The sequence below is a fragment of the Vidua macroura genome, chromosome 6 (genome assembly GCF_024509145.1).
Source record: "Vidua macroura isolate BioBank_ID:100142 chromosome 6, ASM2450914v1, whole genome shotgun sequence".
NCBI lineage: Eukaryota > Metazoa > Chordata > Aves > Passeriformes > Viduidae > Vidua > Vidua macroura.
In genome coordinates, this window is record NC_071576.1 from 14,011,018 (window position 1) to 14,273,614 (window position 262,597).

The 262,597-nt window shown below is 37.8% G+C and overlaps 6 protein-coding genes across 16 annotated transcripts; 1 reads left to right on the forward strand and 5 right to left on the reverse strand.

Moving 5' to 3' along the window:
- Positions 1-17,252: 17,252 nt before the first annotated feature.
- PAPOLA (poly(A) polymerase alpha) lies at positions 17,253-60,911 on the reverse strand. 6 transcript variants are annotated; one of them, XM_053981627.1, is made up of 22 exons: positions 60,597-60,911; positions 52,186-52,356; positions 51,506-51,572; positions 50,141-50,222; positions 49,557-49,666; positions 47,587-47,640; positions 44,274-44,385; positions 42,929-43,018; positions 42,695-42,833; positions 41,161-41,233; positions 39,577-39,697; positions 38,588-38,672; positions 34,095-34,148; positions 33,201-33,320; positions 31,638-31,747; positions 28,864-28,985; positions 27,679-27,821; positions 26,304-26,401; positions 23,623-23,843; positions 23,191-23,253; positions 21,527-21,601; positions 17,253-19,430 (listed from the first exon to the last, which is right to left on the reverse strand). In XM_053981627.1, the coding sequence occupies exons 1-22, from the start codon at positions 60,602-60,604 to the stop codon at positions 19,335-19,337; spliced, it is 2,214 nt and encodes a 737-aa protein (XP_053837602.1). In that variant the 5' UTR covers positions 60,605-60,911; the 3' UTR covers positions 17,253-19,334. The 6 variants fall into 6 exon arrangements, with proteins under 6 accessions (XP_053837602.1, XP_053837601.1, XP_053837600.1 ...); XM_053981626.1 differs by having other exon boundaries at positions 23,191-23,256; XM_053981625.1 differs by having other exon boundaries at positions 26,304-26,404.
- Positions 60,912-62,481: 1,570 nt separating this feature from the next.
- On the reverse strand, positions 62,482-90,667 carry AK7 (adenylate kinase 7). 2 transcript variants are annotated; one of them, XM_053981340.1, is made up of 18 exons: positions 90,544-90,667; positions 89,834-90,001; positions 88,622-88,730; positions 87,558-87,652; positions 86,712-86,822; positions 81,911-81,994; positions 81,294-81,382; positions 80,681-80,771; positions 78,150-78,227; positions 77,258-77,407; positions 75,602-75,730; positions 75,157-75,307; positions 72,734-72,862; positions 71,623-71,694; positions 70,758-70,955; positions 66,610-66,830; positions 64,352-64,510; positions 62,482-62,618 (listed from the first exon to the last, which is right to left on the reverse strand). In XM_053981340.1, the coding sequence occupies exons 1-18, from the start codon at positions 90,616-90,618 to the stop codon at positions 62,568-62,570; spliced, it is 2,160 nt and encodes a 719-aa protein (XP_053837315.1). In that variant the 5' UTR covers positions 90,619-90,667; the 3' UTR covers positions 62,482-62,567. The 2 variants fall into 2 exon arrangements, with proteins under 2 accessions (XP_053837315.1, XP_053837313.1); XM_053981338.1 differs by having other exon boundaries at positions 71,623-71,697.
- A 1,271-nt stretch (positions 90,668-91,938) lies between these two features.
- GSKIP (GSK3B interacting protein) lies at positions 91,939-95,688 on the reverse strand. Of its 2 annotated transcripts, none has more exons than XM_053981342.1 (3): positions 95,602-95,688; positions 94,443-94,701; positions 91,939-93,825 (listed from the first exon to the last, which is right to left on the reverse strand). In XM_053981342.1, the coding sequence occupies exons 2-3, from the start codon at positions 94,698-94,700 to the stop codon at positions 93,664-93,666; spliced, it is 420 nt and encodes a 139-aa protein (XP_053837317.1). In that variant the 5' UTR covers position 94,701; positions 95,602-95,688; the 3' UTR covers positions 91,939-93,663. The 2 variants fall into 2 exon arrangements, with proteins under 2 accessions (XP_053837317.1, XP_053837316.1); XM_053981341.1 differs by lacking the exon at positions 95,602-95,688 and adding an exon at positions 95,100-95,242.
- Positions 95,689-95,849: 161 nt separating this feature from the next.
- On the forward strand, positions 95,850-141,902 carry ATG2B (autophagy related 2B). Of its 4 annotated transcripts, none has more exons than XM_053979696.1 (42): positions 95,850-96,424; positions 99,906-100,068; positions 101,901-102,053; positions 103,008-103,110; positions 103,999-104,161; positions 104,635-104,814; positions 105,749-105,849; positions 106,819-106,997; positions 107,679-107,833; positions 108,513-108,624; positions 108,778-109,039; positions 109,910-110,060; positions 110,591-110,683; positions 110,854-111,042; positions 112,301-112,574; positions 113,694-113,799; positions 114,808-115,000; positions 115,170-115,312; positions 116,418-116,575; positions 116,888-117,060; positions 117,364-117,514; positions 118,349-118,548; positions 119,339-119,419; positions 121,069-121,175; positions 121,436-121,528; positions 122,326-122,396; positions 123,182-123,258; positions 123,490-123,660; positions 124,125-124,266; positions 125,071-125,273; positions 126,186-126,412; positions 127,047-127,155; positions 128,905-129,099; positions 129,643-129,744; positions 131,356-131,434; positions 132,275-132,479; positions 133,401-133,470; positions 134,437-134,519; positions 135,016-135,137; positions 135,317-135,471; positions 136,497-136,646; positions 137,441-141,902. In XM_053979696.1, exons 1-42 carry the CDS (start codon positions 96,263-96,265, stop codon positions 137,669-137,671), a joined length of 6,237 nt encoding a protein of 2,078 aa, XP_053835671.1. In that variant the 5' UTR covers positions 95,850-96,262; the 3' UTR covers positions 137,672-141,902. The 4 variants fall into 4 exon arrangements, with proteins under 4 accessions (XP_053835671.1, XP_053835672.1, XP_053835673.1 ...); XM_053979697.1 differs by having other exon boundaries at positions 127,050-127,155; XM_053979698.1 differs by having other exon boundaries at positions 117,367-117,514.
- A 25,789-nt stretch (positions 141,903-167,691) lies between these two features.
- On the reverse strand, positions 167,692-172,317 carry BDKRB1 (bradykinin receptor B1). Its single transcript, XM_053980645.1, has 2 exons — positions 172,216-172,317; positions 167,692-169,664 (listed from the first exon to the last, which is right to left on the reverse strand). Exon 2 carries the CDS (start codon positions 169,608-169,610, stop codon positions 168,525-168,527), a length of 1,086 nt encoding a protein of 361 aa, XP_053836620.1. The 5' UTR covers positions 169,611-169,664; positions 172,216-172,317; the 3' UTR covers positions 167,692-168,524.
- Positions 172,318-176,009: 3,692 nt separating this feature from the next.
- Positions 176,010-198,829, reverse strand: BDKRB2 (bradykinin receptor B2). The gene is made up of 2 exons (XM_053980557.1): positions 198,794-198,829; positions 176,010-178,894 (listed from the first exon to the last, which is right to left on the reverse strand). Exon 2 carries the CDS (start codon positions 178,890-178,892, stop codon positions 177,750-177,752), a length of 1,143 nt encoding a protein of 380 aa, XP_053836532.1. The 5' UTR covers positions 178,893-178,894; positions 198,794-198,829; the 3' UTR covers positions 176,010-177,749.
- Positions 198,830-262,597: the final 63,768 nt, after the last annotated feature.

The following is a 262,597-nucleotide window of genomic DNA, read 5'->3' on the forward strand; positions in this document are numbered from 1 at the left end:
GAGTCTGGTCACCCAGGGTGAGAAGCAGCACTGCTGCCCTGGAAATTGTGCTGTTTTAAAGGTTCATGGGACTCTCAGCACTGTCTGCTTCTCCCGGGGGTGTTATTGTTCTGCCCTTCTTTCTTTGAAAGATAAAAATGTTTAAAAGAATGTTTGTGTTTTTCCTTGCAAGAGCCAGGCTGTGGAAGCAAATTTGTCATTAGGAACACTTTGGCACCCTCACTCCAGGGCTGGTCCCGGCAGCGTGCATGGTTGCAGCCTTGCTGTGCCATGACACCTGCAGAGCAGCTGGAACAGGTTTCTGCTACAGCAAGGAGCTGTACAACAACTCGCAGAATATGTCATTTCCACAAAGCTTGCTTTTAAAGGGGGGAGAAAGAAAGGAAAAATACACTATCCTGTGTGCTTTGGCCCTCTAAGGGACATGGTTTGTTTATTCCTGAACCAAGGATGGCAAAGAAATCTTTCCACCTTATTCTAGAATTTCCATGTTTCTTACTGATTATGAGAATGACTTTTCATTTAATAAACTCTTTTGCCCTGCAACAGAAATCTTTCTCCTAAAGAAGGGGGAGTGTGGGGAGGCATTTTCTATGCTTTTTATTGAGTAAGCCACATGTAAAAAGATCTGAATAATCTTTGGAGGGAAAAAAAAAAAAAAAAAAACCCAGGACATGAATTTCAGAGCATGTGCTTTTGTGTTATTCAATATGACTGATAGAGAAGGATAAGGTTGAAGTTCAAGGCAAGTATGGAAAGTAATTTCTCTCTGCACAGTCACAAATAAAATGAGTCACAGCTCTATAGGATTAAATTAATTAAAGATGGATCTTGTGCTTGATGCTAGTTTGATAGAACTAGAGCTTGTAGTGGTTGTATCATGAACATAAGTGGATATCTCTAGTGGCTAGCTAGTATTTTCTTTATACTCACGAGTGTTTACCATGGCACACAAATGCTAACCGGTTTTATCACACAGTCATTATCATATCTTCTTCCTTTTCTCTCTACTCTTCAGGTGTTGCTGCTACAAAATGATTTCATATCAATTAGGAATTCCATTTCCTTCAAGGGGCTACTGAGGGAACAGCCACCTGTAATGCATGCTGTTAGACTTCAGGTGCTCTCTTTCCTTACATCAAGATCAGTGTTTTTAAAATCCATGTTCAAAACTGCAAGCATTAATGGAGTATTTTTCCTAGTAAAAAGAAAAAGAAAAAAATTACATTTTCTTTGGGAAATTTAGTTCTTAGGACGCTCAATATATGTTGCAGGAAAAATATAAAGTGACTTTAAAAATAAAAGTTTAAAATATATCAGACTTTTCATTCAAAGTGAAACAATAGCAATGAAGTGCTACAAAGTTTCTGCACTGCTGTTGAAAGCAAAGGCATTTCATTAAGCACACTGTAAAGATGACAACTGCTTATCTAGGGGACAGTGATAAGAAATCAAACCGAAACAGACAACTTCCAAACTATTTTTTAGTAGGAGGACCTCTAGTTTCTTTGTAATTTCATGGAAAAAACGATTTTTTTTTTTTCTTCGCATACATAAAAAAATCCATTCGAGAACAAGCATTCCAAGTGTACCTTAGCACCAGTTCCTAAGAAGCATTAAGGGGATCTGGCATTTGGAAGGTTAATTTTCTTATCAAAACTATACAAAATCCTAATTTTGCAGAGTAGCAATTTGGAAAAAAAATCAGCAATGGGAAAATGTTGGTTATGCAGCACTAGACATTCAGTACTCAGGGGATCAATTATAAAAACACTCATTCAGCTATTTCTATTCAAATGAACACCTGAAGAGGAGGTCTCAATGGTTTTAAAAGTGTGTGGATATTAGTGGATAAATGTTAGTCCAATAAAAGAGATCATCATCTGCTATTTGTGTGCATTTAAGTTGACACTAAAAAGATCTTTGTGGAATATTGCTGCTTCTTTTTCTTTTTGTGTGTGTGCATCTTTTATCTCATATTCCCTTAACACTTTGTGAACTGAAGAAAATAGACCAAATGAGCTGTTCTTTAAGATTAAAGGGGTAGCATTTAGTTGAACACACCTGAATGTGGAAGGAGTCTATTTTCCTCACACTTATGAATATGTAATGATGTGCTTGGAGGCACAGTCACGAACCCCTAATAAGAATGCACGAGTCTGTGTTTGAAAACAGACATTTGCATTTGCCCTCTGGTCACAGTACATGGGTCATTCTTATTCAAAAATTTATTTGCTTTATTTTTCTATTCCCCCTCCCTTTCCTGCCCACCTCAAAATATTTTTTCATTTCTAGGTTTTGTTTAGAGAAAAATTAAAAAGGGAGGGCTAAATCCCTCCAGAATGGTCAGGATTCAATTAGAGTGAGCTTACTCAGTGATATATACATTTATTTGTGCAACTGAAAAACTCCATTGTCTGCTTTGAGGAAGGACTATTTTTTAGTCTCACAAATATGTTTGCTTTAGCAACAGATTTTGGCAGGATTTGAGAAGAAACAAAAAAAAAAAAAGAAATCCCACATAGGTGCGTAACACAACATTTTAAAAAGTGAAAATTGGGAATAATAGAAAGAAAGTGATCTAGACAAGGGATATACTTCACAAATTGTATAAATACTTCAGGAAAGCTACTGCCAAGAAAGAAACAACAAAGCATCGTAAATGTTAATACAGGGAGCAATCAATGTCATGCACCAGGCTACCAGTGTTGAAGGCATGGTATCCAGGTGGGGAAGAAAAGGCTGTGGAGATTGGTACTTAATGAAAATACTGCATTTCTCTTAAAATTTCGTTTAAAAAGCTATTGAGGAGCTGCTCCAAAACACACTCAGAATTGTTGTGGGGTTTTTTTCTGCTTTCTAAACAATGCAATAGCTTCAAATTAGGCACCAAAGAAGACTTTGCTAAGAGTTTATAACTCCCTTTCTTCAGTTCTTTCTCACTCTTTTTTTTCTTCAGAGAAGAGCAAAGGAAAAAAAGGAAAAGTAATGAAAAAAAGAGAGAGTAAACTTGCAGCAGTTTATTCATCATCTGAATAAAAATGCTGGAAGAATCAGGCCTGTTCACTCAAAAACAAAAGAGAAAAAGAAATAAACAGACAAAAAAAATCACAAAGAAGTCCATGCAAATTCATTTGCAGAGAACGGAATTACTGAGCTACTGCAAATCACAGTAAACTATTTCAGCTGCTGGCTATATGAAAGATTTCATCATCACTTTGCTAAGGGACAGAGAAGTTAAATACCCATCCTACGGCACGGAAGGAATTGAAAACATTCGGAACAAAAGTTGTGAGTGTAATTTGTAGAGGTATTTGAGCTCGTGGCCGCTGAGCTGGCTCCTGGGGGTGTCCGGGGCAGCGATGCCCTCCCGCTGTAGCTGTGCAGGTGCCCCTCAGTGCACACACCGACACACACAGAGCCGGAGCCCATCACACCTCACTACACATTTTCTCGATTTTACATTGCTATCACAAGTGTGACTTTGGTAAGAAAAACCAGCCTATTGTGAGTGCAGCCGCAGCCGCCGAGCAGCCCATTATTTGAGATCTAACAGTGACACCTGCAGCCGAGCGCCGCACACTGACACATCTCCCTTCGAGAAACCTTCGAGAGCCTGGTTTTGAACCGTACACATCTCCTGCTTCATTAGCCTCGTGTACCTCAATTTTGCCTCTCCCACTGGCAGCACAATCAGCTTCCACACCAGCATGAATCAGCTTTTCCACTGCGAAAGCAAGCAGCCTCCCATAAAGTATATAAATAGCCCACAAATTCTTCCTTGAGCTGCTTGGTGGGAGTAGAGCTGCCCATGCATATACACACACACACAGATCTCTCCTCCACAAACAGGTGTTTCAGGAGAACCACCTGCATGTCTGAAAGGCTCACCTCCATGTTTCAAAGATTTAATCACTTTTCTGTTAATTGCAATATAAAACTTTACATTTGATATGAATAAAGACCAGATAACCTGGCACGTTGGATGAATCCCCTTTGTCATCACTGCTCCCTCCTTGGTTTTGGTTACCAGCTGGTGAGCGTCTGTAAAATGGTCATTCTGTCTCCCTTCCCTCCCAGATAATCTATGAGTTTTCACAGTTTCACCATTACTTAACACACTTTGTTTTGTTCTGTTTGTTTGTTTGCTTTAAGAGAAGCAATGTTGTACTTTAACTGCTACTCTGAAGACTACTTTGAGAGGCCTGACTCTCCAGTTAAAACAAATAATATGTAAATTCTGTATTTAATTTTTTTCATTTGCACTATTCTCACAATTTACTGCTTCTTCAGCCTCTTTCAATAAACTAGAGAACAAGCTCCTCTTTCTTAAAAGCAGAAACTACAACTATAAGGTCTTTGCTGTAAGATGATTTTTTGTATCACCAAATCTTTGGACCCACTACAACAGTTTCAAACAAAGATCAGTACTGGTATTTCATACAAGCACAGTATGAATTTGGTTTTAATTTACAACTCTTGGAGATACTTCTTTTGTCATGTAAGCTTTTAGACCTCAGCTATAAGCATGTGTTCACTTGAAAAAAAAGATTTCTTTATAACTTTTGTCAATATTCTGCTGATTGCTAGTTCAGTACCAGATGTGCTATGCTTAATGGTGCATATACAAGAAGCATTCCCTAATCCCTAAATGAACTTCTTATCTCTAAATATATACAGGATAAGCTATCTAAACTCAATTTAGCAACTATGCTATTAAATCTACCAGAACCAAAGAGTGAAAGAATATTGTCAAAGCCAAGTGCCTGTTAGCAAAAAACAAAAAAATCCTGAAACAAAACATGGCTAACCATAGATCAAAATCAATCAGACGTAGATTAATTTCTCCTATCAGGGCATTTTGAACCCCCACATCTTCATTTCACAAGTGTATACACCCAGTTTCAAATGCCTCTTGTTTTGTTACCACCACACTCTGTCAGTCACAATTTGCTGCACAGAAATGAGTTGTCATCAGATCAGACTTTTAACTGCATATGAATGCAGATGGATCCATTATGGGATTTAAGAGAAGTGCACAAAAAAAAAAAAAAAAAAAAAAAGGCGTCATCTGCTGGCTGGATTGCAGCACCTGGAAGCATTGCAACACCAATTCCCTTTGTGACCCTGGGACACAGGTTGATACAGCACCTGGATACCTTCATTGATGAAACTAAAGCATTTTCACCTTCATTCACAGCCACACACTCCAGCCTGGCCCATCAACTCCTCAGCAATAACCCCTCCTGCCCCTGGACTGTGCAAAGGGGAAGGCAGGGAATGCTTGGGACAAAAGGGAAGAATGCCCATTTATAGTTCTGATGTACCTGACACCCCTAATTTAATGATTTCCTGACCCCAAAAAAACTGGACACATCTATTTTATTCCACACAAGGTTTCTTAGAATAATTCACTATCTGTGAAGGCATCAACAGCAAGAAAGTACACAGGAAGAAGGGACAAGTTACACTCAGGCCCACAAAAGTGATGACTCCTGATGTTTTCTGCCTATTGGATGTTACATGCTGTGGCGGATAACTCCATGATAGCCCACACAGCTCTCTTCTACTTTGCCTGCACTACCTTAACCTCTCTTATTTCTCCTTCCCTCATCATGAATGGTGCTCAGTACCAGTTGTATACAAGAGACCTTAAAAATCCACTTTTTCAACCTTTGGGACTGAAAAGGAGCACAAGAACTTTAAGGTTTGCAGAGTTTGGTCTAAAGTACAACAAAATGCTAAGCAAAATGGCTGACTGCCTTCTCAGAAAACGTTGCACCTGGAAGAACAGATTCCCACGTCAGTACAAGAGGAGATTTCTGGGTTGGAATCAGAGAAATGGATGGAAAGTTGTCACAGAGGTGCACATTCAATATGCATTTTGTGGCATGTGCCTATGTTTTCCTCCATTATTGTCTTATTACCTTGGGAGAAGTGTTACAAAATCACCACATCTGAAAAAAAAAAAAAAAAAAAAGAAAAAAGAAAAAGAAAGAAAGAAAAAAGAGGGGTGGAAAAAAAAAAAAAACGGGGGAAAACCAAGGAAAAATATAATTTTAAAAGAAAAGGCTATGCATATGCAAAGTTGATTCAAATGCTTTCAGATTGCGCCATAGAAAAGCTGTGGCCTAGTTTTGGAAATACATATTTCACTTTATTTTGCACACAGCTGGGTTTATATTGGCACTCACACTAATATGCAAAATGCAGTATCTTATATTCATGAATGACTCTTTATAAAATGCCAGGAGGGCACCTGCTTTCTTTTCTTTAAGTCTATATAATAACAAAGAAGCAGCCTGTATAAATGGCCAGCTTCCAGCTCTGACCACAGCCTGGAGGGATTTATGCCAGCTGTACACAGGTTTGGAAGTAAACAACATGCCCCGGTCAAAAGGAGTTTCTTACACTCCATGGAAAGAGACTGCTAATGAGATGCAACGGACTGAAGGAGCAAGCACACGGCAGCCCTGACTGTGCAGGGAGCTCTCACAAACAAGCCTATGAGCTCTCAGATGTGCTGCATCCTGGTCCTCTCCACGGTGCAAGCCCAGTATCTTATATGCATCATCCAGTCCCTGCAGCATTGCTGCAGACACGACGGGCAAACACTTTCCCATTCCCATGGTTCTAAGGGCTCAGGCTCAGTAAGTGCCAGAGCATTCGGCAAACTAATACAATGTACCCTGGCCAGTAGGAGGTGTTGGCATTTCTTTCTTTTCAAATAGATGTGTCATGTCTCAGTGGTTTAGAAGAAAGCCTGTTGAAAGGACTCATCTTAAGAAGTTGCTTTGTCTGCCATCCAAATCTGACAGGATCTGTGTGCTTTGAACTTCAGATCATGATGCAAAACTCATCTCTCAGGATTTTGCCCCCAAATCAGAATAACATACATGAGACAGCTTGATACAGATTTTTCTTTACTGTACAATTGATTAAACATGCACTTAAGAAAAAAAATGTTCTTAAATGAGATATGGACAACAAACATTAGACAAATTTCACAGATATTTGTGCAGAAAATTAGAACTTCAAATGAGAATTTTTTTAATTAGACATTATATGGTCATGTTAAAAAAAAGTTAGATATTCAATTCTAGCTTACAAACTGGAGTTGGTCAAAAATCTATTAAAATCTTTATTCCTTTTACTACACTCTGCAAGATTATTCCTACCACATGCTTTCTGGGTCTGATTAGGATTAATTCTTTTTCCTGACTAAACAAGGCCACCACAATAATTTTTGTGTGCACTTCTGAGTTAAGCAAGGTACTGCAAGGTCAAATCAGCCTGAGTTTGCACAGGATGTTATTGACCTAATAGCTTTCCATCATTACTACGCTGCACTTGATATACTGTTGGATTGCCAGACCAGAAATAGCTGCGTTTCACTGCGTATCAATCGATGTACTTTGTCAAGTGTTTGAAGAAACTCAAAAGTTAAAACAGACACAATGCAGCTATAATAAAACAAACATGTGTATAATATTACATCAAATTCCCTAACCAAATCTTCAAGAAAATTATATGAAGACAGAACTGTACCTGTGATCAGTTCTTCAATAAGTAAGTCTTTCTTCCACTTCCCAACTCTAGACTTAAGCTATGTCCCTATTCCTGCACCAGGAATAGGCAGAACCAAAAAGCAAGAGAATCATTTGACTGGAGAACAAAACTTGTTAAATTGAGCTGCGTTCACACATTTACCTTTGTCTCTCAAGGCCCTGCAGCAGCCTACAAAATGCTTGTTACCAAATGTTTTGCCATTTTCAGCAAGTATCAGAACAATTGGATGTGTTTATTCCAGGACCAGTATACTGCATACAAAGTACGAATCTTCCTGCAGAAGATAATTTGTAACTGCTTGGAGATCTCCCTCTGCAGTCTGCACTGCAAGGTGCGAGTTTAGCAGCACAGCATCTACAATGATCTCTTCAGAAAAACAGCAGCAGAGGTAGGACACTTCATTAGTTCTTATTGATGCAGAAAGCAAAAAATTTATTGATTAATTAAATTATCACTGAATTAACTAGCAGCATTAACTATTCTTCTAATAGGAAGAAGAATCAAACCAGAGGCTACAAGTCTGACACATCCCAAAAGGACATTTCATGCACTAAAAGAACCATGAGAAATGAAGTCACCCTGCTCAAGGCAAGAGCAGTGTCCTGTGTGAAGGCAACGCTCTCACATACTGTACAATTTTGTACATACAGTGTTTGCACATACTGTAAACTGCAAAACAGATTTCTGCATTTTTTGAATTAGCAGCAAAAGTAGGTACATGCTTTCTGTATTCAGGTGACAAGGTAGTTCCAAAAAAGTTCTGATGAGAAACAAACTCATTGCAAGTACTAAGCTTAAGGTCCTCTGAGATCTATCTCCATTTTTGTTTACTTCCTCATCCCTCTTTCATATTCCTGCTAGTCCCATTCTTGAACTGTAATGTTTTTAAAGGATTGGATAGTCTCTTCTTGGATGCAGAGGAGCAAGTAATGAAGAGACATGTTTTATATGCCTTAAGAGATATTAGGTAAAAACAGGAAATATTAAACACAGAGAACTACAGTTTTGAGTCGTGACTTTTTTTTTATTACTATTTAATTCTTTCACTGGGCTAGTTGCACAAGACAGATAATTGTTTTTGCAAAGACTAGAAACAATTTAGTATTGTAGAAAAGCTCTGGTCATTGTCAGAATACAAATTGGAATGAGGCTCCTGTATCTGTCTTTCTCTCTGTAGAAGTCTGGTTGCTGTTTGCATTTATCTGGGAGAATCTGATTTAACCCTAGCAATTGCAAAGAGGAGTCAGCCAGACAGCTTCCCACCCCTCAGCTCCACTGCTGAATTAGCAGGCGACCTTGCACAAAACAACTAATCTGTATCTTCATTTACCCATCTAAACCACACCTATTGTATTTATTTAGCTCACAGGGGCATCAACAGGCTTAATTAATGTTTGCAAAAAGCTTTGAGATCATCAGATGAAAGGTCCAAAATATTTTAAAGTCAATGAGAAAAAAATGGATAGGTGCCAAGAGAGTCAATTGGACAAACGGCTTCTCCTATCAGTATTGTCCATATTTCAGTTTCTAGTTTATCAGTGGAATATACATGGCTGTTTAAATAAAGTCTCACGCATGTTCCACTGTGTACAGAACCAGCCATCACAGTTTGGAGATCTGAAAACAGTTAGAAAGCTGTGAAAGAACGCTTGGGAAGACATATATTATATTTCAACTCCAACACAAAGGAAGTCCTTTCTCCAGAGTGTTTCTGTACTCTGTAGAAAAATTCCCAGTGGCAGTTAGCAGCACATACATGGAGTTTAATATTTTTATATACTGTAACTTTTTGATCCATGGACACTGAGAAGCATCATCCCTTGACTGTTTTATGAAGAAGAGCTTGAATTTAATACCTGCAGGCATATAACCAGTGCTTAAATAAATAAGAAACTCCCCTTTCCCCAAGGATCCTAATGCTCTAACATCTAGGTCACTGCTATTAACCTCTTCCCTAAGGATTTAGAAATAAATCCAAGATCCCAAGTAAACTCTATTCCTCAGCTGACTGCACCCCCATCAGATGACACTGTTTTCATAATTTTTCTCCTAACTTAATGATAAGCAGTTTTAGCTTAGAATTGCTCACAGAGGAGATATTGCAACACTGTCCTATTCCAGGCAGGACCAGGCCAGCTGAAGATGGACTTGCTCAATTCATGGCATAGCCCCTCCCACCGACTCCAAAGCCAAGCCCATCTTTTGTATTCATAGGTTTTAATTGCAACCTGTCTCCCAGAAACAAAGGTTTTAAACACGCTCATGTGGAAGAGCAAGTGCTGTGTTAACCTCTCCCACAAAAATACACCTAAAGAGGTCAACCTTTGGATACTTTGTGGTATCTCTTACTGAGACAGGCTAGGATAAGAAAAGATGTGGATAGCAAGCAAAACATTATTGGCAATTATTCAGCATAGCACACATTAACATAACTCCCACTAGGCTTAGTCTTTGCAGCCTCAGTTCAGTCCCCCAGGTAGAATAAAGTAGGAGAAGTTATTTCAAAATACCAGGACTCGTTAGAAGAGTGATGAAAGCAAACAACAAAAAACGGGAAGGTGTTCAGAAGATCCGAGGGAAAATGGGATCACCATAGGGCACATCCTATTTGCTAGCATAGGAGTACTGACACTTGTTTCTGGATTAAGTCAGCCAGCCTACACCTAGTTGTCAAAATGACAGAGGAATTTCTGTGTTCCTTCCAGATTTTCTTCAGTGGTGTTGCACAGGCTAACCCTCAAAACGTGTTGGATTTGAACTTTCAATCTTTGCTTAGGCTAACCTCTATATAAACCAAGGTAGTGCTGCTGCGCAGTGGTGGAGCAAAGCACTGCCTTTCTGCTGCTCTGACATACTACATTAGAAAACATGGGTGTCATGGTTTGACATGGAAGTTATGGTTAACAAACCATAACAATGGGGGTTTGGATTTTCTTTGTCTTCTTTTTAATCAACAGGAAAATAGAAATGGTAGGTTCTTTTTTTTGTATTTCCTATGTAAAGTGCATTTCAAAATTAAGTGCTCCTTAAAAAAAATAAACCATATATTATATTACCATTGTGAAGTACCTAAATGCAAACAGTGAACAGACTCATACAATAATGCCTTCTCCAATTTTCAGACATATACTTCCATATGAAAAAAACTAGAGCTTGGACAACTAGAAAAATTCATAAGTTGAACATGAGAAGCCAGTCTTCCAAAGACAACAACTTCACTGGTTTGGTTTACAAGGTGAAATAGATCACAGATCTGCAACTGTAAGGAAAGGGTTAATAACATCTGGAGTAGGTGCCTTAAACGCCCGCTCTGTGGTGAAAGTTGTTGCAGAAAACATTGATCTCTGTGGGGAAACTTGCTGCAGAAACAAAGAAGCAAAGTTTCAGTTTTGGCCTTGATTATTCTTGCAGCAACCTTCCACCGTGCTGTGTCATCAGACAAGTGCAAACTGTGCCAGCCAGGTCACAAACTGAACACTTGACTTCGGGCTATTTGCCTTGTGTGACCCCCAGGGCAGACCCCCAATGACCACCAAACCAAGACCAGAACATGTGACATGATGAGATCCTGCCCTACCTTCACCTCGCGCTAATGAAGGAGCATAGAAAAGCGACTTGGGGAGTGAACCAGGTTGGACCCACCACCGGGACACTGCTGACCACAGAGCTGACCATTCTTTGTTTCCTCTCTCCCACTTTCTCTTTTCCCTACACACTTGTCATTACAAATAAAGTTGGTATTGTCAAGCTGGTACTTGATCACATTTGCACCTAAATTTGGGCAGAGGACTTTAACATCATATCATAGCAACATCTTTAGTTTGTATTGTCAGAAGCTGAAAAGGGGAGTAGCTAACATTTATTTTCAGGTAAGGTATACTCAAAATGCATCACACCAATGTATCAGCGAGGCAGAGAGTCTTCAGACCATATACAAGCAAATGGAAAGGACATGATTAAGAAGCTGATGATCAGAATGGAAAACATACGAGTTTTTAGGATCTAAACCTCTATTTTTCCTGGGGAAAAAACACCAAATGTGGGTGTGCTTATACTAAAATAGGATGCAGTGTGTCATCAAATAAAAACAGCACCCAGTTGCCCAATTTTGTTGTTTTTCTCTATTGAAAGACTGCTCTAATAGTATGCACAGGAACCTTTCCTCCTTCATGTTCCTTAGAACTAATTTACAGCAGGATATAAAGATGATATACCCATTACAAACAAAGACTGGAAAACTAGCATACGAGCTTCAAGTGGTGTATGATTCATGCCTACAGGAGAATCCAATGGAACAAAGTATCTACTATACGAAAATCCCAAGACATTCTCAAATGCTAACAGTCAGTCTTTGTGAAATATCTGATAACCACTAATCTCATTTCTTATATAAAAAGGTTGAAACAAGGAGTCACTAGCCCTGCCAAGGTCACACAGACCCAAGTCAGGATCAGAATTTAGGTTTGGCTTTGCTGTGAGCCAACCTTCTTAACAAACTGCTTTGAACTACCGTAGTGATGAGTTATTGTTGGGATTTGTGTGTTCCCTGACACATTATATAATACTTCTTATACAGTAAAAATTGTTTCACCTTTAAAATAATATGCACAAGTCCCTTTTAATTTTGAAGGAAATAAACCACTAGGATTATTTCCTAAGTGGAAGCATCAAAATGAGGTGTTACAGCTGAAGAACAAACACGCTGATGACACGTGATGTTGATGAAATTAACAAGAATGGACAATTAATTCCCACAATTCTTTGTAAGTTTTTGATGTTGTCAGGCAAGGCATGTTTCATTCAGTTTGACACATAATACTGGGTGCTGAAAATAAAAGTCTGTGATACCTGTACACTAAATAATAAGAAAAGCTAAAGACATCTCTATTTTAAACAGACCTAGAAGCTTATTTCCCTAATGAATGCTCACATTACCCTTGAAAATCTAACAGGCCAGAAAGGAAAAATCAACACACTATGGTGATTGTAACAACTCAAAGTGCAGCTTCCATGCATTTTTAAAAATACAGGTTATAGTAAATCAAACATAAAAGCATTCTTTAAGCTTTAAAAAAAAATCCTAATGGTGCTAGATCAAACTTGCATTTTGACTTTATCTGCAAAGACACAGCATCTGGTGTGCTTCTGGCTAGACAGCTCCTATTCAGAGAAACCACTGCTGAGGCTATCAAGCAATTCCTACATCTTCGAACAAACATAAATACAAGTCCATTAGCTTATATTCCTACGTTAAAAAAAAAAAAAAAAAAAAAAAAAAAAAAAAAAAAAAAAAAAAAAAAAGTAGTCTTCTTAGGTCAATTAATTTACAGACTTAAGATTCTCCAATATTAAGCCTGCATTTTCATGGAACAAAATTTGCCCCCTTTTTTAAGTAGCCTAAGTCATGATGAAAAGTTTCATAAGTGGGAAAAATGCTTTGTGCCTACACCAACAACTTGAAAAATGCTTCTAAATTAATTGAACTCTTTTTATTCATAGCAATTACTATAAATATGAGATTTCATCCCTGCTGAAGTCAAAGGCTCATTGAACAGAAGCAGCTCTTTTCTCAGTGTTTTGTGGTTTGAGAAAGAATACACAAACAATGAATTTATTAATTAGTAAATTATTTTTAAAAATTCAATTATGTCCTGTAGGAAATATCCCGGAAAAAGTATTAGTATGTGTAAAATCGGTCCACAGAAGATGATCTACCACCTCTTAAACTGCCATCAGACCAAAAAGATTGATCTTCCTCCCATAGACACTGAAAAGCAAAACACTGAAACTGCTTTTTAAGACAATTTTCTTGACTGAGGTTGTGAGGATCTTTTTATCTCACTACCTACAAGGACTAGATGCTACAAGAAAAAAAAAAGCACCCCGAGATGAGATACCGCATTTAGTAATCACTAGTGAACAGAAAATCCACACAGTGTTGTGGGTGATGGTAAGAAACAGTAGGAACAATCACTAATAACTCTAATATGCTGTGTGAGCAGATGGCCTAAACTATCAAATGTTTTATCAGTCTCACTGTTTTTTACATTACAAGGGATAAAACTTACAGATGATAAACTGTGGCTGAGACAATGAATGCTTCCATCCATCATCCTGGGCTTCTCTTATTCCAACCACGTGACTGTGTTGAATCAAGTTTATGATATCTTGGCAGAAGATTCCAACGGAAGCTAATATCTAGACTGAGTACATGTATAATTCATTTACTCCCCATAAAAGCAAAAAATGTTAATTTCAAACATCTCTATTTCACTTAATTGAACCAGATTACAATGAAATATTTTAAAAGGCTTAGATAATTCTCAAGAATTTCAGCATTTATATCACTGCTGAAACTGTGTTTATTCTCAAGAGCACATCAAGTTTTTAAAAAAACTGCATCCTGATCCTAAATAAGAGAAGTCTCACTTTAAGAGCAGAAGCTCAAAATCTAATTGAAATCCTTGGTACAAGCTGCAGCTCCTCTCCCCATGCGCTGAACAGGCTTGGCACAGCGTCCAGGCATGGCCGGCTCTCTGCTGGGGGCAGCGTTCTCGGCTGTGAAGGCAGAGCGTGCCCTCTGTCACTCATGGCGAGCAGTCCTGTCCAACTGTCTCTTTCCGACAACTTTATCATCAATCTCTTTATTAACAGCTCCGCTGCAGACTCAGAACGCAAACAAGGACAGCGCGCATGCCAGATTTCTGGAAGCACACGGCATGAGACACCGCTCAGGGCACAGGGCGGGGAATGCTGGAGCAGAAGACATAGCACAACTCTTCCACGCTCTTTCAAGAAGTATATTTATTATGGGGAGAGATGAGGAAGTTGTTTCTCAAACATCAAGGACTGCCCACCTTGCCTACAGTTTTGCCTTTATGCCATCTGAAGTGCCCGATCAATAAAGGGTACTTGACCCAACATTCCATTCAACTTTAGTAATTCTATCTGTTTTAGGTCATTGTTTTACATAACTGAAGCAAGTGCCACAGAAATAACCTCAGATGAACTGAAAAGTTTCACATGTGTAGACTTCAGGCATGCAAAAATTTACTTAAGTAACTGTATTCAGGTGATTGACTTCTACAAATACAAACAGAAAATAGGAATGCTAGGTCAGATAGGAGAGCAAAAGGGGCATTTGCACTTGTAAGCAGTATCTGTGGGGCCACAGTCATCGTGGGGCAGTTTAAATGATTGGCTAGTTTCTTAAATAAATAAATGCAGCTTTTCTTATCTAATAGGCTGGGACTTTTATCACCTTATATCAACAATAATTTTACTCTTTATCCTTTCCTATTACTTTCATGGATTCTAGCTCTTATTTAGAGACAGTAACGTAGTACAAAACCAAAGCTTAATAATATCTACATATACCACAAAATATTTTTTCCCAAGCATTACTATACCCTTAAATTTGAGTTTAATATAGCGTGTAGGACATTTGTCATTCTTAGATTATTTCAGACATTGCACTAAAATAGATATTATAAAAATACTGAGGTAATTAAGATATCTAGACCTGTGAACTGGTTAAATTATGAATATAATTAATAATTAAGTGTGTAAGGAAGGAAAAAAAAGTTAGCCCAAGACAGCATTTAGTTAGAACAATAAAAATATACCTAAACTTTATTTTAAAAAATCCTTAGTTTAAATATCCAAAACACAGATGAAATATCCAGCAGTGGTTCACCATATTATCGTTTTCATAAAGTATGCCCTCTGAAGTTTCATATTAAAGTTTACATTCTTTTGGTGACAGTATTAGCTGATGTTTGTAGATATTTCCACTTATTATTACTATGAATTTTGTAGATGCAGCAAACTGCATCTCCCTCTACCAACAAAACCAAGATCGTTATGTTTCTACCAGACACTTAATACTACTATGATTATTAAACTAAAATCAGTTTACTGATTTGTATTACTCACATTTTTCCAATCTGAATACTGGATCTGTAAAAAAAAGTGAACCCACTAAGTATTCAGCTAATACATGTGCATTTCTGACTGTACCATCAAGACCTGCATAACAAGTGATGAAATCTGGTAAGTATTGTTCAGCCACAATGACAGCAGAGAGATTAATCATAGCAAAGGTACTTGACTAGTGTGTTCATGAACTTACATAAATGGTGCCAGCATCACTATAACATGCAAAATACCTTTTCTAGAAATACAAACAACTTCCAAATAATATCTATTATGAGGATAAACATACTCTGCTTCCTCAGTAGTTTTTAGTGTGTTTAAGCATAGGTTCTGGCTCAGAATCAATATTGTATGTTCTTGCTATGCTGAATTACTTTTGGTTATTCTAGATGCTGAAGAACTGTTTCATCTTTTACTGTTGATAAAATTCATTCTCCCATTAAGGTATATTTACTAACAATTGATATTCATTACTATTCAGTTACCATATACTTGTACTTACAAGTTTTAAAACACTGCCGTTTAAGAAAAACCCAAAACAAAGAAATCCCCCCCCATCCCCCCCCCAAAAAAAACTAAGAGATGCACTAAGAAGTGCATTTAATAAGAAATGGCATGCACACATACTATCTCCAAGGAAGCACAACTTCAGCTAGAACTCATCAACTCAAATGTCTGATTCCAATCAGTATGTCTAAAGCCATCTGTTAAACCATGGCTTATTAATGTTAATTATTTTGGCTACAACAGTAATTTTCAGCTTCTTGTTTGCAGATCCTTATGAGTCAGTGAACTTAATTCAGAAGGTTGATGATGGGCAACTCAGAAAAACAAGCTATTGAAACCTATTGCCAGTAGCCTGAAAAACATTGAACAGAAATTTGTGTATCTACTAGCAGATTTTTATTGGTCAGAGAAAATAAAAGACGAATTAAAGCCATAAATAACATCATCAGCTGTGATGAAAGGGAGATGTGGTGGGCAGGATAGAAAAATGATTAATCTGTTTAAACAAGACAAGCAATTTCATGCTGTGAAAAATATATACAACAGAAAGGTTTATTGTTTTACACAGGGCAATTATAATATGAAGACCATAATCATCAGTGGTTTTAGCAGTTAAAGAAATTTTAGTCAAAAGTAGACTACTTATTAAAGTTACTCACATCAAGCATTTGGAGGATTGGGCTCATGCTGATACAAAGATCAATCAAGTGATGCACAGCTACTTGCAATTTTTACTTTTATTTCAGGACACGCTTAAACTACTTAAGAAGAGAAATAGTGCCATCTGCTGACATAAGGAATAGGCACTTGCAAGAAAAGCCTGGGGTGCCAAAACTCTTACAGCCAATGCTTTTAAAAAATGAAGTTCAAACTTTTGCCGAAAACAGTGTACCCCCAAATTGTTTAGGCATGTGTTTCTTCTAGTTTTATCCACTTCAAAGAATTTAGGATGGAGAGATGGAGAGGATGCCCTTAAATGTTTTGTGTGTTTTTGTCAACTCTGCCTCCACTTTCTACACTGCACAATTCACAAACTTTCCCTTTAATAGCTAGAACCCAACATCCTTCTGAGTGTTATTTCAACTTCCTATGGCGAATATAAATGAATGCTCTCTAAATAAGCATTTTCTACTATATTTCCTTTAGGCCATACCATATTTCGCTTCAGCAGAAAATTCAAGAGCTAAGTAAGAATTAAGAAAGTAAAATCAATTTAGACATTCAGAAAAATCAGACAACGATGGGATTGTGCTGTTTTTTATTGTGTTTTCAATGGAGAAATACATCATCTGTTTACAAAATAGCTCTTGAAAAATACAAGGAGTACAGATACTATAAAACAAAGCAAACTCCAGTCATGAGACACTACGTACATCATGCGAAAGCAACAGTCTGATCTCCAGGTTATGAAAACTAGAATTAAAAAGTCACTATACAGAAAGGTTCCAAGTTTCCAGCTTGGCAAAACTTGGGTGCAGTTACATGAAACGTTTAATAAAATGAAAAAGATTTTCCGATGTGTAAACAAAATGACAAGACTAAATTTGTGCCTGGCAATTTCGATCTAAACTCCATAGCTACACAAAATACACAGACAGCTTGTACACTTCAACTGTTAAGATATAACCTTCTTTGGGGGGTGGACGACAGCAGGCTGCACAGGGCAAGGAAAAGAGAAATATTGTATACTAGACATCTTAGACAAATGGCAAAAAAAAAAAAAAAAACCCTTTCAGTTACTGCACAGCCTAAGTAAAAGATAAGCTACACTCTGACTTTGGAGAATTAATTTAGAAGGATAAGGGGAAGAGTGTAAGTAATTTAACTTGTAACATGAAAGATGCATGTGTAATAGGATGGAGCACAATGGGAGAAGGGAGTTCATAAAACATGCTAATCAAAGTATGGGAAGTATGATTTGACATCCCACATATTTCAGACTTAAGTAATAGTAACATGAAGTTTGTTATCTACATCTGGTATTACTGTTGGTATCCCTCATGTTCCTCAAATACTGTTCTTTGCCATGAGAGCTTCAGTTCTTTCAAAAGAAAAAGTTGTTACTTTTTTGATACGACTACAAGAACAAAAAATAGGAGTAAGAGAGCTTACTAGATGTCAAGTGCTTACTGGAAATATGATTTTTAAAAATTTGGTGTTGTTCAGTATGTAAAACTACTTGTGATGAACTATCTAAAAATAAAAAGGTTAAAATTCTTAGGGAAAAATCTTTTTGCCTTTATTTAAAATTTTAAGCTTTTTAATGCATACGGGACCTTTATGGAGTGTACAAAAATCATATTTAGTGATTCAAAGGCCATCAAGACAGGTGGTGTATTTCACAGGCACACAATATTTACCTTGAACACTTTAGTCATCGGACAAATTCTGAATTTGTGCCTAGAGGCCACAAGGTATTACAACAAGGTAAGGGGTAGGGGGGAAACCAAATGAGTAAATGGCTTGTTTTTATTTTGTATAAATAACTATTGTTCTATATGGTGCATACAAGCAGAAAAAAATAATTTGAAAAAAAACCACCCCAACAGTAAATGCAAAATATTTTCCCAAGAAAGAAAGGGATAAAAAAGGGAATAAGGAGTTCAGTTAGCTCAAAAGGAAGTTTATTTACTGTTTGATTGCTGATTTGTATGCACCTTAAAACAATCCTATAAATAAAAGTAGACCACATCTTAATCATGTCCCACCAATACCAAAACTTCCCAATTATGTCCCCAACTTAGATCTTATGACCCCAAGATCTGACATTACATTTTAAAGACTTACTGCTGCTTGATGGCAGTTGAACTAAATATACTATACACTTTGTTTTCAATGTATAGTATATCATAGAATGTCATCCAATTTGCAAATTACTACTATTGAAGAGACTCTTCAATAAAATGAAATTTTATCAGCTAAAGATCTAAAATTAGTCATACTCCAATAAAAAAAGTACATAAAAGTGCATTTAAGGGATTCTTATGCCAGTTTTATCTCAATTTTGAAACAATGCATCAAACAAATTCAATCAGAATGTCAAATATGGCTACAAATAGTGTTCATGTTTTTAAAGGCAGTAATCCTTCGAAATATTTAATGTAACTGTTGCTAACACATTAATTGTACTCCTGGCTTCACATACTAACCTGGACTTCCAATCAAGCGGCGACTTTAGTCCAGAAAGGGAAGTGCACAACATATACCTAAATCCATTTGCGATTATGTTCTAGTCTTGCACCCTCCGTTCTCCTTTTTTTTCTAGCATTAGAAGACAACAGGTTGAGTTGGCAGATACTGTTTATGGACCCCTGAGGTGGTTTTTACCGGTTCAATCTCAATTTTATTGAATTCTTGATAACAGGAATAGGATTTGCAGGAAGAGCAGGGATATCTGAAAGGTCTGTACTGGGTGTTTTCTGAAAAGAAAAGAAGTTTGGTTGTATTTTAACTTTGTAAATATAAAAAGAAAAATACTGTAGTAATTGGCATTAACTTTCAAAACAAAGACCTTTAGAAGACTTTTTAGAAATATATGAAGATAATTACAGATTATAAAGAGAGAAGCATGTATTTTCTTTGCCTACGGAGTCTTTAATAAGGAAAATTTCTACAAGAATTTGTGTCCTTTTCTTTTTTTGACAACTGCAAAAAATTAGCAAGTGCTGCAGATAAAGCTGGGCCTACTAATAACCTGTGTTACAGTAAAACAACCACATAATAAGGATGCTTGATCAGTAACATCAACTATCTGATCTACATGTTTAGTATTTAAAAACACCTCTTAACAATTCAGTGTTAAGTCTCTGCCCTTACAGACCAGTGATGAAAAACAGTTCCCAATCCAAAGTGTGTGACTTCATACATTCCAAACTGTTGAAAAACTCTACAGTCAAACCTGCAATTTTTCATATCAGTTCAGAAAAAGATACATGAAAAAAAAGTTACGAACTCTAAAAAGGTACTGTATAAATGTGTTATGAATTCCACCTTGACAATAATCTCAACAATTTTTTCTCACTTAAAAGACTTAAATGCCATTCAGAAAAATTATATCTAAAACAAATAAAAGGAAAACACAGAAGCCCACCCGAGATTCAATGAGATTCATTAATTTCTCACTTGTTATACATGCCTCTAAGGTTGGGGTGGTTTTATTTTTAAGTATTTTCACTTCCACTGTGGCACATTATTTGCCATCCCAATAACCCAGTTATTATGCAATACTTCACATCATTTATCATAAAATGTTTTCTTACGCTAGAAATGTTCAAAATTTATATAAGGTACCTTTGATACATGGGGAAAACTGCATTAAAATGACTGCTCTTCATTGCTGCTTTATTAAAAATAAATCAGTCAAGTCAACACTGACTGATGTGTTAGTGCACGAAGTAGCAGGGACCCAGGACAAAATAGCTCTGGGCCTCACATCAACCCTGCCCCAGGTAACCCCCTGGTTGGTGCTGATCTGCAGTTTGACATGTTTCTATTTTCTGCAACATGGGCAGTGTTTTAAACAAAGCCAACAAGAACACTGAAAAATGACAGGGGAGGCTCACCGTCCTTTGTAGTTTCCAGATTACTTTTGCTAATGTAACAACCACACAATCTGTAAAAAAGCTACAAAGCTTTATATAATCCTCCACAACAACAGATAAAATAAAATTGGTGTACTTACTAAATGGTCTAAAAATTTCCCCGAAGCAGTTTAAGAAGTCCATGTAGCGACTACAGTTTTTGCCAAACAATTTTGCTATCTTTATTCAGTACTGCTCATACAGTTCAAAATGTCCAGTAAGAAATACCATTATTACTATTGCAACAATCACTATTTTCAACCAACACATTCACTACGCATATTTTAATGATTCAAGAGTGCATAAAGTGCTTGATAGTGATACTTCTCTTAGTGAGCTGCTGATTAAAGTTTAAAAATGCTAGTAAGAAACAGATGTGCTCTCTAAAAATTGTTACAATACTAGGAACAAAAATTTAAGTGAATGGTACAGAATTCTTATTGTTTTCCAAAGGACTTTACACTGCTAACACCAGCTGGCTAAGGAGTGACAAATTTACAACTTGTCTCTTGTACCAAATATTAGAATCTGAAATTATATTTCAGACATCCTCAACCTCTACCTGGACATCTTTGAGCAGCAGCTATTTAAAGCATTTGTTTCCTTGTTAGAAAGGATTATTCTGTGATGTGCAAAGCACAAAGGAATAAACTGAGCCCCTTACTTTGAAGGCACAATTCAGAAGAGCGAATCCAGCTTCGGTCAGTTTGTATGGCAAGCCATACATGTTTAGCTACAATGCATATTCAATAACATCAATGACCATCTAAAACACAAAAATTGTGACAGTAACAACAAGTAGTTTTCCATAAAATGGATATATATTTTAAATTATACATTTATTTTTAACATCAGGACTCATTTCAGTTTCAATTTTTCACCACAGATTAGCACATAAATACATTACATGGCAGTATTGCTTTTAAAAACAGTACCTGAGGAGCTTGCAGAGAAGTTGTCTGAAGAGTTTCTGTTTGAGAATTAACATTCACTTCTGTTTCAATTTGCTCCTGAAAAAAAAAAATAAAAGCATCACCACAGTTACGGCACTTCCAATGAGCTACTTATATAGTAGCACCTAGCACTCCAGAATGATTTACATTGTGCATATACAGCAAAAGAAAAATGCAATCGATGCTTGCTGCATTGACACCCTTCCTTTTAGGAAGGAATCACCACACTGGAGAATGTTTCATTTATTAGGGATTTGACATCAACACAAGCTGTATCACTTACCAGCTGTCACTTGTTTAACCAATTAACACCTTTTATACAGATTCCTATAGCAAAACATTACATGTCATTCAACTCACTAAAGACAAAAAGTGTATTATCAAGGAAGATGATGTGAAAAGCTACAGAAATTGTTTAAAAATTCAACAGCTTTTGCTATTCTGCCAGTAAAGTTTTCCTTCTGCTTTAATGGGTTGAATCAGCTTTCTGAATGAATAGGTGAGTGTCAGAGACTGATTTGCAGGTACAACAGTGGGACTATAGGACTGAAGCAGGACAATGGCACATTCTCATTTTAATAAAAACAGTCTGCTAGCTCAAAGTGTGCCATTAACACACCCTTAAAAAAAAGCAATGCATTTCAATGGATCAAAACCTGTGTTTATGTTAATTTAAGAAATTTAATTCTACCATTTCCTTCCATAAATATTAAGGACAAAGAGGAGACTGCCAATAAAAACTAACAGGATTACCTATGTCTTTTATAATGATCTGTATCCAGTGGATCTATTTTTGAAGTGAGGATTAAGTGCTTACATGTATTTCTGCCCTCACCTATCTTAAGTTCAGAGACATTGCAAGGTGACTGCCTAACAAGATGCAATTTCTTGCTTAAGGGCATTGAAGCTATAAACCAAAAAACTTACATTTAACTTTAAGCCTAAGCATACTTCCAGAGTATTCCAGAGACAACATAACGTTCCCCATAAAAACTGCAAAATCCCAACTGGAGAGCTGCTATCATAAGGTTAAAAAGAGTCTGTCACCCTTTCAGTTCACCACTAAGGAAGAAAAATTGTCTGCTAATTACAAGATACAGGAGGGGCACACTGAATCTCCTAAGTCCCCCAACAGTATGCTGTAACTTCACACAATAATTTCACTTGCACAGAAGATTTACTTACTATCACTTGAAATTTCTTTAGCAAAAAAGTGAACAAAGTGGCTGGGTTTGGGATGCTCAGCCCAACATGCAAACTCCAAATAGAATACATAGGACAATTGTTCTTTCACTAATTAACATGCATCAGGTTTGGGATGCAGGAAAAACGTGGCATATTGACACATCCTTGATCTAATTTAACAAACTGAAATATAAATATCATGACTGATTTTTTCACCATGCTTAATACCACATGAATGACCAGCAAAGAAATTACAGTGCTTTGTGACTATGGATTTGAGCTCAACTTAGCATGGCAGCAGACTCCATCAATACTGACAAAAACATTAAAAAAATAAGGTATCATTTTGATATCTTTACTGGAGAGTCTAGATATAGACACACTCTTAGTCATTCCTAGAGAGAAAAACAGTGATTTTCCCAAATAATATAAACAAAATTATACAGTCTAGGCATACATACCTTAGTTTCCATTTTTTCATGTTCATTCAAATCTATACAGCTAGTATCTTCACTTATTTCATCCTGCTGAAAAGTAAACACAGAAACTATTACAAATCGTATTTTTTAAAAAAATCAACAAGAAAATAAGGTCAAAGTGTTTAAAATGTCAGAACTATTTGTAAGACTTAGCATATTATAGGCTTACAAAAATAATTACTTTTAAGATAAGAATCTCAATTCTGAGCATTTGTGCTAATGCAGTACACGTGTCATGTGATGAATATCAACAAAATAAAAATACTAACACCTTGGCAAGCTGAAAACATCAAGCAGCAATGCAATCAGAATAGGAAATATCTGAAACTTGGAATATGAGAATCAGCACTCTGGGTGAAATGAATAGTCAAAGTTTTGAACATTGCTATGGTATGATCTCAAAATCTCAAATACCTCTTCAATTTTAATTTTCTTAGGAGACTCTTCTTTATGGGGAGAAGATGTCCTTTTCACTGCTGCGACAGGGCTAGGCATTTTTGTTGCAACATTTCCTGAACTTCTTGGTGATGGATTTAATAGATACGCTGAGGGAACAATTCTAGAGATGGTAGGCTTTGGTGGTGGAGAAATGGCTGGTTGTGTGGCAGTTTGAGGAATGCTTTCATTTGAAGTACCTATGGACAAATAATTTCAAGATCTTCAACAAGAGGAATCGACACAATCATTTCAGTTAATCACTGGTATTTTTCATCTCTAATCAAAACCCCTGACATCAAGCAGGCATCAAGGAAATGGTACAGTTAATGGTGTAAGCATCATGTTTGGAACAGCAAGTGTGCATACACTGCACAGTTTAGCTTCAAGCTCATTCTTGAGCTTGAGTGCACCCTCAGCAAGTTCACTGATGACACCAGTGTGGTGCAGTTGACACACTGGGGGGACGGGATGCCATCCAGAAGGACCTGGACAGGCTGGACAGGTGGGTCTATGCAAACCTCTTGAAGTGCAAGGTCCTGTGGCTGGGTTGTGGCAAACGCAGGGACACCCACAGGCTGGGCAGAGAAGTGACTGAGAGCAGCCCTGAGGAGAAAGACTTGGGGGTGGTGGTTGATGAAAAACTCAACATGAGTTGAGTGGGCAAATGTGCTCACAGCCCAGAATGCCAAATGTGCCCTGGGTTGCAGCCAAAGGAGTGTGGGCAGCAGGTCGAGGGAGGGGACTTCTCCCCTCTACCCTGCTCCTGTGAGACCCCACCTGGAGTGCTGTGTTCAGTTCTGGTGTCCCCAATATAAGAAGGACACGGAACTGTTGGAGCAAGTCCAGAGGATGCCATGAAGTTGATAAGAGGACTGGAGCACCTCCCCTCCAAAGGGAGACTGAGAAAATTGGGGCTGGTCAGCCTGGAGAAGAGAAGGTTGCATGGAAAACTCACAGCAACCTTCCAGTACCAGAAGGGGGCCTACAGGGAAGCCAAAGAGGGGTTCTTTGTCAGGAACTGTAGTGATAGGACAAAGAGCAATGGGTACAAACTGAAAGAGGGGAAATCTGGGTTAGGTATTAGAAGAAATTCTTTAGTGTGAGGTACTGAGATACTGAAACAGGTTGTCCAAGGAGGTTTTGGATGTCCTGACCCTGGCAGTGTTCAAAGCCAGGTCAGTTAAGGCCTTGAACAAACCAGTCTAGTGGGAAGTGTGGCAGGAGGGGTTTGGGGTTAGATGATCTTTTAGGTCCACTCCAAGCCCTTAACACATGATTCTGAGAAAGAATTCCTGTACCAGACAGAGGGTAGCCATGGCAATGACACTCTACTTAGCCTAATTACCCCTGCTTAAGGCAGGCTATATGAGCCCAGACAGAGCTCTGTATAATACAGCTGTAGTATTTGTGGTACCTAAGGAAATTCTACTGCTTCTGTACTCTGCCATATATATGCATTGCCAAGACCGCATTAAATCAAATCCAAGAGCAATTTGATACTCCCTTTTTCACTCAAAAATGAAGTTTATCACTTCTCAGGCTTAGATTATCCAGTGACAAATATGAAGTCATCACAGAGCATCAAATAAAGAATTGATATTATAAACATCCTTTTGAAAAATGCTCCATATGACAAAGCTCTATCTCATCAATTGCCTACCTCAAACCAATAAGCGCACATAGGGAGATGCTCCAGGATGAGAAAAAATACATTGAGGAAATTTTTCATTAACAACTATCAGGTGATTAACATTTTGATTAACCAAAATATAAGAATGAACAACTTCTGATATGCTTCCAAATCCAAAAACCAGTCACGCCATTTAAGCTCCATTTAGTGCTCATGGACAAACTTACTCACATTGATGCACCTGTGACACGATAAAAATCAGAGAGAATTAAGACTAAACCATGCCACATGTCAAGAGTGAAATGAGAGATTTCATTTTGAAAGGCTAACCAGTCGCTCCCCTTTTCCATCTATTTCTGACTTGCTCCTTGTACACTAAAGCTCCATCAAAAAAGAAGAGTAGCTGATTCTACGAAAATATTTTCACCAGATGCTTTTATTCTTTGACTTAAGAGTCAAATTTTTAGATTATTTTTAAGTAAAGTGTACTTTTTCTTGCAGAAAACGGAGGATAAAGTCAGCACACACAGTGGGACATATCTGAACAGACATCAGTAAGGAACATGTGTTTCTGCTTACATCTGAGTCTTTTGCATTCCTAAAATCAATTTCATGAAGCACAAGGAGCGGGAACATGGGAGGACAGACTACAAACAGACAGTACAGAACCATCTTGAGTTTAACTACAAAATGAATTAAAAATAAATATAAAAATTGTTCTTCCAGCTTTAGATAGTTTTTTCCTCATTTAGCTAACCAAACTACAGACCTACATTAGGTCATTGGAACACTACTGCTATTGTGAGTGGCAAATATAAATCTCTAAGAATAAAAGAAATAAACATCACAGCAAATATTCCTCTGTGATTTTCTGAATCCTTAACAAATTATTGAATTATGTGTATGAAGAAGAACACATTACAGCATATGTTATGCAAAGACTAGAAGACTCAAGCTGGAAGAAAAACTGTCTTATAAACATTACCAAAAATTCAATAGAAACAATATGCTATGCAATTTTCCTTACCCCCTGAGCTTTCACTGGAATTTATTTGTGGCACAGTGACTTCAGAAGCCTGTGTGTTGGTCACAGATGCTGCTGTTACAGCTGGCGCAGGACTGCTTCTGCTAAAAAGAGAAAAATTATGAAATGCTGAAAACATTAGCAATGCTATGGTGTTACATGATCTGCCTTTCATCACATCATGTGTGACCAGTAACCACAGCTGGTATTTTACCTGCACTACAGAGCAGAACTTATGTCAGTAAGAAGGTAAAAGTGAGCACTGGCAATCTACTATCAAACACAAGCAATGGAAGCTATTTCAAATATTGAATTTAAATTACTCAATGACAGTTTTTGAAAGCAGAAAAAGGCTGCATTTCGAAGACAGGCAAAAATTCAGACAGCGTCCACTCAAATAATGAGCATGGGAAAACACAGCAACTATTTACTGAAGGATGAAATAAAACCAGTGTAAAAGAACTAGAATTAAAAGTTTGTTTTTAATTTACACACACTGTTACAATGATGGTTTCAGTCTAAAATTATCCCAAACAAAGGCCTGGGGCTTCAAGTGACCAATCACAAAAATGATCCCTTTTCCATCGTCAAGAAATTGGGAAGCAGTGTGTGTCTAAAATCCGCCAAGGGCAATTTCCACTTCATCTGTGACATCCTAGGTAAGACAGACTTATTTCAATAGCACAGATAGTGGTATCAACTACTGTTAGCCATTTACCAAGGAAGACTAACTGAAAGAACATTTGTCAGAAGGACTACGTAAAGTATTTCATCGTACACAACATCCTCTAATAGATGTGTAATACTGCTGAACTGCAGGAGATTGATGATAACTTCTATGTGTATCAAAGAAACAAACGTGGGACCCATGAAAGAAAAGAGTACACTCACTTATTGCAGTAAACTGGAGTTAAGAAAATTTTGAAGCTAGTGGGAAATTATGTTCCTAAGCTTAATTTGCATAGGTATCATCAATAACAGCAGGAGCACTACTGATTTCCCAGACTGAAAATCTAAACCTCTCTACTGTCTCACACTTGGATCCAAAACTCACAAAATATTCCCTCACCCTCACAACTATCTGCTTACTACTTCTCATCGCCTCCTACTGCAGGGCCTAAGTTTTTCTATCATCATGTTCTTCTAAGCATTTTCACCCAACTTTATAATTCTTCATCTCAAGTCCAGCACCACACTCCCTATTCCCCAAATTTTGCTATAGTGCTCAAACGGAAATAAGAGTGTTTACAATCTCCATCCAATTTGGAACATTCCCACTGTGCTAACGGTGGTATCACATGTGCGCAGTATTTGCCATGTGTTTAACACAAGAAATTCAGGAAGAGAGAGCAGCAACAAGACTGAAAGTCTTCATTACCCCTGAGAACTTCCAGAACTGTTCAACGGACTTGTCTTCATAGCACTGGTAGGCGAAGGCACAGACGTGCTGTTATCACTGTCCATAGACAAATCTAGGCTGCTGTCATTCAGAGCTGTCAACCTGATCCCTTCTGTCGAGTGCTGCAAGCCACAAGGCAAAGGAAAATTCCGTTAGTCTAATTAAAGGTTTAAAAATCAACAGAAATTCAAGTTATTTAAAAATGTAAACTTATATGGACAGTTTTCAAATCCTTTCACGGGCAAATAATCCACTATCCTCTCACTACAAACATTGACGTTTTCATGTTTACAACTCTGATACAGATTTCTCTGAACCAATCATGTTCAAAACCAAACTGTTACTGTATTTAATTTGATAATTTAAAATTATTATATTTTCAGCTTTATTTCAAATTTCTTTGGTTTTGTGGACTTGGAAATACTTTCACTAACTTTAAAGTAACTGATGTACATCAAAACAAATGGATGTACATAAAAAAAATTTAAAGATGATTTGAACTTAGTCTGTGGAAAAGAAAAACCCTTTTCTGACATAGTACTACTACTTTAAGAGACACATTACTTAATAATTACATTGTTCTCTGAAACAGATCTACACTTGGTGTTAATAAAGACTTCTTAGTCCTTAAAACTAGGAAGTATAAAACAGTTATAGAAATAAAGCATGTTATTCAGCTATACTTAAAACAGAATATGTAGCAGTGGCTTAGCTATTAAAAAATCCAAGCAAACCTGTATTGATCTCAGATTAAGCTAATATAAAGCAGCAGAGATTTTGAAACAGACTGAATTGTTCAATTCAAAGTTTCACCCATTCTTACTGACTCAACTGAAATTAAACAATAATCCAACACAGCATCTTAATTAAAAACTAATGCTATCATTCTCATATATGGCCACAGGTAAACTATCCAGCCAGACAAGAAGATACTCTCCACATTGCTGATGGTCTGAGAAACATAGTATTATATTCAGTGCACCTAATAATACTGCTATACTCAAATGAGATCATTTGCAGGTAAAATTAAGATCTCAAAATGTGATTTTAATTCTTTGATTAGTAAAACTAAAAATCTAAGTAAACCTAAATTAGTAAATGAAAAAAATCAAAAATTTGAGAGCAATGGCATATTCATTGTTCTCATATATTAGAGAAGTTTACCTTTTTCTTTTTCTGAAGCACATGATTAGGTAGCAGTTGGTGAAGTTGCTTACGTTTCACATGCCGTGCAGCAATCTTCATATCCATCTCAAACATCTTGCTGTTTATTGCTTGCCTATAAACTACACAATTAGAATAACATTAAGACATAGTGAAGCATTTTGCAAAGTCCACTTACTTGCCCAGGCAGAAACAATTTGCATTTCAGCGCACTTATTACCCTCAAGAACAAGAATAATGTTTCCTTGTTCTGGAAGAAGAAAGGGAACTGCCTACCATGCCAGCACTGATAGTACAAACACAAACATTAGTTTGGAAACAGGTGACCTGTTTTTCAAGAAAAATGTCTTGCAACCACATGGTTCACTCTATTTTCAACACATTTTAACTGTAAGAGCTCTGAAGCAAATTCTTCATTTCATCTCAAAGGGACTAAAGATGGAAATAAAATTTCCTTGTAAGAATTATAGCATTTACATAAAATTATTTTCTTTGCAGGTGATTTTATTTATGCAGCTCCTGCAACAAATGGGTTTCATTTCAGGAGCTAAATGCTCATTTGCCACCTAATGTATTAAAATTATTCTGATAACTCACACACCACTACATTGTTATACAAAGCAATTTATGTTTAGATTTTTTGTTTTCTTGTGCTTTTTTGTCGCTCTGGTTTTTGATTTCTTTTTTTTTTAATTTTGTACAGTCATTTTTGTGGTTTTGTTTGGTTGGTATTTGTTTCTTTTAATTTTGTCTATATGATAAGTTATTTCTCTTCACCTCAGAACATCTGCTTCTGTTAAGTCACCATGGTAAGTGTTAGTACAAGAACTGCACTGGAACCCAGGCTATTGGATTCAAGTAAAGCCAGGTAAAAATGAAAAGCTTGTTCTTTCACACTGACTGTCTCCACAACATTAAACAAAAGCTGGGGCAGATGTGTGAATAAAAAATGGTTCTGTAGCTCTTAAATACAAAAACTCAAGAGGTATCTCCCTGATTCACTGCCAATACTACAAACATTAAGGAATCTCACTGAATAGGCTGTGAACGGGTAATTAAAAAGGTGTTAAGAGAGAGGCACACAAAGAGCTCAATGAATACTGAGTATTAAAGCAAGTACTGCACTACTTCTTGGTATTGAAGAAGCTCATAAAGCCTCTCTGTAAAAAACTACACCGGGTACAGCTAAGGTAGAAGCATGCTCAATGAAACCAGACATGGTTAAAGCATTCCATATTCCTGACACTAGGTCTTATCAAACTTTCCATACAACGAAAACCTAGATCACTCATCATGTTTCTCTTCCTCCCTTTGCTCCCACTAAAAAGCAAGCTATTCTTTAATTCCATCCTGGAAAATAGTTACTTTTGATAAAATCTTAGGACCTATTGCAAAAGACAGGGCAAACAAGCCTTTAGGCTGGATTAGAAACAATGAAGACAGACCCACACTAATTTCAGATTACCAAAAAACCCACAACACACAAACAAATTGTTTACTAGATTGTTACTTCTGGAAGCATATTCACAATTTGAAAACTCTGCATCACAGTTTGTAAGGATCTTGATGAAATGCTACTCCACTTGTAAGTGCATCTATTTAGACAAACTTTAGGAATATAGTGCAAATAAATCACATCAAAAATCTTAAGTGCAAGTTTTAGTCTTTTCATACCAAAAATCTCTGACAAGTATACTACTGAAATATCTGTTTATAAACAATGAAACACTTGAGAAACTAACTTCTGAATTCCTTCAAAGCAGCAGCCAAGGTATTACCTTTTCTAAATTCTCAAAAATTAGAATGATGTTCCTATAGCTGCTAGAGTTTCTCCTTCATCACTAATAATTACAAGAAATATTTCAACTCTCAAGAAAGAGACGCCTCTCCGCAGCTATATATGACAATAAACAACTTTGAAACCTTGGCATGATAAATATGCCTACATATTTACTGCATTCACGGTTGTGAGGTGGAAGAGGGGCCAAGGTGTTCAATTCCCTTGCTTCCTCAGACTAAGTCTTAGAAATTCAGAGACCATGGCTGCATTAGGTAACACTTGAACCTATTCCTTCAGCTCTGTAAACACAGAATACTTGAGCCTCAACTGTTGTTTGTTTAAAAAACCTGTAAATTTATTATAAATCTGTCAAAGCTACTGTTCCTGGTACTCGGGTGTCACACTCCCCAGCTGTTACCAATTCTTTGCTTACAAAATTTCCCAAGTTATTTTTGTGAATCAAAAAGTAAACATCAGAAAGTCAAAAAGGTCTCTTCCACTGAGTGTCAGACATGAAAATAAAGATTACTGAATCAATTATCTAGTATCAAACACCATGGAATAAAAGACATTTTGTTAATCCACTGATAAATTTAGTTTCACCAAGTAACAAGAATATTTAAACTATACTCAACATTTTTGAGGTTAAGCTTGCTACCTCATGTATGATAACTAATTCATCTGTTTAATAAAGATTACAAAATAGTGTACCACACTTTTCGTGAGATCTGCAAGATGTGTGTGTAATTTTTATCACTTTTAATGAGAACAAACAAAGTGATTAGTCTAAATCCTAATTAGATTTAGGAACATTAAAACTCATTGAAAATGTGTTTCATTAAATAAAACCCCTAACTCCTCAGCTGAAACCCTCTGTGTAGATACAGTTCTACTATTACTACGGGCATTATGAATAAAGACTACATTTTGAGCAAAGTCAGTCACTTCAAAAAGTTTATCTTTAGTACCAGAACACCTAGAAAGCAAAACTCACCTGTGTCTGTAAAAGACTGAATGTCGTAGGTAAGATCAACACTTAAATTTTCAGAGTTTTCAGTTTTCTTAAACACCAACCCAATCACCCACATTGTACGGTATTCCTCCCTGGAAAATTTTATATAAAACAGTCATGTTTTACTGACAGAATTAAATAGCTCAATAAGTTATTTGCTTCAATGGACAACAGTTGTACTTTCTAGCTCTAGTAGCAATAGGAAACTGGACAAAAAGGCAAAAACCAAGTTGACTAACAATACTCCTTTTTCATTCACAATATAAAAGTCATTAAACACTACACATCTACCTCCAGCAAATGAACTAAAATCATCAGTAAATTACTCCATTCAACTGTGTTCCCATATAGATACTCTCACGTAGCTCCTAGCACGAAAATAAGCAGCTCTCAACTAGCCATAGCAACTATAAAGGCACTGAAAGTAATTAGAACCTATTACCCAATTAAGCAACTTCCATTTTGCAACCTAAACGTTGTCTTCAATGCTAAAATTCCTTAGCTGTAACTGACCACAAACTGCAGGTTTCAGTTAAAGCCCTCCCTTTGACAGCTCCCTCTCACATGGGATGGTGAAAGAATGTCCTCTGTATAAACTGGGAAGACAACCTTTGCTGGAAGTATTCCCTGAATCAAGTCCTTTGAAAAAAGAGCTAATTGGAGCCTCTGATTATGCAGGCAGTTGTAGCTGTATCCACCCACTAAACTGGTGCTGAGGAGGTACTGCCTGCTTTCGTCCAGTTTTACTCGGAACACACATGTAACAATTATATAACCTCTTAAAAAAAACCAAGTAGCCCGATACTATACTTGAAGCAGTTCATGTGTGGAAAAGGCCCTGTGCAACAAGCCTTTTCACGTATCCCAGTAAAGACAAATTTCTCCCCCGTTCTCACACTTCACAGAAAAATATGATTCCTAACAAATTAATTACAATGTTATCTTGAAATAAAGTCTCAATTTAAGAGTTTTCAGCCCCCACACACCTGCAATCGCTGTTCAGAGCAGGGGAGGGGGGAGGAAGGAGTCAAAAAACATTTAAAATCCTCAACAATCTGAAGCACTTCATATTCTCTCCACTGTTTCCATAACCTGACAAATTCTAATCACAGCCATTATGATTTCAATTATATTCATCCCAACTGCTAAATTTTATAACATTAAGTGAACTTAGTTACTCAAGAGCTCTGTTCTACAGTGCCTGATGTTCTCCCAGATTCTCAGTGCTTTCTCACAAGTAAAACAGCATCAACTAGTAGCAATATCTTATACAGGTTGGCAGGAAATTATGCAATTAATACAGTTATTAACAAAAATACATTTCCCCTTATTTTCTGATTTAGACACATTCTTATACAGAATTAAAGAGTACTTATTTTAAATATTACTTAAGAAGAGCTGAGCATCATTTGTTTGCCTTTAGGTGATGTCATTAAAAAATAATCCTTTTAAGATCCTATAAAAATGTCTGTTTATTTATTAATGAAATTGTGTTTCAGTTAAGGTAGTTTCTCCCTACTAAATGAAGAAAATGGGTTTGCTTACTTGTCAGGATTCTCCTTGGGTGCTGGGAATGACTGTGGATTCACATGAGCCAGTGTAATGAATTCATTCTTCTCCAAGTTTCCAACTAGAATACGGATTTTTGATTCCACCAAGCCCACCCTGTATAAATGTCATTTATTAGCAAGATCTAATTAACAGGAAATAAAAGAAGTATCTAACATCACGTATCAGGATAAAATCCTCAACATTCTCCTTATACTAATATTTGAGACTACTAATGAATTAGTGCACATCAGATTAATTCAGATCAATAATTTCAGTTAAGGCATTACAAAAGCTGACAAGGGAAGCTTAAGAATGCCCTGTAGCTCTCCCTGTGGCCTGATTTTACAAATGGAATTAAATACAAGACATTACACATCAAGTAAAAGGCAGTTAGAAAGAACCACCACGTATTTATCCAATAGTGTTTTGGCTTCAGATTATGAATTTTAGAGGTGAAGAAATTCCCAATAGCTGCCAATCTTAAAATCTCACTAATAAAAGAGCAGAAACATGGGAAAAGGGAATCTTTGTTTTGAGAAACAGCATTTCAAGTGACTGAAAACATACCTCCTCACACTGCCTATTAAAAAAAGTGAACAAGGTGCTTGTAAAGTAAACCTGAGACTCCTGTTAAGGAAAAATGTAAGCAACAGCCTTCACTCCCCAGTTTTTCATTTTTACTGTTTTTTTTTCAGACCTCTACAATCTTTGTCCATTTAATTTTGCAACACTGAAGCGCCACTTTCATTCATTAAGAAGACATTTGATACACTAGATACTCCCTTTGTCCAGGGTTGATGGGGGGGGGGGGGGGGGGAAGGGAGATGCTGCTTTTGTTTTTTGGTGGGGGGGGTATTGTTTTTTTTTTTAATCTCAAGGATTACTCACCATTCTAGTCGCTGTTTTTCTGTCGGTGCGCTTGCTAGAAGTACAATATAATGCCTTTGGAGATAAAGACAATATGCTATTCTATAGATATTTCTAAAACTAGACATTCAAACCTTAATATTAAAACTTTGCAGTAAACTCTACATTGTAAAATACAGACTACTAGCTTAAGTATATACCTTACATTAAATTAAGCTTTGTTAAGTAAAAAAAGGGGTTATGTCCCAAGTGTATGACTAACAGACTTCAAAATATTTTGGAGTTTAGGGCCATTTGCAATTCCACCGTAATACCTTAATAAAAGCTTAGGAATGTAGCACAGTTGAAATATTTCAACATCTGATCAGATCAGGGATTTAACTGACTACAAATCAAGAGAAAAGTTATGAATAACTCCCTTTACATGTCAGCTGTCTTAGTTGCAACATTATTTCTGAATAGCGAGAAGAGTGGTTAGCACATATGCATTTGCTCAAAATCCAAACTAACACTATGAAATGTAGTTTAAAAAATTTGTATCTGCATTTTGGAATTCTCTGAAAACACTTATCTGAAATTTCATAAGGAATGCTTCCTCTGATGATAATTCTTAAACTCTGAATTATTTTCCAGGATATTCAGTGTATACCCACTGTAGGCAGATTTCAAAGAGACAGTATACAAAACAAGAACAGTATTTTAAACAAAGAAACCCAAGGACAGCAGAATGGGAAAAGATTACTTGTAGCTTGAGTTCCTAATGAGGGTGCTGGAGCAATCTACATGCTTACAGGCAGGTTTTTCAGAAGCTTAGCTGGGAAGTCTTTAACATCCTAAGTCATCCAATGCTGCACTACTCTATACAGATATGGCATGTTTAGATGCCTTCACAGCAGGATTTAAAGAACAGTAGTAACACAAGAGACCAGTCCCTAGCACTCATGGAGAGGAAAGCAAGGTCAATGATACTGGAAAACTACGGTAGAGTCCTCTGGTGCCACGGGCCTTCAAATCACAACAGCAAATACAAATCAACAGATCAAATTAGCAGCTACGTGGTTTCTCTATTTATCTTAAGGCAGCAAGAGCCAAAATCATGCTACATACTGCAATCCTCTGATTTCAGTCAGGGATGTCAATGAAACAAGAGAACTGCAAGGCAGAAACCTGGAGAAACTTCTTCCCTGTTCTGAACAATGTAGAGCTAAAATAACCTATTCATTTTGCATTTTGGCAGTATTAACTGCTTCACAGGAAAATCTTATGGGAAAAGAGACCTTTAATTCTGTATGAGAAGCTACTCGTTACTAATATTGGTTTATTCTAAAGAGCACTACACTTTCAGTAAGATTCCTACATCACACACATCGCACACTTGCAGAATGTTTCATTCAGTAGGCATGACAATGCTTAAGTTTTTGATATTTTAAACACAATCTGAATCGAAAAAGACAAAATTCAAACCTGGAAATATTTGAAGAAACCAGTCTTCCAGTTTCTTATTAAAAGCAACCCTGTGAAACAAATTTCTGAAGAACTACATAAAAAAAAGTAATTTGGCTGTGTCTAAAAGCCTCAACTAGCTGGTAAGCACCTGGAAAAAAACTCTAAGCCTTAGTTACGAAAAAATAAGTGATGATTATATATTTTTGCTCAGATAGTGTTTGCTGAAAAAGAAAACAGAAAAGGGTCCAATTTCTCCTCACTCACCTACTGTTAGTACTTAGAGGGAATTACTCTCTAGAAATTTCCTACTACCATTTTCAATAAAATTAAATAATTTGTGTTAAAAATTAAGATACCCTTAGTTTTAAGAGTCCAAGGTCTCACTGCTACATTTTGCTAAGACAAGATTTTTTATCAGTGCCTCATTCATAGTTTTATCACAAAGCACATGTGTACTTCAGAAGTATCTATTATTTCATTATAAAGAAAAGATGATCTTAGCTTAAGCTTCTGCCTCTCAGTGGTGACTTTTAGATTCTGGGTATTACTCTGAAGTGTATCAGTTTGGGGTTTTGTTTATTTTGGGGCTTGGATGTTTTTTCACTGTCTTCCTTTCAGAATTCTTTTCATAAAAATAACCTAATGTAGATAGTATGGAATTATAATACATCATTAACACAAGTATTTCTAAAAAAAATACCCAAATTAGAGTCATATTACTTTCTGCAGGAAAAAAAAAAAAAAATACCCCAAAAAAACAAAAACACTGACAACACTGAACATGTTAATTTCAATTTTTCTTCATTACTTGTTTGGGAATTATACTTTTATTCAGTACTTTAAAGTCCTATGAAGCCAAGAATTTAAACCACCTTTTTAAAAGGTATATTTATATTCTACTTATTTAGCAGAATTATCTCTTAATGACATAGAAAGAATATGCTAGAGCTCATTAATGAGTGCTATTTCTCTCAAAACCCTGCTCTCTTGGTCTTAAGCTGTAACAACTTCATTTCTCATGCAACACTTCAAACTCATATCCATTTGAAATTCTTGTCACTCCCCTGTAAAAAAACACCCTATCTACACGTTCTTTGTTGTTGCCTTTCCCTTCTAAAAATTTTAATCTACGCAAAGGGCAGATAATACATGTTTGCAACTCTCTAACTCCAAGTAATTGCTGGCATTTAAAATGTAAGAAAAAAAAAAGTAACTAAAAGCAGATTTCCTAGTTTTCCTAATTTCTAATCTGCTCCTACTATACAGGCATGCAGTAGCCTATAGATTTCCTTAGTCACATATCACTGAGGTTTATTTTAAACATAGACAGTAAGTCAAAAGTTCTTATGAACAATAGATATTCAGCAACTAATTGCCATTGAGAGTGATAAATTACTGAAGCTATGCTTTTAGAGATTAAAAGAAATGTTTGTCTCAGAGCCACGATCAGATGTTCTCTGATCTGGCAGAGTATTACACACTGCTATGAATTTCAGCAGAACATGCCATGGCATCTACAATTTAAATAGGAGAATAGTGTGAATAAGGAAAAAAAAAATTAAAAATATCTATCTTTTAGATGGAGATCTGACCAAGAGATCTAACTTTATTGCATACAGATGACTGCATACTATTATTTACTTTGTAAATGTTACTAACCAAAATTGTACCTAATTAGGTTAATTGTAAAATTAACCTAAGGGAAAACAGAAAATCCTGGGTAATTTAAATTAAAGCAGGCTCCATAATACCATTCCATACATTAAAAAAATAATAGAGCAAAGACATCTTGTGCAAAACAGAAAACCTATATAATGTTGAGCAAGAGAAGATTTTATTGCTACACCTGGTAAAATGGCTTAAGCTGGTACACAAAAAAAACGTATTAAAATGGACATTATTTCAAATGACAATAAACGCTTCCTATTTTTTTCTACTTTTGAAATAAAGAAAATGTACTAGGGAACTTATTAGCAACCTCTTGAACAGAAACTGATTTGTCTGCAGCCCACTTTTTACTTCAAAAACTAATATAATTTAATAGTGTTTTTTAAATGTTTTGAATCTTAAGCTTCAAGGAACAACATAAAAGCCATCCAAATGTTTTAAAGCTTTTATCATGCAAAAGATATAGAAACAAAACACAGACACATTATGAAGGTCATCAGTCTCTTTTAATGGGGGAACTGTATATTTCAATTTTGCTTAGATTAGTACAAAACCAACCAACCACCCAACACAAACAAGTGTAAAATATATTTGATCTTGATTCAAGAAAAATGGGTCTCCAATTTCAACTGAGGGCAAAGAAGATGTAGTCCATATTTTAATAATCCATATTTATTATAAAAATACAACTTTCAGCAAGTCCGTATACATTTAACAAGCTTCTGCCCCACAAGCATATTACTAGAAACCCTAAAAGTGTGAATTTCAGTATTTCCCTCAGAGACATTACAAAATTAGAAAAGCTAGGTGTGAGTTAATGTAAGATCCAAGAGCCTTAAGCTTTAATGAAAAAAAAAATCTATTAATAACTAGTACAACTGGTAGTTAGTCAACACAACTGCAAAAATACCTTTTATTATCAGAGTAAACTATTGACTATATCGACAGAAGAAAACACAGTTTCATGTACTTATTCATCTTAAGTACTGACCTTCAGAATAAGTTCTTTTAACATCTTTTTTCTTGGGAAGACCCATTTTTAGAATGCTTACTTACAGGACTAAAGAACATTTCTATTAGTCAAACCAGATGACACTACTTCAATATTACTGATAGGTAGCATACCAATTCTAGAGTTAACTGGTGACATTCTAAATATCTGCTCAGGGACTAACTGGTTTCTGAAATACAGGTTTAAGACAAAAAAGGTACCTGAGGAGATTATATGCTTCCAAGAGAAAGGACAGCAGTGTATTCTCTCTCTCACACTAGAAAAAAATCCTAGCAAAACACTTTTTAGACTCCTAATGTATGTATATTTACGATCCTGTGCTACAAAGCATTATGATGTAGTTCAACTGATAAACTTAAAATATTCTGCCATGCCATAAAATACATACTTGTACTTCTGAAAGAAGTTTGGAGCTTCAAAAAGTTTGGACCACTCTGCCTTACTCAGCAAAATTTCATCTGTGATAGCAAGACCTAAATTATAAAAAAAAAAAAATTTAAACTTTTTTTTAAAATACAGTTTAGTATCCAGAGTAAAGACAGTTTGTTAACTAAGCAAAAAATAGTAAGAATTACTTCCTCCCTTCAAATTCACAGCAATTTATCAACAAGATTTATAATTCAGTCATACTTTCATTGGTCATTAGTTAAACCATATTACTAAAAAAACTCAATCTGTGCAGAAATGTATGTTAATTGATCTGACTGCTTATTTCACATATTTTTGCTCTGTGGTGTAACACAGCTCCATTTAGGTTTTTTTGCATATGCCACACTAACTATTTGGTTCAAAGACAACAGATCTTTCCTTTACAGTATTTGAATCACCTCTTGTGCAAGGCATTTTACAAGACAAAGAAACAGTGAGTCAATAAGGTACTGCTCTGAGAAAGCTAGCTGTAGTTGCTCCCTGCATCAAATCTACTTCTTGCTTTGATAACATCTTCCCTTATCTGCTATAATTACTAATTATGTGGATAAATCCAGAGGACGCATCTTCAAGAAAGTCTATTGACTTATATTAGGCCTAGAAACAGGCATCAAGTGGAACTATTGCTAATCCTTCCTAATGTAACATGACACAATCTAAGCCACTAAAATGAAGTTATCATACCATTAGCTCTAATTTTTACATCACAAGGCTTCCTCTTTCATTACCCTCAGTTTCTAAGAGTGAAGGACAGACCTACAAGGATCTACTAAGTTTGCAGTGTTAAGCAACATTAAGCATAATAGGCCAAGTTCCACCTCCCTCAAAACAGTCACTCAATAAGCTTTTTAACATCCACCCACCTCCCCCTTTCAGAGCATACCCGCAATGAAACTATTTTAAATCTGTCTGAAAACATCTATATAGAGAGCATAAGATAATACTTACCTTGTTTAAATTCCTCAACCATGACCATCCGTGTGGAAACGGACACATTGTACGTAGAGTTCTGCTGTGGGTATGCTGGTGTAATTATAGGCATAAGATGGTACCTATCACTGGGGTTTACCTACATATAACAACAGCCAATCAGTTTTCTTCAAGCATACACATCAGTTAACAAATTTGGATTTCTCCCTTTACTACAACCAAGTCTTAAGTTCTAAGAGACCTTAGTTTGTTTGCAGACCAAGAGTACAGAGAAAGTTTAGAAAACAAGAATAATGCTTTCACAAAGACATCTTTCTGAAAGACAGTGATGTGGGAGGGCTGTAACCTGTCAGCACATCAAGATCAAGTTGCAGGCATTTCTAAATCCAGAAATGCCAACCAAACAGAACAATTTCCCACTTTAATAGGAATTAGTTTGTGATCACATGAAACCAAGGACACCTCATCACCATATGAGCACCTTCTGAAGAATGACTGTCTTCAGACCTTGTGAAAGGTATTTTATACTTTATTTCTGTAACACTACTGAAAACTTAAGAGCCATTTTAAGAAAAGAGGCTCTATGGAACCTGACAGAAGCATCACTTGCATTAAGGTACTTTTATTTAACAGCAGATAGGGTAACAAAAAAAGAAAGGACACAACGTACACACCAAAGTACATTAAAATATTATTAGGGTAACAATCTTGTAGAAAGTAAATAAAAGATAAACCCCTGCCATTATCTTAGCCCCCTTTCATTAATTACTACAACAGTTCCCATCACACACTGACCTCAAACCTCCTGTTTCAGGAATAACAGACTCAAGAACATGTCTTCAACCGCTTGACATATTTAAATGTGACTTTTGTCAATCAGAAAAAACAGATTTAAAGTACAAAAGGGAATACAAATCAACCTCTGATGCTTACACTATTCATCAAAATAAAGATTAGTTGAATACTAGGATTGACAAAACAGTACTGAGCACACTCATGTTCTGTCCTACTGAAAGCTCACAATGGGAGCCATGCATCTGCTGCAAGCTGTTTCACTGACTGCCTGAAGGACAATCATGTCCAACGTCCTTAATGTAAGTGTTAGAAAGATGGAGATCAAGTTTTATAAACAATACACCAAACAACTAAAAAACTTCAAGTTTTGATCTTCTCTGGTGCAAGATGAAAAGACCCTTTACTACAAATATATGGAACCAAGCCTATCTAGCTGTAACTTGTACTGAAGTGAATTCAAGATACTTGCAAAAGTAACAGGCTTTAAATAATAAGCAAACTATTTTAAGATTAGCAATTTTCCAAAAATGCATCACTTTAAGACATATTTATGCTGAATTTTTATTAAGATCACTTATTCCAAAAATTGGGAGAAAAAGTATATTGTTTAGCAAGTGTGCTTCAAGCAGTCAATTCAGAAAATTAGGGTAACTTTGTTCTATACTCAGGAGAATTAGAGGTTACTTATGAAGATATAACACCACAACATTACGTTCAATAAACCCAAAATGAAGTTCACCTAGAATTTTTTAAGCAACCGAATTTATTGTACAGTGTGACTTAGAGGGGAAAAAATAACACACTAACCCTTGGGTCCCATACAGGCAAATTAAGATTGCATTCTTCTGGCTGTTTCAATAGCACTGGATTTGGCCATTCCCTGTTCAAAAAGATTGTAGCACTGAATAAGACTACTGGATACAACCATGTATGATATACAAAAAACACGTTTGAATGTGATCCATCTTAAATTTGCTGTCAAAATAAAGCACCATTTCCTCACAGCTAGGCTGGTCTAACTGGGGTTTTTTAAATAAGCTGTATTGCTGAACTACAACACAACTGCAGTTAGCTTCTCCAGGGAATCAGAACAAGGCATTTTCTGTAATCTTGAAGGTTTACAACCACTGGTTAGATAATTAATTTAAACTCCTCTAAATTCTTCCTGAAATACACTAATCAAAGATAAATTCCTCTGTGAAGATTGACATTGGGTCCATCTTCAAGCTAGCTGTTTCATGGACAAACTACAGAACAAACAGCCAGCACAGCTACAGCATATAGCATTGTTACAAACCATATGTATTAAAGAACATTATAATCAAGAAACCTTGTTGAATTAAACACTAAAAAGTAAAACTTGTTCTTCAAGTTATCTTACCCTCTGAATAAAAATTACCTTCCTATAAAGAGCAGAAGTCAGTTATCTCTTGGAATTTGTACATTATGCTCCTATGGTATGCATGTACAAACTGGAGAGAGCTCCAAGAAACACATTAAACAGAGACTGCAACCAATTCCCCTCTATTACCTTAGTGTGGCAAAATATTACTAAACACTACGTACCTCAAGGAGGCTATAAAGCCTATGAATGCAAGACAGTGAAAGTGTGCAAATTATCTTCTCATTAAGAAGAAAAGACATTATACTTGGAGGAAAGCAACACTTTGGTAAGTGATTCTTAAGGTCTGTCAGTGTCTCGTGAAGAATATAGGTATCCAAATATGGACTTTCAAGAAAAACAGTATTCATTTGTAATATGCAATGTTCACTCTTGTCCCATTTGTTCTAAATTTACTTGGAATGTTCCCATCAGAGTTATTCAAACCATGTTTCTGAGCTAACTAGCTCAAGAGTATGAAATGGCATGTAATTTTGAAACACCTATCACTCTACACAGAAAAGATTAAAACCCACATTTTTGTCACTGGTTCTCTTAAATTGCATTTAAGCTATGTGCCTAAACCAGATACCTCCTTTATCCATTATGCCAGCACCTGAATGTTAAAGGACTTGAAATTTTGGGGTATATGCTATTATTTTGTACTATATAAGTATTTTATGTGAAGAGTATTGTTGAATTACAAAAAATACTTGAGAAATTTTTAATTAAGAACTGGGTGGCTTTGGTTTGGAAGCTTTAAAAACAAGACATGTTGGATGACTTACTGAAAAACTAAGCTGACAATTTCTGGTGGCAAGAACAATGCTTCTAACTTAATCTGGTAACAGCTGAAAATGGTACCATAAAAACAGGACTAAAATTTAGTGTCTACAAACAATTTTATTTTAGTTTAATCTAAATTAAAAACAAACAAAAAAAAAACCAAAAAAAACATACCATTTAGAAAATACCAAGAAAAATTTATGTACAAGAGTTGATGCTATTGCATTTGGATAAAGCTGGCAAGTTCTTGCTACTAGCATAGCCCAGGAAACACCGCCAAGGAAACCTAGTATATTGGAATAGATGTTGTGGCCTGTGGATCAAGAAGGAAAGAGACAAAAGGAGAGAGATGTCAGTAACCAGAAGAGGTAGTGAAAACTTCACAAATTTTGGAATATAACTACTTACGTTTTGCCCACAATTTGATAGCTCTCAGTGTTAACCTGAAGTTGTCAATGTTTGGTACTAGATGCAGAATTTCATCGGTTACCCGGCAACCTGCAAAAGAAAGAATTCATTACAGTTGCTGCTTCCAAAGTTTTTTGCTTGCTTATCCTCCCCCAACGTCAACACTACCAAACTTTTTAGACAAGCATGCTGGAAAGTCATTTCATATTCTGATCACTTTTGTTTTGGATTAGAAAGCTTCACATATTTTCATGCGCCTTTTTTCATTTTTAGTGTTTTATGGCAACACTCAGGTAGCCAATTCATGAGCACATGACTACAGATTTGGACTGCTACTTGATTTTTTTGTTATTAATGAACTGTATAAGCTGTGGAAGGAACAAACAAGTTCTGCTGTTATACGAATAGATGCAGTATATCATGGAATATGCAGGCAAATTAAAAAAGGTCTAAGTCTTCGTGAACCTGCAGAAAACCTACCAGCCATATAGGTCAAAGCTTTGAATTTTTAAGAACAGGCTAAAAAGAATAGCTTTTAAACATACTAGCTGTACTGCTACTTTGATGGCATATCTTCAGACTGTAACATTATAGATGGCAATATTAACTGCTTGATTTTAGGGGGTTTATAATAAAGAATAAGTAGTACTTCATTGTTACTAAGTAGTTGCAGAGAGCTGTTTGGAAGAAAATAGTATTATCTAAGACTACTTTTAAAGTAAGAGTCAACTACAAATTCTAGAGATTGCACAAGATGGGAATTTTACAGAACAGTTTAAGCAGCTGTGATGATTTCAAATTATGAAGCTTTTAGCTTGTAACAACAATCAGTGCTCCTCATGCAAACGTGCTCCTCGTCTCCATCAAGCTGCAGCCAGGCTCCTACCATCCTTTACATACATAACTATTTTTTAAACGAAGGTATTATAGAGAAGTTAAGGGTTACACAAGCTAGTAAGCTACTAAAGAATGGCCCTCAAACTGACACCGTTTTGATATCTCCAATTTATCACTGAAGCAATTGCATGTATGTTTATGCAAATATAAATTTAAAAAGAAACAAATATCTGTTTTTATAAAAATACGTAATGCTCCACACAAAAGTCTTGCAAGTCCCATTAATTTCTAGAATCATATACCAATCAAACAAGAGAAAAAAAATAAACAGTCTGGCCAACAAATAACAACCCTTCTCTCCAGAAAGGTACACAAAACTGGCAAATAACTTTATTTCCAGATATGAAGTTGCTGTGTTTTCAGTCAAATCCACAACTACTGTATCAAAGAATCTAGGATAGTTATTTAAAGATTAGACAAGTTGATATACAAATCAGTACATACATACCATTAAGACTTCGTATGCATCTAATGTCTAAATTTTTAAGTAGGCTGTCGTCTCGTAGATCTAAGTCCTCAGGAATAGTTTGCAGTGCTAATCTTGCAAACAAAATATCAATCTTAAGAACAAAAAAAGAAGTAAGACATTAGGAAACTGTTCTTTCTTCTGTAGGATTCTGCAAGTCATTTTCATCAAGTTTACTAATAGTAGTGTTGTAGTACAAAGAATCCTTTTAAAAAATACATACTAACATCTTTCACAGACCCTTAGAGAAACACTTTCAGATGCTTCATGTATCTTACAGCTCCTTTTCCAAGAGGATAAAATACCTATGTAGATTAACATACATCAGCACACACACAAAAACTAAGCTGACTGCCAATGTAAGTAAAATAATTTGAAAACAAGCATTACTTCTAGATCCAGAATACAAAATCCTACCAACATCAGAGCATGCCATGAAAACATAAATCCTGGTTTTAGCCTAAATATTCTAGAGAAGAATTCTAGAGAAGACTGAGGGGAGTCCCCATTGCATCCCCTCATGAGGATGTTGATGATGACAGAGACAGGTACAGATCTCTTCACTCTCATATCCATGACAGGACTCAAGGAAACGGCAAAAAGCTGAACCAGGGGAGGCTTAGATTACATATCAGGGAAAGCTTTTTCACCCAGAGGGTGGCTGGGAGCTGCAACAGACTCCCCAGGTCAGTGATCACTGATCAGCCCCAAGCCTGACAGACTGACAAGAGTTCAAGAAGCATTTGGAAAACCCTCTCAGGCTCAGGGTGTGACTCTTGGGATGTCCTGCACAGGGCCAGGAGCTGGAGTCTGATGATCCTGATGGGTGCCTTCCAACCCAGCATATTCTATGATTCCATGAAAATTACCATGGAATTACAGAAAGAGTAGGATACCTTCCCCATCCCCTATAAAGCACAAGTGTTACTAGTTGATTCTATATAAGACCAGTACCTATGAAGAACCTACATACCTGATTACAGTAAACATTTTGAAAATTCAGCAAGCTGCTTAGCAAGCATATGCATTTTGAAAGTACATCCAATTTCTTTGCTATTACTTCTGCAATACTTAAACAAAACAGTTTTTCTACGCCAAGAACATCTAAAATACTATTCAGCATTGAGTTAGTTTTACGTTGCCCTGCACACAAGGACACTGCAGAGTGCAGAAGTCAGTTTGCCTTTTCATCGGTCAGTTGATGAGAATATCAAGTGCCTATCAGCAGACTGTCTCTAAGGCAACAAAGGCACTTTACCAAATGAGGCTTTTAACCAAAGTGGTTATCACTTGACCTACAAGACTATGAAATATCGAGGAGTACTACACCAAGAACTAAACTAGTTTAGTTACAGTAAAATTATTTCAGATAAAGTGAAACTGAAGACACCTTAAAGACTTTTTGTAGGTACTTAAAACTTTGCATCCATCTGTTTTAAACTATGAAGACCTTCTCCACAGAAAACTATTCCCAAAGTATTCAGTGCATTTTGTATTCCAAAGTCCTTAATAGCTGATCTTATCAAGAATCTGTATTACACATAGAAGTTCCTACTTCAGTCAAAAGTACTACTTCTCAGTGTAAAACAAGTTCGAAATTAACTTCAGCTTGAAATTCTGCTCTGATCTCCAAAGGTCTAGCACCTCTTAAGATTCAAAGCTCATTGACATTTATTTTCAAATAAAGAAATTAACAGTGTATCTTATGTAACTGGGGTAGAGGTACTGGCAATCAAATAGGAAGTACTCTACAGGAAGAACAAAAAATTTAAGGAAGTTGTTTATTTTAAACAAAAACATAAAACAGGCACATAAAACTTATTGTCAGAATTTTTTTAATAACAGGGTCACCACAAAACTAAAGACCTTTTCTTCAGTTATACCTTCTGGCATGCTTTGCCTGGGTTAGCAAAAGGAAAATTAAATTAAAATCTTTTGATACTGGCATAGCTGGGCAGAAACACAGCTATGGCCCACCAACACTGGTATATACAAAGAGTGTGCTTATGATATAAGAAAAAGAACTCTCATGCACTGTCAGAACATGAGTTAGGTCTCAGTAATAAACCTAAGCCCATCAAAACCCACCATAAATTACTATACTGGAACACGACGTTACTTTTAGAGGAAACAGTCCTTTTTTTTTTTCCTCTCTATTTGGTCTTGTATTTCAAATTTCATTTTTTAAAAAGGAGAGACAACTCCAGCTTGAATGACTGGAGGAGAAAGAAACAACATACAAAACCCAAACTGACCAGAAGACAGCTATGGCAAGTTTCAACTTCTAGAATGAATACCTAAGCTATGTAAACAGCTTAGGTACAAACAGTACCTAATCTGCAAACAGATTGTCCAGAGAAATGTTCCCTAATACCCAACTGCATATGGACAGTATAAAATGCCTAACAGATACAAATTCACAGACTGGGAGAGAAGAAATTGCCAATCTTGTGTACAATACTACACCATGTCATTTGCCAGAAGATTAGAATGGGAATTCTTTCCCCTCTGTGAACTAACCTTCTTGTAACCACCAGTTGCTGGTTGACAGAATCCAAAGAAAAGTCTCATTAACTGTGTGTATAAACAGTTCATATGTTTTTGTCTTGTCACCAGAAGATGACAGTTTGACTATGTAACAGTCTGACAAGAATAAACAGAGTATCTTTTGAAATCACCATTCCTATTTCCTTAGCAAAAATCAATTAAGCAAATTCAGTACTCCAAGATAGCTGATCCATCAGGCTACAGCCACCAAAAACCATTGTTTTGGTCACATGTTTACAGATATGTTAAGAGATCAGGACAAAAGGAATACCCAAGCCGGCCTTCAGCAGCACACTTTTGATAACTAGTTAAAGACCACAACTTTCTATAATGTAGGATAACGAAGCAAATCTTTAATGTTTGGACAGTTAATCATTAGCAATCAAAAAAAATTCTAAAGCCACATTATTTACAAATATAATTTTTATTAAATGTTAAGCCTAAATAATGTCTTTACCGATATTATACAGGTCAGTAAACTAATCAGTAAAAGAGGGTAGTAGAGCAAAAGAAAAAAAAAAAAAAGGGAGATATTCTGCACACAGCTTTAAGTCCATCAAGAAAAACTTTCTTCAGTCTTAAATTTCCACTTTAAATTACACAACTGAGGACTGTTGATAAAACCTTAGGTATGGACTTCTGAAAGTCACTTTAATAGCATTTCTATTACTGAATAATTACTTATTAAGATCTTAAAAACTTTGTTTTAACCACGCTCTACCAAAACAAATTAAAATAGGATCTTTACCTCTATTCCATCAAAACAAAGTTTAATAACTGGGACAAAAGCTTCTTCAACAGCCTGGGGGGGAAAAAGGTGCATTTTATTTTCAGTATAGAGAACATTTATAAACAATAGCTACCAGGACTAGACAATCATAATGAAATACTATTTATATCAATGATTTTCTGTTTTCAGATGGATTTTTGTCAGCAATGTCTTTCTCCACCACTGACAACTTATGCAGTAAGCACTACCTACTACGTGCTGCAGCTCTCTAGATATTAATAATGATCCAAACTTGTACCAACCAGTTCTGATGGTGTTACCTCAAGGCTCAACCCTCTTCTCCGTACACACAAGACATGATCTTTTACTCCCCACAAATATCCCTAAGTATTCCAAGTCCAAGCTATGGGGATTCCTGCTCTAAAAGGCCTATTATTTCTGCTTCTACAGTTAGTATGAGAGGAAGACTGTATAACTATGCAGCCTGATGTCACCTAAAGCAGTTGCAAGTCACCAGTCTCCAGAGATAGAGCATGTTTTTAAAATGTGGTCAATAATACGGTGTTTTGATGAACAATTATCACAATGGAACTTCACATCTATTCTGGAATAGCTATGAGTATCATTTTCCTGAACTGAGCATCTGAACTAAATGCAGATCTGCAGCACATTGTTTTAGTAAAAGCAAAGCACACTGCCTACCTCTAAATAAGAAATACTCTGAACTGTTGGAGGATAAACTTCCAAAAGTATTTCAGTTCTTACCAAGAGGAGGAGACCACACTACTGTCTGTGCTTAAACCGTAGTTAAGGTTATGTTAACATTACTAGTTGGCAGGATGGATCGATCCTAAGCAAAAATCAAATTTACAAGTATCTCATACTCACTCACTACAGTAACCATTAAGAAAGTTTATGTTCCTCTAAAGATGGAGATGTACAAACTTGCAATACTAGCTGGAATGATTTAGAAGTATTATGACACCCTGACATAAAGGTTATTTGCATTACTACAGTGCTACACCGAATACCACATATACCTTGCTGCTAAATCAACTACATTACCTGGAGTTAAGAGTTTACAGCAAATTTGAATGGAAATCTGAAAATCTGAATCCTCTCAAATATAGCATGTCAATTTAAAGATTACTGAATGTGTTCAGATAAAGAGTTGTAAATAGTTGTTTCAATGCATACAGTGTTACCACTAGATGTTTGCATGACCCTGGTAGGTACCAACTACAGGGTGCATATATTGGATGAATGCTGCAGAGTCAGTTCAATTTATTTTATGAAAGCAGGACTAAACCACACAAAGACTTGCCAGCAGCTATCTTCATCAAAAAAAAAAAAAAATTACTCTGAGCCTATATCAAGATTAAAGCTCCCACCAGCTGACTTGGGGAGGCGTGTCACTGAGGTATAACAGAAATAAAATACTGCATTAGTATGGTCTTCCACTACTGTAAGGGAAATCTTCATTTTTAGAAGCTAAAAATCATGTACAAGCATTTAGTAACAAGATACACTAAAAATAAAGCTTCCCTTTTCAAATGCACAGTTGGCAGCCAATATAAAAGTTTAGTTAATATCAACCACAATTATTGTTCATGTAAGCACAAAGTTATAAAAAAGCAGCATAAAACCTTCATTAAAACCAAACAAGTTTGGTCCTGAACCCTGTCAAACTAACATTTACATTTGTGTCTGCCTGCTTCTAGAGAGTAAGCAGAAATTTTGCCATACTAACACACATGCTAGGAGATCATTCTACCACTCAAATTTTTGAGTGTATCTATTAAAATGAGAGCAGAAAATTCAGAAGAATCTCTATTTCAACTCTCATGATAGGCTTTGCTGCAGGTTTACAAAAAATCTTAGAAAAAGTCTTAACAGTAAAGTTATATTTACTTATTTAATGCAACATCTTTCACTACAGAATTCTCCTAATCCTCAGGTCAGCAAGCTGTATCAGGTGTTTCACATACCCTCAGATCTTTCACTTCTTCTTGTTGTTTTAACTTTTCATAAAACGATGTGAAAAAATCACTTCTTTCAACATGTCTTGGTGCAACACACAGGGCATCAATATCAGCACCTGAAATTGTTAATTAGCAGAAGTATATTACTCAATACTTCACATGCATAGAATGCCAGCAATAGACATATTTTTATTAATAAATAATTGAGCAGTAAAATTTAGTTTCTCATCATGTGGAATGGTGGTTTTTTGAAATACTAAGTCAAACGGAATGAAAAAAAATCATGGCCATTAAACATACAGAACACATACATACATTCTTCCTTCAATTGTGAAACACTTGTAATTTCTAAAGAACAAAACATGAAAATTTAAGTATACGACTTTCTCTGTCTTAAAATAACTTTCAACTTTTTTGTCTGTTTCTCAATCCATGATGAAAAGATAATACAGAAATATATTTCTTTTATTTACAATGAAGACTACAGATGGTTAACCAAAAAAATTAACAAATCTACCACCACCTCAAAATACAGCAAGATAAATCATTAGCTCAAGCAGATGGATTTTTATCACAAAAGGAAACATTACCTTTTGTATGAACCCCTAATCTGTAGGATCCAAATGTAAAAATTTTTCCTCCAACATTTTCTATTACCGATTGCGGAAGATTCTAAGTGGAGCAAAAAAATAAAAAAGGTTAATTTACCTTAACAACTTACAACAACACAAACCGTTTATTTTCAAACAAGAAGAAAAATATTACATGCAAATTATGCTGTTGAACAACTGAAATGATCTCAGTATTTACAGAAAAGACGAAGATACCTCTGCCACTTGGCTCATTTATAGCATTTCAACTACGTTACACATCACCATCTCAAACCTGGTAATTGTTGCACCAATTCGACAAATAATATTACAGAGAGCAAACATTCTGCTTACCACTCAGGCATTTTAGACTGACACAGAAATAGATGATGGATTCCAATTTAGAGCAACTCAAAACACAGTTTATTACATTACTTTCAGAGACACTTTTACCACAGCCTTTAAATAAAAATTTGGGGTTGGGAAAGGCATTTATTTTATGTTTAAATTGTTTAGGTACATCTACTGAAGTTCCTAGTCTTTAAAAAACTGTTGAATCCACAGTACTGTGGGCAAAGAGGGCTATCCTTTCGTAACAGGATGCAGTGCTACAATCTGAAACCCGACATGAATGTTTGTTTACACAGCAGAAGACCAATCAAAACTTCTATTTTGCAACATGATATTAACTTTAAGCAGCTTTCAATCTTACATGGGTCACAATATTCTCACTATTCTGTTTTCAGGCATCAAGACACACACACAGGAGTGCTGTCCCTGCCCATAATCTTGTACATATATAAATTCTCATAGCATAAAGGAAGTGTACAGAAAACATACGATCCCAAACACACACAAAGCAAAACAGCTTAAAAAATTAGGCATTTCCTCTAAAAAAAAAATCTATAATCACACAAGTCTATAACCATTCAAAGGATACGTGTGGGACCAGGAATTACTATAACCTGGCAGAAACAGTATCAGCATTATCAGTCTACAAAAGTAACATTACAGGAACAACATTAAAGAAAAAGACCACAGACCACAAAGATGCAGGAAGTATATTTTAAGATCTAGCATTGTTTCACAAAGGCAAATACTCTAAGTATGTGATTACTACAGTGCTATATGCATGAATTTTGAGAAAAAGTCAAGTCACATCTATCAGTTTCTTTCTTTGACAAGGTTCTACTATGAAGGGGCAATGCTGCTTGTAAACAAAAGAAACTACACAAGCATGGTATCCGTTTTGATCCCCAAATCTAAGGTTCATCCCATTTAGCACAGGAATGTATTTTGGAATAATCTTTCTACAGCACTCTTAGAAACACAATAATGGGAACTCCACATAAAGAACATCCATACCTTGCTTTCACTGATTTCTCGTATCCATTCCTTTACCAAATTATTTAATTTTCCCAAAATTAGAATCCTATTAATAAAACAGCAGAACGCCAGGTTACAAACTTAGACAAAACTAGTAGAATTTTTTAAAGACTGTGATCATGATTACACAGTAAGTCAACCTGAGTAAAATTACAGATCTAATTAGAGATCTTGTTATGTATACATATATACTGAAAGAAAGTTACTCCTACAACATTCCCACTATTTTTCACCCCTCAGAAACATTCAAGTGATTTAAGCTCCAAAGAAATGAAAGCATGCAAGGCATACACACATAAATTCAACTAATTTTCAAAATGAAACTTCAATGTGTCTAACACATGCATCTAAAAGAACAGTTATAAGCAGTACTGAGATGGAAAAAAAAAAACCTCTAGGAAGTTTAATAAGGAAAAAAGAGTATCAAGTCCATTACAATGAAGTAATGATGAAGGGGGAAAACTGAAAACCAGCCTCTTAAATTGAAAGGCCATTTTAATTCCTCTCTGTGTTTTGAGCTATTACTCTTAATTGAGAAAAATTAAGCTTACAATTCCACTAGGCTTTTAAGAAAGCATCTGAAAGAACACAAACACACTTGGACTTCAACAGTCACACATGAACCTCATGACAGGACACAAAACAGAGTGCTCACTCACCTGCGTTGCAGCTCTTCTTCCTCTTCAAAAACGCCATAAGGTTTTAGGGTTTCGATTAATTTCTGGGTAAGCATGCAGTCAAACTCCTTGGGGGCAGCTAAACTGATGGGTGAGGTAATGCCATAATGCTTCTGTAGTTGCTGTGTTTGTGATCCCTGGGTTGTAACGGGACTAATAAAGGCAATTAGATAAAGTTACTGACAGGAGAAAAAAATTAAAAAAAAAAGTATTTCTTTTTTTCTCAGAGTAGACAAAAGATACATACTAAGAAAAAAAAAGTTAAGCCTAGCGTGAGCATTTTCATCCCAAATCACTGTGTTAAATCTGTCCTCTTAAGGACACCAATAGAATTACCTTTCACCAACTCTTAATATGCATTAGGTTTTTCCCCCCCTTTATTGTTTTTTTTTTTCATTCTACTAGAGCAAAAGCTGTATCAGTTTGGGTTCCTTCACTTTCATAAAGCCTAAAGTAAAGAGAACTCTTCATGTCAAAAAGTCAAGCTGATAGCAAAAGTGAAAGTCCTAGTCTTGGCACGCATAACATTCCTTGGTATACTGCTGTAGGATCAGTCCTGCATGTTTATACCTATTATATACTATTTCTATCACACAAAATGAGAAATATTTTCATAAGGCTGACCACCTATTATATGTGGAAAAACTAAAGCAACACTTCAATTTTACTTCCATTATTTGTCATCATCCACAAAACCTGATACAGTTTTCCACAAGTTGAATCCATTTAATAAGAATTTCAAGTACTATAAATTTGTTTGCAGTTAAAAATTTGGTCACAATGCAAGCTTGAGCACATCTGTCCCTTTGCTCATCAGGAAAAAAAAAAAAAAGGCACATCAGGAAAAATATATTAAAAAGTGTACATTTAAAACATTTAATCATCAAGTAATTGTAAGGACTGGGGCAGTGTCTGGGAAAATTATTTTATACTTTTTTCCTTTAGCTATGAGGTTTTATTCAACTAACAAAGAATCTGGTAGGAGTTGAATAAATTATATACATCCTAGGGCTTTAGGTGGCAATGAAAACTTTTTTTAAAAAGCTGTTCACACGAATTACATAAAACAGTAACTCAAATTAAGGACAAAGGAAGCCCCTAAAACTTTTTGCTCCTTCTAAAACTTTCTTCTCTTAAAAAAAAAAAAAACTTTAGGAATGTCAACACAAAAAGTAGTTTCAGCCACTTAACTGCCTCTAAAATAAGCAGCCAGAAAACAAAAAGTGTCAATATATAAACAACCTTTGAATATTTTAACTTATACCACAAAATAAGTTGTTTGAAGTACATTTTCTCCCCTTTTGACAAATGGTAATTTGAAACCAAAACATATCCTTTTTAATTTAAGATTTTTCAGTTTACTTTTGCAGGTTTTTTTAAGCAGTAATACAAAACAATCAAAATTTTAGCTTTGTGTAACAACTTCCTGATGGTCTAACTTTAATTTTCACCCATTCATAGCAAGAAACTGAATCCAATTCAGCAGATATTAGACTTCATTAAAAGGGCTAGCAAAACACAGCCTGGCAGATGCTGTTACTAGATTTCAAAAAAGACTCAATGTCACTCAAAACCAGATTCTACTGAGGAAATTTCTGAAGTCAGCAATGCTGACAGAGGCCCCTATATTCCCCCTACTTGTAAGGACCATGATTCACAAATTCCAGAACTAACAACTTAAACATAATCCTTTACATTGTCTGTAAGATTACAGTATATAAACCCCAGCCAAACATCACCTCTCTTCCCTAGTCTGGTTCACACGCAGCCCTGGCAGTGCAGTGTGCAGCTCTGCCTTCAAAACACCACACTGCAATGATTTAAACCAGTGTTCCTCCAACCCCTACAGGACCACCAGAGCACGGCCACAGGGCACGAACAAGCTTTGAAACTGCTCACTAAAACAACAGCTTCCAACAACCAATTACATCGATCATCAGAAATACATCTCTGGGAACTGTTACATAAAGCCAGCTACAGTTCTTACATTTACTTTTGTAATAATGAAATAACGTTCCTATCAACAGCACTGGACCTCCCCAACACAGGTGTTTCACCTATTTTTGAGCATGGAGGAGTTTGTAAGTACCCTTTCACTGGGTTAGTGTGTAACAATTCTCAGCACAGCTGCCTTCAAGATTTTACAGCTGCAGAAGACAGTTAACATATATTAACACTGAAGAGAACATAGGTCATTTCCAGATAAAAACATTTAAATTGAAGCTCTGCTGTTTACACCTAAGTTAATTCTAATCTAAGGTTTCTGTAGCACAACAAAGAATATGAAAAAATTCCTTTGGAAAATTAAAGAAAAATTTAAGAAAAAATGCTATGGCAAGAAAGTTTGTTAAACTTAATGAAGGACAGAATAAAGTAACTTATTCTATAATCCATTCATTTAAAAGGCAGCATGAAAGTTAATATAAACAAACAAATAAAGGTATGTCCTCTCCCTGCCTCCTACGTTCCATGCAATCATACTCACACTCCAGTATCTTCCCTTAGTCACATATGGGCATATGGACATTCTACCACTTACTTGTGACATGACCAGAGAAAAGCTTAAGCTACCAATTTTATTCAAAGAGAAAGGTGAAAAGCCAGGGAAGTATCAGTGCTAACCTTCTACCCAAACAGATTAGAGATCAGCCTTGTTGAGTCGTCAATACCTTGATGATATGTCACTTCTGGTACTCACTAAAGGTAAACATTAACAAAAAGCAGAGTATTAAACAGCAATTGAAGTTCCATCTCAGCTACTCACTCTTGAGTATCATACCTGGGTCTGAACAACTGAAAGTATGTTTAGGGCTTGTTGAGTTGTGGGTTTTTTTGTTTTTATTTTGGAGGTTTTGTGTTTATTGTTTGGTTGTGGTTTTTAATAAAATAGTAAAAAACCCCAAAATACCAAAATAAACAAATCAAACAAACAAACAACAACACGCTAAGCTTTTCTTTTTAAGATCACAAAGAAAATTAAGATACAGTTTGAGGTTTTTGGGTTTGTTTCTTGTCAACTATATATAAACATGAAGATCATCCTATCACTCTGAGATGACCATGAACTATCCGTCAATTGCACAAATATAAAGTTACAGAAAATTATATAGAGTTAAATTTAACATGCTATTGCTGCAGCTCTGGTTTAACTTGAATTTTTGAAGAATATATACTAACAATTTACCATGTGCAATTTGGGCAACAGCTACAGTGGATTTATTCTAGAGTGCTATGATTCAGTATTTCCTATTCAAATATTAATTTAATCAGCAAGAAATGCACATGTCCTTTTTCCCCCATATAAAAACACAGACACAAAGCTCTAGTCTGTGCTAAGCTGAAGGCAGTGCAGCCAAACAACTTTTTCCTCAAAAGTTCAAGTTTTGCTAGGCATTATCTTTTTATACTGTTACCAGTAACTACCAAACTAAAAGAACAGACCTTGGCTATATGGTCACTGCTAAAACCCATTTTAAACAGAGTGCAGAAGTGGAAGAAAAAAAACCCAAATAAAGCTTGTAAAAAGCTTTACAGTTATCAGAACATACACCTCTAAACGCCTTTATATGGAAGTGACTAAATGTTGTTCTAAGGTAGAAGAGGGATTACAGTGCATCTTTTGAAGATCAGCTGATAGCCTGAACACATCCATTTAAACTGAGCATAGCACAAATACAGCTATACCTATGTAACACTGTCCCATATATAACTAAGACTTGGATATTAATTCCAAGTTCTGTACTATTGTTTGCTTTTATAACACTAGAACCTTGCTCCATCCTCAGAAAAATCAACAATCCTGTCATGAACTTTTTCAGATGTGTTTTGTATTTAAACCAACTCCTATGCCCACACAAAAACCTGTCTTTCTAAACACTTGTTCTTCTTCTCTCCCTGTATTCCACGTCCATTCTAAAAGTACTATTTTTAGTGCCATTTCTGTTAAGATTTTACATTTCTTATCACAAAGTACAGTTGCCATCAGCACCACACTATCTAAATATCATGCTCCTGAAATTTGGGAAACTTCACAAAATTAAAAGACAATACAAACAACTAAGATATTAAAAATACATAGCATAATACTGAACAAATAATAACAATTTAAATCCCCCTAAGTTTCAAATTCATCCAGATACTAAGACAAAATACACAACTTAAGGATTCTCAATGATTATCCTCACTTCTCTATTTGCCTCAACCAATTAGCTCAGCAAAATTTATTCCTTTTTATTTGCTGATGTAAGACACCCAAGTAAAATTCCTGAAACAATACTGGTCATCACACCATCTGGTTAACCAGCTGGAGCTAAATTCATGGAGCTAAAGCTCCACTGTGTCCAGATTCAGAGAAACTCCATTGAGGGGTTTTGCTTCTTTTTACATTTCCTTCAGCAATGAGTGACTGGCAATTCAGAGAGAAGATTCCAGCTTAACACTAACACCATCACTCCACACAGTTTGAAAAATCTAGGCAGGAAACATCAACGAAGTCTGTGCAATTCAGTTACTGGGGAACATATGTCTCAAATGGTTAAGCCAATACAGCTGTCCCTCCTGAATAAAAGTTTCAATACCTAGCAGAATATCACTGGACCATTCAGGCCATGAATTGTCTTCAACTGTCAATATGAGGTGTTCAAAACAAATACTGATTTGAACACAGGCATTGCAGCAACAGCAGGTAACAGGGCTACAGAAGAGGCTCACCTACGGCAAAAGGAAGGCCATTCATACACATTCTGCTAACCTTGGATGTTCTCCTGAGCTCTCTGGCTCTTCTGTTCATGCAGAAGAATAAGGAAGGCAGCATGTACAAACAAAAAGTCATCCACAATAGTCTTACTAACACACTTGTGAAGGAGAAGTTTCTCAAGTTTAAAGAAAAGAAAGTGCTAATGAACTGCACAGGCAGCAGTTGAACCAAAACCTATTTTTATTGCTATATGGGAGACAAAAAACTCAAGAGCAATTTAAGAATTTCAGTAAAGCTGAATCAAAAGATAACAGGGACAATAAACTAAGAACTAGGAATCCCAGAAAGCATTTCACTATTAAGAGATTAATTTGTCTCAGTGGTGAAATCTGCTCAGCCCAAAATAACCGGGTTCCCAAGTTCTGTGCAGTACCTTTATATTAATAGGTATAAACTCAGTCCTTTATTTTAGAGTGATACTGGAAGACTGAGAGCTATTGCAAAACCATATATATCCTTGCCATCTAATCCTCAGCACAGATTTTTATATTAATTGCTTCTCAATTAAGAAAGCTATAACTTTAAGTTATGGCAACTATTCCTCTAAAGTCAGTCAGTCCATTGCTCTGCAAAGTTAAGAATAATTTAATTCCTTGCCTAACAGCCTATAAAATTCCCAACTCCCTCTGTTCAGAAACACACAACTTATCCATTCCCAGTCAGCACAAGCCATTTTAAATACAGTGCTGTATTTCTGGCATGTAAGCTGACAGTCTCTAAGGAAAAGTGAAGAAAACAGTGACTTTGCCTATGTCTACAGCAAAGTTCAGTGAAAGAAAAAATGAAAAGCCTTACTTCAGAAGTGAGAATCAGCTTGACTGTCCACTGGAAAGAATAACTCTTAATGACATTCCAAAACTCTAATATAGAAGTTACTAGTACTAACAATACTTAAAATTTATAGATATTATGGCACTTTTAAATGTTCGTGTATATGACTCATAGCACTTTTCCACTTCTGGTTACAGAATAGAACAAAACATTTCAAAAGTGTTTTGCCATGAATTCAGCAGACATAGACATTCAGTAGCATACCAAGAAACAGATTGATGTTTTCTCTATTTGGAGGGTTAGAAAGCCCCAGGTTACATGAAAAGACTAAATCATCACTCATATAAACATAGCTCCAGCTTCACTGAGTCAGAAGCCTTTCTGTATAAGCCCCAGATCCAACTAAAACACATTAATAACTTAGTAAGTTCATTCTTCCCTGGCATCTTATGTGCTAGATAATGCACATAACCATTCTATACCTAACCATGCACTAAAACATATCTTTATGACTTCTTCCTCATACAACTGCTAGCACTTCCCACATGAGAATTTTAACAAAAAGTCACATAAGTTTCTAGGATAAATTTTAATATTTAAAAAAATACTAAAGGCTTCTGTAAATGCCAGATATCAGCTTACTACTGATATACCATATACAGGAAGAAATTGCTTGGTTTTATACTTTTGTACCATACTGTTAAGAAGTGCAATATGAACATTGGTGTACAGCTCTGGAGAACCCAGAACTCCAGGTTAAGAATGATGACAATCTCTGCTTGTATGGGAAATCAGTTTTGACAACTCCTGTCAAAAAAAAAAAAAAAAAAAAAAAAAAAAAAAACCCAACAAAAAAAAAAAAAAACCCAAAAAAAAACCAAAACCGAACCCACATAGGGTCGTTCCACTTTCACGCAACAAGTTTATCATCCAGAAGACAGAAAGACAGAATCAACTGTCTGGAGAGAATTATACAGGAAAAATCTTCCCAAGCTGCCTCTTTCTTTTCTCTAAAGTCAGAGGCTTCACAAACTCAAGAATCAGCATCACCAGCATTTCTACTTACTGGCATTATAATACTCACTTTAAAGTCTTGACTGGATGATACCAAGTCAACAATGTCAAACATACAAATGACAGACCAAATGTATAAACTCAGAAAGCTTCATTTTTGCTAACTATGATAAATCTCCTGTACTAGTTAAGTTGCCAAGTAATGTTTATACTGAAAATAGCAATAACTTAGTGCCATTGTAACTATGCACTGTTATTTAAGTGTTTCCAGTTAAAGTATCATAGACACCTATATCAAGAGAAATTATCAAATCATTCCAAACTTTTCAAAGTTGAAGATCGCTATTATTACAACACATAAAAGCAGCTCAAACTTTTAAATGTTGTTACTAAGCCTTTGGAATTTATGTAGTCACAACACAACAAGCTAAGAATGAAAGCAAGTGGAATAAACACCCTCCCATTTTCCTGAGGCTGAAAAGCCTAACCAACTTCAAAAGCTGACTTGTGGTAACTTTTCACTGCCATAATTAACATGTGCAAAACTTATCTATAAAGACATTGGCGCTTCGTTATACAAGCATTAGACCCTACTCAGCATAACCATTTTCCTTCCTGCATTCACCCACTGGTCCTTTCCCCGCCATAAACCCTCTCAGATAAATTTTTATCATGTCATCTACCTCATGACTAACTTTGCAGTACTTCAGACTGAATTAACAACCACAACAGACAACCCTAGCTATTCGCCACTTAAAAGTTGACATATTTTTAACCACAGCGAATAATCCCAAATTATAAGAGTGAGAGAAAGAGTGTAGAATCACAAATTCTTTATATTTCTCCTTCAATAAAAAAAAAAAAAACACACAAACGAAAAACCAAACAAACAGACCAACCGAACAAAATATATAAACATGCCTTATTCTGAAAAGTCACTTTTCAGATAGATAACCTACACATCACTGTTTCCCTCGATCTCTATAATGTAATAAAATACTAAGATTATGAACTTCAGAACTGAGGAGCTGCAAGTTTTGACATCTCAATCAAAATTCGTAAAAACGTCAGCGATGAGGGGGGAAAATAAAAAAGGAAGCGGAAATAAAAATGCCAGAGGTGGGGTGAAAAAAATCAGCGCACAAACTGGGATGAATAAGGTCACACTTCGTTATTCCTGACTGCCAGCAGGGTCACGGCACGGCACGTCCAGTGCACAAGCGCCCCGGCTTGCCGGCGGCGGGCGGGAGGGACGCGCGGGCCCGCAGCCCGTCTGCCGGCCGGGGGCGCTGCCCGGAGCCGCCGGGAGCGGGGGGATCCAAGGGCAGCACGCCGGCCTCGGGGAGCCCACTGGAACCAGCGGCCCAGGGTCTCCTGCCCCCGGAAGGGGAAAGAACTGCCCGCGTGGTCACAGGGGGAAGAGACTTCGCCGGGGTTCTTGGGGGAAAAAGCGCTTCACCCTTAGCGGCCAGGGCGAGCAAGGGACAAACACGCGGGTCTCGCTCCTTCGTGCGCCCTGACCCAGCAGCGGGGAGCGGAGGACGCCGCACGCGTTCCCCCCGTCCCGCACGTTGCCGCTGCGAGATCGCAAAGGCGGCGACAGCAACACAAAAGCCACATCGCTATCACCTCCGGGCTCACACGATGCGGGGCGAGAAAGCGTGGAGCTCCGGGCGGCGCGGGCAGCAGCGCCAGGGCCGCACACTGCGGCAGCGGAAGCGCCCGGGCCGAGGGGACCGCGAGGGGGGAAGGGCCCGAGCCCCGGCAGGAAGGGCCCGGGCATGCGGGGAGCGCCGGGCCGGGGCCGGCACAACGCGAGCCCCGAGCGCGCCCCGCGAGCTCCCGGACTTACAACGGCATCGTCTCTCCGGCCCCTCCTCCTCCTCCTCCGCCGCCGCCACCACCACCGCCGCCGCGTCGTCCCCTTCTTCCTCCTCTTCTTCCTCCTCCCCCACCGCTGCCGACTGAAGACCGGTCACTCGTCCCGCGGAGCGCCGGGAGCCGCGACCATGGCACGGGCCGGGGCCAGGCCCCGGGAGCGGAGGGAGCGGCTGTGCCGGGCCCGGCCGCCGCCGCCGCTTCACTCGCCTCTTCCCCTCCGGCCTTCTAACATGGCGCCCGGACGCTACCACAGCAACGTCCCGGGGCGGGGAGGGCCTGACGCAGCGCGGCGGACACCCCCGCACGGCGCGCACGCTCGCCCGGCCGCGCGTGCGCAGGGGAGGCGGGGCCGCGGGGTACGCTGGGGAATGTAGTCGCGGCGGAGGCGGCAGCGGCGCCGGCCGCGGTTTGAAAACAAAGCGCCAACGGCCGTGGGGCGGCGCGTGCGCGGGAGCGGGCGGGCGGGCTCGGCTCGGCGCGGCTCGGCTCGGCTCGGCTCGGCTCGGCTCGGCTCGGCTCGACTCGGCTCGGCTCGGCGCGGGGCCAGGACCGGCTCCGGCGCCCCAGAGTCCTCGGGAGCCGCCCCGGCGCTCTGGGCTCGGCCCGCTGCGGAAGGGACTCGTTCAAAGGCAGCGCCGTGCGTGGCTTTGGCTGCCCGCGTCGGGCTCACGGTGCGTTCGTACCCTGCTCGAAGCAAATGGATCCTTTTCTAAGAGTTGTTCTTGAAACATCTGCCTGGAGTAGTCTGCATAAACTTTCAGAATATTAAAAAAGAGACACACTCTTTATAGTTCAGCTCAAAACTTTATTCTTAGAAAACTCAATGCATTACAGTAACTCCAGAGAAAAATTTGTTTGCCCTCTCTTTTTAAGTGTCCAGGTTTCATCTTTATTCTGAAAAATAGCTCTTTCAAACGAAAAAAGTGTCAGAAGCTACCGATTATTTAATCTTCAGCTGTCTCACAGGATAAATGGTGACTTTGGCTTACAGTATATAGGTCATAAAGATCACAAAAATACATGTTTCTTTAGAGTAGGAGATGATGGTTCTGAATTCTATTCCCAGCTTGTCTGTGTAACTATGAAAACAGATTAAATAAGATCCTCTACAAAAACACTAATGTATCGGATAAAAACATTGGGCATTAACACATCTAAAGTTCTGATACTCAAAAGTTACAGACAATATAGCTGTCAAATGTTTCTATATCACTATTATTTCAGCTCTTCCACTTTTTCCCCCTCCTTTTGCACAAAGGGTCCTTGCCTTCTATTTTGACAAAATCCTGTATTTGTTTTACACCAAGTATGCAATCACTTTCAGCTCAGCACAGATACGGTTCCTGTGACTGCTGGATGAAGTCAGCAAAATTGAGAAAGACAGATATTTGCTGGAAACTCTAGATTCTAAAAAAAATCTCTAAAAATATGTATCTAGTGTTGAATGCTGAAGATTATTAAATGAGTTCTACAGCCATGTGTGATACCAAAGTAAAACACAGGTTTTATGACATACCTGTGCTGGGAAACTGTTTACCAGTCAGTCTTCAGTGCAGCATAAGAAGACTGTATTGTATTAATTTTTGCCTCTTGGTAGCTGGGAGGGGAAATAAGAGAGTTTGCTGCTTCTATTTATTTCCTTTTTCAGTAGAAATACTTTTTATGATAAAAGTTTTTCTCAGGCTAGCAGCCTACATTCACTAAGGATTAGGAAAATAATATACAGATGTGTAAATGTATCAATCAATGCATGCAGCAAATAGAAATGTTGTAGAAGAGGTTTAAAAACCCAGTACGAAATAGTAATAAAGTATGATAAATAAAAATGAAGATTTCATAGTAAGCCTAAACAAAAATAACATCAGAAAGTAAACATTTTTTATCTAAAATGTATTAGGAATTTTCTCCCTTTTTGTTTCAAAATTTCTTTTGCTGCTAGGATTTAACGTTTATTCCAGTTGATATCAGGACTGTTCTTGAAGAGATATTCTGCCTATAAATAGAAGAGTTTCAAAATTGCAATTATTTTCACATCTCCAACTTTGAAATACATGAAAAATTACAAAGATATAGTGGATAGCATTGCTTTAAACAAAACTGCACAATGTATTAAATGTAACTTATGGCAGAAAATATCTCTGTGTCAGAGAAATCTCTTTCCCCCAAATACTGTCCAAAATGCCATCGACCTCACTCACCCTCTTCATAGCAGTCACTGTTTCTATTGTGGGCAAGAGAAGGAAGTGAGCCATTTATAACAGTTTTTGTCACTCCGAGGAAACATCTTGGAAGTACCTTAGAACTTGGTTTCTGGACCCACTGATACTGATCTTTAAAAGCTATGCAGTTATGAGGGAAGATCTCATACCCCTACAGCTACAGGTAGCTGTCACTCACCAGCAGGCAAAAAGGTTAAACCAATTGAACATAACTTAGTGCCTGAAGTTGGATTGTAACACAATTGCTTTCATTTCAAGCTTTTGCTGGATTAATAGAATGCTCTGTTTCAGCTTGTAAACAGCTTGGTTAGGATGTGCAGGCAGAACAGCAGCACAGCAATAACATTACAGCACCTGGATTCTGTCTGAATGCAATGCTGACCCTGCTTGCAGCTGGATAAGTTGAGCTGGATAACGTCCTGAGGTCATTTGCAACTGGAATTAGTCTGTGACTGTCCTACAGGATATTCTCCTTTATTTATGCGTGTATTGTGAAGGGAATTAACAAACTGGTTGCATTTATTATTATGACAATGTGATCAGTTGTGCCGGGGGTGGGGGTAGTGGGGGAGAGTGATGTCCTCCTTTCTGAAGAGTTAAAAATTTAAAATCATTTGAAAGTAGGCACAAGTAGCTAGAATTTTTGGGCTGCTGGTTGAACTTTACCTGAACCATATGGTTTGTTTTTAAGGCAAAGATGGATGGATTACAGTGAAACCTGGCACTAACAATCTGAACATTTATAATAGAATAGACAAAGCTGCAGCTTAAACATTACTTAAAAATTAATAGCTGGGGTAGACAGCCCATAGATCATGGTATATGAACCGTAACAACCACATTATTATAACAACCAGAACCAACCAAAAGCCCTCTGAAACCAACCTAAGAGGGTGTGGAGGTGACCCTTTAGCAAACCCTTGGTAACAGACAGGAAACCAATGAAGGGCAACCAGATCTCAGACCCTCATAGAGTTCTTGGTCCCATGAGGGATGTCCTGTGAGGGATGGGAAGTCTAGATTGTAAGGGTGTAATTGCCCAGGGATTTCTTCGTTTGTGGACTCTCTTTTGAGGCACCTAACTCCAGCTATCAGATATCATAGTAGGTTCATTGACACAAATCAATCTAATGGAAATGAAAGCCTAATGTAAAAAAAGTTCTTTAACTTCTAGTCCTCTGTGGCACAGCAGAGTTGTCAGGGTACATAAGATGTGCAGAGTGCATATACCAAGAAGAAACAGATTCTGGTAGTGATTTTTGTCCTATTGCTGTTTAACTACACTGGATACTTCCCTTGATACACAGTATCAACTGATCCCATAAGGAGTAGTTTCTGGGTCTTAATTTTCACTATAATTGCTGTTCACCAGAATTGCAGATTCTAATCATTAATTAGTTGCTATCCTGAAAGTGGGGAGGAAATTTAAGTCCTTTGATTAACAGAGTTTCTTTGGGTCTCTATGAGTATTCAAATATATTTAAGAAACAAAACATAATCACCTTACCAGAAAATTAACTGGATCATCTGGCCTGATCCTACAACATTCATTTATCCCTTGCATAAGTGTTGGCATGACATTCTGCATTAAATAGTTTCGTAGTGGAACAGACTGGGCCTCCAATAACTCTTCTTCTTGTTTTTTCACTTCCTCTTGCTGTTTATTCTACAAGCAATAAAGAAAAAAAAAATCGTTTGTAACATCTATCAAATAACATTTGGCTAAATAAGAGTGCTGGTCTAGAGTGAAAAAACAGTGTAAGAAGCTGTGGACAGAACTTTGAAGAACAAGTTGACAGTAAAAATTATTAACGGCTTATTAAATTTAGAGCACACAACATACTGAGAACAAAAATTGAACATAATAAGGACTGACATAATCTTCTTACTAAAATGATTTTATTTTTCTTCTTTAACACCTAAAAGGAGGTTTATTGTCAAGTCTTCAAGTGGTCCTGTTTCCATAAGGTATTTGGCAAAATGGTTGAAATACACTGTAGCACTTCAAAAATTAGTGCTATCGCAAAACACAGGTGGTTTCTTGAAGCTAATTTTACTTTACTTCTTGAAGCTTATTTTACTCAGTAGAAAGCCCCAGCTTTCTAAATTTTTAATTTGTTAATTGTGTTGGGTTTGTTTCTCTTTGGTTCCCTTAATTTGTTTTATTCATATGTCACTGATGTTTTTGAGGGGCTTGAGAGTCAAATAGACTAAAACCACAGTGAAATACATCTATTTCCACCAGCTAAATTTATTTCTGAATTCAGGTTAAATCAAATGATATTTTTATACTCAAAAAGTAAGAGGGATGAGGAAATAAAACTGCTGCAAGGTTTTCTTCCTTCCATTCACCAGCACTTAGTAGAATGCATACTTGCAGCAGCTTTAGCCAGAAGATTACTCCAACTCGTTTTCATTGTCCTCTCTTCACTCATTTTAATCAGTAGCCTGAGTCATATATAGACACAGCAACCAAGTCATACTCTGAAGACTGCTTTTCTATACTCAAGGCATAACACAGATGCAATATTCAGGTAAAACAGATACACCAGTTTTGACCTTATTCACTCAATCCAAGAGTGCTATTGAATAAATCTTGCAAGTGATCTTTGGCCACTGCTCAGAGACAGCAGCTAATCTACAGTGTCAAGGGCAAATCAACAGTCAACAGTTGCTTAGATCTGATCATCTGCCTATTTTAAAGGATAACCTTAAACACACGTTTTATTTAAACACCTGCTTCAGCTTTGATTAATGCAGTTTGCACTTTTAAAGGTAGATGGCTTGGATTGAATCTAGCTAAAACTTGTTAGCTATTCTTACGAATTTTACAGGGTACAAAATGCTGTTTAATGTTGAATGAAGCTGTAAATAATCAGAGATTAGAAAACTCTTATTTACAAGCCTACATCAGAGGAATGTAAATGCTTCTTTAAAAGTCAGTAATTTCAGCATATTATTACCCCATAGATGTGTATGGGCATTTAAATATAAGAAAAGGACTTTTCCATGGAATGATCAGTTTGTTTTTAAATCGCTCTAAAAGAAGACAATACACTTGCCTTCTGGTGAAATGGCCTGACTTTGGGTGTGAACAGGAACATTCTTTCAGTGTGCATTTCAGGTCATTTAACTAAATTGTCCTTGGGTGTGGAAAAGTAAATAAGGAAAAAGCATCACATGCAAGTCTTCTGGGGTCAGGTAGCCTAAATACCAAGTACTTATTAGAAAACAAAAACCATCCTTCAGACTGCATCAGGTAGTCCTTACTGAACTGAGTACTCAGCTCTTACACAGGTTCCTGCAGGCTCAGAAACCTTTCTGCAGTGTAGGCTGGAAGATTGGATCAGTGTTGAGCTAAAAATCTAGTTTGATAATTAAGAGTTAGTTTAGAAGTAAACTGACCAAAATGCAAAAGTCCTATTTGACTTGATAAGGAAAATACCCATTGATTGTAGTAGATATTTATAAATGGTAAAATAGAAGAGCTACAGCACAGCAGCAACAAGAGCACCATAAAAGTATTTTAAAGACATGCTGATACCAAAATGTAAAAAAATTCTATGTCTGTAACAAAAAAGACATTATATTCTGTAAGATAGGCTTCAAAATGCACTGTGGAGATAGCCTAACCCAGACCTAAAGTAGGATGTAAGGAACAAGAGAATTTATGCTACATTTCCCAAGTGTATTTACATAACATTACTTGAAGTCATCTAAAACACATAAATAATAATGTTTACCCAAAAATATGTATTAACGTACCCACTCTTCCCATCTTGCCATTCTTTCTTCCCTTTCCTTAGCTTCTTTACGCTTTTGTTCAGCTTTTTCTTGAGCTTCTTTGACAAGGCGTTCCTCAGCTGCCTGGCGTTCCAAAGCCTCCTTTTCTTCATCTGTCAAACCATAATTCCGAGGTTCTCCAATGTCTTTGATGATCTTTGATACAGTAAGTCTGTTTTCAGAATCTTCATATACAGCTATATCTTTTAAACAATACAAGAGAGAACCATTTCAAGGCTTTTTGTCAACTCTTCTGAAGTGTTATGCAAGATGTAAAAATATATTCTGTTCATGTTATTTGAATTTTCAAGTAAAAGATGTTGTTTTCAATTGCTTATAAATGACAATCTTTTGTTACATAGAATGAAGTTTTCTAAATCTGATTTTCTTTACTAGTTTCAGCTAAAATAGTTTGCCTTTTAAGCTGATGTAAGGAAAAAACATACTAAAATAAAATTTACAACTATTGTTTAACAATTGCAGCTTGCCCAGGTTTTGAAACCCAAAAAAGAGGTCAAATGCCATCTCTCAAAGATGTTCCTGGCACCAGTCTTATGTTAACTTATGCAGATGCACAAAACCATAAGTTTTGTCCTTCTCTCCCCACTGAATGCTACAAAATAGGTTGTTAGGATGTGGCACAAACTCCAATGTTTTCACTCTTACAGATTTACAAATACACAGACCTTTCTCCAGTTGATCTCTTACTGTGTTATATTTACAAAACTAATTTGTAGCTTCATGTAGGAACATAAGGACTGAACAAGACCTTCTTTTTCATTTTATTCCTTCTCCCCTTTTAATTGCTGAAAGTTCCTTGCACAATAAACTTGACAAGAAAGAAGAAAAAGAAAAAATACAGAAGAATGAAGATTTTCTCCAGGGCTCTCAGTTTCTATATGCATTCAGTGTGGGGAGGCAGAAGCAGTACAGGAATATACATGGAAAAGAGGAAAAGTGGGCGACTGAGGTAATGGGTTTGTTCGAGGGCATGAAATGGTAGGTGTAAAAGCACAGAAGTGGGTAAGGAGAGCATGCAGATGAGGGGGAAAAGAAGAATCAGAATACAGAATTTAGATGAGAATCCATTAGCCCTTCCTCCACAGTTCTTTAGGTAGTTATTTTGAAAGTCATTAGCAAAGCATTTTTCCCAGTTCTTTCTAATCACTGATTCAGGCAGAATCAGACTCTCAAATACTAATACAATTTTTCCAAGAGTTAAAGTGTTTGTGATTTGGACCTCAAATCCAAACTCTGATCATGAATTGAGGAGGGAACTAACATAGTTCTATGTGATAAAACTTATTTTACAGCTTCTTTCAAAAAATCAGGAATTACATTCCCGAAGTATTCCAAATTGAAGCAATACATTTGCTAGGCAAGCAGACCATCATTCCTACAAATTTAGCTGCACCTGGGTATATAAATTACAAAGAAAATAACTTTTCTTGTCATTTAAAGTATTGCTAAGACTGTTTTCAATGTTGAATTTGAGGTCTCAAAGACTGCATTTTTTAGATGGCCACAGAAGAGTACGATGTTCATGTTACAGCAATCAGAATTAACTACATTTATCCTCAAAAACTAATGCCTTTTAAATGAAAAATGAAGTTAGCAATGATGCTAGCTGAGAGAAAAGATCACTGGAGAAGGAGTTCACAAATTTAGGTCTTCAAAGGGAATTGCTGTGTAACTTTAACATGCCTTTTTGTATAAGAGCTAACATGCCTGTCACCATTCCAATTTGCAAATGAGAAAAACGAGACACAAGATAACTAACTTGCAGTCTCCATACAGTGAGTCATCAAAGCAAAGTTGAATTTCCAGAATCCTGAAGCCCACTTCTTTGTACTAATCATATTTCAAACTCAGAAAAAATACTAATCATAAAAATGATACATAAAACCATATGTTACAATTTTTTTAATTTAAGGTGGAAGAAAACTTTTATTATTTTGAAGCAATATTTAACAAGTGACAAGCACAATATTTAACCCCTTCTTCAGAATATAACTGAGCGAGCAGTTTGACTCCGATAAAATCCATTGCTACTTAATTCTATTCATCTGAAAATCCAGCTGAAACATTGACTAGAATGGAGGGGTATTGGCTGAGCTGGAGGATCCTCTCAGTGGTTCTCTTTGTAGTCTGTTCCTACCATTTTACAGCAGAAGCAACACACCTGTATGCTTCCATGGGTAACAACCAGGAATATGAATGGGTAAGGAGACAGTTCTGAGACAAACAGGACCTAAAGATGATGCTCATTTGAACAGGAGCATCAATGCTATAAACTCAATGTGAAAATCATCTATATCATCACAGTTGTGATACTGCAATAACTAAAATCCGTAAGCAAATCAGTTCCTGTATTTGGAATGGGCTACAGTTGAAGGATAATCTTTAAGCATAATTCTTTGACAGTGCCTCTACTTGCATATCTAGAAGTGTATAAACTAAGAATATGACCAATTGGTGACACCAGACCTTAATATTTACCATTTCAAACATTTACTTTCCACAATAGTGGAAACATTTACTTTCCACAATTCTAAAATAATTACACTAACTCACTATGTTTTCCCACTAATACACTTCCTAACAACACTTATATCTTATTATTTTCAAAATAATCTCCATGACTGACAATAAATAAAAATCTTGGAGAATCAATTGTGGCTAAGAGGGTTGAACAATTAACTTTTCATAATTCATCTCAAATAGACATTCCAAATATCAGCAGTTTGATTTTAGCTGCAGAGGTCTCTCACCCTTCTTCTTTGTTTCCTCTCCTCTCCCTGCCAAAACCCACCTTTTCTTTAGAATGCTGTCACACTGATCTCACTGGCATGAATAATCAGGTTATAGTTATCTTCTCAAGATTTCCCAGTGATAACAATTTTCTAGATAGTATGTAAGGAAAACAAATTTTCTCACATACAGGGATAGTGCAAAACAGATTCAGTCTCAGCCTTCCACTTTTGATTTCTAGTAATATTCTTAAATGCTTCTTAATTTACAGTTTGCCCACATACTGACATGGTGTTGCAAAATGTGGAAAATATAAAAATTTTCTTAAGAAATTATGTACTTTGATGTTTCATCTTTGTATACTTTGAAACTTGATCAACAAGAAGGCAGATTTAACCTATGAAACAGACAGCAAGCTCTAAATGATGTCCAGGTGTTAGAGAAACAAATTACTTGTTGGTAGAATTACCTTGTTAAGGTGTAGACCTGAAGAAGACTCAATGATCTCAGACCAATGGGCTGTTAACAAAGCTCAGGAAGAAGGATGTACCACTGATAGTGGACACAAAGAGTGCAGAATTTACAGGCCATAAAGACATCTTGCAGAATGCCCAAGGAAGAAACTAATAAAGCCAGCTCAGAAATTGTGCTGAAATCAGCTCCAGCTGGATAAAAGTTGATGCCAGCAGTGAGGAAATCACAACCACAGACTCAAGGACCATCAACACAAAAAACCCAAAAAACTGACCCAAAAGAAGAGAAACACTGAGCATGGGAAGCAAGAGAATAATTATCCAATAGAAGATTGAATACTAATCAATAAGGGAACTATGTACTAATCCCTTTGGTAAAATGTATAAATAGTGAAAAGTTTTGATAGTAGGGGTTTTTGATTTGTGGAGTACCACCATGCACAGGGGTTAGCACAACTCTGAAATAAACAATCAATTCCTCTCTTCAGGGTGTAATTATTAGCTTGTTGCCCACCAGGTAATACATCCAATTTTTGTGGACAATAGCATCATAGGATAAGTCTAAAGAAAAAAAATATAAGGAATCAAAATGTTTATGTCCATAAAAATGTACTCTTACACTTATCTGAAAGGATGCCAGTTTAGATCTGCAACCTAAGTCATAAAATTATTTTAATAATTAAGATCACAAAAATGAACAACTAACACCCCAAATTTTAGAAACAGTTTAACTGTAAAAGAACTTTTTTTCCAGGTATATAATTGCTTGTTGTATATGTATTCTGCAATGTTAATAAAAATATTATTTATATATGGACACTTACTATTTGCTTTTTGCAAGTGTTAAATTTGTAAGAACAAAATTTTTTTATTCATGTTATACCTACTAGTTTTATTATTCCATACCAATAAACTGAGGATGTATTTCAAGTTCATCAAAATAGTTGAGAACCGTCACATCATCGGTATTTATCTTGCGGAAGTGTTTCAGAATTTGCAGGAACTGGTTCTCACTATAATGAGTTCCAGCAACTTCACTTTCTGGCAGTTTTATTATTCTGTCTATAAGGAATTCATCAGATGCAGTCAAAGAAAAAACAAATTCTGTGAAGAAGAACATATTGTTTGAATATATACAAAATTTCCAAAGGAATCAAGCAAAAACAGCAGGATAAAGCAATTTCTACATAGATGAAAACCACTCTATTTTAATTCTCAGCATAACCAATGCATTACATTTTTATTCCATTAAGCTGCTGTAATCACAAGACAGCCACTACTGTTGTTATCAGCCAACAGCTGATGGCATTTTCACAAAAAAACACAAACAAACAAACAAACAACCCAGAAATTGAGCCCAATCCTTCCTTTTAATTAAGAAAACCTTCTTCAACAAAAAGGTGGTCAAGCATTGGAACAAGCTGTCAGGAGAAGTGATTGAGTCACCATCCCTGAAGGTATTTAAGAGATATGGAGATGTGGCACTCAAGGACATGGTTTAGTGGTGGACTTGGAAGTGTTCGGTTAATGGTTTGATTTGATGCTCTTAGTGGTCTTTTCCAACCTAAATGATTCTATGATTAATTGTTCACTTTTAAATATGAGGGCAGCAGCATTACATGAAATAGATTTCGTTTTTTAAGTTAAATTAAATAAGAACAGATGGACTGATATTTTAGACTTCTTGTTGGTGGCAGCAATTTTTCTTCAGTTTATTTAATTAGAAAATAAAACTCCTCAGTTTATTTAAAAAGAAATCTATCAAACTTACCAGGTATGATTATTTGATTAAATTTAGGCATTTTGCCTACTGCTTCTTCCTCTTCTCCTTCTTCATTATCTTCTACTAAAACAAAAGTTAGGAATTATTTTTATTTTCATTTCAAGCAATAATATCGCTATATTTGCTAAAAATGTGCCCAGTAAAACACAGGTTTGCTAATATCCAGATTATATGAATAACTGGAAATTAATCTAACCTGGACACCAGTTTAGAGAATTCAGTAAATAATTCACGTTGCCAGGCACCACAGAGTTCTACCTTGGGACACTAGTAGTTTGCCTATACCACAGATGTATGTACATGAACATACTATTTTTAAATATGTCCAATTTTAAAACTTCTGTCTTATCTTTGGCCTCTCCTCCTGACCAATAAATTATTCTACAAAAAAACAGAGACAAGGCTCATAACAGTGAGTAGAAATATTTTACAACTCTGTGGTCAAAATGGTTTTTGCTACTAAGGGTCTGCTGTTATGAATGGTCAGTAAAACTGCCTGTAGAGTATCAGCTGAGCATGCCCATTTGCAGAACAGCATACTAAGCTGAACAAGACTGTTTTTTCTGTACCTTCAAACCTCAGTTGTAATTTAAACATTATGATGAGTCCTGGTCTTAATGTATGGACAGTGCTTGCGCACAATTTGAAATGTATGTTGCAGAGCTTCTCTGAAGTCATATCTACAGTAGCTTATCTAATAAATACACTCTAATTTGGCTCACAAAATATGTATTGGTGCACTGGCTGGATCCCCTCATTCAATAGCCCTTAAACATTATTAAGAAATTCTGCTGTAGAGCTTGCTAAAGTGGAGTAAATCAACACTGGACAAGAAAGCATCCTCCATGTTTGTGCATTTACTTTTTACTTTATCAGGAAAGATAGTCTAAAAATTATCTTGTGCATAAATTAAATAAGGTGCATTACAGTCCTTCTCACATTCTAATAATCACACATCACAAAACTTGGTTTTGTATCTTGCAATGTGGTCATTACTGATGCACTCAAGCAGTATGGCTCTGAGAACAATAATGATAATGACAACATCAGCAGCAATAAAAACAAAAGAAGCAATAAAACCAAACCAAGCAATACACACCTTTAAAAAGATCCATTGCTTGTTCATAGGTCTCTGGGAACCCGTCTAAAACATATCCCTGATTCCTACAAGGCACAGACATGAGCTTGTCCTTCATAATTTTAATAAGGTACTCACCACCTAGATGGTCTAAGACAAAGAAGGTTAATAGGTGCCTAGTTTATAGAAACAAGAGATCTGAAATTATTTTACTAACATTTAATACATTTTAATACATTTTTCTTCTACTTAGACCCTAAAAAGTTAAATATTTTGAGTTACTATTTGTATATTATGCATTGTCAGCAATCTATGGAATATTAAAGTGTAGCTATAAAATAAAAATACCTTTGTGTTTAAAAGATATAAACATTAGTACTTTAATGATCTAAACATGAAGTTAGTTTTATTTTGAATACTACAATCAGATTTTAATAGAAGCAGTAAAGAATTACTTATAGAAAAAAGTCACAAGAAAGCAATAATTTTCTATTTTCATTTTACAGTAAGACTTAAAGGTAATCTTCCAAAAAAGACATGAGGTAGGCTCTATAAGATTCATTTTCAGACAAGTTGCGATATGAATTGGTTTATTTACCTCTCCTACATTGTTGAGAAAATATGTAGGAGGAAAAAATCAGGTTTGCCCTAATATTTTGTCCTTTTGTAAACATTAACTCCAGTTTCCTACTTTATTTTGCTTTGGCTATTAAAAGTCTTAGATATTTATAAACCATTCTAATCATAAAAGTATGTAACTATTTTAAAAGACATTGTTACTTGAAATAACACATCAAAGTATGCAGAAGAGATGCTGCCATAGATCTCATTACTGAAGATTCCAGATGTGTAAGAAGTTCATTTCTTTGCAGATACACAAGATCTAAATCAGGTAAACCCTCAGCAACAGATTGCATTTTTAAGGGGGATCACTTTATACCACATGGAAAATGTTAAACTCTAAGACCAAAACTACATGGCATTATTCATACATAGATGGTAACTAATAGTTTTCAGCAAGAAACCTTTTTTTAATATTTAAAAAATTCTGTTCAGGCTTCCGTAAGCAGTATTTACTTTCTAATGATGTATGAGGTTCTTAAATAAGCCCCACAATTTCATATTAGCATGCACTTGTTTTTACTAAAATACTTTTATTTTTGCAAGTTTGACAAAGGTATATTTCACCAGCTTTTTACTTTATGTTACAGAAATTTATGCTCTCTGCTTTGAGAAGAAAACATGACATTATCAAAAAATTCCGAAATAGAAAGATGAAAGTGCTATGATTAAAGAGGCACCAAAATATTTTAAAAATATGTCACTTTTAGATAGGTGTATCTTTGCATTGGGTTTGTGTGGACAGGTTTTGTTAGCCAGGGGACTTACAGAAGTGGTTTCTCTGAGAAGCTCGTAGAAGCTTCCCCCATGTCTGACAGAGCCAATGTCAGATGGCTCCAAGACGGATCTGCTGCTGACCACATTTCAGCCAATCAAATGCCAAATGACCAAATGCCTCTGTGTCAAAATATTTATGTAGGCAAAAAGTCATTGTGCAGAAGTAAAATGTGGCCAGGGAAAACAGAAGTGAGAATCTGTGAGAGAAACATTTCTTCAGACACCCAGGTCAGCAAAGAAGCAGGGAAGGAGGTGCTTCAGGTGCCAAAGCAAAGAGCCATCTGCAGGCTGTGGTGCAGACCATGGTGAGCAGGCTGTCACCATGCAGCCCACGGAGGTCCAGGGGAGAGCTGAGATCCACCTACAGACCATGGAGGAGGCCCACTCAGGATGTCCAAAAGAAGGTTGTGACCCCATGGGAAACCCACACTGGAGCAGACTCCTGGCAGGACCTGTAGACCCATGAAGAGATGAAGAGAGGAGCCCACTCTAGAGCAGGTTTGCTGCCTGGATTTGTGACCATGTGGGGGACCCGTGCTGGAGCAGCCTGTGCCTGAAGGACTGCAGCCTGTGGAAGGGACCCACAAGGGAGCAGTTCATAAAAAACTGTAGTCCATGGGAAGGAGCAGCTCCAGTCCACTGGAGCAGGGAAAAAGACTCCTCTCCCTGAGAAGGAAGCAGCAGCAGAACTGTGATGAACTGATCATAACCCCTATTCTCCATCTCCCTGTGCTGCTGGTGGGAGGAAGCAGAGAATCATGAATAAAGTTAAATTCAGGAGAGAAGGGAGGGATGGGTTCTCTGATTTTGATTGGCAATAAATTTAAATAATTTCCCCAAGTCAGGTCTGTTTTGCCCACTCTGTGATCTCTTCCTGTCTTTATCTCAACTCATAAACCCTTCACTGTATTTCCTCTTCTTTTTCCAGTTGATTCTTGATTTTAATAGGAACTAAAAGTCTAAACCACAAATTTATTTCCTGATTTTCATTTGCATATAGTTGCACTAGCTACCTGAATCCCATCATCATACTTTGTGTTTTCTACCTTTATTATGCTGCATGTTTTCTTTTATTGCATCTAATAATTCCTTGGCTGCTTCTACATTTTCATGCTCCTCCTCTTCCTCTTCAAAATCTTCTCCTTCTCTTTCTGCTTCTCTTTCCACCTCGTCAGGTTCTTTAGCCACAATTTCCTCCTGATGACAAGAACGGAAATATGAGTTGGCTCAGGAATTCCATAACCAAATTTATTTTATACATAGACATAATAAAAGAAAAAAAGATTCCTTTCATGTGTGCTCATGAACAGTGAGACACTGGGCAACTTCCAGTCTCTAAAAAGATTTCAGTGCAACCGCCAGAGATGATCAAAATGTTGAAAGATATTTCCATTCTAAAATAGTGGGATTATAGGTAATTTTAAAATACTGCCAAACATCTTAAAATCAGAGAAAATAAAATAACAGTAATATTAGAAAACAGCAACATACCAGATCTGCAATTTTTTTAGAAATCACATCATTTATCCCAACATAATGTAGCTTGTAGTGTTTGCAGAGCTCCTTAGCAATGGTAGATTTGCCAGACCCAGGAGGACCATGAATGAAAACTTTCAGAGGCTGGAAAAAAGGATAAAGACACATCATTCAAACAGCACAGATGCTTTTATGTAAAAGCAACAATATTTTTAATATGGCTAATACAAAATAGCAATTGTACTTAAAATGAAAAATATTTTTTTAATTTTATTTATTTATTTATATTTTGCTGAATATCTTCTCTATCATCCACAGTAACATAGTTACTTAAATGATGAAATTTCCTGTTGGAGAAAAAGCATGTTTCTATTTAGTAGATTTACAGACCAATTTGTTGTGGCTAGTTAATGTTTGAATAATCCAAAGAGATGAAACACAATCCCACAGATAGGATGCAGTGAATTTTGGAATGTGGTAGCAGATATTCTACTATAAACATGCAATAGTCCTACTTTCCAATTGAGATAGAGTTGCTGTCATCAATTTTTTTTTTTACCTCAAAAATCCCAGATCCATCACAATCTTAGGTGATGTCTCATTTCAGCCTACCTAGCCTAAGGATGAGTAACTGCAATTAGGATCCCAGTATACACTTATTAAATATGTTATGCAATAAACTCAAAATCATACTTAAATAAGTGCCTATCTTAATTTAGTAAATCTGACAGTACAAACTCTGCAATAGAGTAGTACAGGAACAGTCTATCTAGCCTACCTTCTCCTTGCTTCCTAGTATGTACTGTTTTTTTTAGTTAGATGCATATGTTCTTAGATGCAATAGTCTAACCCAAATGCAGATCTGATGATCCTTTCAGAGCTATGTAGGGACTCCCAATAAATAACTTTTAACAATAGTATCTTCATCTTGTTTTACACGCCCTGAACTCTTATTCAAAGTTTGAACCAGATATAGACAGCTTTATGGATACTTGGATGTAAACAAGCATTTTTCTGCGCCTTTCAGTAACCTATATATCTGAATACAGAAGTTCTAAATATCAAGCTAACATAGGAAATAGTGAAGTTGCTCAGTAAATTACACTACAGAGCAGGATAAAAGGAAGGCTATATTTTACTGGAATATCCACACTCACTGAATATATTCATATATTAATAAACATGAAAATATAAATATTAATAAATATAATATATAAATATGAAAATATAAATATGAAAATATTGCACTAGAATATCCACACTCACTGAATATATAAAGGACACAAAATATTCACCTGTTATAAAACAAGCTTAAATAAAAGATACACTTATTGTATTCCTGAGGCAAAATATACCAAGAGTGCCATATAGTGTGTAAAGAAACAAGCTTCAGAATAGCAGCTTTCCATCATTAAGCTAATCTGCATTTACAGAATTTCAGATTTAGGCATAAAGGAAATAAAATTCAGGTTTTTTTGTTTTTTTTTTTTTTTTTGCCTCTTATTTAACTTCTTCAATTTAATTTTAAGTTTTTATGTTCACTTATTTTGCACCTATATCCATCTTTTATGTATTTTTACTTAATTAATTTAAGACTTGTGTTTATAGAACCAATTTTATTGGAGATAAAGAGAGAAGAGCAGTTTAAAATAGTATATACCAAAGTATTACCAGTAATCCTCGAGTTTGCTTGTATTCCATGATGACTTGAGCAATGTTCTCTATCAGTCCTGCCTCAGCAAACCACTTAATGTTGAAATTGTCTTTCAGATAAATAGGTTCCATTCGCAGGTTCACAAACAACATATCCAATTGCATTTGCTGAGGGAACAAAGCTACATTTATTTACAGACTTAAACTATGCATGTTAAAAGAACAGCTGGAACAAGAGACTAGAATGGATGGGGAGAATAGAAAGAATTAAAGCATTGGGAAAGAAGGTTTGCATACAAAGAAAAACAGATATTTTAAGCTTTTTAAAAATATTAATTTTCAATGTATATCTGTATTTGAGTGTTCTCATGACCTATTAGAACATGCAACACTAAACAATTTTCTGTACAATGAAAAGTTTTCATGTAATTGCAAGGAATCACCTCTTTTATAAGTTTATCAAGTACGATCTTAAAACTATCTGGGTTGTATTTTGTTTATTTCTCCTATGAACAGTTTATTCCAGATAAATAGATGAATACAACGTAATTTATGTATTCTGTGTTCATCAGCCTTAGCAGCACGGCATTATTAACTTTTTTTTTTATTTTTATAATTTTGCGTAGGCTTTGTTAGAGTGCTCCCATATGCTAAGGGGAACAGTGACATCAGAGCTTCAGTGTTTTATTCTTTTAAATGAGGCTGTAACTCTTCAAAATTCTGTGTTTTATGATGGCTATATTTTACTTTATTTATTTTCCAAATTTAAACTCACTTAAAATATTTTAGGCATATTTTGGGGCTAATTTTTTCTAGTGAAATAAAGAAATAAATTAATTATATATTTCATTATGTTATACATTAAGTTTAAATACTTTCCTGAAGAAATAAAAGAAAGAAAAGTACTGACTGTTAGCTCTTTGCTCAGGAATGCATTTTCTTTAGGAACCTTCTCAATTTTTCCTGGTCCAATATTTTTACTGATACACTATCAGAAAAACAAACAAACAAATGAATAAACAAAATGCCACTCCAAAATCACTTAACAAATCAGATTCTTAGGAAAAAATTGAACCGGATTTCTATGGATAAAATATGTGCATTAAATTTTGTTACACTGTGCCTGAAAAATGAGGACACTGATTTGAAATAGATCTAAGAACAATACATTTGTGCCTTCAAAATCAGGATACTGATTGAAATAGATCTAAGAACAATATATTAACTTTAATGTTAGTATTGAATAGCTTTTGATTACTAAGTAACACTTCTTCCTTAGTACCTGCAATAAAAAAAAAAAAAAACAAAACCACAGAAAATTTTATAAAGCTCTTAAATATATGAATAAATTCCTAGTGCTTCAGATCGATTTGAAGATCTTTATTTTCCCAGCACTTTCACTACAGTTTCCTGAGGTATTTAATTCCATTAACAATTGGGAAGGGTTTTCAGATCAATGCCACTGATAACTCTCCACATATCATTTGCATTTCATCATTAGACAGAAATTGTTAGTTACCCCTATAGCCCTTTAAAATAGATTTAAATCCCACTACATCCCATAAAATCATGAGCATTTATATAGACCACTGTCGGAGACTGAAATATTATAGTTTATGACTTAAACATTTTCATGAAGGACTTTTGCCTATTACAGCACAAACTGTATTACAAAGGCTGAGAAGACCACCACACCCTGAATGGGGCTCCGAATGAGGCCCCGGACTGCTCGTTGGTGAAGATAAGATAAAGTAACAACGTAGGGCTGCGGAAAAAGGGTACATTCACAGAACACAAGCCGAACACCTTCTGAGCGGTGACCGCAGCCCCAGGGCTATCAGCTGCCAGGCTGCTCGCAGACCCTCGCACCCAAAGGTGGGGGGCGGGGAGGGAGGGGAGGAGACGTTTTGGGTGTGTAGCGAAAATGCCTCTGGTGAGAGGCAGTGACGCCCATCCTCCGCTGCACCGACCAGCTCAGCTGAGGGGCCCTTCATCCCGAGAAAAGCTTAACAGGAGGGATGTCATGGCCCATCAAAGGCCCCCCAGAGGGGTCCCCAGACCCCTTTGCAGAGCACTGCAGCATGATGCAACAGATCCACAGCGTTGCAAGGGACGGTGGGCCCTGCAAGGGGACACGTGGGCATTCCCACCTGCCCAAAGCGTGCATTAACCCACTGGGTCTATACTCCGCAGCGTGGTAACCCTTCAGCACCAGAAGTCCAGATGGAGGGGAGCAATGAGACGTCGTTGGGACATTCGGACGGGTGATATGCTTCCATCTAACACTTGTCATTCGCTCCCTGTCCCCCCACACCCTTCCTTCCTTCCTCCCTCCCTCCCTCTCTCTCTCTCTCTTTAAATAAAATATATCAATTTTTTGGCACCAACATCTAACCTCGTTTGCTTTTAATCACGTTTTTGGCGTATATTTTGAACCTCCAAAGTTCTTTCCATTTTATACACAGAGATTTAGTTTTCTTTGCTTTTCTGGGTTTAAACTGGACCGTAACAACATCAGATCAAATAATCCAGCTTCAATGATGTCAGTTAGTGGACACCCAGTTGAAAGTAAGCATGGAAAAGGCATATGTGATACTCGTTCCTAACTCTCATCTTCAGCTATTTTCAACTATAACTGTCAAGGTGTTTCTTTCCCATGCACCTTTCCAGTCTTCCCTAGCCTGTACCAGGCTGGCACAGCTCCCTGCCAAGACAATTCTCTGTAGCACCCTCTCCACTGGCAACTTCCTGTCCTCAAAAACTGTCCACTTACTCCTGTCCTCTATTTCGCATTTCTAAACAACCACATATCTATGAAAGGACACCAGCCACTCTCCTTGGGATGCCTACCTGAACCAAAGCACAGGTTTCATCTTTTACTGAGCTCCCTGTTTCATTAAACTCTCTTTGATACAACCAAAAAAAAAAAAAAAAAAAAAAAAAAAAAAAAAAAAAATGGGCCTCATGTAACACTTGCTCAAATTACATGAGTAAGTGTCCTATGAGTTGACTCTCACTATCACAGTGTAGAGTTTACCAGTGTCATTCAGACTACTTCTAGACTTAATTTCAAAACTCTTGGAAAAACAAGATATCTTCCACAACATGAAGGGAAACACATGGTAAAGACTCGGTATCTAATCACAGTTCTGTGAATCTCATAGCAATTCTCCATAACTTTCTTAGGTAAAATTTCTATTTAAGCTAATGATAATACTGCAAAAATTAGTTCTGCAAGATCAAGTAAGCTACTTTGTTTAAAGGACAGAAATCTTAGAGGATTTCAAAGTAATCTTCCATGTAATCTTCTATTTAGAATAATTCAGGAAGACCTAGGAACTTCTACTTGAGTAAAATGCATAGTTTTAAAACTTTACATACAGATATACTAAAAAACAAACAAACAAAAAAACTCAGTCATGCTTTTTTCAACTCTCTTACCTTTACTAATTCTCCAAGCGTGTGCATCGATGTATCTACTGCAAGCACATAATGAAAGTCTGGCCTGTGGTCTGCTACATTTTGCAACACTCTGAAACATAGCAAGTACAGCCCGTGCTGGTACTTGGAGAAGCATCCAGGGCTTTCCTTGTTAAATGCAGTTCATGAAACATCAAGAGTCTGCAAATTCTTGCAGAACATTTCAGAGCATGACATTTTCACATATATTTTACTTAATAAAGAAGCACAGCTACACATTTGATTTGGAAAGAAGTTAAAAGAATCAAAAGCTATGTCTCTAAAAGATACTATCTTTGTCTGCTGTAGAGTCCACAATCCATTTCCAGTTCTGTGACAGTTAACTGGTATCACACTATAGACTGTGCATGACTTGTTATTTATTAAAAGCAAAGCATCACTGCAACAGTCAGATAAGGTTTCCAGAAGGCACATCTCCTTCTAAATAAACGGAAGGCTCTTTTTGACTTAGTTAAAAGGGCCCAAAAGTGACCTTGAACCAATCCACCCAATTTAAAAGCCTCAGTACTCTCTAGTGGATTTGTTCTCTAGTTAGGTATCAATTATTGCTCAGAGAATTTTTTTTTCCACTTACGCTGCTAAATCATGAATATGAATGGTTGGAATAACATTTTTTCCATCTCCAAAAACAGGTATTGCAGGAGTCTCACCAAGCCAACACATCTGAAAACACAGATAATAAAGTGAGGAAAAAAGGTTACTTTTAACTAGAGCTAAAAAAGGAACCTTTGATTACTAAGCAAATATGTATATTCAAGTTTTAAAGTTCAGTTTATTGAGTAATTGATAGAACTGCAGTAAAGGAGATCATTCTTGAGAAGTACTGATTGCCAGCCTACTAAAAGCAAGAGGATTTTTTTTAAGACTATTCTTTAATCTTGGCAAATATTACTTTTTATCACCCTAAGGGGGAAAAAAAAAGAGACTGTAATGTTGAAAAGAAAGACATTTCCCTGGATTCCATTTACATGACAGACATATTCTCACTGGAAAGTACTGTTCAAACACTAGAGAAATACCTAAGAAAAAATAGAGCCGAAAAAGAGAAAAATACTTCAAAAGAATCAAATAAACAGTTCTGCTCATGAAAGCATTGAGCTTATGATGCCAAGGCTGCTAAAAATTGATTTAATTCCAGTGGAGCTTGCCCCCAAAAATCAAATGATCCTTCAAATGTAGTTGGATGTCTACCTTAAAAAAGTAGTGAAAGAGTCCTTCCTCAGCTCCATATTGATGTCCTGAGGCAACAACGTAAGTTGAAAACTTTTTTTTGTTCTGTAAAGTGAAATCAGCAAGAAAGTTTTTATCAAAATCTGGTACTGCAATTGGGATACAGGTTTACACTGACTCTTGAATACATGTACACTAAATACACAAAGTGGGCAAACTGTATCACTTCCAACTAGATCGATTGTTGCATATCCTATAGCTTTCTGAGTCATGTTATTATTACTTCCTTCAAAAAAAGCTGTCTACAGCTGTCTACATTTGAACAAAAATTATAAAATTAAAATAAAATTAAGAAGTAAAATTTGGAAGTTAGGTAAATCAATTAAGTGAACAGGATAACTCATGCTTCTACTTCCTATTTTCAAGAAAAAATTACTCTGAAATTCATTGCAGCTATTTTTTCAATGCATTTTATTTGCATTTGACTGTCTAAAAGAACAGAAAATGCTAGATTAGTGATTTTAAAATTTCCTTATTTTTATTTTGATGCATTATTACCAAAAAAAAAATCTTTGAACAATTTAAATGGTTTGCTAATCTCACATCATGATTAATCCATATATTTTTGGCTGATCATTATTGTGTAATGTCATAAATTTGCTTGTCTGCTTGGACACACATGTTACTGTTTGTATCAATGGTGAGGATGGTTATACAGGGAAAAAGAAAATATTTTTAAACCATCTGAAAGGAAAAAAGCTTTTGAAGAAGTTTTTTGAATTAGTCACTTTTAAATGTTTAAGATGAAACAAAATTATTAAATAATTCTCATGTTGTAAATATTCTAGACATTATATATCTCCATCATACAATGTAAAAGAACCTGCCTTAATCATAGTGGGAATACATGTGCAGATTTGAGATCTATTTTCTTTTTGTAACCCTGGATGTTATCCCAGGGGTACATTTTTTGGGGGGGGAGGGGAATGGACATTTTGTTATCATCTTTATAGTATTTTAGAAACAAAAGAAAAAAAGGCAGGTCTTTTATAAAGATTATATGAACAAAGACTCATATAACTCGACAAGTTGCAAAGTCAGTGTGTTGTATCTATATGGTTTTATCTATATTTTGAAAGTGAAACTTTGTTATAAAAACTGCTTCAACTGAACTGAATTCAATTGTTATTAATTACGAGAAACACTAAAATTAGAAGACATTACAGATAGCAGAAAAGCTTCCATCCACACTGTAAGGGTAGCTGCCTTTTTCAAACACTGCTAGGGCCACAGGAGGATTTTGCCATGGGATAAACACAGAATGGAGCTACAGAATATCACTAACTCCAGGCACAGCAGGGGGTGATCTAGTTGGTACGTCCTGGTTAATGCATCTGGACAAAAATTCCCACTGCGTCCAACAGCGTTATGAAGAAACTGCTCATATGTGTATCAGTGGTCAAACAAAGATCACCCCTAGTTATGGGTCAGATGGCAACCACCAACCATCACTGAAGACCCCTGAATATGCCTCTGTGGATACCTGGAACTTGGACTGTAAGATAAACCACCACAGTGGCAACTTGAGATAAGATAAAGGTGGTACTATTGTCTGGGTGTTATCCCAGGGGTACATTAACAAAGCTTGGGGAGAAGAATGTTTTGCTGATAATGATCACAAAGAATGCAGAATTTACAGGCCATAAAGAAAGCCAGCTCAGCAAGTGTGCTGAAATCAGGTCCAACTGGGTAAAACATAATTCTGGCAGGGGGAGGTCATGACCACCAACTCATGGCCTTCTGACCCAAGAATCCCATCAACTCAAAAGAAGAGAAAGACTGTGCATGGGACTAAGAAGCATTAAAAGTGAGAGAATAATTTAACCAATAGATTAAGAGAACTCTGTAGCCAATGAACATTTCTTTGTTTGCTAAAATGTATAAATATGAAAAGTTTTGAACTATCTTGGGACCCCCATCACTGAGAAACCCAGTATGAAAAAGGACCAACATGATGCCACTGGATACTTGGGTGGTGACTATCTTCTGCTTGATCTCTCTTCTCTATTTTCTATTTCTTTCTATCTTTCTACATCATATTCATTGTTAAATAAAATCTGTATAATATAGTTGACTTCAGTTTGTGGTCTCATTTGCATCTTAATTTGGGCAGAGGTATCTCTTACCACTTGGATTTTAACACACACTGAGTTTGCTTGGGTAATGCCATGACAGATAGTGTTTGCATCTAAGAGCAGCACCTCCCAGGGCTGCTTTGGACAGACTGCAGACATGTCCCAGAAGACACGTAGTAATTTCTGTCTCCTAGCAGGAAAAACCTGCCTCTTCTGAATGCACAGGAGGTGCTACTTCTCACTTCCCTTAAAAAGAATGTAACACAGGATTTTCTTCCACGTACCTTGTGCTAAATCCTGCCTTGTGTGAAGACAAACCATAGTTTTGCAGCGAGTGGTGCATTTCACTGAAATGCATACCTGTAAAGTGGGTTCAATTTCTCTAACAATAGTTACTTAGTGTCACAAGGCACCCATTGAGAAGGTATTACTTGACGTTACTTGGCTATAGGTAATTTTAAAAAGAAGGCAATGCTTAGGCAAGTCGCGGTTCCTCGCGGCATGCTTAGTCCTGGGTAAGGAATGTCACGTCCCCGTGTGTTGTTCATTAAAGCCACTAGGTGTCACTTTCTAGCTGGGATCCTCAGTTCTAGGCTGCGATTGTTTTATGCTTGTTTGCTTGCTTCTTTAAAATTTCTTGAAGTGAGAAACATGTCTAAATAGATTCGGGAACTGTGATGTCACTGAGAACAGAGATGGGGGATGAAGAGCTTTTCTGCCTTTGGCAGGCAGCTATTTCTCCAAGGACTCTTGAGTTTGGCAGGACCCCAGAAACTGCAACTTCTGAGAAAAGTGACACAACCTGAATGTGCTGAATGCATTTCAGGGCGTTCAGGTTGTGTAAACACAGAGGTAAAGGTAAAAATTGCTAGTGATAAGAAACAAAGGCTCTTAAACTCTCAGACTGTTACTGAATTTTAATTAAAAAAATTGGTGAGAGGCGAAATCTTGCTTTAAAAAACAACTTCCATTAAATTGCACTCTGAACAGGCAATAGGATTTAGAAGACCTTCTGTTCTTGGTGCAAGAACTTTTTTAACTGGCTGACAAGACTGATGAATCCTAGTGTCCGAGTTCTTTGCAGGGAATGAGAATACTGTAATTTCTTTCACTGATGGCATATTCCCTAGATACCACTGAATTTAGAAATGAGTAAAGACTGTAATCCAGAAGTCTCCAGCCATTACAGGAAGCCAAAGCTGATTTCATGGGAAGAACAGATGCTTTGGAGCCATCCTGTTCCAAAGTGCTGACAGAAACCATCCAGGGGCAGTGATACCCACTGGTGCTGAACTGGAGTTCTGGAGGAAAGGGGCTCCTTTTGAAAGGGTTACAGTAGGTAGGTATTGAAAATATTCAAGCTGCTTTATCATGTACTGCTAAATATCTTCTCAACAGATGTTTAGCCTGGCAAACACTTAGAAGCTAATTATATAAATACTTTTGGTATGCAGTGACTCAGTGCTTTAGACTAGTCAGAAAAATTGTCAATAATTCATCTGGGTATTAAGTGGTGGCAGAAGTTAACACAAGGTTTGATAGAAGTTGTTTAAAATTTTCATGTTTTTAACTCTGCAAGTGTGAAACTCATCCCGCGGTCTTACAAATCCATGTTAGCACAGTAAAAGAAAAACCAATTTACCACTGCTTTTTCAAGCTGTAAACCAAATTTTTACTTGTATTCTGTACTCTTAGATCCACAGTAGAACAGAATATAATTTCTAGAGCTATTTTCTTAGCAGGACATAAAACAGGAAATATATGCTCAAACCAGAGAAAAGTATTTTTCACAATAAACTCTGTTATTAGCTGGATAAATTTCCAAAATGGACATTGAATTATATTGATTATGGGAGACTCCTAACACAGAAGTAGAATGACCAAATGACACCATCATCATCCAGTGTATTTTGTTGTCTTTGAACCTCCTCACTACTCCATCACTAATGACAACAGCTTCCATTTTCCTGAATTGTAAGCTGAGCCACTATTGGTATTTATTTAATGATAGTTCTTAAATAAAAATAGAGGCATAGTCTGTTCTCTAGTAAGATTAATGGTCTAATCAGACCAAAGCAAGTAAAGCTAAAGGAGGGGATTTTAAAACATGTAAATTGATAATATATTTTAGCTATTCTGTGTCAGCTCTGTGGCTGTGATTTTAAAGTTAATTATAGGGTGAAACAAAAGTCAACAAGGCCTCTGCTCCAAGAGCACAAACCATCCAGGGACATGATAGGTGTGGCCAGAACATCTAGGTATTTAAATGAGTTGTAATACTAGCATAGGTTGCTAATATTTAAAGAAGCTGCTATTCTTTAGAGCTGTACTAACATCTCATTCCTCTACAATCTGTCTTCCACAAATCTTTCCACACAGACCCCAGCTTTGATTGTCTCTGGTAGAACCAAAGAAACAGTATTTTTTTAAGATGTGCATGATTTACTCCCTACCTAAGGGAAAAAAAAAACAAATTGGGATTTATATTATGCATACACTTGGGTTTCAAATAACATTATATTATTTTCCATGTTACTCTATTTTATTAATAATTTGTATCATCCATATTTATAAGGACAATATTATATTCTTAAAACTTATTAAAATGGTTTATAAATTCCATTATTATGATAAAGCTCTAAATGAGAAGACAAAGCAGCTTATTTTTTTTTAAATTCTATACATACAGTTTGCCCGAGTTTTACAATGTGTTTTTCAGCATTTATGTGATCCATAAAGCTAGGATGAGACTTTCTTTTGCGAAAATTGTCGTCATTAAAAGGAGCCTCAGGATTTTCCTATGAAGAAAAAAACGTGACTGATATACATGTCCTAAAACAGAACAATTTTTAAAGATCTAGATAGTTAAAGGAAGTTCTTTAAAAGTATTTTAAAACCTGGTTTAAGTTTGTCTTCATTTGAAATTCTTCAAGGTTCTGAATTTGATGCTTGAGGTTCAGCATTTTGAAAATGTCATTAGTTCAATTTCAAATTTCACAGTAAAATATTTTTAACTACTTTTCATATTTTAAAAAACATTAGTTTTGATTATATATAGCATTGCACAAGGTTGAAAAAACCCTTTTTCTGTAACACTGAATTCGAGAATTGCAATAGCATACTACAAAGCACCCAACATGGCTCCTAAAAATATTTTACATATATCGATATAAAGATGTATCCATTTTAATTATGTTTTTCATTAAATATGCAGTTAACATGGTATTTTTTTTTTGATGACTGAAAGACAGTGCATATTGTGGTTAGCATTTGTCTTGCCTCCTGACCAAGCAACTCCTTATGTCTTTCTGTATTATAGCTCAATGCCTAAACTTTTCTGTCAGTGAATTTCATCCAGCAATTTTGTCAGTAAGTAGTGGGTAAGGGTGAAAGAATCCTAAACACCCGCTCACTTTACCAGCTATCACTGAAGTACACGCCTGAAATATATTATGTAATTGAATATAATGAATATTTTTCATTATATGGCAACATCTGGTTAAAAAAAAAAATAATGTTTTGATATTACTTACAGGGTCAGAAGGTTTGGTATTTGCCCAGGTCATTATTGTTGAAATGAGGATGAATAACTTTTGTTTTGCAAAAGTCTCAATTTCCTTATGTAGGGCTGTTAAATGAAAGCAAAGATTTTATTTTAAACTGTATTATTCAAACTGTATTTTTGCTTTTATATAAAGGTTCTGTATAGACACTCACACTAATGTTCTATGTGATGTCTTTTTAAGCAAATGCTCTTTCAGTTAATATAAAATAAAGCTAAAAAATCAGGAAAGAGAACAAAGAGAGAAATAATGCTAATAAAGAATTATATTATTGGGAATTGACATAATTGCCACAGAGCTACATATTATGGGGAAAAAAATCCCCAACAAAACAATCTATACTAGGAAACAATTAATCTTTACAACTGCTGAAATACTGAAAGAAAATAAAAAAGTGTGGAGTTTTCATGATAGGAAAAAAAAAGCTACTGAATGCAAACAAAGTTTATTTTAATATCAAGCAAGATAATGAATCTTTCGTTATGCAAATTATTCTGTTGTCTGAGTGTTCATACTATAAAGAGGAAAGCATAATTTTGTTTATCTGTCATACAAAGAATCATATTGCACTCTCACCATAAAAGGATTCCAGCTACCTATTAGAATTTGGGTGTAACAATAAGGAGAAAGTTTTCAAGAGACTGCTAGCAATATTTTTTATTGGACTTTTAAGAAAAATAAAATTATTAAATAAAATATTGAAACATTCTTCGAATATCACAGGAGGAAACTTTCTATCCAGCTCCCAATGTAAATAGATGAGACGATGGTTGACAGTTATTTAGGAAATTACTGCCTACACAGATGTGCCATTTAAAGAATGGGACCATTCCATGTCAGCTTCTCTCCCTTCTGAATGTGACAGTGCACTCCATGGTTCCTTGCTATTTATCCAAACAATTTGTGCAGCATTTCTCCATCAAGGAACACAATTTTATATTAAAGTGAATCCATGATAATTTCATTACACATTTGTGGCAAGTTTTGGTGGCTACATAGAAACCAAATTTCTATTCAGGTAAAGCTATACTAACCAGAAGCAGCCCACGTTGCTTCCTCAATTTGGTTTGCATCTTCAGTGATATTATATAAAACAATTTCGCACTCAAGCAAGTGGCTTAAGAGTGCTTCTCGAGAAGAGACCTGAGGGAAAAACAGTTAGATTCTGTCACTAGAGAAAAAAAAAGTCCTGTTCTAGTTCAATTTCTGGATAGAATGTGGTTTTCTAACACTAGGATGTTGGAATTATTCATAAGATCATTATCAAGCATTTATCTGTCAGATACAAGAAAGCTGATAAAATGGAAATTAAATGCTGAAATTGTTAATTTAGAGTACACATTAACATAGATCAAAAATATGGACTTTTGATGGTATTTTAGGATCCATACTTTTAGTGCATTTGTGAATATCAAAAATATCTACTACTTATCCAGGTATTTTAAACAACTATCCATTGGCAGAATGGAGAAGACATAAAAAAAGTCAATTTCCTTGCAAGATAGCATCCTGTAATTTTTATTAAGTGCAGATTATCCGTATTACTTGAGTAAATCCAGCAAACACTTTGGACAAAAGCAGGGGTTAAAACTAAACACTGCCAGCCATGATTTCCTGATTGAATAGTTCAGCTACATAGACATGTGAATCAAAATTTTCAAATGTTGGAAGAGATTCTTCAATAAGAAGAATAATAACCAGTTTATAACAAGCAGTTTGAGAAAGAGGCAATTTCTGGTTTCAGAAAACTAAATCAAACAATAAGCAATCACATTCACAAGAGCAAGCCTCCTTTAGTTAATTAAACCCTGGACACACACATCTTTATACGAAGATTGAGGTATTCAGAACAATTAGCTGCTAGTGAAAGCTGTGATTTCAGTGAACAGTTAAGAGGGACACTAGTTTTGATTCCAGCACCAAATGGTGATAAAAGACAAAAATGAGAGATACTTGAAGTGTAAGGTTTGAGAGGAAAAGAAAGCAGACCTGTGGATCATCAAGACAGATTTTTTTAAAAAAAGCTATGAAGAGGACATAATCTATTTTCTGCCTGAGTTCCTTTTACTATTTGCTGTGTCAGATCTAGAAGAGAGGAAGCCATAGTGCATGCAGGAAGCAGAAGGAATAATTAGATAGATACAGCTTCCAGCAGGAACAAAAGACCATTATTGCAGGTCATTTTACATGACCTGTGATATTTCTAATGTTGTCTAAAGGCAATCTGAAATCGGACTCATACTTACTGCATATGTTTCCTTTGCAAAACGTGGATTAGCACTCTCCGGTTTAGAAAGAGTACCCACTATTTCGTAGATTTCCCTTGCAGGAACCTCAACAACTGAATCATTTTCATCTCCCTCCTCTTCTTCTGGGCTTTCAAGTGTCGCCCCAACAACGCAGCTGGATAAATACTGAAATATACAAGACACATAATTTGTATACAAATATCTGTTGAGACCGACACAGCTTCTCGTAATCTCCAGAAGGCACCAGCACCGTCTGACCAGCCCTGCTCCTGTTGTTGGTAATGCTCTTCAGAAACAGCTTCTCATTGAAGGGAAAACCTTAGGGACTGCTCAGACTCAGCTGGGATGTTTTGGCTCGATTTGTGTCAAAGCCGAAGGTGCTGGCGAGTCCCTGGACGCCTCCGCTGCGCACCGGGCCCCTCTCGGGCAGGGGGCACCTCACCGCGAAGTTGGTTATCGCTCTCCACAGCGATCAGCTGCTGCCTGACCTCTCCCGACCGGCTTTAGCCCCACCTCCTGCTCCTAACTCTTTATTTTTACTCCATCTTATCCCTTTAATTGCTCAGGTGCCCCTCCACAGCAGCTATTTCAGCTGACTCTCCTGGCCGAACTCCCCGGGGACCATCCGCAGCTCCCCAGCGGGCGGAGGTGCCTGAGGCAGAACGAAGCCGCGGCCGGGAGCAGCTGCGGGCCCGCCCCGCGGTCACCTCGCCGATGCTGCGGCCGCAGTAGGAGTCGAGGTGGTTGAGGAAGACGCGGCGGCCCGGCGGCGCCTCCTCCATGGCCGCAGCCCGGGACGCGGCCGGTTGCCGCGCGACCGCCGGCGGGCGCACTTCCCCCGGCCGCCGCTGGGGGCGCGCCGCCCGTAGCACCGCCCCGGCACGGGCGGTCGCGCGCTGCGCGCAGCCGCCGTGAGCAGGGCCCGGGCCGGGGCAGCGGGGTGGCTGCGGTCCCTCAGTCCGGGACTTTGTTCCGAACGGCACAACGCGGGTGTGGTAGTGCCGAGACAAAAACAGATGTTAATTAGGTTATCTGCCGTCCTTTCCGACAGCAGGCAGGCTACGGGGATGCTTAGGCGATTCACAGCCTGACAGCTGTTGTAGATGTCAGCGAACCTAATGGAAAGAATGATGATGTCTGACTTAGTTCAGAAGGCTGAATGATTTCTTTATTATAATTATGCTATAATACATTAATATACTAGATAAAAGAGAATACTAAAAACTACATGCTAATTTCTCTAACTATCATATCTAACTACTCATAACTTGTGACCCTGTTCGCCAGAGCCCAGACACAGGTGGATCTGATTGGCCATCAGGCCCAAACAATCCACCATGATCCAACCAAGCATTCGCTCTAGGTAAACAATTCTCCAAACACATTCCACAAGAGAAAAACAAGGAGCAGAAATAGAAATCGTTTTCTCTTTCATTTCTCTCTGTGCACCTCAATGAAAAATCCTGAGAGAGAGAGAGAAATGTGCTTGCCACAGACAGCAATATTAGCAGCACTTATTCGGAGTTCTGGACAACGGAAACAACTGGCAGCTCAAGGAGACCTGAAATTCTCCCTCAGCGCTGCAGAGATGTTCCCTCCATAGGGGCAGCAATGCCCCAGGACAGGCATGGGAGAGCATTTTGCTCATCCTCAGTAACCCAGAAGTGGTAGAATGACATTGCTGTCCCACTTTTGGGTTAACACTGCAATACAGTTTAGGAAATAACACAAGTTTCTTCTGTTAACACCTACAACCTACCTGTTCTGAAAGTATGCTTATAATAAGCACACAAAATGACAGTTTAAAGACCTCTAAGGCAAAAAAAAACCCCAAACAAACAAATCAAAAACAAACCCCAAAATTTAGTAATGAAACATTACTTTGGCATTTTTCCACTTGGATTTCTAACACTCCAAGTCCTTTACAATCACATACCTTACCTTGCTGTTTCATGAAAAATTTTCAGTTGATAGAAGTTTGCAACCAGTTTTCCAAGTAGTCCACAGCTATTTAGGATTTGTCTAAGGGCATGATGATTTCAGTTGTTCATTCCCAACTTTGCAATAGCTCCATACCCCACAAGAAAACTTCAACACACCGGTCCATTTATTTAATTCTTTAGTCATTGAAATTGAACAAGTAAATCAGTTGCAAGGAAAAATATTCAAATATAAATTTGCTGAAGTACATTCTCCTCACAGAGGACTAACCACGTGCCACAGACCTGTGTGCAAAAGAGAGCCTATGAACAATTTTTGGAGCATGGAAGCATACCCTAGGGCAGTGGACTAGTTTCAGAAGTTTCAACCCAAAAAGATAATAACTATGAAGGTAAGCTCTCGAAAACAGAAGGACTAATTACAGTTGTCCTGTCATAGTTGCACATTGCTAACTCAAAGCCATTACAAAAGCTCCACTAGGCTTGTCTGATCCATATGACTAACCACAGCAGGTAGAAGCCAACATAGCTCTACTGAAGTCACTGGAATCTGTGAGAACCAATAAATCCTTAAATGTGGCTCCAAAAAAGCTACTGCATGTACTTGTCACAAAAGCATAGAAGAATAATGGCAGGATTGTTTAAATAAAGACACACAAATGCAGAATAATAGAAGAATACAAAAAAGTGTGAATGTCACAGAATGTCAGTTCAACTGTACAAGCATTTCTACCCAACTCTAATTTTTAAAAAGTCTACCATTCAGTACATACTTGAAAAGTTATAGCAGAACAATAGATGTATAAAGAGAGTTGTACCAGTTTTTAAGTAGAAAATACAAGTTATATCTTCCAGCTTGTATTAGTCTTAGCAAATTTCATACAGCCTTTGGTTTCAAACCAATACAATGCAATTAACATTACAGTGCTTACTTTAGTATTCATTTGGAGAGGACACTGTACAACTGAGGGAGAAAATGTGAAAATTGGGAGTACCAAAGTACTGTATTATAGAAAGTAAAGGCTGAAGCAAAAATACTCTTGAGTATATCCTGTACATCATGTAAATACACATTCAAAATAGTAAACAGGCCTTCCAAGCCTCTCAAACAGTTGCAGTACAGCATACATATTTATAGGATAGATTACATCATTTTTAGGAAATGTGTAGCCCATTAATTCTGTGCTTAAACATTTGCATTTCAGACAATACATTCATATATAAGCAGTTCATCTCGTGTATGATTTGGAGCTTGCTGGTTGTCACAGACAAGGACAGATCAATTAATGCTGAGCCTTGCTTTTAACTCAGATATTGCCACTATATAAGCAATGCTCAACTGTTGAAGAACCATCTTTCTAGCTACAAAGCTGACAACTTTCAGATTTATGTATAGCAAATCAAGCAGGAATTCTTTGCAGAAGTTTTTCATTAATTTTTTCATTAACTGGGTGGAGCAAGTAGTTACCTTCTATTTTAAAAAGAAGGCATGAAAATTATCAGTAAGCACATACACAAAGAATTACTACTTATATCTATAACATTCAGTCTCTATTTTTTTAGTTTTGAATACTACGACTTGGAAAAGAGACCAAGATTTTTGAACACTGTATGGAGCAACTTACATGCTTATTTACAATGGAAAGTAAAATTAAGAATTTTTTCTGCTGTTTATAAAATTGGCTTTTAATAACATTGTGATATATGCAAAACCATGGTAGCAAAATGTTATATACTTGTTATAACATATAAATGTTATATAATAATGTAGTAGCACGAAGTAGATGTTAATGCAAGAAATGAAGCTTAAGATGTTTGTAAGGAAGATCTCAGTGCTTCATACTAAGAAAACCTTCTGGCATTAAATGTTCCTCATATCTGGGTAAATCATGACTGACTTTCCTTCTTCAAAGCTTCTAGTCTTTGTAGTAATGCATTTCCAAACACCTCTCGATATGCAGGGCTGAGAGAGTCCAACAAGGAGTAGACAGTTTCATGATACGGAGTTTGCAGTCTATCATCAGTCTGATCAAAATCATAAGCTACTACCTGCAACAAAGAATTGGGTGGTTAAATTTCTGTGGTGATGACTACCTTGGTACATGTAGCACAACATTTAACTTTGCCAGTCAGCGTAGTACAGAACAATGTTTTGTAAAAACAACAAAGGCTGAATTTAAATTGCAGTCCCTGCTTTCTACTATGGAGCTTACTTGTTATACAGTATTTAAGACAATTTCAAATACCTTTTGTCCAAAACTCAGAATGTTAGTAAAATACATCCTTTGAAAAGACGTCTCACATCTACATGTCTGTACAAAAATTAAAAATGGTGCAAAAAAAATTGTATAGATGTTGTATTACTGATTTCTTTGGGTACCTGAGAAACCCAAAGATTGACATACCTGTAACAAATTACTGATTCTATCTTTACCATTTCGTGTCTTAAATAAATTCCTGTTTTTTTATTAACTTCCCTTCTTGCTTTGTTGGAAATAACTAGCTAAAGTTCCCTCTTCTAGAAGAAAACATGTAGATCAGGCTTTCATAAAAGTACAAGAGGGATATGTGTGGTTGTCAGTGAAGTATTTTTCTAGGCACCTTTTGAATATGGTCATTGTTCAAAACAAGGAAGTTTAAGAAATTATAAACAAATTAGAGTTTACCCTGAGTCCTGCTTCAGTGAGCTCCAGACAGTATCTGTTCCTTTCCCTCGTTTCCACATTGATATATGCCACATCCTCTGCACAGGGAAGGGTTTTTGACACAAACATGTTACTGACAGCAAACAAAACATCATTTACAACAGCTTCGGCTTCTAGTCTCATATCTTTCACGTCTGTTCCTTCGAAGTCTCTATAATTAGAATCCTCTTCAAACCCTGTATTATTGGGCAACTCCATAGGATTGCAATCAGTCTCCATTCTGCATATAAAAACATTTATTTTAGACTTGTTACACCACTGCACTCAATATATAACACCATAAAACACAAGTTATAAACGTATTTAACATTGTCCAAAAAAAAAAAAAGGAAACTATGAGACCCAGTGACTTCCATAACTTGTGAAATGACAGTCTAGAGAACTCAAACACAAGATATTCAGAACGACTGCTGATGACTACATGAACATTTAGAAGCTGTATCAGTATCGCTGAGGCTAGTTTTTCTCAGGCAAGTTAACTTGCATTCTGTGGTATAGGACTCTGTTACAAAGATTCATCGGTCATTAATTCTGCACTTTGCTGATCCAGAATGTAGGAGGAAGACAAGTCATGCCTGGAAAAAGTGAAATCAATAGCTGCAGAAAACAAAAACCTACTGTTGGTGCATTTAAAGAAGACTTAGAAAAGTCTATGAACTAAATGGGTTAATAAAGTTCCTGTTCATCTTTTACGCACAACTGCCGATACATTTCAGAGACACAGGCTGCTGGTCTTTGCGAGCAACCGGTACCAAAACGGACAGCCCCAGCGGGGTTATCACCGCCGCTCCGGCAGTGGCCCCGCGGGTACCAGTGTCGCCGGGAGGCCTCAGCTGGCACCTGTGGAACGTGCCTGAGGCAGCAGGGAAAGCTCCCCGGGACGCTGCCCCGAGAGCTCTGGTAGCTGAGCACTGCTGCCGGGAGGAAATGGGACTGCCAATCACCGATCCGCAACATGCGGGACATTCACTCCACGGGATCCGCCGCTTCCTGCCAAATCCCACCATCGACATACAAACAAATCCAAAGGAAGTGAAGGCAATAGGGGAGCTGGATACCGAGCTGCGCAGCCTCCCGCTCCCAGGGACCGCACGCCCGCCGCGCCCCGGAGCGCACCCACCAGTGCCGGCGAGCGGCCGAGGCCCCGCCGCCCGGCCCCGCACAGCTCCGGACGCGCCCGCCGCGCTGCCCCGCCCCGCTCGGCGGACAGCGCCCGCCCCGCTGCTTCCCGGGCCGCTCCCCGGAGAGGCGGCCCCGGCGCCACCGGCTGCACGACGCCTTCCGGCCGCGCCGCCCCCTCCCGCGGCCGCTTCCGCCCCCGCCTCCTCCGCTCGGCGACGCCACTTCCCGCACGTCACCGTGCCGGTGGTCGGCGGTGGGGCGCTGGGAGGAAGAAGACGAGCAGCCGCGATCGGCCTGGCCGCCCTCGCCGGCGGCGCACAGCTGACGGGGAGGGACTGCCCTCCCGCCGGACCCGGCCCCTTCCCCGCGCAGCGCGGCTGCGGCAGCCCCTCCGCGCCCGAGAAGATGGCGGCGGTGTCCGAGTGAGGATGGAGCTGCCTGTCAGCGCCGCTTCGCCCTAGGGCTGGCAGTGCCGCCCCGCTGGGGCGTGAGGGGCGGCGGCGGTGCCGCCTGGCAGCGGGGAGCCCCCGCCGTAGCCCGCGCTGAGGGGCGAGGCTTGGCCTGGCGGCCCCCACTCAGCTCCTTCGCGCCTCCGCTCTCTGCCCGCCGCCCGGCCCCGTCCCGCCGCCCGGCCTCGCGGCCCCCGGCGTGCAGCCGCCATGCCGTGGCCTTTCTCGGAGTCCATCAAGAAGAGAGCCTGCAGGTACCTGCTGCAGCGGTACCTGGGCCACTTCTTGCAGGAGAAGCTCAGCCTGGAGCAGCTCAGCCTGGATCTCTACCAGGGCACCGGCTCCTTGACGCAAGTCCCTCTGGATAAGTGGGTAAGAGATGCTCGCTCTTCACCCCCTCGGCTCCTGCGGCATCTGAGGGACCAGCTGATTCTCTGCCCCCGGCTGCCACCCACTTTATTTTCAATATCCAGCCTCTTTTATGTAAAAAGTTATAGCCATAATTAGCATTTATTCTAGGGAAATGTTGTCTGATATGCTAGCACTTAAAAAAATCTTGACATTTATTACAGATGCATTTTTCTAGCCACACTTGGATTGCATAATTTTTAATTATAAGAAAGGAAACTAAAACTGAAAGAAGGCAATAGCTGCTGATATTTCAGGGAGAATGAGCTAGTGTATCCCAAACTTCTAGAAATCCCTGTAGTTAATGAGGAGTACGTTTACTGCCTACTAGAGATGGTGAAAACAAAGTAATCACTGTGGTATCTATGCTTTGTCTTTTCTTGGAGACATCTTGGTTCTTAATGATAGTATTATGCTGAGCTTAGTCTGTGTAGTCCTCTAAAGATTGTCTCCTTGTCCTGTAGTGGTGAAAGTACTTGTTGACAGAAAGAATGCTGATTTTAGCTGGAGTTTGTTCAGCAGGTGGCCTGTCACACTCCAGTCCTGGCATGTATGTTTTTTGAATATGTCTGTATCTATACACAGATATGTATATTTCCAGCCTGCTCTAGAGACACACCTTTGGATTACTGTGTTTGTAATATTTTGTAAAGGTTCTTGGTTTAATTCCCAACGTTACTGAATTCTGCTTGTGAGTCGAGTGTCTGTCATGAGGACACTTAAGCACTGCAGTGAATCAGTCACTGACTTCCAGCCTAGTGTAGATGATGAGCTAGGTCCTTTACTTTAATGTTTTCCACACCACATTTTTGCTACAGTATGTACTGATATTAGGCCATGCAAGGTACATTTTAAAATACTTGTGAATATATGATGTTTTCAGGTAATGATTTTTAATGTTGTTAGTGTGAAAATATGTTTGAAAGTGGTAGGGGACAGACGCTTGCAGAAATGCTCAGTGTTACCAGTGTTTGAGTGTGGGCTTTTTTTGTTGTTTGCTTGTTTGTTCCTTCTTTTCTTTTCTGGCTGTGTCTGCAGCTTGTTTTCTGTGGCAGGCTTGCAGTGAGGCTGCCTCGCTTTAATTGAATTGTTATGCCCTCTAGTGGGTGTCGAGCACTCTTTGCGAGTCAAAGTGATATTATTTAAAATGTAAAATACTTAGTAACAAAGCAGTTACGGGCCAGTAACTAAATGAAGTGTGCATAACGTGTACACAGCGATTAAGTGAATATGCTGTAATGCTTAGGTGATCTTCCCCACTTGTGATCAGCATTTTTCTGTTCCACTTGTAAACAATTACATGTTTGAGGTTCTCTGCACGTGACTCTCATGCATGACAGATTGCAAAAGGAGATGTCACGGAAGTACTACAGCTCTTTTTTTCCCCCTAGTCATTGTAACCTTGTTGTCAATGAATCATCAGGATGACTGTATTTTTACATGGCATCCATTTTTGCAGACACTTCTGTTCATCTCAGCACTGTAGATACTTTAGCCAACATTGTATGTGTCTGTAGATTATAGAGATAAGTAGGAATACCTGGGGATATTAATGTAAAGCCTATGGCTTTTGGGCCGTGGGCTGTTCAGAAGAATCAAAATGTAATGCATGATGTTTGTGGTTGAATTTTAGTATACATTAAATACTACTTTTGTGGACTGTTGGTCAATAGTGTGGCAAAAAGTCCTGATGTGAAGGCTGTGCTTCAGTTTTAAATTTCACTTGGAATGCTCTAATTACTTCCTTCTAGGAACAGCTGGCCTATTTGTGAAGCAATTTAGCTCAAGAGTGCTTCAGTTTTTTTGCTTTTAGATAGTAAATTTCTATTTTAAAATAATAAGCAGTGTACTAAAATACACTTTTTATCGCCATGCACATGGGTAGCAAAAAGACATCTGAGTCAGATTTATTGAAAATATGGTAGCTAGCTTACTTCCTGCTATAGCAAATTATTTGTAAATTCATTCAAGTAATTTAAATGAACATGTGGTATTTTAAAATACAGTTTTCATCTCTAATATTTTTTGCCTTATCTTATGATATTACCACATGTGTAAGTCTTAAATATAAGCTCAAATATGTTTGTGCTTTTATATTATTTATTTTATAAAATTTTAAGGTCACTGAATTTTAGTGGATTATTTGATTCCTGAATAATTTCCCAGTAGGACTGTTCAGGTTCTGTTTCTTTAAAGTTTGTCTTTTGCTGCTGCTTGAGTGGACTTTGGAACAGAAACTAGAAAAGCTGAACATGCAAGGCAAGCAAAATTCTAAAAGCAAGGTTATACGAGCATAAGGAGAGCAACAAGTTAATGCGATGGGAAAGTTGTACCTGGAGATACAAGAATAAAAATAAAGAAAATATGTTTACAGAAAGTTACATTTAAAAAATTATTCTATATAATTGGAATATCATTTTAAAATACAATAAAAGTGACAAACAACTTTTAAATCCTTATTTCTTTCAAAACTTGCAATGTTGAATTTAAGCATTTTCTTAGGTAAAATCAGTGGCCTTGTTCAAAACTCAAGAAGGTCAAAACCACACTTCCTCTTGCCTGTTGAAGATTATGTCCTGTTATTACAACTGCAGTCTTTAGTAGGGTCTTGTTCACATTGGAAGGTTGCACTCTCTGGATTTGGTATGTGAATAAGATTGGGATTTGTTTCATTAAGGCAGCCTAACTACTTATTGTCTAAGAACTTAACTTTAGACAATTAACTTTAGAACTTTAACTACATTTTAAAATCAAAGCACAGGCAGCAACTCACTTCTTTATTAGCCTAAGTGTGAAGAATGTGTTTAATGTATATGGATGTAATGAAACCTATATAGCGCAGTAGGGTAGTCTTCTGAGGATTGTCGAAAACTTGAAAATCCTACATTACTCTGTTATAGCTGGTATAATTCTTCGGGCAACTTGATGGTAGCAGTGTTTATAATGCTATTATAAATAAATGATTTACAAATGGCAAGTATGTAACACAGCAAGAGAGGATTGTTTGTGTCCATTGTTCCACTGTCACAGAGAAATCAAAAACAAACGTTACATTGAAATTACGTACTATGAAATACTCCTGTCATAGAAACTAGATCCTTTTTGTGCTTTTACTGTCAGCCTGTTTTCAGTTTTCTTCAAGTACTGCCAAAGAAAGAACAGATTAAATTTGTTACTATTCTCATATTTATAAGAGTAAGTTAGCAGTCATTTTTTCTGTATAATGCAAAATTATACAGATTATACAGCCACCACAGAGCAATTCTAAAAACTAGGTAGTGTGAAATCGCAATGGAATTCATATAGTTGAAAGTGTCTACTTTTTTTTGTCTGAGTATAAATAATTTTCTAGTAGTGTCAAAGTGTTTTTATTTGCTAGATGCAAAATTATGGATGTGATTTTAAAAAAATTATGATTTTTAATTTTTATTTTATTCTTTTGTAGTGTCTTAATGAGATCCTGGAGTCTGCTGATGCACCTCTGGAAGTCACAGATGGATTTATCCAATCAATTTCTTTATCTGTCCCGTGGGGGTCGTTACTGCAGGATAACTGTGCATTAGAAGTAAAAGGATTAGAGATGGTCTTCAGGCCAAGACCAAGGCTTGGTAGGCTTATTTTTTGATTTTAGAAAAGGAGATTCTTTACAGTTTTTCAGAGTCAAAAGTCTGCCCTTGCTTTAGTCAATTCTTAACCTTATTTAAATTGTTGTTTAGCTTCCATACATTAATGATTGAGAGTTAATAAAAAAAGAAACCGTCAGGTGTTTGTTAGTTGGTTGTCAACTCAATTAGTTGTTGCTCTGTTAAATAATTTTAAATGCTTATAATATTCCTACTGTTCTATGTCTTCCAAGCTGTTTCAGACCTATAGATATGGAAGTGTGTGAAGGAGTTTTTGCAGTTTTTGGGAGTTGTTTTTGCAGTTCTGTGAGGCAGTGTTAGTAGTTGGGTGGCAGCAGGACAACATCATGGTGCAAGACGGGGGTGGGGTGTTATGGGAGGTTTTGTCTTTGTCTACTTCAGGCTAAAAGATGCATCTTCTTGTATATTTAGAGAACAACGAATGCAATTTAATTGCTATTGCAGCGTGAAATAATGACTTTTAAGTACTCTAAATCCATACTAACTTTTGATTATAATGCTGAGGGTTGTCTGAGTTCTAGCTTGTCTGTATCCAAATGCTTGTTGCTGATCTAGTTTAGATTGTCCTGCTGATAAATTTTTACTGGTCATCAAACTTCCATAAATTCTGTGTAACACATAGTTAATTTGCAGTTGTGAAAATTTCTTTAATGTCTGAAGGATTTTAATTTGGTTTCCTTCTTGTAGTGTATAGAAGGTGAAAGAAAACATTTTTTAAACGTAATAAGAAGAAAAATGCGTAAAACCTATTGCTCAACTTTCGCAAGTTACCTTAAATGACTTACTTGCTTACACAAACTCTACATTTCATCTGCAGTTGTTTAACTGGAATTAAGTTTTGAGCTATGTTACTTTCTGATGTAAGATTATTGCTTTGAAGGAATGGTAGTGTTAGGAAGAAACCTTTATTTCTCCAGCTGCATCCAGTTAGTTCTCTTTGATGTACAGTGCATTATAAGAGACCAAATAGTGCAGAAAAAAACCCCACAGTGCTGATTTTATCACACATTTATACCCTCACGGAGGTTTCCAGACCTGAATGCTTAACTGGAATCTTTTGCCTGCTTAACACACTTGTATTTGAGCTAGTTTTATTTTTGTCTGCCTATACTAGAGTGCGAGAGTTTAATTTGATTAACTTTTCTAATTCATAGTTTTATAGTATTTGCTCACAATGGCCTTGGCATTAGCTGATAGGAATGCATTGTCAATTAAGTTAATCTGGCTGATGAAAAACTTCTTCAGCTTAATACCTGCTGTGCTCTTGGATTTTATTATCTTTTATTTAAGATTTCAGGTCTGTGTTAGGCATTTAAAACATGTTTTAATGTGCTAAGATAGCATTTTAAACCTTGCTTAGTGTTTCTCCGTGCAGGGTATGTTTCAAGAGGTATAAGAAACTTTGAAATAATTCTTAAAAATTGCACTTCATTCATTTTGCCAATTATGCCTGCAAAAACATACCAATATAGTAAAAGAACTCCAGAAATTATTTAATTGATTAAATTAGTTAAACCACTGCTGAAAATTGATTACACTGTTGATTACCTGATTTCTTCTTGTTTATACTGAGTTTTCAAATACCGGAATCTTACCAGTACAGTCTAAACAGATTACGTTAATTTTAAAGTAGTAAATTCTACAATGAGAGATTATAACTAAATTTGTTTTTAAGTATAACTTCTTTCTAAGCTGTTAAAGCTCTTTTCTATATGTGCCCAATATATTGATGTGTTTTGTCTTTATAGTTTCATAAAGTCCATGTTTAATTTATTAAGACTTATTTTACTCCACAGCATCTGGTTCTGAACCTATGTATTGGTCAAGTTTTATGACCAGTAGTATGCAGCTTGCAAAAGAGTGTCTTAGCCAAAAATTGACAGATGAACAAGGAGAAGGGTCCCAGCCTTTTGAAGGACTTGAGAAATTTGCAGAAACTATTGAAACAGGTATGAATCAATTATTGAGATTTGAATTAATGTCTGAGATTTAACTGGTTTTTGTTATGTCTCAATTTTACAAAATGGCATCTCAACTGCCATAACTTATATGACTAATTTTCACTTGTTAGCATTGCTTTAAAATCTAAAGAGGAATGATGGACAAGTGATTTTGATTTTGAAGTGGGGGGAAAAGCCCCATTTACTTCCTAAGTATTTGTATACTTCCCTCAGTGGACAGATTGAACTCTGTTTCAGGGCAAGTTGGTGTTTGTTTTCACCTGAATAAATCCAGCTAAATGTGTGCCTGAGGGATTGATAACATGTCTTAGTTTTGGAGATGGCTGTGTAATTCATCAATTGCTAATAGTGATATTGTTGAAGGAGAAATGGAAAATGTTTCTTCAGATGTATTTGTGCAAAGCTGACCTGTTATGTTGTATGAGTCTCCATAATCACACCATGTTGATAGAAGTACTTCAGAAACTTTTTTTGTTGGAGGTGGTTTTTCTAAATGGATAAAACGAAGGGCTTATGACCGCATTATGTGGTGGAGAACTTAGTGCAGAAATGTCTGAGCTAAGGGAAATGCTTAAAGTCACTCAATCCAGGCAGCATGCTGCTGCAGCAATGCTTAATAGTTAAAGATATGGTGCACAATGAAGATGTTACTTTCCTTGAGGATCATCTACACTGAGCTACAGGAAAACTTGGTTTGAACTGTCTCTTGCTCAGATGTCTGAGCCTTAGAGAGTGGTTGTATGCTATGGATATACGTATTGGTCACTTAATAGTTTATATTGTCTGTTGAAGTCTTGTTACCTTATTAAACTCAATTGATAATTTCCACTGAAATAGATATTGAGAGCTTAAAATTAAAGACCATTTAATATGGTTACAAAAGTAATAATTCAGCAACTTGACTTAATACTCTACACTGTATTTTTTTGTTTTCTCCTTAAGTTCTAAGAAGAGTGAAAGTTACCTTTTTGGATACTGTGTTGCGAATAGAACATGTGCCAGAAAACTCTAAAAGTGGAACTGCACTTGAAATCAGAGTTGAACGGTAAATTTTTTTTTTTTTTAAATCTGTGGAATTTTTTTTTTCCCTAAGGCACTTCTTGCCATTTCCTGTAAAATACATTTTACTCATACACAGAAGTTCTTAGTATATAGTTAGACACTTGCTCTTGAGCACCTCTTTTATAATGCTAATGAGCATTGTCTTCACTCAGATTCCACTTAGCATGTTTATGCTAAAGTTATTTAACCTTCAAATTAGAAGAGTTCTGTTTTTTCCCAATATACATTTTCATCAGCTTCTACAGTTAATGAATAACATTACTCAGACATTCAACAGCCAGTGTATATTGTTGGCCAGTTAGGCCATGTGTGCAATTAGAAAAGGGAACTGACCCTTTTAAGTAAGACACTTTAAATCTTTTTAGAGGAAAAGGTGCAGTCCTGAAAAAAAACCCAAAACCCTGAAAGAATTTTGGTTCTATATGAATTTTCAAAAGAGCCCATGTGAATTCTGTGATTACTTTGAACATGAATACTATACATGTTCTTAGTGTAGATTATTTTCAACGTATGGGAGAGTGTAATCATACTTTCTTGCAAAGTATTGAGATTAGTATTGAATAAAACTGATGCTTACCAAGAATTGTTAATGAAATATATTTGGTTTTAAACGTTTATAAGCTTCAGGTTATTATGTTCTCTGGGGTATGTTCACAGTGGAATCATCTCTTGGTTTTCTGATGGCGTCCCATAGAGAAGTTAAGATTTCCACCCATTCCCAGAGAGTGGTGGGTTTTCATTTCATGACAGTGGGCAGCACTGTAAAAGTATGAAGAAAGAGACCATGTACAAATTTAAAGGTTAAAAGGCACAAGAGAAGTAACAATTTTCATGCACCCACTGTCTTAATTTCCTTTCTTTTGCTTCCCAGAACTATGTACTGTGATGAAACTGCAGATGAGTGCTCTGGAATTAATGTACATCAGCCCACAGCTTTTGCTCACAAATTACTGCAGCTCTCAGGTGTCTCTTTCTTCTGGGATGAGTTTCCTGCATCAGCAAAGTCCTCCCCAGTGTGTTCAGCTACACAGCTGGTAAAAATAAATACATTATATAAGGATGTAAATTGATGAAAGAATATATTGTTATGCTATTAGATTGATTCTGAAGGATACAGGACTTGAACTTGTACTTAAATCTGTGTTTGGGAAGTTTTATAATCAATTCCTGTTGATTTTGAGGAGAGGCAAGGAAATGGACTTTAGGACTCAGTAGACATTAGGACATGCTGTACTGGAATCTGGTTGCAGCTTTAAGAACTAGAAGTTTAAGAACCCTGCAATTCACTATTCTGTGGAAACTTCCTCTTCTTTCAAAGGCCTAATGCTTTGCATTCTATGTGCCTTGTTTTTTCACAGTTATCAGTACATGTTTTTAAAGCCTTTGTCAAATTTATAGTTTGTAAAGTGATTGTTTGTGTGATAGGCATATTTGAAATGCTTGTGTTTTGCATTTTTTCCCTAAGAAACAGGATACATTCTTACTCCTTTATCTGTAACTTTTTAAGGCAACTGAACCAAAGCTTTCACCTAGCTGGAATCCAAAAATCATTTATGAGCCACATCCACAGTTAACAAGAAACTTGCCAGAAATTACTCCTTCTGACCCTGTACAGATCTGTAAGCTGATTGGTAGAATGGAGTTAAGCCTAACACTAAAACAAAATGAAGTACTTCCTGGAGCTAAGGTTAGTCATGCTTTCCTGGTGTTTAACTAAATGAGTAGTTCTGTAGAATTTTTTTTTCTAGTACATATGAAAAAGGTGTAATATTCTCAGGGGAACAGAATTGCCATAGTTTTTATGTTGATTCTTTATGTTCTAACCTAATATGTGTAAAAAGACCTTTTTATGGTAGTCAGATGAGTCAGGGCACACTGAAATCTGTTAAATGAGAATTCCTGTATGTTAGAGAGAGACTGAATTTAAGTGTTCAAAAAACAAGTAGACATGATAGTGAGTATATAAGTAAACCTGTGTAATGTATTCCCCTTCTCTGAAGTTTTTAAGTTGGCTGTTGACCTGTTTTGTATAACATACTGTATTTTACAGAAATCATAAAGTTTCTATTGCAGTAGAGAAGGGTTTTTTTTATGTCCAGCAATTTCTAGTCAGTCTTCAACTGTTCTTGTTTAGTCAGTTAAGAGTCCTTGAAAAGTAACATAACATTTCCTTGGTGTGAAATAGAGAAATGCTGCCAGTTTCAAAAGTATTAATATACAAAACAAAAGACCCTTATCATTTTAAGATCTATTTCAAAAGGTGCTTACTTGAATATCTCATAATTAATAAGTAAGACTAACTTAATTTTTTATTACTTTGGGAATTGTTAAAGAAAAAAAAATTAACATATTAAGGGAATTGTTGATTTTTTTTTTTCTGCTATGAAATTGTGTATTTATTTTAAGCTGATACTCAGTGACACACCTGCATTTATCCTGCCAAAGTCCAGGTTGGAAGAAACACAAAATTATGTTTCTAGTTGTTTTATAGAAGATGAAGATATTAGTGTAATGACTGTATTCTTTTCACCATAGATATCTATTATCCAAGTAACTGATTCAAGTAATGTAAATAAAATTCCTTGAGTGTTCTTGACAGCATTCTTTCCTTTTCTTTTTAGTTGGATATAGATGGACAGATAGATTCTGTTCATCTGTTTCTGTCACCAAGGCAGGTTCATCTTCTGTTGGACATGGTAGCAGCTATTGCTGGACCAGGCAAGTATTACAAGAAACAAAAAAATAATTTTTGCAAGATAAAAATATTTCCTCAATTGAAAAAAAACTCTGGTGGTACATTATTATGAGTTTTTATCTGATCTTAGTAAAATGCTTTGTAGCTGCTGTGAGTTAGGACTATGATTAATTTTTTGTCTTCAGTTGCAAGTTGTACATCTAGCAATGAAAAAAAACAACAAATAAGGCTTGACACATGACTGTATAATAATAGAAGAAATGAGGAAATTCTAGGTGGAGAAAGGCAGGAGACCAAACTAATTCTGGTTCTTGCAGCTTCTGTTTCACAAGAGGAATTTTGCTTCTCTGTCCTATGTTTTAGTGACAGGCACAGAAAATATAGAACTGACTGTAATTGAGTTTATTTATCTGTATTTGTGAAGAACTAAAAGCAGTGTTTCAACTACTGCAGTAGAAGTATGAGAGTGTTTTGGTTTGTTCCCCTCATCTATCACTTGTTAGGGTAAAAAATCTTTTTGAAAGATATGTCATATTCTGGGTGGGTGCTTAATATTCTTCTGATACTGATATACTTGTTTTATTGGACATGTTCATTGTTTTGGGGCAGTTGAAGAAGTATTACGTACAGTTTCCCATGTGTGTCATCTTCAAACCTGAAACTTTAGTAATTCCTTAATAGTAAAACCTCTAAGAGGTTGTGGCCTTAGTCTCTAAAGCTGACTGAGAAGAGAAATGTATGCATATTATGTGCTAACACACTGCACATATAACCTTGAAATGTTTTCATCAAATGTGAAGTTAATAAATGCTAGGAGAGAGTCATCTGTTCTTAGCAAGTAAAACCTTCAACAAAATGTGCGAATGCACACATCTGATATATAACAGACATGTCTATAACTACACATCATTTTCAGTTTAAGTTTTGAATTTTATTAGGGATACAGTTAAGGAAATTACAGTAGGATTTCTGTCCTTTTTTTTTGAATTCAGAGAGTCTGAGCAGGATAGAATTGTCAAATAAAGATAGGAAGAATCGGCCAATGCAACAGGAGGACGAGTATCGGATTCAGATGGAGTTGAAACGTTATTTAAGGAAGGAGTCTTTATCTGCAGGAGCATCCTCTGAGCAAAGCTTCTATGAGACAGAGAGTGCCAGAACGCCTTCTAGTCGTGGCAAGTATAAAAGATGATGCAAAATAGCAAATAACCTGTTGTTAAGATTGTTTAAATTGATTGTTCATCTTTTAATCTTACCAATTTATGTATTAAAATAAGTTTGACTTGAAGTAACTATATGCCATTAATTGTAATTTTCAGTAAAAAATTGACTAGTTTAGGTATTAGGCTAGACTTGATTCAGTATTTCCTTAAAACTGTTCAGTTTATGTTGATGTGAAACATGCTAAAAACACATACAGCATGACATCTTTTCAAATGTGTGGTTGAGGAAATTTCATCTAGAATAATAGTTGTAGTTATCTGATTTTATGTGAATACTTTTTTGCTAATTATTTTTAATGTGAAATACTTTGATTTGTCAAAAGGAGGATGTATCAATTTATAGAAGCTATACCAACTTGAATATGAAAATGAGATATTTAACTGTTCTAATATTCATGAGGTTTTTTGTCTTTTGATTTTTATTTAAATCTCTCTCCATAGACACTACTATTCTTAATTCAAGAAAACTTGGGACTTCTGTAAATGATGTATTTAGCTGGTTATTCTGTCTAGCAGTTAGATTTCTAGACTTAAGAATACATTTCTGTTAGAAATAAAGAGTTTTTTTAAAAATAGTAAATAACTATTTAAAATAGTAAATAACTCTTAATTATCTGTGGCTCTCTCTACTAGAGGAAGAAGTTTTCTTCTCAATGGCTGAAATGGACATGTCCCACAGCCTTTCCTCCCTTCCACCTCTTGGAGATCCTCCAACCATGGATCTAGACTTGTCTTTAACCAGTACATACACAACTACACCAGCAGGATCTCCACTGAGCACTACAGTGGTATAGTATTAACTGCATTTGGAATATTTTAGAAATTAACACTTCTGGCTTAAACTGATGCATAATTGCTGCATTCTTTACAATGTTAGGAACTGTTGCAAAATTCTAGAACAATTGAAATGTTTAGAGCTGATAGTATTCCTTTTCTGCTATGGAAATGATATTGGAATTATTCTCATTTATTTGGCTAAGCTATGAAATGTGTTTTCAAATGCCCTGAAGCTTATATAGAGTGCTTCATTGTTTATTTTCTTTTTAATTACTGCATGTGTACCACCTGGTTTTCTTTTAAAATACACAGCCAGTGTTGTATGAAATTGTAGTATTGAATTTTTCCTCAAACAATATAAAAACCATGCTGTTGTTATCACTATCATTCCCAAATCCGTTGTGTACCTAATGTTCCTTAATGAAAACCGTGGAGAGTAGTTGTAGAACTAGAAAATATATGCTCGTGAGGAGCGCAACTTTAGCCTTAAAAACCTGTGGAATTAAAAAGCATATCTCGAAATAAAGCATACCTGCATTGATAAGTTGAGCACTAATTCTCCATGAAATGGCATGCTGTTGATTGTTTATGCATCTTGGACTTTTTTGGTAATTTACCTTATTATTTATGTTTGATGTAATGTCTAACAACTCTTTGCAAATCTAAGGTCATATATATTTTTTGTTTTAGCTGCAACCAACTTGGGGTGATTTTCTTGATCGTAACAAACAAGAATTACAGCCTCCAAGAGGTTCCTCGCTAGCAGCCAATATGGTTCACCAGACTTCCATAAGAAGGACATGTAAGTAACAACAGATAGCTCATTTTCCCTAGATAATTATGAAAATGAATTGTTATGCAGCAACTTGGTAAAAAGAAATGAAAATCAAAAGTACAATGATTTTATAAATGTGTTATTGCTGAAAAATTACGTGAACTTAATTTTGTATTTCAGCTATTCCATCCAGATCTGTTTCTGTGGATGAATCCAGACCTGAGCTACTTTTTAGACTGGCAGTTGGAACTTTCTCAGTGTCTGTACTTCATATTGACCCTTTACCCCCACCTGAAAGTTCACTGAACCTTAACCCATTGACACCAATGGCTCGGGATTTCTTTGCCCGAATAGAAAAGATTGAGCCAGTTAAGTTTTCAACAGAAGATTTTCTGTCCTTCCGAGAAGTATTTGCAGAAGCTTGTTCTCATGATCACCTTAGGTATAACTTTGCTTATTAATAAATATAAGTAACAAAAATATATTTAAAGTAAATTTGAATAAAGTAAGTTTATTTCCATAGATATTGTGTCACTTAGTATTTGAATTGCATTAGACTTCTTTATTAATTTCAAAATAGTCTTGAATTTTGACATCTGTTGTCCAAGACATTTTTTTAAAAAAATTAAAACAGAGAAGAAAGGACAATAAACATGAAAATCACCTAGCTTTTTAATATATGAATTAAATTAGGTACAGCTTCTATGATAGAAGCCTAGAGAGTAAAGAATAACTAAGTGAATTATTTCTTTAGAAATAGCTATGTTTTACAGAATTATTGTTATTCCAATATAGTGATTACTGCTTGAAGGAGCTTAGGGTTTTACTTAGTGCAAAACACGATATCAGTAGTGAAAAAGTCTGAGTGAGAACAAGATAATAAAGTCAGGCAACAGTCTTTTTTTGCAGAAATTTTTACCATCCCAGTACAGTGTATGAAGTAAAATATTTAAGGGTATATGTAGCTTTCCTTAACTTATGTATGCAATTTAGATTTTGTGAGACATTTGACTTCTTCATTGTCTATCTAAGGATATTAGTTTTATATGAGCTGCACCTCAGGTTAGGTGCCTAAAATGTTCTTTACAAATTTCTCTATGCTGACCGTTGTTGATTATGTGACATGAACTTCATTGTCTTTGTTGCTAAATCTGTTATAATTAGATATTGTCATATATTTGGAGAAATTATGGTGTTTTAATGATTCTAAAAGGATTGTAGTGATCCTTTTTTTTGCCTACTTAAATCTTGACTTTTCATAATTGTTATAGATCTATACTACTTTTAATAATACATAATTTTAATAATCCAGGTTTATAGGTACTGGCATCAAAGTGTCTTATGAGCAAAGACAAAGGACTGCCTCACGAAGTTTTAGTACTGACTTATCCATTGGTGAGATGGAGTTCCTGGAATGCCTTTTTTCTACTGACTCTCATTCCATGCAGCCTCACTATACAGAGGTATGTTAAAAATAAAGGGTGTTCCATAAAAAAGAAATGTTAATTGTATAACTGAGAATGGTAGATTTTAAAATGGTTGTAATTTGAATGTTTCTTAATGTTTTTTAGTTTTGTAAAATATGTTACTGTTTTAAGATAAAATTAATGTTTTAATTCTGAGCTCAAATAGTGAACCTAACTTTGTCATACCTGACAGGAACACCACCAAGTAGCCAAACTTTATTAGTTACTTCTTTTGAATATGGTTAACGTGGTTTGGGCATTAGAGTACATGTTTTTCAAAAACTAAGCAATGGAGTTGAGCAATGCAAAGGTTTCTTGTGTTGTGATTATTCTAGCTCTTTTAATGGTCAGAGACATCCAGTAAGGTAGCTGAATGTGTGGATTGAGTAAACAGTTGAGCTGGGGTTCTGTTCATTGACTTCAGTGTGGGGTTGCCTGTCTATTTTAGGTAAAATGTAATGAATATATTTTCCTGTGGCAACTCCTTCCCATTTATTAAACATTTTGAACTTTTTTTTTTCCTGAAGCTGCTGACATTTCATTCTGAAGAAAGAAATGATTCTCATTCTATGCCATGCCTTCAGCTGCATTATAAGCATTTAGATAATAGAGGACCTCAGGTAAGGTGGGAAATTAAAAAGACTAAGTGTCTGTACAATAACCTTTGTCTAATTTGGTTCATTTGAACAGAAAATTGACTGTAAAACAGAGAGTTCTTAACTCCTACTTATTATAATTTGCTTCACTGTGTTGTGTTGAAGATTTTAGTGCTTTTTCTCTTTCTTTTCAGGGTAGTCAAGGGAGACTCAGTTCTGTTCCACAGAAAGCAGATTTACAAATAAAGTTAAGTCCAGTGTTTTGTGAGCTGGATATTAGTATTGTAGACAGATTAAATTCCTTACTTCAACCGCAGAAACTAACTACAGTGGAGATGATGGCATCTCACATGTATGCTTCTTACAATAAACACTTAAGTCTGGTAAGTTTAAAGTGAAATTGATTAATAAACTTGCTGGGGTATTTTGCAGGAAGAAGTCAGGGTGACAGTAAGCCTGAGACTGCTAGTTCTGATTGATTTGTGGTGGCTGAGGTGCTTTTTTTTAGTGTGAGAGTTTTTTTCATTTGGTTGGTTGACTGAGGTTTGTTCGGTTTTTTCCAACTTCTGACAGTCTTATTTTGCATTCAGTGATTGTGTGCTTGAAAACAACAAAAGACAGTGGTAGATGCTTCACAAACTGCATAAGTTCTCATCTTCTTGAAGCAAGGAGAACTGGGCAAAAAGAGTAATCTTGACTGACTTCTCATCTCTAATCTGTCCCATCATGCTCTCCAGCAGCTGATACAAAGCGTTGCTAACAATTCCACTTCTATGTTGAAATCTTTAGTTGTCAAAATCAGCCCAGTTGTGTCTCTGCTGTGTATTACCTGCTTTTGGGGTAGGTAACAGAGAGAATGGGTGGCATATGCATTGCATTCTAGTGATCTGGGACCAACAGAAAGAAACTGAAGCTTATTTGCCTTGCTTTGGGTTGTCACAGTAGCATTAAAGACTTTTCTTAAAATACTTGAGAAATTATTAATGCAATTAATTTCTGCATAGCAACAAAAATCTTCATGTAATTTTATTGCTGCATTTACGGACTATGGAAAAATCAGCTTTCAAAACTATTTAAGAGAGTCTGTATATAAAAAAAAAGTAGTAAGACATCAGTCATTTCTGTAAGTATAATTGTCTTGCAAGTTTGATTCTTTTCAATGATCAGCAAAAAGGGGAGGGTATGAAGGACATGAAAGTGACAGGAGCTGGACACCGTGACTTCCTGAAAGGGACAATTACACATGATAGTAATTCCTACTTTTTCAACAAAAGTAGTTTTTAAGCAAGTGTGTGAGACATGCTATTTCCTAACTGCAGCTGAGTATTGTTCGGTACTCCATCTAATTAAAGAGGAAAAAAACTGCAAAAATAGCAATAATTTTTCTTAAAGATTTCTAATCTCCGCAAAAACTTGACTTCTAAGTAGAATCTTTGACACCAATTATAGAAAAATATCCTAAGAACAGTTGCAATTGATCTTGATGTGTTTTTTCTGTGATATACTAATAATATTTTTCATTTTCACATATTACATAATCAAATGCTTCCCCATAGTTACTTTTAATGCTATTTTCTCTAATCAGATGTTTTTTAATTCACTCTGGTTTGTGTTTTGTTTTTTGTTGTTTAATTCTTTTAGCATAAAGCATTTGCTGAAGTTTTTCTGGATGATTCACATACTCCTGCAAACTGTAGAGTTTCAGTTCAAGTCACTGCCCCTGCATTAAAACTCTCTGTTCGCTTCCCAATACCTGATCTACGGTCAGATCAGGAAAGAGGACCATGGTTTAAGAAATCACTTCAGAAGGAGATTCTTCATCTTGAATTTACAGATACGGAATTTAAAACTGAATTTATAGGAGGGTCGACTCCAGAACAAGTTAAATTAGAGCTTACCTTTAAAGAGCTAACTGGTAAGAATCTTAATATTATATTCAGAGGTCCTTTTTTATTTTTCTAGGTACTGTGTAGTTGAGAGAATGGTCCTCTCATATGGAGTAACCCAGGGGGTAACTTTCCACCTGAATTTTGGAGTAAATATGATCTCTCTACTGTAGTTTTGTGTTCTGTACTAAATACCAACCTGAGTCCAAACAATACTCCTAGGAGGAGAGGCTGTGTGCCCAGTTCTGGCTCCTCAGTAAAAGAAAGACAAGGAGCTGCAGAGGGTCCAGTGGAGACCACAAAGCTAATGAGGGATCTGGAGCATCTTTTATACGATGAGAGGCTGCAGGAGCTGGGCCTGATCAGTTTGGAGAAGACTGAGAGGGGAATCTTATAAGTATGTGAATATCTCAAAGACAGGTGCCAAGAGAATGGTGCCAGACTCTCTTCAGTGGTGCCCGGAGACAGGATGAGGAACAATGGCTATAAACTGAAACACAAGAAGTTTCACATTAACATGAGGAAGAACTTCTGTACATTGAAGGTGACTGAGCACTAGAACAGGTGCCCAGGGAGGTTGTGGAGTCTCCCTCTCCGGAGACATTCCGAACCCACTTTGGATGAGTTCCTGTGTGACCTGCTCTAGTTGACCCTGCCTTGGCAGAGGGATTTGGCTAGATAATATCCAGAGGTCCTTTTCAACCCTAAAAGTGCTGTGATGCCAAGATTGATTCCCTAAATAACTGTTATTGAAAAACGTTAATAATTTCATGCTCTAATATCTTTCAAAGTAATAAATTTATGAGGCTGATTTATATTTGCAAACTTCTCTGCTGTCTTGTTTTATGTACTTAATCAAAGCTGTGACAAAATACAGTGGTGTTATAAATGTAAATGTGCAGATATCTATGCATTAGAAGCATCTGATTTTCTAAGTACTGCTAGCTAGAAAATAATATGGAATAATTTTTGTTTCTAAAAGTTAATAATTATTATTTTGGAAGAAGAGATGACAAAATTTGCCTAAGTAGCTTAGTAAGTAGCATTGACTAGTTAGTCTTGTTAGACTCCAACCTGAAGAGTGGCTAACCTGAAGTTAGCAGTTGTCATTCATCTGTTAAATTCTAAAAAAATCTCTTTCTATTCAGGTTCATTTGAAGAAGATAATGCAGAAACACCAGTAAAATTTTTTCAGGTATCAGGTGGCACAGATGGAGATATAACATCATCATCAGACAATTTTGACTGGCCTCGGTAAAATAAATTTTCATGTTTTTAATGTGGATTGATTAAATTTTTATGAAGCACTGTTGTTTTTCTAATTTTAATCCAGAATGCTTGTGTGGTAAATGATTGAAAATAATTTGCAAGGAAAAAGCATGTAACTATTTAAAAGACTCCAAAAATTTATAAAAAATACCCTGGAACGTCTACTTTTATAATAATGCAATATAGTTTTATAGTATAGTTTTATAGTATAATACTCATGGACTTGAGTAAATTTCAGTGAAAGTTAGGTAAATGATTAGAGACTTGAAAATTTTTCCCATTTTTTTACTTTACCTTTTCTCCTGCATTCATGACTGAATACCAAACCACCCATCCTAGTTGAATTTTGCCTCAAAATAATATGAGCCGTAAGAATAATTATATTGTAACTGAATTATTGAAACTTATATCACATGCAAGGCAATACAGTACTTCAGACTTAATGAAGAGAAGGACCTGGCAGCTGAAGCATGTAATAAGATCTTTAAAAGAGGCAATTTTAGATTTGCTACAGAATTTACTGTGTACAGTTTTGCCACAAAATTCAGTGGCCTTCTGACAGCATGTTTATATGGACATTTTTTTCTTTTATAATGCACAAATAAAATTTTCTATAACAGTGTTTACATGTAAGAAGCTACACCCTGCAGTAGAGCATTTTTTAATAGCTGTTAATGGTCTAATGAAACAAGCTTTATTTGGGAGAGTGCTAGGTTTTTCTTAGGTCACCTATATGATCACCTGATGGGGTTGAAAAAAGCAGCACTTAACATTTTATTTCACGTGATGGTACCATGTCCTTTTTCTTAGTAGTATTGCTTTGGGTAGTAAAATATGTTATTATCTAATAAAGAAGTCCCTGGACTTTTGAGCTATTTAGTCTATGTGTATTTCATGGCAAGCCAGTAGAACTAGTAGACACATGACAGAGCATAAATATAAACATTTTAAGCATCTCTAATGGCTTATTCTGCATAACTTCTCCAATGTCAGGATTGTATTGAAAGTAAACCCTCTGGCTGTGCACTCTATTCTGGAAAGGATAGCAGCTGAGGAGGAAGAAGGTGATAATAACTTTCAAGAGGAAGAAGAAGGAGGGTCTCATTCTTTGAAGGATGTCTGTGATATTAGAAGACCAGAGCCTTCTCCATTTTCTTCTCGTAGGGTCATGTTTGAAAATGAAGAGGTATTATAAAATTTTGTTGGTGCTTTGTGCTTATGATAGAAAAAATGAATACTGTCTCACTACTTTACATGTAACTTCTGGCTTCCACTTTTGCATTTGTTTTGGGTTTTTTTTTTTGGTTGTGGGTTTTTTTTAACTTGAGATTTTTTTTTTCTTTTTTTTCTTTCAGATGGTGATGCCAGGAGATGTAGTTGAAATGACTGAGTTTCAGGAAAAAACAATTAACAATTCTCATTATGTACTGGAACTCATGTTACCAAACATTCACTTAACACTACCAAACAAAAGCTTTTATGAAAAACTTTACAACAGGCAAGTATAATTGTTTTGCCTGGTTATCATGACCTGTACTCTCAGTTCTGTGTCACTTTTGATAAAAGCAATTGTCTAAGCAGGTATAGCAGGAACTTATTTGTATAGTTTATTTAAGACCACAAAGTGCTATATAAATATTTTTTCAAGTTAACATGGCACCATTGTGTCATGCATCTGATTGGTGCCATGGCAGCTGACTGCTAAAAAGTGTTTGGCAGATTTTGTGAACAAAGGGTGAAGCTAAATAGTCTTTGGCTCTCAGTGAACACTTTGTTCAGATCTCTGTGCAATGTTTCATTTTGCTCTAGTCTTTTTGATTTCTTCTTTAAACAGATTATTATACTTCAGAAAGTTGCGCTCAATTTTATTCTTTCCGTCAGAAAGTCTAGAGCTTGCAAGGCAGTCAGAAAAAAAAACCCTAATCCAGTTTTGTAAGGCTCACAAAGGTTTATGAAAATGTAGAGAAAGTGAACCTGTTTTATGGATGGGTGTTCACCATTTATATTTGTTAGTTTCCTGTCTGAAAAACAACAAAATACTATTAGATTGTTACTGTGCTATGCAAATATGCAAGAGAGATGCTGATCTATTTTCGTCTCTGATAGATATTACTTTACTTAGAGTATTTTCACTTCCAAAATGACAAAGCAGAACCTTCCATTGAATATTCTGTTGGAATACTTCTGAACTGAATGTCACATATGTCTTTACTCTGACAGACACACTCACTTGAAATCAAAAGAATGAATGTTTCCTGCAACTTAGTTGAAAATTGATGTGATCAAAATAGGGGTTTCTCAACTCCTCCTCCAATGTACTGAGCTAATAGATACCTACTTATAGAGGCTTTTGTGTCACTATCATATGTTAGAGTTTGATATGTGCATACCATAATTACAGAATGAAAGTTACTTCCATTTTTTATTGCTTATACTCATGAATATATTATTGTTTCTTGTGCTCATGAACTTTATTTTCTTTATTTGCTTATGGAATCTGGAATCTTTATATAAAGTCTGGAAAAGAATTATGCTTGACTGACTTAATACAAAATGGGAATATAGTCATATATCTTGTGTAATGATAATGTATTTCTTCCTAGGATCAGCAATGATTTATTGTTGTGGGAACCCACAGCTCCATCTCCTGTAGAAACTTTTGAAAACCTTTCTTATGGTGTTGGACTATCTGTGGCCAGCCAGCTCATCAACACTTTCAGTAAAGACAGCTTTAGTCAATTTAAATCTGCAGTTCATTATGGTAATGCACTGAATAAATCATCTAGAATATAGTGCTTTAGAAGTATAATTGAGTGAAGTGATTAAGGTGTTAGTGGAAAGATTTTGTAAACTTACGGGAAGAAATAAACCAAGGAAAAAAAAAGATAGATTACTGTTTAATTGGGTAAAATAAGTGTGAAATTGAATTGCATTACCAATGCAATTGGTTATTGACATAGTATGTATACTAGTGAGAGAATGAATTGTACTTCATTTTATCGATTTTATCTATTAGATGTATCTATTTTATATATCTATTTTATGTATCTAATGTATCTATTTTATCTATTAGATGATGAAAGTGGATCTGAGGAAGAAACACTACAGTATTATTCCACTGTTGATCCAAACTATCGTTCACGCAGAAGGAAAAAGCTTGACTCGCAGAATAAGAACTCACAAAGCTTTCTGTCTGTTCTGCTAAATGTGACACATGGATTAGTGTCAATATTCACAGATGTAAAGGTAAGGCACTGGGGTTGGAACAAGTCTTTTGTTGTTTTGACCATGGATCCCCTTCATGCTGTACGTACTTACCTGGAAGGAGGTAGTGTTTTTAACAGTAATTCTGTAATCGTTATACTACTATAATTAGGCAGTAAGGCGACACAGTATTTTGCAAATTCTGTGTACATTGCTTCACGTGAGAATAGCTGAAATGCAAGCAGGAAAACATGTATTGGTAGCAAGTGTTGTGTTAATTTAGACTGCCTAAATGCAGCAAACTGTCAGCAAACAATAATTTTATCATTTCTCTTCTTCCTTCAGCAGGATGATGGAAGTACACTGGAAGGAAAATATGGTGAATTTTGGTTTGAGTTCAATGGTGGTTCCCTTTTCAGTGTGACTAAATATGAAGGCTTTGAGGACAGACACTATGTTTGTCTCCATTCTAGCAGCCTCAATTTATATCATCAAGGTAGGAGTGGGATTGAGGTGGCTTTGGGGCTAAATTTGAAATTAACTAATCTTGAAGCTTTTTAGGGAAAAGGCTGTATTTTTTCTCTTTTCCCTCATAGTGTGTCATTTGGCACAATGAATATAATTTATGGCTAATGTTTCTAAATGCTACAGTAATGCAGCTTCATTATAACTGTATTTAGTTACAGTTTAGCACCAACTTTCCAGATAACTGCTCCTCTTTAGAGATATTGTGATTCTCTGGCAAGTTAGCTGTACAGCCTATTCTTTACTATGAAAATGCATCCTTCCTACATGTTATTGGTTGTTTAATTCAAAAAACTACCAGTGGCTGCTGTGTTTTTCCTCAGTAGCTAGCGGTCATCCACAGGTGAAGAATTTTGGCTGTGTAGTTTGTCTGTGTCTGGTAAACCCCCATGTAGTTAAACCTTTCAAGGTTTCCCCCTCAGATACCTCTGAATCAGTGGTACTTGTATTTCAGTGCAAGGCTTAGTTATTGTGTGTTTAGACATTAGGCTGGCTCTATCTCATAAAATGGAGAGGAGACACGTGTTCTTCCATGTAACCTGTAGGAAATTTCTGTCCTTTATTTCAATTTTGCTATTTTGTTGGACAAATAAAAAACTCAATCCCTAATAGCTACATTGAAGATTATAGCTAGAACTGTGGTTTTAAATACTGGATCACCCATAACCTTCCCTTCACAGTTCTTGGTTGTGCATGACTAACTTTGGTAATTCAAATAATTTTGTAGGCATTAAGCATAAAAAGGATTTTCCTTCACACTTCATCAGTAACAGCTTTGGTAATTCATTCCAAAATCTCTTTGCAGGTTTTGTAGATGGAGTTGTCCCTTCCTCTGAAGTGCGACTGCCCAGCACAATACGTCCCCATTGGTTAGAGCCTACTATTTGTTTTTCTGAAGAGGATGGTCTTAGTAAGACTACTTCAGATGGTGTAGGAGTGGATAGTCCAAGTATGCTGACTGTTGCAGTCAAAATCCAGTCAGATAAAATAGAGAGCAATACAAAGGTTTGTGTTATTTGTACTTTTATGAGTTGAGTTATCTCAGTTGTATGCAAGCATCTAGACATGGAGTTAGAAGGGTTATAGATGAAGAAGCTATATAGTTCTAAGACATTTATTTTCATACTATAATTTTCTGTTAGAATCTTTTGGGTGGATTATAAAATTTAAGCAGCAGCTTAACTTACTAATTCTTCCAATGGCTCACTTTGCTGAGCATGCTATTTGTTTACTGTACGCATTTCTTGAATAGTTGGCCTTTTTTGTTTGTTTTTGTTGAGTTTCTCTGCTGTTAAAACAGGCAAGAACAAATATAGAATTACACTGCAGTTAACTAGCAGTGTCATCTAATAGGCAGCCTTTGCTTGCCTATTTGGAATGGGACTGGTAAATGACAGCAGCATTCATTAGTGCGGCTGGAAGAGGACCTCTTAGCTGGCAAACAGGTTGGTTGAGTTATCTAAAGAAGGGTTCTGCAGACCACCAAAATGTTGTGGGGGTTCAGTTGTCTCGCATGTTAACTACTTCCGGTTGGTACTCCTGATAATTTCTGCTGAATCCCAGAGTGAATGTACAGGCAGCCTTCCTTCCTACCACCACCACAAAGCTGCCATTTCTGCACTATCCTGTTGCAAAAAGTATGATACTGTATTATCCGGGGTTTCTGTATTGGAAAGCATGTTTTTTCTAGACACCAGGAGATTTTTGGGAGGAGAAGGATGACACAGTTTAGTAATCTAGATCTGAAATAGTTACATGTTTCATGTAAGCCAAGTCATGCAACTTTGTTGTGCAGGAATTTCTGGTTGCTGTTGGACTACGAGGAGCCACCCTTCAGCATCGTGTGCTGCCTTCAGGTTTAAGCTGGCATGAGCAGGTCAGGTTGATAACATTTTCTTGACTACATCTTCAATTTCAGTCTCATTGCCTTAACTATCAAACTAAATTTTGGTGGAAAATCTTGATGTTAGGCTGTGTTACCATACTCTGCCCTTGAAAGTGTTATTCTTTCTTTCCTGTTTCTCTTTGAGACTACTGGCAGATGATAATATTTTTAAATAATTTCTTGTCTATTCACTTGATACTGTTCCTCTCATCATCCTAATTTTCTGCCCATAACATATCAGGGAGGCTCTTGGTGAGGTTTACTTCATTCTGTTGGGGTTTGGGTTTTGGGTTTTGTTTAAAATTCAGATGAAAAATCTCAATAGTGCAATACTATTCAAGTATGTAAATAATCCTTAAATTAAAAATACCCTCAAAACAAGCAAACGTGTTATTTGCAGTTCTGGAAGGATTTTGGTATTTTTCCCTTCTGTGCTCTTTATCCCTCAAGTCTCATTTCTTAGTTGTATATTTCCTGGTTTGTATTGCTGGAAAAGCAGTACTGGAGGACTTGGGGGAGGAGTGAGCAGCAGTTTACACAAACACTCCTGAATGAGGTTGTAGTCACAGGTGTGGATGCAGAGGTAGAGCACAGCAGACAGGGCTGGAGCCCCTTGCTCTGTGTGTGAGCACGTGAGGCAAGACATGCCATTAGCACAGGAGCAGTGTTATTGCATGTACCTGCCCCATACTGGATTACAGACAGTAACCCTTGACACAGTCTGCTCCTCTTTATCTCCAGTCTGTATAATATGCTGATTTTTACATGCATTGTTACTGTATAAACGTGTGGAGCTGAACTTGGGGCTTTGGACTCTGCTGTGCTGTGATTTTCTCCTCAGCATAACATTCCTGTGGGTTTGTGTAGCCTGCTTTACACCCTGTTGCTTCTTTGTTCTATGAAATTTTTCTCAAGTAGCATTTTCAAGTGCATCACAGGCAATCTTTTTTTGAGGGGGAGGGATCAAATGAAAAATTGTCTAAAGAGCTAGTTAGAAGAAAAAATGAAAAGACTAGCACTGATGGTGTGCCCCAGGCCTGGAACATTTTAAGAACTTCCATAGTGTAACATATTTGAGAGGGAACTATAACAGATCTTATAGAGGGGGATAGCAGCTAGTTTTCTGTGGTAGTGCATGAAAAAGCTGTTTATACAATGAATGTGCACATGGTTCTGAGTGTATTTCCTATATCCACCCCTCAAGTAAGACTTGAAGATAACTTGAGCAATGTAGAGTTAATTAAAAGTTAATTTTCCAGAGAGAGAGCAAGGAAAATGCAAACACTGTAATAACAGCTACAAAGAGGGATGAATAAGACTGTATTTGGGCAGTGTTTTAAAAATGCATTGTGAAGCTTTATTACAAGGAGCCACTTGAGTGTATCTGGACTGGTCTTTTCCATACCTTTGAAGCTGCAGTTTTTATGGGGTTTCTTTGTGTTGTTTACGTTCCATGCTTCTCTCTAATAAGGTATTGAGTAAGCATCTTTAAATATCTGAGACTGTTCGCACCTTTTCCTTCTACTAATCTAACATTTTATTGTCATACCTGTTACAGATTTTCTTTTTTGCTCTTTTGTGATGTGTAGTTTTTGTTAATTTAACAGATATTGAAGTATTAATATGTTTGTGATTTTTAGATTTTATATTTTTTGAATATTTCTGATGAGCCTGTTCTGGGATATAGTCCTCCAGCTACAATTACAACTTTTCATGTACACCTGTGGAGTTGTGCTCTTGATTACAGGTAAGTAAAATGAAAGTGCCACTTGACACTGCAGCTGTATACTTGCTCTTCAGGAATGTTCAAGTTTGCATGCTATAAATAATAGTTATTAAGGCACTTTTGGAAAAAAATACTTAACAGAGATCCCTTAACTAGAAGGAATTTAAAGTAGGGTATGACTTGCCTAGGTCTGGGAAGATGGAGTTAGGTAATCTATAAGGCTTTGAGTGAACTTCCAAATAGGTACAGAGCACTAATTTGTTTTTCCAATTTGTTATTAGGCCCTTGTTTTTGCCAGTCAGATCTCTACTTACTGTTGAAACGTTCAGCATTTCCAGCAGTGTTGCAGTAGATAAATCCTCTTCTACTCTCAGGTATGATTTTAATGATTATGAATCATGTAAGCTTTTGTAAAACTTGTAATGCCTGTCTGCCTTTTTGACCTCAGAAGCTTTTGCGTTGTATAAATGATCACACTGGTTTCCATCTTTTGAAATACACTTTGCTCACATGTAATCCTTCTGTTTTATTAGGTTAAATAATTTTGATTATACTTTTTAGTTGGATTGCTTCCTTTAACAACAAGCAATTCTGCATTTTTAATATGATTGGAATGTCCTGAAATGAAGTTATGTCTATTTTATGAATTAGGAAGACTTTAAGATTTCTTATAATTTGTTACTTGGTGACAGTGTATTAATTAATTGAATAATGACTGATGAAAATATCTGTAAGTTATAATAATTTTCTTGCAACTTCAGTTGAATATTCACTCTGTTTTACCTGTTCTGTTTTGAAATATCTACCAAGGTGATTATTTTTATTGATAAAACATTTTAAGTGATCATTGAAACAATTGTTCTGTTAATTTTATTTAGCGAAAAAGACAAAAAATAGAAATAAGTGTTAAAGATTAAGGCATTATTTCTTATTCTAGTAGGGATCAAATATATAAATTGAAATTTAAGAAATTTATAATTAGCAATGGGGAAAATATCTTACAGTGGTTAATTGTCAATAGATTTGAAAATTATGAAAGGTTAAAGCGAAGAGTTTGGATTTAAGATATGCTAGGTATATTAAAATATTTTTTATATACTAATTTCTTTTGACTTACCAATTGCACAGTATTTCTTTAGCATTTTTATTTCATCTTGGTTTTGTCTCTTAGGATAATTTTAGATGAAGCTGCTTTGCATTTGTCTGACAAATGCAACACTGTCATGGTGAACCTCCATAGAGGTAAGGATGGTTTAGATGTGACTAGTGAAACAAAATTACAGGCATATTCAGCATACATAAAAGTTATTGAAGAAGAAGACTGAGGAGATAAGGACCAGCAAGTCTCTTTTCTTAGAAAAAGAGATCTCATGAGATACATATTATAAATAGTTGAACTTGAAAGGTGCTATATGGCACAGAGTTGTAGGTCCTGAAAAGAATTATACCAGCTGGGTTGCTGTCATTGAAATAGTAAGAACATTTAAGGACTGAGGAACTTGAACCAATATTTACCAAATGAGTTGGAGAAATAAATGAAACCTTGTGCCCACAAAGGTGTGTTTAGCTTAGGTAACAGATCTCTAGTAGAAGGCACAGTAAAGGTATGCCTGTTTTGTTTAAACAGCAAAAGAGGACAAATAAGTTATTCATGGTACCGAAAGATTAGTACAGTATGAGCATGTGTTCTCTCTTGCTTCGGCTAAAAACTGATAGAATGTTTAGTCATTCGGCTTCTGTGTGCCTTGGTTTCTCTAACTCACACAGATGGGATGAAGGTAAATATCTTAAAAGATTACACTGTACACAGATGGTGGTAGTGGGAGTGATACATCGGACTGAAAAGGTTCAAGTTCTTCATTTGAGTAGCTGAAACTTGAACTCTGAAAGTAATCCTCATAGAAGAAGGAAATGCAGAAATATAAAACGATTCCTTTACAGCTCATGCTGGTTTAAATGGGTTTATAACTGTAGGTATATAGGGTTTTGTTATTTTCTTAGTAATTTTTTTTATTATCATATTTCAGATTATGTTCGTGTTATGGATATGGGACTGCTGGAGCTAACCATTACAGCAGTAAAATCTGATTCTGAGGGAGAAAGAGTAAGTATTTAATAACAAAATAAAATGTAAAATCTTCATGAGAGATTGTGATTTGAAAATTACTTTATTATACTTAAAATCAAAGAAGGTTTTTCTTGTTTACTTGTATTTTTTAACTGATGTTTTAACTAGTTAAGTAAAATAATTTAAAACCAGCTGTGTATATGCCATTTTTATGGAACTTTAGGATAATTTCAACTTTATTCTTCTTTTTTCATTGTTGCTCTCTAGACTAAACCACGTTTTGAGCTGCACTGTTCCAGTGATGTAATCCATATTCGTACCTGCTCTGATTCGTGTGCTGCACTAATGAATCTCATACAATATATTGCAAGTTATGGTGATTTACATCCACCTGCTAAGACAGAGGTTAAACGTGGAGTTAGCAAGCCAAAAATGAAGGTATAGAATGGCAAAATGATAGCAATTAAACTTTCTGCTTCTTGGTAATATATTTTAATTTTAATCCCCATTCTATTTACAAACAATATGAGATTTTCTGCAATGAAATTAACAAATTGTATCTAATTCAAAATATATTTCAGAGTTAAAATAGTATTTTTTTTCTGCTTTGGTCCCTAAATATTTCAAAACAATACACTCTTGAACTTTATTCTTATCTAAAGAAGAAAATTCCAGGACACACATATCAGCTGACCAGGTACTCTGATCTAAATACCCTGAACCACAATGTTCTAACCTACTTTATGAATCATCCAGCTTGGTGTTTCAGATCACTTGACTATTTAACAAGTTAAGGTGTTTTTTCTCACAGTTCAAGAGCTGTGAAGCAAGCTGTTCTAGCAAAATCTTTTTTGACATTTATTGTTTTTGAGATGTAACTATGTATAGTTCCTCTCCTGTAGGTAGAGACCTTTAGCCAACCATCTTCCCACGGACCAGGCCTTGCTGAATCAGAGCAGCAGATTTTACGGGATTTGATGAGCGATGCCATGGAAGAAATTGAGACTCAGCAGACTGCTTCTGCCATCAAGCAAGAGTCTAATGGTGAGAATCCCCTGAAGGCATACCCCTACATATAAAGTACAACTTTTCTGGAAAGAAAGTGGGATTGAAAGTTTTGTGTATGTAGAGATGCTGCAGAATGGGAGCAGGTACTTATGATGTCTGAAGTCTTCAAACTATGGAACAGATTCTTGCTTTTAATAAGAGTAATGCAGAAGTACTTTGAGATTCTAGTCAAATACACCTTACTGAGGTACTGAAAGCAGCAGGGAGGAAATCTGTCTCTGGGACTCAGTCAAGACCTCAAATTCTGTGGGAGTATTAGTTGGGAGGGGGGGAATCAAAGACCTCTCTTCTGTATGTGAGGGAGCTCCAGGAAGAAGGTACAGTTCCAAGTCAAAGGAAGAACTTTTTAGCTATAAAGAATTGTTTCAATTAGCAGGTAGAACAAGATAGTTGATTTTATCACCGGGTTATAGCTTCTGTATCATGGCTAGAGTGTAATTAAAATTTAAATTTGATAAGGATTTTGTACTGCAAGTAAATTTCTCTTTCATTCCTATTTCCATGATGTCTGGTCTTCTTTTCTGTGGTGGAGGGTGAGCAGTCTCTGTAGTACTGAAAGGTTTTGATGCTGTGGTCTTACTACCAGAATGAGAAACTTGAGAATTGTATATTATTTATAGTAGGAATTGATATTCCTACTATTCAAGATATAATAAGCAAATAATAAGCATATTTCCTTGATATAATTGAAATAGCAAACATGAGTTTACTTAATTTTCGTATTTTGTAAGGATTTTTCCACTGAAACATGTTTTTTCTCCACCCTCCTTCAACTCCCAGGAGTTTTAGATGACAGATCTCAAACTCAGGAACCATCTTGCTCAGATCTCTTCCTGTTTCCAGATGAAAGTGGAAATGTCTCACAAGAGCCAAGTCCCACTTACGCTTCATTTACTCATCACCTGATAAGTGAGGCCATGGGAGATGTTCCAGCAGAAAGTGATGATTTCTGCATTCTTTTTGCTCCTAAAGTTGCTGTTGCTGTAAGATCCTTTGAAAATTACTAAAAAAAAAATCCAAATATACTAAACTAAATTAGACAAAAGCTTATGTAAAACCCGGGCAAATAAGATATCATAGATTTCTATGATTGCTTAGTGATGCTTTTCTTTTTGGAAAGAATTCATGCATTGTTACTGTTAGGAATGAGAACAAGTATTTTCAAGTAGATATGGTTTTTCTATATCTCAGCACTATGTAATTGTTCTCTCATCTGAGTGTTACATTAAACTATATTGGCAGGTTTCCTACTTTTTAATCATATATAATCATTGTCATATCAACTTAAAATAATGGCATAGTTAGGAAAAAATGTTAAGCAAAAACCAGCATTTATCAAAACAGCATTTTTGCATGTCTTCTAATTTTTTGTTCATTTCACTCTTAATCTAAGCTCTCAGTGTTTCTAAGGACCTAAGATGCTTGCCAAACCTCAGACAAAAGCTTGTGTGTCACTTTACACCAATGTCTGTCCTCTGCATGTTGTCTGGTGGTATTCTTCTTAATAGACAGAAGTAGTTCTTGGGTCCCTGATTAAAAGCAGCATTTCCCCAGTTATAGTTGAGCTTGTTTGTTTCTAAAAGTGCTAATAGGGTGGCCTGGGCTCTTCTGTGGTTTTCTGCTTGCTTTCAACTGGTACTTAGTTTTGTTTATAGTTGAGGTGGGGAAGTTTTTTGTTTTGGTTTGGGTTTTTTTATTGCTGTCTTTGACTACTTCGCAGGTTCTACTTTTTTCATATGCTTTTGTCTGTACTTTATAAGAAACATTTCTAAACAGATCATGTGTTGTATAAGCTTTAGAAGACAATACAGAAGAGTTTTCATAGGAAGGAATCAGCCATCTCAATAAAGAAAGCATATCTCACCTTCTTAATGCTATATTTTTTTTTTAATTAGGAAAAAGAGGAAGAGCCAGTTATAAAAATAATGGTTGATGATGCAATTATCATAAAGGAAAATCATTTCAGTCAACCTATAAAAAAAACAGATACAAGCAAAGCTCCACTTCATTTTCCTGTTCCTCTGGTACGCTATGTTGTAAAGGAAATATCTCTTATTTGGCATCTTTATGGTGGAAGGGATTTTGGGACTGCACCACCAACCTCTCCAGCTAAAAGTTTCATGTAAGTATTTGGTCTAATTATGTGGTTTAGAAAATTTAGAAATACTTTCTTTTCTTTTGATTTGGAGTAATCTTATTATTCAATCTCAAGTCTCCCTTGCTTGCGTCTTGGCTTCCTTCTCACAAGGAATCAATCATAGAATGGTTTGGGTTGGAAGGGATCTGAAAGATCATCTAGATTCTAACTAATTTCAGCTCCACACATCAGAGTGTATTTTTCCTGTGTCTTAACCTGGATGAGCTGGGTTTGATTTTGCTGATTTTTGGAGGGGGTGGAGGGATGGATTTTGTTTCAGGTAATATTGGTTGTCAAATTTTCCTAAAGAGATCAGGACTTAAGCAGCATAAATGTCAGATTTACAGGATGTCATGTGAGCTAGAGAATAAAATTGTTACAGCCAAAACGAAGGAAATGTTTCATGAATGTTAATTTGGTGGGGTACATGCACCTGGCATTCTGCTTAGATGTGTGTTACTTGAACAAAAATAATTACTTGGTTAACTATAACATATATTCCAAAAATCATCGAAATTAATTCAAAGAGTAAGAAGTTACATCTGGTACATTTAGTTTTAGATTAACAGTGAGATAACTTTAATCTGAAAAAGTGTATTTTTCCTTTTAATTTCCCCAGAAGTCCGCATAGTTCTCCTTCTCATACACCAACAAGGCATGGACGGAATACAGCATGTGGAGGAAGAGGAAGAAACCCAGACTTCCTAATGGAAATACAATTAAGCAAGGTGAGTAGCAGAAGAGCTTCAGCCATGACTCTCTGTGTGGATATCTTTACATGTTATACTCCTTTGATAACACTTTTCCTTTAGAGTTCAGTACTATTTCTTTCAACAGCATCTACATCTGAGCAGTTTGATGGTGATGAAAGTAGAATTTGTTCAACAAAAACTCTTAGTATTAGCATAGTATTTACTTGCTGAATAAGCTTGTTTCTAAAGATGGAGGATATCCCTTAAAATATTCTTCAAAGTTTTTGTTTATTATAACCAAGTTTTGCAACTGCTGTTCTGATTTCCTCTCTTCAGTTCCATTCTGAATATGTACCCCTGTTATGAAATTAAGTGTTCTAACAAAATAAGCAAGACATAGATCTTTTGAGAATATTCAGTGTATCAATTTGATAATTGGATTTGAAATAACATCTGGTTATATCAGAGTATTGTTTCTGGGTTTCTCCTAACATATTTAGCACCCTTCAGGCTTAAGTATCTTAGAGTTGTTTTTAGGCTGTGCTTAGCTCTAAAATAGGAACTAGATGCTTTTTTCTGGTGCTGTGAATAATACTGGCAAGGAATTAAACATATTTCATATTGAATGGATCAATAACAGAATCTTTTTAAAATAAGATGTTTTCAAATGTTTCTATAAACATGAAAGACACTACATAAAAATAAAGTCAATGTGCATTTCTGAAACTTAAAATTCATCCCATTAACACCTCAAGCTTGCCACAAATATGTGATATTTAGGGTAGCCTTTTCTAGAAAAAAATGACATTGCAATAAACAAGAGGAAAAAGGGAAGCATTTAATATTCCACCTGAAAAACTTCATCTGTGGAATGATAGCCATCTCTCAATTTGCAGATACTTAATGAGAGTTGGTGTTAGCACTGAAGTGGTATAAAGGTTTCCCCCTACTTGAAGCCCTAACTTGGTACACGGCTGGGTAGTAATGTTTAAAGAAATGAAGGGGAATAAAAGGTGTCACAAACGATGTTGCCTTGGAGCTCAGCGCAGGGCCGGCAGGGGCCGCTGCCGCCGCGCTCACTGTGCGTGCCCAGCAGCGTTCCACTGCCGGCCGGGATGCGGCGGGATTTGGGGATGGTTTGTAGGTCACCACAGCTGGAAATGAGAGCTACATCAAGGGGTGACCAAACGAAGATAACTTAGAATTTCATAAAAATGCTGAATTAGATTTATCTGGAATAAAGTGAGTAAGAAAAAGGAAACAAGACTGCAAGAAGCCACTTGAGAAGTCAGTTGGTAGGGAAGAAACAGTTTTTCTCAAGTATTAGAGGGTAAAAGATTCAAGAACTGCAGGATTGGCTGGTACAGGCTTCACCATGAAGTAAGAAAGATGTCAGGATTTGAGGAAAAAGCTGAATCAATATTTTAAAAAAGTGAAATTCATTATCTTATGTCAGTAAGATTTCCTTATCAAAGTCAGTACTCTTTGTTTTGGCTTGAATTTACAATCTGCATTTCACATGCAGATTGTAAATTCAAGCCAAAATACGAACATTTATGCAACTAGAAATTGCAAGATTTCTACTGCTAGATGTGTAAAAACCTGAATAGTGTTCAGGAATCTTAATTGTATTTCTGTAAATTTAAAATAATAGACAGCTTTAAAAGTTCTTATATGTGGTATACTTCCCTGATTTTTGTTTTTTTTTTTTTAAAGAAGTATCCTGCTGTTAAAGGGTGTTTATCAATGAAGTTGATTATGCTGGTTTTCTTTCCTTTTTAAAAGGTGAAATTCCAGCATGAGGTGTATCCTCCAGGTGGTGCAGAAGGTGAATCCTGTCTGTTGGAGCAGCCAGTGTCACGACAAGTTTTTATTGTTCAAGACCTGGAGATCAGAGATCGCTTGGCTACATCACAAATGAATAAATTTCTCTATCTCTACTGCAGTAAGGAGATGCCCAGAAAAGCACATTCAAACATGGTATAGCTATGAAATGTTAATTTCTTAAAATTACAGTGGTAATTATCATTGTGGGGGCTATGTGCACTTCTTAATCTTGCAGAAGCAGAAACATGAGCTTGTGGAATATTGAAGTAATATAATTTGCTGATAGTTATTTGCTTGACTTTTTGTGGATATTAAGACTAATTCAAAAGTCAGTTTGAATGTCAGCATGCCAGGTATTAATGGGTTTGAGATTGTTGGTTAAAAAAAATGTGCAGGACTACTTTGGTAGCTTTCACAATTTCACATGCAGATTTGTATTTTCATATACAATATGTATATACAGTATGTATACAGTAGCCTTACTGGTTCTATAAAGGATTTAGTAATTTTTGGGGGGTTTTCTTTTAACTTTAGTTTTTTATAACATTCAGAGGAAGGTTTTATTCAATATTGTAATTGCTAAGTGGAATCATACTTGTACAGAGATTTAGCAGTAAGTGTTTTTCCTAGCTGGTGTTCTGAGATTTAATAATTGTGAATGTTAGTGCTTTTATTTATGTTGTTGTTTTTTTTCAGTTAACAGTTAAAGCTTTACATGTCCGTCCAGAGTCTGGCAGATCCCCACAAGAATGTTGTTTACGTGTTTCACTAATGCCACTTCGCCTCAATATTGACCAGGTTGGTTGTGCCAGTGCAAAAAAACAAATCCTTTTTTCTTTATTGAATGATACCTGGGGTTTCTTTTAACCAGATGCTTTTAGTCATTGTACATATTTTACGTTTTACATTTTCTTGGTATGATACCTTTTTTATTTAATCTTTGGATCTCTGTTGTTTCATTTATATCCATGCTAGAACTTGTCTTCTGCTCTAGCTATTACGAAGACAATATGTTTCTAAATAAAAATGAGGAATATCTTTAGGCAAAACTTTTCTCAGTAAGTTTTCCTCCTGGAACTTCTGATAATCTCAAAGGGTTTGGAATCACATCTTCTAAAAATAACTACTTATGCTTGAATGATCTGGTTTTGTTTGTTCATGAAATGACTTCATTGTTTTTAATTGAATAAGATTAATCATTAATCCTGAAGTGGTTCACAACATGTTGGTCAAGGGCACTTGACACTCGAGAAATGCTTCTGTAACCTGAAGGCTTTGTCTTGCTATCAACTGCAGTGACAGGAAAAGCAGAAATTTTTACTTTCTTTAGCAGGGCATTGTGCAAGGTATTTTTGATATATTCAACAAATATTGGGGTTTTTCTAAATCAGTAAGAGCTATATATGTTTGTGCTGGCAAATATGAAGTGCAGTTAGTACTCTTTGTTGAGGCATTTCTTCCTTGATTTGTTATCTTCAGAGAGCTACGTGGTGGGGTTTGGGTTTTTTTGGAGCATAATTAGGATTTCCGTACCTTTTCTTTCAACACACATTAGAGACCAGGTTTTCATTTCACCCTTAGTAAAACTGAGCTCTGTCTAGTGTGCAGTAATTTTGTCTGGAAAAAAGTGGCCTGGAAATACTGCCATCTAGGGAGGAAATATGTTCCTTCTTGGTTATTTTGTACCTTCCTTTATGTTTTGTACCATAAACAAAATACACCTTTACAACTTCTATGAAATTAACCACAGCTTTTTGGAAGCACAGGGCTGCATGCAGTCATTAGAAATACTTGTTATTACTGCTTAAGCAGTCATTCTTACCAGCTGGAAGTAAAAATGGAAAAGAAAGTCCAATTGTCATCAGTGATAGGATGAATAAGGCACCAGTGTGATGCATCTGTCTGAAAAGAAAGCTGGGATGTCATTGCTTTATGATATTATTAAGACATTAATACCATAGATATTAATGACTTTTAATGAAGCAGTGATGAGCCCTGATTTGTAATGATTTGATTAACTTTGACAGTACTAGAGAAGAATATAAACTATATTTAAATACCTTCTACTGCAAATCAGAGTAAAGTTCATAGCCTTTAAAACACCTGGGTTCTGGAACAGTCTCCAAAATGAGAGTAGAAATGATGAAAATAACCCTGAATTTTTTAAGACCGAGCTAGATAGATGATTAAATTGTTATATGGAGCAGGGTGCAGTGGCTAAGAGGGTCTTCCTGGTTTCTGTCCTAAATTTCTATGTGGTTTGTGCATATGTTAAAGGATCAAAAAGGAAAAAAAAAAGTTTTGTTTCATATCAGTGTAGAAATAGATCTGGAATAGTATATAATGTTTTTAGAGAATTATGTCTTTATATTTATTTTAACATGATTATATTTTACGTTTTGCCATTAGGATGCCTTGTTTTTCCTGAAGGACTTTTTCACTAGCCTTTCTACAGAAGTAGAACTCCTAGTTACTCCAGATCCTGAAGGTATATTTCTAAAAAAAATCTAACATAAAAGCGCTGCTTCTTTCTCCATTAATTTGTGTACATGTCTACAAATTCACATGTGAATCTTGTGTGTATAAAAACTTGTGTTGGGGTTTGAGCACTAACATTAATGACTGATTTTTTAGAACTCAAAAGTCTTTGGTATTTAAGCTTTTTATTTTAGAAATATGACCAAAGAACTTCAACACCTGGAATCTCAATTCTATGAAATGTTTAACCAAAATTGGAGCATATTTAATAAGAGCTTCTGGAAAAACTGAGGACTGTGTATATGCTATTGGGATATTATTATTAGATCAAACTAATACATTGTCCTGCTTATTTATAAAATTGAATTCTATGTTAGACAACTTCAAGCTATTAGACAAATATAATACTTTATGCAAGGGGTCTATAATATCTATATGTAGTAATGTCTATATGCAGTTGAAGCGATGCTTCTTATCAATTGCATTATCTGAAGCAAAAGCAGGATATATTGAAAAGCACATTTCCACTATTAACTATATTTGGATATTTCTTAGCAGCTATACTTTACCTATTTCTGTTGAGATGTCATGCTGAAATGCATAGGTGATGAAGCACTCTGCAGTACTGCCATTCAAACCAGATTCATTATTTATGCTGATGCACTAACCTCAACTTCAGCTGCATGTAATAACTTCTATCAAAAACTGAGAGAATCTGAATATTGCCCTACTAAGTCCTACTAATAAGCATTAGAATTTAATAAGGACACAGTAATTGTATAAATACAATCTATCTGTAATCATTGTGAAAAATATGAGTCACTTTACTGTGTGTAACTTCTTTTCTTAGTTAAAAAGTCTCCTGGTGCTGAAGTTACATGTAGTTTGCCCAGGCATGTCACCAGCCTTAAGGAACCAAGTCCAGTCATTTCTTTTGCATCACACAAACAAGCAAATGAAAATGGCAGCATTGATTCCATGGATGTGGTTAATGGAGATGATGATCATTTCTCACAAGAAACGACATCATACAGTGATCAGCCAGTATTTTTCAGGTAAACTTTTGTTACAAAATGTTTTAAGAAAGTGTGGTGAAGAACTATTCAGACCTTTAGGCAAGGTGCATTTTTGTCTGTTTATTGGTTGCTTGTAGAAAGCAAATATATTTGTTTATATCACTGGAAGGTCACCTGTGATTTTTATTAACTTTTGCACACTACTGTGCACAAGGAAGTAAAAATTAAATCTCTGCCCCATAGAGAACCAGTAATGAGATGTTTTACAAATGCATAAAAAGAGCAGTGTACTCTCATGTCTAACTATAAATTATCTAGTATAATCAAAGATGAGACTACATAAAGGAAGAGGATATAAGGTTATAATGGAAGAGGTATGAAATTAAGAGATCACGAGAGAAACTCTAAAGTAGTCACTTCACTGGGAAGTGACTATTAAAATTGTAGTTTGTTATACAGAAGTTTTTTCATGTGCTTTTGGATCTTAAGTGCCTCTAACAACAGATGTGTGCTGTGGTAAGCAGTGCAGAGTTGTAATAGCAACTTGTAATAGCATAGCTGTGGTTCTATTTCACCACATGCATTACCAACAGAATTTTTTATCAAGTTCCACTTGCAGGACTAAATTTTGCCCACAAAATCATCATTTTGTGGGTGTTTGCTTGTTTTTATTTTTTTAACATAGTCACTTGCAGGATTAGTAGCATATTTGCAGGACTTTTAGATTTATTACAAATGCTAGCCTGAAATAGATGTAAATAAATGAAGAAAAGCTGAATTTGCCATTGTATTTTGTACATTTATTCTGAAGTACTAACTCAGTAACAGAAGGATTTATGGTTTACAGAAAAGGGTGATATCCTGTTCTAGGAGAATGGGAAACCATGAGTTTCATTTCAGAAGGATAATTTCATTTCCTTTTCATGTTTCTCACTATAATATTTCCTTTGTATGTTCCAGAGAATTTCGCTTTACATCAGAAGTTCCAATACGGCTTGATTACCATGGCAAGCATGTCTCAATGGATCAGGTTTGTGTATAATGCTGATGCTATAGAACAAAAACTTGATGTTGTTTGTTTTGCTTTCCCCTCCCTGCCCCCCATGAATGGGGGGTATATTTTTATGCTTACTACTCATAAATGATGTGATCATGGCAAATATAAAACACATTTTCCCCCCCTTAGTTTTAATAAAGCTTAACCTTGTTTCACTCTTAATTGCAAAACTAGGAGTGGATCTCCCAGTATGATTAATCCAGGATAGAACTTGAATGTCACATTTATGAGCTCCATGATTGGCTTGAAATCATAGTGTATAGCTGCAGTGCCCCTCAAAGTATGATACCACTGTCTGATGCCAGAATTGGTGCATTTTATTTTATTTTATTTTTTCTTCATTGATGCCAGAACAAAATGTTATTGTTTTTTTCTCCTTGTTTCCTTTCCTTGCAATCTAGTAACATATGGGCCTCAGTGGCAATGGCAGAATCTATTACAGAATAAAAAAATGCCCATGGTTCTTGTTAAAATAATGCATTCTTTATCACACTGAGTTTAGAAGCCGACATCAAAAAAACCTATTTGCACAACAAGACTTGTACTTTTTCATGGCAAATCAGTAAGAAAATATGGAAAGCAGCAACTTCTTGAATTTGCCCGGATATCAGAAATGAAACATGAAATATGGTAGCTTCAGAATGCCTGGAACACATTAAAGCCAGAACTATGTTTGCATAATTTATTATAGCTTATTATTTCTGAAGAAGCCCTCTTGTATCCAGGTGTTTTTCTTAGAGTAGCAGGTTAAGCCAAGTTTCCTTTTTTGTAAGTTTCCATGTAACATGATTCATAGCACTGTATTGAGTTGCATTTGGGAGATTGAGAGAGAATGTTTAGACAGAATATTTGTAAGTGAGAGTTGAGATAATGAAATTATCTCTCACAGGTTGTATGGGTTAAATAAACGTATGTGATAACAAAATATTACACTTACAGGGAACATTAGCTGGGATTCTTATTGGACTTGCTCAGTTGAACTGCTCAGAATTAAAGCTGAAGAGGCTTTGTTATAGACACGGGTAAGTTTCTCAAAATGTAGATTAACACTGCTATTGCAAATTTGCAAATGCAAAGCAAATTTTATCTTAAGATGCCCTTCTAAAATCCAGAATGCTTTTTGACTTTACAAATATTTATTGATTATAGATTTTTTTCAAATGTATGTAATTCAAGAACTTCTAATTCAGAACAGAATTTAATATATCTGCTATTCTTGATGATAAACTCTTCATTTTAGTTTCGTGTTCACTTCCTATGGAACTGGATGTGATTATACATATAGTTTGTGTTGTTTGTGTGTATATATACATATATAATCACTGGATGTGATTATATAGTGTTTTGTTTCATGAAGCATATGCAATTGAAATACTTGGCTTAGCCAAAAGCAACAGAAGACATTTTGAAGAAGCTTTTCTTTTGTTTAAATGATATTTTTACATCAGTGAATAATGAATGCATTTATCTTATTAGGAATTGTTTGTTTAAAAAAATTAATAATTGTATTTACTTTAGTTTATTAGGTGTGGATAAATTGTTCTCCTATGCCATCAGTGAATGGCTTAATGATATAAAGAAAAACCAGCTACCAGGAATTTTGGGAGGAGTAGGGCCTATGCATTCACTTGTGCAGTTAGGTAAGTTAATTCTTAATTCTGTTCAGCTACATATGAATGTGTTTCTTTCTTTAAAAAGCAAACAACACCTCTCCCCTCTTGAAAAACCAACACAAACCATGTTGGCCCCTGTTTTCATTTCCTTTCAAGGCATCCTGCATATCTAAGAGGACTGTCTTTGTTGTTGTCTTCATTTTCAGTGCAAGGTCTGAAAGACCTGGTGTGGTTGCCAATAGAGCAGTACCGCAAGGACGGTCGTATTGTCAGAGGCTTTCAAAGAGGAGCAGCTTCTTTTGGTACTTCCACTGCAATGGCAGCTCTGGAGCTAACAAACAGAATGGTTCAGACTATACAGGTAGAGTGTATTACTCCTGAAGTTAGATGCAAAATGAAAGGTGTGGCTAGAAGGTGCTCTGTATTAAGCTAATGTCTTAATGCTATAGATTTAAGGTAGGGAGCATCTATTGAAAAAGAAAAGGCAGCTGTATAAATAGGAGAGCAGAGGCTGGGCAAAGTTTGCAGCAGTCTGTGAGGTGAGAACTATGGCATCAAATGCAATAGTTAGAAAATTGTTTTAAAATACTGCTGAACACCCAAGCTGCTGCTTGTTTTGTAATGTCTTTAATACATTACAATGTACAGTTTAACATGAAAATGTTAAGCTTCACTGAAAAAATCACTGATGCTGAGAAAGATGATTTCTTCATGCATGTGTGTTATCCAGTAGTAGATTCTTACCTTTTTATGAAATGTCAACTTCTCTGTGCTTATTTTTAAAAAAAACAAGCCCAAAACCAGCCAAAAAGAAAAAAAAAGAAAAAAAAAAGGACCAAACCAATACTATTTCTGTAGATCTACACAAAGTCTATAAAGCTTCCTGGATTTAACAGTAAGGGAATCTTGGATTAAAGTGTTAATAAATATATGTTTCTTAATATAAAAAATGTGAAAATACACTTTTACTACCTAATCTTGCAAAAATAATATATGTGCCTTAGTTTGAACATATATAGGCAGAAAACCAGTGCTATTAATCACAAGTGGGATTATATGTGTGTATGTAAGAAATACCATTGTTCAAATGTTCAGTTTCTATCTTGAGCATTTTATGCAGTTTAGAGGATGCCTTTGAAGAGACAACAATGAGGAGGGGAGAAAACCCCACCCAAACCTACAATATCCATTCTTTCATTATGGAATTAATGTATAGTTAGAGCTGCACATTCCAGAAGTTCTTGTGCAAAACTGTAATCTGATGCAAATGAATATTATTTGTGGAATAAGAATTCTTTTATTTCAATGACATCACCCTATTAGTAGTTAAATTTGTGATCAGGTGCTATAACACTTACATGTTTTACATTTGTTCCTGATGTGCAGGCAGCTGCAGAAACTGCTTATGACATGGTATCACCAGGGCCTACCTTCATTGAAGCAAAAAAGATCAAACGGTTCCCTCGCCATCGCCTGGCTCCTCAGCCGGTCGACCTGCGGGAGGGCGTAGCCAAGGCGTACAGTGTTGTGAAAGAGGTGAGTGCAGAAGCAATTGTTGGGAACCAAAGTTAAGAATCATTTCCTAAAATCGCATTATAAAATAATAGATGTTCATTTAGGCTGACCAAATGGAGAAGGAGATTTCAGCTTTGAACAAGACTGTCTTCCTTGATCAATTATCTTAAACCAACAGAAATCTTGAATGGAAAAAGGAAAAAAACCGAAGATGTCAGGCAGATGAATTTGAATAGGACTTGAGTGCTCTGTGGTTGGGATGGTTTACAATTATTCTGAGCCATGTAAACTTGATTTCCTCTGCTGTGTCATCCAACCTTCCCTTCCCTTTCTGCTCAACCGCCTTTGCAGTTACTATAAATTCTGAGGGAGGTAGAGTTTAAGCATAATGCAAGATTTTAAAAAAGTGAAACCTTTTTCTACTATGACAGTGTATTATAAATTAGATTGCTGACCTGTTTTTATTATATTACATATTATACTTTGTTAGTTGCACCTTATGTAGTGTCTATAAAGTAAGGTGTCAGCTGAGTTTACAGAGAATTTTGTCATTTTTTCAGTAGTTCACAGTACCCCAATGCTTCTTCCCTTATGGGCAAGATGTGCCACCATATGAAATGAAATATTTACATCTCTAAGTCCATATGAGTGTTATTTTAAGCCTCATTAGAAGAACTAAATCATATTTATATATCAGTATTGTTTTACTACAGTTATAACACCAAGAAGAAAATTGCTGAGCAGTTTAAAATTTCCCTTAAAACTAGGTTGCTTTTTCTTTTTTAGTGTAATTGATTTCCTTTATTTTCTTAAAGGGGATTACGGACACAGCCCAAACCATCTATGAGACTGCTGCTCGTGAGCATGAGAACAGAGGAGTCACTGGAGCAGTGGGAGGAGTCCTCCGCCAAATCCCACCAACTGTGGTGAAACCTTTCATTGTTGCAACAGAGGCGACCTCAAATGTTCTGGGTGGAATGAGAAACCAGATCAGGCCAGATGTGCGTCAAGAAGAATCTCAGAAGTGGCGCCTTGGGGAGGATTGAGATTGTAAATCTGGCTCAGCAGGCAGGTAGCAAGGCTGGAAATGCAGAAGAATGTCCTGTTGGCAGCTTTAGATGGAGCTCACTTTGTTTTGTCATGTTCATCTCAGGAACAAATGAGGTTTTCCAACTGTTTCTAGCAAAACATCCAACCAAAAATATTTATGAAGTGAAAGGCAAATTGGTATGTGCTTATACTGTGTGTTACCAATACATTTGGTAGATAGTGCCAAACATGGCATGCGCTGCCAACTCAGAGACATGTTTGCTCTGTTCCATTTACCATATTTTTCTTGGTAGATTTGACATCTGAAGCAGTAGCCTGTATGGTGAAGCTAAGTGGATTTTAAAGAGGTTTTCTGAGCATAGGTCAAAGAACTGCCTTCTGTAAAGGGCTCTGCAGATGCTCCTCACTGACTAAAGGATAAAAGCTTTCATTGTGGACATGAGACATGAGGCTGTCTAATATGAAAGCAGATAAGATAATACTGTTTAATGGTCATAAACATCGCTTTTAGCGTGGCACTTACAGCAAGGACAAGCTTGATAACCATTCAGAGTTTATATTCAGTGTCAATACACCTACGAACAGAATTTGTTCCTAAATATTAAATACCTACTTTTGTGGGTTTTTGAAGAACCTGAATGTTGCAGAAATGTTCTGTTGTGTTGCACTTTAAAGGATATGGCCTGTATATTGTGCTTTTTTTATAGTGTGAATAAAATGTAATGTGCATTATCCTTTATGTGGTTTAGAAGATTACACAAATTATTGAAAAGAGCATCATTTGATGATGATCCTACAGAAAAGTGTCTTAAATTTATTTAAACTCATTATATGTAAAACCTTTTTTTGTCTACTGTTACACTAATTACAATGCTAAAAATACCTACTCTGCAGGAAAACAGTTAATTCTAATTGTCACCAACAGTTCTTTGTAAGAATGAAAAATCATAAGTAAAAACAAATTATACTGTCATAGTTACAAGGCTATACAGGCTTTATTTTAGTAATTTGCTTTTTTTTAAAGTTCATACTGTTGCAAAGTTGCTGCTCTCACGAGATATTCTTAATTTAGATTGTGTCATCAGTTATTTGATAGTGAGTATTAGGAGTCCTTTAATTGAAACTGGGAATGGGTGAGAGGTTTTTAAAAAAGGACAGCAAAACTTCAAAAATCCAAGTTGGTACTGACATTATTTACCATTTAGTAGGTGACATGCATCTCTATAGAGCTTTACTAAGCACCTGACATTGCACCATTTTGGGGCAGTTGAAAGTCTTGGTGATAGATGTGCAATAATGAACTTTTTTTTGTCTTGTATTAGCAAAAACTGGAGAATAAAAAGATCCTTTTGAATGGAAAAGTATTCATTTTGAATTTCAGTAGATTAAACTTTAAATGACTAGCCAGTTTGTAAGTTTGTCATAGTTCTGTGCTAGTCGTAAGTGGAAATCCTGCCCATATGCTATGTGTAAAATCCCCACTGAAAGGGGTACCTCAGATGCTATTGATCAGACTTCAGTCTCAAAGGGTGATGAGGAAGTATTTTCACTTTTTTCAATTAACCTGCCTCTAGCAGAAAGTTTGCTGATGGGCCTTAAGGGACAAGCAGGAGTATATGAAGGAAAAAAAAAAATTGCTGCTTGTTCACACTGATACTATGCTAGGTATTCCTGAACACCAAAGAATCTGTCTGGACGGTAAATGATTTGAAAATGTCCCCTCTGTTGGGAAGACTTCTGCAGTCTACTCTATTTTTCATAAAACAAAGCTCCAGGTAAAAAGAAATTCCTGCATAGGGTGACAGGTGATATTATAAAGTCGTGTTTCAATTCACTGGAATCATTGGAGTTGTGGTACACTTTGAAGACCTGGTTATTTCAACTAAATGACTTGCTGCAAGCAGGAGGAGATGCTTTTGAGAGGAAAAATACCTGCAGATTTAATAACCTAAAATATTTTCTGATGTAAAAATATTTGCTGTAGTGCATACTTCTGTTCAGTAATTAGAGAGCTCTGCTTTAGTGAGAGCTCAAAGCATGAGCATTTTGCACAGGAATGAGTTCCATGTTTGCAATGTGGCACCTCCTGAATGCCTTCTCAAGAAGTGGTGGTGAATCAATGCAAGTAAGTGGCAATGCACCTTTTTCATTGGGAATTAGTATACTAGTAATTAGCTACTACTAGTAAATAGCTAATCCGCTTCATCCACTTAATTAAAATACACTGCAGTAGCATAAATCTACATATTTTCTGCCTTTCAGACACTGCTGAAAAGAAGTGGCATTTCAGTGTTCTTTTCTTTTTCAATTCTATCAAAATCTAATTGTATTGCGAGGTAATTAGAATATATTTTTTTATGAGGGCATGATGTCAAGGTAAAACATTTTTATAGGGTGTCTCTCATTGTCAACAATACCGATTGTACAAATTTATTAAACTTCACTTTTCACTATGTAAACCCTCTCATTTGCTGCTTGCACTTTATTGAGGCTTTTCAGTGAAATTGATTCTAAATTTTTTTTTTCAACATTTATTTTGGAAATGGTTTTCCAATTTTTGGGTGTATGTTCTGCATTGTTGCAGTGTTTGAAATGTTTAAAAAAACTAAAAAAAAAAAATCACAAAACTTATCAAACTAGTCTTTATATTAAGACTAGTTTGCAGAATGTGTCTTGTAGGGCTCAGCTTGTGTTTTAAATCAAAAAGTATTATGTATGAGAAGGGATTCATCAAATGCTCTGCTCAATACTGTAAGAGTTTTCAAGCACTTAAAAAAATACACAAAATGAGATTTGACTCTGGACATATTCCCTGGAAATGGAAGCTTATGGATAACATTACTGTACTTTCCATTAGCACAAGGAGATTGTAAAGAATATTCTTGTACTTGAATTTTCCTCTGAAATCAGTTGCTGTACATATGGGCAGTTTTCATATTTGTAGAGGCTTTAAACTGGCATAGACAATGTTCTAATTCTCTCCAAACACTCTAACACTACTACTGCTATTCCTGTTACTTAGCTCAGCACCATCCTAATAGAACTGTCATCCTGGGTTTTATTAAATATCCAGGTGTTTCAAATATTACATGGCCTAGAAGTACCTGAAAAACAGACAGCCATTTTTGTAAAACAAATAAACCGTTCTTGCTAAGAATCTTAGCAGTGACTGAGAGCAGCAGATCATCACATCGATGCAAAGGCAGCTTCCGCTTTCTTTCCACTATCTCTTCTAAATCCTGCAGGTTTTTAGCAGTGCAGTGTACCCTGTGTGTACTTGCCTAATGAACAGCATTGTCAGTGACTCACTGGATAATCCCCCATGAGTTCATCTGTGCTTAAGGCACGTGTCTGCTTCTATTTGCTCACTAAGTGGTTGATTGTGAACATCCATTGCTTGCTTTCATTTACTGTTCCTTAATTGAGTTGCCAAGAAAGGTTTCTTAATAAACCAAAAAGCTATTCAATGGTTATGAACAAGACACTCTTACCAAACATGAAAACCTACACCTGCAAGTGTGATACTGATTTTCCTTTGAACATTGAAATGTATGCATTTTGTAAAACAATGAAATCCAAGAATTTGTTTAGAGTAGATAAATACATCCAAATCTTTTAAGTACCCTAAATGCCCCTGCAGGATAAGTCAGAAAATGTGTGGGTATGTATGTCAGTTTAGATCCTGGTGTGCACAGTTCTTCAGTCTCCAAGCCTCATGATTTAAGCTTCTGACAACTGTTTTAAGTTGCTCTACATGCTGAATCTTGTTTACAATTAAATATTAGATACTTACAAGTCAAATACATAAATACAAATCATGCATTTGTACTGGATTTCTTAACTGTAAGGTAGCTCAGACAGAAACACAGCAATTTGTGTATATGTTTGTGTATATTTTTTACATTTTTGCACTTACGGTAGTTTTGTGGTATTGTTTGTATATAGTTTGCTAGTGTAAAGAATATAATCTCATGAAGTAGAAACCACTGTTGAAGGGAATTGACTATTTCAACTTGAGTTATTTTGCTTAAAGTTCTTGTCCCCTCAGTATGTCATTGAGTATTATTTTTAACCATAATTTGTATGGCACCAAAAGTATATATTTTAGCGTATTAAAATGCTGAAAGGCCTGAGTGCAAATAGGTTGTCTGTTAAATACATTTAATGGGAAATCCCCCCCCCAAATTTGTAACAATGCAAAAATAAATATCTTAATTTGTTCCTTGAGTTGGTTTTCTCTACCTGTGAATATAACTGACACAGAAAACAGTCTCTCAAAGTACCAGAATTAACTGTTAAAGCTAAGAGTTGTATCTAAAAAAAAGTTTCACTGACTCAAAAAGAGAAAGTTCTAAAATTACACAGAGGGCAAAAGATGGGAAATTAATTAAGCTGACTCATATAACTTGAAACCACTTCTGTTGTACATCAACAAAGATCTCTTTACCTGAATGATCAGATTTTTTTCCCCCATAGGCCTGTTGCTGCATTTAATTATTAAGAATGTATTTTTTATCTTTGCATTTAATGGAGGCTTTTAAAGCATCATCAGCTTCCAAACCTTGTGAAGAATGCAAAATAATTAATTCCTTTCAGGATCCTTCTCTCATGCCCACTTCATGTGTGTTTAGTTACAAGCATCTGAAAAGAGATCTTAGAATTCTGAGTACTGGGCAATATTGAATTTTGGTGCCAGTGCCAGATGCCTGAATAATGTGAGAGGTGGAAACAATTTTCTGCTGTTTTGTAATGATGTTATAATTTGGGGGGTGAGGGGTGGTTGCTGTACAAGGCTGGATCACTATTCTGGCAAACAGTGACCCTCCATTTAAGAGGGGAGCTGACTCCCACCCTGTGTAGCTTCTCTTCCCCCAACCCTTTTTTGTTTAACAAGAACTCATGGTGGATTAAAGGAAAGTATCTGAGTTCTTTATCTCTTTGCAATACTAGGGTATACCAAGGATAATCCTGATGTCTCCAGGTTAGCCCCAAGATGAGCAGAGGAGACTTATGACCCTCCAACTACCTGAGAATTTATAGAAAGCCACAGGGAAGTCATACCAACCCAGAGCAACATGAGCTGGTATCCTTGATTTCTATTCCTAGTTGAGAATGACCCAGGCTCAAGTGTTCCTTTATTTTCCTATTAGTGAATTTTGTTAGCAACATTTGAAATGTGACATTAAATAGTAAGGTATTTTCTGCCATTTTATATTTCTAGGAAATAGTATCTTAAACCATCTCTATTAACAGAGATTATAAAAGTAATAAAGCTGTCTTTTTGTTACAGATAATTGAAGTTTCAGTGCTATTTCATCCTGAAACAGAGTGATTAGATGAAAGCAGAACTTAGTGAAGGGCAACAGTGAATATTCATGGCCCTACAGGCAAGTAAACAGTTCAAGCTTCTTAGGTGTTTGTCATGAGGTTTTGAGAGATATCTGTAGTGTAGTTCTGTTTTTAGGCTTTTATTTGTGTATCTAATTACTTGCTCATTTGTTGATTTCTTTCTTTGTTAAGAGCACGAGTGTTAAATTTGGCTGTTGCAGGTTGAAGATTGAGGAAGGAAGCCTCCAAGGAGGAAAAGAGATGTGAAACTATTAGAGCAGAAGGAAGGTTACTTCAGTTTTGGAGATAGAGCAGAGAACTCAGTAAGATGGAGCTTGGTCCACTGTAGCTCATGAGCACAAAAATAAAATAAGTAGGAGCTGTTTCCATTGAAACCTATAACTTGCACCTTTAGGCTTCAACACTTGGTTGTTGTTTGGTACTGAAGATTTATTGGTGACCCCAGCAACTCCGTGAATCTCCCAGGATGACTTTCTTTTTTTTCCTTCTCCCTGATGAGTTTGAAAATGCTTCCTACTGTGTGTACAACAGTCTCAGGGAGACTTCAGGTTGTGAGTTTGAGGATGTTTGCCAGTTCTGCACTGTCATCGCAACACTGGCAGTCCTTGGCCAAATGGCAGGTGCAGGCATGGTGAGCAGAACCCCAGAAGGTGAAATGGCACAGGGTATGCTCTGAGAGTGCTGATAAGACCACAGCATGGGTTTATCTTTGCTATGCTGAGTATTGTACAGATCTGGATTCACTGCAGCTGATGGAAAGATAGCACGGAGACCTGCAGTGATCAATGGAGACATGTGCATAACACTTGGTACTGTGGATGGAAAAGTGATAGAAAAGCAGAATATGCCATGAGATGATGGCAAAAGTAGAGCTCAGTTTTATAAGCAGATTATTTATATCAGTATAAGTTTTAAAGTTATAATACCCAGTATCATTTATCTCTTTAGTAATATTTAACAGATCTGAAATGTTTCCTGGAATTATTCGATAAAATAAAATGCTGCACCTTCTTTATGGCTTGTCTCTGTGTACTCAGTGCCAGAGCTGTCTTTTAGAGCCCTAAAAGTATTTATTTTATTTTAAAATATGTCTTTATTTTAGACATGAGGCTTCCATTGTTGCTCAAGTTCCGTTTTCTCCTGGCCTTTCAATTACTTTGTTGTAATAGTGTTTGCTCCTTTTCTTCTTTTCCGTGTCCTTTCTGTCTGAGTGCTTACTTTCCTCAGAACAGCTGACAGGCCAAATGCAACAAATGTAAATGAAAGGGAGCAATTATATGAATTCCATTAGAGGAAAACTCTTTTACTTGATAGCCAGATTATTTTAAACCAGCCAAGAGTACTGTCCCGGGTCATGGCTTTTTGGTTTTGCTACTGTTCTTTCCTAAGAATTGTAACTTTTTGGCAAGAAGGCCCTTTATTCTTTTCCCAACCAGAGGGGATGCCCCTCCAGGTAAACTTGTTAATACAATGGAGTTTGACAATTCATTCAAACAGAAAAATTACCTCTGAGTTTGAGAAGATCCATTGACGTGGGATTGTAAACTGGGCTCTGTCTCTTCACAATATCTCACAGGCACTGCAGCAATGACAGGAGGCAATTACAAGGGAGCATGTCCCACTACATTAACCATTAATGCCTCTACATCGTTGCCCTGAGCCTCTCGTATAATTTAATGCGAAGATCCACACTGACGTTAAGAGAGAAGGTTTTCAGATGCAATTTTCATCATAACCATCTTGCCTTGTTGTCCTCGACCTGAATTTTTACTGATGCTGCTTCCTATTAAGCGTGAAGCCCCAAGAATAGTTTTAACAGATATTTGTGAAGATACAGAAAAAGCAAGGAAGGTTGATGAATAAAGTTGAGCAATGTTGTTATTTCTACCACCCCTGAGATTTGCTGGTAAGTGCTCTTGTCTTTGAATTTCTTGATCAATCCAGCTACTCCAGGCGCAATCACTTGAATTTAAGCTTGCCGTGTGGACAGGATAAAGAGACAATAGATTTTTCAGAGTAATATTAAATATCTGAAAAATGCTTGGGGTTTGTTTTTTTTTTTCTCACTACACATTTTAGGGGTAGATCTACAAACATGTTCACTGGAGTCCTTTATGTATTGCTGAGTAACAGCTCTTGATACTTGTTGCTTTTGCAAAACTCATCTCCGCAGCAAAGTTAATGTAGAGAGAGCGTGAGGTGAGTTCAGCTGCCTGAACAGAGCCTGCTAGCTCAGGAGGAAGCTGGGTGTAAGCATCCAGCCATCCTGAGGAAGGACAGAGGTGTTTGTTTCCAAAGCACAATCAGTGTCCATTCCTGTTGGTAGGAAAACAGCCTTTCTGAGCTTCCCCTGTATTTTAGGGAACCTACCCTGAGTGCTCTGCAGTGCACCTGGGGCAGGGCCATCAGGTGCAGAGAGTGACAGGCACACAGCTTTCTCCTTCCTCTCTGTAACATACTGATATCACCCCCTTTTCCCAAGGAGTTTCAATTTTAGCCAATTTGTGGTTTGTGTCAGGGAAAATCTTAACTGTCAGAAAATGCTAAGCAAAACTAGCTTCTCAGTACATTTTGTTTTTACTACAAAATCCAAATTGTTTTTGTCCTATTCTTGTTTAAATATATATATATAAATCTGTCTTGATCTTGCATTGCACAAGTAAATAAATATGATGCTGGGACTCTGATTTTACACCAATGTCCATGGAGGCAGGTGTCAGGCTGCTCCTACCTCCTGTATTCTCAGCTGCTGAAAAATCTTTTAGAAACCCATAGCAAAACTGAAAAACTGAAACTCTGTCCCTAGCTATTTTTAGCAAGGCTAAAGTGAGAACTTGAGGAGAACTGAAAGAGAAGACTCTTTCAAATTCTTTATTGCTTGAAAATTGAAGGACCTGCTTAGAGTAGGGCAAAGAACTGGGAGCTTTTTGACAGAGTTTGGTTAGTCTCCAGGGTAACTTCCACATGACTGAGTCTGCTGTGCTGAAAGCTGTTTCCTTCTTCACATTGCTTTTCTGTTTAAGACCAAGTCCACTGTGTTAGGTTCCAAGCAGCAAGAATTTACTTTCCTCCAACATGTAAAAATCCTGAATTTGTCTACAGAGTGTTTCCATAAAAAACAGCTGCCTCTATGGTGCAAAAAAAAAAAAAAACCAAAACCAAAAAAACAAACATATTTTCATTGTTTACATAAAAATCAGCAAATAATGTTTTCTTTTATAAATCAAACTTCATCCCATATATCTATTGTGAGACAGAAACTACTTGTGTAGAGGACAACACATGAGCTCTAGTCATTCAGGACACAAAGTCCTGAGTGGATGCTTACCACTGAGATCTATGGTTGATGCAAGTTCAATTTTAGGTGTATTATATGTACCTCTAGCTGGGAAAATTTACATCCTTATATAGATTATAATTGTTATTATGATAATAATATTCCAGGAAGTCAAGATATGTGTGAAAGAGCATTAGACATTGCAGTTTATGCAATGACAAAGGAAATGTTTTATAAGGCTTATCAATAATTTCCCCAAATTTTCTCTTTTTCGAAGGGGAAGTTTTTAGTTGTTCATAATGAAATGCTGAGATTATGACTTCAGAAGAAACTGATCATAGTGACAGAAAATACTAACAAGGCAGTGGCTGCTACAGAAGAAATTTAAGTGTCTTAGTCATAGTCATTCACAGAGGCCAGGGAAAGTCACAGCAAATTAAGTAGTGCTGTCTCCCAAGCCATTCCCAACTAAGTGATGTATCTTAATATAACCAAAGCTGCATTAATTACTGACAATAAATTAGCTTCTCTTTCAACAGAGGAAATGACTAAAGGCTTATTTAGAAAATATGTATGTATCTACATGGCCTCTCAAGGAACAATGTTAATTGCTTTGTATTGCAATGTTAAAAATAGTTAAATGCATTGTTTAGAATGAAGGGACTTTGAAAACTACACTAAGACTATTTGAGAACTGAAAATTCTATTATAGTCAAATAACTTGAATCATGATGGTGCAGTGCCACAGTAACTTTGGGAGATGTTGCTCTCTCCAATAATGGAGCACATCATCATGATGCAGTTTAGTGGCCTGACTCACACTCATAGTGTGGTGCTGCTGAAAAGCTTGTGTGTCATTTGGACAGTTCAGGACATGGTTTCCCTTGGTAAATATATTTTCCACCAGAGGACACTCAGTCAAAGGGGGAAGATGGTGAGCAGGAGAAATATGAGGAAATATGGGAAAAATATTTCTCCTGCTTACCAGCTTTTGGTCTAGTCAAAAAACCACCTTGTTTTGTGGCCTTGATGTCAGAGTTGAGTTCTGCACAGAAGTTCCTACCCTGAAAAGACAATATTACAGTTTTCTCTGGATACTTTTCAGTTCTTAATTTAAAAAGATGCTGCAGTTCACTTTTACCTAGCAAATGAGGAAATGGGAGTTGTTTTACAAATGTGATGTTTTTGTTGAGATGCTGTTCTACTAGAAATAAATGTTATTGTCTACATCTATAATTGGCACAAATGTGTTAATAATGATGCATAGAAATACCTTGAATTGATGAAAAACCAGTTGTTTCCAGAAAAATATCATCTCCAAGAATGAGGCAGGATCCATGAATTTACCTGAGAAGAAGAACAAGTTATATCTATGCAATTCCTGATACATTGTACTGTATTTTTTTTTATGCATTACATTTAGGTCACAGAGTGCCTTAAGCTGTCCTTCACCCTTCTTTCCAGTAGCTACTTCATCCATGTTCTGCTTTGCCTTCTAAGCTGTACCTGGACACTTGCACTTACATGGTGCATTAGAACTGGAACTGGATAATTAATGGGTTTTAATCTGGATCACTTTCCTGGTTCAGTTCATCACACATCTACAGATCCCTCTGTCCTGCCTCAGCTAAAGGAGAAAGAACAAATGAGTGAAGAAAAAATTCATCTGGAGTAGGGTAAACCAACAGAGTCCTTGAAAAAATATATGGGAAACTGTGGCCTCAGCAAAGATCAGTTATCTTTATGTCTTAATTTGCTCTCTGGGAGAAATTAAAGAGAATTTACTAACTTGTAAGCAGACTGTCTATGAGCACTTGGATCTGTTGTTATTATCTGTCATAGCAGGATATGACTTTTTATTGCTTTTGGTAATACAGCCTGACAGTTGTTTATCAGACTCATTCTCTCTGTTAACCAAAGCACAATTAAAAAATCACTTTTCCTCCTTTTCTTCTCTTTTTATGAAATGTAAGAGCTCTCACTGTCTTGCTGTTCTCTGATTGTGAGCTTTACTAGTCAACACTGATATGCATATGTTTATTTGTATGTGAATTGGCCTTGACAAAAATCTTGCATCGTATGATCTATTTTCTTAGTATTTCTTTTGCTACATTAATTTAGTAGAAAAAGCCTTAATACTTAGCATCTTGCAACAATGCTTTTTATTCTGCCTGCATCTCCATTTGTGCTGGGATAAATAATACTCTGCTGTCTCAGTGAGATGACACCAATGCAGTTTTTATGCCAATTGTGATAGTAGTCTAATTGGTCTAAATGTCAGATTCTGCCAGTAGCTCAGAGGGTAGTGTGGAGACTGGTAAAAACTCAATAATATTCAAATATGTAACTTGCTTTGTCTACACCACAGGTAACTTTAAAAGTGTATTTTATGAGCTATATTGTTTCTACATGATTAAACCACCAAACATTTAAATGTCCACAAAGCCTGACTGTGAGTAATCTTATCTAATGTTTAGATTTAGCAGAACAGTTAAACAGAAGTCAATCGAAGTTAGCAATACATGTAAGTGGTTTTCGTAATAAAGGAAAATGTCCTTAAGTGTTTGCTTGAAAACAGATTTTGATTTCTATACAAATAACTGAAATTCACAGCACTGTGTGGAGTGTGACACATTGAAGATCATGAACTGTTTAAAGCAATGGATGATTCATCTTCTCAGATACCTGATAATATGAAGTGGCACTTTTGGCTCTTCACCAACATTTAGCTTAACAGATGATTTTCTAGAGTGTGTTTTTAAATCCCTCCAGATTTTCACTGACAGCATGGTAAAGTGTTAGAGAACAACTTAGTTGCAGTAACTGTAGCTGGAATTAAACACCTTGAATTCCAAATCTTCTGGAGAAGCAGTAATTCATTTCTACCAGGAGGGGCTGCTCAGCAACTGTTCCTTGATTGCAAAACGAGTCCAAGAAAAAAAACCTAGCTGGGCTCCAGATCTCTGTATGTCAGATGTTCACACATGATGTTCACAGATATGCCTCCCAAATTTCAGGCAGCTCATAGGAAAGGTTCCTTATCTGTCTGTGTGCATGTGCATTATCTCATCAAGCCTAATATGATGCTCTGAAACTTCAGTCATAGGGTAGAGTCTTTCACTCAACAATAGCAATGGCTCTGATTTGGGTCTTCATGCTTCTGTGCCTCAGCTTTCATTAATCTAAATAATATTAAAACTCAATATTTTGAAGTATTGTTATTATAATAAATAAAATAGTATTTTTAAAGATCCCTTTTCATGCCATTATGGCTTTTCTTATTACACTGAGTAATTTACAGTTTTGGCACAGAACAGGAAGTGAGAATTCAAAGCATTGCAATACTTCCAAAAAAATCCCATGCTGTTTTTGCTTCCCATGTACCAGAGTTAATCTTACTCTTGAAACACTGAAGGAAAAGCTGCCTTAGACATCCATAACGGTGGTCTTTGAAATGTTGTCAGACTTCTTGGCTTTCTTAGATTTGTTCATAAAGTCTGCTCCAATAATTTTGGTTGTGCTCCAAAGCAGCCTGAGCCTCCACATCTGCCAGCCTGGACCAACCAAGCTTCCTGCATGGCCACTTGCCCTTCAAAGCTGTTGATCATGACTGCAGCCATCTCCTGGCAAGGCAGGCACATTTCCTCAGCATCCAGGAGCAGATGTCCTCACGTATGGGTATGGAGTTATGCATCATCTCTGTCCGAGAACTTCTTTGGTAAAGGATTTCTAGCTGCGCTCTTCAAGACAGAATACATTTGTTATTCTTACACAATTGTCTTGGATGATGGCTTCTAGTCTTTGGTGTATGGCCCACGGTGACTCCCTGTGATGTGTCTGGTCAGCTGGAGTAAGGCAGTCACCTTCTGGAGGTGAGTGGAGACTGGGAAAGCTGTGCCTCTGCAGGCCATGGGTGTCTGGTCTCTAATCAAGGACGGGGAAAATGGAAGAGAGAGATGGTGAGCTTTTGTGGGAGAGCCAGGCAGGAAGGGATGTAGGTCAGTGGTGACTTTTGGCACCTGTTGAACACAGCCTGTGTCGCCTGGTGACCTGTGTTCTCCCTTGTGGCACAGAGGGGAGCAGTAGCTCTCTCCACTTTGTCTTACCCTGCTGCAGTTGTACCCAACATAAACCACTCCTCACTCACATGCCTCTGCTACATTCTTGTAGGATTGTCAGGTCTGTGGACCTGTCCTGGGGCCATAGGTTCACACAGGGGGAGACCTTTCATCAAGTGTGGCAAGCACATTGCTCTCTCTCTTTCAGGATTTTTCACAGAGGTGCACAGAGAGAAAGAAAGAGAAAACATTTTCTATTTCTGCTCCTTGTTTTTCCTATGTGAAATGTGCTTGGAGAATTGTTTACCTGGGGTGATTGCTTGATTGGATTCTGGTGAGAATTGTTTGAGCCTAATGGCCAATCAGATCCACCTGTGTCTGGACTCTCGCGAGAAGGTCACAAGTTGTGAGTTAGTTAGATATGGTAGTTAGAAAAGTAGGTATTTAGTTTTAGTATCTTCCTTTATATAGTATATTAATGTATTATAGCATAGTTATAATAATGAAATAATTCAGCCTTCTGAACTGATGTTGGACATCCTCATTTCTTCTCACTGGGTTTGCCTGCATTTTACAATAATCAAGTGTCAGTGACAGGAGCCCATGGGGAGTGTCTGTGCCCAGACGCTGGAGCAGGGGATAGGGGGGATCCCTCTGTGAGCAGACTGGTCCAGAGGCAGTGATGACAGCTAGCTTTGAGGAGTACCCTCTTGCCAAAGCTGTAGACAAGATTTGTGACTGAGCAGGGCTTTGGTTCCTGCTTGATAGAGTCAGAGGTGCGAGAGCATTAGAAAAAAGGGTAGTTGTAACACCCCAAAGCTCTTTGTATGTGCAGGTTTAGTGGTTGCTGTTTGTCCACACACAGCAGGAAGGAATTTGACTGGCCAAGGTGTTAAACTTACGAACGTGCTCTTGAGAGGAGATTATTTTGATTTACACTGCCAAAGCATATAAGGTAGAGGAGTCTTGTGTGTCCACACATCATGAGTTATAAAGAAACAGTTCTGTTCATTCATTCATTGTCTTTAATGAATGAAAACTAGAACACAGTAGTGAAAAAAAATCTCTTTGTGTCACCAGGGATCTGGGCCTGACTGGCTTCAAAACTTCAGAGCAAAAAGCATGCATTACTCTCTGGCACAAAAGAATGATGGAGCTTTCATTCTTTTTTAGTCCTTTTTTAGCTGCAGCCCCTCTCATGTTTGGGTTTTGTTGTTTTGGGGTTTTTTGGGCCACAAGGAGCTTTTCTTTCCAGAACACCATCTGTAAGACTTCCGTTTACTGCCCTCCATGATCACTCCCACTTGAGTCAAGACTAAGCACAAGATACAGAAGTCTAAGCATCAATTTTTTATTCTCAGATGTTTCTCACAGAAAATCAATGCTTTGGTTTTGAGCTCACACTTTGTAAGTGTGTTGAAGATGACCATCTTCACCTTTCCAAGACCTCTTTTATTACCCTTCATCTGCAGAAGTGAGGTGAAGCTTGTGTGTACATGACAGCTTTCTTCTCCAACTCCAAATGGTGCCTTAAACTCCAAGCCACCTGTGAAAGCTTCCAGCTTTCTTTAAATGGGTGTCAATTACCATCCATACAAGAGACAGGATCAGTGCTCAGTTCAGGGTTTACAATCCATACAATGTTGTGTGGATGTGAAAATCAGGCTGGATGCTGGTCCAGAAACATCTCCTGAGCACACTTGATTCACATGAAAACCAGTCAAATAGCTACCATCATCCTCCACCTCAGAGATATGCTCTCCACAGGCTGTTCCACACCATGTAAACTCATGTTTAGTGCCCATTTGCAGTTCTGAGTTTTGCACTGATTATTTTAGAATCTTTTACATGTATTTGCATATTCATTTACATAAGGAGGCAAGAGTGAAAATGGAAAGGAAATGCAGTCATTAGTGTTCTGATAATGTTCCTTGGTGTTTGATCCCAGAGCTCCTGCTTCACAATTTATTCATCCAGTTGTGTAGACACCAGCAATTCTGAGTTCATAATTCTGAGTTCTCTTTTCTCATCAGACATGCTCTGCAATGATTCTGGGGTAGTTCAGACAGGACAGAGTCTCTACTGCTGTTCTTCCACAGGAGATACAGCAGCCAGGGGCTTGGGAAGCAGGTCAGTGAGTTCTGCATGGTGTAAGAAACCATCAGTTTGGGGTTGTGTTGCCAGCTCTGTGTTGCCAAGAACTGCTTCCCTGAGTGTTTCTTTTTGAGTAGAGAGTGCATGGCAAGGCAATAAATATATTTTTAAAAACTGCATTGGAATGTTTGAGAGTAACCAAGCACACAGGTAATATGCATTAAAAGTGTAGTACACAAAAGGACAAGGCAAGAGTTCTTCCACTAACATCGAAGTTACATGATTGATTCTCTGTGTCCTCACAGAGGTGGCCTTACTCTCTGAGCCTCTGGTGGCTCACCAGAGTGGCCTTACTGCAGAAAAAAGATCTGTGCTGTCGGAGACTCCTTCTGTAGCCTTCAAGTTTTCCATGCTCACACGTGGCACTGCCTTTAGTTAGAGATGAGTCTGTCAGGGATCATCCCTTGGGGAAGGCAGTTAAGGGGCAGCAGTGCTTTGGAAGCAATGTTGTGTTTTTGCAAGATGACTGTTGCCTGGAGAACATGTGTTTCTGCCAAAAGAACTTTAAAAATGCCACAGCATTCTGCCCCAGGGTCTTCTAGAGCTGAGCAAGGGTGCAAACCCCATTCCAGTAAAGTGACTTAAGCAAGCTGTTTGCCATCACATTAGGTCTGTTCCAGTATTCTTAAATTGGCTGTGCATTATTTACAGCTGAGAGGAAAAAGGCAAACAAGAATAAAGCAATTGTATTGGCGAGAAACCAGACCATCCACAGGGATAATTTGGCCTTTAGGTTCATTACATCAATGTACATTCACCACTGTCACTGATACTGCTTTGCTGACTAATGATACAGGTCTTTAAAATTCTGCTTCTAAAAATCCCATGGGAATTGGTCACTCTTGTTAGTGAACTCAGAGAGTCACACAACCCTTGGCAGAGCCTAACTTTTGGGTGGATATCTTGATCCTAAATTCTGCTGGGAGCCTCAGGACAGGAGTTTCTGATCCATGCAGAAGGTCAGGAGCCCGCCCAGTGTGGCATGTGTTCAGAGCTCACAGAAAGGGCTCTTCTTCCTGCTAGCTCTTGGGTTAGGTGTGGCACAGGTTCATGTCTTCTCCTTCAGCTAAGACAGATTGGAAACCTAAACTAGGTGATCTCAGGAGGTACCTTCCAACATAAATGATTCTGTGACTTCATAATGTGAACTTTAGTCCTAGGTACACATTTCTTGGAAACAATCTGTCTATGGTTACAGAGTATTTATAAAGCAGGGTGCTGGAATCTCAGGAGATTACTAACATTACATTTGGCAGTGTTCTTTCTTCATCTTTAATCTGTGAACAGGGAGAAAATACTTTAAAATATTTAAACAAAACAATTTTAAGGATTTGCTTAATACAAAATATGCACTTAGCAAAAGTAGTACAAGACAATTTAGGTTACCATGAAATTCTGCATAAGTATCCTTAGGAACTTCTTTGGGCTTCTTTAGTTGTTTGGAGGCCTTCTCATCTCTCTTTATTGACAACAGCATTTCTGACTGTGTTTCTGCAGGAAGGACATTAGCTCACTGTTACCATGTGAGCTAAGCATATATCCTTAGAAGTTTTCAATCCCCCAGCTCCTCTCTCATGCATGCTCATGCACACAGTCTTTCTGCTTCTCTCTGTCCCATTTCTTGAGGACTCAGATGCACATCTCCTGTAGGAGACAAGGTTTCCACTGTGGTACACTGATGTGGTCCCTGAAGCAGCTCAAACGTGGCTGATAAATGACATGTATTCCTCTTTTCTGAGGAGTTGACACCATTGTCACTTCACCCCTGGGAAGGCAATAATATCCTCATTTACTTGGCATCCACTCAAGTCATCTTGCACCAGTTCTTTGAATTTCAGGACCATGTGGCACAAGAATTCACTGGCACAGAGCAGTATCATTGACAGCTGCATTGGGGGAAGGAAATGGGCATCCTGAGGATATCCTAAAATTCACAGGTCTTAAGAGGCTGTTTACAGACAGTATGTGATAGGTGTGTCTCTCGTGCCTTTGAAAAGAGCAGGGGTTGTTCAGTGAGTACCTGTTCAGTGAGCACACCTTGCTTTGAATCACAAGTTTCTGCTTTCAATTTTAGTTTTTGTGTTTTAACAGAGTTCTACTCTCCATTTGTGGGCCTAAGTAATAATGCCAGAAGTTTCTTGGGCAGCAGACAGAGAGAGAGAGAGACAGAGATAGAGAGAGCGAGATAGAGAGAGAAAGTGGGAATACATGATGTTCTTCAGAGGACAGGAATGGAGAGTTACTGCCTGGCTACTGCCTGACTACTAGGTCAAGTCCTTCAGAACAATCACAACAGCCCAAAACAGTTTGTAATTAGAAAGTGATTTTCAACAGCTGAGAAGGGGAGAAGTAGGAGTTTTCATCTAATCTTAAAGAAAAAGATGTATTTTGTACTTCCCCAACATGCCTATGCCCATCCCCAGCAACTGCGTCTGCACTTTCAGTCACCTTCAGGAAAGCTTCTTTATCTTGTCCTTCAATCCTCCTTTGAGGCAAATAAGAGATGGGTGAGCAAGGAGGCCAGAGGGCCCCTAAGACAAGGACTATCCAACAAAGCAGGTGACATTGGGAGCTGCCTGATGCTCCAGTGTTTTCCTCTAATACAGGCCATCAAGGTGAGCAAAGCAATTTAAGAGTTGGAATGGATCAGGGAGATCCTGCTTCATCCAACTGCTCCTGAATCACATTTCTGGTCCCTCTACTTTGCTGTTTAAGTGCAATTCCCCTTCATTTTTCTTTCAAGTGTATTAATTCTAATGGTATGTTCTATATATAATCTGTTGGTGATTTCACTGCTGAAATAGGCAGTGAACCATAGGTCATGGTTCCATCAGTGTGGACATAGCTGGGGACCTGGCTTGCCCTGTGGCATTGTCATTGGTAGCATCTAATCTAAGCTGTCAGAGTTGCTGCAGTGACAGCCTGTGTGCTCTGTGATTGATGTGAAGGTGTGCAGAAGAATTGGGATTGAACAAGGGGGCCATGTCAGCATTGCTGAACCCTTTAATTTGGTCACACAGTCTATGCTGGGCAATGCTGGTGTTTGGGAGCACTGGGCAGGAGTGAGAGGCACAACACAGCTCACAGACACTTCCAGTAGGAGCTTGCCCACAGCTTGTCAGTTCACATAGGGCAAAAAATTGATATGGATCAAAACTCCTTGCAGAGTTCTGCAGCAGTGGTCTAGGCTGCAACACAAGAGACCTGCTGTGATAGCTTTTGAAATTCTCTGTGTTATAAATTGCAGTTGTAAACTTGCATAAGTTACAACTGCAATTTTAAAAGGTTTAGAGAAATTAGGCATTCATGAAGCTCTATATTGCTTTACCAATCATATTCACTAGGAGATTTCTTTTTTTTTTTCTCAGAGAATGCCATCGTATGGGGTGGTCTGAATTCTAGATGAGATTACAATGAAAATATTGTGTTCAAATGTGGATGAAGCACTGTAAATATCATTAGTCTTTCAGAGACACACTTGGCAGGCAGCACAGTAAGCTGCATAGAGCAGCAAGCAGAATATACAATATGGCCTTTCCTTGGGACTGAAGAGATGCATTTCACCAAAAGCCCCTAATACTTGCCAATATTTCAACAGCTCAGGCTAACAGCTGCTGGTAAAACCGTGCTGAAGGTCCTTCAGGACACAGCACAGCAGCTTCCCACTGTTTATGCTGGTCTATTGGGAAGGTCTCCTCCAGCTTGGTATGTGCTGCTGCAAAAAACAGGCTTAAACTCTGAATTAATTTCCATATATGTAGACTGAGTGGGACACAGAAATTGCTTCACAGACCCAGATAGGTCCCAGAAGGAGTGTCCAGCTGAACCACAGAGGCAGAGCAGTTTTAGGGGCTACTACTAATCCAACAAAGCAAAAGAGCCACCGTTTCTTCTTTCCCATACTCACATATTCCTCCCCCCACTTCCCCATCTATTCTGTCATATGGCAATCTGAACAAAATGACTTGACTATTCCTATGGAAGGGTGCTCCTGTCAAAAGAGGCTCTGCTTAGTGGGTCTGAAAGTATCCTGGCTGATGGAAGAGAAAGGAAAGTAGGTGCTTTGGATGACTGCTCACACCGAAAATCAGCATGTGAAACTGCCAGCAGCAAGATTAAAGACTTAATCATTGTTCAGTATGCTGAAATATATACCATCTACTGCATAACTCCAAACAATGAGCATTTGAAAGGCATAGCTATTTGGTAAGGAAAAAAAGTGGCTGTATTTTTTTAAAAAAATGCTTGTCTAGAAACAGTTCACCAATTCTAATCAAACCCATCTATCTTCATATAACTCAGTGTCAGACAGTAATTACAGTCAGTTATGTTAGCAGACACTGAAAACAAATTTGCTGAAAGGGAAATTTAGAGTATTTATTGTAGTGCATGCGTGGAGGGAGGAAGAGCTAATGCCCTAGAATATTGCAAATGGTAAATTGATGGGTTTTAGACCTCATGAATTAGAAAATATTTGCCTTACAGAGCACTGTAGCTTCTTCCCATTTTCCTGTAGAAGTAGAAACGGATTACTAAACACTAAAATTTATTTTAGTCCTAGTTCCATATGTATACAAAAATACAGAAACTATTCATAGCAAAATAATGCAAATAATACTGACAAGACAAATGGCAGAAAGCAACCAAATGCAACAGCCTCCACTGTCTGCCCTACCTTCATTTACCTTCTTGTGCTATGAGACCATCTCTGTTTACATGACTAAATAATTATTGCTACACAACCTATTTCCTCCTGTCACTCTCAGGGCCTAGACTGACAAGAGGAGGCAAGTCCTCTGGTTTTCTGGCTCTTGCTCTTTATTCTTTAGCTTCTTTCAGCATGGAAACACAGTTGTACATCCACTATCAGATGCAGTAGCCCATCTGCCTTCCCCCAACACCACTGCTCTCACAGTCAAGTTATGAGACATTTAACTTTCCCTTCCATGACACACACATTTTTTTCCAAACATTGAACTGTCTTGCTGTCCTTGCAATGGGTTTAGCACTAATATTCATTACTCTAATTTGGGCTAATAGCATCAGAGCTGTTCAGTCTTTCTCCTCATACCTCAGGAGAATGTTCACAGAACTATATGTCTCTCAGTTCAGAAAACTGAGTGTGTCTTGCTGTCTTGTTTACTTCTGAAAGGTGTACAGAAAGCATCACTTCATATGGCAACAGCCTTGGACAAACAAAGGGATTTCCCTATTAGCATGTAAAAAGAAATATTTTGGATGATGTTGGGGAAGATGAAACAGGAAAGCCTTATAAATATGATTGCTTAGCAAAAGATTTTGAGAATATAGAAAGTATAAGCAAGATTAAAATGAAAGCAAGCTTTGAGATACCAAGCCTTAATTACTAAACAGCTAGAAAACAATAGTGTAGCAAAATAAAAGTAATCTCCTTTTGATTAAACAATACCCTCTGCTTACAGACAAGTCCAAATGTCAGAGCAGACCCTACTAACTTAGCAAAAGAAGTCCAAAGAGTAATTTTTAGAGTTTAAAATGTAACACAGTATAGTAATGTATTAATTCTCATAAACTGTATGTAAATACTATAAAATTTGTATCTTGTACCAAATTAGTTAGTGAAAATTAGAATATTCAGCACACAAAAAAATATTGTATTATAACAAGAACTTCTCTCTCTTACCTTCTCTTACTCTCTTACCCTGTTACTCTTTCAGCTCTCCCTTTCAGGCCTGCTTGGAGCTGCAGCTGGCAGCTCCAAACAGGGCCCCTACACCCACACCCACACCCTTTACAATAAACCACAAGTTCCAAAACCTAGCTTCAAAAATCTCCCATCCATCCCAACCATCCTCCCCACCCTCACTCCTACAGGACATCTAGGAAGATACTGCTGGTGATTCCTAAAAGGAAGATGCCTTGACTAGTCCACCACGTCTGTCTTGTGCTGTTGGCTCCTGTCTCCCAGTTCTCTGCCCTCAGAGCAATCCCTTACTACAGAGGTGCAGGGGCTCTCCTGCTCTGAGCCAGCCTGTTCTGGATACAACTGGTTGATGGAGAGAGGCTGTGGGGCCCTGCTGGAGGACATCATCTGCCATTATCTACTGATTTCCACTGGTGACCAGGGACTCCAGACAAGCCTCCCACAACATGAGTGGATACGATATTGCCCAGGGCACCAGAAAACAACATATTGAACTGAAAAGGGAGGGGTTTCACTAAAATCAGGACACAGGATAACTCCATTCATGAGTTTGAGTCTGAGTAGTTAGAATTTGACAAAAAACCAGTCAAAGAATCCAGTGCCTGAAGGGAGTTATGTTTTACATCAGTATTCCAAAAGTCTGGAACAGTATCCCGAAATAACTCTTCCAGACCCTTCACACCTCATCTGAATAAACAGGATGGGTTGTGTAGAATGCCTGGAAGTGAAGCAGAGCAGGGGCAGGAAGAACAATGCATGTCTAACATCACACATCTAATTTTATTCTGCTGAAGCTGTGCCCTTGTTTTACATGTTTTCTCCATGGACTACTCCTTTTAACGTGATCCATCAGTGGTGTTTTGTGCAGTTTCTCAGGGACATCAAGTGCTGTTTAGAGGACCTATGCTTTGGACAACATGGGGTGTACTTGCAGGATATTGATTTTTGGCAGAGCATGAAAGATGGAATATGAATCATTCTAACAAAGATTATTTTTGTCCTGCTGTTCCAAGTAAATGGTTATTCTCACAGCAAAACATATGAATACTTCTCTTATAGATAATATTTTACTAGCAAATACAAACCTATACCTTTACCTAGAACATAGGTAGGAAAACAACAATGGTGCAGCCACTTCTAAGGATGCAACACACCAGCAAGACAGGTATTGTGGGAAAATTTTGGGCAAGTGTTCTGCATTTAAAGTAAATGCCATATACTCACAGGCAATAGGTGGAATACCTTCTATTGGCTTGATGAAGCACTTGGTAACCTCTGTTTTTATAGTATCTGATATCTGACAATGCCCTCAGGCACATGATGTGATTATTGGGGTGTCCTGCACAAATCAGAGTTGGACTCCATGGTCCTGATGCATTCCTTCCAACCCAGCACATTTTATGATTCTGTGATCATGCACCAATTTTATTTTGAGGTGTCACAAAAGATCAAGACATCTGTGAAATTTGGAAGCCTCATATTGGTGGTTACCTGACACAGCTTAGGACAGCCTGCAAAGCTGCAATTAGAGCCCCATCTGCCCCATCTACCCCATCTGCTCATTTTTTAAAAAGGCTATAGAAGTGGGGAGAGCTGAAACTGCCTCTCAGAAATCCCCCTTGTGCCCTAGTCAGTGGAACACTTTTGACCACAATCTTGCTGCTGAAAGCCAACCCTCAAGGGCAGCTGAGAAGTGCTAATAACAGCTGCTGCAGAAAGCCAAAAGGCTGAGTAGGTATAGCTGGCATCAGAGCTGGTGCACTGTGGTTTTAGGGAACTTAGATACTGGGTGTACAGTTGGTAGTTAGACCACTGTCTTTCCTCCTTAGGCTACCAAGTGTGTGTATTGGCCTAAGAAAGATAAGTCTTGGTTTGAACAGGGCCATGTGTGATGGAAAGTGTGTCTTTAATGCATCACTGAGCACCTGAATGTTGCTCTTGATCTGCAGGGACAATTTAGCAAGGAATATCCTTGAAGTTCAGGATGTGTGATGTCTTAGTAGTCTGCACACCTAGGAGTTCTTTTAGAAAAGTAACACTTTTTCTTTTCTGGATCTGGCTTCAGTTAAGTATTTTCCCATTAGCCTGAATTTCTCTTCCTCCTTTATGACCAAGTCATGAAGACCATACCAGGGCTGGCTGTAGGGATTTAATACCATTGAGAAATGGAATGTTCCTCATGTTCCATATACCTGCAAGTCAGTTTGCTGCATTCATCCTCAGCTGTCATCACCTCCCTGTTCTCTTAACTGGGCAATGACCATTTCCATGATATCCTGATAGTGATGGTTTATCAGAGCACTTCTTTTCTCCCACACCATGGGAAGAAGAAAGTTTGGTGACAGTTTTTGGACAGCTGTAAACTGTATTTAGCTGACCCAATGGTGCTTTGCAGCTCTTCACATCCAAAAGTCTAAGGCAAGGAAGGAGACAAAACTGTGCTTGACCTCATAAGACCTTCTTACAAATAATTTTGGTTATTTTAGTAGATTACTATTTACTTGCAATAAATGTCTGCCTTAGAAGGATATCTGTAGGGTGTTAAGCCCCATCCATTCTCTGACAACCACTTGCCACGTCAGAGACATTCAATGTTCTGGCTGTGGGTGATTTGCCTTATGAATTACTGGCATCCTTGCTGGGGAGCTGGCATGCAACCAGCAGATAAGGGTTGAGCAATGCTGGCAAGAGGCCTTGCTCAGGGCCTCAGTGCTTCCTCTGATTCATAAGAGACTGACTAAAGTTTTGCAGAATAGGCAGCCTCACCTTTAAATTTTCTTGTGTTTCTCATTTTTTGAAAATGTCTTAGCTGCTTTTGAATTTGTTAAATATAGTATCTTACATTAAAAAAAAATTGCTTATCTTTTTCAAATCTGAGCTTACCAAGTGTCACACTTTATCATTGGAGGCTGAACTTTCTTGTCCTGATTGGTCCTGGGCAAATCCTCATCACCCCCAATAACTTCTACAGTGTGCACCAACAGTTTTGTCACATGAAAAAATATTTTTATTAGAAGCTTAATAGCTAAACAGCATAATAGAAAAAAATAATAGACAGAGACTATTGCTTTTTATGCTAACTATAAGATGGTGCAATTTCTTTGTCTCTGAAAAAATTATAGTAACTTCATTATGATATAATGATCAGCACTCAGGTCACTATCTCTGTTCAGGACTAGCCCTTTGTCTGCCACAAATATGTACAGCTTTCTATTACTGTGATGTACATTAAGTGAAGTTTTGGCCTCTAACCTGTTATTCACAGCACAGATCTGTCACTCAGATAAGGAATGCTTGGGGCATTAAATATTCTACTTATCCTCCTTCCAGTGCTGAAGAGCATTTCTCACTTCGTGATACTCCAGAGCTACATAGCACATGCATTTATCCATACACCAAAAATGGGACAATTTGAAAAGTTTTTGCAGAATTTGGACCTTGCAGTTTATCTATTGAGTTAATCTTGTGTGATGGATGTGAGATTTATTCCAGCTCTTCCTGTGGGAAATGGTAGTGGCTGCTTTAATTTCTAGTGTGTGCCTGGAGATTTTCTGTGCAGGAGCTGAAAGCCAAATGTGAACTTTTCTATGTGTGAATTACTTCCCAGAGGAGAACATCTTTTCCAGCGGTAGCTGTACATTGGAGCAATAATGGAAAATAAGCCTCACTCCTGAAAGAAAATATCACTAGCAGACAGTGAAGATTTTGCTGGAACAAACCTAAAGTGCACAATATTAAGATGGCAGCAGAGAGTTTTCTAGAGCAGTTGCTTCATGTTTTCTGCCTAATGTTTTTTCCTGTAGAATGCACTGCAACCAGCCACACATATGCATAAAACTAGGAAGTTTTGAATTAATGGATTCCTTATACTGTGTCATGTCATTTAATAGCTCCCCATGAGCAGTACTTGATAGTACAAGGGACTTATTGAGTTTGTGGCAACAGTATGGCCAAAGTAGGTTGTGTAGATGAAGTTCTTCTGCCAGAAGTTGAGGAGCACTGCTAAAGCAGGCTTATTCCCTCTTACTATCCACACAAGGTAGTATGATGTAGTTTTGGTTCCAGCAGTCAACTAGACACCCTACTGACAGTTTGAGGGGGAGGAGAATCAGAAAAGAAAAGATAAAACTCATAGTTTGAGATAAGAAAAGTGATAATTGAAGCAAAGTAAAGTATAATAATACAAATAATAATAGTAAAAACAATAATAGTAATGAAAAGGTGACAGAGAAAGAAATGAACCCCAAGAAAAACAAATTATGCACATAAGTTGCTCACAACTCATTGTCCAGTACCCAGCCTGTCCCCTGGCTGTAATGAATTTAATATCAATACTATTCTTAAAGCTAAACACAGTGCTGTGCCAGCAGCTAAGAAGAAAACTAACTCTAGCCCAGCCAACATCAGGACAGATGCATTGCTGCCCATGGATTGAGCCTGAGAGGGAGATGGATCTGTTCAAGCCATGCTTACTAACTAAGCTGAAACTCAAGAATGGGCTTTGCTAACATTTTCTCTCACTCACTATTATGGGTATTTGTGGTGCAGTGTCCTCTGGAAAATTCAAATAGAACATGGCAATTGTGACCAAATGGGTCCATGGTCATTCTCCACCAGGGATAAACATACCAGTTGCAAGGGTTTCCTGTGGTTTGGGGCTGAGGAAAGAGGGGGCAGGTTCCTTAACTAGCCCAGTAGGTTAGGAAAGATACCCAGGATTTTACTCTGAGTCATGTGTGAAATAAAAGTCTTGGCAATGAAATCTTGGCTACTGAAAACTCAAAGGAAAAAACAGCTAAAATACTAGAATAAACTGTCTAATTCAGATGGATTTGTTTCACATGAGAGTTTCAAATTCCCTTATGAAAAAGCAGAAACAAACCTAAACCAAACTGCTTTTGAATGGTCTAGTCCCAGGATGTGTATTTCCATCTGTTCTTTGGGCTGCCAGAGGAGGATTTCTTTTGAAACCCCAGTTTCTTTTGAAACCCCAGTTTTTCTCTTCATCTGCTCTCCTGACAGACCTGCTCTTCTGTGATGAAGGTGTTTTGACGAATCCTTTCCAGTGACGAAAAGGAATGTCTACTCTTTGTCAGGAGTCCTACTGTGCTACAAGGATAGGGGGATGTTTCTTCCTGCATTTTTGCTGATGGCAATATTCTTCCTATCTTCTCTTATTTTACAATGTCTTCTAATCTTTTCAGTTGTGATCAAACATGATTATTAGGCCAATTTCCATCTAGATAACTTTACTGAAATAAAATTTTCAGTTTAATTATATGCTGTCTCAAAGATTTCTCTGGGTAAAATTCAAGGCAGCATGCGTGTTATCAATGCCATTGATTTTACTGAATATCCAGGATGGATGATTTAATTTCTTTAGGGTATTGTTTGGTTTATATCAGTGTATATTCCTCTCCTACATAAGGCAGGGTGACACAAGGCTGGAGAATCAGAAGTGGATAAATTGCAATGTTGGAAATTCGAAGATTAGTCATAAGACCATAAGATCATATTATAACTCATACCCTGAAGGAGACCACACTGAAATTCCAGGGACAGTCTTAGGTCAAATATTTCCTGGCCCTTGGATGTTTGATTTGCTCAACTCAAATTTCTTTAACTTTAGTGTTTTCAATCCTGACAGGGTTTTTTAAGGGAATGCAATATTCCAAGTCCCATCCTGAGATATCTACTTCTTCTTCCCGTTTTTACAATTTGCTCTGATCTCCATGCCATCAGGTCCCAACTCTGTCCCAGTTCATTGTCATTTCCCTTTCACATGCACATTGTTGTCCCCTGGTCCAGCCAGTCCCCGTCTCCTCCTCCTTCAATGTTTCCTTTTGGTCACTGTGACCTCCCTGCTCATCCCCACACTCTGGCACTGGGAAGATGCCGACAGAGGCACTGGTGGGTTATTTCTTCTCCTGTCTCAGCCTTTTCCAATTCAAGTTCATTCTCTATTTTCATATACACCTTCAAGGCAGAAACAACACAGCACTTCTGGGTCAGGTTTGTTGAGGTTTAACCCCAGCCAGCTGCCAAGCCCCATGCAGCCACTTGTTCATTCCCCCACCAGAGGGATCTGGAAAAGAATCAAAAGGGTCAAAGCTGGAAAACTGATGTGTTGAGACAAAGACAATTTAATAGGGAAAAACAAAAGCCACACACATTAACAAAGCAAAATAAGCAATAAATTCACTGCTTCCCATGGGAGAAGGTGTTCAGCCACCCTCAGGAGACCAGGGCCCCATCACATATAACAAATACCCGGAAAGATGAATGGCATCACTCCAAATGTCTCCTCCTTCTTCCTCCTTTCTCCTTTTTCTTCCTTCTTCTTCCCATTTTATATACTGAGCATGATGTCATCTGGTCTGGAATATCCCTTTGGTCAGTTTGGGTCACTGATCCTGGCTGTGTCTCCTTCCAATTTCCAGTCTTCTCTCCAGTGTGGCAGCATGGAATGCAGAAGAGGCCTTGTCTCTGTGTAAACCTTGCTCAGCAATAACAAAAACATCTCTATATTATTAACCCTGTGTTCAGCACAAATCCAAAACATACTAGCTCCATACTAGCCACTGTGAAGAAAATTAATTCTACCCCAGCCCAAGCCAGCATTCCATACAATTTTCATCATGCCCAGGTCCCACACTATTTAATACAACTCCATTAACCACCACCCTTCTTCCCATCCTTTGACATAGTACACAGAAGTAATTTCTTTAGTCAATGGACCGACCCTAGAAAATACTCATAAAATATCCACAAAACATCTTATGAGTTAATTTAGTCCATGACTTTAGGCTCCATCTGTTCTGGTGGTCGCTCAGTACAGGAGTGGTGTTGTGTTTCTTGGAGTTACTGGGCACCAAAGCCAGCTCAGGTTTGGTCACTGATAAACTTCTTCTTGTAAGGCCTCTCGTCCATTGACATGGGTTTCTGCTGTGCTAATTTCTGTAACATGCAACTCAAATCATGGCTTACAACAATTTAAAGGCACATCCATTACAATCTCCACCCTTGGCCTTTTTTGGGCTAGGTTATCTGGTTTAACATTGCAATGAACACCTCCTCTTGCCTCCAGCCTGGCTGCAGCAAGGGGTTCCCCCTGAAGTCCATAATTAATATAGTCTACATCATCGTCCTCCTCCATGGGCTGCAGAGCACACTGCTTCACCATGGTCTTCACCATGGGCTGGAAGGGAATCTCTGCTTTCCCTGCTCCAGCAGGAGTTCCCACCCACAGGAGACAGTCCTCCTTGAACTGCTCCAGTGTGGGTCCTTCTCAAGGGCTGCAATTTTTCATGAACTGCTCCAGAATGGGTCCCCCATGAGGTCACAGGTCCTGCCATAAAACCTACCCCAGCAGAGGCTTCTCTCAGGGTCATGCCACATTCTCCTTCAGGCATCCACCTGCTCCAGCCCCGCAAGCTCCAAGGGCTGCAGGTGAATCTCTGCTTCATCACGGGCTCATCCACATCCCTTCAACTCAAGGTGACACTGGTTCCAGCCTGTCCAGTACAGCAGCACAGAAACAGCAGCAATACCCTGGCCACCAGCCAGCCCAGGAGCACCACCGTGGCTGGGCACAGTTCAGTGAGGTGAGTGCAGTGCAGCACCACAGCAGAAAGTGGCCACTAACGAGCACCAGACCCTAACACACAGTCAGAAATGCATACATTTACAGACTTTCATGCTGGAGAGTAAATCCATTGATTTGCAAGACTCTATTAAGTGGTTTAAAGTAGTATTTAAACTACAGATGATTTTCCTGACAGTTGAGCATATGTAAAAGAAGCAGTGCTTTCATGAAAGCCCTTGTCACTTTCTCATGGATGGAAACAGGAGGTTTTCCATTAAATTCAGATTTTATATTAATTTTCAATCTATTATGTCATAGCCCAAATATGCCAGCACACTCAAGAAGTGTTTTTTTCCCTTTATTTGTACAATGAATAACATGGACAAGTATTAGTCAGATGAGACAAGATATTTTGCCCTTTAAAGGTCCTCATCTCTAGTGAGAATATGGAACTTCTTTTTCTGCACCTTTTTCATTATTTCAGCCTTTCCTTTCCTTTCCTTTCCTTTCCTTTCCTTTCCTTTCCTTTCCTTTCCTTTCCTTTCCTTTCCTTTCCTTTCCTTTCCTTTCCTTTCCTTTCCTTTCCTTTCCTTTCCTTTCCTTTCCTTTCCTTTCCTTTCCTTTCCTTTCCTTTCCTTTCCTTTCCTTTCCTTTCCTTTCCTTTCCTTTCCTTCCCTTCCCTTCCCTTCCCTTCCCTTCCCTTCCCTTCCCTTCCCTTCCCTTCCCTTCCCTTCCCTTCCCTTCCCTTCCCTTCCCTTCCCTTCCCTTCCCTTCCCTTCCCTTCCCTTCCCTTCCCTTCCCTTCCCTTCCCTTCCCTTCCCTTCCCTTCCCTTCCCTTCCCTTCCCTTCCCTTCCCTTCCCTTCCCTTCCCTCCCCTCCCCTCCCCTCCCCTCCCCTCCCCTCCCCTCCCCTCCCCCTCCCCTCCCCTCCCCTCCCCTCCCCTCCCCTCCCCTCCCCTCCCTTTCCCTTTCCCTTTCCCTTTCCCTTTCCCTTTCCCTTTCCCTTTCCCTTTCCCTTTCCCTTTCCCTTTCCCTTTCCCTTTCCCTTTCCCTTTCCCTTTCCCTTTCCCTGAAAATATCTCTGCTTGGAGGTTTTTTGAATTAAAGATTTAGCTGGGGATGTATTAAGTAGATGCAGTGTTCAACAGTTTACAATAGATGGGAATTAGGAATTTGATTTCAGATGACTCAGGGGACTTCACATGCTGTTGTTATTACTGGTGTTTAAGCCTGCTATTTATTTTAAAAACATCTGTCACAGAAACAGTGGAAGTAGTAAACCTATGACAGATTCTTCCTCCCTGATCACTTAATCCACCCTTAATCCTTAAACCATCGTTGCAGGAAGATAGACTTTCATGTTTTCAAAAGGCTTCCACTGTTCACATTCAAAAAGTTTGAAAGAGCCATTAAAAATTAACACTAATCTTATTGCAATGGAGTTCAATAGACAGATTTCTATAATCAAATAAGAGATTAATTATGTATTCAAAATGGAAACAATGGAAAAGAACTGCAGAAAATGCAGTGCTGTTACAGTGAGTAACTGTAAAGGCTGAACTGAACACGCTTTACAGTGAGGAGTTAAATAAGTTGTTATACAAATGATGGGTCTGGATGCTCCCTTCTGCACCAACATCCTCTGGCTGAACAGGCTGCACTATCTTCTTCCATGTCTGGACATACACATAATTTGAGAGTTATGGAAACAGATCTCAGTTGCTTTACATCTACTCTGCCATTGATGCTGTGATGGAAAAGAAGGGGTTTTTTTATTATGAGAGTTTGTGTTCTGGTAGTAACAAGGATTTTTAATCATAGCACTATATATTTGCTTTTCCCTAAAGGAATAGGGGGAAAGAGACAAAATATAAAAATAAATATAAGAAAGAACAAGACTATGAAGCAAAATAAGGTGTTACATAGTTTATTAATTTTGATTCATAAACATATAAATATGTATCTAAGGATTTGCCTCAAAATAATACAGTATCAATGGCCATGATAGATATATTCACATATAAAAAATAAAAAGGATCTTTACAGTACTTTATGAGGAATTTTGTAATACTTTCCTGGATCAGCAAAAGTCATGTTTTGAGGAGGCTACTGCGTTACCTTGCTTTTCTTACAATTTATGTACATTTTCTTTGTGTTACATCCTCTCGTACAATAGTTATGCACTGCACATAATTAAAGTGCACAAAACCAATTAAAATTCTCTATATCTTACTGTCAAAATGCAAATCAGTGAAAATATGGTTCAAAATAACCAAAGTTATCCCATACCTGCTTAAATGCACTTATCAGCTTAAGATTAAGCTCATATTTGCTCTGTAATACCTGTTGTAATTTTATGAATAGTGTTATAGGTAGTATGGTAGCTGTCATCACAGATACAATGCAGCAAAATATTCAGCTGGCTCATGGCTTTCTGCAAAGAAACCAGATTTCTGGTATTTTGTATAAAAAAAAAATTATTTTAAGCCACTGTTAATAGGTAACACAGGTTACATCATTTGGTAAAAAATTCTGGTATCACATGTTATGCATTTGGATGGATAACACAGAACTAGAAAAGCAAGCCTGAGGAAAAAATAAGCAATCAATCAAGTGATTTGCTTTAATCGATAATTAGCTTGGTCTGTGAAGGCCAGATCAGAGTGTTTCATATTAATTTTTAATGCCATTTGCAGTGTCATAAAATAAGTTATAATATCAAAATAAAGAGGAACTGAGAACCATTATGTTAAACTACTCTTGACTGGAAACATGTTGAAATTTGAAGACATTTCCTTGAAAGATACCCATCTCGAAGGAAATCCACAGGGAATAAACTGTGAAAAAACTTCTAAAGCCTTTTGCCTGAAGTATTTCCCAACAAAGACATAAATCACAGGGTTAATGCAGCTGTTGGTGATAGCCAGCATATAAGAAAACTGCTCCCCAAAGTTGATCAGTTCTCCCCAGAAGCAGCCTTTGATCACTTCTGTATGGTATAATGTATCAAGGAATACAAAAAAATGGTGAGGAGTCCAGCAGAAAAGAAACATCAATACCACAGTGAAGATCAGCCTGGTTGCCTTTGTGCCTTTGTGCCTCTTGCAACCCTTTGCTCTGAGTGCTCTTCGTTCTTTTGCTGTTTTTTGTAGGGACCTAATGGTGGAGAAATTGAGGAAGATGATTGCTGTGGATGGCAACAGAAACCCCACCACATTGCCTACCAGGCTTTCAGCTATTTCCCACGATGGGCTGGGAAAGTCCAAAGTGCACGCTGAAATATTCCACTGGGGAAAGTCTTTCACAGTCCGGAACATGAAAGCTGGGATGCTGAGAAGGATGCAAAAGAACCAGATGAGCAAGCAGATCCCTTTGGTGATAGTTTTGCTCCATATCTCTCTGTGGTTCAAGGTATGGACAAAAGTCAAATAGCGATCCATGCTGACAGCCACGAGCAAGTAGATGCTGGTGTACATGTTCAAGGTGATGGAGGCGCTGATGCTGCGGCACAGGAAACTGCCAAATGGCCAGTTAAACTCATTATTGATGTTCTCTGCCCAGAAAGGGAGGCATGTGAGGAAGATGAGGTCAGCAACAGCAAGGTTCATAAGGTAGATTTCAGCTATCTTCAGGGGGCCCTTGTGCAGTGAATAAATGAAGAGAACAAACACATTTCCAAGCATACCAATAACACAGACAGTGTTGATGTACTTGGGTCCTACATAGTACACGATGTCCCACCAGTCATCCAAGTCTGGGCAAACAGTTGAGTTGTTCTGATTTTCACTTTGGTTTGAGGAAGGAATATTCAGTAGAGGAGTTTCAGTCATTTTGTAAAAAATTTGGAAATGTACAGGAGGCGTCTTCGAAATGAGAGAAAATAACTGCAAAAAAGAATCATAAAAGAGCAAAAGTTGCCTCTCATGAGTGGTGTAACAAACATTTAACTGCTTCAAATTCTTTATTAGTCCCTACTGATTATTATGGGCTAGATTAATACATACTTGATAAGTGCAGCAGTGGGAAATATTCTCAGTATTAGCAAGGATAGAACTTCCTCTACATCCCATGAAGTTTCCTCTCCTTGCTTCCATTGTTTAAAGTGGCACAGAGGAAGGAAAGTGACAAATTAGTGTAAATAGTTCTGTACATCTCCTCCAGATTGATGACAGATACAGATATGGGAGAATTCCATCTCCCTGAGAGTAGTGGGAGTCATGCTGGCAACACAAAGCCAGCTTTGTATCCTTCTCTGCCTTTTCTCTTACTCTTATTTACCATGCTATGTACATTATTATGTTACTCTATTATGTACTATATTATATATACATTAATATATTTTTATATTCTGTTTTCCTGCTGAAGCAGGATCATGCCTGTTTCCCTGAATTGGGAAAGCTGCTCACTCTCTGTATGTGCCACTTGCTGCCTGAACTTTACATAAATTTTGTTCCTTCTCAGTTCCTCCCACCCTGAACTTTGGGTTCAAAATTGCTGTTAGATTAGACAGCTTATTGCCTTCAAATGTCAGCGGTTGGAATAATAAAACACAGACTTCTCCAAAATATTACGCTAAAAATCGTGCCTGGAGGAAAGGCCTCTGCAGCTCTAAATTTACAGCACTTTTCCCCAGTTCAAAAATTTCATTTGAGTTTGGCTGTCCCAGGCTCCAAAGTGTTTAGTTCATCATATCATTGGCAATACCTTTATTTCTTTCTGGTAGCTCCATGTGAGATTGTGCAGGAGCAAGAACACGGGTAAAACCTTATCCTCCCATGAAAATCCACTGGACTTTCTGTCAGAGATCCACTGTCAGAGCTGCCTCCTGCTTCATTCTTCTGGTGCTGCCATGCTTGATGATAGTGCCTGGATCCTGGTTTTCACAGGCATTCAATCTTAGAACTTATGTTATTATTGAGCCTGTTCTGCCCTCTGACATTTCAGTACTTCATATGCAAATGGAGCATGTCAATTGCAGAAAAGAATGTATTTGAAAAAAATGAATATTTTGCAATCAGTCATTCTAAATGTTGACTTTCTGCTGTAGCTATTTAACTCTGCCTTTTCAGCTTCTGTATTTTACACCCAGGAGACACCTAATGATGGACTTTCTGAAGAGAGAATTTAGGACCATCATTCATCTCTTTTACATATATGTACAGCCTCAGTGATTTCTGTATATGAGCACCTTGCAGTACTTATTTTGGGATGCCTCTAGGAATAAGTTTAGTATTAATATTCCACATCAGGCTATCTGGTACTAAGGCACAGAACATTTTTCATTGCTGCAGAATTAGGTGAGCAGCAAAGTTGTGTCTGAGTTCGTAAACGCACTCAAGCTGGCAGCCTTGACAGGGAACTAAGCTACAACTCAAGTTAGCACAGCTCCCTGGATTTCCCTCACAACAGTCTGAATGTTACCCAGCTCACAGACCTCTCACGCAAACGAGGATAACTTGAGAAAATCTAAAATTACAGATAAAACATATACAGCTAAAAAATGGCTGATTAGCATCAGAGAGGCTCTTTGTGAGACAGCAGAAATCTAGTGCTGTTGTAGCAGGAGGCTGGCTAAGGCATGAGAGAGCAATGGCAGAAAATCTGTAACTTTATATTTCAAAAATAATGTAGAAGAAAAATAGCAGTTAAACCTAAACAGAATTATTTATTTTACTAAATATAGAATAAAAAGAAATGCTTATTGTCCTTGCTTGCCCTTTTCCTGATGACTTCTTGCTATCAGCTTATGCCAGCTACTCTGCACACTTCAGACATGATCTCTCAGCAGGAACCACAAATTCATTCATGATCAGCTCAGCTAAAAACACCTGGAAGTTTTATTTTTCATTGCAACTTGGATTTTATTCACAGCTAAATCCAAATTCTTGTTCAGCTAGCAATAGTACCTGAGGATTCTGTAGAGTGTTTCGTTGCAAAAATTTCTCCACAGTCTACTAATCAGTGTCTGAGCACTACCACAAGCCACAAGCCTTTTATAAATTTAGAGTTCCAAATGTTCTCTTGACAGAAAATGCACTTTATTTTCTGTAATTCCTGTAAGCATTTTGAAGTAGTTAGTGCTAATGGAAAATTAGCCACATGAATCGTTTTCAATTTCTGTCCTTAACACATTCCAGTCATCTTTTATACAAATAATGACATATTTTTTTACTTTGAACTGATTTTTGATTAATTTCCATCTATCACCCTTTTTACTATTAATACTCATTAGCCAGTTAGAGCAATTAGGTAAAATGGATCATGGCTTTACACATAAACTAATACTGAGCATCAGAATTACTTTTGTGGTGAAAAAGAAAGGGAAAGTCTTACTAGACTGCACAGATCAGAACTGAGAGCAGAAAAGATTATTTTTTAATATAAAATATAGAAATTATTTTAATAAAAATAATAAATTAAAAAAGAGAGGCATACCTACTCTTCGTCCTTCCTGGCAATCCAGGCAATGTTTCAAATTCGGAAATGGTTGATAAACAGCAGTACAGAGGTTACTGAGAGAATTCCAAGATGCATCCTGAGGCACAACTGAGTGACTGAGGGCTGTCCTGAGTGTTTTACTGGCTGTACACCATGTGTATGATGTTACATTTTGGAAGAAAGCCCCAGGATTTTTTTTAACTTTCCCAAACGTCAACTGAAGTAATATTCAAGACATGTGAAATATTTCATTCTCATTGTGAAATAATACAAGCCATGTGTTGTGACTATTGTCATGCTTTGACCACTAATTAAAGCTCTCAAATTGTCCTTGGCAATTAAAAATTCCATTGTGTGAATGTCTGTAAAAATAAGAACTTAATTAACAGCTCTGAAATGCCTTCTCTGTACCAATGCACAGGGAGAAATTAGAATTAGGTTTTTGTTGTGTAGGGAGCTCCGTTCCCTGCTAGACATGAGGGGAGCCATGCCAAGGAGCTGGGGGTAAAGCAGCACAGGTAGGTGGGAATGGCTGCTGAAACATGAACCTTGCTAAACTTCACTTTACTCTTTTTGAAAAGCACTGTTTTTTGCACCCCACTAGAGGTATTCAGGGCATGAATCTCTGTGAATATTACTGCTCAGTAATATTCATGATGACTGCTGTATTTTCTTAGGCTTGTACCCAAATAAGCTTCTTCTTTTTCTGATTACTTTCTGGGACCAAGTAGCCTGAGAGTGGTGGTTTATAAATTATTATCTTTTTCATTCTGATTGTCCATTGATTAGAGCAATATTTTAAAAAGATAATATCTTGCATCTCGGACTTTACATGCAAATCTGTCTTAAACGTAGCCATGTAAACAATGTAGGTTTTCAATTAGAAAAAAAAAACAAAACAACACAATGAGAAATTATCAAGGGACTGGAATGCTATTTACTTATAGGAAAATATTCTTCTCATTAGCTGCTTAACCAGCACATGCACCGTATATCTTGATTTTTATTCAATTGTGTCCATTTTTGTTTGATAAGTAAATTAAAATGAAAAGGCAGGGGAGGCTGAATGGTGATACCTTATTATGAACTTCCCTATCATGAAAAATACTTTTATTCCAAATTTTTATTAATTAAAGAATAGTAAGATAGTTATGTGAACAGTGCTAAAATTGATAAACAAAAAATGTTCCCGTTAACACCATCACAATGGAGAAAACTCTAAATGGCTCAAGATATTAATGTTGGTTTTTTTTTTTTAATATCTTGCAAAATTTTAATTTTGGCAGACTTGAAACACAACGTGTAATTTGTGAATTACACATTATGTAAGGAATCCTAACAAATTACAGAAGGAAAATCTTGAAACAATCCATCTCACACTGACTCATAAAGGTAAGTGCAATATGACAGGAGATCTTCGTCACAGACTTTCCAAAGTCTCCACTTTGCTTACACTACTGCATTTCCGTGTTTAAGTTATTTTTTCCATAATGAAGAACATTTGAGCAATAACAAGAAGTTTGGAATTTGTCTTTGCTTGGACATGAATCTCTAGGATCTGCCAAGTTCCACATTTACTCACAAACTGAATAAAAAACTGCAGCTGCGTCTAAAATTTATATGATAAATAACAAGTCTTATAAAACTTGTCACATCAAAATGAGATCAAAATACTGGTTTTGCAAATCCAAGTCCTCTTTGCAAATATCGTTTCTTATTTTCTGTTGTTTTTCATTGCTATATTTGGAAGATTTTTCAGTAATGGAGAGAGATTCAAAATTGGAAGTCTATGCATTTAGTAGAAAAAGTGAATAGGCACTGCAGTAGCTCCAGCATTTAAAGATCTTAGAACAAGTCTACAGAAGAAGCTGTAACTTTATATAAAGGGGATTTAATTTATTGTGTCTTTACAACTTAATTCCTCATTTCAACCTATAGAAAGTATATAAAGATCCAGTAATATTTCAGTTTGCACAGATGTAATGGACCATGAATTGAAGGAATTTGAAGGGTTAGTTTAAAAATATCAATAAGAGTAAATAGTTATTTTTTTTTTTTACTGTAAAAAGCATATCTGTCTATAGGCACCTTCAGCTCAGGATACTCACAGCATGTTGGTTTATGTTTTAAGCTAGAATGATCTTCAGTCACACCATCTAGGCAGTCTTTCCTGCAGAAAGTAAATATTTTTAGAGCTGTGTAAGAATTTACAAATGCTAACTGAGCCTCCCTGATCAGAATGATTAAACAAACATGTTGAACTTAGAGGTAAGAATCTTTGCTTAATTATCACACACATTATAAGGTAGACAAATGCCAAAAATCCCAAAGGTGTCCAGAGTTCTGGCTCTTGGTCCAACAGTTCAGCCATTAAAAATCTTCCTTTTAAGATGGCTGGAGCCTTTAATGATTGGGACAAAATATCTTTTTGGATCAGTATGTTTTAATTATTTCATTTTCTTTATTGAAATATTTGGCAAATCAGCCTAATTATCTGCTATAACTGTTCATCTGTTCTTTAACAGCAGAGAAGGTTTTTGATATAACCTTTTGAGGTAAAACTCTTTGTTCAGCTTTGTTGGATTTCTTCATATATACTATAGAGATTGCTAAGGAGAACTTAAACTCTGGTGCAGTTATTTACAATTCCCAAAGAATTATGCTGGTACCACCACAGTGTGGTAATAATCAAGCCCTACTAACTACAGTTTACAGAGCTTGAAACAGCAAAATATGAAGGAGCCAATACAGGTTGAATGGAATGGAAAGATGAATCAATGGCTAAAGACTGCTTAGGGATTTGGGAGACCTCAACCGAGATCCCAACTCCTCCATTGAAACCCTGTCTAAAAAAGAGCCACTTTCTCCTGTCTGCAATGACCACCTGTGGCTTGTGTAACAGCTCTTAAACTCTTAATTTTTCAAGTGAAGACAATAATCTACATGAAAAATGAGATAGTGGAGAGATGAGAATAATTCCTGCCTGTAAATGCTGAAGGCCAGAAATGTCATCTGGCTGTTGATACCCTTGCCATTCCTCTGGCCATGGTCCCCACTGCTGTCAGACTGAATGGGGAGTCAGCTCTTTGCATGGCCAAAGTCTTGAGAACAGTTGTGGCAGCCTCAGTAAAAGAGAAGATGGGAGCAGAGGTAAAAGGGGGGCAGGATAAAGAAGAATAAAAAGATATGATTACTCTTTGCCATTTTCAGCTCTGAAATTATCAGGACAAAGTCTGACCTCATTTTACCAAAAATCCTTCTCATATTTTGTCATGCTTCTGTAAGAACAGAACTGAGCCAAGTGTGACTGGAAACTGTCAGTAGGTCAGATGTAGCTTGGATGTTACACTTTATTTCTTGGGGTTTTTTATTGTGTGTATAAATGGTGCATGTGAATACCACAAACGTGTCATCACACTGAGGAGTCAGTAAAATGGGAATGAAACATTTTGTGAGCTGACACTGTCTGTTCTGCGATGTGCAGAAGCTGCTGCAGGGGCTTTCCATTGTTGCTGGTGTCTGCAAAGGACCTTGATCTATCAGCAGGCAGAGAAAAGCTACCAGAAATATTTCAGTACCTTTATCTGCCTTAATTCTGATTTAAACTTCCAAAGGGACCAAGGGTGGTCAACAGCACTCAGCCCTGAAAAGAAAGATCTCAAAGTAGCTAAAATTGTGTTGCTTTCCTTTGGTGTACCGGGGAGCCAAGTAAGCATCTGGAACAGTTGAACTTTTGACAAATCATTCCTAAGTAACAGGATACAGGCTAGAGAAGAAAGTGCCAGGAAATCTCATTTCTGAAAGTACTTTATTTTCTTTTGTACATGCTTACTGCATAGCAAAAAAAATGTGCTTATATATTTACATTATTTAAATTCATGTAATATTTACATTTTTATATTTTACTTCTCAGTACCAAATACTCAAAAATAACTTCTGTTGCCTCAATAACCTCTGTATGGATTTCCTTTTGTGTAAGGTTTGCATGAACAGCATGCTCATGGATGAGACAGTACAATAACACTGGATATAACAGAAAGCCTTGCAGTGTTTCATCATAGTTGTCCCCATTGCTTCAGACAATAAAAAGGATGAGCAATAGAAGTATTTATGACATAAGATTATACTGGTTTATCAAAGAAAAACCATAGAAATTGCCTGTAAATCATATACAGTGATCTAAATCACTTAATCTTTAAATCACATCTGCACACTTATATTTTGTGGTTTAGTTTTTTGAAGGTTTAATACAAATTTTCCATCTTAAATGAATTTTATTGCTCCATTCAAGCTCTGACAGATAAAGACCATGTAGTTGCCATCTGAGTTTATTCATGTCACCAAACTCCATTTCCCTTACAGCTTTAGAAGCTGTAACCTTAAGTGCTTTGAAAAGAATAAAGACTGTTACTTTCAGCATATCTTAGATCATCTTCCACTCAGTTTTGATCAAGTTTCCTAGAGGTTAAAGTGCATATAGACAATTCAGTACACTATGAGTTTCTTTATGTGTATAATCAACTTAGCTCAAAAATACAGTCTCTTGTATTAAAATCTCACAGAGTAACTCTACAAATAAAATGTAGGTATTACTAGAATCTGAAAAGGCCATTCTTGAATACTCTTGAGCTTTCAAGACCCCTGTCATCTTCAGTTAGATTTCTAATGTAGTTAGGTGATGCTCTCCTTCGTATTCTCAGTTTCTTCTGTTTGTGAGATTATACCAGTTGTGCTGAGATTTTATATATCCATTGAATAACATTAATTATACTTTGTGAATACTAAAAACCCGAGTCTCTGAGCTGAAGTGTGAGCATGAATATAAATAGCATTCATTCACTCAAAAGGTGTAAGTGAATGCTTTCATTCCACGGTAGAAGGGGTAAAGAATCTTCTACGAAGAAAACTCAACTACCTTCATGCAGGTGGTTGCAGGTTCCCTTCCACTACTGCTTTACCTTTTTTTCAGCTACTTTTCATACATACTTGCTCATGTAAATCTGTCACTAACTGGAGCAGGTGCAAAAAGGCACTGCTTGTCAATGAAAACATCAGATCGTTTCAGATGACTGAAGAGAGAAGTTAAAAGCCCAAAAGATGGACACATCTAAAAATGCATCCTACAGGATTCACTTAACAGAACTTACTCAAATACAAGCCCCTCCCAGATCAAAAACCTTATCTAACACACTATTATGGGTACCATATGTAGCTGCACGATTGCTTCTGTACTGGGCCTGTGTTTGGAGAATTGTATGTATACCTTAGAAAAACATTCCAAGTGATACATATGCCAAGTATCATTCAGCCATGAAAATGTAAGTAAGCTACAAAATAGGATTCAATCACGAAAAACATCCAATAACATTAGAAGCAGGTCTCTTTATGGAATTTCCATTAAGATCAAACCACTCTTTTCCCTCATGTAATGAACACTACCACGTTTTCTCTGTGGACCCATAGCAGATGGGTATGAGTGGAGGCTGATATGTTAAAAGGCTTTCTTTTTTTAAGGATCTCCTAAAATTATGCTATTGGGGTAATGACAAAACAGACTTTTTCCTTGTGTATTCGCTTGAAATGGAAGTTCTTAAAGTGTCCAGGGAGTTTTCGATCTGCACAGACTGTAATTTTCTGCACCTCTTTGTGAACAAGTCCTTGTAGAATTCCACAGCCTTCTTCTGGAAGTTTTTTCCAACAATCACATACAAGACTGGGTTCAGGCAGCTGTTGCTAAAGGAGCAGTATGTGGCTATCTGGGTCAGTATGTCATTGATGTCTTCCAGGCATTTGAGAGTGGGTGAGAAGTAACGGATTGTGTCGATGACTGTGCTGATCTGGAATGGAAGCCAGCAAATGATGAACAGCAGGAGCACAGCATAGATTAGCATGGTGGCTCTCCTCTCTGTCTGGACTACCTTCATTTTTCGTAGCTCACTGCTTCGTAAGGCTTTGATGATTTGCACAGTGCAATAGGTAATTACACAGAATGGGATCACAAACCCCACAACATTGAGCAAGCAGTTGTTTGTGGGCTCCCAGTAGCTAGCTGGGTAAAGAAGAACACAGGCTGTGATGTTGTACTCTTTAAAATAACGCAGATTTCGAAACACCATTGTGGGTGAACACATGAGCAGTGCACATGTCCAAATCACAAAACAATTCCATTTGGCACAGACGGTTCGTCTCATCCGCCCAAGGGACATGGTTTTCACCAAGGCCAGGTAGCGATCAATGCTCACTAGTGTCAGGAAATAAATGCTAGAATATAAGTTCATGTAACTCATAATGTTGATGGCTTTACAGAGAAACTGCCCAAAAGGCCAATGAAAATTATTAGAAATATTAATGGCCCAGAAAGGTAAAGTACAGACCAACATTAGATCAGCAAATGCCATGTTTGCTAGGTAAATTTCAGCCACTGTGCAGCTACTCTTGTGGAAACACATGACGGTGAGCACAAAGGAATTTTCTATTGATCCCAGAATAAATATAAACCAGAGAAATCCAGGCTGAAAATCCTGTAGCCATTTCCACACATCTGCACTAACACATTCATATTGATCTATCTGATGCACTCCTGAATTATTGTGGAAATATTCTGGACTGACTGTAAGCTCCTGGGTGGTCATGTTGTACAGCTGCGTAACATTTTCAGTTGTGATGGAAACCATTTCTGTGAAGAGAAAAATAGGTGACATGAGATTGCTAGATCTAGCTCATTGCTGCAAAAGGCACAATAAGAAAAGCTGTCTTTTGCTTTTCCTAATGTCCTTGAAGCATAGCTTTTGAACAGGCTTACAGCTCCCTGGGTTGCTTCTCATAGACACTGGGTGTGTCTGTAGAATGTTTTACAGACTGCATTGCTATGGACTCCCTGGACCAATTTTAGGCAAGTAAAAGAGAGGGGATGTAGCAACAACAGATATTGTTATAAATGAGTTAACTGAAGAGAATGTTTAGAAGCCTTTATTCTCTAGAACTGAGCTTCAGCAAGTCTTTGTTAATTCTTTGAGGATGTTCATCATTAGTTTGTCTTCTTATCTTTTTATTTCATTAGCCATGGTCTCCTAAAGTACAGATGTACCTTGTGTCTCAGGTTGCTCATGGTAAAGCTGCTAGTTCTGTGTCACATCCTGCAACATTTTACACCCTCCCCTGTGGGTGAGGGAGAGCAAGAATTGAGTGGAATTCAGTGGTGCTTCCTCCCCAAGGAACACCATATATTTTCCCAAATGCTATACTGTACAATAAACAGACACTTAGTTTGCAGCTCTAGTTTGCATTGAGAACACTGAGGGATCAGTGCTTGCCAGCAGTTTGCCTTTCTCAGCTTCTCACTGAAATTGTCTGGGCATTTCTGTCTCTGTGTTACAGTCTCTTTCTGCAGCCAAGTCTCTGTAGAGATAAATGGTACAACCTTCATGAGGAAGCTGAGTTTTAAGAGGTGCACAGTGGGTGGGCTGGCAATCTGGTAGAGACAGTGGCCATCCTATAAGTCAGGACCTGTCTGCAGTCAGCCAGCTTGGGTGCAAGAGCACAGTCTGAAAATCAGAACACTGTAAACATTTTACAGATCAGAACAGCCTGGGATCATACAGGGAGCTATTTACAGGCAGAAATGTCAGATGTGTACTTAAATGTTACTAGAATCAAACAGAAGTTGAGTGTGCAGCATCATTCACTACTGATAAAATGTTAACTGTGTTTTCTTGTTGTTGTGTTATTGGATAATGAATGCTGAGATATTATTCAAATGCAGGATTGGCTTCCCAGATCTGTATATATAATTCTCTGGACTGAGTGACAGAAATACTGTTTGTCTTTTTTTCAGGTCTTTATAATAACCACTGTTTATATTATTATTTGATTGGAAGATTTTCAAATGTATTTTTAATTAAGACATTTGTCTTATTCAACTGGTAACTTGGCAGTGAAAAGGGACACACTTGCAATTCCTGAAAGGATTAGGGTTCTCACTTGTTTTCTGGTTGCTGGTACTGTTAGCTGGTAAGTATCAGTTCTTAATATGCATACAGAAATTTGGCTATTTGTTGCAGAATTTATGAAAAATGATTGCCATATTTTGTGTACTTTGTGTTAATGAAACACTGTAGCACTTAAACAACTCAAAGCCCAGCTTGTGTGGATGTGAGAGCTGTCACCCACAAATTGTCAAACAGCAGTTTCAAGACTCCCTTTCTTTCTGTGCTGGCACTTTTCACTGTAAAAACACATAGGAAGTGAAATACTAATGGATGGCCAACAAGAGGTCATCTGAGAATAGAGAGGTTCTGTTGCCTGATGCAATTATCAGAAACTGTTTCTTCTGTTGGTAGTAGGCTGTAAACCAGCAGAAAAAAAAAAAAAAAGTGCATTATTTTACACTTTGAAGTTGGATGTATGCACATTTTTAATGAGATGAGCATTAGTAATTCAGAGAGTGGTCATAAAGGTTGTGTTGGCTTTTCCTGGTAGTTTCCTTCATTATATTAATTTACAGAATTTAATTTACAGCAAATAGCAGCTCCAATACTATATATTGATTTATCTGTATTTTCTCTACAATTAATCTCTCTCAAATTTTGGTTTTAGAAGGGAAAGACCTAGAATACTTTAAAATAAGTTAGTTACATCATATTACTGTGGTCAAGGAACAGTGTGAAGGGACTAGTTAGGATGTCACCAAGTCCATGACATGGGGCTTCTGGCAACCTGTCTCCTTGGTCCTTAGCTCAAGTCCTTCCATAATGCATTGCTAGAAATGGGGGAGTGAACAAGGTAAAATGTGCTAATTATCAATTTACAAACCCTAATGTTTAGGGTTAAAATTATGTGCTTGATGCTATTCTATATTGCACAGGAGACTCATTTAAAGTATGTGATTGCTGAATAAATTATGATTGACAAAGCCACAGCTTTGAGAAGGCAGTGATTTGCTGTTTTCTTGTCATATTTTGGTGAAAATAAATGTGATCCTTTCACACATTCTCTACAAATATTTTTTGTGCAATGCAAGACAAGCCTCATATCTCAGCAGGGACTTTCAATAAGATTTCATGTGGCAGTCTTGATTGAAATACTGCCCAGCTGAAGTAATCCATCATTACTGATTCTGAGGGACCCCTCTGAGGGCTAAATTTGAACCCGATGGAGTTCACGTCCTGTTGTGTGTTACCTCCTCCTTGGCAGTCTATAAAACCCACTGTCAGTCATTATCTCATGTTCTGGAGTATTTTTTTTACTAGCATTGGGAACAAATGACCAGGTTTTGATGGAGGGCGTTTCAGGGTGCCCTGTGTGGGAGGCAGTCATGGGCTGGAAGTGTTGGTGGCAACCAGCCCTGTGCCTCTTGCAGTCACCGCCCTCACCAAGGCAGGAGGGCTCTGGGGTTGGCTCATGGGTGTTTGGCTATTGGCAAGATCCTGCCAATGCTGCAAACGAGGAACCCTTGCAGAGGGACTGGGAAGAGGGGGTTGATCAACTGTTGGATTGTCCTTACAGGCAGGTGGAGAAGGCTCCAAAAACGTGGTGGTCACCATTGCCATAGCCTGAAACTCTGAGGGCTGGGCAGTCACCAGGGCACCTTGGGGTCTCCTGCCAAACTCCTGGGATGTCCTGCTGTTCAAGGACTGACCCACACAGACAGCACTGGAGGGAGCATGCCAGAAGACAGGCATGGGTTAATCAGCAAGCCAAGGATAGCACCTGGAGTGCAGCAGAGTGCTTAATCCTAGAATGTGGAGGGAAAATCTCCATGTTACAGCAATACGTGCTGGGGCCTACAGAAGTTCTTGAAAGAAAAGGAGGGGAATATGTTGAATTGGAACAAAAAGTCCTCTTAGGATCAAGAGATATGAGCTAAGGAATGGAAAGATAGGGGAAAAAAGGTCAGAGTTCAGTGAATGTTGCTACTGGGTTGATGCAAGCTCTGGCACAGCTTTACTCCCCAGATGGGATATGCTGCTTCAGGTGAATGTTTTTCACCATCTCTTTTGGGTCTGGATGAAGCTCTACAGCTACTGAACTCATGACTCTATTAGCATTGCCACTGGTGTTAATTTTTCCTTATATTATGCTGTGCACTGTATTTTCATAGTGAATAACTAAATGTCTCATGATGGTCTTAGTCATGTCTCATACAAGGACAAGTTCTGAAATGTGTAATGAGTTCAGGTTATTTCAATGTCACCTGCACTAATCTACTCCGTGGGAGTAAGAGAGAGACTTTGTAACATATTTTACAGCTGTTGTGAATTTGCTGATTACATGTTTTGCAGAAACAAGGTGTGAAATTTGTAATTAGTATATTCTGAGATTGTTGTAATATTAACCTTGCTAAATTTAGTCCTCAGAGAGAAGATGTGGAGCCTGAAACAGATAAATGCTGTTATGATGTTAACAGCTATAATGTTGTTTGCTGGAACAAAAGACAGAATTTAAATAGCATAGGTACACAGTGTAGGATGTTTTCCTACACAGTCTAATTTGCAAGGACAAAGGACAGTGGGCTCAAGGCCTCACTAGTCTTCTCCATATGAGGAATTTCTCTGATGGATGATCATCCATGATGAAAGTTGCCTAGAAAGCAGCCTTATTTTCCATTTATTTCAGGGATTTCTTAGCAAGACCGTGTGAAGGATAGGTATGACACCCAGACTGTAGCATCCCTAGCAGAATTTTACAAAATTACCTGGTTTGTTTTAAGTGCTGTCAGCCAAAAGTGTTTTCAGAGACAAACAGCTGGCTTGCTACACATGCATAGAGCTCCATGTACAGCTGGGGGTCAGTGGCACAGAGAAGAGGAAAAGCAGGGAGCAAAAATATGGGTTTGAATGAGTGGCTGCAAACTGAAAGGCACTGGCTGACTTCTGGCATGCTCAGATTTTAGAAGATGTATTAGCTGCAGAAAGAAATAGCGAGGGCTGCCCCAGCCTCTCCTCTGGCTCTCTGTTTCTCTGCAGAGCCCAGCCTGCCTTGACACTTTGTATTTTTTTTTTTTTTTTTTTGCATGAGTTTGTCCTCCTGAACGTCTCTGAGCCCAGCTTGGGCAGCCAAGTGTCCCCTGGTGGTGCCTATTTGCCAGGCAGCCTTGCTTCTTCACACTAATATAAAAGCTACAGTCAATGTAACACAGGAGCTGCCAGAGCCAAGAGAGGAAAAAGGGTATTTGCCTGACAGATCTGCTGTGACTGAAACGGGAAAGAGCAGGAGTTCAAAAACTGCTGTAGGTAAGGGAGTCTTCTGCAGTGTGGTCTGTGCAAGGAAGCCTGGAAATCCTGCTGAGTATCCATGTAAGTACCACTGCTGTCCTCAGGAGCTTGGAGTGTAAACCTGATAGACTCAGTGAGTTCTTAGGAGGCTGTAGTGATGTCCTCTAAACTGCCTCATTTGTGACCATCACACAGGTATTTGCTGGTCAAGAAGAGAGAGAAGTTTAATTTTAACAGCTTTGGAGGATTTGCTTCCATGACAATGTCTGTTTGTGAGGAACAGGAGATTTTTGTTTAGTAATAGATTATAACAAAACAATCTCAATGCATAATTTCTCCTCTAGCCATACTGACCGGCCTAGCAGGCCTGAAGCACATGTGATGGGATGGCATAAGCACATGCATTGCTCAGCGAGAAGCCAAAGGTATGCTGGAAGATTGAGCTTCAGTGGTGGACCCTTGCATTCAGAATTTAGTATCAACAAAAATACAGGCAACCCACACTGTTTATAAATTCTATACCTTCTCCATAAGGTTTATTTTCAAACCTTCTATTTCAACCTGGTCTCCTTGCAACCTTTACTCCTGAAAAAAATCACCTTTGTCATCTACCCCCAGTTCACAGAGACTTTTGTTTCCACCTAATCCAAGCCCACTGGGACTGCTCATACCCCTCTCTTTGGCTTCAAAATGGGTTGGCTTTGTATCTTTAGCTGGATGAATATTGGAAGGTAAAATTATATCACTCTTGTAGCATCTCTGAAACATGTTCTAAAACATTCTCTGAATGTCCTGTTAATTGTGTTACTGTGCAGGCATTACTTATTTTGGAGAGGTAGAGGAAGTGTGGGAAACATTCCTAAAATGTTCTGCTTTTACAGATCCCACAGCATTAATTTTTAATTTCCAATGTTTGTATAATGAATCTCTAATGGGCTTTACAACATTTGGAGTTGTAGATCAGGGGACGATTTCTGTGGCAGTGTTAACTTAAAGGTTTCCTGCTTTTCATTTACTCTTCACTGTCCCTTTTACCTTATGGCTGCCCTTGCAGTTCATGAAGCTTCATGTTGAACCAGACTCAGGAACTTGCCTGGGACAAAAATAACCTTGTAAAAGAAAAAATTCTATTAAACACAAGTCAGCTCTGTAGTTTGCCAGAAAACTAAGGCAGCAAAGAATACATACGGAGGAGCTACCTCTCAAAAGTGTAATTTTTAGATATTATTTGTTGTGTGAGCTTGAAGCACACCACGTAAAGAAAGTATTGCTCTGCAGTTACCATTAAAGGTATCTACATCAACTATGTTAGGAAAGATGGGGGAAAAAAGTTGTTCTGTTAAAGCAGTTATTTCAATAACAATGAAACTAAGGTGAGAAGAGGCCACCAATTTTTCTCCCTGTGCGAGAAATAAAGCCACTCAATTCCAGCTAAAAAAAAGGTGTGGAAAGAGCAGAAATCTAGTCAACTGCAATGCATAAGATATTTTTATATATATAAATTTTATGCAAAGCACTTTGCATAATGTATTTTTTTCCCAAGTGGAAATTTTGAATATTCTTACTTTAAATTGTCCAGAGTTACAATTTCCTAAAAAAAGAATCTTATACTTTTTAGCTTTAGAAATCTGATATGTTATTTTTCAATGCTCTTTATACAAGCCAGTCAATAACTGTGATGACTCTGACAAAAGATATTATCTCTGTGCAAAGTAGTTATAACTGAAGTGGAGAAGAACAGCATGGCTGGACTGTGATGAGAACTGGAAGGGGAAGAAAAATATGAACCGGTTCAGAGAGAAGTACTGTCCTGATGACAGGAACTTTGCATAAGGGAAAGGGCTCATCTCACTATAAAGTGTTGATTTAGTTCAGAATTGGTGATGATGTTTGAGTTAGTCCATGTTTGACCTTTGGCTTGCTGCCATCAATATTTTAGAAATTTTTCCATTAAGATGACCTCCAAAACATTGGAAATGTCACCAATGCTGGATTTTGCTGTCATTCTGAAAGAGCAGATTTATTACAAGAATTCTATTTAATCTGAAGTGAGAACTAATACTTTCAACATTAGAGGCTGTTTCAGGTCAAAACACAAAATCTGCAAGTATCTCCAGCCACTAAATCATTAAATTTCAGCCTTGTAATCCTCAGAAGTTTCAAAGACCCAGCTGGAAAAGCCCAGAATAGCATAGTTTGCTTTTGTAGCTGACTGAGCTTTGAGCAAGAGGTTGGCCTAGAGACCTTCCAACCCATGTTATCCTAAAATCCTTAATTTGCACTTCTTGTGCTAATAAAGAAAAATTCCAGTTGGATTAAGGCCAACAACAAAATCATAGAATGTCTTGGGTTGTAAGGGGCCTTAAAGATCATCCAATTCCACTGCGCCTGTCATGGGCAGCTCTGATCACCTATCACTCCCATTGTAATATTTATAAATGCCATGTGCTATTGTAATAAGTAAGCAGTAATTTTTACTAAGATTACTTTACAAAAGTGAGTGGATTCAGTGTCTCCTGTGAAAATTTCACAGCTAGGCTGTTACAAGGCTACATAGGCACACCCAGTCAGTGGTGAGCATAAGCACTATATGGAGCACTCTTGCCATAGAGGTTTAGTTGCAGTTTTGTTGCAGGTGTTAACTCACTGGGCTGTTCTTTGGAGCTGTGTAACTCCTCTGGTATGGAAATCTTTCACGGATCCCAGCCTGCAGAAAATAGCTGGGAAAACTTTGCTGTTGGTGATACACTGAGTGAGGACATTCCTTTTGTAGAGAAAGGCTGCATCAAAGCATCATTAAGTTAAAAAGGCAAGGGTATAAGCAAATAAATAATAGGAAATGCCAAATCCATTGAACAGTGCTCTAGAGTTGTTATGAAACATATCATAGCAAGGCATAGCTTGGATGAAGGAATGAAATATGAAGATAAACAGTAAACCCTCTGCTGATATTAGAGAGGGTTTATCAATAAAATAAAGGAGGTCTGCAGCTGTGGGGCCATCAAGAACTGAAAAGGTGATACATACAAAACATGTTCATGGTGATGTGCTCACAACAACAATTCCGTAAGTTAAATTTAGACCTGAATATCTGGTTTAGCATTTAGTTTTCCTGAAGATTTCAATTATGATAATGCTGTGCAGCTTTTCCCTTCCCTTTTGTACATGATGGATTAGTAAACACAGTAGAACTACTCTGAAGTAGAACTTCCTATGCTTCTCAGCCACTTTTATAATTGTAGCTCATGAGCAGAGAAAGAAGGTTAATTCCAAAACTAAGTGCTCTGAAAACAGGTATCACTGCCTTTCACATCCTCCCTCTACACATTTCAATTTCTGCTGTTCGAACGGCTTAGAAAGTTTGAGCTGTTCTGATTTACAGTGTTATTTTCTCCTCCATCTCTAGCTGTTTCAAGACTGTATGTCTATGAAGAAATGAAGTATATGAAGGTCTTAAATCTGAGTGTTAAACAAATATGTCAGTTTGTTCCTGTCTTTGTAATCATTGGGCAGATGAAAGATCTATTTCCAAATCTCTACTCTGTTTAACTTGGAATGAAATCTGGAAATTGATTCACATGCTTGTATACCAGGAGGCCACAAACTTATTGAATAATATTGATTGAGAGTATTTATTTTTATGAAGCTACTTTCAGTTAGTACAGATACTTAAATAAATATTGAATCTGAATCTTCCATCCTTCGAAATATCATTAGTTTACAATGTCAATCTCAGAGCTCCTTCTCCCCCTCCTTGTGAATAGTTGCTGCTCTTCTCTTTAATTCTTCAGGATTTGATCTTATTGGACCCGCCTTAGACTTAATGTGGCTCCATGGCCTGATGTCCCTGAACCAAGATGATAACTTTCTGACTCTAACAGCAAAGCACATAAATCTTACACAACACGCCACAGCTGGATCTACACTTTTTCTGTGTATTGTACTGTGTTTGCTCAAAATATTTTGACAACTGAGAAGAAAATATTCAAACAGGAGAAAACTGACCACAAGCTCACTCTGCAAGGATGGCAGGTTATTTTGGTTTGTTTCTTTTGGCATTTCCCATATAAGAACAGGTAAGGTTAACCATGAGTGTTCATTGTCCAGAGCTCAGCCAACAACTAGCATTTAGGTTAGTGTCAGGAGAGTGAGAAATCTAGGAGCTGCAGTAGGAGTGGGACTGCAAAAGCACTGCAGGAATGAAGAGCAGTCATCCGCATGAACTCATGCTTGAGAACATTTTCATGGGAACCATGCATGGGATAAGATTCAGCCCACACCTAGAGCTCAGGTTAGGGCTAGGGGAGTGACAGGCTATGTCTGCTCTTTCAGAGATAGGGTGAGCCCTGTCAGGCCGATGCATGTGTTTATCATGCTTCTGACACTGAGTCTTATCAGTTCTCTGTGTTTTTTAATGTATGTGATATTGGATCAGCCTACTTTTGCATACTGCTATCTTGAAATTTGTAGTTAGCATTTTCTTTCAGAAAGCTCTGAGCATAACACTGAGCTTAAGGTCTGCAACCATGTCTGACTTGTGATCTTTTGGGTTTTGTTTACTTGATTTTCATATTTGGTCAAAATGATATTTTGTATTTTCTATTGTTAGCTGGAAGCCTCTTGCGAACAGGAGCCATGATTAGATTGTGCTTTGCTTACATTTTTAAGGTTTGCAGAGTTTATGCTTGAGAAGATGACATATATATTAGCATAATTTATTCCTGTTCCTAGCTGGTTCACTGCCTAGCTTGATAATATCACCCCTGGCTGAACTGTATTGCAAGCCAAGCTGCACATTTGTACAGTGAGAGAAGCAGCCAAAGCAGTGCTTGGAGTGAAAGCAACATGCCTTGGCCCTAGGAACCTCACAGGGCTCCCTGTTGGGTGTCAGTAAGTGCTGGGAAGCCCTGTCTTGTCCTGGGCAGAAATCTTGCATGTTCCTTAAGACTGACTCTTGCGCTCAAGGAGTCTGACTACAAAGCTTGCACAAATTAAGTGAAGTACAAAGACAAATAAGGGACTATAAACTGCCTGATTTTTATAATATGACATGTAGATTTACCAAGTTGGAACAATGGCAAAGGTGGTTGTATCTACTCCCCTGAGCTCTGCAGGCACTGCAAGAATTCTCTAGTGTAGACAAGAGACTGCTGTACCCCATCACCACTACAAAATTAAGTGCTTAACACACTAGCATTGTGAGACAAATTTAATATCCATTGCAGGATACCATGTGAAATGGCAGGTCTGATGGTATCAAAGAATACAATGTGCCTCTCAAATGGCAGACAATACCCTGAGCCCAGTGAATAGCTAAGGTATCCAGTGATAAAGAAATGAAATGCTAGTGATTGTATCAAGAGTAGGTTGTGCACTTAGATTATATTTATTTCTTAAAGTGAGAATTTCCTGCTTCAGAAAACAGTCTTTCCTGAAAGCCAGGAAAGCTCAAACCTATTGCAAGAACCAGGCCAAAACCAGCTAAACTGGAAAACAAAAAGGAGAATTTTCACCTGGCTGATGACAGCTTTTGAGACATGGGCCGGAGGAGCTGAGCCATGCCTAAAACTGGTCTTGGGGTTCATCTAGTTTAGTTACAGTCTTGATCTCAGTATGAAAGACAGGAGAGCACCGATGAACCATGCCAGTGACATAAACTGCTTGATATCTTCATTACAGAGAACAATAGGAATATCCTACAGAGAGAAGTAGACGATATTAGAAAAGTCTCAGAGGTGAAATGGTAAGAAGGAAAGGCTGTAAGTCCTGAAGCATATCAGTTCCCCAAGAAAATTAGTGATGCTCTTTTACTCGCCTTGCTGTAGTGGAGTCACAGAAGAGCTGTTCAGCAGGGCACAAACCTCCACTCGAGGCTCCCTCCCTGATGTGCATGTGGATGTCCTTTAAAGCTTTTTCTCTTTGATGCATTATTCCCACCAGACCTCTTCAGCTCAGTTTAGCCACACCTTTTTCTTAGCAATTGAAATACTGCTCTTTTCCCTGGGTAACAGCATTAGGTTCTCATAACTATATAAAATGTGAAGGTCTAATGGCTTAATAATATTTTTCAGTATTGGTCCCTCTGAGCTTTAAATATTTAATGGAGAGATTTGCCTTTCATATGAACTGGCTCTGTGCCCTGAAAGCACTTTACTTCTAGCACCTTGAGGACATTTTGGAAGCCATTTAGGAAAAAGAAGAGATTTGCTATCTTGAGTGCCTCCAGCCACTATAATATTTATGCTGTTGTTATGTATTTGCAATAACGCAGCATTTCGTGCACATTTTCACCATTGTCTGTCACAGGTATGGCCTTTGAGGAAAGCCCAAGTGTCTCCAACAGCAAAAAGCTCCCAAAGAAGCTCACAGTATATGTGGCTGACTGGCTGTTGTCACAAAGTCTAATAATGATTTCTTTGACAACTACTGCTTTCCTCATTTCTTATCAGGCAGGTAACTGATGATTTCACTCTGCTGTAATTAGCAAAACATAAAAGACATTTTAACCTGTCACATTATATCTGAAAACCACATTTGCAGCTACACTGTCATCCCTGCCAACAGCTGGACATGTTTGAGTCACAGCTGCTCTTTCCATTGCTGAGCCACATACTGATGGCTCTGTGCAAGCAGTGAAGTCCTTAGCACAGAAGGCATCACAGGCAGAATCTGTCCTCCCTGTAATTCAGTAATAATGCCTTGTGTTTTCTCAATCCCTTTCACCACAGGGTGAAATGGACGGCTTTGCTGAGTAACGGCGCAGTTTCCAAACAATACTTCAGGCTCTGACAACAGAACAGTCTAGAAAGTATCTAACTATAACTATATAATGCTTAGGTGAAATTACAGCTTTAATTTTGAACAGGTGAAATTCAGAAGAGATTATATTTACCCAATTTGTTCAGGTTAGCACCTCTAATTCATGGGTTTCTGAAAGTGGTCCTAATTTAATTTAGAACTTCTGACAACAGCTACACTAAACTAAAAACTCAGATTTCAACATCCTGAATAGGTTTTCTTGTGGATCATCACAGGGAATGGTCCCTAGCATCGCTGATTTGTGTCATGGAAGCAACATAGATGTGACATGATACTCATTGTCTAAATGACAGGTTGTCTTTATTAAAGAATTTGAGGGTTTTGTTTGTTTATTTTAAATTTCATATTCTTTTAAAAATCAGAGTGTGGCAGTGCAAGCAGCGGCGAATTCCCTTCTCAAGGAAAGGCATAGTCTATAGCATGTTTCACTTCTTAAATGATAAACTTCAGAAAGCCATTTTGCCTTGTCCTTCCTAGGTCAAACACATCCTCCTACGTTGTTGTTTCTTGGGCAGCTAGGACAGTCATTTCATATTATTTTCGTGTATCTGCTCCTCACTTTGCCAGTACATTAACTATTTGCAAAGAGAAAGAGGTCAGTTTTCAGATAGCTAAGTTAGAAATCCCCATACTCTATATGTTGTAGAGAAAAGCTCAAAAACAGATGTACCTGTTAGAAATGGTATGTAATAGTGAACTTCAAACTGTATGGCAATTATCTTGATAGTAACAGCAGATGAAAATTAGATATAATCCAAATGGAGCCTATTTTTCTCCTGCAGATGCAGGGGAACTCTAATGACAACAATTCTTTAATGGGAATAGACCCTATCTCTATTAGAACTTATGTGTTCAAATACATGCTGATAGGGATTTGGTGATTGAACTGTACAAACATGGATATGACTTTCAACACTGAGAGATCTAGAAGGTTCAGGACACTTCTCCAGCTAAGAAGTAGTAGTATTTACAATGCTGATTTACAACAATCAGTGTCTGGATTACCATTTTTTAATTTTGCCTTTTTATGCTTTGCCAGTGTTGAAATTAAATTGTGTATTAATTTATTGTTATGCCTTTGTTAGCAACAGGAAATGACAGAGCCCTGCTGGAACCTGGTGCAGACCGTTTGTTTTTCACTCTGCATATATGGGTTCTGAGCACTGGTGTTCACAAAGAAGATATGTCCTATATGCTCTTTCCAGAATGTCAGACCCAGCAAAAAAATACAGGGTAACTAGTTAGAGAGACAGATTCCCTTAGTATATGCCACAGCTCCTTCAAAGACTATTGTACCCAAAGCTAACAAAAAGATAAAGTTTAATATCTTTGTCTTTGACACGGGCAGGGGATCAAGTGCACCCTCAGCAAGTTTGCCAGTGACCCAAGTTGTGTGATGCAGGTGGCTGACACACTGGAGGGAAGGGATGCCTTCCAGAGGGAAGGAATTCCACCCAGAGGGAAGGGATGCTTGAGAGGTGAGCCTACACAAACTTCAGGAGGTTCAACAAGCCAAGTGCAAGCTGCTGCCCCTGGGCTGGGGCAATCCCTGATACCAACGGAAGCTGGGATGGAGAGCAGCCCTGCCAAGGCGGACTTGGGGTTCTGGTGGATGAGAGGTTGGATGTGAGCCAGCAATGTTCACCTGCAGCCCAGAAAGTCAAATGTGTTCTGGACTGCATCCAAAGCTGAGTGGGCAGCAGGGTGAGGGAGGGGGTTCTGCCCCTCTGCTCTGCTGCAGTTGCTGGATCATGTTTTCTGGTACCTTAAACTCACATATTACTACACCTATGTAGGAGATACTTTTTAAAGTGTTGGAGAAGGAGAATTTTCTTTTCCTATTAAAATTACTATCAAAACAGAACATTTCTGAAGAAACTGATTTTAAAAGAAAGATTTTTCACAAAAGATTTGGGTAATATAACAGAAAATGTTCTAAAGATGTCATTTCTTATTTGAACAAAGGACAAGATGTACTGACTGCTTACAGTTTAGCAGGTGACCCAGATCCACTCTTGCTCTCTCTGGCCAACTAAGAGTTTAATATCTTTACAAAGTGGAGTAGTTCCAAAACAAACAAACAAATAAACAAACAAAAAAAACCAACAACAACAACAAAAAAAAACCAAACAGAGACTGCAAGACCGCAATTCACTACAGTTTATCCTTCAGGCACTTGCTTAAGAAGGAAGATGCTTCTTTCAAAATCCCTTATCAGTGCTCCCCATTCCCAGGCAGATTTATCCCCTGTGTGTGCATTTCTTCTGTGGTTTGTTTTCTTGCTTTTGTTAAAAATGTCAAGACCCTTCACCAATTTTTCTCTGGAACAGAAATGTTGTCTTCTGACTAGCTTTGTTGATTTTTTTGAAAAATATCCTGACTTAAGTTAGCCACGCCACCGTTGACCTTGTGACCCATCACTTTTGTCAGCGCTGTAGAAGAGAAAGCTCTGTGCAGAATTGTGAGTGACAGTTCTCTGCAGCAGGCAGCAGAGGCTCACGGCAGGATGTCAGGGCAGGAACAGGCGAAGGGGAAATGAGTGGATGTGAGCTCTGGAAGGGAACATAACGCTGCTAAAGGAAGCAAAGGAGAAGTGCTGCTGTTGGGAAGGAAGGAAGGATGAAAAAGGATAAATATAAACATTGAAATGGAAGAAAGGAAAGAAGGGAAAAAGAGGGGTTTAATTTCCCAAGAGGGTAAAGAGTTCCAAACCAAATAATGAATAAGGATTCTTGCCTAAGTTGGGTATATATCAGGCTTATGGGAGCTTCATCTGGGAATTTCATTTAAAATGTTAGAAAACTTAGGTATTTACACAGTTTGGATCCATATTTTACCCAGCTTCAAAATAGTGCAAAATCTGAATTTCTTTGATTCTTTTGTTTAAACTTTTCTTTGATTTTTTGAAGTTATTTGACCAGAGTACATTTCTTCTAAGGCAAACTTTATCAATATATTACATTGAACTCTTTTTTGAAACTAGAGACAAGTGTGCAGTGGAAACTATTTAACCTGTCTATAGAAATACATGAGGCAAAGAGTAGAAGACTGGAACTCCAGATGTGCCACATTTACAGTTATGAGCTGTAGCATGATTTAAATGCCAGTTTGTAGATTACATCTATTGTAGTCTACAAATATTTCTACATATATTTCTTCTGTAGAAGAAAATGAATTGTTGTCTTACATTTCCAAAAAAGACTGTTCCCAAAGCATTGCAGGAAACACTTACACAAAACTGATTCCACTTTGATACTTCTACTTCCTTCTATTTCTGGGAAATGTCCCTTTTGCTGACCCAGCTGACTGGAATTTATGAGCTATGACTGTTCTAAAGAAAAAAAAAAGAAAAGTTTTTCAGAGGAAAGATATAATCAGAAGGTGAGTTGTCTAAAGTGACCTGCCTCCACATGCTGTTTTTTAAAAAATGTATTATGTTATAAACTAAATTTTCTGATGCCAATATCCCAGCCATTCATGAATGAACTGCATTCATGTCTGATTCATTATGACTGCTTTAGTCAGATTGCACTAGTATCATTTTGAAAATGAACTTGCAACTTGCAGAGAAGAAGAAAAAAATACAGCTATGGAGAAAGCTCTTAAGTTTTAAAGTGGTTCCCTTGTTCTGGTAAATAGCGATTCCAAATTTTTTGTCTTATTTGAATTTGCTATTAACTGCAAATCTTGACACAGATTACAGGCTTGGAAGGAGATAACTGCTTTTGGTTACTTATCTGCCCATGAGGGATAGTCCCAGTTCCTCATGACTTAGAAATTCTGGCATTAACTGAGAGTAGAAAAAAAGATCCTTGCCCAGGAAAAGGAAAATAAATAAAAAAATGCAACTAGTGTCTTGATCCTAATAGATGCACACATCAGACATGTCTGATGAAAATATTTGATGGTTGTTTTGTGCAATGTAAAATATCTGGGAGGAAAGTTATGGAGGTTCCATCCATGTAGGATCATCCCCTAGCAGTGGGTAGGACAGGGCTGCACAGATATGAAAATGAACATGTATTTTACTTCCCCGACAAAATTGTCATAATTCTAAATATGTATTTGTGAGTGTCTATAGAGAGAGGAGAGAGAATTTCCACAAAGCAGACACTTTTTGGTCACCTTCAGTGCCTCACGCCTTTTGCCTGGTCTTTTGTGTTTACTCAGGGAGAAAGTGGCTTGTGTGCACTCCCAGCACTAGTAGGACCAGGCCCAGGAAACTTTTCTAGGTGATGCCAAGGTGAACAGCCATCTGCAAGCTGGTCTTGAACAGGTAAAACAGGATTCTGCATGAGGAGCACATGGGAAGGCTCCCCAGAGTACAAACAGTGTCAGGGGTTTGTGTTAGATGACTCAATCTGAAGAAATAAAAGAAAGAAAAATTCATCCTTGAGCTCAGATATCAGACAGAGATGAGACTGTTATGATAAAAAGCCTGATGACACTAGGCTGATTGTAAGATCCATTGTCTGAATTCAGTGTTGAACTGAGGCTGTACAAAGGCTAGAATTTGACTTGGAGCATATTACGTGTCCCAGAGCTGGGTTTGTCTGTTGTGATGGTAAAGGAACACAAATGACATACATTTCTTTGTAATCTCCTAATTTCACAGCTAGGACAATCAGCCTTTCACAGACCTTTCCCTCTGGAGACTGAGGCCAGGGCAAGAGGATGTGTCAATGATGTTTGTTAAGCAGGCTACCAGTGAGCAAGTCGCTCAGATCTGCTGATGTATCCATCAGACCTTATCTTCTGTCATTACTCTGCTGATGCTGATTTGGGGGGCACTGCAAGCATTCAGTCCAGCTGAAGATCTAGCCTGTGTAGTTACTTGTATCTCTTTTTTCTCTGCCTCCATCTGCTTGTTTTCTTGGTGAGCTGTTTGCTGCTGTCTAGAGGTAGGAGCAGGAGCACAGCTCTGGAGACGCTGCCATAGTGTCTGTGTTACACTGATGGCCAGAGGCTTTGGGGATAATCAGTGTGCAAAAGTCTTGCAAGCACAGGGACAGGCTGTGCCTCAAGGAGCTTCTAATCTAAGCAGAATCCAAATATAATGCAGGGTGTAGAATATGACATTATAGGGAAAAGTTGCTGCAGAATGAGGTGAGAGGTGCATGCAGAGCTGAGCCTAAATCTAGCAACAAGTACTGCAATATTTCTGTTGTCCTACTTACTTGTTTAAGGATTAGGTCCAACTTTGCATTATGAAGGCTGAACAGTTGCTTTTCATAAAAATGCTCAGGATACCTGAAACACTTCCAGTTTGTTGGCCTGCCCCACTACTTGTAGGGAGTTTATCCTTCTCATCAGGAAAGGGGCACATTGCTATGCTCCATATGTGTGGGTGGAGGGACCTGCTGTCCTTCTTTGGTAACCCATGACACTTCAGAGCAGCAGCCCTCAGTCAGTCAGACAGCTGATGGGAAATCTTACAACCATGGCAAAGGGACAGAACACCTCCACACTGGGGTGTGGTCCCAAAGGGCTTATTCCTTTCCGCTAAGGCAGGAGCACTGCAGGAGGAAAAGCATCTATGACCAGTTCTGCCTCTGGGCATGCATGCATAAATCCTGTTAAAAAGACCTGGCTCTCTGCCATGGATCACTCACTTTTTGGTGGCATTTAACTGTAATCTCAGATAAAATGAATGAGAAAAATGGATTTCTGCATTTTGACAGCTCCCTTCCCTGCAAATTAACCATAGTCTGAACTGTGTCTTTGCAATACCATCACCATTCTGGCATGCCTTGGTGTGCAAAGCTACTGAATCTGCAAACCTGGATGATCAGATTTGTTTGCAAGGGTCACACAAACCAACCCAACCTTGCTAAATCAAGTTGAGGAGTTAACATGTAGGGGACTTAAATATACCACAGCAGCAAAAGTAAGTCAAATCCACCCTTTCAGAGAACACCAAAAGTTCTGAAGTATTTTGGTAAAGTTTTATACAGCAGCTTTACCATAGCGTCTGCATGCTTTGGATTTGCCTATCATGAGACTGAAGATAAGTGCTTTCAGCTGGCAACTTTGCTCCTTGTGTTTCTCTGGTCTGTATCCCATTTGTGCCTATTCTCCAATATTTAACTCCTACACGGGCTGTTGGACCATGACCAGAGTCTCTGAGTCCCAGTTCATTAGCTTTACTTCTAAGTAAAAGAGGCATCACCACTGTGGTGATCACAAGCAGTTCCAGCTCGATCTGTGTGAAGCCAACAAATTAAAAGTACTGCTCTCATCCTCTGTGCTTTCCCCCTGCGGCTGAGCCTGTCTCGGGGCTGGCCCAGGACCGGGATGTCCTCTCCTCCCTCTGCCCTGCTCGGGGCACCCAGCCGAGGGCAGGAGCTGGCTCACCCATGCGCCTCCCTCCCGTTTGGGAGTCAGCGCCCAAAGGCCGCTCCAGGGCGTGATTCCTTAGCAGCTACATGTTACCAAAGCCCAGAAAGGGCTGGCAAAGAACAGCTCTCGTCTCCACTTTGAAGTACCCTGCTCCTTTACAGCTGGGTGTCAGCCAGGCACAGGCAGAACTCTCCATCTCCATGGGTGAAGGGTGCTAAATGCAAGAAGGAAGGAAGGAAGATAAGCCTTTTGACGAGGTGGGGGAGAACTCATCTGTATGGAGTGCTTGAGAGGGAGGTTTAAAAAACTGCGAGTGACAAGAGAAAAAGGCTTATGAATAATTTTGAAGAAAAGTGGATGTTTTAGCTAAATGGCATTTTTCTCTTTTTTTTTTTTTAACTTTACACTGATTAGCATTGCTAATGGGTTCAGGTGTACTTTTGCGGTTGATTTAGTTACTGAGAGGGAATTTGTTTTGAAAGCAAAGCTCTGTTCTCTGATAAGTGTTCCTAGACTTGTGATATGATTTTTTTTCCTACTGTGACTTTAAAAACAGAGGAATTTGCGTGCCTAAGAGATTTTTACACCCTTCTTTTAATGAAAAATAGATTATCAAACACCGGCCATTCTTAAACAATAAATTTTAGGGTCTTCATAATGAATGTCCTAAAATTCACCCAAATTCCTATTGTTTTCTGCCTAGGAAAATGCTTGAAATATTAAATAGCTACAAGAATTTTTAAAGCTGTTTTCCTGTGCAAGGATGGGATGCTTATTTCAGGAAGCTCTAACTCAGTAGGAAAGGAGGTTCTTTTGTTACATTGTCGGTACAAAATGTTCAGGTAACACTGACTAACTCAATTAATCTTGTTCTCGCATGTACTCGGGGGCCCAATGGAAAACCTGGCAAAGATTTTCTGGAGGTGTCTCTGATCTGCTATTCCAAGGTCTTTATTAACTTGGGTGTATTTATCCCTTCTGTTTGTGTTTTCACTATTCACACTGAAAACAAGACAAATATATTTGGAAGTCTATAAATGAACCTGGAGTGTTAAGACACTTCTCTTAATTTTTTTCTTAATGATTGCACACTACCAGATAGAAGTTATATGACTCATATTACTCAATATGCTGATACTTCAATCTTAGAGACTCATATGTGAAAATAGATATTTCTTTTACCTAGATAACTGTCTTCTAGATTCTAAGAAAATATATACAGCTGTTCAAGATAAAAGCATACCCCTATCTTAGGAGATGGCATCTCTAAGATTACAAACAAAATATTAAAACAAGAATTCTAATGGTTAACTATTTGAACACTTTTGGCTTTATGGCTATTTGCTATTATTACACTAAGAAGGCTGCTTAAGATACTGAGTAATGCAAAATGAACAGCTAAAAGTATAGCATATATTTCAACCTTTGGTTTTTTTTGTTATTCTAATTACAATACCACAACTAAGCTCTTTTTATTCATCAGAACCTTAAAAGTCAAGCTGCTACTGTTTTTTTTTATTTGCATACAGATTTTAAAAAGAAACTAATAATGTAGCTTAAATGTCATCCAAAAGCTTTCTCCTTTGTAAAAGTTTCAAAGGTTTAGCCTTTGCCATTCAATCAGTGCAGATGAGACAGATTAGCAGTGTAAGGTACACACACATTCACTTCTACATCCTGCCCAACAAAGTTTACAATCAAAATAATAAACAGAGAAAAAATTATTAGTATGTACAGAAAAAAAAATTGCTCTGGTTTCTCCCTACAATTTTGTAGGTAATCTCTCAGCCAAAATTAAAGTTAGTTGCTTGTACTTTCTGATTATTTGTGTGAGATTAAAGAAACAGTGCCCATGGTATGATCACAGACATGAAGTGTTATCTGGATAGGAGAAATCCTTACCCTCCAGTACATGGGACAGTATTTGTAGCAGGTGAAGTACCCTGTGGCTTTGATACACTGGATACTTTGAAATAAAGCATTTTTCTGTAAATATTATAGCTCTGCAAAACCCAACAATTTATAAAATCACATTAGCAAAAATTATTTTTCTCCTCCATTTTTCTGGAATAATAATAACAGCTCTTTTGTCACTGAACCAGAAACACATTAAGAATTCAATAAGTGGTTTTCAAGAATCAACAAACCACACTGAATTTTAATAGTAAGAACTTTTCATATGAAAGAGAAGTGAAAAAACATACCTTGACTGAAAATTCACCACTGAGCAGATACAAATGAGTGAAGTGCAACACGTCTCTGGGAACAGCTCCTTCTCTAGTATGAATGAGTCCAACTTATGGTTTTACTGCCCCTCCCTGAACACAGCAGACTCATCGCCCTGTTGATGACATCATATTCCTGGATTTTCTCCCATACTATATTTTAAAAACAATGTTTATCGACTGTATCCATTATGAGACCACTGATATTTTAGTATGGGTGGCAAACAACACAAACACAGCTAAGACACTGATGTTCCCCAGTATGTGTATAAAACAGTCATGTGTTTGTACAACAGCTTCCAGAATTGTGCATGAGCATGCACGCACAAACACACGGCTCTTATCCTGATTGGGGTAATGACAAGAACATTTTTTATTTTACTAGTGTTAGAGCTAAACAAGCCAGCTTTCTGGAGGACTTGGATCTTTAAAACAGAAGAGATAAATATCTCATTTACAGTCTAAGATATCTTTTTTTCCATGAGAAAAAATTTACTGTTTGTATTCTGGAAGACACTGCTCTTCCTCTCTGACTACTCTGAGAACAAGTACAGAATCCAAATGCCACTTAAAGATTTATTGAACCAAAATTTCTTGAAGGCTGTGGATGAAATCTCTATATGAATCAGAATTATAGCCAAACACCAGAGCATACCCTTTTACTTATTACATTGAATTTTATTCTGGATGTCAGATAATTAACAGAGAACTCATTTTAGACCATTTATTAGAGGCATAGCTGGTTTTCCTGTAATATTTATGCAATTAAATTGAAATCTGAAATGGCAACCATGAATTCCACCAAAGGTGTATCTTCATTCAAAGGAGGATTGAACAGAGAAAAGAACAGTCCACTCCCTTATTTTGCCACAAAATTCTAATTCTGAAAGTGAACAGTTCAGGAAAAACACTGGTCCATATTGTGACTGGTGTCAGTGAACATATCTGCCTCCCACCCTCCACTGGTTTGTCATTTACAGTTCCAGTGCAATACACTTCCTTGGTGTGTATTCTGACAGGAACCGCTACTTTGCTTTTCAGTACTTTTCCTTTTCTTTCTTTTTCTCAGAATCTTTCAGAATGGATGCTTGGAACATTTTCTGTCTTTATTGGAACTAATTGAGTCATGCTGTATCAGAAATATCTGTCCCTGGTCTGTCCCTGAGTACCCTGCACCAGTTCCAGTGTGGTTGTTGTAATCTTGAGACTCACAATCTCAAAGATCTTAATTCCACCTGCTTTTTTTCAGTTGGTTTTTTTTTTTTTTAACTCCTTATGTACTTGAATAAAAATTTTACAACTACCTCTAGATTTTGTTTTTTTTTTTTTTTTGGCTGGTCATATATTTAATATTAAATATTAACATAATTTTGCAAATACAGTGTCTCAAAATTCTGTTTTGATTTTAAGACAAATTTTATGTGTTTATAGGAGGGACTCAACTGGCTCAATTGTAATGATGTAATAAAACCCAGCTATGGCCAGATGTACTCAGCTGCACCTGAGGAATGTGGGTAACTTCAGGAAGAGCAGGTGAGGAGTACTTTACAGCTTTTTCAGGAGGCTGAGGCTGGTGTTGCCAGCAGCCAGTCTGCTGTGGAGGCTTGGTGATCGGTGAAATTAATACTTCAGCCATCTCAAAAGCTTTAGAAAGGCAAAGCTCTGCAAGGCAGGAGCTATTAGTCTATACATACAACCAGGGTTGCCCCATCCCAGATGCAGAATCCAGCACTTTCCTTGTTCAGCTTCAGGCAATTGGTGATTCCGCATCTCTCTAATTTGTCAAGGTCTCTCTGCAGGGCCTCTCTGCCCTTGAGGGAGTCGGTAGCTCATCCCAATTTAGTGTTGTTGGCAAACTTATTATCCCTTCCAGTCCTGTGTTCAAGTCATCAATGAAGATGTTGAAGAGCACAGGGCTGAGGATGGAGCCCTGTGGAACCCCACTAGTGACAGGTCCCCAGTCTGATGTCACCCCATTCACTGTAACCCTTTGTGCCTGACCTGTGGGCCAGTTGCTCACCCAATCCAGCTGCGGGATGGACATTTTGTTCAGAAGGATGTTGTGACAGTAGCAAAAACTTTGCTGAAGTCTGAAAAGATTATACCTACTGACTTTTCTAGACCAAGCAGGTGGGTTAACCTGCTGTAAAAGGAAATCAGGTTTGATAAGCAGGACTTTCCTCTCATGAAGTCATGCTGGCTGTGACCAAGGACTGTATTGTCTTTCAGGTGTTTTTCAATACCTCCCAAAGTAATATTCTCCATAACTTTACCAGACACTGAAATGAGACTGACAGGCCTGTAGTTTCTGAAATCCTTCTTCTGACCCTTCATGAAAATCAGAACAATGTTCACTGACTTTCAGTCAGCTCCAAATTCCCAAGATCACTTGAAAATTATTGAGAGAGGCTTTACAAGTACATCAGCTAACTCTTTGAGGACTCTCAGGTTAATCCCATGAGGCTCCATAGATTTATAGGGATCCAGCTGGAGCAGCGGATACCACAAAATTTCAGAGTATACTGGAAGCTGATCATTCTCACAGTCATTGTCCTCCAGCTCAGGGCTCTAAGAACCCCTTAGAGGGGTTTATCACTGGTGCTGAAGACAGAGGTAAAGAATGGATTAAACACCTCTGCCTTGTTTCTGTCCCTGTTTGTGAGGTGACCATCCTCATCCTGAAATGGGCTGATGTTGTTTTTACACTATTGCCTTGAATATATTTGGAAAAACTTTTTATTTCCCCCCACATTTCTGGAAGCTTCAACTCCAGTTGAGCTTTGGCCGCATGAGTTTTGTCCCTACAGTGGTGAGCAGCATCTCTGTGTTCCTCTCTGTCACCTGACCTTGCTGGCACCAGGCATACACTCTGAACTGGTTAGCATTTATTTAAGGAACTGAGAAGGAATGTATGCAAATATTTGGCTCTGTTAATTCAAGACAACAAACAGTGAATAAAGAGTAAATATAAGGGGAGAACTGGTTGCCTAGGTAGTTGTTCAGGACTGTTGCAAGCACTTTCTAGGGGAATAAAATCTTACCACGTAGTTTTACTTACTGGTTTCTGACTTTTTCTAAGTATGTTTTGCTCATTTTGGCCTACCAACTCTGCAGGTTTGGAAGAAGGAGGCAGTCCTTGGCTTTCTAACAGGGGTTTGGAACTTTGATTGTTGGTGTTTGAGCAGGAGTCCCCAGACCCCTGTGGACAGGTGACTTGCACTATCGGCCACACAAGTGATAGAAGCTACATTCAGATAAGTGCAGCTCTTTGAATCTCTCTGTGTGTATGTACACACTGATCTGTCTCCTAGAAGAAGCTATTTTTGCAGCTAAGTCTGTATATTACTTCTCCTACAAACTCAGTGTTTTTCCAAGACTCACTAGTTAAAATTAGCAACTGAAGATATTTGGGTAACTTTCTCTAAAGAGGATGCTGATTAATTTCCTTTTCCTTGCCCTGAATTGATCTGATTCTCCTAAATTAATTGTATCAGGACAGTTTTATAGCATTTTTAAGGGTTTTGTGTCATCACTGAGCCTTGGCTTCTTGGGATGTCTTCTGGTTTAAACAACCATTCATTTTGGTCAGTTACATTTTTCTGGAATGGGAACAGCTTTTTTGTCTCCTATGTGTTTCTGGTCCTTCAGTGTGTTGCATTTATTTAAAACCTCTTTTCAATAATTTGTAAATACACTTTTTTTTTTTCCTTTCTGCAATTCAGAATTATGGCACTTTTTTATTGTAAGGAAGATTGAATTAATCAGGATCTGGAATGTGTATAAGCCACTGAAGGACTGTACAATCAGTTCAGTTCTAAAATACCTCTAAGGAGATATAGTTTGACTACAGATGTGCAGAATATCAACAGAGAAGCAAAGACAATTCTGATGGAAATACTTGCAGCTTACTTACCAGGAGAAAACACCTTTGCTCAAAAGCTGGGTCTTCTATACATTGTGTTGTAGAGGTACACAGCCAGAATTAAACTTCTTCAGTTCTGTGCAAGTTCTGGAAGTAGCCAAGTGGATCCCACACTCTCTTTGCAAGCATATACAGAAAACCACAAGGAGCAATTAATGTTGTGGTGCTCTTTTAGCAGTAAAAGTCAGATGGGGAGCCAGAAGTGGAATCTGTGCTGGATGAGATGAAGGAAATGACACTGGAATGAGCAGAGAAGGCTTTTTTGTACCTTTTGTAGGTCTGCACAGGCTGCAGCAGGAAATGCTGTTGGGATGACAATGATTTTTATCAGTACATTCACAAGTATTGGAAAGAATATAATTGTAACCACAACATTTGGCCCAGTTTCTTCTCTAGCATTAATCACAGGTTGGCTGCACCTCCAAGGAAAGGGGTGATGACCTACCCAAGGAGCTGACAGTCCAGTGTTGTGTGCACTTACCTTCACAGTAATGCCAGGCATAGCTCTGCTACTGAGTGGTAACTCTATAGCTCTTCATCAAATGTACAAACAAACAGCATCAGAATTGCCTCTCTTTCTTGCTTCCTGAACAGCTTTATCTCACCAAGCTTCTCCTAAGGTGCCACTGCTTGCTAATGTATGGGATTAGCTCTGACATACAGTGCCACAGGGTGTTGCAGTTTAGGTTATTCCTTTTCTGCTGTTTTGCATCAAGTGTTTTTCCTTTTTGCCTTTATAGACATTGGGTGGGATTAATTGCAACCACTAAGTACCAGGAAAAAGATTCAACATCCCCCCTAGGAATAAACAACAACCCCCTCCTCACTCAAGTTCTGGATTGTGCACCTATTCTCACAATTACTAAAATCCTGTAAACAACTTTCCAGATGTACTTCAAATTAAGTTCCCTCATTCAGGAAGGAAATTTGCTGATTCTCCTTGTTAAAATCAGACTCCTTTTCACTCTTATTAGAAAATTGCTGAGTTCCTCTGTGTCCTGAGGGAACTCTGCAAAGGAAGTATGCTGCTGTCTATATCCAACCCTGCAAGCATAGAAGTTATGTTGCATGAGCTAAGCAAACATCCTATTTCTAAAATATGTCTTGGACTGAACATGCCCAAATTAACTGTTGTAGTTCAACACTACACTGTACAACTTGCAGCTAGAGATTAAGGAGACTTATTTTTCGTGTGCCTCCTCAGTCACACTGGCCTTTGTTAAAATTGCCAGTGCACACTGTTCCCTTCCTGATTTCCTCAGGCAAAATTTTACCAGTTGGTTCATTTCTTAGCTCTTTTGTGCTAGTCCATTAAGTTCCACTAAGAGAGACATAATGCAAACAGAGGAACCAAGGCTTGCTTGGTGCATGAGTATGAGGTGCAGCAAGAACCATTTAAGTTAGCTGATGAAAACTGTATCTGTGACAATGGCTGTGGTAATAGCAGTGGTTATGAATGTCCAGATAAGAGGGTAGCTGTATGAGCTGCCCTTTACTAGCAGAAGGGGTAGCAGTGAAGCAGTGTGGCACAGAAGGGACTGTCAGAATCTGGCAATTTGGTAGGGTAAAAATGAGAGAGCCATGTCCCCTGGTTCTTTGTAGCCTGCCTTCCCTGGGGGTGGTGATGGGTGGATGAAAATGTCCTTGTATGCTTAAATAGCAGTATGGAACATTTCTGCACAAACTCAAATAACCTGTGTTTTCTGTAAGAATCTGCCTAAGCAAAGACTGCTGGGATTGCAGTTGGGATGCTGTGATGATTGAACTGTTATATTTTATTTATTATTTTTATTTTGAAAAGCTAATGGATTTTCAGTCAAAAGCAGCCCTATACCTCAGGGAACAATACATTCTGTTTATGTTTGGGTTTTGTATTGTTTATATGAAAACTCTCCTGACTTCCCAGATTTGGTGTGCTGCAGCATGGTAGGATGATGGTAGGCAGTCTTTATAGACATTGAGGTCCATACAGGCTGAACATAAGGGAAATGAATGTTTAGGTACAAATATTCTAATGCAAGTTTATCTGCACTTAGAAGGCAGTTGGTGCTTTTGCAGTGTACACCATAAAATAGCTTATTTTATTTGCAGCTTACTTTTGTAAACATACCACTTTCTAACTTTGACTAGTTAGAGAGTCTTTGTCTGTGATTTTTGGTTTTAATGATTCACATATTCATAAGCTCCTAGATACCTGTGTCCAAGTAGTCTGATGGGGATGACACGTGTGTGACATTGAGGATGTGTTGTTTTCTTGGTTTGGGCATCTTCTGGCTACAGAGTATATTCTTGCCTGAAAAACAGGAAGAGAAATGGCACTGGCCTATAAGCTTATTAAATCCCCCTCCTCTACCAGAGCACAGGCCTAAAGCTAGTGAGTCATCCCTGCCATGATCGTAGTATGAGCAGCACATTCTTCAGTGTTTACCAGCTTTACTGGTGCTAATTTTGCCCTGTCTACTTTTGCATGTCATGCTCAATCCCTGCTCTGTTGTTCCTTTTTCTCAGTTTACAAACATGTCTTTGCATTTATATTTATTTCATCCCAACCTTAACAGTGCTGTTGCAACACTCTCCTGGGCTAAGTTGACATAAGAGTAAGACTGAACCAATAGAGTGGAACCATATCCTTCACATTTGACTGTAATGAGATATGATAGTCCTCTGTCCTGAAGATGCATGCCCTAACTCTAGCAGAAAAGTGATTTACTAAATATCCTTTGTAAACAATTATAGAAAAAAATGTGTTTCCACTCACTATAATACCATGGGGCTTGCTTGTTTATTTATTTATGAGAATTAATTGATACAGAAACCAAACAGTTGCTTGTGTGTATTTTTCCACACCAAGTGGTTGGTAGTAATAACAGATAGGACAGCAGAGAAGAGTACTGGAAGAAACAGTGAAGTACTGAGATTAAACTGATTGTAGGAGCAAGAGAAAATAAGCAAATTCACCTTCATACCATTGTGTTACACTTCCCCAGTCTAACCACAGTCTGGATTTCACAGCAGCAAAGACAAAATTTGCCCAAAGTAATGTATTGTCTATTTCCTTTTTCACTGCTTACCAGCATGAACAAGGAAAATTAAGGATAGAATTTTTCTTATCCACCTTGATTTTAAGTGAGTTCACAATAATAGATTTGTATTGTTTATTGATTCAACATTCTTTTTTATTGTTTGTAGCTAAATGCTTATTGGGTGGACAATCCATATTAAGCATAGCAGAAGACCTAAAGGGAAAGACAGGATCAGATAAATTGCATGCAGCTTATCTTCACCTTATTTCTGAGAGTACTGTGGAGAAAATTCAGTTGTTTCCAAGCACACTTATAAGAAAGTGGTTGGGAATACTCAACACAGGCATACCAAGGGCAAATTATGCCTGCTGATCTTGTTTGCCTCCTCTGAAGAAATGGCAGCTGGCTGGGTGAAAAAGGAAGAGTAGCAGATGTTGTTTATCTTGACTTTATCAGATTATTTGATCGTAATTCCATGAACTATATTCTTATAGATGAACTGGGTAGATATAGATTTCTTGAGGGACCTACAGAGTGCATGAAAAACTGGAAGTACTGAAGAACTGCCCATTATCTTCTGGGCCACTGGGCTCAGAAGGTAATGGGCAGTACTTCAACATCGGTGTTCTGCCACTGTTTAATGTGTTAATCAACAGCATGAATGATTGAAAAGAGCTCCTGCCAAGCCTGAGGATTGGCACCAAGCTGGGAGAGGGTGTGGAGGGGCAGGGCTCTGATAAAGGACAGAGAGACCTCAAAAAGCTAGAGGAGCTGGCTGATGGGAAACTTGTCCATTTCAACAGACATGAGCATCTGGGGTGAGCAGCCTCATGCCCAGTGCAGGCTGTAGGTGAGCTAAGCAGGTAACAGCCCTGCGGGAGAAGATCTGGAGAGTCCTAGAGAGCAGCAGGTCCAACAAAAATCAGCAGTGTGTACTTTAACAATGAAGCTTTGCAGCACACTGCTCAGTTAGTAAGAGCACAAGCAGCAGGTTGATGCAATTATTCTCCTCTGCCCTGCAATTTTGAGGCTGCCTCTAGAGGCATGTCTCCATTTCCACCCACTCCTATCCATAAGAGAGATTTACCAACTGGAAGCTAGAAGGAGTCCAAAGAAGGACCACTGAGATGACACAGGAATAGAAATATGTGACATTCTAAGAGGAAGCTGAAGGAAGTGGTTTTCTTAATCCAGAAGAAGAGTTTGAAGGGGAATACTTGATACATTAAACAGTGTAGTGGGTGGTTGCTAGAAAATAGAAATCCAGACTCTTCTCAGGTGTTAAGGCTAAAAGACAAGAAGGAAGGGATGAGAAATGCATTACAGAAAGTTTCTATTTCCTACTGGGATAAGAAATTCTCTTTACAGATTGTTGAACAGTAGAATCTGTCACACAGAGAGATTTTGAAATTTCTGTCCTTGAAGATATTCAAAACTCATCTAGAAAGAGCTCTGAGAAATCTGATATAACTTTGAAGTTATCCTGCTTTGAGCAGAGGTTTGGGCTTGCTGACCTTCAAGCTATTTTAAACAAAATTCTGTCATTCTGTGAAATTCTGGCAGTTCCAGACATGAGGATCCCATGAAAATGTGAAAAGTTTTTTAGGTCTGCTTCCTTTGTAGATCTGGTGTCTGTGTGCATGTCTTCCAAGCATTGGAACTTCTTACACCTTTGTCTGCCATGCTGTAGAGACCTTCTCTGAAGTTTAGTTCTCTATATAGGTGGCTGTAATTTGTGATGCAGCTATTTCTGCACCTTTTCTTTGAGCATTTATGAAGACAGAGCTATGAAGCAGATTTCCCAGTATTTAACAACTCTTTTCTAAACCTTCTCTGATGAGCTGTTCCATTATTTTCAGACAGGCTCTTCCCTTAGTGAAAGCAGTCATTTTCTTTCAGAGGCTAACTTTAGACGAATAGGTCACTCTACACTTTTTGAGAATGTTGACACAAGTCAGAACAGGGAGAAGTTTCTAAAGGTCAGCAGAACAATTACCACAGCTTTTTTCTCTGTCCTGTCCTAACATTTCCCTTTTTTCTCCACTTAGCTCTAGGAGAAGGTTGATTTAGAATCAAGGAGCAGTTTTAGAGAGCTGCTGCAAGAATTCTGATTTGACTATTGAATACTGCATCTCTGCAGGAAATTCAGTATTCAACAATAAATTCAATACTCAGCAGCTTTAATTTATTATAAACTGAAATGAGACTTTCTGCCAAATTAAATTTCTAAGTGGAAATGCACTTGAAGAAGAAATACGAACCCAGCTTTGGAAGACATGGAATCAGAGTCATAGAATGGTTTGGAAAGAACCTTAAAGACCCTCTAGTTCTAATATCCTTGCCATGAGCAGGGACACCTGACTAGACCAGGTTGCCAAAGCCCCATCCAGCCTGGCCTTGAACATTTCCAGGGATGGAACATCTGAAACTTCTGTGGGCAACCTGTTCCAGTGCCTTTCCACCTTTACAAGAAAGAATTTCTTGTTCATATCTAATATAAACCTCCACTTTTTCACTTTAAAGCCACTCCCCCTTGTCCTATCTCTACATGTACTCGTGTTAAGATAAACCTCTCCTTTTTTCATTATTTAATCTGTATGAGTAGCAAACTTGGGCATTTTTAAAAATCAAACTGACTGTTTTTTTCACTTTTTAAAAGCTGATTTTCCAGCACTTTCACCAGCACTTTCTTTCTGATCACTCCTCTCTTACTTAATGAAATATGAATGATTTATCACCTTTGCAATCAGTTGTAATTATAAAAATATGTGCAACCATAAACATGCAAGACAAATTACAACTGAACTGTAGAAAGGATAGTCTGAAGGATAAAGCTGAGAAGACGAGTTCATCCCTTTTACATGTTCCCTTTACAACTCTTATTGGAAGAAAAGCTGCTCAAATTGTTTTACTGTTGCTTGTTCTTAGATTTTTACAGAGTTCAGAGTGTGAAGGCGCCTCCTGACTGTGGTATGAGATGTACCCTTAGAAGGAATAAATATGCTGGCTGCAGTCTGTCTGGTCAGTCCTGCTGGGTGCTGATATATATAAACACCTTCCCTGTTTTGCCTTCTGGCTGTGCAAGGGCAGGAGAAAGGACTATCCCTTTCTTTCCTCTGACAGTGAGGGGACTTCAGCTCTGAAAGGATGTGCAGGCAAGCAGATACAGGACTACTACACCTAACAGTTACTACAGCAGTGAGTGGAATGATACATGGTACCTCAGGGGAGGATGGGATTTTCATTAAAAAAAACACATAAATAAAACCCCCATGTTTCTGCCCTTTAGATTTCATAGCTTCATAGTAATGCAGCAGTATCGTCCTAATTCTGTGATATTTGAGAGCTTTAATAACCCACTCAACAAAATCTAGAAGATCCAGGGAAATGTCTCAGATATTCTCACTCCAAGTGTGGAGACTCTAAAAACCTTTTATCTATGGGGAAGTGTTTGTAATGTTTCCCTTATGCTTTTTGCTTTTTACAAGTAACTTGAGTGCCTCATGCCAAATACTAGAATATCTAATGTGCCTTGTCTGTGTGTCTGTCTGTCCACGTCTAAAGAAACTTTAGCTGATTATTCACAAGCATAAAGGTGTTATAAATTTCTGGCATATCATATCTCCCTTGATTTTGCATCACTAAATATTGCAGTGTTTCTGTATTATTCTGGTTTTACCAGAGTTGCAGTTCTTCTCCAACCTGCATGATGCCATCTCCAGTTCAGCTTTTGCTTGGAGTATTTATTTTCCCTAATGATTTCCATTAACTTCCTTAGGTTTCCATCTATTTATTGTGTCCATCATTTAGCATTTGAATAATTCTATCAAATAAAAGTTTCTTAATGATTTCCACAGTAGCCTTCTCTGACCCAGTCAAACAACTTTTACTGAAAACAGTGAGAATACTGGATCTGTTGATGACTGTGGGATGCTCTTGTGCATGAATTGTGTGTGGATGTGCAATTTGGCAAAGGGAGGGGGAAATCAAAATCTTTTCTACTGTATCTGGGAAATATTGGCTGAGTTGATTATTTTTATTAATGAGTTTAAGTCAGGATAATTCCAATGATGACTTCGTCAACAGTTTATGTCTAAAGAACTTTATAGGTGTAATTGAGCCTTTACTTCACTTTGTCACATAGGATTAAGGATGACAAATAATATATATTCATCTGAATAAAATTAGTTCTTTATTTAAATGGATGATGATAATGATTAGACTAGAATATATTAATCAGTATTATTTACTACACAGTATATATAGCTATGGCTACTAATATAGTGTTATTGAAGCAATACCCAAGCCATGATATCAAAGTCAGCAAAGTAATTATGTAGAGGTTTATGTTACATACCCATACCAATGACCATGAGCAAATCTCTTTTGACCAGCCTCAAGGAGTAACCTGGAGAGGGGTCTGCACTCAAGGGAGGAATCTCCACACACACTCCAAGAGGTGATATGTTGGAAGACCCTATGGTTAAAAAATGGGACAGGAGTTTCATTATATGAAGTGGTTGGCAGTCCTGTGTCTCTAGGCCAGCTGTGTCAGCTCAGCAGCTTTAGATAAATTATCAGCATTACAACTTGTTGGTTGCTTTATCAGGAACTTTCTCTGCCACGTGCTCACTGGTGCTAGTTTCTGTCAGGAAATGTTGGTTCTTCCTCAGAGCATTTGTCTTTCAGATTGATGAGTCAGACTGGTCTCAGCATTTTTCAGTACTAAAATGGCAGTGCTAAAGCATCCCTTCATCCAGCAGTGGTAACTTCTGCAAATATTGTGTAGTTCCAGCTCTTTTACCTCCAGTTAGGCAAGGCATCCTGCTACAAAGGCACCATGTATGTGTGCACATATGTTAAAAAGGAAAAAGAGGCAAGGCAGAACAGGGAAAGACTCCTCAGCACAATGGGAGAAAGACACCTTATTAAAACCGAATTGCAGGCCACCTTCTCACTTCAACTAGGTAAAGAAAAGGAATCTACAGCTGCTCAGCCAACTGTTCCCATCTAACCAGCAGTTTCATGAGATAAAATAGAAGGCAGACCCTATAGGGGTTTACACAAGAAACATAAGAATCAGATTGTTTGAAAATATGTGACTATACTGGGGTTTATTAAGGAAACCATCTCTAGCGAGACAAGTACAGAAGAATCATTCACTGTTCAGGCAGTGGTACAGCTTGAAGCAGAGTACTGTCAATTTTGGGAGGTCTGATCAAAAGCCAAAAAATCAGAGATCTGAAAAAAACAGCCTGTAGAGGAAAAATGGAAGGAATTTGGGTTCTTCAGTTTTGGGAAGAGAAGCCTGACCTCTCAGGTGAGTAAATGGTGTTGCAAAAAGCCACAGGAGATTCTCCAAATTTTAGGCTATCAATAAATTATGGATGGAAATTGTAGCAAGAAACATCCAGGCTGAACGTCAGAAAAATTCTTCTGGTACTAAAGACATTGAAACACTGACATGTTTTTCATAGGAAGCCTTCATCCTTTCAGGAATAGCTATGTCTGATTGGCTGTGAGGAAAGAGGATTTTCTAGGTGGTCTCTGGAGGTCCCCTCCAGTCCCCTGATACAGAAATTCAGACACTTGATTAGTTTCCTGTTTTATAGCAATAAAGAGAATGTAGGCTACTTGACCTAAAATCTAAAATCAGAACCATCTTTTAAACACTTCCAGCTGATTCTAGCGTGCTATGCCTCTATTAGCTTATAAATCTGGAATTAAGGGCAGTGGTAAGAAAACAGGTTTTATTTTTTTTTTAATCCTTAAAAATAGTTTAAAAAATTTAAAAACTCCACTAGTTGTATTAAAATATAGGGACTAAATGACATTGTAAGTGAATTCTTCAGCAACCTCTTTCAAGTAGAAAATAAATTTATTCTGAGATACTGCATTTCCCACTTTAGCTCCTGTCTGTTCTAGCAGGGCTGAAGCTCTGACTGAGAGATGTGGTCTGACAATTGCTAGGGCTGCAATACACTCTTTTTCAAGAATCTTTCAGTATTGTTAAAATATGAGCATCTCCTCTAACTAGACAAATATTGTCGTCTTGCACAATGACTTTTCTGTAAGGCAAAAATAAAATATACCCTGTTGTACCAGCTATTGAGGGTAACACAAACATTTAGATGACAAGTGTACATGGGAGCATCTGGAAGCCCTTCTGTAAGGCATGGAAAGGACTGGATATGAGTGGTAGGTGTCCTGATTGTCACCATTTTAGTAGGGGTAAGGAAAGCCTGTAGAAGTAATGTTTTAAAGTGTTGCCATTCTTTCTGACACTGATATAATTTTTTTCCAGATGTATTTTTGTCACTTATTTAGAGATAAGGGATCCTTTCTATTAAAATTAGAGACCTTACCTTATTTTTCCATCAGTCATTCATATTCTCTGAGGATGTAGTAATCTCTGTGGAGAAATAAACTACCAAATCAAGCAAAAGTCAACTTTGGGAGGTGGCATTGCTGCTGGGAGAGTACTGCTAAAGGAAAGTACTTTTATCATTGGGGATAGTAGGATTTTCTCAAGTTGCACCCACTGCTGTGATATCTGTGATATTTTGTGGTTTGTTCCCCTTTGTAATACAGGATTTGTCACTGATAGTATCTGTAGCTTTTACTGTGGAAGCAGGTGGAACTAAACAGCAGGGGAGACTACTCTGAAAATACAATGCAGAGTAGCTTATTTCCTAGGTGAAGTTATATTTGAACACCATTATTACCCTTTCTATGCATTCACTTGAACTTCAGGACAGCCAGGTCACTTAAGCAACCCTGACAAACTATAGCAATCCTCTTTGAGGTTGTCTCTTCTTGCCAGGCATGAAAGAGCTGTGTCATTGATGATCTCTAGGCCAGACTGAGCTGAGGATGCCCAGCATGGCTAACTCATGTTTCAGCAGGTTTTCAAGCACATGGGCATCCCACAAATATGGGGGAAATGGCCTTACTCCTCCCTTGTTTCCTATGACCACAGTACTGCTATTCAAGCAAAAATGACAATACCCCACCAAAGAAAGCCTTTTTGTAGCTAAAGCACTGCACTAGTAATCTGGACAATTCAAATGTGAATTGTCTGAATCTACTGTAGGTCCTACCAGACAGTCATTAATTCTCTTACTCTTTGTATTTGCTCTTGTATTTTTCTCCCTGTTGTAACATTCTGGATGATGCTGGATTTTATAGAAAGACTGTGAATTTAACACTGCCAAAAGGTTGTGAAATAGTTTAGAGATGTCTCCTAAACATGTAAAGACTTGTGACAGAGAAGCTGCAGGCTTGGCCTTGCACCGTTTGGCAATGGCAAAGAAAAATCTGAATATGCAGAATCTGCCATTTGCCTGCTTAATTGCCATTGGAGGCATGATTAATAACAGACAGAAAGCAAGTTTACAAGGATGCATTGGCTGTAGGCTACAACCAACTGGTTGAAGCACTCATATTTCAAGATACACATCTGCTATGACTGAGATGTTCAAAAAAGTGGCTGCATTTCAAATGAAGATGCTTGACTGTAGAAATAACATCAGTTCTGGCATAGTTAACTTACCCTCCTACTATTGGATGCTAATTATTGGGAGACAAATAATGCCTGAAAAAATAACATCTGTTTAAGGACACATAAAATACATGTCAGTGTATGAGTGCTTCAGAAGGAGATTTGCATCCTTCCTCTACCACCCCAGCAATCTGAGGTATGAAAGGAAGCACTGCTAGAACACACTTTTAACTGCACACATGGAGGGCTGAACAGATTTGTGTTTCCATTCAGCACATGGTGCTCATGCTGCTTGCTCTGCCTGTACCATTCTCAGGAGACTGAAAAGTGTGCCTTTCTCATTGTTGCACAGATGTTTTTTGAATCCTGGGGGAAGAAGTTATTTTAGGACATGGTAGTTCACCAGGTGAGACTGAATGAATTTACACTCTAGTCATCTTGGCTTCCTCCTTCCCCTAGATAATTTTGAATAAGTCATTTGTTCTTCTAGATCTTCACAATAGTTTTTAGACTCTCCATCATGCAAGGCTGTGATGAATTTGAAAGTAATAAGCAGTCAGGTTTTGTTACAAATAAGAGCAATTTGAATCTAGGACAAATAAGAGCAGTTACTTGAATCTGGGGCACCAAACCACTCTTAACACAAATTACAGAGTATTTGTGGGATACTTGAAACCTACTCACCTAAAAAAAAAAGGGAAAAAAAAAGAAGTTTTCTTGGCCTCTGTTGATGTCAGTATTAAACTGGTTCATATTTCTGAGGCTGAATGATTTATAATGACTGTAATAGTGCTGAGGGTAGAGATATAGCAATACAGCAGTCTCCATCTAAGCTGAAGGCAGAACCTGGTAGGACAGATAGATTTCTTCCTCTAATACAAAAAGGGCTTAAACAAACCCCCAAAGATATAAGATATTAAGGTAAAACAAGAGCAACTTTATTTATTTTTCTTCTAGCTGTGTATACAAATCTATCCTTCTCACTTCATGGGCATGTGCTCAGAAAAATGGTATTAGGTAAAATAAGGACAGACAAATAACAGTGATAGAGTGAATGGTATTTGGAGATGGATTTAATTATCCAATGTATAATAACTTCCTTAAATGCTTTCTGTTTTGTTGGCTTAGTAAGGAATATGTGAGATTTAAAGTTCCCTGTCCTATATTATCATAATTTTAGCCATGTGTTAAGGAAGGTAATGAAATTTTGGATCTTTCAGGTTATTGTTTTATGCCTGAGGCCCCATAGATTTTGAGAACAAAACCCATTTCAAAGCAAAATCCCTTATCAAGGAAGGAAGCACAGGGGTGTGTGGGGGTGAGGTTTCTTGAACTGGATTTCCTTCAAAAATCCCTTCCAACCAAATATATTCTATAACTCTGTGAAATTGAATCTTAGTCCAAGCCTCATGATGACCAGCTCCTGGACCTGGCTGGCTGGGACATGTCTGCCCCAAGGCTGAGGTCTGACATCCTGCCACTTACAGCTTATCAACTCCTTCAAACATCCCCATGCTCATTCCTGTTCTTGTAACAGACAGTGCTGCCTTCCAGCAGCTGTTTGCAGCAAGTATGACTGAAATATTTTTGAGAACTGGTCAAAGGGCTACAAAAACCAGACATGGATACATTACTTTAATTCCATCTCCACATTGCAGCATGAATGATCCAACAGCATTTGCTATCCCCTTGGCTGCCTCAATGCAAGAGTGCAGGGCAATGTGGAGACTCTGCCTTTCCTCCAGTTAGTAAGTTTAGTTATTGCAAATATCTTGGAGGGAGGTAAGATTATTAGGAGTGTAGATCAGGCTTGTAAAAAGCTATATGAATGCTGCCTACAGGACATTGAAATAAGCCATTGACTCACCTGTGACCACTGCTACTACTGACTCCTCTGTTGCAAAGAGCTGTCAGGTAGCCCAGGAGTTTGCCTTAATGTTCTTCTGATGGTTGAGACAACAGCATTAAACAGCAACACCATGACAACCTGTAAATACTAATTTGAAGCAAACACAGATGGAATTTATTCTCCACACAGAAGAACTGGCTCTCATACTACAATCTCAAATTACAATCTCAAATTACAAGGGCTACTTTTTCACACAGCAAGTAGTAGTCTGAAAATTTGACAGCCTAAATCTCCATGTTGCTACTGTATGTGAATGGTTGAAATACTGAATTCATGGTGAACTGGGATTTTTACTTCTGAATGTTCTTAGAACCAAGAATGTGTCCATATATGCAGATATATCTGCATGTACATGTATATGTGTTTGTACATCTTCATAAGCAGAAATATAACATTAGATATGGGTTGCTATAAAATCTTTCTGATTTTATAGCCAGAAATGTATGCATGCTCTGACTCTTTTGCTCCTATCACTTTGCTTTTACCATTAATGTCATCTTATTCCTGTCCTCTTCTAGCTGGACTTGATGCACAAAATCTAGAAAAACATCCTGAACATCTTTAAAAACTAGATCAACCTTCAGCCTCTGAGTCTGCCCACAACTTGTTCTGATGACAAGACTTAGAGCACAGCTGCAGAAACTGCAGCTGAATCTGCATTTGCTAACCCAGCTCTCAGACAACCAAATTGCTTATATTGGTTAAAAAAGTGCTACTGCTGATTTGCTGAGTTCTGCTAAGGTGGGAATTTGCATCTGAACTCCTGGTTTGCCTGCAGATGTCTTCATTAAACACTGTGGTTTCAGTAGGTCTGAGCTAATTTAGGTGGGGGCATTTGCCATAGATTTTTCTGAGAGTAGTGTCATCCACTGGCTTCCTTGTGATTTTCTGGACGTGGGGGTCAGAGGTGGGTGAAGATGAATGTTTGAGTGAGAAGGACTGAGAGGGATTTCTTTTGTTTTTGTTTATATTGCTCATGTTTATACAGATGACATAACCTCCTTCTGAAATTCAAAGAGAGTATTAGTGCAACTTGTGTATGTGTATAAATGTTTTCAGCTTCCTCCAAACAGTAATTCAGTAGGGATGTTCTGAGATAATGGAAAGTTGAGGTTTGCAGGCAACAGGAGCTGATGTCCTTGCCCCATCAAGCACTAATAGGTCACTAAAAGTTCAAGACCTGAATGTGAGGGAGTAGCTTTGTGAGCAGCCTCTGCATGAGCAAAGATCTACACCACCTTTTTCTCTCAGAGACTCTGAGTTGCAGTCAGAACTTGTCCTTGCCTTTTGGTAGGAGCAGTTACTCAAACATCCTTCTGCATGAGTTTGCAAATTTCGAAGTGAAAGGAAGTAAGAATGTTATTGACATTTGGTTTAATTTCTTGTGTTTAATTAATGAGATCTTGTGCTTGGATTTTTTTTTTTTTTGTTTTTCTTTTGTTTTTTTTGTTTTGTTTTGTGTATTGACAAATATAAAATTATTCTTCCTGGCTTCTATTTTAAAATGGTACCATTGCAAAGGGAAGAAATTCAACAGTGAATCAAAATACATGTTATTTACCTATAGATGGGGTTAAGGAAAAAAAAATTGGTATTTTTTTCATCTGAAGTGTCTGATTGAGAAGAAGTATATTAGCTTGATTGATGAACATGCTGTGCATCAGCCTTCTCCTGCCAGCCTGTGGGGATATCAGAGTTCCTTGTGAGTCACAGCTGGAACTGCTGCAGCTCATATCAACTCCAGAGGTTAAGAAAAAAAAATGGATTAATAATAGACTACTGTTTAATTAATTGTGATCAGCTGTTATTTTAACCTTTGTTCCTCCAATTTTAAAGACAGAGGCAGACAGGAGTTGTCTATCAACACTGAAGAGCATATCTAAGAGCAAACAGGCAATGACTTCTTACAGAAGTTCTTAGCAGAAGTGCCAGGTCTTTTCCCAGTTCCAGCTGAGGAACGGAATATTAGTAAAGCAATGATGTCTCTGCTTAGAGAGCTCTTCTCTGTAGTTTTTAAGCTCACCAAGGGTGTAAATAGTATTGGTAGGAAAGGATCCTTTTATTGATTCTCTTGCTTCTCTTCCATCACGAAAGGCAGCTGATTATCAGAACTCCATTAAATTTTTGCATCTCCTTTTGTTTTTTTAAGAGATGATGTTTAACACCTGGGCCCTGTTTAAAATTTGCACCATACATTTCATCAGCTGAGGAGCCAGGTGCACCTGACAGTTTCTCATATGGTAAAAAACTGGAGTTTTGCACTGAAGAAAATGCAAGGGATTAAGGGAAGCCAAAGGGTGGTCCTGTAACACAGGCTGAAATGTGATGTGTTCTTCATTAAAATCTAATCTCAGTTGAAATCTACAATAGTGCCTATGCTAGTTGGTTGTGTCCTGTGCTATTCAAACATGTCAGGGACTTTTGCATTGTTTTGCCTTTTCCATTCGACCTCCATGTGAGTAGTTACAAACTGGAACAAGCCAAAGCTGTAAATTCTGTTCCACATCTCTTGTTTCTCAGGCTAAACTTTGAGGCACTCGGTTGTACCAAAACATTTATCTCAGAAATTATTACTGGTGTATCACTGGATAAACAAAATGTAGATTTTCTAATGGGACATAATTTGCTTCTTTGAGGCTGAAACATTGTTTGTGTGCTTAGCACTAACTCACAGCTGGAAGTACATATTTGGTCACACACCTGGATATCATTAAAAATACTAATGTAAATATTCCTCAGAGACACATTGTCAATGCAAAGTAATGGAATGTACTAGCCTGTAGGCAGGCACTAAAGCTCACCTTGGATTTCTAAGGCATAGAGTAGTGGTTGTTATAGAAAAAGTGTGAGTTTAAGACCCAGTTTCACTAAAGTTAATGTTCACTTATCAGAAGTGAGACTTGTGATAAAGCAGCAGCAGCTGGACATGAGCACCTTCTTGGGACAGTGGCAACTGTGCTGAGGCCATGCACAGGCAATGCCAGTGCCAGCTCAGGGTTATGTCTGGGGCTCTGAACAGCTGCCTCAGTTTCTTGGCCTTGTCTCTTAACTGATGCTTCTCCGTAGGAGACCTTGAGGAACCCACTTAGCAAGCCAAGGAGAAAGGAGAGCTGCATTTAAATTCATGAGTACCCTCTTGCTTTCACTGCTCCAGTTTTCTCCCTGTTTACAGTTAGTTTTTAGTACTTTGCAGGGCAGGCAATTTTTAACTCAGGGGTCGTACAGAAAAGATCAGTTTCTCAGTAGCACCTCCTTTTAAACTTTGCAGCTGCTGTGGGGGCTCCTGTTTGTTTTGCCTTTCTGGGCAGGGCTCTCCTTGCTGTGTTTGCTGAGTTCTGTGGATGGACATCTCTGCTGTAGGTGCTGTCTCTGGGGGAGCTGGAATTGCACACCTGGCAAATGCAAGCCAGGTGCTTGAGGTCCCTCTTTTGTCTGTGTTCCTTGCTGATGGAAGGTGGGTGGGAAAACAGCTGGGGAGGATTTGTATCAAGAAGTAAGACTGAAAAGTGGGAAAATAGTTACTTTGTATAAATGTGTAGTTTTTTTTTTTTTTGTATTTTATGACATGTCTAGATTCCCACCACCTTCCACAGGTTCTGTTTCAGCCAGGAGAAAGGAGAACAAATGGGTTTTAAACTTCCCCAAAGATATAAAGACACTAAACCAGCACTTTTAGTGACACTTTCAGATTACGTCTATATTCCAATTGAGTCTGGAGGCAAGTGTCTTGCACAAGCTAAAATTTTATCAACATTTAAAAAAATACTATCCATTTAAAAATCTACCTGATGGTATATTTAAAAAGATAATTTTTTTCCTCATGTTAGCATAAAACTTAGGTCTTGCTATTTCCATTGTTGGGAGACACTGTCATCCTGGTCATCAAGTTTTTCATGGCAAGATTCTGTCATCACTTTAGAAATAAGACACACTCTGAAGTCTCTCCCCAGTTGAGAGCAGGCTTGTGTCCTGTTTAGCAGTTGGTAGTGCTATCTTCTTTCTTGTAAATTCTTTTCACTTTCAATTCTTCCCCTCAGGATGGGGATCAAGAAGCCTCAGTCACTTGGCTCTTATCCTCACAAGGGAACTGTGGCAATGTCTTGCTCCTGAGGAACAGGCACGTGGCACACTCAGTCTCTCCAGCCCAAAGGACCTCAGGCATTTCTTCTGTCTTTTACTTTCAAAAAAGTCCTGTTGCTTACACTTAGTTCAAACACCTGTATAAAAGCAGGTTTAGTGAAGGCAAATTAGCTTTTTTCCATGTTCCTGCAAATTTAAAGAGCAGAAGAACACAGAGCACTTTTACAAGGAGGTATGAGGATGCAATTAATCTGGGATAGAAGCAGAAATGTGAAACTTAAAACTCATGATGTTGACAACTTTTGCCCTGGTTTCATGATTACTAGCATTTGCCTGAAAGCCTTGGGTCCTGGAAATAACAGGAAAATATACACAAACTTGAAATTTCTTAAGAAAAAAACTAACTCCCCTGGAGACAGACCATATCTAGGTCAGATTTTATAATGTAAAGTTCAGAAGTGAAAAACCTGGAGACAAACAGAAAAGATGTAACTTATTGTTTTAATCCAGATCTGTGACAGTTGTATTTTACAGCACCATTTTTTGTGTGAGGACAAGCCACCATAGATACATGGCCTGTGTGGAGGGAGGAGGCCGATTTTACATTGGGATTGACTCTGCCTTCATTTTGGATGTGTTCCCTCCTCTCACTGCCTTAAGCAACAATCAGAACAGGCTCATGGGTCTAAGTCAAATCAATTAATTCCTTGGTATTATGTATTTAGTGCAGTAGCTCTTTCAAATAAATCTTGATAACATAAGTACCACAGTAGCTTTGAAGATCAGGATACCAAGGCAAAAAGAGCTCAGCATGCCAAGGAAGTGCAAAGCTATTCTTGTATTCATGCAAAGCAGCAGAGAAATTTTTGAACTGGGAAAAAAGCTAACCTAAAATGATATAAAATGTCAGCTTACTTCATGGTAAGTTGCTCAGGATGAGTCACACAGAGCACTTAGGGAGGGGGAAGTGGAATCCCCTACTAAGTTTAGGGTCCATAAACAGACTCGTTGATTTTTATTACTTTTTTCCCCTCTCACATTGGATTTGTTTGCAGTCATATTGGTGAACTGCACATGTTTCCTTATTTAGGCTTCTTTTATTTTTTAGCTTGCTGAGCTGCCCAGAACCCAAGATGGTTGTAGTTGAGACAACAATCTGTGCAAACTAGAAAAAACAAAAAAGCACAACCAAATGAAAAACAACTCCCCCTCCTCTCACACAAAAAGGAGAAAGAAGTGGTTAAAAAGATAGTTAAAATGAGTAAGAGACAGACTGTGAATTCTTAAATCTGTGTATTGTTTCATGGGCAGTGAAATTGTATCAATGGAATGTTTAAGAGCTAAGAGATGGCATATAAACCAGATTCCTAGTGCCACTGGGAGAAGCAGACCTAAGGAATGAGCAAATTGCTTTTGAGAGATCGATATGAGCTACATTAGCTGAAGATTTTTAATAGTGTATCCTGTTATTTCTCATTTCCATGTCTACAAGAGCTTCAGGCTAGATGCTGTAAAGGGGGCACCTTAAGTTTCAAAAAGAATTTCAAGGGCATAGTTACAAGTAAAAGCAGGAAGAGGAAATGTCCTTTCTCGCACTGTTAGGACAGTAGTTCAGGACCTGTAGAATGGTGTTTTATTTTTTCAAGCTGAAGACTTTCCCCACAGAACTAAGCCAGTGTATTTCAGCAAAAGAAGTAGATGAAAATCTGAACTTCTGGGTATCAAAAAAGGATACCTCCTTTCTTCCAGGGAGATTGTACAAGATTTTACTTGAAAAGCCTGAGCTGTCTGATGCCAGGAGCCAGGAAACACGGGGACTGAAACCACTCTCTACCTTCTGAAATCAGAGCTGAAAAGTTGCATATTTTACTTCCATTTAAATTCTGATCAGATTATTTAGATGTTTCTCTTCCTCTCTAAAAGCTGTTTCAAATAAATGAGCCTGTTTTCAAGGCAAACAATTTCTGATTATGCATTAGAAAAGCAGGATTTCAGATCCTAGAAACTTGTGGAAGATAATGAATTGAGGATATAGAATTGCTCATTAGCAGCTGTAGACTTAGAATGGCAATTTTCATTACCTTTATTTGTCTCACTCCCTCCTTTTGTGTTACTGCCTTACTTTTCAAGGCATACATGAATGAGGGCAGTGAAAGAAGATGTGAGACAAAGAAACAAGCCTCAAAATTTGAGTTGTCCATGCCAAATAATAGGGACTAGAATTAATTGACCTCATGCATGACTAGAGCAACTGCTATACATCTCCTTTACAGCAGTTTTCATTTGATTTCTCCCACCATCTGCCAGTATTCCAGGTCAGAGAGGAATGATGGCTCCCTGCACTGTGACAATGTGCTCTTGAATAAAGTTATCGGGAGTCGTGGTAAAGAGATGTGGGGTCTGGAGAGACTTGTTAGTCTGGAAGAAGAACTAACTGGTTTAGCTATACAGTAGCCAAATCCAAAACAATTCTAGGCAATTTATTTAAAAGGCATAAACAACAAGATGAAAGAAAAATTTAAGATGATCTCAAACAACTTTGAAGTAATGGAATGACACAGGTATTTTGCATATACACTGTAGAAGCACCAAACCTGAGATTTGTTGTGTTGGTGAACAGTTATTTTCCCGTGGCAAGAGAATGATGATCTACATACTTGGTTTCAGCTGGCCAGTTTGATAGTCAGGAGACTTTACACAGCTAATTTGCTGCAGTTGGCCTGATTTCTTTCCTTCCTTCTTCCAGCTATGCAGAGCAGACCAAACAACAAAATTTCAGCTTCATACTCCTCCCACCTGGCTGAGCTGCCTTTTATGCCAGCCTGTGCTGACCATCCACAGATGATCTAGAGTCCCTTTTGCAGCCTTTAACCAAATTACTTTCAGATGGGTTTGCTGGGTTTTCAGTGGACCAAGAGACCAAGTTACTTACATTAAAATTGGCAGTGCCTTAACGATGGTAAGAACAGAAATCTGGTTTTGTGTCAAATGAGGACACCCTCATTGTGGCCACTCAGTGGCTTTGTTCATGAGCCTATTAATTTTATCCAGACTAGGGTGACTTATATTAAATACAGGATCAAGCCAAATATTCAGTGTTTACCTTTCTAAGATCTCCTAACTATGGCTATTAAATACTCATTAACACAACTTCAGTGCTGCTTTAAGTTTCTGTATCCACTTAATTGTTTCTAATCCAAGACCACAAGGTCCTTAACAGGGCTTTTGGATGGACCCTCAGCAGTCACAAATGGTAAGGTGATAAGGTTGTTTAAACCTGAAATATTGCCCTGATTATTGTGCTTAGGTCCCTCTGAAGAGAGAAGCCACTGGACAGTTTCTGTGCCCAGGGAGATCCTGCTGAAGTGTGAGGGTAAATTCTTGCCTCTCTTTGTTTGCCTGTTTTTCTCCATGTGTGATAACTGGCTGGTAAAGAAGGGAGCTTCAGATGTCTCATCACATTACAAGTGCTGCACTTGAAAATGCTGCAATGGGCAAACAATGAGAGGTTAGCATTACTTGGGGATAAGCAAGAAAGATGATTGTAGTTGAATATAGTCAAATTTGAAAGGTCAGTGAATAGTATTAAGCCTAGAGGGGAAAAGAAAGCTGCTCCTAATGGAAATCAGTGGAGTGAAATTCCCATCACACTGAGCAGAGATACAGGATGGAAAACAGAGGTTAACAGGGAGCACAAAGCAACTGTGAAATATAATTGCATTTAATCACACCAAAGTGAGTTTAATTAGACCAGCTAACTGCTCAATTTTACTTCACATTCCTTTGAACATAAGATCTAGTACTGGAAATGAGTGACTAAATTTTTACATAATGTCTTGGACTTTTGCTATTATTTTGTTAAGGGGAAGTGGTAAATGGAAATTGAATTTCTCTCCTCAAATGGAATGAAGCCACGACCACTAAACCAGCAGTTATTGAGAATAACTAGATGGTAGAAGGCAGGTGAATAGATCCTTACAGAATAAACACCTTTGCAAGGGAAAAAATTTCTGATGTCTTTGTGTATCACACTACTTTGTGGGAAAACAACCTCATTAATCACAGGCCTGCCAAACACAGGATAATGAGCAGGGCACCTGTGTGAGTGATCTAATGAGTGGGGACTATCACAGTTCCCACTCCACACAGCTCAAGGACTAGAGATGAGCAAAGTACTGGGCAAGAAGAGGTGCAGGCTGAAGTAGCCATAATTTTCACTTTTGTTCTATATATTTTCAGGTTTAGGAGTGGATCTAGAATGTACCCCCCTCAATTAATCTGGGAGGTTATGAGTGCAAGGTGGGGAGGAAGGTGAAGGACTGCCTTTCTTGAAACTGGTGTTAGAAGACAAGACATGAGAGGAAAGTCTATGAGACTGGGAAATGTGTGTGTTTGTGTAAATGTGTCAGGGAATAGGTGGGCTCTTCCTTGTTTGATTTTTTTCTACTTTTTTTCCAAGATATATTTTTCTGATTTTGGATCTGTCATACTAGATCACTTGATAGACGCATGAGGTGAAACCACTTCATAACAAACTTATCAAATAAATCCAAAAATTTCACTTACCCAGGATTTCTTAAGGATGCTAATATTTGTAACTATGTTTTAGGAGTCTGCATGTGGGTGTTCTGACTCAGTCATTTGTTTTCTTGACTTGGGCTTTTATTGCAGTGAGTAATTTAAAAGCTGTTCTTGTGTATCTCTCTATTTCTGGACTTCCATTTAAAGTTCCTATAAATAAGAGCTGAAATCACATGTGCATGTAGTAGAAATTCACATTTGTTTACATACAGAGCTGGAGTTACACGGGTGTGTGTGTGTGAAGATTTACTACAAGGCATTTCTCTGCTTTCTCTTTTGAAGAGTATAAGACAAACAAATCACACTGGGAAAACTGATTTCAGACTTTGAACAAAGCATGTTCTAAAGTTCTTTTCTGGTGTTAATTCTCTGTTCAGACACAAAACATAGAACATTTCCTTCTAGAAAGATGGAATCAGTTTAAGTCATTGATACTGAATTCATTGGGAAGGAGAAGAAATTAATTAATACTGTATTTTACCTGAAAGAAAGATACTTGTCTGGCTTTGCAGACATTCTAAATATTGATAAAAAAGATGCGTTTCAAAGTCTTGATTATTTTATTGCTCTCCTCCCTTATGCAACAATTGAACTCTAGCTAACAAGGTTTTTGAAGGAGGGTTCATTTGTTGACAAAACCTATTCATGAGTGTGTTGTCACAACAGACTGTTCCAGCATGACTGTAATTCAAAGAAGTACATAACTGGTGGTTTGACTTGCCGACAGTCTGATAAATATTGTTTGCTATTCCTTAGTTTAATCTTGCTGTTTAGCTGTTCTCCGACCCATTGTGTAAAAGGAGGCTTTTCTGCTGGAAACCCTTAGTAAGACCTATTAGTGTCCCATTTGTTACAGCATAGTTTGCTCAGCAGTTTGGCCTCCAAGGAATCTGCACCTTGAGTAGCTCACTGAAGAGTGAATTCACTCCTAAAGTGAAGCCAAAACATTTTCACACTGTCACAGCAATTGCTCCTGTTCTGTGGCAGGGCTTGCTCTCCTGGTGTGTGCACATGGGGTGGGAGGGCCTGCAAACAGCTCTGCTCTGGTGGTACATGACACTGAACAAAATACTCATAGTGTGGTGTAAACACAAGGAAAAGCTCTGATTTGGAGCCAAGCAGTAAATATATGTTTGTTTAAGTTTATCCTCCACGTTCAAGCCAGTATATTTAATAGAGTAAGCACCTGGATCATAAGTAATTGAGATGCAGCAGTCTACAGCAATAGAACTTGGAAATTAAATTTTCATTTAGGCTGCATTAGGGTGCAATCAAACCTTTAGATAAGATGCTGTCTGTAGGGTGGTGGAAGCAAAAATGTGACAGCTGCATATGCTACATCATAACCAGAACTTGAGGCTACTGAAGTTGTGTAAAGTAGAAGGCTGGATGATTGCCATCACTGTGCTTGGTTTTGCCTTTGAGTGAAACAGAAAAGTAATAATGTTCAGTGCTGTGCAGAAGCTTACTTTAAGAAGTCAGGATGACCTGATGTCCAAATAGCTCATACCCTCAAGAAGCATTGACTTATTTTCTTTTTGAGGTTTTATTTTGGACTGAGAATTGCTTCTAAAGGCTGAAAAGATTGTATTTTATCTCTTATTATTTGGTATAAACTGCAAGTAAATTGTATATGTCCCAGCACTGCAGTACAAATGCTTTCAACTTACTGTCTGGTTTGTGGTTCTTTTATTTAGCTGGTTTGTTGGTGGTTTTTTTTTTTTTTTTTGTTTGTGTTTTTTTTTTTTTTTTTTTTTTGTTTGTTTGTTTTTTTTGTGAGTGTGCTTTTAGGTTTTTTTACTTGCTTTGTTATGTTTTTTTTTTCCTTTCCTTTCTTACTCTTCTAAAGTAAATTGAATAGAAGTGGAGTCATTGTTTATTTATGTGTATTTATATGATGGTGCCCTGGTTCAGCTCAGTTTATGCAAAAAAAAAAAAAAAGGTAATTTTTTGTTTAACTATTTAACTTAGAATATATAAGTTCCCTGTGTAGCACTAATTCCAAGCAGCATCTGAATATGGCATTTCTGGATGCAGTGGAAATACTTGACACTTGCAGGCATAGCAAGAAATGGGTGTTATTGTTGCTGACTTGATGACAAAGGTGGTACATGGACTGCTCACGTTACTAACAACATGAAATATTGCCACAGGCTCTTCATAATCTTCCTGGACATCCATTACCATTACAGACAGGTGGTGCAAATTTGCAGGGCCTGATTAAAATCAAGGGCTATTCTTTTGATTTCAAGTCATTTTTGGTTTTAAGTCACTGCTAATTTAGGTGACCCTACAAGCCAAGAGCACCACCTGCTACACTGACTGGTCACCCTCAGGGGCTGGGGGTTCACATGGCCACGTCTAGAAAGCAGGTAGGAGGGTCCAATTCATCCTCTCCAGGTATAAATATCCACTGATGTGTTCTGAGGCTCAGAAAACTGATTTGCAATTCAGTCTCTCACTGCTTGCATCTAAACTACTTGGGATTGTTTTTGTGGGATATGAAGACCTACTACAAAACTTCACTTCTGTTATTGAGCACAAGGCTTTGAGAAATAGGAAAGTTTAGCTCTTGGAGCTGAACTAGAAGATATTTCAGATTGTTTACTCTGGGCTCAGAAACATGATACCTGCTACAGACAGAAATAGCAAATGCATTTTACTTCTGCTAACTTTTGTCTAAAAACATATGTGTAATGAACTCTTTCCAAATTCATTCAAAATACAAACAAATCTTTGCTTGTTTCTATTAGGACAGCAAGTTGTTTGCTGGAAGCAAAATGGAAATCTATTTGCCATATAAATAGGAGAAAAAATCACAAGCTTTTCACTTTTCAGCCAATGTGAAAAGGAACACATTTTCCCAATGCTGTTGTACATGAGTCTTGGCCAAGGGATGTATACAGCAAAAAGACAGAGTGGTCTGAAAATGCTCTAGAGAACAGAAAAAAAAGGGATTGGTATAAATGAATTTCCTTCATTTTTTTTTAATAGTTAATTTCTTTTCTTATTTGTTTAAACCACTGTAATGGGCATATTAGTACATTGGCAGGGAGCATCAGATTTGATATATACCAGAGGAGTAATGGCAAATTAATCCCTAAGGTATAATGCAACAGTTCCTGTTGGTGGAAGGCAAATCAGCTCTCCCCTTTGGTTATGGGGAGAAGTGTAGGTCTACAGGATTCCAGCCTGCTTTTTCCTGACTTCTTGCATAGAACAGCAAATGAGGAAATTGCCCTTGGTGGGGTATTTGTGATGGAGCATATCTTTAATGTACAGGGAGGAAGTGAAAGAAGTGGAATAATTCCTTCCCATTTGAACCCTGAACAGGAAACATAGTCCTTATGGAAAAATTGACAGGCATTGTTGAAAGCTCTGTTTAGAAAAGGTACACTGTGGAGCAAAGGGTATAATTTTAGAAACCCCTGGATCTTGCAAACAAAAATTTCTTGAGCAAAAAGTTGCATGCTGTAAACTTACCCATGGAAAGCTTTTGACTAAGAAATTATCTTCCCTCTTGAAGACTATATCAAACTGAGAAAACAAAAATTGTGCCAAGTCCTCATGTTTCGGAAAAATCATGCATTTACATTTAGCCTACCTCCTGTATTGGTACTTGGGGTGTTAATCCCAGTCAAGTCTCTGCTCACTGTGAAAACATAAAACCTTTCTTTCCCTGGCCCAGGTTGTAAACGTGATCCTACAGCCACTGCAGAAAAGAAAGTTGGGCAAGTCTTCCTGTGTTCTTGTGCTGTCTCTGAATGTACACAGGCACATCCTATTTGGTGTAAAGCAACTCAAGGGTTATGCTACTTTTTGGCATTTTATTGATCCCTTTTTTTAAAAGATTGATTTTATTTTAGTGAGAATGGGTTAACCTCTGCCTCACAGTTCTGTAAGTTTCTAAAAGCTTCTTGTACCCATTTGGACAACCACAGGACCTAGAAACGCTTGTGGTTAGTGAGCAAAACAAATAAGTGCTCTGACTATAACAAATTTCAGAACAAGTGATAAATTAGCAGACTGATTTCTCAGCTATTTTAATACTGTCTGAAGAAGGTGCATAAATAAATAACAACAGAATATACTTACTTTAACAAATTAAAATTGTCTGTGATATTTTCCAAGTGCCACTTAATAGAACTCAGGAAATTAATAGCAGTAGTAAAAATAAAACTCTGCTCAGGAAGCGTCTGGAAAGTCATCTACTTTTTGTTCACGAGCCCCCTTTCTTTACTTTTCTGACACAAGGAGTTAACCAGAGTCAAGAGTGTTACTTATGCACTTAAATCTGGGACATGGTCATTTCCAAATTAGTGCAGACACAACCTTCTCCTCTGCTTTGGAAGTCTGAGGTTGACTGGCCCCATCATTGGGTTTCTGATCCTGTTACCAGATGTAAATATTAAACTATCGATAACTGATCCTATCTTCTAGAGGTTATACTGTGCCTTTATGTTGCTGGATGGAAATGCACCTTCCTGGACAGCTTGGTTTCTATTTTGCCCTCTCTACTGTCCTTGCCTTGGGCTGAGCTAGGTGATCTAAAAGCCCATAAGAGAAAAAGAAGTGACGTGCACAAGGTCTGTGAGCAGGGCTTGGAGAATCTTGCTCTGGTTGAAAAAGCCCCTGTTCCTTGCAGTGGGCTTGGATCAGCTGTCCTTTAAAGGTCCCTTCCAAATTGTCCCATGATTTTACGAAAAGCTAAAAGATTTTTATCTCCAGTACAAGCCTCTGTGCGCTCATCAAATGCTGAAGCAAAGCACAGCTACACAGGAAAAAAATGATTCAGATTTCTGTGAAAACAAAGGGTCCAAATAGAACTGGGCTTTAGCTGATATAAGTTACTGATGGTCCTATACTAATTTCTTCTCATAATCAGAAGTTTTATGACATTTTATCAGAATTTTTATATCTGTCTGGCTGTTGTGTCTGATGAGCTTGTTTTAGGAAAACTATTATATGATGGAACCACTAGTGACTGTGCAAAAGGTCTCAGGAGGAATTTCGATTCCTGTATTCACTTTGTTTTTCTTCTCCTTCCCTCCACATGTTGATTTATGGAACAGTTGAGTCTGGGTAACACATGAAGTGTCATGGAAGGGCTGGAGATGCCTTGCTGTTCTGAAAGAAAATTTAATTTCTTCAGGCACAGAATCCTTCTTGAGAGGCCTGAAATTATACTGAATGGCTGTAACATCTTATTCTCCCCTGCTTTATGGCTTAGTTTGGGCTTTTTTTGTTGCCAGTTTTCTTCAAGTAGAATGTGATAAATAAAAAATAATTCCTGTCCTGTTAATAGGAAGGTGATATCTAATGCAGAGTTAAATGGAAATATACCCACACTTCTCCATTAATTTAATCTGCTTTCATTAACTGTAGGGTAGGTCTGCTTATTATTTTCTAATTCATGGGGTTTTATTTTTAGCATCCTTCTCTTCCTGTCTCTGGGGCCCAGATCAGATAGATAAAATCAGATTTTTTTTTTCTTATTTAATTAGCATTTCCTGTAAAACAGTAAGTCTTGAGTGATTGTACCAAACAATTGGGAGAGACTGGAAAGGGAGGATGTAAAAAACAGGCTTGGGGTGTGTGCAGCACAGTCACCAAATGCAGGGATATTCTCTTTATTCCAGCACTTGGAAGCTGCATCTGGAGTGCTGGTTTTGTTTCCATGGTATTGCGAAGAGGTTCAGAAACTTGAGAGGGCTTAATGGAGGGCCAATAAGATGGTTAGGGGGCTGGAGCACAAGATGATGATGATAAATTAAAAAAGTAAGCTGGACAAAGCCCTGAGCAATGTGATAAATAAGATGATCCCTAGACATGAGTTTGAAGATGATTTAATATATAATTCTATGATTGATGCAGTCCAGATAAACAGGATATTTTTTTTATATACTCTGTTGTTCAAAATGTTTACAATAAATGGTGAGGTAGAAGAAATAGGTTTAAGGTTTTAATCATTTTAAGGAAACTGGGAGAGGCTAGCTAAAATGACCTCCAAGATAAAAAATCAGAGGTTTTGGCTTGATGCCATGTAAAGACAAGACAAAAGCTCTTAGAGAAGAAAAGCTGTCCCGAGAACATGCTTTTAGGGTGTTTCATGGGGGGGTTTGATAGGTGGAGATGAGTGAGTGTCCTGGTCTGTAGAAAAGGAGCCTGGGAAATGACAAAGAAATTAATTGAAATTAATTAATTAATTGGATGTCATATTATGTCTTCTGATGCCCAAATATGAACATATTACCCAATCATTTGGCTATGCACCCTTTTAATTGTAGGTACATCTATGTACATATTCATGTAAATCCATGTACAAATATACCTCAAATATATAAATACATATATATATATATATAACTAGTATTTCTGTTCATACTGCTAATGATTTAATGTGATGCAATGTTAAATGTGCCTTTTCTAGGTGTGTACTTTACTTTATTCCTCAGTTTGGTTTGCATTTATGCAAACTAAGCCATGAAGAAATTGTTGTGATGAACTACCAGGTCACATTAAATTATTATCAGACATCTTTTTAACTAGCAAGGTAACTAAGTGAAGAAAGCAATATCTAGCAGTGATGCCAATTGCCATAATTCTCAGCATAAATCTGGGAATGTTAATGATCCTATTAGTCTGGTTCAATAAATCATTGATTGGAAGCAGCTTGAAGTTTGGATTCCAACTTCTATTTCACAAGTCATATCTGCTGAGATGAAGCAACTACTGGAACAGTCTGTTCCCTTACATTCTGGAAATGGTCCAGTTCATCTTCAAATTCCAGTGCCCAGTTCTGATCTAAACAAATTCTTCCATTTTCCTTAGAAAAGCCTAATCTATGCTTTGCTCATCTTCTTGTCAGGATTTTCTTGTCAAATAATGAATGGATCATGGCAAAGTTAATGTTTATTACACATGCTAGACATTGTGTTCCTTTCTTTTTATCCTTGTTTTGGCACAAGAACTGGGGTATTTCTAAACACTGGAAATCCCTTCATCTCTCAGTTTTATTATGAGGTCTAAAAATTAATGTGTAAGGCTGATCTTGGGGCAGCATCAGCATATGTTTCACCCACAAGCTATCTGCAAGTTCAGAGGGGTGCTTTTTTTGTTTATTTCTTTCTCACCAGACCTTTCTTATACTGAAAACTGTGTAGCTGTTGGAAGGCATCAAATAGCATCAAAAACCCCCAAGCCAAGCCAAAACATAAACCAAAAAAAACACAACTGGATTTACAAAATTTCAAAGCATATGCAGGCAGTAGCTCAAACACAAGTTAGTGAAGTGATCATGACTTGCTGTGCATCCCTTCCCTCAGAGCAGGCTGGGTTCAGGCACTGGGGCACAGGATCCAGAAATCTGAGCTGGTTTCCAGCACAGCAGCCCCTGCCCTGATATGTGTGTGCTCAGCCTGCCAGACCTCCAGGAGTGCACACATATGTGCTTAACATCATTTATAAGATGAAATGGAGAGTATTCCTAGCACAGAGTTGGTCCATCTGTGGGGAGAGTCTACTGAGTACCAGGGTGAGAGCCCCAGTATCTATAAAGTTTCACCAAATGGCCATACCAAAAGTATAAATTTGTGGTTCAGATGGAAATCTTGATGTGGGATTTCTTCTGCTTAATAGGGCTTGATGAAATGCTTATGTCTGTTTTTGGAGATGTGTTCCCAAGGGAATGAAAAATTGGAAGATGAAAAATGCTCTTCAGCCATACAGATTTTAGAATTCTGGGAGGTGTTGTGTTCAGTGTTTGGACAAGGCACTATTCCAAAATATTTAAATTTATAGATGTGCTACTCCCATAGGAAACAATGCTGATGAGACTTAGACTTGGAGTGCCAGGGGAGGGAAGCTATGACAAAGTGAAGGCAGTGCACAGAAAGCAGCCAGTGTCCACTTGTCAGAGCTTTTCTTGATCACATACGTCTTGTTGCTAGCATCTGGGAATGGCAGCTGCCTAACCTGGAGTCCTTTTGCTGCAAGAGAATGTTTAGCTACATGCTTCTCAGGACAGAAACAGCAATGTCTGAGAATTTTTAACCCCTAAGTTGTGCATGGCTGGGTGCTGGGAAAGGACTGCTCTAGGATCTGTGCTCCTCTCACTGGTGACTTGTGCAACCTCAGGGCAGGAGCTACTTTTGCTGCTTGTGACTATGCAAGGTTTGGATTAGTGAGGGGTCTGCTCTGTGCCAGGTTTCAGCTGATAACCAGGTCAGCTGTGGACAGCATCAGATTATTTAAATTTCTGAGGAAAGAATGGGTGTTTCATAGGAATAAATTGGACACATCTACTGATGATATCTGTCTTTGGTAGTCTTCCAGCTTACTGGGATATTGGAGCTTGAAATGAGACAAACAGAACTCTTCAAGCCAGAAAGTCCTGAAGAGGGTGAAGTGACAAGTGAGTTACAAGACAAAACACTTTTTTTCCCATTGACGGTGTGCTGCAGTAGCTCTGGCACTGGGTGTGTTCTGCAGGTACCTGTTGAATACAGGGCAATTGACTCCCAGGGCTCAACTTCCCAAGAAATGGGCACCAGGCAATATACTGTGGTTGCTGAAATGAAAATAAGAATCCCTATGGGCTGTCATATCCTGTTTGTAATTTCTTCTTTTCTATCTGCATGGAAAAATGAAAAAATTGTTTGTAAATATGCTCAAGGTCTGGGGCCAGGGAAAGAGTTTGTCCCTGCAGGTGGCTACATGGCAAGATCTTAGATGCAGGCGTTGAAAACAGTTCCTGGTGTGTGATAGCAAAGAAGGGGCTGAGGATTGCTGCTCAGTGTTTAAGTCAATGAATTTTCAGTCTGTTGGCTATTCCCTGTCTCATCTGTCATTCCTGATCAGTGGTCTCTTTTCTGTAGAGAGCTTGTCTGCCTTTCCCTGGTTTTATTGCTCCCACTGTACTTGTATTAAAATGGGATAGGTTTCTGTACTGCAAGGGAAAAATAGTGATTGCAGCAAGTGAGGAATAAGCAGCAGCCGTGGCCAAATGCTTCATCTTGAATTAATGTGAATATCCAAACAAAAACATTCTCAGCAGGAAGGAAAAAAGCTTCACAGCCACAAAGAGCAGAATCTAGAAACTGTGAGACTGGATGGGGTGGCAATTCTTTTATTATCTTGGTGGGCTTTGAGGGAGTGCCTTTGAAATATGCATAAAAAGGAATTAGTAGAGTGTACAAATAATAACAAATTATATCTAAAATTTAATTTGTATGCAGTCTCTCACCTTTCACTCCAGGGAGCTCTGCAAATACTTTTTCATTTAATTTCTTCATTTAAGTGTGAGGTGGTTAAGTGTTGTCTCTGTCTCACACATGAATAAATTATGAATGCTTCAGGGTCCTGTTTCCTTGTGAACTTGGCACCCTTGGATGCCAGCAGCCCAGGTGGCTGTGACTCTAAGGCTGGGAAGGGAGTGCAGCTTCTCGGAATTGCAGAGAAGCCAGAAAGAATGGGGTAATTGAGGAAAGTTGAAAGAGATCCAACAGTAATGTTACATTTGGGTTCTGGTATTTTTATTTTAATCCTTCTAAGTTTTACTGTTTTGTTTTGTTTTAAAACAGACATTTACATTTTCAGTATGGAAGCTGAATTCTCCCTCTTCTTACAGTGTTGTTTTTTGCAGCAAGACTAGAAATCGTGCCCCAGTTCTGGAACTTTCAGAGACTTGGCTACACTTTTCTAGTAACCATGCTTTAGCTCCACAGCAAACACAGGATGTGTGTAACAAGCATTGGTGAGCAGGCTCTGCCATTGTATGAATAATTCTCTCACGATTTTTATTTGTCCCAGAGCCCCAGACCCCAGAACTGTCTCAGCAGGGTAGGCAGAACTGAATGTCACTACACCAAAGACTATGGTCAGGACAGAAGAGGGTGGCAGCTGCTGAGTTTTACAGGAGCAACTGGGTCTACTAGCAGTATCCTTCTTCTTATGCTTCTGGATCTTTGAGTTGCTGAAGGCAACATCCAGCCTTTTTGCAATTCAGCTGGAAGCAAATGCACATCAGCAGCATTGCTGCTCCACTGCCTGAGGTAACTGCTTACTTTGCCTGTGTCCAGAGTTGGCCATGGTCTGATCAGAGGTGAATAAGAAAGGATGATGCAGACCAGTTTCTTCTCCAATAGCGTGTGCTGTGAGGGTGTTTCATCTCAGGGATAGAAATAAGGCTGCAAACTTCAGCTGGAGTGTGGCTGTGTATTTGTGAGTTCAGATGAGGGCTGTCTGCGTCTCAATGAGGGATGTATAAACATTTCATTTTCCTTCTTTTTGTTGTACTTGAGTTTTTCCATAGCAGAAGTAATGCTGAGAAGGAGGTAAGGACTGAGCTAGCAGTACAGCAGACTTACAGTGTGACTGCAAGCCTAGGAGAAACATCACAAACATCAGCAGCATCAGAGAAAAATATAGAGCAAGTGGTAAATTCAATTTCCACAATATGTTAGATTCTTCAGCCCTTTCCATACCGGGTAGTAATTCTCCATTACATTGAAGAACAGGTGGTAAGGAGCAAATTGCTAAGGCTTTAGTGCTGTTGCTTGATTATTATTCCCAAAGACTCTGCGTCTTGGCACATCATAGTTCAAGATGATAAAGAACAAACCACATTGTAATTAATTTGACTTCAATTTACTATTTACAGTAAAGAATATATCCAGCTTCTTTCTCTGATTTTGCATGGATCTGATGGATGGATGTACTTTGCATGCATGGAACTGATGAGGCTTTCCCTTCTTACTGTGGTAAGACTGTTGGCAGACTGACAATACTTTTGCTTAATTTCCCTTTCTTCTTTTCTTTTTTTAAAGTTCATTTTTTTGAGTTTTTTTGTTTCAAATTGGGGTTTCCCACTAGAAGGTCTGGCACCTACTGGCATAGTACCATACAATTCCCACACCTGACTGCTATTCTGCCTCTGTACATCACAGCACTGTGGTTTCCCAGATGTCAGAGGAGACCATTAACCCCGAAGGCTTCAGTCCAGTAAAATCAAACATGTTTCATGCCAACCTTTTAATCTGACTAATTTTCCAGTGCTTTCTCATTATTGGAAAAAACTGAAATGGAATTGGAAAAATTCTTTATAGTTTTACCATATGGTAACTTTCAGAAAGATGGAAATTATTTGAAATGGAAATACAAAGAAGGGAGTAAGTGTAAATGGGATGGAAGAGATACTGAATATTACTTTCTTAAAAATATTTTTAATTCACAAATTTTGGTTAAATTTTCATGGAAAATCCCACTGCAGTTTGTTAACTGCTCTTAGCAAAAGAGAAGGGACTTTGTGTGAAGCCACATGAAGGATTCACTGATGATTCCACTGAGCCGGTGGTTTGTTGTAAGAGTTTTGCCTGCACTGTTGCATCTTGCTCAGAAAATAACTCATTTAGCACTAAAGACAGTTGAAAATAATCACCAGATAAGGAAAGGGGGAGTGATGCCATATGCCAGTAACAAACTGATCCATGCTGATGAAATTTAATGGTTAAGCACAGGTTTTTATTTAATAACAGATGACCATAGCAAATCATCACTGAAAGTGCATCTAGAATGCTCTGACAAAAAGCTTAATGTTATCTAGTGTATTTTCCATATTTGCAAGTACATTTTAAAAGCTGTACATTAAAAATTTTCTCATTATTAATGGGGAAATGAATTAAGGAAACTAAATTACAATTATGAATTTTGCTATGAAGCTGTCCTCTGCTTTACCTCAAGATATTGAAATTGGTAATGCTCTTTCTTATGGTGCACATCTCCAAATCCCTGTTGGCCACAGCATAAAGTTTTGCTGCTGGGCTTTTTGCTGTTGCTTTATGGGGGGAATGATGAACTTGATTAGACTCCTAAGTTTCCATGCATACATCTGCACCTCCAGAACAACTGCATAGATGTTTCAACCTGGAGATTTTCAGTAGTGTATCGTAAGAGCCACAAAATATATTAAAAGATTTTGTAGCTAAAAAGGGTGAGGGCAAAACTTCCAGCAAAATTCCCATTGTTGTCTGTGGTGCTGTTATGGAAGTGTTCTGACCTCAAAGGAAATAGCATTAGGTGTATTTGTTTCTAAAACAGAAACAAACCCGGCCTGTTTTCTCTGTGCTTTACAATGCCTGAAGCCCACAACAGTGCGAGTGATAAGCAGCTGCAATCTTCACCAGTCACTTCGGCAAAGAAATCTCTATTAGTCTGATAACAGATTTTTATTCTAATCTCTTGCCAAATAAGCATCAACTCTAAGTACTCCAGGGTTTTTTTACTGAATGTCAGCTGAGTAAAGGCAAGATGACAGCTTGGGAACTTCAGTCCTCAACAGTTGATGATGTGATACTTCTGGAGGGACAAGAAGGCTGAGATGTAATGAAGCAGAAGGGCTGACATGAAGATGGAGTTGGTCTTGACAGGACTGTTGGTCAGCATTTGCCTGCACAGCCCACTGGGAAGGAAAGGGATGGAAAAAAGGATAGTAACAGAGAGACTCAGTCATAGCCAGAATTATTAACCAGCTTAACTGTGTCTTCTGTTGTGTTGCTTGATGCTTAGTGCAAGAACCAAGAGGGAAAACCTGCACACAAAAACCTGCAATGCAAAGAGGCTGATTCCCTTCCTTTTCCTGCCAGCCTTGATTTTCTTCTCTGTACTCCACTCCTTTTCTAATCTGTTCACATCCCATGTCCTCTAACTCTGTTCTCCCTCCCTCATCCTATCTACTGTGATTCTTCAATTGAAACTCCATCTGTCCTCTAGTTTCCACTCTTCTACCTTTTTGGTTCTTCTTCCATACCCATCCTCTCATACACTGTTCCTCTGTAGGCACCTTTCCTATTTGACAATTGAAATAGGTCAAAGGGATCTGCAGCTGGGGGTATAGGGAAGGATGTCTTCCAGCAAGAGCAAAGAGAAGGAAAATTACGAGTGTTTAATACCTGACATTTCAAAAAATGAAGCTTAATTCCTGTCACAAAGCCTCTCCAATTCCCTGCCTTCTTCTGCCAGTATGTAACTATAGGAGCTGGCTATGAAAGCTGCAGAAATGAAGATCTTCAGGAGCAGTTTAAAGTGGGTGAGAGCCTGGCCCTGTGCTCAGGATCCCTGGGATCTCACCCTCTGCACTCCGGGGCACCACTGCTCTGGTGGCTGCAGAGGTGAGGAAGGGAGAATGTAATGGATCAGACAGTCTTAGTACTCAAACATCCTCCCTGTACCTTTGTTCATGTATATGCTGTCCTGAGATGTTTTAGGAGGAGGGAAATCAGCCAAGCACTGGTACAGGACTGAATACTAATCCTGGACTTCCAATTCCCTGATCTGCTCCAGGCTGCAACAAGTTTTTGTGTCTGAGATAAGAAAAGTGCTGAAGCCTTCAAATCCACTATATACTTGGTGTATACTAGGACTTGAGGGTATTTTCCATTAAGGTTTAGTGCTGGCTTTAAGTCACTGTTGCTTTTTCAGTGAATAATGGAAGCCTATACCCTTCCCCATACTTTAATGCTATACAGAAAATACAACTCATGCAAGAACCACAACTTCTAATAAGCAAATCTGTTTGGTGGGGAAGGCTCATAAAAGATAGATTTTGAGAAAACACACAGTTCTAAATCAAGCTTATTTTTCAGAATGGCATTAAAATGATGGCTAACAACCTCCTGAAAAGATTTTTCTGTAGCACACTGTGAATATTAAATATTTATGGCTAATAAATGTGAAAGGTGTGTGCAGGGAAAAAAAGCAAGAGAGAGTATGTGTGTTGATGTGGAGGAGAAAAATAAGCTTTTGTTTGTTGTTCATCTCTTGAATAATTTTAACCTTATACTACATGCAAAATACAAAGGAGAACTGTCTCTTGTGAAGGAGAGTGCCGGGAATGGGACAAGGGAAGAAGAGCTGTCCACAGCTCTACTTGCCCAGTGACGTGAAATAGGTAAGTGATGACTCTGAGGGGGTTGTCCTGTCTCCTCAGGATCCAAAGGTCACTGAAACTGAATGGCAGTCTACTCTTATTTTCTGTCTGTCCTCTATGTCTCAATAGTCCTAACATGGCATTTAGTTCCCATTTAAGGAGAGAAAGAAAAATTAAAGAAAAATATTTTACTCCTAAAAGTTTAAAATTCCAAAGGGGTTTTCCTCCTAATTGATCTGTTTGTATTTTCTCCTAGAACCTGAAGAACAGGGAACTAACTATTGGCAGTTTTGGTCACATGTAAAAGTTCTGACTTCTCACCAAACTGGGATAACTGGTGTCTACCTCATTATGAAATATGACCTGGATTTCAGGATTCTACTTTTGGACTGCTAAGGAGAGCACTTGCATGTGAAATTTCAGTCCTGGAAAATCAGCTTCCAGCTGTTGTGATGCAGCAATTCTCCTTGCTGTGTTCAGAGTGGTGTTTGCTGTCTTTTCTGCAATAAGTGGGAGACAGCAAGAGACAAAAACCTCTGTGTGACTTGTGAAGAAAGCAAGGATTACTGGTGGTGTTCTTTAAAATTGTTCTGTTTATTGTAAATAAATTTCAGGCTGCATTTTCATATGCATGCCTTATTCATTTTGTTTTCAAGTTAAATGAAAGAGTCTTTATGTTGTAGTTTTTGTTACAAAATGGGAATGGTTAAAGGAATAGGTTCCAAATGAATTACATGAGAAATCTGCCTAGTCCTCCATCTGTAAATATGTGTGCAAAGTATTTCTGACACTGAAAGCTAAACTAAAAGGTCAGCTGATTTTATTGACACGTATTTTTTCTTTTTTCTGGGTTGATAGAAGTCATCCTTGCTCTCTATTTGCTTTTCTCCTACCAAATAACTTTTCTAAGCCCAACCCAGTGTGTGTTTTTCAATTATAAATATGGAATGAATGAAAGCCTGTGGGCGTGTTAAGTGTCTGCCATTTTAGCAGGTATATCAATCCTTGAATACATCCTATCTGAGCTTCTTTGGACAAACAATTTCTCCTCTATTCAACTGGAACAGTCAGACACTTGGTTAATTAAAACTCTAGTAATTATCTGCTTGAGAAACTCCAGCAGCAGCAGAGCTCCTGGTGAGACAATAGGCAGCAAGGCATGGCAGGGGCTGTGCCTGCTCCCACTTACTGGAAACTTGCTGCCAGACATTCTCCTTCTGCCTCCCAGGCTGACACATCTCAGATGCTTCAGTGTCACTGCATGGAGAAACCCCCCAAGCCAGATGTGTGTGTGCCACATGTGACACCTACACAGTCTGGCTTGCTCAGAACAGCCACGAGTTCTGTTTCAAACTTGGATTCTCTTTGAGTGGGAAGAATGGCACACTTCTGTTGGGATTTACCTTTGTTTTAACTTGCTTAATTTGGTTTTGGATAATTAATTATTATAATAATTTGGATCGATTACAAGGACAAAGAACTAAGTACTTACCCTTGAAATCTTATAGTCCTGCTGTGGTTGGCTGGGCTGAAAACGGATCTGGACAATTAGTTCTAGGACAGGATGTGGAGATTCTCCACGGGACACCCCAAGTAGTATTTGCATAACTGAAATGGTGAGCATGGAAATCAAGACTGGTGGTCTTAAGGTATCCTCAAATTCCTTGAGTATTGAAAACAGACAAAATATGGAAAATACCTGTGTTTACTTTTATTCAAGAGATTACTTCAAGACATGTCTCTGTATGGATCTTGATCATGCGGGAAATGAAACTGTGCAGAGAAATGCCCTTTTATTTTCTGCAAGCGACATACTAACAGTCACGAGTCCCCCCTTCACTTCTGCAACTGCACTGAAGTGTAGCCCAATTTCTCTGCTGTGTTTGGATTCCTGGGCCCTCAGCAGCTGCTCCCACCCTTTGGCAATGATGGGGTGTAGTGCTACTGAAGTGCTTCAGGGTATAAAGGACGCCAGGCAGGATATCCAGCTGCATGAAGGTGCATCCACATTTAATAATAAACTTTCATTTCCATTTTTGGAATTTAGAACACTGTCAGGTTTTATCTGGATTGAGGTTTTGTAATATAAAAATGGTTCTTGAAAGTCCTCTCTAAGGAAGAAATTTTAAAAGGATCGACAAGTTGGAATATCTTTCATTGAAGGACCTGAGAAATGAAAATAAATGAGATATGCTTTAAGGTCCAGCACAAATCATCCTATGATTCTATCATTCTGTCTGATCTGGATCAGTCATTTTAATGCCCAAGCATTCATACCTTGTGTGTAATTTATGCTGTCAGAAAATAGTTGGAGTAGTTACAGCTGGGAAGACAAAATTATAGAGTTGCAATTTGTGTCTCACTGCCTCTCGCTACTCCCTGGACAAAAAAAAAATATTTTTTCCCTTTTTCTCAAAATATTTTGTTTCCTTGCTGGTTTAAATTGTGTCCCATCTTCAGATTTTTGTTTGATTTGTCTTTTTCAAGCTGCCAAAGAATTTTGCTCAGAAGCTGTTCCAGTGCTCCTGATGAGCAAAAATCATATCAACTGATGAATGTGAACGACTGTGAAATGGATAATTTATAAAATTTATTTATTTCTTTAACATTTAGTGTCAATTTTTTGTATAGCATAAACAGGGGATGAAGACAAGATAAATATAAGAACAGTCTCATCCAGACTGGTGTAGCCCTTGTTACTTTTGCTAACGACAAAACTAGCTCTGGTAATCCACTGTGCTTTCTATTAAACTAAACCCTATAGAATATCTACCCACTGACTGACTCATTATTTCCCCCAGTTCAGAATTAATTTGCAAACATGCAGTATTTATGACCAAGATTTTTCAGGCAACATTTTCCCATGTGAACAAGAAGAATGTTTCTAAAATGATTTATTGTCAGGTTTAAATTTAATTGCTAAAGATTATTTCGTGCCTTGCACTTGGGAGTTGGTCTGCAGGGCGTAGTTACTCATATCAACAAAAGTTAAATCAGAAACATTCTTTACCCATTAGGTGTATTTTAAGTGCTTGTAGATTCATTAGCTTCTAAATCCATAGATCGTACTTGTTGCTGCATTGTGTTTTCCATCAGTTCAGCACTGTATAATAATGGAATTCCTATATTCCAAGGCTTGAATTTGTCATACTTGGTTTAATCTAAAATAATGTAGTCCAAATCTTGGCACCAGCCATGGAGAATTGGTCATACTGTCTTGTTTAAATGTGCCCTCAGATTTTGGTGAGATTATTTCAGCCTTACTTGTGACTTCCTCTACAAGCATTAAACCATGTATTTACTTTGGGCAAGTATTTTCAAGCAAATATAGTATAACCATAGAGAATAATTAGATTATCTGGAGGGTTGCCATGTTCTAAAAGGAATGTGCAAGTCTTGCAAATGTCTTTCAGTTTTCTGACATTTGACCCTGACAATGTACATCATCTGTTGTTGGTAGCAAATTGTGTCTGGAGCTTTCCTCAATGCTCTCCATATTCCTTGAGTGTATTCAATATAGCAAAACATCAGTATGTCCCTTCTGTGTCTTCCTTATGGCAAACCAGTGCAAAAGTAGAAAGTGAAGTCTTATAAATTGACATGATAATTTTGGCTTGCTCTATAGTCTTAACTTTTTGTTGTTGTAGATTATCAGGGAAGTATTTTGTGATAGGTATGGTATTTTATTACATCCTGGCTACTTGGTAAAATATGTGATTTTTACTAATTTCTGTTGCTTTTCTATTGAAAGTGATTTCTCCTTCTGAGATTACTTTTGCTCAGGCTGTGTCACTGGGGGCTGAGCATTAGTGTGCTATAACTGAGCTCTGCTCAGTCTGAGCTCTTTGCTGTGGATGCAGCTGTATCCATTTTGCAGAAGAACGGTCTCAGTAACTATTTTAAAAAGAAAGCAACAACAGTGCATAGAAGGGTAGAGTGATGTCTTGCTGTGACTCTGTCTGGGGTAGCATTCAGAGGCTTCTCTGCTTTGTTCTCACAAGGTGAGCCACTTGAATTGTGCAGCAGTTTGCTTCAAAAGCAATGCTAAGGATAATCTGCCATAGCGCTCCCGTGCATGTTTGCCATGGGAAGGGTAGGTACTGACACTTCTTCTAAAGATCACTTGAACAAATCTTCTCTTCCTTTCCACCTTCATAAGCAACTAGAAGAATGGGTTTCCACTGTATAATTTAACTTAAAATAAAATCAGTTTGCGTGTATCAAAGTGGAAGACTGGCACAGAATTCCATTGAAATAATTTATCATGCTACAAGCAAATAACAGCTAAGAAATCATTAATCTTTTAATATTTCCATCAGAAACATGGAAAAGAAATTTAAAGTTGATAATAGTTGATATGCTGGAGCTGAGCCTGAGGACAAGGATATTCTTTCTGCATAGTTGAGCTAATTCTTCTATTTTCAATCTATCCTTTATCTTAAAATACTGATTTTCAGAAATTTCAGTGTGAGAAAAATGTGATGCACTTAGTGATAACTAAGGCTGTTACAACTCTCTTTGAAAGAAGTTGTTTCCTACCTGATACTAATATTAAATCTGGTGCCTTTGGGTTGGACACATGCATGGCTTTTTGTGCACATGGAGGGCAAACGAAGGACTTTGACACGCAAATTTCTGACTCCTTTGAGAACTGCTTGCACAGCTTGCAGCACTGAGGTCAAGTCCAGTGTAGAACTAGCCAAGGCAATGATTCTCTGTCTTTTGGGATCTGACCAATATGCATTTAATCATCTGAATGGGAAAATGTCTCGAATAGACAGTAAATGATCTTCAAACTAAAAACTTAAAGCAAAGCTTTATTTGTCACACTTCCTATAAAACTATTTCTGTTTTATATAGCACTTTGTGTGGCTCTGGTCTGTGTCACTGTCACAGCTGCACTCAGCAGCACTATAAATCACACAGTGTAAATCAAATTACACTTCAAATCTGGAAGTTCAGCAAAGTTCAAATGATTTTTAACTAAGAGATTTGCACCACTGATTTGAGTTCATGAACTTTTGTCTGTTATTTATTTTTTTTTTTTAAGGAAAATCTGATTAAGAGCAAATTGTAAATGCTTTGCAGCTAGGAAAGGAAGGAAATGTGTGTTATATCTACAGCTGTGTGCCTGATACAGAAAAAAAAGCTGCTTGGTGTGTGTGTGTGCTAGTAATCTCTCTTGCTGTGTGATATTGCTTCATAGAAGCAAAAGAGCATGTGAGACTGATTATTTTTCTTGATACCACTTTGGCTGAATAAATTAAGTTCTTATAGAAAAAACACTTTTACCACTATATCTGCATCTCCTTGCGTGCCTTCGCTGATCATGAAAATCACCTTTCTACAGAACTGTTCCTGTCTTAGTAAGGATAATCAGAATAGAAATGTCTTTCATTTTGCCAAGTACTCCCCCCCAAACTAGGATTTCTGATTTGACTTTCCTGCTTTAATAAAGCATAGATATTATTTTGCCTTCCTTTTGTCTTTGTGTTTGTTTGCCCAGTAGGCTGAGGTGTACTTTTATTTGTGTTAAGTACACAAGTAGTGCCTATGTACATGTCATATACATATTTGCTACCTTCCTTTGAAGAGTCATAGCTCTTGATGGCAGGGATGAATGCCTCTAACTGCAGGCCCCTTCATGTTTCCTGTTCCGAGTTCAGAGCATTGCCTCAGTGGTGCTGTTTGCTGAGATGTTCTGCATCAACCTTATCTATCTCCCACCCTGACAAAATGAGAAATCCAGGGAAATGGTGCTCCCAGCTTCAGCAACACTTTGCACCTAGCTAGGGGATTGCCCTGCCCAGGAGAGAATAAAATACCTACAAAATACTGAAAACTCTCTATTTTTTTTTTACCTTTCCCCTCTCCAGGTGTTATCTTCTCCCTGCTCCCTTACCCAGTTTGTTTTACTGATCCATGCTCCCACACTTAGAGTTTCCATCCAAGCTGTTCCATCCTAGGGTTTCCCTAGGGCTGTTGGAACAAAATAAAGATTTAGTTGCAGCTTAATCTTGTTTTATTTCAGATATGGCTGGTCATAAGGGCAGATTTGATATTCTGTAACTGAAACTTTCTAACTCCTCTGTCATGGTGCTGGAAACTGGAGATGATTCTTGGCCAACTCCTGCACACGTGAGTTTTTCAAAATACATTGATATCCTCCCGTGTAAGCTGCTCTGCATTTGTGAGAAAGGAATTGAGCTGGTGTAGCTCATAAGCACTGGGGAGGAGCCAGAGCAGGGGGTGCACACTGGAGCAGGAAAAGTGGTGTGCAGCTTCAAATCAAAAGTCAATCTAGGCCTGTATTCTGTCCACAGCACTGGCTGATGGTTTGAACTTACAGTATAAAACAAGAACAGTCAATGTGTGGAAAATTCTTCTGAATTTAAGCAGTTTTAGGATTTCTTAAACTGATCTAATAATAAGGTATCTCTATAACCTTATTAAATACCTCTAAATAAATCCATCCCCATTAATGTATCTGCTGTAGGCACTGGTGGAAAATAACTATACCCAAGTCATGTAAATTTTTTTACTTCAATCTATTTCTAAGAATTGTTTTGTAGTTGTTTTTTCTTTTTATTTATAATTCCAGCAATCAATATTTAGACCAGACACTTAAAAAACCCAAGGTGCTAAATGTTTTGTTGTCTTTGTTGACAAATCTGAAAATTTCCATCCAAAATTTATTTTTTATTACTTATTTTCCCACAACGTGGACATTTTGTGCTGAGCATTTTGACACTGAGAGGTGTCTGCCTGCAATGAGACCCCTGCTCAGGTCAGTTGTCCTGTACTACATTATGGTGCATTTTGGAAAGCAAAAGAACATTTCTGCAGTGTGAATATTCAGACTAGGAAGAAAAGCCAGCAACAGAGGAGGAGAACAGGAGGGATAAGAACCACAGCCCATACAGGGTTACTGAGGACATTCAGAGGAACAGAGCTTCAGGACTGCTGTAATAGAAAGCATTCCTGAGTAATTAGAAACCTCAAATGTGTTTTAAATTATAAAAGGCTTATGTGAAAGTGAGCAGCAAGCAAGAAGCTGCTAGAGGAGTGTCTATCTAAACATCTATGTTTAAATTTTCCATTTCAAATGAGAACAAGGAGCTGTGTCTGTGTTTGTCTGGATCCAAGGCAGTTTTTTTGCTCCCTTGTTGTTTGCAGAAGAGTTACCACATAATTGGCTCTAAAGAAGGGACTTGTGATGAAGCCCCACGTTGCTGACCCCAGAGCAGACTCCTAAGTAGATCGTGTCCAAATGGGCCACCAAATCACCAGCTGAGGCTTCTGCTTTTGCCTTAATTGTGATAGAACCAGGGGTGTAAAGCTGTGTGAGCAGAGATGGCTCTGACACCACAAGGCAGGTGTGCTCCCACTGGTTGTTGGTGCTCTAGTGGAGATTAGCCCAGGAAGGGGTGCAGATTCCATCCCATCTCTTCAGGAAGCAATGTGGCTTCCATCTGGCCCTCTCCAATGGACAGTGGGTGGGAAAGCACATAACTCTACCATGATCCTTCAGGTTTCTTTGATAATAATAATCTGATTTAATAAATGTTGTGCTGCTACATTAGATTGAGGGATATTATAGATAAATTTCCAAAGGGTGTTTCTGGAAATATGTGGCTTGTGCCTGACATCATCCCTGCAATGTGCAGCACAGATGTGAATGGAGGGTCTGGATGGATCATGGCAGCCTCTTTTAGAGAGACTTCTGGGATGAATTAGCTTGTAGTACTGTTTGACAGTCCTTTAGTATGTATAAACTGTGCTAGGATTAGTTTCTGACATGTAAAAATTCCCACTAGTCTGGCCATTCTCACTGAAACTGGACAAAGAGCTCTGCCTAAGAATTTCCCCCAGGAAATTAAGAGAGTAACCAGCCCACTGTCCTGCCTCCTCCTGCTTAGAAAACTAAATTTAATTTTTCATAGACTCTAGCCAAGAAAAATACTTCTCAGGGCTGCTTCTCTATACAAGTAAGTAGAGATAGGTGTGCCTCACAAAAACCACTCTCAGGTGACAGGTTTTTAGCCTAATACAGTGGTTCATGCTCTGATTTTTGCATCTATTTACAAAGTTCTAAATAAAACTCAGAAGTATCATAATTTTTGCCTTTGCAGCATTGCTGGCACATGCATTTATATGTACACAGGTATTCATACAGGCTTCTTATTAGAAAAGGCCCTTGCATGCTTTTACCAAGTGCTCCAAGACAAGTTCCCAGGTTTTTACTTAGCTCACGAGATGCAGAGACCTTTCAAATATTTAGATGAAAATACTTCTGTTGGATTGCTGAGAGCTTTGAACACATGGTTGGAAATGCCCAGACAAGATCCAAGCTCTTTATCGTACATACTGTTAAATGCCACGGGGGCATCTTTCTGCTGTGTTGACCTCACTGAATTAAGAGAGACAGGGTCCTGACTCCTCTTGAGAGCCACTGTCATTTCATACCTCTTTAGAAAGTACTGGCAGTGCAGGTAACATTTTTTTTCAGCCTCACTGAATTCAGAAAAACTACTGTGAATCACCACAACTCCCCGTTTCTGGGGGTTCGTACTGGGGTCAGTAAACAGGATAGAGTTTATTAATTACCCTGGAAAAGCAGCAGGGGAAGAAATCCAGATGGAGTAGCCAGCCTTCACTACATCCAAGTGAGTATAAACAACATTCAGAGATGAGAGAGACAAATGCAATGCCGTTGTTTATGGTCAGATTAAAAGCATGGGATAAATTCCAAGCAGTGCTGAAAACACCCTTTGGCAGGAAGGGTGTTTCACTGCATGGAGAACCAAGGGATGCACATTTGTGAGAAAGGTATGTGCTTCCCCTTGCCTTGCCCAGGACCTGAGGAGCCTTGAGGTGTTTATAGCAACTACAAGCAAGTGTACAGACCTTGTTTCCCCCAAAGTGGCTTGGGATTTAAATGAGTTCTAATATTTCACCAGCTCATATTTTGATGATTATTACACCAGCTCATATTTTTAAGTATCCTAAATGCCCTGTTTATCAGTAAATTGAACAGTCAAGTTTTTAAAATCATGATGCAGTCCAGACCTCTCTGTGATGCCAGGAAACAGGGGTACTTGGCTAAGTGGCAGCACACAGGGAGCAGAGGAAACAACTGATCCCACCTCTGCTTTCCCCAAGCTCTGGCATGGCCCCAGGGCTCTTTCTCTGGGGAAGGAGATATTGTAACAGGAGAGGGGTGTTTGTCACTCTCTCTGGCAGCATAGGGTTGTGACCTAAAGCAGGTGAGGTGATTTGTGTGAGTGTGACAGGGCAGACACAGGAGTGTGACCATCTGCCAGTGATAGTATGCAGTAGCAGGTTGGACACAGAAGCCAAGCCCCAGGGAGATGATGGCCTTCTCCTCACCCCCACAGGGAGGTGAGCTGAAGGTCATCCTTTACATGTGAAATGAAAGCACTGCAAACCCAATTTCCTGTCCACAGTATTTGAAGTAATGCAAACTACATTCTTTTTCATAAATTTGTCTAAGTATAATTTGTAAAGGAAGAGCCAAACAGCTGGTAATTTATTTTTCATTTTCATGATGTACTTATGTTGTTGAGGGCCAGTGGTGTCTGAAACTTGCACAAAGCAGGCAGAGATGTGTACTGTTGGTGCCCACCCTCATGAGGGTCACTGATTATTTTAGCTCACACACCAGAAGGGCTGACCATCCCTTTTCTCCCTGTGGTCCAGTGCATCTGCTCCTGGTTGTGAGGTATGGTGGTGGCTGTGTGGCTGGGCAGTCCTGTCCCACTTACCCCTCCACTGAGCTCCAGCCCAGTGAAAAATTTCCCTGCTAGAGGACACCTTTTGGATAATATGCAGTTGTGCTATTCAGCTCCTTTGCTTCTTCCTCATCCAGGTTCAGCATGGAGGATTAGACCAGGTTATGCTGTGGTGTGTGGCCTGTTGGGAGCTATTTAGTCTGCAGATTTTGTCCCCAGCTGTAAGGTATGTAAGGATAACTGGTACTCTGGCCAAATGTCTTCTTTTGACAAGCAATTTATTAAGGACCTAAATAATTGCTCAACAAAGCTAAATGGCTTTTATTAGCATCAGAATTTGCATTGGTAACAATGAAGAAGCCTCAGGATGCAACAGAATTTTGTAGCCAGATTTTTATCTCTGGGCTCAGAGTTTTAGGGACCCATATGTGTCTAAACTCTGTTCTTAAGAAAATATTTTCATCTCAACTTTCATAGATGAACATGTTTCTACATGGAAAGGCCTAGAAACTTCCTCAAAATATGTGGGGATCTAAGTAGTCTTTTGGGCAATTCCATCCATATAATTAGGCACACTCAAAATTCCTTGGGCTGAAGACTTTCCCAGAACAGCCGTTTCATCTATATTAGCAAAATGTTTTTTTCATTTGGACAGACCCTCATTTAACATGGTCAAAGTTTCACTGTATAAGCATGGGGAACTTAAGTAGAGACTTTCTGGGAAATTTGGTGAGAAAACAAATCAAAGCCTTTTACCAAAATTATAGAATTCTTTAAAAAGAAGCTAAAAATAAGCATTTAAAATGAAAGTGTCAGGTGTTCCCTGTTCTTTGATAGCTGTGACCTCCACCATCACCACAGTGTTCTCTTGGACCTATTCCTTACATCACTATGCCGGCTTTGAAAAATGGTTTGCCAGCTCTCTTCTTGTTTAAAGTATGATGAAAATCTTGATCACTTTTCCCTCCCAGACAGAGGCATGGCTTGGGAAGCAATGTGTAAACAGGGGGATTCCATGTCTGGTTCAGCTGTGAGGAGTAAACAGGACAGCCAGCAAGGCCAAGGCCTCCCAGCACCCAGACTGCCTCTGCCCCTCTGGCAGACCAGACTTCCTCTCAGTCTGCTTTCAGCACACACCTAAAGAACAATTGTCATTATTGCTCCCCTCCCTCATATTGCTACACTTTTAAATACTGCATTGCTATTGTGTGAATCTCCAGTTTCCTCCATGCTATTGAATTCTATTTTCTGTTACAAAGCTGGGACAAGACTGTTTATTTTCAGAAATCCAGCCCCAGAGGAAACAGGTCTGATTTTCCTCTTTTTGGTCATCTGTCTTGCTGATAATTTGTTGTGTTGCAGACAAAACTTATTTTTAGCTAATTCCGAGCTGCAGCATGTGGCTTCGTTGCCCAGCACTGTTTTGCCTGTTTCATGACAATTTACCAAGATGTTTCTGCATAGCCAGGTTTCTTACAGTAAATATCTCTCTGAAGAAGCTTTTCTCCCATTTCACTTCAATTGCACTTGAGCATAAGCAAAAAGTCTGAGATTTCTCATTGAGGGTGGAAATGACAGTCTTACTGATTCTGAAATTACAATTTTTTATTTCTTTTTTTTAATGCCAGACATATTTAATCACAGAATTGTTTGGGTTTGAAATGGACCTTAAAGAGCATTTATTTCCAACCTTCCTGCTATGATCAGGGGGCACCTTCCACTAGATCAAGTTGCTCAAATCTCCATCCAGCTTGGCCCTGAACTTCCAGAGACTTGGCATTCAAAATTTTGAGCAACCTGTGCCCGTGCCTCACCATCCTCACAGGGAAGAATTTTTTCCTAATATCTAATCTAATCTAAACCTACACTCAGTTTACAGCCATTACCTCTCATCCCCTATCTGCCCTTGTAAAAAGTCCCTTTCCTGCTTTCTTGGAGGTCCTCTTTAGGGAGTGGAAAATGCTGTAAGATCTCTCTGGAGCCTTCTGCAGGCTGAACAGCCCCAGTTTTCTCAATCTGTCTTTATAGGAGAGGTGATGGAGATTAAAAGAATAAAGATGAAACCAAAAAACAACCCTGAACCAATAATCAAAAGATCCCAAAGCGCATAGTTTTCCTACTCTTTTTGAGGTATTAGAATAGAGTATTTCAGTTGGAAGGGACCTAAAACTTAAAGGTTTGTTGTGGATGCTGTAGATTTAAGGAAAAGCAAATAAAAAAAAACCTCAAATGTCTCAAAGTGGCTCTCAACATCTACAATGATCGCTATAAGATTTAAGATAAGACCTCCAACTCATTAAGATTCTGAGGTTTCCTGAATGGTGGCTACCAAACTGTAGAATGAAACCTCACAGATAGAAAGGAACCAAAATTAAAAGCAAGCAGCATGAAAGAAAGTAATAAAAACTCCCTTGCAAACAGCACCCAACCATTCGCCCCCCCCCAAAAAAAAAAAAAAAATGAAACAAAGCAAAACAAAGCAAATGTAGTGACAAAACAGAAGATGCACTGAATATATTTTTTTAAAGAAATTTTTAAAAGCAAGGAAAAAGTTTGATCAGAGATAAAATGTCCACTAAGGTGCTGTTTCTTTTGATGTGAAACATCAGAAAGAGGAAACCTTTTATTTTTATTTCTTACCCTAGTGAGACAGGATATCACTCATGGAAAAGTGGGAAAGAAGTATCAAATAGTGGCGACAGGAAACACAACATCAGCAAATTTCTTTTAAGGCCCACTGCTCTTGGGGTGGGTTGTTTTAAAAATATGAAGTGACTGAAGGACAATAGGCATCTATTTGTGAGCCAAGCAGCAGTTCTCATATCCTTATGCAGAGAATTTTCCTCTCATTGCCTTCAGGGATGCAGGTTTCCATACCAAAGGAGGAAAAGTACTAGCAGGATGTAAGAAGCAGATTCACTCTTTTAATATGTTGATTCAGAAGGGGAAAGCTGAGTCACTATTCTGCGAATAGAAACATTGACAGGTATCATGGCAATGCAAAAAAGGAGAATTTTCAAATTCCCCTGGGTTTTGAGCTTGCTAAAGAATGGTAAGGTGGGAGACTTCTTTTCCTCTCAGTCATGCACTTAGAAATTTTCTGGGTGTATGTGAAATAAAGGGTCTGACTTTGAGCTTACTATTAGTGGCCCTAATCAAGAAGGACCCTGCTGAAGCCAGCATTGCACTGGATACACTCATTTGAAATGTGTGTGGAGAAGATGAGTAAGATTATCTTTTGGGAATTTGCTGAAAATATTGCTTAATTTGCTCCAATCAGTAAATTATGATGCTATTTTGAATAATGGAAACCAAATCCTCATGTCCTTGCTTTCAATGATTCTCAGCAAACTACAAAGGAAGTCACTGAAAAAAACTTTTCTGTGTTTCTAAACTGCACAAGAGAGGAAAGCTTCAAGGTTGTGTTACAGACATTCAACAATATTTCAGAGGAATCCTTAAAAGGATTCCATAGCCAGAGGACACTTTGATTATTTTACTGGATCTTGTACATAAATAGTCCATGAATTTCCAAACAGTGCTGAATCTTTTCCATAAGTGAGTGACATTTGTTGAACAGGAATAGTTCTTCAAAGCAACACTTTGTTGAAAAATGAATCTAGGAGAAGAAATGCAGTATATTTTTGTTGCAATATCTGTTTCAAGTTTGTGATTCATCTCTACATAACTAACATGACTGTATCCTTGGTGACTTAGGATAAAGCAAGCAGTAAAGGGGGTGGCAAGTGCCTTCTGTAAATTCCTCATGTAGTGGTGAACAGATGGGATATAAATCATGTTGTTTTCATAGCCTATAAAGAAAAAGACTCATCAGTCACTGTAACTGTGATGTGATATAAGGATTAGTTCATAGTAGATAATGTAGCATTCCAGGAGAGAGTTCTAATGCTGTCTCAAGGCTAAAATATTACATGACACACTATTTGTTACAGATGGGACAGAAGGGAAATGCTTTGGTTATGATTATCTCAAAGGTACTGCTCTCTCAAACAAGATTGGAAAAATATCACTTTAGATTTACATTGTGCAGTCTTAGATGGTTTTCATTAGCTTCAATCTCACATCTCAGCTTTGCAGCTATCCAGGGAAACTCATGTACTTTTCCAGGGTCAAATTATCTTTGAAGAATGGAAGGCATTTGTAGAGTATGCAGTAATATAACTTAAAGAAGACAGGAAAGAAAAAAGAAGGTAAGTAAATATCATTATAGAATAAAAATAATTCTTATAAATTGTAATGTGTTGAGGTAATTTTTTAGGTCAAGGGGAAGAAGGAGCATAGATAGTCTTGCAACTGGAAAATTAAGCATTTAGAGGCTGTTCTTTCTTGGAAGCAGATAAGGATTTTGCCTCTGATTTCATAGCAAAGAAGAAAAACCATTTATAATTTATATCAGTACCTCATATCCAAGCTAACTTGTTTCTAAGACTAAGGAACTGGTGATACAGATGCTGCAAGGTTCACATGGAATGGCATTTTGTAAATGAAAATCCCACAATCAGAAGAATTACTTCACTTCTTATTAGAACAAGATATTTTTTACAGTTTCATTTCAGAAATCTCTCTCAGTTTCTTTAAGTTCCACTTACAGAAACCATGATGCCATCCTCTGACAGCCTGTCAGATTGCACTAAGCCAATTAAATTAAACAAAACCTATGGAACAGAAACTAAAATCTGTTACTTCAAAAGCATACTGTCTCAAATCTTATTATTAGAAAGGTTTCCACCCTGAAGAGGTAACATGGTTATAAATAATATAGTTTACTGGAAAAAAACATACTGCTGAATATCCTAACAGGGATAGAAATCAAACCAGTCGTGAAGTTGTACTGATTTTTAATGAATTTCAAGTATAAATCTATCAATAAGACTTAGGCTTCCAAGTGGTTTAAAAAGAATTCCATAATAAAGCTAAGCTTCTGAATTCTGTCACCAGTGTTTCCATCTTCAAAAATCACAACCAACCAACAAAAAAAAGAACACCAAGGCTCCAAATTCCCCAAAACTTCAAAACTGAAAACTTTTGAATCTCTCCTGGAAGCTGTCTAACCTGGGAACTCTCCAAGTATCTGTGGGACACCACCCAAGGGAAAGCTCTTCTGATGATCCCAAGTGTGCAGCTTGTGTTCCATGAACGACAGATTTCATCTGGGAGATTCAATGCTCCACTAGAACAAATTAACTATGAAAGACTAAGATATTATATTCTTTTTCCTTCCTTTCCTCCCCGCCCCCAGCAATGTCCAGCATCCATGGTCAGTGAGCACTTACCTGAAAGTGGAGGAGAACAGCTCAGATTCCCCTTCTGCACATGGGGAGGCAAACCCATGTTTCTGAGGTCAAGGCTGCACTCTCTGAGTTGTAGAATACTGTTTGCCATACTCCCATTTTAGTTGTTAGGCCCTAAATAGAGACTAATTGGACAAGAGAGCAAATACAAGTATTTTAGCAGTTAGGAAACTCAGCTGGGAGTAGACAAGTCTTAAACTACTTTTCCAATTGCATATTTTAAGAGGGGTAAGACAAAAAGCACCAGCATGCAGTTTTGCAGACAGAGTTTATTAATGCAGCTACTGTGATAATTTCAAATTTCCTAGAAAATGCTGTGCAGATTTCCAGCTGATGAATAGACACCTGACATTATTTAAAGGTTTTCATGTCTTCTCCTAGCCAGTTTTTTTTCTATGGTGATAAGTGGGATGGATGCTAACTCTTAAATACCTTCCCTGAGATGAAGTGAGGATCAAAATCAGAAGCAGGCAGAGAAGGTGAGACCTATTTTGCACAAAAAAAAAACTTACTTCCTTCAAATATCCCCAGCCAAGTGATTACAGTTTTCAAGTTGGTCAGGAGAGGAGAAATCCCAAAATGACACTGTAGCAACCAGTAAGACCAGCTAAGGTATGTAGAACTCTTCAGCTGACTTGGCCTTAAGTTTCAAGACCTGCTTCAGAAATTATTACATTTTTCATTTAACATGACCTGTTAACCATATGGGTCCTATCATTTGAACCTTGGGATCTATGCTACCAAAACCTTCAGCTGCAAAAACTTCAAGGTGAACAAGTAATAATCAATCTTTAGGCTGCATCAGTTTTCACAGTGGAGACTTGAGATATCAATTCTGGCAGTTTTTCAGTGAAATCTTAACACTGATGTGAGGAAAACACATCAGGATAAGCTAACATGTTTGCAGGTATGCTAAATAAAGTGGGAGAAATGTGTGCAATGACATGATACTTAACTGCTTATGAAAATACAATCTTATTTTACAATCTTTGCTGTCATGAAAAACTTGCATCATTAAGTGGGAGATGCATGAGGAATGGGAAGTGTAGTCCCATGGAAAGTGAAGTCTGTTGATGGTGTCCAGAGGATAAGTCAAAGTCATGGCCAAGTCACTCTTGCCATTGAAGTGTCAGTCATAAGATTGCTCCTGGACTTGTCAGAGTTGCCCTTCCAGCAGGCTACAAAAAGTACAATCTATCCTTCAAGGGGACAGTAAGAATAAAGCCTCCAGGCAAAATCTGCCTTACTGTGCTCAGAAACTGTCTGGGGTTTCTTAGTGGTTTTGTGTTTAGGTTTTTTTTCCTGTTTGTATTTCATTTGGTTTTGTGTTTTGAGTTGGCTTGCCTGTTTGTTTGTTTTTTCCTTATTAAATCTTTCTATTGTGCTATTATTTTGTTTCTGGGATGTGCATGGAATAGGCAATTGATGCCTGCAGTACAGGAAAAAAATTCCTGATGTTTGGATTTTTAATTTCCAGTTGTGGAATGCATTCTAGTTCTGATTATCTGATGTGATAGCATTTTCTTGTATTATAGCATAGAGGAAATAGTCAAGTGGTTTGAGAGACATTATCCTCATTTCTATGCCAAATTTGCTTTGTTGTTTGTGTTGCTGCTTTATTTTAATATAAAACGTTTCTTCACCACTTGATTTAATAGATATTCTTTTCCCGTGGTCCTTTCCTGTTAAAATGGATGTGCTACAATGGAAGTCTCTTACCATGCAGGTTTGAAGGAGGCACTTCCTATTTCCCTGGAGTGAGTCATGGGGTTTATCTGAACAGGGATACCTGGAGGGTCACCTCCCACCAACACCCCAGGTCAGCTGTGGGAGGCTGCCCAGTGTCTGCCCTCGCACAGCCCCAGCCAGGAGCCGGCACAGAGCCCTCATTCCCAGCCCCACGCTGCACACAGACCCACGGGAAGCACAGCAGCTCCTCTTCAGAGCAGCCCTGCGGTGGTTTTTGTGAACACTTGTGACAATTTCCTGTGCTGATCAGATAATCAGTCAGTTTAGAAGCAGAACTTTGTAGATCCCTAAGTAATTTGTTCATGGTGCATCAGGTTTCTGGGACAGCTCTTCCCCACTTAGCAAGAATTAATGCACAGGAAGTACAGAAGCACTGAACGGAGCAGAGGACTGCTATAAAGTCAAGTTGTAAAGTATGGATGGTTCTCATCTAACTTAAATCAGCCTCACTGCAGAAAACATTCTTAACTGGGCACTTGAACACAAATCAAAGCAAATCCCATGAGCTGTTTTTATCACAGAACAGATAATAGATTTCAAAAAAAAATATAGCATAATTTGACACAGTAGGCTGTTCACATACTGATATATTTAAAAATTGCTTCAGTGGCAAGATTTTATTGAAAATTTTAGCATGTCAATGTCCAAAGCTGTTGCAGTTATGCTGTCCCATTGTGCTGCACCAAAAATGCTCTGATTCTTGTCATATCAGAGGTCTCAACATCATATAAGCTAAACAAAATCAAAGCTAAACAAAACTCTTCTGAAAAATGACAAAAAGTTGTTAAATTTTATGTTTATTTTGTTTTTTTTTCACATTTAGAATGTACTTTTCCCCAAAATTGCCTGAAGAAGAGAAATTCTAGATTGTGATTGGAAGATAGAAAAATTAAGGTTTTATCAAGAGTATCCTACAATCAGAAGTGAGGCAATGGGGTCAACAACTTTAAGAATTAAGTCCTACATATCCTTGAACTATAAAAGAAACAGGAAAGTAAGGAAAATTCTTAAAAGGCCAAAGTTTGAGTTTGATTTTAGTCCAGTCAAGATGTACTTCAAAAGATAGGACATACCTGAAACAAAATCAGGTCAGTAAATAGTACGCAGAAATTATGAGAGAAGGTTCCACAGAGGATAGAAATGAGTTTGGCTAAGAGCAGCTGGTGTGGCCACAAAAATTATTTAAAAAACACAGAAGCATGAGACTTTCAAGGGAATTAATGGGTGCTTAGATTTACCAAAAGGTGAAAGAAATAAGTACTTTATAAGTATTTTGTTTCCATCAGATGTTATTGCAGAAGACTTTGAGGTATATTTACTCACAAGTAACAAATATTGATAAAGATCAAAAGAGTTTGGGTATTCACACAAGGTAAGAAATGAAAGAGTAGAGAGATTAAAAAAAATAAAAGCACCAGGTGCTTGGAAGGAGAGCTGAGCTGCTAAGAAAATAAATTCTGTTTAAAATTGTTTGCTACACTGAAGGCCCTGGGAATCATAAATCACTTTACCTATCCTTTAAGGAGTCACTAGGGAAATTCAGAGAGCAGTAAACCTTGTTTACTATACCAAACTAACATCTGTAGGCATAAAATCTTTGTAATTCAAAACAGAAATTTAAAAAAATCTTCATAAAAGAAGTGTCTTTCTTGCCTCTAATGGGCAAGGATTGTCTGAATATGTAAGGGAAATACAGGAAATAGTTGATCTTATGTATTCAGAATCATAAGGTCTGTCTTTACAAAATGTAATACAAATTTTGTGGGTGATTTGCTTAGCTCGTAATAAAGCCTTTGCAAGCAATAGAAAAAGGCAAGCCCTTGACTGAGTCCAATGTTTCTGTTAAGACAGGAGGCAGTGAAATAGATTGCAGGTTGTTTCTAGAAGAACTTCACCTATACCCATGTAAGATATGGGCCTGCTGCAGTTAAAGCAGTGAAGTCATTTGGCCATATTTGAATTAATTATTTTTATCCTAAAGAAAACTGTAACGTAGCAATTAGACACAGCAAGGTATGTCAGTTGAAATGCTATAGTGTACAGGCTTTCTTGGGCTAAAAGACTGATGTTCTTTGTTAGTCTCACTACAGAACAATTTACATGAGCAGACAGCTTGTTTATATTGATAATGCTGTGCAAAAAAAACAGCGCTGACAATTTCAACTGGTTTTATCAGTCTGAACACACATAGCTAAATTTTTAAATGACTGTTGAACAGAACATTGTCTTCCATTTCTAGATTATACTAATTTCTTGATATTGTGCAGAATTTAGAAATGAACAGAAATGTGATCTGCATGATTGCATAGTTGCACTGGAAAAATTAATTAGAATTAGATATTGCTGTAGTGTAGCAATTGCACTGCCTTACATTCTGATGGGTAAATTCTAGAATATGCAATGTTGCTAGACTGATAAAAACTGGGACTAGATAAAACATGCCTCTTTTTCTTTTTCTTTTTCTTTTTCTTTTTCTTTTTCTTTTTCTTTTTCTTTTTCTTTTTCTTTTTCTTTTTCTTTTTCTTTTTTTCTTTTTTCTTATGAATTGTTGTCAGACTTGCTACCACGATTGGTTCATGCATCTTGATGAACCAAGTTTGCTAAATTCAAAAGCAAGTAATTTTTTTTTTTATTTTAAATTGTGCTTAAGAGGTCCCTTAGCATGTCCTTTTGCCATTCTTTCAGCAGATCTAAACTTAATTTGCCTCATTGAATCCCTTTAGGAGAATCATAAGGAAAGGTCCATAATTGTATGCTGTATTGCATTAGCAAAGCTAAATGTTTTCCTTTCTTCCTGTTGCCACTATCTGCCCTGGTGAGGCTTCCTGGATATCCTGCAGCAGGGTCCAATGCCCCCTGTAATTCCCCAGAAGCCTTTGGTCAGGATTTTGGGGCCACAGACACAAAGGCACCTGCACAGCTCTGGGGTCAGGGTGGCCAAGCTCAGCTGGGGAGGGAACTGGCAGAGAACAGTGGCACAAGGGCTCGTGGTGCAAGGGCTTCTGAGCTAATGTTTGAAGAAAATAAGATTTTTTTTGGGCTTCCACATGTGTTGAGGCACTTCTTGGACCTTGAGAGCTGGTAAATGCTTTTCTGTAGAAATAGCCACAGTGTTCTTTCCAAGCCATACATTCAATAGAGATAGTTTCCTAAGGCTACCAAATCATGCAGATTTGTAAATTGCAAGAAATTACTAGTGTCAGAGTATCACTGGAGGTAATAATTGAATAACTGCAATTCCAGACTTCTAACTACTCTCAAGCGAACTGAGAACAAAATAAAAAATGACACACAATTATCAATTTGAAGAACTTTATCCAAAACCACAATTTCCACCTGATATTAACAAAACTTGTCATTTTCACCATAGTAAAGGAATGAACCAGTACTAAGTACACATATAGTGAAAGCAGTCAATAACTGGAAAAGAACATAACAGGAGCTTAAAAGAATACATTTCTCTTAACTAAACTTGCTAATTACAATAAACTTGGAAAAAGCAGAGGGCATTTTTAAAATTGTTTTTCTCTTTACAGATAGAGCTTCACGATCCAAGAACAATGACTACAACAGCAAAGGTTTTTCTAGAAACCAACCCATGTATTACAAAAACAATACTGAGAATCCCTGCAAACCTCATAAGTCTACAAAACAGGATAGCAGAGAGAAAGCACGAGATAATTAAATTGTCCAGGATTATTAAGAAAAAGTAACAGTGCATACTAAAGGGCTCCTGTAAAGCTGCTTTACATGAACTGAAGAATATAATTTCCATATCACTGTGATTTTGTGTGAAGCACAGATGCTTTCAAAAGTGTCACTATTTAGCTTTTTTGGGGGGGAAAAAGCCCCAAATAATTAGGCAGTATTTGAGATAACTGAAAAACAAATGTAATAGGCTACCTCACAAAGCTAACTACCAGATTTATTTACATAAGCTTCACATTTCACTGAGACTTTGTACTCCACTCCTTCTAAACTTCCAAACTTTAGAACTGGAAGAGGACTTAGTTAGAGAAAGAACAAATATTTCTCAGGTTGGATACTCATATTAGATAAAAATAGTGCAACTCTTTGCTACATTTTATACCCTTCCAGCACATCTATCAAAATATTCAGACTCGGTTTTATTACCTTCTCATTTAAAAAAATACAGCATTCTGCTTTCTTTCTTGCTTTTGATTAGGAAATTACAGACATTTTTACATTTAAAATAAAACCCCAGCAACCCACGGCTAGTCCTGCAAACGAATCCACTGAAGCAGATGTCAGTGAAGAAGTGTTGTTAATGCAGTTGACTCCAGGTGGAGGCAAAGGTCCCTCTGGATAGAGCGGCGAGCAGGCTCAGGAACTTCAATCATCCTGAAGAAGGCAGCAGCAGAGACGAGTTTTAGGCCTAGACCTGAAACAGTTCAGTCTTATTTGTTCATTAGTGGGGGTGAGCTCCTCAGGAAATGCGATATCACCGTAATGGCTGCAGCTCAGGAAGCTCCCAGAACACAAGGCTGCATAGCTCCCTCACTTCTGGCAGAAGAATGCACTTTCCTTTGGGTACAATGGGATTTCTAAATGCTCAATCTGGCTACAGCAACTTGGCTGTGCATCTGGGGACTGCAGGTGTGATTAGATTTGAAATAGCTTAGCACATTGTGGCTGTTTTTCTTTACTGAATAGGCTGCTCTTTGATGGCCCTGACCCCACAGTAAATCACATGGAGCTTTTCTATTCTCCTTAGGGCCCACTCCCGCTGCCCTCACTTTACCCCAAGAGCATTACCACTGATTCTGATCTGCTAAAAAAAACAAAGGACTTTGGGTTGGGAAAAGCTCAGTAAGTGCTGGCTGCAGAATAGTGCAGTGCATTTATAAAGTTTTAAAGGTAAATTTGCATTGTATGGATATTGACAACACAGTTACCAAGCTTCATGGCCTCATCTTGCTCTTCTGCTTAGGGGAAACACTTTGTGGTTTGCTAAGGCAGATAATGATTAAGATTTTGTCCCAAGAAGAGGCCTTGTGTCACTGTTCTTTGCCCTCACTGTGGAATGTCCTTTCTGATCACTAACCTTACTCTCAGAGGTCAGTCAAGGAACTGGCTAAAAAGGGCTGAAGAACACTGCTGGCTTCCAAATGTTCACATGCTCTGATACCAAAGAATGAAAAGAATACAGCAAAGACAAGGGGAGAAATAAAATGAAGGCATAGAGACAATGTGATGGTGACAATGAGTTTAAAGAGATGGATGTGAGTGTGTATCAGGGTAATATGGGAAGGAATGAGGAATGATAGCCTAAAGGACTGGGCAGTGACGTAGGAGACATTCTGTGATTCTCTTGCTTGTTTCTGTTCTCAGCTTTTTTAAAGTTTGGATAATAGATCTCCTTTGAGACCTACTGGCAGAAAACTGAAGATTAAAATGAGACAATGCTACTGTACAGATGATATTTGACTCATTAACATTCCATGTTTATGGAATTTTTTTTCCATGCTTAAGAAAATACGGTGGTTTTGGCTTCTGCAGGAAGACTAAGCAGAGCTTTGGGAGATAAATCTTATATGTATTCTAACACAGGAATGTTTTAGAGTATTTTCTACAACTGAAAATAGTAGCCTGGGAAAGATAGAATGGGTGGCACAATGTTCCCAAGAATTCCCAAAGAGAGGGAGACTCTTTGTGCTCACACAAAAGGGCACTTGCCTTGCTACCAACAGCTTAAGTCTGCCTATGTCACTCAGGCAAAACTGCCTTCAGAGACATGTCCTTGAGATGATTGTGACATGTTTGTTTTATCAGGGTTTTCTTTTCCAGTTCATGGCTGTGTTGGTGTAATTTCCAAACCAGAAAAAGTAGATCTGGCCATGTTGTTTCAGTTGTTTCTGGGACAGGCCAGAATGAGATCAAATTGTCATGCATTTTGTTCTGCAAAGGTAAATATTTCCCTGGAACTGCTTATGTACGTAATTGGACACTTTCTTCCCTCTTTATGCCTGAAGAACCACAAACTAAAATGGGACATGGCTGGTCCATAGCTGTTAGGAGTTCCCTACATGTCCAGAGACGAGCATAGTGGTGACTTCATTTTCCCTGTTTTGCGCTGGAAAAGATGAGGTAAAAGGCAAAGATGGGTTGTATGAGGAAACATAAAAAGTTAGTGTCAGATTAAAAGCAGCAGGAGACTTTAAGGCTCAGGATGCCTTGACTGCTTTAGGACGTTCCCAGACAAGGGGTAAAGGGCTAAATGCATGTTAAATGCATGTATTATTCCTGGTACATTGTTCAGTCACTTATTTTGACCTTATGGTGACTGAACAATGTACCAGGAACAATACAGCTAACAGAATATTGATCTCTGGCTGTTCTGTGAATAGGACAAATGTGCTTGTTTCCCTGAGGATTAGCAGGCTGTGAGGGGAGGAGGGACGTGCTGTACCTGCTGGTTCAGCTCACACTCAGCCCTGGCTGCATGTCCAGGGAGCCAGCAGGGCTCAGAGGGACACAGCAGCAGTTAATGAGCCACTCAGCTCTGCCTGGCAGAACCCTCATGGCTGACATTACCACCAGGGACCTCACTGCCCTTTCCTTCCTGCACATTAATCACATGAAATCCAATTCTCCAGAGCTCCGAGTGTTCCAAAAGCACAAATACATTTTGATCTGGGATTATGATCTTTAGTCCATTTACCTCAAATGGAAATCACCCTTAAAAAGAGCAAATTTCCAGATTCTACTCTGTGATTAGGCCACAGCAAACTCAGCCAAATTACCTTGGATAAAAGGACAGTGCTACATCAAATTAATAACTACCAGCAGCTTGCAGAGAAATGTGAAAAGGATATTAACTTGAATTGCTTGAGAATAGCAAAATAAAAGCTTTTAATAATAGGCAAAATACATAACAACCCATAGACTAGAGGCTCCTGTTTTCATTTGGTCCCAGACACAAAGGTGTATTTTTTTCTTTTATGTTCAAATGGGTGTACAGGGTAAGACAATAATGGCTGAATGCTTCTATTCACTCTTCATTTGGAGCTGATTATTACAGTCTGCTCAGCAGCTGGGTGGGATGCTGACTGCACTCAAGTCCTATTGCAAGTGAGGATTTTGGAGCAGGGATATCATTACTTCTGAGATATCCGTGACCTCATCTGCCCACTGAAAAGGATAAAAACATTATTTGTAGCAGATGAGTCTCTCTGCTACTAATGTTGCATCTGTTTCAAAATTGGTTTTTCAGCTTTGCAAGTGTGTTGACACAGAAATACAGGTTGTTAATGCTGTGGGCAAACACAGGCTCCTACTTGCAAATAAAAATACAACAGGAATAGCTCTAGTGGGTTTGCCCACTCAGTTATCCTTTCTAACATGCCATTGCACACACCTGAATAATTGTTCAGCCTTTAGTCTCTTTGCTGTGGTGGCTGCACAGCTGCTGTGTCGAGCAGCTGGCTGCTTTGTGAAAAAAAAAATTCTTTAGAGGGAGTTTGATTATTTGGTATGTTGCCATAGATCCCTAGAGGCCATGGCTAAAAGGGAATTATTAGGGCACCCCAGTTTGTCTCCCTTGCCTCACTGATAACTTTTCAGGGCAAAGTTGCTTCCTGTGTTTGTATGATGAGGTTGCACAACAGAGCCGGAGTTAAAACACCTCTAGAGGTAGAGCACATAGAAAGTGGTTTGCTTCATCTCCCACAGAACGAACTGCAGTCAGGATTTGCTAACTGCTATCTGTGCTAGACATTTTTAATTGAAGCACTGATCAAGTGGAATCCTTTTCTCAAGCTCACACACACAGTGCTCAGCAAAGCACAGAACCCTCTTCTTTTAAAGAAAGGCTTCAGAAAACAGCTCTGGGGAATGTGTTTGGGCTTGGCTTCCTCATCACTCCTCAGTGAGTGACATCAATTATCCAGCTGCCTGGCTCCAAGGAACAGAGAAGATACAGTGCTCCAAGTCAAGCTGTGTTAAGAGTTCAAGAGGCAACATATTTCACAGGACCATACCTGTGAAACATCCACCACGCAGCCTCTGCT

Bases quoted from the DNA above. Each gene is read 5' to 3' on its own strand.
- PAPOLA (XM_053981624.1), bottom strand. The intron at 31,748-33,200 runs GTAAGCAAACCC...AAAATTTTCCAG, and splicing joins CCCAAGGAGAATCCTGACAA to GGAGGAATACCGTACAATGT. The intron at 26,405-27,678 runs GTAATGAAGACT...TTCTCTTTTTAG, and splicing joins AGTTCTGGAAGTTCTCAGGG to CAGAAGCAGTCCTGCGCCAG.
- AK7 (XM_053981338.1), bottom strand. From the start codon at position 90,618: ATGGAGGAGGCGCCGCCGGGCCGCCGCGTCTTCCTCAACCACCTCGAC. The intron at 81,383-81,910 runs GTAGACATCCAA...CTGTGTTTTCAG, and splicing joins TCTTTCACTACTTTTTTAAG to ATGTGTTGGCTTGGTGAGAC. The intron at 71,698-72,733 runs GTGTGTATTGCT...CTTTTGTTTTAG, and splicing joins AGCAATGGATCTTTTTAAAG to TAGAAGATAATGAAGAAGGA.
- GSKIP (XM_053981341.1), bottom strand. The intron at 93,826-94,442 runs GTAAACTCTAAT...TCTTTGTTGCAG, and splicing joins TCACTGAAGCAGGACTCAGG to GTAGTAGCTTATGATTTTGA.
- ATG2B (XM_053979696.1), top strand. From the start codon at position 96,263: ATGCCGTGGCCTTTCTCGGAGTCCATCAAGAAGAGAGCCTGCAGGTAC. The intron at 109,040-109,909 runs GTATAACTTTGC...TTAATAATCCAG, and splicing joins TGTTCTCATGATCACCTTAG to GTTTATAGGTACTGGCATCA. The intron at 123,259-123,489 runs GTAAGTATTTAA...GTTGCTCTCTAG, and splicing joins CTGATTCTGAGGGAGAAAGA to ACTAAACCACGTTTTGAGCT.
- BDKRB1 (XM_053980645.1), bottom strand. From the start codon at position 169,610: ATGACTGAAACTCCTCTACTGAATATTCCTTCCTCAAACCAAAGTGAA.
- BDKRB2 (XM_053980557.1), bottom strand. From the start codon at position 178,892: ATGGTTTCCATCACAACTGAAAATGTTACGCAGCTGTACAACATGACC.